This window comes from Tetrao urogallus, assembly GCF_951394365.1.
Source record: "Tetrao urogallus genome assembly, chromosome: 6".
NCBI classification, from domain to species: Eukaryota; Metazoa; Chordata; class Aves; order Galliformes; family Phasianidae; genus Tetrao; species Tetrao urogallus.
The window spans coordinates 23,668,270-23,956,627 of record NC_136819.1 but is presented as its reverse complement, the minus strand read 5'-3'; the positions used below and the strand labels follow the sequence as shown (position 1 = coordinate 23,956,627).

Genomic DNA, 288,358 nt, shown 5'->3' with positions numbered 1-288,358 from the left:
CTGCCCTTTCTGTTGCAAGAAAAAATATACATCTTTGTACCAGGCAGGAGGTGTCTAAGTTCCCAAAACAAACAGGGCATTTTTAAGAACGCTAAAACAAGAGGCGATTAACGTCTCGGAAGTTGCTCCTAGTGAGTAATAGTCCCTACTGCCATTTTAACCTGCGCTAAATGGCATTATTTTCATATCATCTATTGGAGAAACATTAAGAATTCCAATTATTTCAGCCCTCTCTATTTTCTCTAGTTGCATTAAGAAGCACAAAATATCTGGCACTGGTTCTATGGGGGAAGTGGCTTGTATGTCATCTTTCCATACACACTTCAAGCTCCAACCCTGGAAGAAGGCAGAATGCTAAGAAGTACTTTTTTTCCCCTTCCCCTTAAAGAGACTAGGATGGTGTTTTCAGTGAACAGACAAAAGGGCTCTGGCTCAGCAGTAGCACGTGTTGCTAGTTTCAGAACCCAGTTCATTAGAACAGCCTCTGTCGAGATGCTTACAGCACTTCATCTTCCAAATAAAAACACTCTGTTAATAGTAATACCTGCCTTACAATAACAGAAGGATTAATTCCCGGTTCCGTATGTTTTAGCAGTGTCTAAAGTTCATTAATACAACAAATAATGGTTTGCTGAGGCAGAAACCCAAGCAAGCTTCTGTTGCTTAGATTACAAAAACAACAGAAAAACATCACTTAAGTTTCCCATTCATAAACATCTAAAATAATGAGTTCTACTTTTCCAAAACTTGCATACAAGTTCTTACACAAGCAGGCAAGATACCAATCATTTTTATGAATTGAACTTTCTGCAGCTATTAGCTTCCCACTGCAGTCACACAGTACACTACAGACTGCTCAAATTCCACAGCAGATTAATACTAACCTACCAAAAAAAAAAAAAAAAAAAAAAACCATCTTCCTACAACTTGCCAAGCATTGCAAGTATGCATCCACACAACAGCACAAACTGCTATGAGCTTCTGACTATAATAATGTAAGATTGCAATTCAAATTACTAAATGCACAAATTGAAAGAAGCTGAGAGGGGGTTGACTCCTCCAACAATAATCTAATAAACCACTTTGATGTCTACAAATGTGTGCAGAGCTGTGGGACTGCGAGCAAGGCTGAAGGATGCAATTTTCCTGCAGCGGAGAAAGCGTTACAGTGTGGATGTCGCATCTGCATGTTCATACACGAAGCATCAGTCATCTTGCCCTCCAGGCTAGCAGTCTTCTGGACACAAGTGTCTGTCTCAGCCCTTCTTCCTGCTTCTCAGACATGGTAAGAAAGGACACACATACTACACTGCCAGCCTAACTACAACATCCCCAGCCAATTCCTATAGCAGCAGGAGAAAAGTAAATTCACATTTAGAAACACAGTAATCAAAGAAGCGTTACTTTCCAGAAATATTTCTTCCCTGAAAATGTCTGCTCACACATTTCACAAAAAATGTGATTCCTTAATACAAAAATACCCCCCAGAAATCACACTGGGGTGTTTTAGCTAAACAAGGATTAAACCTATGAGATTTAAAACCTGCCATTCACCTGACAGCCAAACTGCTTTAAAACCAATAACATTCCCTATTTGAGATCAGTGTCGAGTGAGTGAGAAGTTTTGGCTTTAAAATCAGAGTTTCAGAGAAAGCTACAAAAATCCTACTGAGAAAACCATAGGAGAGATAGGCAGTGGATTCTTGATGCTTATTCAAAAACTAAACTTACAGCTGGTCATAACAAAAACACAACAGACTGAGTTAAAAATACAAGACAACGAGGAAAGAACTGAAAAAGAGATGCAGGGATGATGCTACCTACAGGAAGTAATGCAAGTCATAACACCAAGCTTACAAAGCAGCAGCCATTAAAACTATGGTGCACAGAAATCCCATCTCTAGAGAATGCTGTCTCCTAGGTGTTGATTGGAGAATATAGCAGGCTGAGACTTAATGATACAAAGCTCCTGGATATCCAACTTCAAAGCAAAGGAAAAGGGGCACTGCAATACATACATCTGGACCAGCGGAGAGTTCGTACAACACACGTTGCATCTAAAAGGGAAAGGTGAACCAATTTGTACACTTCACATCACCTTAAAGCAAAATCCATGAGGGTACCTTCTCCTCCTAAAGAATATACTAAAAGACTGAAAACAGAACACTGAACAGTCATACAGCAGGAGAGGTACCGTGGCAAGGATCACACTAAGCCTGTGAGTATATTTGTGACTAATCTGGCAAAAGCAGAGGGTGAGGGCATTATGACAATTCCCATTACTGCACAAAGTTAGAATGAAAGAAAAACTTCAGAGTTATAGCAGATCTGATGGTACCAAATAATTTATTTTGTCATTTTATTATCCTGCATTGACAAGTACAAAGTAACAGAGGGAAAAAATAACCCTAGCTATAAATACACAAGGAGCCTTAACTATACTACTCAGGAGAAAGATCTTGAGATTGTTGCAAGCAAAGTTCAGCTCCAAGCAGCAGAAAGTCAGGAAAAAAAAAAAATCTCAGCATTTATGAGAAACACAGCTAAGAACAAAACAGGGAACAATTTGCTGTGATGCGTGCTATCTGTAGCTCTGGACACTCCACCTCAAAACGGAGTTACAGTGGCATGGAGAGCAACGACAACTGGAGAGCACATTGATGAGTGGGACTGGCTCCCTCAACATCAACCAGCCCCACACACAGGAAATGTGGTAAAACTTCCTGGAGCTTGCTGCTGTGGAGCTCTGGGAGCAACAAATATAAATGAGTCCAAAAAGCCATCAAGTTCACTTATAATTAGTTTGAAGTTGCTGTTCTCGGTGTAGCTGCCCAAACACAGTTTCCATCTCAGGCAGTGGCTGAACAAGTGTCTGTCACAAATTTACTCCGTTAATATTTCAGCAGCTGACAGCCTTCCTCCGTTTCCTATGCTGTTCACTCAGCTGCTGCTGCTGGCCGCTGATAAAGGCAAGATGCTGGATGAGATGGACATTTGGTCCTCTGCAGCATGTTCGTTCTTACATATAATCACACTGAGCAGCCGTACCAGCGTGTCTTGGGTTGCTTTGGAGGTTGGTTCTTTTGGTAAATAAACCAGGCTATAATTCAAGCACGTAACACTGAAAACAGAAATTGCAACCTCTGAAGCAGAAACCAAACTGTTTTATGCCTAGTGCGTGATATAATGCATCAGTAAAAGACATAAAAAAGCCACATCCTTGAATATATATATATATTATTATTTTTTATTATGTAGTCCATTTTACTGATAAATCTCCTAGAAATCCCTCACCAACCAGGATGTCAGCCCAAGGAGATTCAGGCAGTTAGTCCCTTAACGAAGGAAGGCCCAGAAAGCCAGAACGCAGCACTAAACAAACCATGGACGGTTGCTGGAAAAATTGCCAGGACCCATTTAAGGCTGGCAGCGATTTGGCCTCTTCTCAGCTGACTGAAGATCTCCTGACCCAATGGATTCCAAGGGAACACGTAGATGAATGCCTGACTCCTCTCCAAGAAAACGAAACTTGCCGAAGTCATCAGTCCTGCCTGACCCTGGAGCAGGACTGGATGCTCTCTTTTTTAACACGGAAATCCAGCTAACGGAAACGCATCACCCCAAGCTGAGGCCCAGGACAAATACGGAATAGAATTCTGATAGAAAGTACCTCAAATTCTGCTAGAAAGTACTGCCTAAACAATTTGGGGAACGTCTGCCTTCTCATCACTGTCAGCCTCCTCCTCTTCTGACAGATGAGCTTTAGAAGATAGCCAAGCTGAGAGCCATGCAGGATGAACAAGCAGGTCTCTGTCTGCAAATCTTGCCACAGAACTTCCATTTTCTAGAGCCCAAATTACTAAGGGTCTGGAAAACAAAGCAAGCGTCCCATATATGCCACCTCTGAGTATTGCTGCAGGCAGCAAGATGAAGATGGATGTGCCCAATAAGCTTATCATCTTTATCCGGAACAAGCAAGTATCACGTTAAAAAAAAAAAACAAAACAAAACACATAAGAAAAAACAGAAGCTTTGTGATCAGTTTCACAAAGACACAAACAAAGCCTGAATAAAATTACTGCTCAGCTACACCAGTGAGAGAGCTGATCATGATCCAGTTTACATGAAAGATTTCTTTAGGTCATGCAAAAACATAAAATAAAAGCTGCTCTATGTTGTGTCTTTGTTTTACATAGTGGGTAGTACCATTCTATTTAAATAACCTTCTGCTAATGGGACCACAAGTTGGGTGTTTTGCTTTTTTTTTTTTTTGTTTGCATCCCTTTGGTTTTGCTTTTTGTTTGTTTTCTTCAGGGAGAGAGGGTTGTTACCTCAGCCAGTAATGGCACTGGAGCTGGTCCTGCTGTGAAGGAGGAATCAGCAAAATAATGCCCTTGTCATCCCAAAGATCATTTGCGCCAACTACACAGGCAACAAGCAGCACTACAAACCAACAACTCAAAGAAACTGCCTCTCTTATTTGTAGTTGGGAACCTCAGATTTACTAGCCATTCTTGTACTTTGCATTGTCATAGGCTGAACATTTCAGGTCGAATTTCTGGCATCCCCAAGAGAACTGAAGGAGGATTAATCCTAGCATGTGTTTCTACTGAACTTATTCACATTTTGGCGCTTTCACTGATAATTAATGGGACAAAATCTCTCCAACCCATCAGTAAAGCCTGTCACAGATGCATGATCTGTCTTCCAAATGCAGAACCTGGATGAGTAACTTTTCTTCTGAATTGTCACATCCCTCACTGAGCACCAAGAAAGGTGTAAGAGTTCCCAGTAGTACCAAGCAAACTTCCAAATGTCCTGAATAATAAAAGCAAACATTTATCCTCTAGCTCTCCTCCTAAGTCCAAGGTCAGGTGACACTACTTCAACTAGCATTTAGGAACATCCAGTTGATTCAGATCCACTCCAAAATACAGGTGATAAATTTAAGGCATCTTCTCTTCCCACATTAGGCTGTTTGGAGACGAAGGAAGAAGTGGACAACTGCATGGATGTCTCCAGACTTACACCCACGTGCTGCCATTCCAAGCAACTGGTCTTAGCCATGATGCAAACTGACCTTTCCACCCTTACACTGCTCTCATGTTCTTCTACTTGTTCTTCTACTATGTTTCTCTGAGGCACACACACAAAGCAGGCTGCTTTCTTTGGCAACACTGAGAACAAGAATTCAAAGCTTTCTCTCTGTAAAAATGCAGCACCAGCTAACACAAACCCTTCAGATCTCAGGCCTTTAATGTCAAGGCAATATCTCTGAAGATTATTTTGGAAACATTATTTCATTAAGCAGTGCTGATGACGATGGGATTAACAGCACACAAATTAACTGAAGCAGTGTGCCGGTCACTAAACAGTTAACACAAGAAGATACTCCGAGAAGTTTCAATCTACAACTCAAGAGATCAGCAAAAAACAAAGAATTTACTTCACAGAATTCACATTGTACAGTAATGAATGAGACACGGCAGTTACTCAAGTTGCCTTGTATTTGGCCTTGAAACTGTCTCCACAGTTACAGAGTTGAGATGTCACAACATAAAAACACTTCAGTAAGAGACTACACTAAAACAGTTTACTGCTGAACGTCAACCCAAGGCTTATGCAGAACCAGCGCCTCAAAATACAAATGACTAACAAGACATTGGAAGAGCACACGTCAGAGCTCCTGTTCTCTACAAATACCGTAAGACGCTGGCAGATACCACAAGCAGTACAGCTTATGTGAAATTTGGGGTCATACCTGGAGACGCTTCAGAATAAGAGACACAAATTTGAATGATTATTACTGAACACCACACCAAAGCCTAACGCTATGGATAGTCACCGAATCAATCCCATGAAGTCTGAAACAGCAGACTCACGCCTTCCAGCGAGCTGCTTTACTCTAGATGCTGAGGTATATAACAGAAAGGGAGCTGGATCTCTCATGTTTGCATTGGAATCTAACTTCTTTGAGCAGCACCAGAAGAGTCAGTGGAAGCAGTGCTGGACCCAGCGGCTGGGATAAATGCTGAAGTCTGAGCATTGCCGATGCTGCTGATTCTCCACTTGGAAAAGCGGGTTGTCCAGATTCATGGAGCAAGATACCTGACTCTCAGCAGTGCTCACATGGGACAGCTGTAGAATTCTGCTCACATCAGCTACGTACTGAATAGTTTACCAAGCAGCTAAGACTTCAACACTGAAACTGGTTATTTTTGCTGTGCATTGAACTGCTTCATGCATCTGACTACGTTAAGTCCTTTGTCCCAGACTCATAAAACATGATACAGAAACATAGTGATATTATTATGCACAGGAGATAACGGAAGCATTCACACACTGATCATAGGCAAAGTGCATCCTGGAGATGTTTCAGTTCAGTAAATGCAAGTACTAACCTTAACTCTGACCCTCTGGGTGCATTAAGAATATGTAACGGTATCTGTAGAAACATAACCACACTTGCATGGGAATTTGCAATTTTTTTGTGCTAATTCTACTATCGCCTAAGGGAGAGCCAGAAAGGGGGACCAATAAATAAATAAATAATCCAGGAGCAACCACCACCACCACCTTTTGATATTTTTTCAAGCCCTGCAGAACTTAATTCTGCCTCTTTCTGGGCAGCAGGCCTTATCTATGCAACTCCACACTCCCATAGGATTTCAAATTCTCATCTATTAATCATAATCTCCCCTATGCACCATAAGGTCTCCATTTCTTATTCAAACACCTACTTTTCCTTCAATCCAAGATAACCTAGTATGAGAATATATCCCAAACTTCAAAAACAAAAGTACCTTCCATATTTTGTATGATCTGTTTTATGAGAGTCTCACCTCCTCTGGGGCAAGCACTGCTTATTTGTACACCACCCATACATGATCAGTAGATTGCCTTTAAGCTTGTTTCTGTTTGTGCTGCAGCAACAGTCAGGACTTGAAGGAAGTGGGCAGTTTCCTGAATTAAACGCAAGAGGGAAGGCCTCTGCTTCTGGGTTAAAGCCTTCAACAAACACATAGCAAAGCAGAATAAATGAACTCATTTCTGCCTCAGCGTCTAATCTGAAACACAGCAATGATAATATTCACCAGACTGACCTGCTATCTTTCAAGTGAAGCAGATTCTGGAATAACGACAGGCACACCTATACTCCAGTGAATAAACTGTGCTGATTCACAACAACGGATTGCCTGGGCCAAATACCATGCAGTATTAACAAGTCAACAGGAAGCACTCCAAAATTATTACACTGATGTGCTCTCGTCTTCCTTCCCCTACATTCCAGTCAGCTGACACTTGCTGCTCCCTGTACATACTACAGGCACAGGTATCAAATCTTGCCTCCCCTTTCCCTTTTACGTTCTCCATTCTCACCCCTTAGAAGCCTTCTGTTTTTTCTTCCCCTCATAAGCTCACAAATGTGAACTGTAGCATTTGGAGAATGGTATTTGTAGCTGGGATAGTCACACTCAGTGTGGGAGTACTGAAGGTAGTCGCTAATCTGAAAGGAAGGATTCAAGTCATCATACACTTAATAGAAGTTCTTTTCTTCTCAAAACCATGATTATTCAATATAAGTAAAAAGATTTACACACACGTGATAGATCATGTAAACATAGCACAGAATCCCTGCCAATCTAACATGGAATCACATAAATACAAAATTAGTGTTCAATTGGGAAAAAAACAGGCTGGGTACAAGACTCCCATAGAGTGAAAGTAGACTTCTGCTACATTAAAAACATTGTCCAAGACAGGGCTTTGCTGACTGCCACAGTTTTTTAACTGATTGTTTCCTTGGAGTGGGAATGCTATCATGCAGTTGTGTCCACTTTTATAGATAAATCCCAATGTTGATGGAGAATGAAAATGTTTCACAGAACATGGCATGGTTGCACCTTCTAAGCTAAAGGATCAGCAATCTGAAGTAGTCAATCATCCCTCTCCCTCATGTGATTTTTGCTCCCATGGAGCCAGGAGCCATCTCCGTAGGGTTTCACCCAGGGCAGAAGGCACTAACGTCCTGCTGAGGGACACCCCTCTTTCAGATCCCTTCACATCAGCATCACTATAACCTTAACCTGCTCTCCTGGCATCCTCTGGTTCCACAGACACGAGAGCCCCACCGCAAAGCTGTCCTAGGAGATGGGAGACAGCAGCCACATGGCAAGAGGGCAGACAGCCAGATGAGGCCGAACAGCACAGGGTACTGAACTAATGCTGCGTGTACCACAGCAGCACCAAGAGCCTCCAACCGTGTTGCCAGGACTGACACTTGCAACGTTCATGATCACAGAACTGCTGTGCTATCAGTGCGGTGACCATTCTTACTGCAACTTCTTTGAACTAACTCTTTTCCATAAAATTTAATGCCCAGATTTTTAACAGTCCTATTGCTGTGCTAGAAAAGATGTTTAAACACATTTGTCTCCACACACACAAGAATTCTTATGTGCTCTTTTCATTACCTCATCCTCACATAGTCCTCTTCCTGCTGTTTTAAGGGTTTTTGTTTGTTAAATCCCACAGACGGGAAAAAAAAAACGCTCAGAATCTCGGCTTCTCTCTATTTAGACTCTGGTCATTACACGACGTTGGGGGGGGTGTGGAAGCCATATGAGGACCAGAAACATATGTGAAAGCTTATTGCATGACGTCAAGCCCCTTCTAACACAACCTCTGATCCCCAAGCCGACCATATGAGTCTGGACTACCAAAGATTACAGCATCAAAAGCAACACAGAAAAAAAAATGTATATATATCAAACAAGGGAAGTTTCATAGCTTAAAACAAATTTCAAATGAAAAGCAGCAAAAATGTAGGGAAAAAAAATGCATGGATAGTATTTTATCACTTTTCCCATATTATGCAAGAATTCTTGAGGAAGACACAGGAGTCTGACGGACCTGAGAGAAAATAAAGGCTTGCCTCATATGTAATACTTTCCACACATGCGAAGCAGGGATTTAAGATATCCATCAACTTCCTTAGTAAAAGTTTTTAAAAGCTTTTGAGTAAGTCAGCTTACAGGAACAATGCTGTAATCATCCATTACACCAAAAATTTACTCAGCATACAGAAAACCAATAGTCTGGGACAAAACCAAGAGGCAGAGGAGGCAGATTAAGTTAGAAAAGAGAAAACAGAAAGGAGGTCCAAAGTTCTGAGGAATCAGACATGCTTATCTTACATCAGCAAGGAGCAAATCTAAGATCAGTCTTCCCACTCATGCAGTTCTGTAGCAATGACAACAGCAATCCTAAACAACTTGTGGTGCTTGCATTAATTAGTGCAGGCACAGATCTGCACTGAACTAATCAACCCCACAGCCGAGGGGATACTGCTCATCCAGCCAGGGATCAGCCCAGAGCGTGCATTTAGATGGAACAGACCAACAGCATCACATTTTGACTGGCTGCAAAATTTGCAGCTCATCATCACAGGAACAGACACGTGATTCAGTTAAGCACAGCACAACCTATTAGAGCTCTGCACCAACAGCCAGACAGCCAACTATCATTCCTGCAAGAAGTAAGCTGGGAGAAAACACTGCAAGTACATTGCAAGCTTGAAGTCTAGAAGAAATTGACATCCAGTGTTAAGAATTCACAATAATTATGAGAAGGGGGAGATTTCCACGTGTACTTAAAGCCTGAAGTTCAAAGGAAAAGCAAAGCTGGTGAAACGTATCAAAGCAGGCAGGCAATGGAAACAGACTGATTCTGAAATAAGTCTCATGGCGATAAATCCGGCCGTTTCGGCAGGATTTTCTGATAATGCAGAAGAAGAGGTATGATGGGATTCACCTTTGGGAGAAGGAAAAGAATTGCAGCTGGCTCAAGGAGAGCTATCTCATGCCCAGAAACAGCAAAAACTGTTCTAGTCCTTCCCGGTGTATTCCTGACCAGACCAGAATCTGAAAGGGTAGCAAAGGAAGCTCGGGTTGCCACATCCTTTCCACTCAGAGTCACTGACAAGAGCATCCTTAACACAGCAAATTCATACTGCACACGCAACAACATTTACATGATAAAGAGTTTATCAGGGACAATTACTGTAAGCTAAGCCCTGATCCAAACTAGCCAAAGTTTCATTGTTAGCACAGGACATCAGAACCCTTCTACAAGGTTATGAAAAAGGGTTCTTAGAGGTGTAGGAGTTGTTTTCTTTTTTGAGTGCCTTTTGTTGTTGTCTGGTTTTAATTATGATTTTTAAAATCCATCACACATCAGGTTATGCAAATTTAAGACCGATCACCTCAACTGGAGCAGCTTTTGTCATACTGGCAAAAAAGAAGAGACAGAGACAAATCCTCGGACGTGTCAAGGACTAATTTCTGGCTTTCATGTAAAATTTTGTTGTGTTAGCACATTAAGCAAAAGCTCTGAATAAATACATTCCACGTTCTTACAAAGCTTTACAGGAGCTCAGTATTAGTCACTTTTTTAAAGGAGCAGCAAAGACACAGGCACACAAAGTAACTGGTGTGAGATCCAAGGGCCAGCAGCAACATCAGAAACAGAAGCCAGATTCTTCAAACCCTATTAGGGACTGCAGCCCTTTAAAACTACCTTCGGAGGGGGGAGGAAATGAAGTCACCCGTGGCACTCCTGATCCAAAAGCAGACTTCCCATCGACTTCAGCAGGGCCTGAATTTCCTCCCAGATCAGGACACGTTTGCTCTTATGAGATAAGAGATACTTACAGAGGAGTTGCTCTGTAAGCTATGCACCAAATGCTTTTGTACATCCCTATTACCTATATTCCTTATCTCGAATACCCTGATACAGCAGCGTTACAAGGGGCACAGGCACAGGCTCTGCACAGAGGGTACTACATCCTTGAAGGACAAGATGCATCACCATTCCACTACATAGGGATGTATCTCACTCAGTTTCTTCTTCTGCCAGCTGTGTGGTTCCAAGTGGAGAAGGGATTTTCATCCTTGCACTGCAACAATAACAGCATTCTAATTATGTCAATACACCAATAGTAACTATTTAGCTAACTGTGTGACCTGCCAGCAGCTTGCTCTCCACCGGCTGCGAATCCTTAAAGAAAACTACGTTGCCATCAGCAAACACTATTAACTGTCACAGCACACGCAAAGGTTTTGGGTATGGATTTCACTGATTTCCATCTGTTTTAAACAGAGGTGTCAGCAAAGTACAGCCCATACAACCCATCAGTGCTGACAAAATACATCCCCAGCCTCGAAGAAGCTATCAGTACCTAAATATCTGTCACATTTAAAATTTGTACAGGTGAAGGAGAAAGCAGCTTTTTTTGTCAACTTTCTTTTTTCGCACGACTACAAAGGAAATACACGCTTTAAATTCATATTGATTGGAGTTGCATGAGTTTCATAGAGAAGAATTCTGCCATGCAGACCTAGATATAAGCTAGTTATGGTGGATGCACAGAAGCAACTTTGCTATTGTAGATGTTTGGAGGGCCTGATCGCACTACTACTGATTTTAGACATTCAGACTTACGCACAGCTTAAAGTAAAACACACATGAACTTTTACAGGACTGGAACTCTAATTAAACTCTTCAAAAGCATGAAGAAGGCTCATTTGGTATTGCTTGGCACTTAATGATAAGCCTTTTTTGGTTATTATTTCCCACAAACTTCAGAACTTACAAATTGACCTAATAAATTGGAATCAAGAGTTAAAGCTAAGCACTTGTTTACTTCAAAATTAAGACAACTGCAGTATCCAAGACTTGGCACACAAGACCACAGCAAATACTAAACTTGCTACAGGCCTAACAATTGAAATCCTATTAATGTCCACATTAACTGCAGCAAGTCCCACTCAACATAAGTCAACATGAAAACAAGTAATTCTTATGGATACAAAACAACAACAAAAACAAACAAACAAACCACCTTTCTGAACGCTCCTATTCCTCTATCTCCTTTCCAGAAACGCTTCGCTTTCTTCAATGCGAGCTCCACGTGAATCCAAGCTCAATGGCCAGAGCTGAAGCGCAGTGAGACGAGCACTGGCTGCAACTGCTTCTGGCCTCACCTGCCAACACAGGAACTGGGGATTCCATGCGCCTGTGGTGACAACAGTGATGTCACTAACTGCCATGGCAGGGAAGCAGCACGCCTCTCTGTGCCCTCATGGTTCCAGCTGAAGCAGCCGGACAGTGAAGTCAGGTCTCGGCAGGCAAAGAGCTGCTCACATGCCCTCTCCCCGTGGCAGAATCCACTGTAAGCACCAAGCAGCACTTTAGGAGGAACAAGGCACCAGTAGCAGAGGGGAGCCTCTTCCTGCCACGTTTCCATCCACAACATTACCTTGAAATTTCCAGAAGATCAAACACTGTACTTGCAATCACAGATGAGACAAGAGATTCATGCAATTACTTAGGTACTCTTTGTATAAAAACACACGTGCAGCTGGAGGACTGACTTCATCACTTGCTTCTCCCTAAAGATACCACTTGACTAGAAGCCGACTCATGGATAAATGTATGTGCTGCTGCACAGCAGTAGCAGCCAGCTGTACTGATAGGGATTGCTCACGGCAGCGACGATTCAGTTTCTAGGATTTATAGCATATTTCACCTGTCACCCTAAGCCTCAAGCTCCCCTGTGTGCAAACTACAAGTCCCAAGATGCAGCGGTGCATCGCTACCCAGACAAGCCTGCAGATAACATCGGAGCACAGCACACTGGGACCTGTAGTTTGCACAAGCAGTGCTCAGCAGAGAGCCCAGCTGTAGGCCATATTGCACGCCTCTGCGGGCCAGAACACACGCGCCGCACAGGGATGGGGAGCCAGCAGGTAAGCAGGGCCAGCAGCTACCAGTCACAGGCTGGAGCTGTTAAGGAGACAAAGACTTCAGTATAAACACGTCAGCTATCTGACAATTGAGAAATCAGCAGTTTAGCTACTTTCAAGGATGCAGAACAGAGTATGGCTTTTTAATCTCACTGCACGTAGAGATGGTACGTTTTCTTCCAGTACTGCTATGTTTTTAGTGCTAAAGCCTGTTTTCAAAGAGCACTCTTCTGAATATCAATAGGAAAAGTACATTTGGTGAGGGGCACATTCTTCCTGTCCAGAATTTAGTCAGCTGGAAAGAGATGCTCTCTTCCTCCATTTCTGAGCCACGCTGAAGCAGAAGCTCACGTCTCTTCCAAGAAGCAGCCGAGCTTAGCTGAACGCTAAATAGCTGCATCTCAGCGTAGGCCTCAGAGAAGAATACGTTGTACTTCAGCAAAGGGAAGGGCAGCTCCCCCTACCAGTCTGCTCTAAGAAGGTTTTAGTGAGGAAGGAAACAACCAGTGCTCAAAATGAACAAGTCTTCCTTGTTGTTTTCTTCCTCCTTCTCCTCCCGAGCTCGGGATTTTTCTCATTGTAAAGAAACAGGAACATGCCCCTGCAATTCCATCTCTAAGGATCAGTACATTTCATCAGCCTTTGTGGAAGAGTGGTCTGTCGGCACTGTCAGCTAGTGAGCAGGAGCACAGCACCCGGGGAAACAGGCAGAGGGCCCCGCGCTGCAGCGAGGGGAAGGCAGCATCCCCATCACCTGACGGACGTCCTAGTGCGCGATGCACTAGGCAAAAGGCCTCAGAAGCATCTGAGGGTTTTGTCAATACAGTGATACTGTCCATAGGCCAAAGACAGCTGTTGCCATAGTTACTATCAGTCAGCTTAACAGAAAATAATTATTGCGATTACTCAGAAGTTTCACTAAAACAATTTAAATCTCGACTCGGATACCACTGGAGCTCTCCCATTAACTATCTGCAGCCTCTGGGACACACGCTGTTACCTGCGGTGGGACGGCAGGCTTGGAGGGGAGCAGGGGAAGGAAGGGACGTTCCCTAGCGCTGACAGCGAACGTCACGCAGGCACAGACGCAGCCAGCAGCCCGACCACAGCCCTCTTCTGGGTGCTGTTCCCCTCCTGCAGGCCCAAAGCCAGCCGGGCTCAGGCCGCCTCAGAGGTCCCAACCTGCCCTCCCCTCCACGTCTCTGTGCTCCCATTCAAGACAACACACCGGCTGTGTTTTCAAAACATATTTCTAATTACACACGCAACGGTACAGCCCAGCATTTTAAGAGGCAACCAGCACAAGTGAACTTGCTAACACCGCCTTTTGTCCTAGGAGCGTGGTGCTGTCAGGGAAGGGCAGCAGCCGGAAGACGTGCGTTTTAAGGCATCAGGCATTAAAATAGAAGCGGCGTGAACACGGCCTACGAGACAGCTCACGCTAAGCAGAGCCTCGCTCCTTATGTACCACATAGAAATGCATTCCACCGCTAACAGCGAGCGGCAGGCTGGGGTGATGTTTGCTTTCTGGTGGGGTTTTTGGGTTTTTCTTTTTAGCTTTTTTTTTTTTTTTTTTTTTTTTTTTTTTTTTTTTTTTTTTTTAGGATGCTCTGAGCACACAATCTGTAATCAAAGAGCAAGCGTTTGCAGTGACAATGAACAAGAAACCTCAGGTAAGAAGGAGCGTTCAATAGGTCAAACCACCTCGGCACAGAGCTTTTAAGGCACAGGGTACTTGATAATTCCTATGGAGATATTAAAGCCATGTAAACAGCACAATACAAAATAAATTCTGCAGAGAAACCTGGACCAAGGAGCGCATTTTTTCCCCTCAAAAGCCCAGGACGATCAAAGCGTTAAAACAAAAGGGTCGGTGGCAAAGTTGCGGCTTTGTTAGGGAGCAGGCACAGCACTCAGCCCAGTCCAAAGGAACGGATCTTTCTGAGCTTTCTACAGATTTAAAGATTATTTTGAAAACAGGTGAGTGCAACCCTAAAGCCTGATTGTTACACAAGCACGCCTTTCCTCAGTGCTAAACATTTCTAAAAATAACTGACTTCTTTGTATATTTTGCAGCCGTCTATACCTACACTTGGCACCCCGCTTTTGCAAAGTTTTAACATAAAAGTAGAGTCAAGCAACTTAAAAACATACTTTACCAATTTTAACAGTAAGGAAGGTCCAGGAGCCATGCATTATTTACAGCTCAGAAACATGCAGGTTCTGTGGGGTTTTTATTTTTTTTCCCCCTTTGCAGCGACACTGTGTTTGTAATAAGAAAGTAAACACACAGTTTCCCCCCAGCTGTAAATAAACTTTTTTTTTTTTTTTGCCTGCATAACGCATCTTTCTATCACCGGCACAAGCCAGACATCGGTGTTGTGCTGTGCTGAACATGAAATATTAATGTAGGATACCTATAAAAACTATCCTTCAGCTCACCCTCTACTTGCAGGTACACCCCTTACCCCTCTCCCCAGCGGCACCCCACACCGCCTGCGCACTGCCCTGCCTTCCCAGTACACAGCTTGCTCCCAAGTAACCTTTGTGTAGTTAAAATACATCAGAAGCAGTATGTGAGCTGCTTTCTGGCACAAAGTAATTGAACAAGGGCAATTCATGAACATGCAGGAACCAGGCCTTTGTGGAGCTTTACACTTCCAGCACACAGCCACGCATGTGACCGCACAGTTGTGAGCATAAAGGGTGAAGGGGACAGTAAAGAAATACTGTCACAAGCTTGATAATAGGTTTTTAGCACTGCTCTTCTGCATGAGGAGCCTCTCCTAAAGGCCAGGCTGTAGACCAGCTCGCATTGCCCACAATGCCCCCTTCAAAAAGCAAAGCCCTGCAAGGCCGTGAAGGCCTTTCTGGACGATTTTAAACAAAACCAAGCAGCAACAAAACCGAAACAACAGTAAAAAGGTTAAAGCACCAACATATGTTTCTCACGTGACGTTCATCTTGAGTTTCTGTACCGCACGCCAAGCGCCCCTAACATAAGAAACAAGATAGTCCTTCAAGGTCTGTACAGACGGTGTGGAGCTGAAAGAGAAATCTCCCTTATAAACAAATCCCCATAGGACCGGTCCACTTCACTGCACAAGCTTCACCCTGCCTCTACAAAGTGCTAAGGAACTGAGGAGTTACACCACATTCATATGCAATTATAATCATTATAAACAAACTGCACCAACAGCCTGGGCCATAGCCGCGCTCGCTTCGCAGTGTTCCAGCTGCACTCCCAATTTGTGAAGCGCTACTAAAATACTTCTTATTTTCCCAAGAAAAAAGAAAAGCTTAAAAAGTTCTTATCAGCTGCACAGATCCAGTCGGAGGATTTTTTTTTTATTAGAATTTTTACAGCAAAGTTGAACAGGCACACAGGCAAAAGCTCATCTCTAAAAACAGCCAAGTTGCAGTAAGAACTCTTTAGGCCCAATGAGTCGAAGCACAGCTGAAGCTGAGCAGCCTCGGGTGAACAGAGCTTCACAAAACCTAAACCAAAGGCAGAGATCTTACTGTTGGAGCTGGAAAAACACATCCGTATTTTTCTTTGAACTGCAGAAATTTCACAGCTCCCTTCTTTTTCTCTATTTAAGTTCTCCGAAGGGAAGTTTTCTATTTTCATTCCCTAGAGGAAGAAAACAACCCTCCTCTTCTGATGCCTCCTCCCACCTCACAACAAATCCAGACCACGATGCACAAAAAGAGCAGAGATTAAAAGCTTTCAGATAGAAATCTTCAGATGAATAATAGCAATATAATCCCAAAGAAAAAAAATATATATATATTCCTTGATGTGGCACTCTGAACTACAGCCCACAGGCACTGCCAAGGCCCCTCCCCAGCCTGACCCCACTTCCAAGCTGCCTGGCTCAGCACGGCCAGACACCGGGGGCAGGGCGGGCAGCACCGGCAGCAGGTGCTGAGTGAGCGCCTTCCTGCTGCTGTGGGCAAGCTCTCCAGGCTCTGTGGGAGGCTCTCCAGGCCTCCGAGGGACGTCCCACACACAGCACAGGATCCGGACACTGCTTAATGCTGCTCACTCCGTATCAGCCCAAACTTCTGGATGATAAGAACTACCAGACAACAATCTAATGTGTCTACCACAGTTAGGCTGAAAGGTTTACAAACACATAGAAGCACAATCCATTTTGTTTTCACCCCCAAACACAGATTTAAAGTCTCGTTTACTGAGCGACAGAATTCCTTATTAAAAACAGTAATTAAAAAAACAAACCTTCAAAGAAATAGTTCCATTGAACTGTCATGCAACATGCCAGATGCAAACAGAATCCCCAAACCCTGTGATCTTTCTACTAATGCGTGGTAACCAACTTCTCCAGGTAACATGGGTGGTTCTAAGAACTTTTTGATTGTTTAAGAGCCGGGTCTTACTAGGAACTTAGTGTCAATGTTTGGATACAAACTACAGAGCTATATGCACAGGCATCAACAAACTTAACATAGAAGTTTCAGCGTTACATGTTAACTGGGTATAAAGGCATCATTGTCCTAGTCTTCCAAGGCTTTCAGAAAAATGCTACTACCTGCACCAATTAAGCTCCAAACAAGCCTCTCCCCACCAAAGCCCAGCACTTTCCTGCTCCACACACACCGGGCAGGCACGGAGGAGCCCAATGTGGGAAGCAAGACGTCCTCCTTGTTACAGGCAAGCACAGCCACAAGGCAGAAACAAAAAGTAAACAAGACAGCTCCGGCCCTTATTTCTGACACCTGAGGACACAGCTAAGGATGACAAGCCCCCGTTACCTCCTGTGGTGCACACGGCTGTCCACACCCTGCCCTGACAGCAGGCAACAGCAACTCCAGCAAAGCTAACACCATGGGCCCAGGTGTGTGCCTGCCCCTATCCGGCATCCCGTGCAGCCCTCTGGCACGCAGGTGCTGCGCCAAGGGCCTGTCCATGCAGCCCTCCCATAGCAGAGAAAAGTTGATGGCAGAGCTGGTACTCAGGCCCAAACAGCACGCAGAGGGAAGGGAGGGAGTGGGGAGGGACGCGTGCCTCTCCGCAGGTCTGCGGGCAGTCACCGTTACATGCAATTAAAAAGTGGGAACAGGTGTAGTAGATACCATACTTTGATAGCCGAACAAAGAATATTACAGCACGTGACCAAAATGCGATGACATTTGTTCACCAATCGAAAACAAAAGCCACTCTCCAATGGCACTCTTTCCTCCACCCCCAAGAATTAGGAACTTGGAAACCTCTCCATATTGAAGCTCATCTTCTCCCGGCCTCATTTTTTGACACTTGAGAAGAAGTTGAAGGGAGAACCTCACGCACCCGGCCGCCGCAAACCCACCCCGAGCCCAGGTGCGCCGTCCCGCCCCGGCACCACGGAACTGCGGCCGCGAAGCGGCTCGCCCGACGGCGGAGCTCCGAATAATGGAGAGAAAGGGAAGAAAAACAACAGCGGGGAAAAAGGAAAACACCACCGCGGAGACGAGCGAAGAAAGGAGCATGCACACGACCAACACACCAATGGCAGAGTCCCACACAGGGCCGCTCCACCTACGCACGGAGGAGGGCAGGGACGGCAGCGATGAGGACGGGGCACGGCGCGGGCCGGGAGCGGAGCGTCGCTGCGGGCGGCCCGGGGCGGGGGCAGCGGCCGGCGGAGTACAACTTGCAGAAGAAGCGGAATTCTCCCGGCCGCTGCTCGGGCCACAAAGACGAATGAAAAGAAGGTGGAGGAAGGAAGGAATAGAATTTAAAAAAAATAAAAAATAAAAAAAAATAAAAATTTAAAAAAAAAAAAAAGCCTGCGGCAGCGGGTTTACTACGAACGATCAATCACCGAGAGCGAGCGGCATCATCCCCCAGCCCGGCACCAAACTTCCCCGGCAGCATCGCGGCGCTGGGCCCGGCCAGAGGGAGCGGGCCCGCAGCCCCCCGTCCCCGCGGGGGCCCGGCGCGGTGTCATCCCGGCCCGCTCCTCCCCCCGCCCGGCCGCCACCTCCCTCGGCCCGGAGTCCCCCTCCTCCTCCTCGCCCCGCCCGCAAACTTCTGGCGGGGCCCCGGGGGCCGCAGCGCCCCGGGACGCTGCACCCCCCCCCCCCCCCCACCCCCACAACCACACAGACAGACAGACACACAGACACACACACACACACACCTCCCCGGGGAGGGGCCGGGGGCGGCGGCGAAGTTGCGGCGCAAGTTGGGCGCGGGGCGGGGGGCGGCAGGGTCGGGGGGGGGCAGGGAGGAGGAGGAGGAGGAGGAGGAGGAGAGGAGGAAGGCGGGATACTACACCCTGCTGGCGGCGGTGCGGCGGCGGCGGGCCCCCTGGCAGGACCTGGCTGCGAGGGGGAGGACTCTTCTTCATAGGGGGAGGGTGCTGGGGCCGCCGCTCCTCCGGGCCTCCCTGTGCCCCTCTTCCGGGCGCCTCTCTCTCTCTCCTCCTCTCACTTTCTTTAAGCTAAGCGGGGAGTGGAAGATGGTAGGTTGCTCCCTTCTCCTCCTCCTCCTCTTCGCTCGCTCTCGCCTCCGTGGGGTCCTGTTCCTTCCCCCTGTCCGCGGGGGGCTCCTCCTGCGGCGGGGAGGAGGGGGCGGGCGGGGCGGGAGGCACGGAGCCGGCGAGGCGCAGGAGGAGAGAAACTGTGACACAAAAACAAGCCGCGAAGCTGAACTCTTCTTCAATCCCATTCACCCGGCCCGGCCGCAGCACCGCGCCGACGGATCCCTCCGCCGACGGCCTCCCTGCCTGCCTGACGCGCGCTCCCGACGCGCCGCCGAGCGCGTCCCCGCCCGCCCCCGCCCCGCGCCGGGGGAGTCCGGCCCGCCGCCCTCGGAGCCCCCCCGGCGCTCCCGGAGCGCCCCCGCCGTCCCCTCGCCTCCGTGCCGGCGGGGGCGGCCGCGCCGCCTCCTCCCGAGGGGGACTACTTGACGCGTCGGTGCGGCGAATTTATTTCCCTTTGCCTAAGGAACGGGCTGTGCTGCGGCACCCATTGCCTAGGGAAAAAGCCCGGATGTGAAGTGAGTGAAACTAAAGTAGAGTGAAGTAGGGCACCAAACTCTGCCGGAGCCGCGCCGCCCGCGCGCCGCCTCCCTCAGCCGCCCCCCGAGCGGCGGCGGCCGCCGCCGCTCGGGGGGCGGCTGAGGGAGGCGGCGCGGCGCGGGGCCGTTAGCCGTCTCCCCCTCCCCCCTCCCGGCCGGCCGGCGCGCGGGGCTCGGCGCGGGAGCGCGCGCGGCGGGGCCGCGCGCAGGAAGCTGGGTCGCGGGCGGGAGGAGCCGCGCGCGCGGGGCCCCGCCGCGAGGGGCTCCTCACAGGAAGTTGATGCAACAGGGCCGCGTCCGAGCCGCCGCCGTCACGCCGAAATAGCGAAATAAAATCAAGCGGCGAAACGCACGGCGCCGAGCCGCGTTCGGTTTTAATTACCGCTTTCCCGTCAAAGTTCTGGGGGGAGGAGGGGGTTTGCCGGGGAACTTTACGGCTTTCTTAAAGCGGCAGCTCCTGGGCGCCCGTAATTACGTAAGGAACTCAGACTGCTTTTTTTTTTTTTTTTTTTTTTTCTTTTTTTTCCCCCGAATGGAATTAAGTTTCCAGTTTGTAGACGAGAGCCTGAAAACACAAACCTTAAAGGTCTAGAACCCAAGTGGAGTCACCCAAACAGGCATCTGCTCACCTCACAGCGCTCACCTTTCTCTGGGATAGTTGCGCAGGACAGACATGGATCAGATGGAGCACGTCCAGAGGAGGGGCACAAACATGGTCCAATGGGTGGAACACCTCTCCTTGTGAGCTGAGGCTGTTCAGCCTGCAGAAGAGAAGGCTGTGGGAGTCTCGAGTGGCCTTCCAGTATCTAAAGGGGGCTGTAAGAAAGGACGGGTCTTTAGCAGGATTTGTTGCGAGAGGACAACAAGAAATGGTCCCAAACTAAAGGAGGGTAGATTTAGATTGGATAAAAGGAGTAAGCTTTTTACAACAAGGGTGGTGAAGCACTAAAACAGGCTATTCAAGAGAGGTGGTGCATGCCCCATCTCTGGAGGCATTCAAGGTCAGGCTGGGCTGTGAGCACTCTAACTGTACGCATCCCTGTTGGTTACAGAGACTAGATGTCTTTTAAAGGTCCTTTCCAACTCTGACGATTGTGTGATTGTATGAAAGACCTCAACATCTCAGGTTTCTCCTGCATCACTTCTCACTGAGGGCCAAACGTTGCAGCCTAGTCACCAACCTGGGGTTTGGTTTTCCCTTCTGTGATAGTTGGAGGCACTCGGCTGGAGTCAGCTGCCCACAACACAATCTGAAGCTGCTTTTGTCCTTCAGAGTGTTTGACAGATGCACCACAAATGTAAATACTGAGCCCATTTCTTTCACTGTTTTTCTATCTTTCTGATTAAGGAACAAGTTAAAAGAAGTTAGAACCAGTGATTAAGTGTTACAGATTCAGCATGTTTATTCTGTTGAGAAGTCAATATGTGCGGTTTGACTAAAGTTTGTTTTAGAGATGAACTTTGGACAAAGTTCAAAGAAAAAAAAAAATCATCGTTCACTATTACAGCAGATGTACAAAGAAATTGTATGCCATTCCTCCCAGAATTCAGGCCGCGGTAAGCGCTGCGCCACACCGTCTTTGTTAGGTGCACGCTGCCCACAGAGATCTGTGGGTCATAGATGGGTGGCTCAGCCTGTCTCACACCAGCCTCAGCAATTTAACCCATAGGTTCTGATCAGATGTGCTGGAAGTGCTTTAATAACAACGTACATACTCTGCTCCTTTGTTCAGGCTCACAATGACAAAGAAGAGCAGTCCCAGCCTCTGTACTACTTCTGGCTTCATTTCCACATCAGCAGAAAGGGCTTCCCCAGGTACGTGTGTAACATATTGCTTCTGGTAGCATTAGAAGTGATCTCGTATATAAAATTGGAAACAACAGCACTATTAAACACACAGCTAAATGCTTGAATAAACCGGCTGTCATTGTTTGTTGGCTTCATGCAGATATGCAGCATGCTTCCATAGCAAGAAAAGCAAAGCCTTGATAGAAGTCTACAAAAAAAAAAATAAAAAAAAAAAAAAAATTCCCTCCTTTGTTTCAGGGTGTCTGCCCACAAAGTTGGCCTCCACATCCCTGCCTCCTAATGTGGCATTCTCTCTGTTCACCAAAATTCAGCCTTCAGCTTGCACAAATTTTCCACTGTCTGTTTGATCACATCACCCCATCCCCTTCTCCAAGTTTATTTCCAAAAGCACAAGTCCAAGCCAACTCCAAGGCCTTTCCAAAGTTAGTGGAAAACTTGTGATAATCAACAGGCTTTCGATGAGAATTCGCAGGCATCTGCTTAGTGATGCTGTTTCTCACCAAGTGAAATGCAGGAGCATTTCAAGAGCTGCTGCTTACAATTTTTGTAATAATGTTCCGAAGAATAACTTACGTTGTTAATGCCAGTTTTGTTATATCCAGCCCACTTTACAGTGCCATTTGCTGAGAACACTTAAAGAGTGTCTTCCTAGATTTTGCTCTATCACTCAGCATTTGCCTGGCAAGCAGCAAGTGTGAAAGCTCCTAACCTCCACGTCAAAGATGGAGCCAACAGAGCTGGGTAGCCACACGGTGCTTTCCCTTTCCACTGTTTCCGGCATCAAACTACCTCAAAAATAAACTAAAAGTTAATTTCTTGCCTATTACTGTTCTTCCCCGTGCTGTCAGCAGGAATGCTAGATGACTGTATATGGGGGGGGGACAGCCTTGCAGTTGTGCTTGAAAGAGAAAGTCACAGAGCACTTCAGGCAAGACATGCTCCTGTCTGACCAAACAGCTGGGCATTGACAGGGGTCTCTCTCTCCAGCAGAGAGCTCCCTCCAAGCACATACCTTCCTCCTCCTAGGCTTAGGGAAGAGCAGGGCATAGCTCACTTCTAGATGATACAGGAAAATCAAGCAAATGGTTTAGACTACTGGCTAGAGCTAGAGCCTGAGAACACAACACACACAAGGGGCTTGCCATTAAGGATAACAACCTAACTACAAACCACACTGCTTAGCAGAATGACTCTGACTTCAGCCATAGCTTATTGCCTTACATAGGGCCCATTTAGTACAGCAGCTGATGAAGCAGACCCCTGCTTGCTCTGGCCCATCCAAAAGACCTGCTTGCTCAGCAGGTGCCAGCTGGTCTCAGCTGGGGGTGGTGCAGCTGCAGGTTTGGTCTTCTGAGTGCTACTGGCACAGCTGAGGCTGGGGGAGTTCTTGGTGCAGTGGGCCACAAGTGGGTGAGGAGTGCATTGCTTGGGATCTGTATTCCGAGAACAGTAATTCAACCTTTGCCCCTTTCCCACTGCAAAGCTCACGTTCCCCACATTGTCCCAGCAGCACAGTACCAAATTGTCTGTGTCTCTAGTGGGTTTGTACTGGGGATAGATGCGATTTTGCAGCTAGTTATGGAAGAACAATTTTATCTTACTGTCTCTTCTGCAATCACGGAACATTTCACTTACCGGAGATACTTTTTATGAAGTACAGAAGTCATAGGATCATAGATCCTACGTTGGGTTGGGAGGCACCTCTACCTGTGAGCTCCACCATGGTCTCTGATCTCTCAGCAGCTCCCAGACATGCTCATCCCTGGCTCCTGCACAAGCCTGCACAGATTTTGGCAATGTTAAGGTTTTAGTATGTCAAGTCAGGAAGGCTGGCTGCTTCTTATCTAATCTGACTTTCAGCACAATGCAGGGTATTTAACCAGTAAATCTATCTCAGATCTTCAATTTAGGTAGGCCAGCACATACCTCACCCTTCACAAGCTGTTGCTCTCTGCTTCTGGAGATGCATCTGCCCTCAGAGAGCTGAGTGGCTCCGACCGCTTCCAGATGGAAGGAAAATCTGAGCAGTGATATCGTCTCCAGCAATCGAAAGGAATGGGTTTCCTTACCTTTTTTTGTATCTTTTCTCTTTAAGTAGATGTGAGCAGTCATAAAGGGGACATTGCTTACGGCTCTCGGGTGGCTGGCCAGGCTGACTAAGCACGCTTACCGATCCCGCACACTGTTTAGAATCACAATGAGCTGGAAACTGCGTGCCAAGACGTGAGCGATCCAGGGAGCAGTTACTCATTTTTAAGCCAGCAGTATGAACTATCCCATGAGCAATTGCAGCTCCATTATCAGGTAAAAGAAGCTCTTTTTGGCTCTTTGCCCTTTTTGTTAGGCAACATAATGCCCCCTCATTCAGGCTGATTTGTTGTAATATTGTCACCCCATAAAATTTTTCAGCTGTAGCTTGCTGGCCCACTGGTGGTTTCATCCATTTCCCAATCCAAATGCCCTTTTCCAGATACCCTCAGCAGAACCCTCTCACTTTTTATTTCCTAAGAGATCAGAGAGGAGAACATCAGTAGAGTCAGAAAACTGTGGATGGAAATGAAACCACTAAGTATTCACCGACCAAAAGAAAGGAAATAGCAATCTGTAATGGAGATTTTCCACGTGCCACTAGCCTGATAAGTGAATAAAAGTCCACTCAGAACAGTAAACCAAGGACGCAAGCCACGAGCAATGACAGCAGCCACCAGGTTTTAAACACAGGCATATAGGCATCTCAGCTGGTAGGTTGCACAGAAATCAGAGATTACAGGCAAATAGCATCTGTAGAGAAGTGTCCATTCCCATAAACAGTACAACCAGTAGAAAGAACATCTTTTTAGCTCTTTTAAGTGTTAATGATCATTTTGGCATCTAGCAGGGGAGACCTGATACAACAGAGCCTATCCTGAAGAACACATGATGTAAAAGGTGAATGCAGAGGAATGGAAGGGGGAACCAAGCTGCACCAGGTAAAGTAGGTGGTGATGATAATTTCAGGCTGCTAGCTACTTCAAATGTAGATACTGATTGCAGTTTCCAAAAATCTTTGCATAAAATTGGCCCCTGAATCCTTACATATCACTAGATATGTAAAGATCCTGGGTTTTGAGGGGATGGAAAACCTAAAAATCAATTCTGTTTCCTTCAAGTGTTTAACTACACATATATTTGAGCTGAGATTACCAGCTGAGCACTAAATTCACACCGCTAATTTCAATTTTAATCTCAGTATTGTCTTTTGTTGAATGATGTAGCACAAATAACATCAGCATTTCAAGCAGTGCAGAAGTAGTCAACTTTGGGAAGTATTAAAAAATAAAATAAAATCACTGAACCCCTGTATTTATCTTATGCTGCCCTGGCTGATCATTGTGCTGACAAGTAGGCCAGCTGTGAAACAACAGTTACTTAGGAGCAGTGGGGAAAGGCAGTGCCAGAGCAGAGCTGTGCACGGCTTTGCATGCGAGAATGAGTTAACTATGACTCAGTAGACAGAGAAGCGAGTGACAGTGCAAGGATTCAGAGTGGGTTTTCATGGCCTAACAGCAAGCAGTGTTAGTTAATGGCAGACTATCAGGAGTTAAGTACGCTGTGGGTGCTGCTGCCCCTAGTTTTGGTTTTTGCCAGGTTTCTGCTCTGGCCTCCGAGTCTCATCTTGCCTCTTTTTCAAGTTAAGGAGCTGCCTTTGGAACCGAGTGGGAAGAGGCAAAGGGAAGGTCAAAAAATAGTCAGTAAGCATGGCTCCTATGGAATGCAGCTGTAAAGTATCCTTTTTATTTAGTTCTGGCTTACATTAGAGCTACAGTATAATGCATTGCCATCATATTTGTAGACTGTCCTAGCTCATCCAGTTCCAGCCCCCCTGCCATGAGCCAGGACACCTACACTAGATCAGTCTGCCCACAGCCCAATCCAACCTGGCCTTGAACATCTCCAAGCGTTGCTTCTCTGAGCAACATGATCCAGGGCCTCATTCCCCTTGCAATGAAAAAAATTCCTTCCTAATATCTAATCTAAATCTATTTACTCATTCTACGACTACACAGCTCGCTAGAGTCCCTCACCCATCTTCCTATAGGCACCCTTTATTCCCTGAAGTCCACAATGAGATCTCCCCACAGCCTTCTCTTCTCCAGCCTGAAGAAGCCCAGCTCCCTCAGTCTGCCTCCATTGGAGAATTGCTCCAGCCCTCCAATCATCTTTGTGTGGCCCTCCTCCAGACTTGCTCCAACTGCTTCACAACCTTCTTATGCTGCAGGCCCCACTGCTGAACACAATACTCCATGTAAAAAGAGGCCTACAGTGCTACTCCAATTTATAATTATTTTAATTTCTTCCCCTCAAGCCTTCCATTTTTTGTGTGACAAGCAAGTTGCGTAATATATCACTCAGAAGTTGGGAAATTCAGCAATGAAGCCTGTTTGTACATTCTTTGATTTAAAATTGATTAATAACAGTAAGATGCACCGATGTTACACTTCACAGATAAAAACAGCTAAATAATGTCAATACATTCACCAATCTCATTGGCATAGTTCTGCTGTAGGAATAACACGGGTAAACACAAACTGGGAGGGACAGCATGAAAAAAAGTTTCTTTCTGAATTCTGTTAGGCAACTGAGTGGACACATGACATAATTTTGTTAGTTGCTCTTGCAGTGGACTTGAATAAACAGAAGTGAATTAGAATGAAAGTCTCTGGTAGTTTCAGAACACCACAGAGTTCCTGTTTGCCTCAGTTGTTGAAAGCATTAATGCAGTGCTTGCCGTTGGCCAAGTAGAGTTGAACAAGGAGGGCTGGAAGCTTCCTGAAGAAGGTGAAATGAAATGGGAGCTTGTGTTGTTCCCTTTCATGGAGACATGTTGTGCCCATCTCTTGAGACAGACAGTGAGTCTTCTAGCTGCTACAAGAGAGTTGCATTAGAATTGGAAAGGCAACTCTTGGGATACAAGCTCATTTGCATAAAAATGCATGTATTGGGACTTTCCAGCTTGAAAAAATAAATAAATAAAACTGAGAGGGAGCAATGAAAGGCCTGCTAGGCAAAGAACAACATGAAGGGGACCAGGGAGCAATCAGTCACCACATCTCAGTGTGAGAGAGAAAGCAGCAAGTGAATCGATCGGACAGTGTTTAGAACAAACAAAAAGCAATACCTCTTCACCCAACTCATAATCACATTTGGAACTCCTTGCTGCAAGATGTGGGGTCTGACAGGATAGATACGTTCAGAAAAATCACAAAACAAACCTGCAGAAGGACGCAACCCATACTTTCACCACTGACTACCAGTGGCCTTCAGGCCCCATTTCATACAGCCCTCCCAAAGTACCTGAGATAGGACATTATCAGGGAAAGGATAGGCTAGATAAGGCAGCTTTGGTCTCTTACCAATAGCCAACAGTATTGGCTGTAACAATCCAAAAGATCTATGTAGCGGAAGGGCGACACAGAAAGGGTAATAACAAAAGGATTAGTGCAAATGGAAAGGTGTACAAAAGGAAGGAAAAGAACTCACCTATAGTTGAATATCTAGGCTCACACAGAAAACTCCACAAGTGAGGGATCTCCAACCAGAGATTTGTTCCTCATGGCAGTCAGACTTTAAATGAGGTCTAAGAGAGGTGCAGACAAACTCTACCTCTTGCAGACACACAGCTGAATTGCCTTCACCTGTGCTCCCAGGGCTGACCTGGTCCTTTCTCCAGGTGCTCAATCAGTGCTTCAGGCCGTGAGTCAACAGTTACCATAGATTGTCACAGGTACAAATTCAGGAACAAAAGATGTCACCTTTTTTTTTTTTTTTTCAGAGGGGAAACAAAATCATTGCAGGAGACTTCTCTTTTCACGTGTGCTTATGGTATGCAGACTTGGTGTGCCTTCTGCTCTGCTTCAATAGAATGAAACTTCTCATACTGTGGTTTGTTTTGTTGTTATTTCACAAACCATTTGGGCATTTGCATGGAAACCACATGGTAAATTTGTATGAAGAATGAACCATGGTATTTCTGTCAGTGCACACAGTAGAAAAGGGAGAGCTGCTAGGAGTGACAGGGCCTGGTTTAATTCCACCTCAGAGGAACTGAGAAGTCCTCCCTCTATGGAAAACATGTTCTCTGCAACATTTAAATCTATATTTAACTAGAATTTTGCTTCTTCCACTTTGGACCTAAAGAAAGGCTTGTGTACCTAAAAGTTCACTTGTGTTTCCCAATGATAACAGTTGATTTCATATACCACCTTTATGATTTGCTCTTCTACATCCACAACAACTATAGCACTGCTAAATATATTGAAGCTTGAAAAAGGAATTTTTATCTCCCCAGTTTCACATGAACCATGTCTTTCCTCACTTGCACAGGATGCTTGCCTCTTTCTAGCAAAATTGAACTTACAGTGCCTGGGAATAATTATATCAATGGATATTTCTGGGGAATTCATTCAGAAGTTTTAAATTCCTCAGGGAATCCTTTCTGGCAGAGATGAGAAGACTGTACTGGGAACATTAACCTTAATGGATAAAATGAGAGACCTCAAACACTGCCTGTCCTTGTGGAGAAATGTGTCCTGTACAGATTCAGTGAGGAATTCAAGGAAAAATGTCCAAATATGCAAAGGTGCTAAAACGCCATTTCCAGCCCACGCTGGCCTTCAGCAATTCTTCTTTTGCCCAGACTGAAATAAATTAATTATCTCCCAGAAACAAACGTTTCTCAGCTATTTGTAAACAGCTGAGGGATGGGAAGTTACACCCCTTCTACCGTGGTGTCCTTGGAGGGGATCAAATAGCTGCTGTTTATTTATCTTTACTAGCATAACCGGCTGTCAGCGGATTATCTCCTTCTGGCATCGAGATGGCTCCTTTTCACCATCAGGCAGCTGCAGAAGCAGCAGAGATTTTTTTGCTGATTTTTGGCTTCCCAATTCATCGTGCCTCTTCCTTTGGCTGTCGGTGTGAACTGCTTGGTGGGAAATCAGCCTGCCAGGCCAGCCTGTCCCGATCCTCTGATACACTCTGGAAAAGTTCAGAGGCTCCTTCTTTGTTTTGGTATTGAGAAAAAAACGGCATGATTAGGTAGATAAACAATAGTGTCATTCCACATCCTTCCCCCGCTCAAGGTTCAGCTGCCCCCTAGATGTGCTTAGTAATGATACAGGCACGCGTACTCATGCTGGGAAGATGAGGGATCATGAGGATCCCCATCCTCACCCTGGCAGAACTGTTCCAGACGTACGACGTTTGCCATGGGACAGCAGCACCAGCATCTGATTGAAACAAGAGCCACATTTTTATGGGCACTGTGCAAACAGTTAAGGAAAAGACTGAGTATTTTCACGCCTAAAAACATAATATACAGCACTGGTATCAAGGAACTCCAGCTCTTATCCCCAGGAGAATAGAAGCCCTTTGCCAATACCTGTCTCTCTCCTATTGCCACTCCTAACCCTGAGCTCCACACATGCAAAGGGGTTACACCAGTGCCAGAAGAAGGCATGCAGCGTTAGGATTATTCAAATACAGTCCTTATCTTCATCTGATGAAGAAAAATCTGAATGCAGTAATGAAAAATCCCCTACAAGTGCCGTCTGCTTTCTCCTGTGTTATTATTTTGCAGCACATGTAGAAATTGCTGTTGACTTCAGCTAAGGGCATTTTAAGATGGGTCACTTGAGGGAGACTCCAGGTGGTGTGGGTTTAGGAAGGTCCCTGTGACTCATTTACCTGTGGGATCAAGGATATCTTAAGAGTGTGTGTGGGCTAGAGCAGCTTGGTGCCAGGATGAGTGCCAACGTCTGCAGTGGTCCAGGGTGCTGCCTGTGTTGAGGCTCAGAACAGAGCAATTTGAAGGCTGAGATTCTTCACCTTTTTATGATGAGGATTAGTTACACTGATTACAAGGGCACCAAGATGCCTGCTCTGGGACCACCTAAGGTTCCTCAGTCCCACGGCTGTGGATGAGACTTCAGGCTGCCACAGTTCAGAAGTATCCTTTAAGCTTTCATTTGGGCTTATGTGAGACATATCAGTTTGGCATGGACAGGACACCTCTTGGATGTCCTGCAGTGCATTGATTTTGCGAGTGGCATGCGGGGTAGGCATGGCATTCAGAGAGATCTCCAGACCTCAGTCCAATGGCCTCAATAAAATCATAGAATCATTAAGGTTGGAAAAGACCACTAAGATCATCTACTCCAACCTGCACTTTTTCTTAAACTTCAGATCAAATACTTGGATCAGAAGAGAAGGTCAAATAAACAAAGCAGAGAAGACGAGAGACCATGAGATCAAATGAAAGCAAATAGAGAATAGACATGTAATAGATGTATATGTGATAGAGGTAGATATTCCTTTCTGTTGGTGTTCAAAGGCAAACTATACAGCTGTAGATATTTCCCTTTTATGAGAAGAAACGAGACATTGCAGTTACCCTGGGAAGTCACATACCCAGTCCTGGTGACACAGGCAGTGCACATGCTCTGGTCGAGGCAGGTAGGGGATGGCATATAGAGGTCATCACCTGGAGGGAGAGGCAGAGATGCAAAGGGGTGGCACGGACAACGAGGGAACCCCTGGAGGGCATCAGCAGAGGGTGGGTGACAGGCGGCAAGGAAAATATAACCAGAAACTGAGTAAGTTGTTTGAGAACAGCAGGCAGAAAGTGAAATTGGGCTGAAAAACGTGAAAGGGAAAGATAAAAGAAAAACAACAGAACCAGGGAGAAAGAGAGAACAAAGAGAGAAAACCAGACTGTAAAATCCACCTGAAAAGATAAGTGAGCGCCTCGCTCTGTATCTCTCACTGCAGCGAATATTTGGAGGATTCAACTTGCTGCCTAAGGCAAATTATGTTAAGTAATGGGGAGGATAATGGGGTTTACACATGGAGGGATCTTCTTCCCTCCCTACTTCTAGTTCAGTAACGAGTGTGTGCCTTTACACGATGTCCTTTTTATAGGGAAGGGCTCTATGGTACATCAGGGATTTTATAGGGAATGTAAGGGCTGCAAGGGCTTGGACCAGAAAAAGTGGCTGAATGCATTCAAAAATATTTCAATGTTTAAAAAAGTTGTGTTCCTACTGTTGCTTGAATTTTTATTTTTTATTTTTTAAATAAAGATTCTGTTTGGATCTATTTTAGAGAAGAATTCTGATATATTCCAAGCCTATTCTCCCTTCCTCCTTTATTTCTCTCTTTCCTTCATGATTCATCCCTGTTTCTCATGCTCTATTTTAGATTAGTGTTCTCTTTTGTTGATTTTCTAGCTCATAGGATTTTCCCTTCCCTTCCCTTCCCTTCCCTTCCCTTCCCTTCCCTTCCCTTCCCTTCCCTTCCCTTCCCTTCCCTTCCCTTCCCTTCCCTTCCCTTCCCTTCCCTTCCCTTCCCTTCCCTTCCCTTCCCTTCCCTTCCCTTCCCTTCCCTTCCCTTCCCTTTTCTCATGAAATCTCCCTGATCCACATGAGGATTTGATTTTTTACCTTTATTCCTTCTTCTCCCTTTTTCTTTCTCTTCAGCCCTAAGTGCTCTCCTCAGTGCCAAGCACAATTCCACCTTTAATTATTGCCCTCTATGAAATATCCCTTCTCTCCTGCCTCCTAATGCATAACATCTCAAATCATCCTACTTCCCTTCATAATCTTGTATTCACTCCTCTATAAATTGCCTCCTTTCCCCTTTATCTTTTCTTGGCATTTTCTTTCCTGTCTTTCTTCCTGCCTGTATCACAGTGAGTGTCCCTCCTGTCTTTCTCTGCCTCATTTCTCTTCCTTGTTTGCTTCCAGCTTTGCTCCCAGCTTTCCCTTTCTCCAGTGCCCCCCTCCAGCCAATATGTCTCTGGCTTTCTCCCCTGTTTTCCCTCCCTTGCTTCTCCCCTTTCACTTCTAGCTGGATGTCTCCTGCTTCTTCTTCCTCTGCAGCCCCAATAAAACATCATCTCCCTCCCCTCTGGCAGGAACAGGGAGTGATGGAAGGCTTGGGACCAGGAGGATGGCAGGAGCCACTGGAAGGGCATTGTAGGGGAAGAGAGAGGCAACAACAACCAGAAAACAATTGAAAAATGCACTAGAAAAAGTAAGGAGGTTCCTAGCTACCTGTTGCTGTGATAATGAGCCAGAATCACTGAATTTCTGGTCTTCTACTCAAATGTAAACCAACGTTTCTTCATCTGTATTGCAGTGGTACCCAAAGGGCATGGCAGCGTTATTCTCACACTAGAGGCCTTGCCACACTGGCAGCATTTTTGCTTGAAGGCAAAGAGCAGGGGGGAAAGCGCAGCGTGTGTGCAAAGTTGTAAGCAGGCATTAGGCAGGGGAATTCATAGCTGCTTGGTATTTCTTTAATTCCTACCAGCCCTCACACACATTGAGATGCTTGCTCACAGAAGAGCCAGGATGACACCTCCACCATGAAGACATGCTCAGCAGCTAGATATTCTCCTCCTCTCTCCACTGCTTCCCACAGCTGAACGCTGCACACTCACAGTGACAATTCCCTCACATATTCAGGAAACTCTAACCCCTGGTTTAGGTACATGAACCAGGCAGAAGGCCAGATAGACCTTAATTAGACACTATCATATTCTCACACAGTGAAGTCTTAAGATCTGCCCGTTTTGCTATTCCATTTGGGCCTAGAGCTACAAGAAAACAAATAACTAGAATGAAGAGTGACTGCCTTTTCTAGGTGCGTCTTCTGGCCACGTATCAGCGTGAGCCTGCTGTACCCTTTGCTGCATGTTTGTCAGGAGAAGCTAAGTAAAGGTTGTATTCACTGCTATTTGCCCTGGTTCTGTGATATGCAGTCAGTGTGAAATTCAAAGACAACTTAGAATGCTATTACCAATCCTACTAATGACATTTTTCCCTCCCTTCATTTAGTACAAAGCAAATCATACCTCAGGTGCTTAATTTTCTTCTAAAAAAAATTAAGACATTAAACATATTTGCTTTTCAGCTCCCAAATAATCCACCTCTGATGCAGTGGTTCTGACTTCCTAGCGACTACCTGTCTAGAAATATTTGTGAAAGCAGCTCTCTGCACAAACATACCTTCAGGATCCAATCTGAGTGAGTACTTCCTGTGCTGCAGGTTGGTCGTGAAGTAGAAGGGTTGCTGAGTAGACTTTGGTCCTTACAATTGCAATTGCTTTCTAAAGAGCAGGAAGTTTCCTCAGGCAGCAAAAATATGTTAGCTTCATCAGCAAGACAGCACAGATTGAGGCTGCTGGCACTTAATACATGCAAATTGACAGGAATCCCAAGTCACCCATCCAAACTAGCTCTTCTGAAGGCAGCACTCTGTGCCTTGCCTCTCTCAAACCTTCCACAAGTGCTGACCAACTCTTGTGGCACCAGGCTAGCTGTGGAACGAACTGGTGAAACACTGACAGAGACTTTTGTGCTAAAAAGGATCGTGACTTTTGTAAAGCTGCATTTCAATGACATAGTAAAGCAGAGGAAAACAACATGAAGTAAAGCAACCTATGCAGTCTTTTCTAGTGCCTTGCTTGAGCGATAGCCGAATCACTGGATTTCTCTGCCTACTCTTCCTTATGCAAACAAGGGGAAGTGATACTTAGTCATTATTATAATATCTAGGGATGCAAATTACTGTGTCAATGATTACTGTTTGTTCTCAAAATACATTCCATTTCCCTTTATCCCATTTACAACACGGCATTAGTCACTTCCAGTGTTACAGAATCATAACCATTCATTCCTTGAGATGATGTGCTAGTTTCCCTAAAAATAAAAGCATCTCTTAGAGGTAGGCCATTGTTCGACACTAGGGCATACAGGATCAAGTTGCTTAGATACTAGGGTGATGAAGGCTGTTAAGGACAGAGGTGACCAATAAACAGCAATAAAAACTGCATAATATATTGAGGATACAGCAAATGCTTGTCTAATGTAACATCTGATGGCTAATGAGGATTTGTAACTCATTTGTAAGAACAGCTTTATTTTTTGCAATGATACTGATTGCATCAGGAATTTCATACTACTACAGAATAGTACATAAATTAAAATCATACACAACTATTAGCACACATTAGTATGCTTCCTTGCAGGGGGTTCTACAAAGTGAGGGAACATCTTCAAGAATCAACCTACATTGTCATGTTTTTGCAAAGGAGTTTATCACAGCTATATGGGTATTAGACAGTGCCAACATCTCCCTCACTGAATCTGGGATCGTAAAAAGTCTCTGATTTCTGTCTACATATTGTCTTAGCAAGGAACGAAAATGTTTTCTTGAAACTTGGCTGAATATTGAATGAGCTTTAATCACTGGGATGCAGAAGACAGTTACTGAGGTTATGGTTGCACACAAAATTGCAGTGATTGAAATGAAGATTGGAAACTGATAGAATTGTTCAAGCCTGTATCTGTCGCAGATCAGGTTCCATATACCCTTCTTCATAGGTAAGAGGTAACACATCTTGATTCTTACACAGTTTTCACACAGTTCCACATGATGGTGTGGCCCCTTAGCAGACAAAGAAATACAGTTAAGATGAAATTCTCAAAAAGTAGGTGCATGACTCATTACAAAGATACCTTTGGAAACATTTATCAATTGTTCCTTGTCGTTCAGAGAGGAATTTTCAAATGGGGTTCTCCCAACATCTGTGTGGAATCCATTTTATGCAGTATTTTCATTAACAACCTGTGACAAGGGAATAAAGAGTACTCATAAAATCTGCAGACATCATCTAGCTGGGAGAGGATGCAAACAGTTTGTCGGATGGACTGAGAATTCAAAATGATCTCGCTAAATTGGAGAAAATCAGCGACTCAGTAAAGAAAAGTACAAAGTGCTACACTTAAGAGAAGGAAATCAAAAGCACAAAGAGAAAATGGGGAATAAACGGCCAGACAGCAGCACGGCAGAAAGGCAGCTCAGGGTGTGAGCCTTGGACTGAATAGGAGTCAACAGTATGATGCTGTTCCAAAAAAAGGCAAAGCTAATGCTGGCTGTTGGGCGTGTGACACATCAGGTAACTGTTTTGCCCCTCCTCGCACAGGAGGGCTGTACACAAACTGAAGATCTCAGAGCTGAGCAGCAAATCTGAGGTTTTGAAAGCGTGTTCTGTGAAGAAAGATTCAGAATTGCTTAAGAAAGGTGAGGCTACAGAATAGTATGGTCATTGTTGGCTTATCAAAATGAAACTTCTTCTCTGACCACTGGGAGCAGGACAAGAAGACATTTCTGCTTCAGATCAAGTACTCAAGTAATGCATGAAAACCACTGCCATTTAGTTACAGTGTTGTTCAGCACGTTGTGACAAACTTCATCGGGGATATCGTAGGTTTGCTCAGGCCTGCCAGCAGGCAGCTAATGAAGGATGAAGATGGAAACAAGCCCAAGGCGTATGTCCAGGGTGGCCACAATTGAATTGTGCCACCCCAGGAATGAAGACAAAATGATTTATTTTGTTACAAAGCCTGGAGATGGCAATATTTAGTTTGACAGTGAGGGCAGAGCAACTTCCTTCTATCTACTAAATTAGAGAGAAACCCTGTGGCAGCCGGTGCAAAAAGGCCATGAATTAAGTTCCCAGCCCCTTCTGAAGCTCCTTCTGAACATCTTGGTGAGGAGATCCCAGGAGGTTTCTGGGGAACAATAAAAAGTGCCTAAGCTCTCACCAGTGCAGAGAGTCTCTGCTTTTAGTCTCTTGTGCCTTGCCTACATCCATGTGGACATATTGTGTTTCCGTAGCCATCAGTCTCTGTTGTGATTTAACTGGAAATAAAAATTGACAAAATTTTCCTCCTCTTTTTCAGTTCTCCCTAGAGCTGTCTGCAGTTTCTTTGAATACTGGAGTTTTGAATTTCATTAAGGAAACAAAACAATCAAAAACACAGAACGATTTTGGAACCCACTGAGTTTGTCACCGTTTCTCAACTTGGAGAAGGAAAGTATAGCCAGTGCTGAGTTGCAAACAAGGTTCTGCTATCCTCCGCTGGCCACATTTAGTTAGCAATGTGTCCTTTCTTCTAGATGACGTGGGAGTAGAAGATATATATTTGCCTTTTAAAACAATCAAGAAGCATAAGGTTCCAGTAAGAGTTGTCAATCTGGGATGCTTTTTGGAACTCCATTATCACTTAGGAAGCAGCATCCTCTAGCTGGAAGGATGCAAAAAACCTGAATTATGCTCTTTGCTGTGGAGTAGGAAAGCAGATGAAATAGTGTAGCAAAGGCGTGAATGGCCCAGTGGGCCGGGGACTTTGCTGGGCATGTAGTAGGAACTGGGACTTATTGCACATGCCACATAGAATCATAAAGGTTGGAAAAGACGTCTGAAATCATCTAATTCAACCATCAGCCCATCCCCACCATGCCCACTAACAACACCCCTCAGTGCCACATCCACATTTCTAACACCTCCAGCGATGGTGAATCCACCACCTCCCTTGGCAGCCTGTTCCAACTCCTCACCACTCTTTCTAAGAAGTTTTTCCTAATATCCAACCTGAACCTCCCCTAGCACAACTTAAGGCACGACACTGTGGGGAAATCATTGCAGCTGCCCCTGCATCACAGCATCTCCAACTATAAAATGAGATCATGATTCTGGCTTTTCCTTATGACTAACTTTAACTTTCCTTATAAAGAACTCACAGGCCTACAGATGATAACTTCTAGATAGGAGATAAAACATGTTCTGTGGCCCCTTTTTTTGGTAATAAGCACATTTCAGAACTCCAGTAGTTAGGTGAAACAGTTATGGATGCTATTATTCAAAATGTGTTGCTAGAGCAAAAAAGAAAAAAGAAGCAATTCATTCCATTTAACTGCAAAAATTGCAAAATTAAAAGTTAGCAAAGCAGCCATCAATGTTCATGATACTACATCTCTTTCATGCAGAAAATGATCGTATCTGAAGCACCCTATAGAATTAACAAAATACTCAAATTGAAAGCAGATTTTTTTTCAGACCTTCTGACTTAGAGTTAACTTCATCCATTAGCAGCAGTGTGACTGCTCACTAAGGCCAGAGACCAGTCCACATCAGCATTCACTGGACTGAAAAATTTGCTATAGCCCAACAAGTCACAGTAACCGACACGTCAAAGAGGTGCCTTGTGATCACAATTCAAGGCAGTGCATCTTCCAGCAGTTAAGCACTCTGATATGTAAGCAGAGAAACAACGCAAGACCACAGATGGAGCAGTTTCACCCAGGGAACTGATTCTCCAGAAAGGCTCAGAGCGCACAGCGTTTTTGAGATTCTCTTGCAATTAATTGGCTTCTCTTCTTGTGACGCCACCCTTCCACTCGTAGGCTGAAGCTCACACGCCGGCCCCGACATGCTGCCACACGTTGAAGAAGATAACAAATATTGATCTGTTTTACTCTCTTGCTGCAAATGCCCACACGATTGCGTTTAGTCAAGGAGCATTTGAATTGTTGTGGAGATGTAGTACCTTTGTGGCTGGGTTGTTTTTTGTTTTCCTGAGATTGACTGGAGCTTAAGAAACAGTGTTCCTTTTCTAGCTCTGGGGCTTTGTTCCCATCATCTTCCAAGAATCGTTTTTCGGTTCTAAGAATTATCGAGTGCTGAGCTGGTTTCTGGTAGAGACGGCAGAGCAGATGAACTTGACCTGGAACATACTGATCCTGTTGAATATTTCTGATGAAGTATCCAGTTGTTTTATTTCAGCTAGGAACAAAAAACTTCATTTCTTCAAGGTGAAAATGTCTCATTTAAATCATCCTAAGAACACGACCGTGAAGTTTGGCTCTTCAGATTTGTCAGAATAAGCCCACACTGGCCTGCTGGCACCACTCTCCCTAATAACACTATTTCTCTGTGCAGGCAGTTGCTTGTGAAACTCAGCTTAGTCCTTTCACAGCACCCTCTTAGCACTTTCCGAAAGCCATTTAGCACTTAGCACAGTAAGCAATATGTGGCCAAGAAGATGGGAATATAAGAGGGATATATTAGGGACTACTGCTGTTTGAGGGAATTTGTGTGTTAAAGCAGATGATAGTATCAGAAACAGTAATTAGGTACCGTGGCAGACAGCAAAAAATAGGGCTAAGTATCTCCAGACTCTGATTTTGACACCTTTCTAAGCAAATCAAAATCAGCAGTCACCAGAGCTCAGTGGGATCTTTGTATTTAATCTGAGTGTAATTGATTTGAACTTAGTATCTTTCAAAGAACTAGTTGGCCATCCAGTTATTTCCCCCTTTAAATAAGCATGAACCACATGGCAGTAAAAAAGTGCCTGTGAAATAAATATCTGTTAAAAGGGATATCATGTTTGGTGAGCTGTTCCAGGATAAACCACCCATTAAAAGTTTCCTGGTTCATTCTATTGCACAGCAAGTTTGCATGCCCATGATTCAGACTTCAGACACCAGGAAGTATTCCAAGTCCAGTACTCTGCCTGCTGCACTGAGCTGCAGGTGGATGCTCGGCAGTGGCTGGGAAAGCTCTGCCCACCTTCCATGGCTTGAGCAGCTCAGCCTGTGTTGTTCTTAACAATCCTTCGTATTTAGGTCCTTCATATTTCAGTTCAGAGCCTGTTTTCTGTTTAGCTCCCACCAGATGCAATACACAAACTTAGCCCACTCAGCTCTGCTGGCACATTTTGAACCCCTTCTCCTCATGATCTTTCGTAACTTAGCACTAGCGTACAGATTCTTCACTGATCCTCCCTGCTCCTGTTTGTGTAGAATTTGCTCCCTCTGTATGATCTGGAGACAAGTTGGCAGCCCCAGGAGCATCTTCAGTGCAGAAACAGCAGATCCAAGCAGGTGGTGAGCTCACATCAAAGATAAATCATTAAAGATACAGACAATGCATTGGCACCGGTGACCAGCTCTCACGCACATGAAGAACTTGTGAGGATGTCCTTATGCACCTCCTTCTTCCCTCCGTACGACTCAGATGATCTGCTACTGCACACAGCGCGTTGCCAACTGTGTGTGTATTAGCCAGTTCAGTCTGCTGCCACCAAGAACATTAATGTCTGTGAAAGCTTCCGTGTTCTTATAATCATCCATTACCTACTACAAGGTCTGGAATATAGAGCTTTCCTCTTACTCACCTTCTACAACCCTCCTATAAATCCTGTTTTTCACAATGGCGGGGAACAAACCTGCGGAAACTGGATTAACTCCACACTTATCTTCTATTTCCAAGTTCTGTTTAGATTTCATTTTAAAGGAGTAGGTGGTTTTGCAAAAGATAGCTGTTCGATACGATTCAGAACATGACTCAAAAGACTACAGGAGTGGAAAGAATGAATTCCTCGCTTATCCCATCCTCCTGCACTGCAGCCCTAGGCTCCTGCAGGGAACAGATGACACGACGCCATCAACATAATGGTGCACAGCAAGCAGGAGTGCTTCTCACCGCATGGCCACACTGCTGTCGGAGCATTGGAGACGTACCGGAGCCAGTTGCCAGCGAGGAGCTCCTACCAGTACGGCCATGGCTACTGGGGCTCAGCGCCCAGGCCTTTTTCCAGCCCCTCGGCAAGGCTGTAGCTGCTCTCCTATACTTGTTAGTAGCCAAGATGTCAACTAAAAACTGCACTGCTAACCCCTGCTACACCTGAGTTAGCGACAGCTTTCCCAGGTAACAAACGCGAAACCTCCTGGAGAGCTAATTGGTGCCCTTGGTTATCTGTTCCTTCAAGGTTTTCTTCCACGCTTACATCTGCTCCTGTATCCAGCAGTGTTTGTGTACCACCCAGGGCAGCTTTACTCAGCTGGCTTCTGTTGTTTTTGATCTTTAAATACAAGGGGAAGGTTCACACAATCGGAGAACCACAGACGGACTTGGGCTGGAGGGACCTTAAAGCCCACGCCGTCCCACCGGTGCCATGGCAGGATTGCCACCCATCAGCTCGGCTGCCCAGCGCCCCAGCCAACCTGGCCTCGAGCACCTGCAGGGATGGGGCACCCGCAGCTCTCCGGGTAGCTCTGCCGGCTCCTCGCCGCCCTCTGGAGAAGAACATTTTCCTAACACCCAATCCGACCCTTCCCTGGCGCATCTCCACGCCATTCCCTCGGGTCCCGCCGCTGTCACCAGAGGGAAGAGACCCTCGCCCAGACTCGCGCCGCGATGATGGCGGCGCACCCAGCCCCGCCCTCCGCCCGACCGCCATCTCCATGGCCGTGCCGGGGGCGCCCCCTGGCGGCGGCGGAGCGGAGCAGCCCCGCTCGAGGCCTAGAACGATGCAGTACCGACCTCCGACCGCCAGAGGGCGCCGTCTCCCTGGGCTGTGGCTGGGGATGCGTGCCTGCGCGCTGCCGCGTCCCGCCTGCGTCACCGCCCCGCGGCGCGTACAGCGCTCCAAGATGGCTGCTGCTGTGAGTCGCTGGTGCGTGGGAGCGCTGCTCTGTGCGCGCTCTGCTTTCGGCACGATGGAGAGCACAGGGACAGGTTTCCGAGCAGAGCAGCCTGTCGGCCCCTGCACAACTAGCTCTGTGGTAAAATGAAGAGATGCCGTTTTGCAGTGAAAATACAAAAAGAGTAGAAAGAGAAACGGCCCTTTCCTTCAGAAGATAAAGGTTAAGGTGCCATCCTGATTTCTGGGCAGGCTTTACCTCCACGGGCCAAATGCATGACGAAGGCAATTTGAAAACCTGAGTGCTGAGGCGGTCAGGCCATGTGACAGAGCCTCGTGCTGCTCCGCTTCCTTACAGTCGGAGGAAGGCGCAGTAAGACGGCAAGCTGAACGCCTCGTGCTGCGCTCACAAGCCTTCGGAGCTGACAGATGTTTCCTCCGGGCCTGTTACTCCAAACACCTCCACCATTTATATAGCCACACAGGCCGCGTGGGTGGAATTGGATGTCGCAGACAGGCTGAAAATAACTCAGACTCCGATACCTACTGGCCCGTGTGGAAAATCTCAGAGATCACATTGAATCACAGGTTGCGTGGCTGGCAAATGCACTAAGATGCACAGATGGAGCAATGGTGGGTTAAAGCGAGATTGAGACGCTCTGTGATGAATGCCAGCAAGGACTCCATAGTAGCACCACGCTCAGCAGAACCAGCCTGGCTTAGCCTGCATGGCTGCTTTGTTAACACCCAGAGTAGCATATGGAGGAACAAAATTGTTTAGAAGGATGTTTATTTCTTATACAATCATCATTAGAAGTGGACAGAGTGGGCTAAGATGGAGTGTACTCAGGTGAACTCAGAGTTTCCTGCTTTGCTCCAAATACAGAGCCCAGAGAATTTCACCCAGCTGCTTGGTCATTCCCCTGAGCACAGGCTGGCTTCCTTTGGGCACGTCTTAGAACCAGCACTCACTGTGAGACGCTAATATTTTCCAAGGCTGTCCTGTTCATCCATGCCAGCCTCTAGAGGACAGGGAGAAGCAGTGCGAGAAGGGCCCAGGCACACTCAGCCCCACCCTGTGTCTACCAGCACGACATCCATAGCTGCCAACGTAAACGGCATGAGCAGGCACCTTGATTCACAGCTCTGGAGCAGAAGCCATCAATGAAGAGCAGCAGAGCTTTAGTGACTTGCAGTGAGCTAAATACAGGGCTTTGGTGGGGATCCCTTGGAGGATATTCCCACACTGAGAGAGAAGATATCCACAATTCCTGTCAGAGCTCCTGCTGTAGCACAGCTTTGGCACATCATGTCTGCATTGAAAACTTTTTATTTTTCCTAAAAATTACCCTCTACAGTTTGTTTTTCTCTTGCCTGAGTTCCTCCCAAACATTAGTCTCAATTTCACCACTCTCTTAAAACACCTACAAAGGCTTCAGCCAAAGGGTTTTCATTTTTAGGATGTTGAACAAATAATTTAGCCAGCACTCAAAAACTTTGTGCTGGTAAATGGCGCCCTGCCCTAAGAGAATTAATTTGCCTATTCACACTGCAGGACTTTCCTGCTCCCAGGGGTCTCAGTCCAGACCACACTTCACATGTTTCAGCCTGAGATTCCCAGCCCCACTCTTGCAGGAGAAAAATTCTGCTGCTCTGAAAAAAATATGGGTGAAACTGTAAGTGGCACAGCAAGAACAGAATCCAAGGCCTTGAGCTGGTTTGCTCTCAGGCAGCTCATTCCAAACTTAACTGTCCAGAAGTTTGAATTAGGTCAGCGCGATAAGCAGCATAAAAATGCCATTCAGTCTGGGAGGGTGTTAGGTCCATTTGTTCTCATAATGTCCCAGTGTGCTTGTGCAGCTCCTCTGATCCTGAACGAGCCTTTTGCTGTAGTGGAAAAAATAACGTATGATGCAATTGTTACTTGGTGGTGTGTTCGTTAGGTTTTTTGTTTTGCTTTAAGAAAGGCCTCCCAATTCTCCTGTTACTACTTCCCAAGAAACTTGGTGTTGTTCATTAAGCACTGTGTAAATATGCAACTCTCTCTAAATGAATAATCAATAGCAATGATAGCAGCAAAGTTCTCAGCCCAGCTCTGGTAATAACTCATGGCTGCTAACTTCTTGATAAGATCACTCGCATGCACAGCTGCCTCCTCTCCGTATGAGAGCACAGGGAGCAAAACAGAAGATATTTGTGTTCCCAACAAGAAGGGAAACACTGAAAACATATTCCTTCCAGAAGGTGACAATTGTGGACAACAACCTGAAGAGCTCTTAAAAATATATCACGGGGCCTTAGCCCCAACACTGAGCTCTGTGAACACACACTTCCTGTTCTAGGAAGTTAGAATCTTCGCAAGCATCTCCTTGATAAGAGTATCCTTTTTTTCATCTCTCTTCACAAACAGATGAGAAAGGGGAATTCCCAGTGGGTTAAGGCACAGAGGGAGGAGCTGGTGCAGCTGTGACTGTACTGGTAGTGCCACCACTGGACTGCAGTTAACAGGGCACATCCTGGGCTGCACTGCACTCCAAGCTGTGTTGGGACCCCACTTACTGCAACTCTCCTACTTAGAACATCCCACAGCTCTTCAGGCAGGCAGGTAGAAGGGCTTCAGGATTTTTACTAGCTGGATTGGTGCCACTGGCAGTAACCAAACCTATGCCATTTAAAAATAGCTCGTGTGCAACCAATGGCTAAGTATCAGCTCGCCACCCCCCACCTTCCAGCAGAGCGGTTCCCTTCGTGGTGGAGCTGTGGCAGACAGCTGAGGTTGGCTCCATGCAGTCTGCTTCTCTTCCACCACGTCCCTTTAATCCTGGTTTAGGGTTCCCAAATGGTTTATGCCATCCGCCTGGCCTCCACTGTGACCTCTCCAAGGAGTTCACCAAGAGGCAGGAGGCTGCAGGCAATCTCTTCCTTGCCCTTCTCTGTCAGGAAGCCCAGCTTTACAGTCACCTTTGGGCTTTCTCTTTGCCTCACTTCTGCAGTAAATCAAGCCCATCTGCACATCAATTCCTTCCTATCAGCTTTTCCCTCACCTCTGCCTGCTGACCTATCCTTAGATTCAGCGATCTTCAGCATGGGAAGAATCCTTCAGATCCCAAAGGGAGCACCTCACTGTTAAATAATAGCCGCACAGAAATAATCACTGGGGGCTGGCAGGGGCTCGAAGTCTTTGAAGCCATCTTCCCGCCCATCCCGAGGTGAAGTCACCCAGAGAAAGCTGTGCTGCTCCGGACCAGGATGCTCAGCCTCCCCAGCAGCCCCCTGCGACCCAGCAGACCTTCCTGGGAAGAAAGCGCCTTTCCTGAGCCCGGCCCAAACCCTTTCTCCTGCAGATTAGAGCAATTACTGCTTGTCCTTCTCCTAGCGGATCTGGCGAACAATCGATCGCAGCCTGCTTTGCAGCAGCCTTTTATATAATAACAAGACAGCTTTTAGAGTAACTGAAAAAGAGGCGTTTTCTCACTTGCAAAGTCAGGACATTCCCTGCCAATGAACATTCTTTGTTGGAGATCCTTTGCCAGCATAGGCTGAGCACTAAGCCCCACAATCTGCATTTTCCTTTTGAATGACTCCCGCAAAATAAACCAAATAGCACATCCAACGAGATTTATTACATCCCTTCCAAGGGCGAAACATTCCTCAGCTGCATTCCACTTCTGTCTTTTGTGCTTAGGAAAGGGGAAAAAAAAATATCTCTGTGATGCCTCTGGATCCCACCCCTCGAGGGCTTCTGTCATTAATAAAGGCATGCAGCTGGAGCCAGATTTCAGGCTACTTCTGAATGGCTGGCGCAGGGCTCACGGGGAGAAATTCTGCCTCTGCGAGAGGGAGAAGAAATCGTGGCACCGCACTTCTTGCTGCCAGCACCTTTTGTCGTTCTGAGTGACGCCCTGTCCCTGTGGCACAGCTGCCAGAATGGATCTTCTCACTTCCCAGCTGCTCCGGCTTCCCCTGCTTCTGCATGATGCAAGAGTTTGCAATGGTTTTCGGGAGCTCAGACGTGCTCTCAGGGACGCAGCTTGAAGCGATGGCTCTCCCAGCTTTGCAATGAAGCTTTTATCCAGATGTGTAAAGGAGGATACCTATAGATGGAGGGCAAGGGGGTGAAACCTTTGTTATGTTATCTGAGCTTAATTAAGCTTCTCCCTAGGCAGTCACTAATTGATTGACCCCAGGACTACAGAAGGGAGCAAATTTACCAGAGCTCATTAGAAGAGCAAAGGCAGAATTATTTTTTTTTTTAGTTTCAAAGATGAGTATCTCTGATTGCTGCCTTGCAATAAGTAACTAGTGAAGCAAACACCTCCCAATGAATGCTGGTAGGTGGATTTGGCTGCTTAAAGCCAAACGAGAGAAGAGTTGCATCCTCACATACCCTTTCATCATCACTGTGTGCCACTATTTAAAGGTATTGGTGAATTAAAGCTCTGATACTCCTTTCTGCCCCAGCCTAGGCTGTGCTAACCAACACATAAGCAGGCCCAGCGGGCATCAAACACCTCTCTGCTTCACATTTCTCAAAAATGACTAAAAAAAGAACCTACCCCAAAGCAAAAGTCTGTTTATCTGCAGTGAGACGTGGCCATTGCAGCTGGCAGCTCCTCAGCAACACTGGGCAACACACACCACATTATTCAAAAAGCAAAAGGGAAAAGACGCCGTGCCCACAGGAAGCAGCAGGAGGAACAAAGGTGAGAGGAGCAACCCTTCCTGAAGCATCCCCTACCCATCCTGAACCTCCTACCTCACAAAAAAAAAAAAAAAATCTGAGATCATTCCAGTCCAGCAGCATCCAGATCCACCTTCTGCCTCTCAGCCTTACCCAGCTCCTCAATAGCACAGAGCAGAACACACCCTGAGCAGCAGCTCCCATTAGAAACACTACAGCTCAGGACACTGCTGGTAGGCTTCCTCCACCAGCACCGACTTCAGCTTTTTGTTGGTGATGTGTGACCCTAATAAGCTGCTGGCCTTACAGGTGACAGAATGTAGTTGAAGACTGGCTTTCAAAACCAGCCCAGTTGAAGCTCTTCATGCTGCTTGGTGCCTTATCTTTCACAGTGGTTCCAATGAGACTTGAGTCAGTTCAGCTGGGCTTTGAGACTAGTAAGAGTATGGAGGGAAAGCCCTACCACACAGTAACCTGAAGGAGCTTCGTGAGTGCTCTGGTTGTGAGGAATTGTGCATTCTCCTATCAGCAGCTTCCCCTTTTTTTCCATCACTACAATAGACTGGTGTCCCATTCCCTCATGTTCTCCACCCCTGAACAAGATGGTCCTCTCTCCCTCCTGGAGAGATTTCTGTACGTTCTGAGAAGCTTTGCAGACAATTTAATAGAACACTGAGCCATGGATGACTGACATCTCTCCTGCATGGTGAACGCAACTTTGCAGTCATGGCTGCCTCTCCCCACCTGTGTTTGTCTTCAGGCTTTGAGTGCTTTGGAGTTTCTGGCCTGGTTTTTTTTCATTATGTTCAACATCAGTTTACAGACAACTCCTGACTTTCACCCTGCATCCAAAGGATGCTGCTTTGATTATCTGGGTTATGCCACGGCTGCAAGAATTAGTCTCAAGGCATACCTATGAGGAACAGAAACCATTTTGAAATGATGTTTGCCACTGAAGAAACCTGACCCTGCAGAAGAAGATGCTACTGAGGAAGGAGAGGAAGCCTTGTGCCTCCTCTATGGAGTGTGTGGGCTTCTCCATGCTAAGACCCTCACAGCCTTCCCCCTCCTGCCTGCTCTGCAAGCTTTCTTTTTTTCTCTCTCCTCAACCACACCCACTATTTAACCATTTAGACATAAAAAATAAAAAACCACCCAACCCACTAGACAGAGGGTTTGCTGAAGAGGGGTAATTTTAAAAGTAAGTGTTTGAGGTCAGCGGGTAATTGTAACATTGGGACTACGTGAGCCAAGACAAAAATAATCTGCTGGTATCTGGTCAAGGAGCAGCGGACGGCAGCCTGCTGTGAGGGAGGGCCCACTCCCATGGGGGGGACCCGTATGTCCTCTGGTGCCATGTAAGGGCAGAAACGAGCCTCCTGAGTGCATGGCTGTGCCGTGTGCTGCCCCTGAGGGGGCAATGCAGGTAGGTTTGTCATTCTGGCAAGACAGTGGCAGCACCCATTACCTGGAACTGATGATATTAATCATAAGGGGGGGCAAAGCAGCAGAAGCCCACAGAGGTCTGTGATTTTCCTGGATCCGGAGGTGGCACAGATAGAAAACTAGGCAGTTTCTCTTCTCTGTAATTCCAGGGACTGCGTTGCTCTCACATTTGCTCTCAGATAAATGTACCATGAAAATCAGGCTTGTTTTACTGTGAAAAAGTTAAATATAAAAGGAGGGAGCACACCTGTTTGTTGCATGCCAGTGGCCAGGGGTGTAGAGCTGTACCCGAATCAATGCCACTTGTGCTTGCCTTGCAGGACACTTAGCCAAAAAATTCTCCAAGTTTTCACTGCCGTTCAGCATTTCCCCTTCCCAAACCACTGTCTGGCCATGAAAGGGATTTATTTTTAATCGGAGGCCAGCAGTGGCTGCAGGGGTCTTTACTTTGTGACCTTCAATTCTGTTTCTAGGAGGAGACAGTGGGTTTCACTACCTTCTTGCTGTGGCCACCATGGGTCAGCCCTTCCCAGAACAAATACCACTGCTGCAGGAGGGCTTGCTGCTTCCCCTTTATTTAAGTACTGGTTACACGGCTCCTCCAGAATCTGTTGCAGTCGTAAACCATGCTCTAGGGATGAACAATTTAGGGTTTGGAGTCATCACGGACCAGCCGTGGAGACCTCATGCAATTGTTTTTTCATCTTACACCCACAGTTTTGCTAGATGAGAGCTGCAGCAGAACCCAGGGAGTCTCTGACTTGAATTTGAGTTGGGAAAGACGCACAAAAGAAAGGAATTTGTGTTGTAAATTAGATTGCTCAAATTTCAGTGATTTGTCATGGAAATGTGGTTCAATCTTTGCAGTCATAAAAATCTTTCGCATGTTCCAACCCTTCTCATGTTTTTAACTTCCCCGATGTGACACGGTGCAGCAACTGCAGGAGGTGAGGTTACTTTCAAACCATCTGTGGCAGCAAACAAACTCAGCACCCCAGCAGGAGAAGCATTAAACCTGCACAACGAGGATTAACATAGCAGATGTTCTCTGGTCCTACTGATCTATGTTAGGAGATGGGATGTTTGGCTTGAGGTGTATTCTGCCCCTTCTGAATGCTCCAGCAGGATGTGAGCCTTTGCTGCTTCGACCTGCCACTGACCGCTCCCTCTGCCATTGCTGCTTTGCCAGCTGGAAGCTGAAACTCTGGTGTGACCGTACCTCAATGTGGGGGCTGAATGCTTCCCTGAAGTGCGCCCCCAAAGTGAAATCTGTCATCTGTGGCTCGGGCTCTGAGGGTGGTCTAAAAATAAGAGGGTTGAAACCAGTGAGCAGTGGTTTCTTGTGCCTGCATCGTGGCCAGAGAGTGCTTCCAGCCTGTCCTCTGCCACCCCCAGAAGTCACCCAAGGAGAGTGCAGGGAAGGTGAGGATCTCCCACAGGGAAGGTGAGGATCTCCCACATTCCCAGCATCCCAGGACACTGCAATAGGAAATACCCTGGATGTCCCACAGCGCCTGGAGAAGGAAACAGATCTGGGAATGCTGTTATCCCTATCTGCCATCCAACCCTGAATCTCCCGTTCCTGGAGACACCAGAGATGTGGGCAGTGGACTCCCGACCCCCTGAGGAGGCTCTCCCCTGCGTGGCTGCCCGCAGGCACACTCTGCTCCTGTTTGGGCCCTTCAGGGCAGGCAGGAGCAGGGCAGGGGAGCTGGCTGCATAGCGACATTTCTGCATCTGTTGCCATGGCAATGAGTGCTTCAGGCTGAGCAGCACAGCGTCTCCCCGAAGTTGTGAGCCGAGCTCGGCTTTATTTATTTAAAGCCGACCGTAACAAGCGATAGAGAGAGAGAGGCACGTTCCAGGTCCCCCACGCAGGCTGTCGCCAAATGAGTCAGAGGCACCGCAGGCTGTAATCAGCCCACCTGACGTCAAAGCGCTCCATCAGAGAAAACTGCCGCCTGGAAATGTCAACATGCCCAAGTGGAAAGGCCAGGAGGTAAATCTCTTCCTGTGCTCGCTCACCCAGCGGGAAGGAACAATTAAAATTCGATCCCCAGAAGCATCCTAACAGCAATCAGACCGAAGGCTTTCCGTCTCCTCTCCCTCTCATCCCGCCGTTAGCCGTGTGGGGACAGTGCCTTGCAGCCTGAAGGACCTTCCTGATGCAAGCCCCGGGTCCTGTGGAAACGAGGTGCCATCTCCACAGCAGGAACAGGCTTCAGGAACAGGGTGGAACAGGGTTCCCTGCTGGGACCCGCTCCTCCTGCGCACCCTCGTGCCACCACCAGTGGCCATGACACTTGCCTGAGGAGGATGGGAGGAAGAAAGGAGGGAAGGAAGGAAGAGATGTAAACCACAGCGCTTCAGACCAGGGCAGCTTGCCAGCTCCTCCAGAGCTCTCCCCAAGCCTGGCAGCCAGTTCTGTGAGGTTCTGATCTTCCCAAATCACTTAACACTTCTCTCCCTTTTATTTTTGTGCTAAATTGAAGCGTTTTGCTTTGGTGGTCGACCCTGGCAGTGTGCCCCAGACATTACGCCAGGCGCACTTTTGCTCTGGGAGATAAGCCTGTAATGAAGGCTTCCTCTGCCGTGTCCCTCATTCCCCATTTGTGAAAGTCTGTAATTACCACTGAGGGGCGAGGCAGACAGGACTGAAACAATGTCATTTGAACTGGAGTGAGATGTGCCTGAATTACTGGGTTGTGCTTTTCTCCTCCGTGGGCTGCTCCCGGATCCGGAGCTCACTGTTAACCCCTGGCAGGGTAGAGATGCTGTCCTTGCTCCCAGCACAGCCTGCTGCTACTGGGGCCTGTCCTGTTCTGTCCTGTGCCACGGTGTGAGCACCCACAGCCATTCACGTGCCCCAAATGCCTCCTGTTGCCTGTTCCCAGGCCCTGAACTTCCAGTCCCCACCTGCTACTGCTGGCTCAGATAGGCTGGGATCTCTCCAAGGGCCTCAAGTCCACCCCAGGAAGGATAACTACAGCACCAAGCTCTGCAGCATCCCTGTCATTCCCTGCATAGCGCCAGGGTGCTTACAGAAACCACAGCATTCATGTATCCCTACCGTATGCAAACACAATTAGTAAGCTCTTCATCTTCCCCTGCACTTCCCCACAACAGGGTCACAGACACCCGTTCCCTGCTGCAGATGGCTGCGCTGGGTGTGATTCCCATCAGCAGCAGCAGCAGCAGTGTGCAGGTACCTGGCTAGGGCTGGGAGCAGCTGCAGGATGCAGTACTGGGATCCACTGCTGGAAGGGAACCCAAATAGAGCTGGATCTCCTGGCTGAGGAGGGGCTGTGGGACGGAGGGCAAAGGGCAGCTCCAGCACCCATGAATCCTTCCTCAACTGTTGCCTCTTGCTAGAAGGTGATTTTTCCAGACTCCATGCCATCACTTTTTCACAGGTCTTAAATTGTTCCCACAGAAACTAAATGAAGAAATCACAGCCTGAGTACTGGGTCTGTAGCTTCTGTGTCCTGCAGGGCTGCCTATTACTGCTCTGCCTCATCCTGGATGCGATCAGGTCCTGTTCCTGTCCTCACCATGCACTCTGTGTGAAGACACCAGCCAGGACCCCTCCTGTAGCAAAGCTCTATGCATGCAGCAAAGCAAAAACCACTGACGTACACAGTTTACCCCACATTCCTCAAGAAACACTCATCTGCGAATTTGTGAAACCTCCTGGCTCGCTCTGGAGAAAGCTTTGCAGCTTTGGCTTTGCAGGCTGTGCAGTGCCCGGGTTGCGGCAAGGCAAGGAGCACAGGGGAGTGGATGATTTTGTTTTAGGAACTTGGGTTCCTAAAACTTAGGATCAACTTAGGGTTGATCATTTTCTTATCAGCAGTGATAAGGCCATCTTGGTCATCCACGTGCATCTGCCGCACCAAATGCCTTACAGCCAGGAAAGCTTATCTGCTGTTGGTTTGAGACTCTATCTGTCAAAGCACACCCAGCTGCTGCTTCAGTTTCCTGCTGCAATCAGATTGCAACTAATCTAAGTATAAAATCAGAGGCAAATTGGGCTGAAAAGGAGCCTGAGCCACTGCCAGGTGCCACCTCTACCCTGGGCTGCCTCTGGATCAGCCCCACCTATGGGCAAGAGGCAGCTACAAGATGTGCTTATAAAGGGTGCTCTGACAAGGGATGCATTGCTGCATCCCAGCACCTCATCAGGGGAACCCCAGGGGGTTCCTGTGAATTGACCCGAAGTTTTTTTGCTGAGGAGCAAGCCTGCTACTATTTTTCCCCACAATATGGGAATGAAGAGATGATGGTGGTCATCCTGCACCTGCCTGAATGCCCCAAAGATGCTGGTGCGTGCACTTGTCCTTAGACTGCAGCAGCCTGATCCCTCTGGCATTTAAGGAGAGCCTTTCCATGTGTGCTCAGCTGAGACATAATGGTGACAGAGGTGATATCCGTGTTCAGCTCAGGACAGGAGGTTGGAGCGTCCCCCTCAAAGCCAGAACATCTGCAGCAAGTGGCCCTCATGGGAGAGTTCCCAGTGTCCATTCTGTGTAGATGGTTTCCAAATACCATTCCTCCTTCATATACGTAAGAATATGTGCCGTGGGAAGAGCAGCACAACCCCATCCTGGCTGAATTTATGTCTTTGACCCCTTTCACCCAGAGGCTTTTCACACTTGACTGAAACATAAGGTAAAAGTAAATGCAACTGAAAGAGCCCATTGTGCGCGCGAGCATAAAGGCCTTTGTGTGCAGGAGCAGCGTGCGGCCAGTGCTATGAAGAGCAGCCAAGGTGTGCCCAGGGCTGTGCTGGGACGCATGGGGACACAGAGCCCGTGATGGCTGTGTGTGGGAACACTGGGGCCTGGCCAGGCCTGAGTGTCTGCGCCGAGGCCTTTCCCAACGGGTCTCTACCAGCAGCACAGCACTGCTGCCTGATTTCTTCCTCCACCCGCCCACAGCCAAGAAGCAGTGGGACCATCGAATGGAGCCACGGACGCAGGGGCAGATCAACGAAACATCGAGGCTTCTTCTGCACGATCATTCTAAGTGGTTTTCCGAGTACTGGTTGGAGTAAGGATCAGAGGATGGGGATGCACAATCCCATTTATCCGAAGCCGCATAATCCTCCCGAAGCTCCTTACCGGTGCCCAGCTCCTTAGTTACCGAACGGCCGGCACAGCCGGGCCCACGCGGGGCACCGCGCCGCCCTCAGGGGCTCTCGGACCCCTCTGCGCGGCTCCGCCCGGAGCGAAGGAAGGGGAGCGCTGCCCGCCGCCGCCGCCGTGCTGCCTTAAGGGGTGTGGGCCCGCCAAGTCCCGCCCGCGGTTCCCCAGCACGGGGCGGGGGCGTGCCGCTGCCGGCCGCCGGCGCTGCCCGCCCGGCCCCAGCGCAGCGGGGCACTGACAGCTGCCCCGAGCGGGCACCGGCGCGGCGCTCCCCGGCGCTCCCCTGCCCGCGGGCGGCCCGCTCCCACCCGGCCCCGCCGCCCCATCCATGGACCGCCGGCCGTTGGGCGGCGGGACCGTGCCGCCGCTGTGAGCCCGGCCGGGGAGCGGCGGAGCCCCGTGCCGCGGGCACCATGGACAGTATCCTGGAGCCCTTCGCCGCCGAGCGGCTCTTCCCCGCCGCCGGCCCCGGCTTCCTCGACCTGGGCGACTTCAGCGAGGCGGATTTCCTCAGCAATGTGGTAAGGGGCGCTGCCCGGCGGCGGCCAGCCCGGGGTGCCCGCCCCGAGAGCCCGCTGCCAGCCCTCTGCTCTCGGTCGGCTTTCCTTTTTTCCGCCTTATTTGCCCTGACGGCGCGCTCAGGCCTCCGGGAGAAACGTGCGGGGCGGGGCGGATGGAGCGCGGCCGGGGGTGCTCGGATCGGGCAGCGCTGGAGCACGGCGGGGCAACGGGACGCGGGGTCCTCCCTCCCGGCTGCTCCCAACTTCTTGGGCAGAGAAGCGCCGGGGAGACAAAGCGTCTCCGTCCCGGCGTTGGGGCTGGGACGGTTTGCTTTAGAGAGCAGAGCGAGAGGAAGAGTGACTTAGGAAAAAGAGCTGCTGCCAGTCCCAAGGAACCAAAGAGGCATTGTTCACCTCTGAGGAAGCTGCCCGGCCTCCCCGAGGAGCCCTGCGAGCCCCGAACCCCGCAGCTCCCTCCCTCGCTGCCCTGCCGAGAGATGGGAGCTGTGCTGTTCCGGTGAGCTCTTGATGTAAATCTGCTGCCCCTCTGTCCTGGGGCAGGAGAGGAGGGGCCCCAGTGCTCCAGTGGTGGTCGGTGTGAGATGGGGAGCATCCTTCCTTGTTCCCGCACAGCTCTGAGCATCCCCGAGGACATCCCGATGGGGGATGCCAGCACCACAGCACCGCTGCAGGAGGTGGGAAGGGGAAGGTTGTAGCCCTTGGGTAACTTCTGCTCTGCTGCACAGAAGATAGCCAAAGCCTTTTGCTCTGATTCTGATGTGGAGAAGAAAGTAGAGATGCAGAATTTGCATAGATGTGAAGTGCAGCACACTGGGGTGTGGAGACACATTGAGTCTGGGAAAGAGATTACGCAGGCAGCCCTGTCTCCCAGGGGCCTCACCAGCTCCTACTGCAAGGCAGTGCCGTGCCTGGGAGCGGCAGCAGTGGAGCCGTGCAAGGCCCTGTCTGCTCCGAGTGGGTCAGAGCTTCGTGCTTCCCCTATGTGCTGTGCACCCCTTGTGGGTACAGCTGTTCTGAACCTAGAGTGCTTTGTACCAGGACTGCTTATTCTCTTATCTCCGTGATAATACTCTGTCTTGGCACCAGTCCTTTGACCTCTGTGCAACACAGGCTGCAAGCAGAAGGCAGGAAAACCCTTACCTGTATAGATGGTCCCTCCTTGTAGTTCAAACACAACTTTTGCCTGCAAACAGAGCATGAGAAAAAGAAGCCTTTGTGTAAGAGTGCCATCTGGTGCCACCTGCCAGGACAGTGTGCTTCCATGTGCTGTGACCATGGGCAGGCAGCGACCAGTGTGGCAGCTCTGCTCTTGCTGTCCTCAGCTTGCAGTTAGAAAAAGGAACGCTGCATGGATCTCTCCCCTGCTGCCAGCACCACTAACTTCTGCTGGAGTGAGAGAGTCCAGCAGATTCCTTCCCTTCCCAGATAAGCAGAGGAGATTCTGTAGCTGCTTCCCACCTACTGAATCTGTAGCTGATACGTGCACCAGAACATAGTGCATCAGCCTCTTTGTTCCCCTGCTGCATGACAGCACGGGAGGGAGGAATACACTGACATTTTCCTGCTAAGTCCAACAAACCTCCCAGGAGCTGGAGATGTTCTGAGTTCTTTTCACACAGAACTGTGCAGTGCATCTCCGTGCACAATAGCTCGCAGAGTTGCCAGTGCCTTTGCTTCATAGATGGGCAAACTTTTCCAGATATTGTTCAGCAAGTATTTTTCTTAGAAGAGCCAGGAATTTTGGCCATAAAATGCCTGTGTGAGACTTCTTCTGGGATGATTCCTTCTATTCAGAACAGAAGCAGAAAGGATGAATGATGCTCAGTGCAGAGGCTGTGCTCCTTGGCACATGGATTACGTGGCCCTGAACGACTCACTTTTGTCAAGCCGTTGTGCTCTTATAAATCACCTCATTTCTTTAGAAACGGTTCTCTGCGTTGTTCATCTGAAGTTGTGACTGTAGTAAGGACAGAAGAAAGGAAGGAGTAAGGACAGTACCTCTGTCCTTAGTAGATGTGTCCTCAAAGTATTCTGTGTGCTTGAAGCAGGGAACAAAGTCTGAACTGAGGGGGCTGGCATGCAGAGGAGCCCAGGCAGGTTGTAGGGATGGCTCAGCAGGAACTTCAGGACATGCAGCAAAGAAATGCTGACTGCTGCTCCTGGGACGGACCGGCTCCTGTGCTGGGACGGTTAGTTGGCATTCACTGGCTGAGAGGAGGGAAGAAGTGCTGGGAGTCCTGGGCGGTCCTGGGCCAGCAGAGTGCATAGGGGGCTGCTAGCTAATGCAGGAGTGCAACAGTAGGGACGGAGGGGAGCTGAGGCACGGATGTGGGGATGCAGGGACCCAGCAGCAGCCTGCCTGCCCTGTGAGGAGCGTGCTGAGAAGGTGGAGCCAGGCTCTTTACATAAGTGCATGGCAGCGCTCGTAAATCAGAACAGGGAAGGTTTAGACTGAGTATAAGGAAACAATTTATCACTGTGAGGACACAGGAGAGGAACAGGCTGCCCAGAGGTGTGGTGGAATCTCCAGCCCTGGAGGTTTCCAAAACCTGTCTGGTCAAAGCAACCCGCTCTACATTAAGTGTTGGCCCCATCCCGAGGAGGGGTTCAATTAGAATTGTCCTGAGCTCCCTCCCAACCTGCATGAGGCTGTGATTATGTGATGGTTTGGTTTGGAAAATCCTAAGGTGAGTGGTGTCTGCTTTATACGTGGAGGGGACATCTCCAAAGGACAAGAAATGCTTTTTTTTTACTTTATCTAGCTAACCAGACTCACCTACAATGACTGCCTACACTATCAGCCTCTGCTTGCTCAAGAGGCTGCCTCCTGCTCTTGAACTGAAAGAACTTTATTCATCTTTTTCCACCAGACAGGACCTGCCATAAATAAGGCTCATCTGTCACACACTGTTTGCTTATCAATTCCACCTGCCCATCCCCTGTCCAGTCCAGCATTTCTGGTTGTTCCTGCTGGGACCCATCCATTCGTTTACGGTCTTATGGCCACACTCACAGAGCTCTTACTGTTTCAGCTCTTACCAGGGTTGTGAAACTCTTCAAAAGGTTATCTTTTGAGTCAAATCCACCACTGTGTTCTAGTGGGTTTGGGACACTGGTGGCACAATGAAGCCAGAATAAACCAGCAGAATGGGGGGCATTTCTTTTAAACTAGTACCCCAGCAGGTTTGTTTATTCCTTATGTCATTGTGTTTTGTGATATGAAAGATACCCTCAAAGATGACTTTGGACATTGGATGTTCATGTAAACAGAGCTCCATTTTGACTCTGTGCTTTTCAAAGTATATTCTGTGTCTCTTTCTGAAAGACGGGCATCAAGGCAAAAATATCACTCACATGTTAGTTGAGGTCTCAACTGTTAGAAGTTGCAAAATGGAAATTCAGGCTGTCACAGTAGCATTCACCCAGCTGCTCTGGGGACTGCACAGTAACGTGCTCCTTTGCTGTGTGATCTGAGGTTGCTGGGCAAGCTGACAGGTGTACCTGCTGGGAGAAGAGCCACTTGTCCCTCTGGGTTGCTCCTTGAGCACACACTGTGTTTTGTGCCTGCTGTCTACTCTTTTCTGCAGTATTGTCACAGCCCACAGAAAGGAGGGAAGCAGCAGGACTGTAGGGAGTGAGCAGGATGAGAGCAGTGCTGTGCAGCTCAAAAGCGGAGCATAATTTGGAAATAAACCCAGGCTGTTCACCAGGGATGACCGTCACTCTTGTGAAGACTCTTCTGTTCCTCTTATGCCTGCTACAGGCACTTAAATAGCACTTAAGTGGTGCTTAGTGTTGGACTGATCTTTGGCCTGAGTGAGTTTCATGCTGTGCGAGCTCCCTCCCACCACCTCAGCACACAGTGAGGACGGAGAGTTCAGCAGATGTGGTCATCCATCTCTCACTCCTTCCTGATGCTAGTGAAGGACCTTGCTGTAACAGAGGCTGGGCCTCTGGGACTGATGTAGTTCTGCATAGGAACACATGCAGAATGCATGTTGGCCCTCTGTTCCCTGCGGTAAGATTTGGTCAAGATTTGGCTGACAAGCCAAGTACTGGGCAAGGCAGGACTTTTTTCTTTAAGTTTTGCTTGGAACATGCTGGTCAGAGTTTCCTGTGGGATCTGGAGCGCAGATACAGAGAGGCCTGGCGGGGCTATCAGACCTGGCCCGATGGAAATGAATCTCAAAGTAATCATTCCCAGATTTTCCTCATTTCATTAGTTTCTTTGGATCTGTCTCACAGTTCCCCCACTTCATGCCCATGCTGCTCCTCACTGTCACACAGTTGGACTTGCATCTGCAGGAGTACACATGGAAGGGTGAAACCACAACTGGACACAACCATTCACAGGCATCTGAACCTGCAGCATCATCACTGCAGTCATCAATGGGAAATGTATGTCCACAAAGAGGGTAATGGGTTTGAACTTCCTTTGGAAGACCAGGTGAATACTTCCTCCACAGAGACTGGGGGAATCACCTGCGTGTCCTTCCATGCCAGGAAGAAACTGAGAGACATTTGAGATACTCTTCCAGAAGAAAACATGTTTATCTGTAGGACAGATAAACAGCTGGCAGCACATACTGGGGATCCACAGACCAGAACATTCATCTCTGCCAAAGTGGGAGAATCCTTTAACGGAGCAGCTAGGCCAGAGCTAGGAGAGACCTAACTCGGAGCTGGAATGCAGGAGGCATGTATCCACAGCAGGGTTAATCCATGAGGACAGAGCTGTCATCCTGGTGGGGAAAAGCAGAAAGGGCTTTGGAGAAGTAGAGCAGAGCAAACAAAGGAAATGTTGGCAGGGGGTGGGAGCACATTTGTTCTTACTGCGCTTCCGCTTAGGGATGGTGTCAGTGACACCAGCTGGGAGGTGCTGAGCCAGTCACAGCTCCATCCATGTCCCTCTGGTGATCCTAGTCCCCACAGGTGTTAGGCAGTCATTTAGATTCCACTTCTGGAGACGAGGAAATCAAGACTCAAGTCTGTAGGGACCAGACTCTAGAAAGCCTCTGAGATGATTTTCTGGCTCATTGGACCTCCTTCTGGAACAAGCACAGGTGTCTAAGCATGGCTGGATTTAACTGGGGTGACTGAGCACATCTCTCAGTGATGCCTGCCTTCTATCACTCTTCAAGAGCACAGCAAAGAGAAGAGGGGCCAGGCTTGTGGCCACATAAGAGGAAAGAAGTTTACTGAAGCAGCTCCTTAAAAGTCAATATTGGAAAGAGTGACTCCATAGCCACCAATGCAGTCCCACTACTCAAAATATGGCCAGTTGACACCTCTCCAGTGTTCTCCACTGTTTCTTCAGAGGAAGTCCCAGCCCTGGGCTCACTCTGTTTTTTTCTCAGCACTTCCCTTTAAGTTTTAAGACTGTAGCATTTAGTTAGCATTTAGTATAGTACTTATTTTAGCAAATTATCAGTGTTAAAGGAAGGTAATGGAAACATTCCACTCACTGAAGCTGTCTCTGTGGTGGCCACATGATAGGCTCTCTTCTCATAGCCACAGGGATAGGATTGTGCTTGGTATGAAGATGTGATTCCCGAGACAGACTTGTGCTGCTCATGTCAGGGAAGGGATGAGTCAACCTGCTGAAGTTATCATGCCCTTTGCCCTCTTGCAAACAGTGCACTGCAGCAAACCTAATAGGACACAGAAGTCATTTGGTGATCTCCTTGCTGCAGTTAGAGGGGAATGGATAGAACTGAGCGGTGAAGTGGACCGTTACAGCTCAACTAAGAAATGGCCAGCAGCTTGGCAATGGGTGCTTGTGAGGAGCTCTTCCCTTCCTCTTTCCTCCCTTTGGAGCCCAGCTTGAGCTGTGAGTAGCTCCCTGTTTCCTTGGGTTGGTATCTGCAGGTTTGCATTGCTCCTCAGAGCAGAAGCAGTGGGAAATGTGTGAAGAGCCAAGGGCAAGGCTGGAGCAGCAGGGAGCTGCAGGTAGCGTGCTGAGAGGCAAGCTTTATCTGCCCACATCAGCTGTGCAATGCTTACACCTGTCTGACTCTCAGCTGCTCAAGAAAACAATTCTTTCTTCTGATTTCCTGAAGGGTCACATTTTTTAAGGTTTTCCTTTTCTGAAGTCCCCTCAGCATACTTGAACACCCCAGCCCTTCTCCTCTAACCCATCCCATTTTGGCTCCTTCATCCACCTTCTCTTCTGTATCTCTGCATCTCTCCTGTTATTCCTTTTTCTTAAATCTCTCCAGGACTGTCTGCCTTTGGAGCTGCTCTGGTCAGTATCCAAGTGCTAGCTGCTTGACATGAATCTTGTCATGTTGTTCAGCCAGAACAAGGTCTCCTGAAGGCTGTAACTGCACATATCCACAAACTCTTTCACTCCTTCCTTTCTGTTGCACATCCTATTTCATCTTCTCACTCTCTAGGACTGCAGAAATTCTTTGGTCAGGATGGAAGCAACGTGCATGGCTATTCTCACCGAAGCTAGTATGTAATTTAAACCAGCGCTGGATTTAGTAGCGTCTTTAGGGATCTAAGGTGATGCTTTACATGAGGTAATTCATTGCGATCGTCATTCAGCCTGTTTCACAGGAAACTCACCCTTGACTACCTCAGCAGAGTTGCTTTTGGCTTCGTGACACTGTGACTTTGTCTTGATCAGGGAAAATGTTTGTTTAGGCTGGCCAGGCTGACCCAAGTTAGCGAAGCCTGCTCCAAACTCCCTTATCAGTTTTCCCGGAATAGCTACAAAGTAACATGTTCAGTCAGCTAGCTGTGTCAGGAGTTCCCATGCAACAAGAATATCAGGTCTCCCCAGGGAAAAATCTGGCAGCCCAAGTTGGAGGAGAAATACGGTTTGGGCCAGCTACCAAATATGTTACACAGGAGGGAGCTGGATGCAATGTGTGCTATGGGCACTGGTGCTTGGACCGTCTGCATCCCCCCTGCAGGTGAGCTTCCTCAACCCAGTGCCCAGAGGAATTTCCTCATGCTGCACTTTCCTGCCCTGCTGTCACAGGGACACCAACTTCTTCTCAGGGCGCCGAGTCCAGGTGGGAGCACTACGGCCCGAGGACACGTCTCTATCTCAGTGCGGGGCTCTGCCTTGTGAACTTGTTAACTGCTGCATGCCAGGATAGCTTAATGCCAGGTAAATACCGTTGGTTGGTAGCAGCTGAAGGAAGGAGATAGGCAGGTGCTTTTGGCTGAGCCTGCTGCTGTCCTGGGGAACGGCTGCAAGCCAGGCAGCCTGGGGAGGAGGAAGCTAGCGCTGACATTTGTTAAGGCTGTTGATGGAAGGTTTCTTTCAAAGCCTTTTCAGTCTCTCGATCTGAGAGCTCTTTGCCCAGGAGTGCTGGAAATCTGGCTCTTCTTTCCAAGCAAATGTGCAGACTGTGAGTTGATGAGGTGCTGCTGAGCCACAAATAGCGAATTGCCAATCGAATGATACTGGGTTTGTTCTTGGTTTGTTTTTTTTAAACTTGCGGATAGTGGTGCAGTGACTGGGACATGAGGTTGTCAGGAATGGGAGAGTTAGTCCCAGCTCTGCCAGTTGCTTTGCACATGATCTTTAGGGTGTTATTTGTTGCAATGTAGCTTCTGCTGCTTAGAAAGTGAAACACATCCTTATTCCCGCTAGCACAGCGCAGTGCCATCAGCGGGTGACACAAATTAATGACAAGCTGGACTGTGACGGGAAGCTGCTAGCAGATACTGGCCAGGATAGGTCTGTGGGAGCTATTGCTTTGCTTCCCCAGTCAGTCCCTGTGAGTTAGTTTGCAGCTAGTGGTATTTGCAATATTTTCAGGTTGGCAGCTCCCAGCTGTCCTTCACCCTTTTCCTTTTCATTTCCCCTATGGACTGTGCATGGCTGATTTTGACCTCAGATACTTCAGGTTAATCCAGAGTAATCTTTCTGTGTCAGTGTGAATGACTAAGTTAGTCAGCATCAGGATTAAATTGAAGTACTTGGCCCATGCTGTTACTGGCATGGCCTCTTTGGGCCATGCTGAAAACCAAACAGTTTGTGCTTTATACATTCAGTGAACAGGCTGTACTCATAGCTTATCCTCTACTGAACGACTAGATCCTGGCTCAGCTGCAAAGCCCCACTTCCCCCTGGGGCTGATGCAGCTTGTCAGGACTATGTTGAGTCCCCAGACTCCCAGTAGGTGGGTGGTTTCTAAGGAGGTTAACCAAATGAGAGCATCAGAGTGCTATGGCTTTATCAGTCCACCAGCAGGGCACTGAAGACCCATGGCAGTCCCTCTCTGTCTCTCCTGCTGGTCAGTGCACAGTTCTGTGCTTTTCCTTTCTCCTTTTCCCAACACTAAGTCTGCCTGAGCTGCCTAAAGCTGGGATCACCACCGTTCACTCAGAAGAGCGATGTGAAAGGTCGCTCTCCTGTTCTCTGACACCTCTCCTGCTCTTCAGGATTTGTCAAAGATACTTGGCAGCAGCCCAACCACTGGATTAGCATTAAATAATGAGCAAGTGGCCCGCAGGCCTTTTCAGACAAAGAGCACACCTTTAATTCTTTCCTCACATGTCTTCTAGCCCTGTTCTTATCACACCGGTAGACAGACGAGGAGGAGACACTGGCCTGGTCAGCTCTGGGGACAGAGCAGAGGGTGCAGCACTGGCTTTTTTGTCACTAATTAGTAGCAGGGTGGCAGCTAGCAGCTGTGACAGCTGCCCCCATCAGTGCAGTCAGTAGCAGCTGCATGCAGCTGGGACATGCAGTAGTAGAACAGCAGCAAAGCTCATTGCTCAGTGTTCTTGTGTGTGTTACGCTCCAGGGGAGCATGGGAAGGCTGCCCAGCAGCCCAGGTATCTGTGGGTACAGAGACCATGTCCTGAGTAATGCCCATCCTCTGGACTCGGATGCCTTTCTGACATTCAGTGAAATTGGATTCTGTAGAGTTGCCAGAGCATTTATTTACTTATCCTGGGAAAGGGAAGAGGAAAGAGGCCAGGAGGGATGGAAGAATAGGGAAAGAGAGAGGAAAGAAAAAGCAAAGACAAGAGAGAGGTAGCTATGCAGTTAGCATTCCTGAGCCATCTGGGCCTGTTGGCATGGCCCCAGCTGGATGGGCTGGCAGGTTTATCCACAGCATGATGTAATCTCCATCACCCAGCATTTGATTATTCTCCTTGCTCTGGATGGCCTCAAATCGGGTGCAAGTCTGGAGCGGGCATTTTGATTTCCTGTTGCTATTTGTGGACTTTTCCTGGCCAACCCTCAAGAGCATCTCAGGCAGTTTTCATTCCTCCAGCTGAAAGAGTGATGCCACCCGGCTGGTGTAGTGCAGAGGCCAATCCCAGCCAGCCTGTCAGCTGGAGACAGACAGCCCTGCAGAGGGATCCAGCTGTGCTTCTCTCCAGCTGTGGCATAGTGTGAAGGGGACACCCCTGCCTTTGTTCTTGGGGTGCAGCTTTGTTCTTCAGTTGCAGCTCAGCCCAGAATTTGTCTCAGACTTCAGCAACAACAGGGAGAGGGAGGCTTTCAGACCACCCCCTCCAGCTGCTTGCTGGTTTTCCCTGGTCTGCTTGGTCTTGCAGTGGAATGGCGGGGGGGAGGGGAAGAATAATTTTATTTGACCCAAGACTTATTCTTCCCTTTGCTTCGTGGGAGCAAAAAGCAACAGGTGATGTCAGTTCCTCCCCTCTGCCTTCACAAACAGAGTAACCCCCTACTCCTGCATGGCAGGAAAGGGCAATGATATGCAGAGGGTGAAGGTGAGACTTCTCTATTTACCGTGCACCCATGCTGCCAGGAAACCTCAAACCTAGCTATGCAAGGGACCTGGTCAGAGAATGCTGTTCCCGGCTCTGACTCAAGAGATGTGGGTAGCTGCATGACAAGCCATTAGGTAACAGCTGACAATTGCAGACAGTATTCCCTCCCTCATGATGCCTCATCCTGCCCACATGCCTTACTTAGCTTTGTTTCTCCAGGGCCTTGGGGATGGAGAAGCTGAGTGCAGTGACCCCATGGGACAGAACTCCATTCGATGGAGAATCCCACTGCCTGTCTCAGAAGCTGCCCTGGTTGCATCTGGAGGGAGCAGGGCTCTGCTCTGTCATGCCCCAGGGACAGCCATGGGCTGGGATGGACTCACTGGAACCGCAGCACTGAGCTTTTCCACCCAACTCAGCTGTGCTGAGTGAGAGAGTAGCTGAGGAAAACGATGGCCTCTTTATAAACCAACTGGCAAAAACTCTTGCATCTCTCCTGGGAGCAGGCCAGGGATTCTGAGTCACTGCTTGAGCTAGTTGCAGCCAAGGTAGTCTTACCCAAGACATTAAGAGAGAGGAGAGGAGAGATCCACCCAGGAATGCCAGCAGAAAGCAAAATAGTTATAACCATAATTAATAATAATATAATGATGAAAAGATTCAAAAATGAACTGCCCTCTCCAAAAATAAAGTTTGAGGACAATTCAAACACTGTGAAGAAAAGAGGAAAGAGTCGAGAAAGGCCGCCAAAGCCTGCATGTCAGCTGCAATACAAGGAGTCCCGTCCAGCTGGCCAGAGTTCAAAGAGCTCCTATTGTCCAACAGCATTTCCAAAACACCATTCAAAACTTTTAGAAAATGAACCCAAGATGCAGGGTGAGATTTATCACACAATAAAAAGGCAATCCAGATGTTTGCACCCTTTCAGAGAGAAGAGATATGAGGAAGGTGAGGGAAGAGCATAAGGGAAGAAGGTTGCATGAAGTCTGGCACTGTGATTATCAAGACAGGAGTAGGGGCTGGGTGTCTGTGATGGGATACATGCCAGGCACTTATGGAGGATTTCAGAGATACAGAGAACTGCATGCTTAGGGAAAGTCTCTTGACACCAGAATTAAGGAACAGAAGGGTAAGATTTCACTGAAGCATTTTCTTTTTTGTTGCTGTGCAATTAACAAATGTACAGTTAGAAGAGTGGCATAGTTAAGATGGTATTTTACAGGTTTATCATGGTGGAAAGAGACAATCAAAAATGAAATGCTTACCTGCATCCTAGGCTGGCAGTAGAAAACTCCAAAAGGAGGAATCTCCAACCAGAGATCTCTCTGCAGTGGCAGTCAGCCCTTAAATGAGGTGTAGGAGAGGTGCAGCCAGGCTCCACCCCTTCTGGTCACACAGCTGAATTGCCTTCACCTGTGCTTCCAGGGCTGACTCAGTACTTCTCAGGTGACTCCACAGTTCCCATACAGTTGCACATAAAATACTGTTGCACATGGATACTAAGAGCCTATTGTTGCTTCTGGTCCCGGATTATATATATTTGTTATAAGGCCTTATCTGAAACCAAACCACTGTAGATTTTATCTTGGTTCTCTCACAGCCTTTGTTATTGCTTTGCAGTACAAGCCACAGTGGCAATGCTGTAGCTTCGTTTGCAACAGGAAACACTCACTTCCACCTTTGCTTTGATTATATTAAAGTCTGGTAATCAATTATACTGGAAGACAGTTTCATCTTTGAATCTGCTGCTAACATGGACTTATACAGCTACAAACTGCTGTCGCTGAGTATCCAAATTCTCCCAGCTTGCAATGAGACCAGTGGTGCTTCTGCTGCCTGCAGAACAATCCAGTAAGGTGACTATATGCATCACACTCTATAGATTAAGGAGTGACTTGGTAGCTTTCAGGAGGACCTCTGGTAGTAAGGGCTTGTTCATCTGCACTCCAGTCCTGAGTGCAAAAAGCCTGAGAAAACGATTTGTCTGAATGCTTAAGATAGAGTCAGTGTTTTAAGTGACTCATCTGTTTAGTGAATGTAGTTAGCTTTAAGTTGTGCATTTTTTAGGAGGTAGATTTCTCTGAAGCCTTTTGGCTTAGACTAGATGTTGCTTTCTATGAAGCTCAGTTACAGATGATGAGTTTGAAGCAGGAGGTATGAGTATAGTTCCTGCGCTCATCTGTGTAAGGACCCACACTTGATTACCAGACTGCTTCTTTCAGGCTATAAAACCTGTGAATTTTCTGATCAGCTCCTTGTGTCACTCTAGGTGTGTCCAGGGAACAGATTCCCAAATCCACAGGTTTCTGCACGCTTCAGGACTGGAGTGCAGGTGCCTGACCCGATCCCATATTATGGGAGCTTTTGGACAGGTTTTCAGGGCACTATAGATTTACTGTCTTCAAAGGAGCATAGTGCTTTTTCTTCCCAGAGACTTCTGACTCTACTTGAGCTCTGCTCCCAGGCATCTTCAGATTTCTACTGGAAGTGAGGAGTGGCCTGAGAGGTGTTACTGCCCTTCCTGGTGAAGGAAGGATTTCCCCGTTCTCTGGAGATTCCTGTTTCTGCAGCTCTACCTCTGAGGTGAAAATGATACCTTCAGCACTGAAGCTGAAGTTTAATTTCCTATCTGCTGCCCAGGGCACAGATTTTCCACTGGAATATTGGCAGCAGGTCAGAAATCTGCATTCCAAGCTGAATTGCTTTGAAAACAGTCCTGATGCCCAGAAGCAGGAACGTCTCCTATGTGCTCGCACACAGAGCAAGTAGTCCCCTGTCTCAACCCAGCTCACACAGATCTCCTCCAGCTACAGGATGCCTGCGCATATCACATCCCCAGAGACAGCAAACACTGCAGCAGCCAGTGGGATCCCACTCAACGTGCTGGTTGCAAAACTCAGCTCTTGCCCAGCTTTGCCACTGAAGATCCCAGCTTTCAGTCTCTCAGTCAAAAATTTTGGATGAACAACTCTCACAAAGCATCTGGTCTGGCTTACTTGCTCTATGATTGTCCTTTACAAAGACCCGAGGAATGAAAGCCACCAGTAATGTTTGGTATTAGCTGCATGCCTCAGCTCTTGGACCTGAGCAGAGTACTGCTATCTTCCTTTTCCAAGGCTTTTCTTTATGGTCCTACTGGGACCTGACAAGGGACAAAATGTGAATTATCTCTGATTTTGTTCTCTGAGTATTCAAGTGAAACAGTTTCAATGAGACAAATGAAGCCGATTGTAAAGATAATACAAATTCTTCCTCCTCATGCTCCAGCTAACTCCCAAAGCAGATTTTCTCTGTCTCTCAGGGCACCTTTTCCCATTGCTTTGATTCCTTTCTTAAAGATTTAGAAAAAAGCCCATAATAATACAAGAGTGAAGAACAGCATAGGAGCAGAGATTTGCTGACTATTGTTGCTCCAACCCAGTACTGGACAGGGCCAGAAGTTTCCAAGAAGATTGGAAGAAATGGTGGAGTGATGTTTATTCAAGTTAATTTCAGTTACAAAATAAACTTCCCCATTCCCCTGACAAGTGATTGGCTTGAGCAGTTGTACCTCTCCAACTTATTTTTAATTGCATAGTTCATTCGTGCTGTATTTTGTGTCTTTTGGGATGCTGTGACCTCATCTTCCCCTCAGCACAGCAGTACAGTTTGGAATTGCACAAAGTAGCGTTTTCTTACACTTGCCCTGCTCACTGCCTTTAATTGCACCATGTGTACCTGTCTGTCAGAACTTTGTGAGGCACAAACAAGTACAGCCAGGTGATTGCTTTAGGGCTCTCCTGAACCTCAGATTCCTCCTGCTGTCCTTCAGCAGCTCCACCCTTCCTGTGCAGACCTCCTGGACCTCTGCTTACTTGAGCCGATGCTCTCTGTGCCTCTGTGACCAGGAGGGAATCCAGGTGGAACCCTACTATAGCGTGACATAGCCTTACACACAGTATTTTTCCTATTTTGCTTCTTGCACGTTCTAGCTTTCTGTTTGCTATTTTTTTGTGCAACAAGATTTTTTCCTTACACTGTCCAGGCAGATCTGTCACACACAATTAAAAATGTGTGGGCTTTCTCATGATAATTTTGCCTCTAGGTTTGCAGAGCTGGGCCTGAGCTGCACTTCTAGGCAGTGCAGGGGTGCAGCACGCCAATGAGCTTGGCTGCCAAAATCCAGTTGCGTTCTGGCTCTGCTGGCACTGAGAAGGGGTGTGTGTTTGGGCTTTGCAAAGGGCAAATCTGGGTAGAAGATCAGGTTAATATAGTGGGTCCTTCTCAAAGATGATGGATTGTATTTTCACACCTAGTGAGGTAAAGTACACATAAACCCCTTTCTCTCCACACTACAGCAACTGGAAGAATGCATGGGCCCATCCCTGTGCAATAGGGTATGTTTAGGTGCCTCGTGCACACTCAGCAGATGCAGCCCATTCAACACCAATGGGTAAAGCTGCAGGCAGTCAGGCAACGGGGCAGAGATGACAGCACAGTTTCTTTCTCTCAGCAGCATCTCTCTGGGAAGGGGAAGGAGCCAAGAGGAACAGAGCCCAGGGCTATTGCCTTCCAGTGAAGAACAGCCCCGTTTGAGTGCTGCCCACCTGCCACCTCAGTGGCTCTGAAATCCAGGCTGCCTGTTGCGGAGTAGGCAGTTATCCTTGGGTCTCAGGGCTCAAAAAAGCCCCAACTTCGTATTTACCTGACAGACTCCTAGAAATAGCACCCCATCTTCTGCCAAGTTAGAGTTAGGAGCAGCTGATGTAAACGCCTCATCCTGTGGGAGTTGTAGCCACTTCTGTGCGTGGTTTAAATCCTGCTCTAATTATTTTTCACCCGAGCCGGCTGCGAGCTGTAAGCCAAGGGAAATTTGGGCCGCTCGCAGCATTTGTACTGTACACGCAGCGCAAGCGAGCTGGAAGGCAGAGGCATTCCTCATATCTCCAGGGCGCTGCTGCTGGGAGGGGAGCCGCTCCCGTCTCCGCCGGCCGCGCAGTCCCGTGCAGCGGGCAAACCAGCGCTTGCTTCCCGCCGCGGGGCCGGCAGGGCCGGACAGAGCCGCGGGGCACATCTCTCCCTCGGGGCGGCTCCGGGCGCCAGCGGGGCCTCCTCGCGGGGCAGCGACTGGAAGACGCGGGGCTGCGCTTCCCCCCGTTCGCCCCCCTCCGATCGCTGCCGGGGTGCTCGGCCGGCGGCCCAGCGGCGGGCACCCCCTCACGATGGAGTGGCAAGGCGGGGCGGGGCGGGGCGGGGCGGAGCGGAGCCGCCCTGCGAGGCGAGGCGAGGCGAGGCGAGGCGAGCCGCCGCGCATCGCGGCGGGCCGCGGGCCGCTCCGTCCTAACCCTGCACTCCTCCCGCCCGCCTCGCCGCCGCCCGCTCCTGGCAGCCGCCACCCATTGGCCGCCGCCTCGGCGCCGCCGGCCAATGAGCTGCCGCCGCCGCCGGCCGTTGGAAGCGTGCGGCGGCGGCCGTTCACCGCCGGCGAAGCGGGCGCGGGGTTCGCCCCCCTGCACCTGCCGCCCCCTCGGACGCAGGGCTCCCGTCGCGGAGCGGAGCGACGGGGAGGCGGCTGCGGGCGCCCGGGGCTCGGGAGGACGTCGGCCGCTCGCGTCCCCGCCGCTCCCTCGCTTCGGGGCCTGGGGGAGCGCCTTGTGCTGGCGCTGCTCCCCGCATCGCCTTCTTCCGATTGTGTCTTGAGCCTCCGTCGTCTCTCCTAGGTCTTGTGGCGCCTAGCGCTGGAAATTGTAAATCCAGGCCCTTGGCACAGCCGCTCGGTGGAAGGAGGTTTCCGCAAGGAGACGGGACTGCGCGAGGCACCAGGGACATGGCTGTGACCGCACCTTCGCTCCGAGGGGCCGCGTGCCCTGCCGGGAGGGAGCTGATGGCACAGCAGAGTCAAGGCGAAGCGGGTCCCCTGCCTTGCTTTCCTCCTCCCCCTCTCCTTTTCCTGTCATTCTGCATTATTCTACAGAAGGCAGTAAATTCTGGGCCCGATTCCAGATCCGGCTGAGCCAAGCCCTCTGCCGCTTGGAGGCTGGGTGTCAGGGAGGCGTCTGGTTAGCTGCACAGGCCGAGCCCGGGATGCTGAAAATCACCCTGGGCTCCCCGGGATCTGAGAAGGATGGAGGAGCACTGCTAGTGCAGCTGAGGTTGAGCTGCTGGAGGGGAATAGTGCTTGAATTTGCAGACCGTTCGGACCGAATTGCTTCAGCACTGCCATGCAGTGAGGCAGGAAGAGCAGTGAGCAAGACTGCCCAGGCAGAATGCGGGCATGGGCAGAGCTTGAGTGGAAAATCAGTGAGATGCGGTCCATGATGGACTTCGGTGTCCCCTCTCACCCATGTAGGTCAGGGTAGAAGAGCACCAGAGGGAATGGAGAGAGCCAAGAGGTAGTGGATGATCACTTGCGCCCCATGGGGAGCAGTTGCACTGACTAGACATTGAGATGAAGTGTGCACAGCAGCTGTCTGTCCCGCATGGACCCCATTAATGCTGTCAAGACCTTCACTTTCATGAGCTCTAAAATTCACTGCATTTTAAAGCAAGCAGAAGGACTGTCTGGAGTGTATGGGCTCTTCTTTTCTGGAATGTAAAGGAAACCTCGGCTGTGAAGCTGGAGTGCAGGGGGCTTCATTCCTTAGTGAAAGCAGAGAAGGGAAATGCAGATGTCACAGCTGGGACAGGAGATTTATCTTGGCAAGCAAAGAGGAAAAATACTTTCAAAAAGAAAAGAGAAAAGTCAGAAGATTCCCCTCCCCATCTGCCCCGCCTGCCAGCATGAGCAGAACCTCCAACCTGCAAAGGCCCTTCATCTCCTGGGCCTGGGCTCCCACCCAGCTGGATTAGCCCCTTGCTGCTTTCTCCTTGGAGCCGGACCATCGTAGTGGGAGCAGGGAGGCTGTGAGAACTAAACCGATCCTAGAGGGAGACTGTTTCCAAATAGCTCCAGTGGAGGTGGGGAGGGAAAGTCACAGTCAGAGGATGGATATGTGAAAGGGAAAGGGAGGTACAGATGTATCCAAAGTGACCGCAGTGGAGAAGTGGATGCAAGGAGAGGAAGCAGTTCCTTTCTCAGCCATGTGGAGCCACTGGGTAGGAGCACCTCAAGGTGCGCCGTGTACACAGCTGGACAGTGGAATAAGCTTAATGCCTCAATCTCTTCCTGAGGCCCTCCAGAGGTTTAACTCCAGCTCTGGGTGGGGGCAAATAAAGAGTTTGCATTTGGATGTCTGAATGCCTTTCATTAACTCCCAGGATAACTGCTGTACAACAGGAAGGGGTGTTCAAATGAGAAGTGCACGCACGCACACACAGTTTGCTATTTAGACAACCCTAAGCATGAGGTCAGGGTGAAAACATGTGGTGGAAATATGTTTGGAAGAGTTAGTGCCTATGTCGGTCACCACGAGTGAGAGAGAGCAGGAGCCAGCAGCTGACAGATTCGCGCTCTCCCTGTGGCAGAGGTGGCCTCAGCCTGAGCAGATTCTCCTGTGGCATGAGACCAGCTTCAGGCTGCCTGGAGATGAGATCGTTGCCACCCCTGCTTGTACACCCCAGTTTTTTCCCCTTGGGCACTACCTCCCCATCCTCCCAGAGCTGCAGTGGGGGGATGGGTGGCTACAAATCAGGCTTGGATCAGGAAATCTAGCACATCCTCGCCATTGCGTTTCTGTCCCTTGGCTGCCCCCTCCCTGACCGCTCACTGGTAATACAGCTTTGGAAACACATCTCGTGCTATTTCTTGGCTTTGGAGCATAGTTAGAAGAAGGAAGGAGGGTGCGAAAGGGAGGGGGAGATAGCAGGAGGGAATAATGCAAAATGAGACTGTGCTGTGAGCTTTGTAACCCATCTGGAAGCTGTTTCCCCCAGCTTCACGCCTGCTCCCTCTGGCCCAGGATGGTAAAGAATCACGTTCCCCAGTTGACTGATCCTCCTTGCTCAAGCTAGGCCCATGAAAGTTACTTGAGATATTGTGAAGGAGAATCTCAGTAGACTTGCAGGTTCCTTCACTGTCACAATAAGGATACTTTTTCCCTAAGGAGCAGGAGCTGGCTGGAATGTGCTGTTAAAGAGAGAGTTTAGACCTTGGACAGTGCGTGAGGTGAAGAGTCTGCTCTGCTTGTGTATCTCCACACATCCCACCATTCCCATCCAATACCTGTGGCACTCTTTCTTGGACCTTATGCTTAATGTGCTTCTAGTCTGCTGTGGTGTTGGGAAAAGTCTCTCCAAGGCCCAGCGCATTCCTTTCATTCAGTGGCAGAACGTGCAGGCCTTTGGCTGTGTGTTTTGCAGCCTAGATGGCAGGTACAGCACCTCCATTGGTGTATCAGCTCAAAGCCTCAAGGAGCACATGTTTGGTTGGGTGATTAGCCTGCTTCTGTTATCACTCAGAATCTGGCAGCTCTTGGCTGTCATGCTCTGCTGTGATCCATGCAGCCCTGACACACCGTACCCTGGGACCTGCAGTTACCCAGAGCCTTCTCTCTCACATGTGTTAAGAAGAAGGCTGGCTGAAGCCTTCTCGGAGTTTTACCAGATAGGCATAGCTCTCCCACTAAGGCTGAGTGGCAGAATTTGCATATTCTGGGCTGTTAGGGTTGATCTGGGCTAACTAGCAGTGGTTCTGAAATAAACACTGGGCTTTGCTTCACAGTTGTGTCTGGACAAGAGATAGTTTCTTGCTACCTCATGGCTGCATTACGGATATTGTTGCTAATCATTGTTACTAACTACATTGATACCTATCCTAAAGCTTACACTAGCTGTTGGCATCAGGAAGGAATGAAGCCCATGAAAGAGGCCCAGCAGTCTCCTCAGGACTTGGTGGTTTAACTTCTTGCTTTTTCTCTTGTGGATTTAGGTGGCTACAAAGCCATGTCGTTATTTGCTTTGCCCTTCCTTCTACTTTCCTTTGCCTCTTGCTTTCTTCTCTGAATAAAAGCAGTCTCCAGCTCCGTGTGGATGCTCTTTCTGTCCAATCCCTGATGCCACCTTTGATAATACCACAGTTACTCCCAGTCTCACATGCTAGCTAGCCCTCAAGCACAGCTGCTTTCTCTCTACCATCCCACTCAGAGATGCTGGACTGGTAAATGTATGGTTGATGAGAGATGAAAAGGTGCTACTTTATGTCTGTCTCTTGGGAGAGAATGGGCTCTGGTAGAGCTGAGCTCCTGCATCTCTGGAAGCAGAGAACTGCTTCTTCATCATCACTTTTGAGCAGGGAGATCCCCAGACAGCCTGTGTGGTGTCTAAAAGCAGAATCAGAAATATGCTATGGCATCTGCCAGTGTCAGTGCCTGTGTTAAAGCTGTGCTGACCAGCCCCGTGCACTCATTACTGACATCTGACCCAGAGGCATAGCTTCTCTTCCCTCTAGGTAGGTTTGTCCTACAGTGGGAAGACTGATGGCTGCCCAATAAATCCTTATTTTAAGCATGGGTGCTAAAAGTGAGTGGAACTATTGCATAACCAGATCTTCTGCCTGGCTGTTTTCAGCCCCACCTTTGTTAATGCAAACTTGTGGAAGAAATTTGAAGCATGTGGCCATCACAGACGATTATTCCTGCAGCTGCCCATCCGTTCCCTGTCCTCTTTGAGAGTCACATGTTCATTCTAGTTTATAAGGCTATGGCTGTACTTATAGCCATGACACAGGCCATATGAGGAGAGGCTGAAGGAGCTGGGAATGTTCAGCCTGGAGAAGAGGAGGCTCAGGGGAGACCTCATTGCTCTCTATAACTTCCTGAAGGGAGGTTGTAGTGAGCTGGGGGTCGGCCTCTTCTCTCGTGTCATTAGTGATAGGACCAGAGGGAATGGCTTCAAGCTACAGCAGGGGAGATTCAGGCTGGACATGAGGAAGTATTACTTTTCAGAAAGGGTGGTCAGGCACTGGAATGGACTGCCCAGGGAGGTGGTGGAGTCACGGAGCCTGGGGGTGTTCAAGGAAAGGCTGGATGTTGTGCTGAGGGACATGGTTTAGTAGGAGCTATTGGGAATAGGTGAACAGTTGGACTGGATGATCTCTTAGGTCTTTTCCAACCTTGGTGATTCTATGATTCTATGACACGGGATGCCTGTGTGTTCTGGTGTTACACTGGCAGCCAAAACTCTGAATCCCTTTACTTTTCTATGATTGGTTACATTCTCATCCTTACCATAAGGCTATCATGTTCATATCCTGTTTGCTTGTGTTGTTTGGAGAAAGCAAGACAAAGAACAGCTGTTACACGAGCAGGCACTCTCTGGGGTTAATGCTCAGGACTCCAAATTCTCTTACCGCTCTGTGTTGTAGGACAGGACAAACATGGTTTTTCAGTGCTTTTTAGATAACCCAATTCCATCTGCTGGCTCAGCTCCCTCAGAAGAACAGCGCGGATAGGAAGAATTTGCTGTCACTCAGTTCAAGTGCAGAAATGCTTCTAGGCAGCTTGAAAATGGCTGAGTAGCTGCCTCACCTACATCCTGTCAGTATGGGAACAAGAGGAGAAATCTTCATCCCAGACTTTCCTGGGAGGGCCTTCTCACTGGGAGAGAAACCTGGTGTCAGGTAGAATGTAGGCAGCAGGGACTTTCCCCCATTTCCTGCATGCGCTGTGGGCGCTTGATTTTTAAATTGAGTGGCTGAGGGATGACACTGGAGGGTGAAGGGCACTGCAATGATAGAACCTACAGCAGCTTACCGTTTCCCTCCCCCACTTGGTGGGAAGTGTGAGTCTGCTCAGTTGGAGCCTACTTCATTCCCCAGCCTCACCCTATGCTCAGGCAGCCCAAGTAATGTTGACAGAGTGATATTGTGCTCAGGTAAAGCAAATATACCTTCCTGTAGGAACAGGAACCTGCACAGTCCAGCATCCGGGGTCCTCTGGCCAACTCCTTCCTCAGTATTACAGGTGGGGAAAGAACTGCACTCACCCCCCCCTCCTCTGGGAACTGGCTCTCCCACTGAAATTTTCACTGGCATTCATGCCTCTGCTCTAGGATCTGTGTGCTGTCTCCCACTCTCTTGTGTCCATACCCTTTACTCCTGGTATTTCAATATGCTGCTTTCAACGCTCTTCTGCCCACCCAGATGCTTTTACAGTCAGGCGGGTGGGGGCAGTCTGACTCGGCTGAGCTCTCCAGTTCATTTAAGTTACACAGTTCTGTCTGTGTAATATAGTCACTTGAATGTATCTGTCTTTTCTTTCCTCTCCATGAGCCAAAAGTGTCAATCTGCCAACGAATGGGATAATTTTTCAGCTGGTGTTTGGCAATCATTTTTCTCCCTGCTCAACCAGCGCTTTGTTGTAGCAAATGGAAAAGTTAGCGATCTGACTTCTGAATAGGAGGATGTGCCTCAAAAGAAGCAGGTTCCTGTGGCATCGGGAGCCCAGCTCCCCAACTGCACCAGCCAGATTTACTGGCTGCTACTAGAATGATTAGTGGCATGATTGTTTGTTGTTAACAGCCCATCTGTAGTGTTTAAACTTCATCGGGGAGCAGAATTTCACAGTCATTATCTGGCTGGAGGACAGCTTCATATGGTCCACAGAGGGGCTGTGAAATCCCAGAGGAAATTAAATATAACAGGGGGCCTTCCTGTTATGTGGATCCAATTGATTTTTTTCTTTTTTCTCTGATAGAAATCAGCAGCTGGTTTGATGTTCTCTGGGGCATCAGAGCGCCTATTGCTGCTGGCAGAGATCATGAGAAAATGTCTGTCACCACAGGCAGGTGCTGGAGACCATGGTTTTCTGCCACACTTACTTTTTGTCATCACAGCGATTTCTTGCCTTGTGCTCTGCTTGGCTAGGTGTCATAGTGAGATGATGCTGGGAAGCTGAAGATAGGTACCCACAGAGGAAGGAGGAGATGCAAGAACATAGAAGTTTCATGAGTGTTCACAGTGTAGATAAATAGGCAGAGAACCTGTAAAGCACCTCGGCTTTTTCTATCTAAACTCCTGGTGTTTTTATCACACTGATGCAAGGAAGGGGTAGCAACTGCTCTTTCCCATCCAGAAAGTGCTTTTGCTGAGGTTTGGCTGTCAGCACAGCAGAAGGCTCAGATTCCTCTTGGAGTTGACACTAATATTCTATCTCCCTTGGATTTTCCTCAGCATTTCTCCGAGAACCTGGATCACTTCTCCGACAACATGGAGGATTTCTCCAACGACCTCTTCAGCAGTTTCTTCGATGACCCAGTTCTGGCTGAAAAGAACCCGCTGCTGGACATGGACCTGGACCCACCCACTCCAGGCATCCAGGCAGAGCACAGCTACTCCCTCAGCGGAGACTCTGCTCCCCAGAGCCCCCTCATGCCTGTCAAGACTGAAGATAATGCTAACGGTGAGCACGAGACACGCACACTGCACAGTCAGACACATCTGGTAGCAGCGGCTCTGGCTGTCTTCCTCATATAAGGACAAACTGGCTAACCCTTGAGCTTGCGCATGGCTAATCCAGGGAAGAATTTGATCTGCCATTGTTAAATGCAGCCCACATTTTTTCCTTCAGTTTGTGCTCTGACAATCACATTGCTCCTTTGCTGGGCTAGCTGTTATTTACGAGGATAATGGCTGTGGTTCTGTGTGCTGCCAGCTTCTGGCAAGCAATAGGCAAAAGTCATTTTAGGATCCTGCAAGCCTGGGTGTGGATGCCCTAGATCCAGGTCTGTTTTGGCATCCGTCAACAGGGTTTTGGCTTGAATATAGGAAGCATGAGTCTCTGGCTGCAATCAGTGCTGGTACATGTGGAAAGCTAAGTGGCTTCTTTACCAGCAGATCTTTTAGCAGGAGACAGAAAGGAACAGTCATTTCAAAGTCTATTTTTAAAACAATTCATTTCAGGATAATTTATGATGGCTGGATATTTTTAGAGCAGTCCTTGCAGAGAGTCCTGTAATTTGCGGCACTGTGTGGGTGTCCCAACAGCTGATGGACAACCGGGCTGCCTGAAAAAGCAGTGGCACAGACTCAGTATACACAGAAGAAAGCCATTCCTTTAAGTGAGAGTGAGACTCAAGACAGAGGCTTCCCTATCATGGCCAGGAAGGATCCCAGCTCTGCGGTACAAAGGCAGAAGTGGAACTGGCCTTCACTGCCTCTTCGGTTCCTACAAAATTGCAGCCATTGCTACCATGTTCCCTAGGAGTCCCTTAGGAAAGTATTTGTGAGAGGATCCCGAGCAATTCAAGCCAAGCAATCACTGTCTTAATATCAGAAAAGCTTTCCATCTGCACAATTCTTTGTTCCCACCTTTAACCCCAACATAGTCTTGGAGGGCACTCATTCCAAATAGTCAATCACGCAACTAACAAAAAAGAAACCAGAGTAAGTGCATCGAAACGTGGTTATTCAGTCTCTGCAAATGAACACAAGGAGGGTGCGCCTTGGGAATGAGAGAAGCAAGAAGCATGAGTTGTGAAATGCAGTGAAATACTCCTTGAAGCCTGGATGCATGAAGATACCATAGAGACTCAGCTCTATGGCACCTGTCACTTCTCTGCATCTGGACACATCCCAGCTTCAGTTGCATTCTCTCCAAGGCGAGTCCATGAGTCTCCTGAATGCAGTGCAACATTCCTCCTTAGGCAGAGGCTGGTACAGTGTGAGCACATAAACCAGGAGAGGCTGAGATGGAATCTGGCGTTTGCTCTCTAAGAGTGCAGACAAGCTCTGTTCTGGGAGTAAGGTCTAATATTAGTGTGGCAAGTATAGGGGTATCTATGCCACAAGTCCTGCAGCGGAATAATTCAGCCCATCTTTCCAGGGCTATCTTGGCTTGTAGTGGGATGTGAGTCATGTTCTAGTGTAGCCCTGAGTCAGGTCCAGTATTTGTAACACTGTGCAGTCCTTTTGGCACAGCTCCATCCAGTCTCAGTCCTTTTAGACATTCACTAGAAATTAATTACCAGGAGTGGCTTTTCTTTAACATTAACCCAGAACTGCTTGGTCTGCAGAGTTCCTTAGGAACGCCTGGGCTCTGTCTAGGCGTTGGAGCTGACTGAGGCTTGCTGCTTATCAGCTTTCTCCCAGCTTTTCTGCAGATCTTCAGCACTTCCAAATCCTGCCCCTTCCCACATGGTTCCCACTAACACGAGTCAGCCAGGGCAAGCCTCTGGGTGCGTTGTGACCCTGTTTATCTGTGGAGTCTGCTTCCCAGATGGTTTGAACACAGACTGACTGTTTTAGTTCACAGTATGAGCCCTCCATTCTGCAGGCTGTGATTTGATGCCAGGAGCAAGGGAAGCCAGGATCATGCACAACAGTGGGTGCAAAAGCAGCCTCAAGGCTAGTGATTGAATTCCTGTCCAAGTCCTACTTCCCTGTTGCTCTTTGACTTACCACCTCTCCAACCTAGAGCAGCTATGGACATCTCACAGCCATACTTCTTCCTATCAAGTACAGAGGACCCACAGCAGAGCATGAGATTCTTGGCATCCCTCAACATACAGTGGATTCTGCAGTGGTTACATAATGGACATACCTCTGAAATGTCCTCTCATGCAGCAAAACATGGATGTGTCCACACAAAAAGCTTCCTTCTCAATCCATTATTGACCCTCTGATGGCTTACGTGTTTGTGAGTCTGCAACCCAACCATTCCCTAGATAATTCTCCAAGGGTGGGAAACAGAGCTGGGTCAGAACATAGACAGGAAATGGGAGGATGACATGTATAATTATTTGGGTGTCTGCTCCTCGGACTGTCTGGACTGACAGCTCTGGGGGCTGCTGTCTTTCTGAGTCAAGTCTTAATGGGGAAAACTGTTGGTGGTCTGCTCTCCCTTGCCTGATAACTGGCTTCAGCAACAGGCCTCTCAGATGGAGGATGCCTTGCGCTTCTGAGAAAAAGAGAGCATAGAGTTCTGCAGCAGGAAGAAAAGATGAGGAGTGTGAGGCCTGAAATCACAACAAAGGAACTTCAGATTAGCCAGTAGGCAAAAGATTCCTACTGTGGGTATAGAGAAACCCCGGAAGAGATTTAGTGGGGAATGCTGTGGACTGTTAATTGCTTTGCAGAGGAATGAGATTAAATTGTACAATCCTCTGTTAGGCCTGACACAAGTTATCTGAACTTGTCTAGAGTTGGGACACAGAATACTTCTCAAGATCTCTCACCTCTGTAACAGGCTGTGGTCAGACAGAAGAAGTTAGTCCAAGTTCTCTGTATGCAAATTCTTGTGGCTAGCACCTTGCCTCCAACCATAAGAAAGGGCTTGCTTGCATACCAGGGGCAACTGGGACTTCATTACCAGATGTGGGTTTGGTGTCCTTCACAGGTCACTGAAAATGCAATTCAGTCTGTCTGCTCAGCAGCCTCTTAATTCTCACAACTCTGCAGTGCACCACTGCCCGAGACGCCCCTTGATGATGCTGGCCCTGCGACATCATGAAAGCTCTAGGAAGTGATCCAGCAGCTCTGGGAGGAGCACGCTGAGCTGGTATACGCATGGAGTAGCCACAGCATCTTGTGTCTGTACTTGAAGATTTCCAGCCACACAGAGAGCTGGAAAGAATGGGCCCCAGCTAGAAAGACTTCTCCAGGCAGCAAAGTAAGGGATGCCAAGCCAAAGACAGGAAGACATACCACAGGCAAAGCTGATGTAATTTCTGCTCAAGCTTTGAGACAACTGTGTCTCAGGGTTCCACCCTTTCTTCTCCTGTGGGCAACAAAACCTGAGTTGGGCAAGGATGACTTTACGGTACCTTTAACTTTGGTTCACATGGTAGCTCCATCATGACAAATTGCTCTTTCATGCCCTTCTTTGCACAGACGTTTTTTGGAGCTAAGAAGGACCTTCCTCCTCTCCTCCTGCCAGGACATCTTCTGGACTGAGGCTGCACTACAGAGCTGCTTTGGGCAGCAAACAGCTGGGCAACCCCCCTGGCTGTGGGAGCAGTATGTGCAGACAGAGATGTGCAGGGGCTGGAGAGTGAGCCTGAATGTTGCCTTACGTCAAGCCAACTGGGGCACTGTCTGGTGACATACTTAGAAATAGTCTGTCCTTTGTCAAGATAAATGAGTTTCTGTTTGTCAGATAAAAAGGGGAAGGGATGAGGATTAGAGTGGAGGATGCAGGCTCCAGGCCAGCGTGGAGTAACTTTTTGGCAGTCTGAAGTATTTGAAGAGCAATAAAGGGACCAAAGCTTCAGAACAGAGCCCAGGCCACTCTCCTGCCTGGCAACTTTTTTCACCCATGTGAGTTGTACCACTCCTGTTATCTCTGCTTCCAGTGGTGAGCCTGGCTTACACCACATGCATGGTACAGAGCAGGCAGGGTCCGAGGTCGCATCCCTACACATCTCCATTCAGTGCTCTTCAGTGCTGCTGCTCCTGCCACTGTCAGCAATGGCAGCTTGGCACAGCAGCTCACAGCAGCCCCCAAGCAATGCAGAGCAGCAGAGGTAAGACTGAGGACAGCAGCCCCACAAGCAGAGTGCCACACTGGGCTTCTTCCCATCATCTCCTCTTGTCCTGCGGCCAAGCCACAGTGGTACACGATGCAGCATCAGCAGGAGGCCAGAGTGCATGGATGGACCCCCCAGCAGCCTCTCTTTGCCTTTGTGCTCTCCAGCTCTCTAGCACAGAGGCAGTGCTATTCTTGGTAAAACACCTGGCAGCTCTGTGATGCTGGCCATGTTGCCTGAGAAGCCAAGCCCAGCATCCTCCTTACACTGAGTTCTAAGTGTAAATAAACTCCAGAGAATGAGACCGAGACATCAGTGAGGGAAGAAACCCCGCAGCTGTCTTTGAGCACATCGGCTGCATAGGGAGAGCAGAGCAGAGCAGAGACACGATCCCTCTAGCTCTGTCCTGTCTCCGCTCTCCGCACACTGGGGGTTTGTTCCCTTTTGTTCCCTCTGTTGTGGGCCTGCACATGCTTGTGTGGTGACAGTGCTAAACTTGGAAAGGCAGCCTCCCCAGATGGGGGGAAGCTGTCTGCATGGATTATTTTTTTTTTTTGTCCTGTTCTTACTAGAGTTTGACTCTCACGTTGTACATGTTTCAGAGCTGGAGAATGGAGTGTGGTCTCTGGGGCCCAAGCTCTGCTCCATCATGGTGAAGCAGGAACAGAACCTGGCTCTAGACCCGCCTGAGTCCCAGCTGGCTGCCAGCTCCAGACCTGTGCTGAACCTCAACCCTCTGCAGAGACTGCCAGTCCCCGAGGAGGTGAGCCCATTGAAGGTCCATTGGGAACTTGGGCTCTCACACAGTGGCACTCCTGTGATGTGGACCCAGCTGTGTGACTGCAGGGTCCTGCTAGGTGATTAAGCTGCCGGCTGGACAGAAGAAGCCCGAATATTGCATCCTTTATCATTCCCCTCTTGAAATAGCAGTCAGAGCAGCACCAAACCTTAGGCTAGCTAGAATTGCCTTCTTGATTCCTGCAGTGAAGCTGCAGGATAGCTTATCCTTCCAGAGAAAGTGATGGAAGGAAGGTTTTCTCTGGCACAGGAGGTTTTACAATCTGGGTTAAATACAAGCATATTTTCTTGGCACAAAACCCAAAGGCTTTTAAGCTTGCACATGCTGGAGGCCTCTCACGTCCAATCTGCCAGTATTTTTGTAGCCACTCTTTTGCTTATTTTCATTGACTTAGGATTACATTTTTCTCAGAGAACAGTGTCAGTTAATGCTATGCCAATGAGCCAATTACTCTTGAGTATAGACTACTGCCCTGCCACTATCTTTTTCACGGCCTTGGCCTTATCGTATGGCCTTTCACTTTTCTCAGTTGCTTACTGGAAATGGAAGCCCTAGTCCAGCTCCTCCTTTGCATTTTCCTATGAGGCAATGGGAACTATTATTTCTAAGGAACAGGAGGCCAAGTCTATTGGTCATATCTAAGTTCTTAAAAAGTCTGTTTGTCTGAAGAGGCTCAGTTATACCACCAGTATGTGGGAGGGAGCTGGGGGCTCTGTTTGGCTGTCTCTGAGCCCAGCTTTGTTGGAAAGGAAGGTTCGAACACAGATCTCAGTTATCTTGTAGCAGCTCAGTAGATAACAGGAGAGCCACCCTGGGGTTCAGTTCCTTCATTCACTCATGCTGAGCATCTTCCCACTTAAACAGCCATCCAAAACAAATGGGTACTTCCAGCCAAAACTGTGCACAAACTTCCTCTACTGTTTACAAAGCTTGAACTTGCTGTGCCCTCGAAGCTCTGCTGTGTGTGCTCGGCAGCTATACCATGGTGCTCTCTCAGCTGTGTTTACAGTCTGGAGGAGTTTGCAATGTGTCTGTTCAGTGTAAAAACTCCCCCAGCCTGTGGTGGCCTGGGGGCTGGTAAGCCAGGGAGCTGAGGGGCAGCACAGCCCAGATGGAAGAAAAGTACTCTTTATTTAACTCCCAATCCTCTCCAATTGGAAACAGCTGCCCAGTGGTCCTGCTGAAAATCATGTGAGCAGGATGGGGTTTTGTTCTGTTTTCTTTTTCTGCACAATATCTATGCTCCCATTTCTAATGAAGACAGATCAAAGGGGCCCTTCCCATGGTAACACAGAGGTTGGTTTAAGTTGCATTGTCTATGTCTAGCAAGGGAAGAAATGCCAAGGATGAAAGTCAAAAGTACCTTTTGGAGGTACTCAGTACACTGCTTGGCAGTATACCCATCTGCCACTGCTGATTCTCCTGCAAACATGGGATTCTCCTGCAAACACTGCCTGCCCAGCAGCACAAACTTCAGGAGGCTACGTTTGAGCTCCTGGTTGTTGTTGTGTGTAGTGAGAGGCTGTCTGGGGACAGAGCTGTGATATGGGGTGGAACACAGAGTGGTGAGCAGGGGCTGTGAACAGAACTGGTGGGAGCACTCTGGGCAGGGGAAGTGACAGCATCCAAAAACTCTTTCTGCTTCTTTTCCACAGACTCCCATTGAAATGACTCCAGCTCCTGTGATCAAAGCTGAACCCAAAGAGGTGAACCAGTTTCTAAATGTACCTGCAGGCAAGAAGACAGAATTTGCTGGTAAACATACATCCTTCTAAATTACTGAGATACAGATCATTATTATTTCCATCATTACTTGAGAGCAGAGCCATATACATGAGATAGTACTGGGGTACAGACCAATAGATGTGGGGGGCATTGTAAATTTTCAACTCAGATCAGCATCTGGACCAACAGCCACACACATAACTGCTCAGACAGGGACTCCCTGGCAAAACAGGCAACCACAGAGTTGGAGATATGCAAGAGTGCCTTTAAAGTCCTCGGAGGGACTGTAGCGTTATCCAAAAACAACCATTTGAAAGTCAGGAAGTTCAGGATCCAGTTTAATTTGAAAAAAACCCAAGTATATGAAAATCCTCGATACACAAATGAAAGCTCTATGGCAACTTCCACTTTGCCTCAGAGAAACACTTCTTAGTCAAATTCTCACCTCCATTAAGGTCCCCAGGGCTCTCCAGTACAAAGTGGGGACAGTTCTAAGGTGCTTGGCAGCCTGCTGAGTAACCAGAGTCGCATTTGAACAAGTGTGCTGTCAGGTGTGCGAGCCCTGTGGTGCTTTTGGAAGAGCTCGTCTACAGAACACATGTGAGCAGGTTATGGAACAAAACATCATATACTCCATTTTGGTTGACACCTGGTAACGTTAATGCTTTGTAAATACCACCAGTGTTTTGGCAAACCCCCTGCCAGTTCTCTGACTCCTGCAGTTCCTAGTTTAGCACATTTGAGGTCAGTCTCACCTCTGTCTTGGGCAAAGCTCAGTCCAGCCTTGTTCTTATACATACCCCATCTTATGAGATTTATTGCTTTCTTCTTTCAGTCCTGTTTTAAGGCAGTGCCTTTTCCTAGTGCTACTTGGCATCTGTATGGGTGCCAATTGCTGTATGGCATCTGTAAGGCTGACATGACAGCCATTGACTTGATATCCTTGTTTCTCAGTAGATGACCTGGTGCAGATGCCTCCAACTCCGCCCAGCAGCCATGGCAGTGACAGTGATGGGTCCCAGAGCCCTCGGTCCCTGCCTCCCTCCAGCCCAGCCCGACCTGCTGCTCGCTCTTCTACTGCCATCTCCTCCTCACCTCTCCTCACAGCACCACACGTAAGGAAGAAACAGGATGTCATAGTGATGCAGGGCTTCTTGGTGCTCAGAGGGGACTGGAAGCTTTCTGACGCTTGCAGAGTGGATTTGGTTGTTGTTGGGGAATAGGACTCCTTGCTGTTGCTGACAGCTGCTTTCTGTGTGTTTCAGAAATTACAAGGGACCTCTGGCCCGCTGCTCTTGACTGAAGAGGAGAAACGCACCTTGATTGCTGAGGGTTACCCCATTCCTACCAAGCTGCCCCTCACCAAAGCAGAGGAGAAAGCACTGAAGAGGGTCAGAAGAAAAATAAAGAACAAGGTGACTGCAAAAAACCCAAACCTTGCAGTTCCCATGATTCCAGAGCCTCGCCTGACCAGCACTGTAGTTATCCTTGCAGTGCAGCTCAGAAGAGGTGGGATCCTGCCTTTGATGCACTGGCACAAGCCTTCCAGCCCACAGTGGTGCTGCGGATCATCTGTGTGCATTCTGTGCATGCAGCTTTAGCTGGAGAGTGTGGCTTCTAGCCCATCTCCCGTGAGTGCGTGGCCTGTGATGGGGCCCACAAATTAAAGCATCAAACCAACCGTCCTGGTCAGGCGTCACTGTGGGGGCAGGGAAACAAGAACTACAGCATGGTGTAGGACGAGTGGTGCACAGAGCTCGTTAGCCAGGCAGAAGCTATCAGACTTTAGACTGATTGGAAAGCATCTTGTGGGAGAAATAATGAGACCCTGAATTAGTCACCCAGTGACTCAGAAGTGGTCTGGGGCAGAATCTGCCCAGATGGCCACAGCATGTACTGTGTGAGTCAGAGGAGTTCAGAGCAACCCAAAAGATGCTCTCAGCAGCAAGGGGGGTCAGGCACACTGCAACAAATATTTGTGGTCTATAGGCCAAATAAGTCTGCATGTCTGCAGCATCCATTCCTCCCAGTTTTGGCCTGAAGTCCAGTAGGAATGGCAGACTGGAAGGTGACTTCCCCATTTACCTGAGAGTGCTGTGTGTGCAGAGAACGGACAAGATGAGGGGGCCACAGAGACACGTCTAGATGCTTATGGTACTGACTGCTCTCTGATGGCTGCCCCCCTCACAGATCTCTGCTCAGGAGAGTCGCAGAAAGAAGAAAGAATATGTGGAATGCCTAGAAAAAAAGTAAGTTTCTTCTTCTCTGCCCTACCTTTGACAAAGGAGTCCTGTCCTCTCACAGTCCCTCTTTTTAGTGCTTTTGACTCTGATAGCCCATCTGATCCCTTACATATGTCATTATTCTTCCCCACAGCACCTGAGCTCAAAAGTGACTGAATCATGGTCAGGGGTCTCTCCTATTACTTTCATTATGGTATAAGGATGGTCACATGTGCTCTAGCCAGCAGTGACACCGTGGTCAGCTGGCTCTTTAAACCTCTCCTAACCAAGATGGTGAAGTTAAAATGCCAGAGGAGTATGAGGTATTTCCATTGTGTCCCTATGAGACTCGGTACCCACCCCTGCCCTGAGGTGACCTATTTGACAGTGGGAAGTATTCAGCAGTCACTGGGCTTGCAGTGGGACTGTAAAAAAAGAAGCATATTTTCAACTCAGAAAACTACTGACTTGCTCAAAAAGTACAATTCCTTGCAAGACTGGCTGCACAGAAGTTTGGTTTGGGATCTTGCCCCTACTCCCCTCCCTCCTAGAAATCCTCTTGCAGGATGGAGAATGCTCTAGAAATCTAGTGTTCCCAGCTGCTTAGTTTGGCTGGTCCTCTGCAGAACACAGGCCATTTTGGCTGCCCACAAGGTGGGATTTGGGATAAGAGTCACATTTCCCCACTAGAATTGCTCCTATTCTGTCAATCCCATAAGGAGTATGTCCTCCTAGGGTACTGAATAAAGCTTTTCCCCTTCTCCCCATGAAGAGAACACACAAGCATTTGATAACAAGGAAAACCTTGCACCATTATTAACCACACCCTTTTCCTTTCCCTACTCATCCCCCTTTTTGTACATAGGCTTTGTTTTTCTCCTAATAACCCTCAGATCCTGAATATGTGAAGGGCGTAAACCCAAGGTGACATCACATAACAATGGCATATGTCAAAGAGGGTTGAAAATAACTCCTGAAGTTCTGATCCTGTGGTCCTCTCTGTACCAGCATTCCCAGCGGGCATTCCAGGCAAAGCAAAATGCTGGGATCCAGCTGCAAGCTCACATTTCTGTTTAAATACCATCTTTTTCCCTGTTATTAACACCACCTGAGATCAGCAAAATGGAAAAAAAAATCCCCCAAACCCAACCTTAATTAACTCTTCCTGCTGCTGCTGTTTGTTTATCTTGTCTAAGTGTGCAGAAATGCTAAATGAAAACAGATGACTCAAGGCCCCTCCAAATGCTCATGCCCTTTCACAAGCAGTGCCTCAGTGCTCATGCACGAGTCCAGGCACTGCAGCACGTCACCTCCAGTTAGTGTCCCACATGGACACCCACATCCCTCAGGATGGGGCTGGGGAGGTGCTGCCTTTGCTCAAGTAGCAATCAATCTGTGCTGGGGCCTCTTCCCCAGACGTGTATGTACTCAGTGCTTTGTTACGCTAGTGCATTGCTGGGACAGATGGCTTTCAAGCAATGCCAGGTTTAAATGTGAACCAAAAGGAACATTTGATCATTTTTTTTATATAATTTTTTTTTTTTTTTTTAATGTATCAAGTCTTTGGTCAGCTTGGCTGATTTGTCAACATCTGTGCTTGGGCCCTCCACCATTCGGCACCATACTTTTGCTGCAAGCCCGGTTTTTGCACGGAACGCCCGGTTTGGAGGCAGCGCTGGAAAGCCCAGCATCACCAGGCTGTGTCCCTGCCCTGGAGATACTCCCCTTCGCCTGTCCCGAACACAACGCTGCGCCTTTCCTCTCCGGAGCACTGGGAGCAGCCTGCAGGTTCTCTGCTGCCCTCAAGTGCCCACAATAAGAGCTGGCCCAGCATTTGTGCAGAGCTGCCTGGTTCCTGCTGCGAGGCTCTCAGCCTGGCAGATTTTTGGTCCCAGTGGAAGAGGTGTGAGAATTTATACCTCCGATGCCCCCTCCCCCTCTGCTCCTTTGGCATTCTTTTTAGGGGGGTTGGAGATGGCTGACCATTTGGCTCCAGGACCACATGTGGAGGCAATGGATGTGGCCGTTGAGCCTGAGCCTTCTCAGTGCAAGAGAGGCAGGGACTGCTTCCTCTGTCCCACCTGTGTAGCTAACTGGTCATGGGTCTTACTCCCACAGGGTGGAGACATACACGACAGAAAATAATGAACTCTGGAAAAAAGTGGAGACCTTAGAAAGTGCAAACAGGTAAGGGGAGTTAAACTTGACCTCTCTGTGGGCTGTGCAATGGAAGGGAGACTGAGGGAGCACTGGGGCAGGAGGGCAAGAAGTCAGCCCCCAACTCCTGGTGAGGTGGGTGCGCTCGATGAGGCACTGGTCTGGGGCCCACGGCAGCAGCAAGGCAGCTGGGTTTGCTTAGTGAGTCTGGAATGTTTGTGTTGGGACGGCCAGGCCACGCCGCAGCAAAAGGAGGGAGGGAAGGAATGAGTTCTCTCCCATCTCTTCCTTCTTCTCCTTGCAGCCCTTTGGGCTCACTGTTCTCTCTTGTAGCCCTCCAGGGGACTGACTGTCTCCAGGGCAGGTGATCTGAGGGAGGCCCCCCACAGCAGGTCCTCTAACCCACTCCTTCTGTTCTTGGGCTCTTTAGAAGCCCTGGACTTTATGCAGCTGTTTCAGGTTTCTGTTGAGAAACAGCTGAACAGACTAGATGGGAAATCTGTTTCCTCTAGTAAAGGCAGAGATCCCAACTCCCACCTCATCCAGGGCAACTCCTTGTGGTGTGGTATTGGTGGAACTGTGCAGCTCAGCCCACAGCCCTTGTTTGCCCTGCCTTGCCCACTTGAACAGCTAGGCTAGAGGAACTCCCTGCAAGCCTGGAGGATCCACCCCCATCTGCTGCTGCTCCTGCTGCCTGCCTGAGAGGAACAAGATGCTCCTGCAGCCCTAGAACAGGCCCTGGCTCCTTCCTTCAAGTCTCTGGTGAACACTTGTGCTTATAATATGCAGAGGCAGTCAAGAGATCACCAGGGGAATTTACTTCCTTGCAAGCAGATAAGAAAGACTCATGTCCTTGCTGCGGGGATGAGCAGCAGGAGGAGAGCCCAGCCCTGCTCGCTCATACTAGGTACAGCTAGGTATAAGCAAGGACAAGGCCAATAAGAGGAAAGCTCATGTCCGCAGCCCTGTTTGCTGCCGCTTCAGCATGCAGGGCTGTGAAGCACTCCTTGAGGCTCTGCCATTCTCTTCTCATCCATAACAGCAGAGCCATGCCCCCAGCTTCATGCCAGCCACTGCTGCTTGGACTGGGGAACCAAGGTGTGCCATCTGCTGGTGATACTGTTGCCCGGCACAGTCAGCCACAGGTTGATGCCTAACCTCCCTGGGAACACAGGCAGCCCTTGGTGTTGAAAAGGCATGAGCCCCATCCTACAAAATCAGAAGATTGGCCTAAAAGCTGGGGATTATTATTATTATTTTTTTTTTTCCTTCCTCAGAAAACACACTGTTTTTTCTAATTGGGCTTGATTTTCAGCCACTGCCAGGGGGACGCTCTGTGCCTCTTTCCACATGTACAAGGAGCAGAGGAGAATTTGGAAAGAGATAAATCTGGGATTCTCCTGCAACCTCCTGGCTCCAGGACTTAGCATTTTATAAAAGTTCATACATATTTACGTGAAACAGCCAGCAATCCCAAGGGGAAATACTCAGTAATCCATATTCCAGTAATTTGGAGCCCTTACTAACTGCATGCTCTGCAGTTAGACTCCTAAGATTTCTTCATCAGCCCAGTGAAGATTATGGTGGCTCTTCATACCACACCTACCACTGTTCTGTGTTCATGTATGCTGATGTCTGCATTCAGTTAAACAGGGCAGAGACACCTCAGTACATGTTCCTATTGGAGCAGACAGAGAATGAATTAAGCACTGAACTCTACATTCGGCTTTGCCCACATCCCTCTGCAGAGTTTGACAAAACTGAAGAAGCTGGAGGGAATCAAGCTGGTTTTTGTTTCTCTCTCCACCACACGGTTCAGGACACAGGTTGAGCTACAGAGCACGTTTCTCTGAGTGAAATGGGAAGAGACAGGCCTCTTCTCAATGTCTGAAAAGGCTACATTGCATTCAGCCTCCAAACCAGAACTTGATTCTCATGGTAGCCCAGCTCCACAAGGCTTTGAGAGACGACCGGGTGAAGCCCTGACTGAATGTGATGTTCATAACCGAGGGCAGTTACAGCGAAAATTGTGTTGGATCTACCCACGAGCAGAGGGTTCTCCAACCTTATGGCACCTTGGGGCATTCCTCCCTCAGTTCCTGCAACACTTCATATCTCAACCCCTTTTTTGTTTTGTGCCTGCCTGGTTGAATAACTTGGGCAAGCTATAGCAATGAGGAGAGATTTGTTTTTACAATAAAGGAAAATCAGGGTAAATTATGAAGGGGGTAGTGGGAGCTTTCCATCATTAACTAGATGTTGCCTCTTTATCAAATTCTGATTTGGGTTGTTTCCTGTCCCAGGACTCTGCTTCAGCAGTTACAGAAGCTGCAGGCTCTGGTAGCTGGGAAAGTCTCCAGACCTTACAAAATGGCTTCCACACAGACCGGGACCTGCCTAATGGTATGAGTGTCATTTCCATCATTCCATTTTGCCATGCTCCCCAGACAGCTTCATCAATCTGTGTTCCTGCCCTCTTTCATACTGTCCAACTCTGTTGCCAGTATACTTGCTTTCTCCTCATGTGTTAACAGTACCAGAACTGGACCATGTCATATACACATCAGTAGTGTCAGTTCTTTATGCAACAATATGAGAATAATTCCTGTGTTTTCATTATTTTATTATTTTGTGCCAAACATACTTTGTTTGCTCTTCATTAGCTATTGGACATTCAGTAAAAAAAGTGTCTCCAATAAGCTCCTATCATAATGGATAGACTTTTTTTTTTTTTTTGCTGAGTCTGTAGTACTTAACATTTAACTTAGCAGGGTGGACAAATTTCTTCAGCATTCCTACCAGTGAGCATTGCCTTCTACCTATCAGCAAGAAATGACATCTGCTCTTGCTATGCCTGTACATCAGACATCGTTAAATCCAGCTAGAATCTTTCTAATTTGCACTTCAGCTAACCAGAGTTTTTTGGGCTCATCTGTTGGTTTTGATAATCCATTTGCCTTTCGTATCTCATAGTGAGGGGTCATAGTTAAGCAATCTTGACTTCACTGTGGTGCTGTATGACATGCCAGTGGGTGGCCTAAGTGGAGTCATGCTTATTTTTCATCCTCTTTTTTTTTTGGCCAGGGAAGAGCACTCTGATCCATGATAAAAAACACAACCTCCAACCCTGGGATCTCTTTGGAGGATTATCATAGTAGGTGCTTGTGATGAATCTGTCAGTTATCAAATTATCCGTACGTGGTTATCGCTTCTATACCATTAACAACCATGAAACACAGATGAAGAGGTGTTTGCCCCATTTTCTCAGAGTACTGTTTCCTGAGAAGTTTTTTTTTCAACCCCCCCTCTTCTTTCAGTTTCTCCTTTCAAAAATCTGCTCAAACTTCTGCTACTCTTTGCCACCTCCATATCAGATCAGATTTTAATGACAGATTTTCTTTTCTGTTCACTGCTTTGTTGCTTCATTCCCAAGTTCTTTTCACATTTTTGGGTGTGACCCCACAGGACCCAGTGACTCATTGCTCCTTAATGCAACAGCTCATCAAAGCACCACTGGCTTCAGCAATTCTTCATTGCTACTACCTGAAATGAGCAAGTCCAGGAGAAGCGCCTTCCAGACATCCCCAATGCCATAAAAACTGATAAAATACCTAATTTAGCTTCCCAGCAATGTCTTATCTCTCTTAACTGCTCCCTTCATTCCACAGTATCGCAGCCCACACAGCAACTCTCTCAGGCTTCTGAGCTTTGAAGCATTTCAAGAATTTGTAATTTGCTTTTCTATCTTTGGCCAGTTCCTCTCATCAGCCTCCTAGTTCCCATTTTCCATTTAGTCTTCAAATAGAGCGCTCCTTATCAAGACAGATATGTAGAATAATCATGCCTTGCAGCATGGGCGTGCAGCAGAAGACCCTTCTCACTCTGTGCCTTTCCTGCTGGATATATTTCTAGCTAATTCTTGAAGGTTCCAGCAGTGAGCAGCCCTCAGCTCCCCTAGGCAAACTATTACAGCATTTTGTTATCTTCCCCAGTTAAAGCTTTTGGATATCTCATCTAAATCTTCCTTGCAATAACTTAAGTTTATTGCAACTTACAGCAGGCACACTGTAAGCAATATCAATTTATCCTTTTTGCAGCTGTGTTTCACATATTTGAAAGCTGTTATTTAGGTCACTTCCTTCAGTCCACTCTGCTAAATCACCAGTTTCTTCTATCTTCCCTCATAGGCTGAGTTACTGATTCACTGCTTATACTCAAAGATCTCTTCCAGGTCTTTTCCAATGGCCCCACATCTTTTTGGAATAAAGGAGCCCAAAGCTGGGTACAGTGTTGCACCTGAAGATCTATACAGAATCAACAAGCCATTCAGGAAGCCTGTTCATCCAGTGAAGCTGAGATTTGCCCTTCCCAAAGCAACACACCTTGTGCTTCATCTTCACTCCCCGACCTGCTTTTGCCAAACAGCTGCCTGCTCCCTTACTTGGTACCATTCCTTCTGCTAATCACTCCTACCACCTTGCTGGTCTCAGTGTTTGCCTGCATGCATCTCCCTGCTGTTCTCTTCAAACATTTTTCCCCAGTGGTCACGATCGCTCCGAATGCTGACCAAAAGCCCATCTACAGGTGGGAGAGACCACGAGCAGATTTGATACTGACTTACATCCAAGTTAAGCTTTAAGATGTTATATCTTGCCAGAGCCACAACAGATATCTTTGCTATTCCATCTTCTACATTCTCCCAGCTTAACAATGAACTATTTGTAAACTACTTCTGAAGACACTTTTCAAATTTTTCATCCACCTTTCCAACTGATTTTGTAGTATTTTCCTCTAGCCTAGCTTTCCTTGTTTTTAAGAACTCCAGATATGATGTGTCTAGACTGGGTTGTCCATAACTGGTTTCCTTACTTCAAAATCAGTCATGAAAAGTCTGGAAAACTAAATTTCCTTTTACATAGTATGGTATCCCTGTGCTATCATAGGATCTTCTGCATATCCTGGAATCCGCTGGTGGCCCGTATTAACTTGAAGTACTAGCTTCCGTGTGTTACTTAAATGTGGCTATTCCAAAAAGCAATCAAGAGATTGCCACTGTCTGATTTGTATACATGCTGTAGAAATCATCAGCAGATGCATTGCCTCTTTAGATTTGCTCAAGCTGATCACTGCACTGGAGGCAGCTATTAATATACTATCCTGTGGGTGGTATATTAATGTGGGATCCATAGTGTTCAGGTAATATTCATGTCGGAATTCAGCTAAAAAGGATTTGGCTCTTTATAACTTCCCATTTGCTCTGTACTGTTAGCTCCCCTAATTAAATGGAGTCCCTTTCCATCATGACAGAACTTACAGATAAGTGCAAAACCACCAGAGGGTAATTTCCAGGGTTTCATCTGCATCTCTCCTTTTATTGCTGTCCAGTAGCTCTGACTAATCTGCCTACAGCCAGAAGACACATGGCTCAGAATATGTGCATGCCAAGCTTAAGTTGATCTCCTTCCTTGGATTCTGCCCATATCATCAGAAGTTGGGCTGCTGCAGCTCTGCTGCCACTTCTGTCCTAGTATGGAGAGTAACTTGCTTCCCTTTGTAATCTGCTGTGGTATCTTATAGATGTCTCCCAATGAGCTTGTTTACTTGCAGCCCACTGCAGCTCCTACTGTGCTAATGGCCAGGTTCCCTGTGATCAAGGCAAACATCATCTCTTCCCTTGTGCATCCTTCCTTCCCAAATTGCTCCTGGGCTGTGAGCATCTCAGCTGGACAGGCAAGTTCTCACTATGGAACTATAAATACTCCAGAAAAAGAGCAACACAAGGAAGCTTCTGAGTGCCCCTTCTTAGATTTCCAGTAGAGATTAGCAGAGCAAGTCCTTCCATCCCTGTGGGACTGCAGTGACCTGATGGCAATCCTGAATACATGCTCTCACTCAGATGTGCCTGTGTGCTGAGAGGGGGCTTCACTGCTGTTAGTGGCACTGACTGCATGTTGATATCTCCTCACTAGGTGCTGGTGCTCTGCTTCGTTCTCATCCTGGGATCCCTGATGCCCTGTCTCCCAGAGTTCTCTACAGCATCACAGACAGTGAAAGCAACACCAGCGCCAGACATTTATACAACTAGTAAGAGTGAGTCTAATGTGGTACCTCCCTTTAATCCCATCAAACCATTTCCAACTTTTTTCCTGCCACATCTATTTCAGGGGTAGCATTGACCCTTCAGAGCCTGCCTCACTGGATCTTGCTTGGTGGGATTCATGGCCTGTCAGTGGTATTATAGCAGCACATTGTTTGGGCCTGTGTTCATTTTCATCTAGTCATTCTCCCAAATAGGAAAGGTTGCCATATGAAGAAAAAGGCACAGGTCAGATTGCCTTCTGAAGAGGTGGTGTGTCCTGGGCAGCATTTGCCTCGTGAAGCTTACAGGAATGGGGTATTTTTCAGAGCAGGACAAGGCCATAGCTGGGTGGGCATGTGCTAACCAACACTGTGACCTTTGTGAGAGACCTTAACCACATTATTAACCCATGCTCTCTTTGTTTCCAGTTCAGTCACGGAGCCTCTTGTTCTATGATGAGGGTGCTGGCTCCTTAGAAGAGAGCTACAGCTCCTTCCTAACCATGGACCATCCTGAGGGGTGGGAGGTTGAAAAAGGGCAGTCTGACAAGCCAAGGCCTCATCTGGCGATGACACATGAGACAGCCAAATACATGAGCAAATCCCATCTGGAGAATCCTGACCAGAACCAAACTGACCCAACTCTAACCCACCTCAAAGAGCAATTTCATGAGAGGTAAGCAGGTGGGGACCACAGTCTGAGCCCCAAACCACAGCATGACATCTGGGAGGGACAAGCAAGCATGTCCCCTTCATTGCAAGCTTACACCAACCAAGCTCCCTAGAGCAAGCAATTAGACAAGCAGCTGCAGGAGGCCAATGCTAGCTGAGAGCATAAGACCAAGTTTGTTTTCAAGAGCAAGAATTTGGAACTCTGTAATCAATGTTCCACTGCTCTAAACATGAGCAGGGTGGGATGATGCAGGTGGTCCAAGGTTTGCTCTTCATTCAGTGGCCCAGGGAAGACCTCCATCCTGGTTAAAGCATAACAGCTGGGCAGAGAAGTGAATTTGCCTAGGAAACTGCAAAAAGCCTTCACTGATGCCTTTGTCCCTTTTTTTTTTTTTTTCTCCTCCTAAGGGAAACAAGCTCCAGTGAGACAGCTGAATACTTGTAGCAGCTGCTGGACCTCAAGGCCTCGTCTGTCTGATCGCAGGATTCCCTCCTCACTGACCAACTGAGGGGACTTGGTGGGAGAGGACACTGCATTCAGACACTCCTAAACTGGCCTTGAGTTCAGCTCCTTCCCATCCCCATGGTCCCCTTTGAGAGGAGTCACAGGACTGCCAGAACCAGTAATAAACGTCTGACGAAGTCCTGAGACACCTTCTTCTCCTGGCCTTATCTCCTGCTTGAATGAGCACTACCCTATGGGTGTGGGCTCACCATGGAATGGAGGGAGGTCAAGAGTATGCCCTCAAACTATTCAGCTCACTCCCCAAAGCCTCCATGGGGGCTGTCCCTGGCCATGTACCCCTTGGCTACATCCAATGCACGTGAAAGAGTTTTACTGCTCTGCTTAAGGGACTTTGAAATGGGTGATGCTGGGACTGGAGAGTTGACTCTGGAGAGTTTGAGCTCATTCCTTCCTCTCCATCTGTTAGTATACTTCTGCCTCCATCAAGAGAAAACCTAGCTCTTCCTCGCTCTAGCTTTCTCTTAATGGATGTGCCTACATAACTTCCACGCCAAATATCTGCAAAGATCTGCACACAAACGGAGTGGGGGAGACAGATCCCAGATCAAGATAAACCACCATGAAAATTAACTGGCAGCTTCTGGGCAACCAGAACTCTAAAACAGGGAGAAGTTTTTCCTCACAGCCCCATTCTCTCCACCCCCAGCACCTTTGTTTTGGCAGAGGTGGTTTATTTCCCTTTTGGTTCCCAGCTTGGGCCCTACAGTGTGGTACTAATCAGAACAGTGCTTTCCCACTTCCTATTCTACACACCCCCTGCTTTGAGAGTGAGTGTGGGAAATCCACTTCCACGATCCTATCACAGCTCTCCACCCAATTCTGCCTCATGCCAAATGAGATCCTCCTAAGAACCATGAAGACGAAATAACTCTGCAACCTATAGAAGAGCTGCAATAGAACCATAAACCCCCTCATATCCCGATATCACTGCTGGTGCCCAGTAGCTTTGTGAACACCACTGATGACATACTGGCATCTCTGGAGACTGTTACTTCTGCCAGGAAAGAGGTATCACATTTGAACTGGCCAGAGTCACCAAAGACTCTTTTAGCTCTCCTCCTGCTAAGTACCAGCACCAAAGTCAGCAATCTCTTCTCATACCACCTATCAGGCCAGACTTTCCAAATTTAGTACTTGTAACACCATAATGCAATGGAAAGTACCACAATATAGGATAACAAAGTCTTTGGGTACAGCAAATGAGGACAAACCTAAATGCAGCAGCTATGGCTACAGAAGTGGAGGAAAAAAAAAAAAAAAAAAAAAAAACAAAAAAAAAAAAAAACCTACCTTTGGAAAACCTCCAGCAGTCAGGAATATCTATCAAGATACCTTTACCTCCACTTCCAACCCTTAAATGAGGTCTGGGAAGGGGTGGATCTTGGCTCCACCCCTTCCAGCCACTCAGGTGCATTGTACACAGCTGAGCTCCCCTGGGCTGGCCCTGCCTTCCCACCAGGTGCTCAATCACTGGTTCAAGCCGTGACTTAGCATTTCTGCTACAGTGCTGAAATGACTTAATCTCACACGTGTTCCATTCTCTTTAGCATCCAGTCATCCACTTTTCACCCTTTTTCCTCTCTTTTCCTGCTGAAAGGCCCAAGTGTCTCCTCGCTCTGTACCCTCAGCTGTCCTTTGCTAGAAGGACAATGTGGGACTTGAATTTCTGAGATCTGGGATGCAGCAGATTGCATATGGGAATCTCTGTGTGTGCTCCACTAGATCTCACAGCAGACAACCTTGAAGCTTGTTTTGCTTTAAGTGACCTGCACTCAGACCATGCTGCCCCAGCCTCTCTACCAGTCTCACCCCCTGCTCAAGAACTGGAAGAACTGAGAGAATGGCCCTCACATCTCTCTCTGTCCCCTCTTTTGAAAACTGCTTTTGCCTTGGAAGCCACTTAGGACAAATTTGGACACAACTAGCTGCAACCACACATGCTTGACCAGTGGGATGAGGAGGAAGAAGGCCTTCAGCACAGCTCTTCTCAAGGTTCACACAGGATCTGCTTCTCACCAGATACCAGAGTGCTCCCGATCCTCAGCCTCTACCCCAGCACAGAGAACCACTGCTGGGTCCAAGCACACCCTCCTCCACCCCAGCACCTCCACTGTGCATGTCCCCATGCCTCCCACTCCCATCGTTGTACAGAGACCAAGAGCAGAACTCGTTTGTACATAATGAACCTTATTTTGTATTATTGCCGATCCCTTAAGATATTGTATTTTGGAAACTCTCAGATCCTATTTTCAGTATTGTATTTTATTAAGAATTAGTGCGGGCTTAGCATCTATGAACTCCTTTCTTGTTAGCAGCTCACTTTCTCCTTGTACTCCAGTAGCTGCCTCTTCCCTCCTGTTTTATGTTTCGTTTTGTCTTGTTTACTTGTGGGTTTTTTTTTTCCAAGCCATCTTTTCTCTTTCTTCTATCACTTGCTCTGCATTTGCTTAGACAAGCAAAATAAAAATAAAATAAAAAGATGCAGCATCAATCCTGGGTTGACGAATCCCTTCATTCCAGCATGGCTGTCACAGCTTCTGACCTCATGCTCACCAGATGTCCCATTTGTTGTCTGCAAGTGGAATTGGTTCAGTGCTGGGAGCTCATACTCAGTGTTTGGGCTAGACGCAAACTTGCATGTTTTAGGTCAGTGACTTGGGACCTGATGGCCTGTTGATCTGCACCTCTGATAGTCCATTTACATCCATGAAAACTGGTGTGAAACTAGTGGCAACAGGGGGTGTAGGAAATTAAGTTTTATTCTAGAGAGCTCCTGGTGGGTTTGTTAGGATTTGGACATTGAAATGACCATAAATGGCCCAGGCAGGAGTTATCTGGACTTTGGAGATGCTTGAACAAAGCATTCTGAGAGGTTAATTTCTCCAGCACTGACCCTTTTAACACTGACACATTTGGAGAAAGCAGAACCCCTTCCATCAAATCTCCTTTCATCTAATCCTCTCTATTCTGCAGTTTGCTGGATAGCATTCTGAGCTGTTCAAAATAGGCACATTAGGATCTTCTGATCTTTGCTGTGCCTCCCAAAATGCAGCCAGCTAATCACACCTCCCAGTTTGGCTACAGCAAGTAATTAGAGCAGAATGAGGGAATTAGCTAAATGAGAAGGTACCTTCTTTGAAGTCACCTTCAGCCTTGCTCAGTTACACTCAGTGCACTCCAGACATCCACAGCCTGCTTCTGCCATGCCAGTTCAGGCTCCTTCCCATCTGGGATCATGTTGCTGATAAGCCCATGTACTGCCGACATGTACAAGCCCTGCACAAAAGAATACTGACAGAACACAGTCTTCATTTTGCAGAGATGAGTTATTCCCAGCCATTCTCTGTTACCAGGCCAACTTGGAAAAAAAACACAATCGCCTTTGCAGCTCACCGCTGCAGAGCAGGGCACTAGCGGTTCATTGGAACACTGATGCCTTGCAATAGGACATATGCTATTGGAGCTCTCGGTAGAACATCCCCACTTTCCAGGTGCAGCTTGTTCCCTCTGGGTGTCACTGCTTGGGGCTGTACCTAACTGCACTTCTTGTACAGATCCATTATGAAATATGCAGGCTTTGTTCCTGCTCCTTGGCAAGGAGCTTTGGGTGCCCTTGGGGGGAACAGGGTGATCAAGCCTTCTCACAGCCTCAGGTTGAGTGTCCTTTAACTGTGTCAGAGCTGGCACCTTGTTCCATGTGGGTTTTCTTACCTGCTGGAGCTCTCTGCCTTGTGCCTGATGAAATCGCCCATCAGAGGTGCAGAAACTCTCTGCACCTTGCTATGACCCATGCAGGGGCCACTCAGCCTGCAAGCATGAGGTACCAAACTCATCCAGTTTCCTGTGGGAGGGCCAGCCCCCATCTAGCAGCTGCAGAGGGGAACAAAGCCCCTGTGGAGGCTGGAGAGGGTGAGTCACGCTGCAGGAGGGAATGGGTTCCCTGCAAGTCACGACTGCACGAGAGAGCAGCTGGGGCGGAGGATGGCTGCACCATGGGTCTGGGAGGCACACAGGTCCTCTGGGCTGGGAGGCAGCTGCTACATACCCTCAACACCCATTTCCCCATGCACAGCAGGTTGAGGCTCAGTGTGTGATAAATCCGAGGCAGAACAAATTGAAAGCAAGGTGCCAGGCACATACAAGAGCTCTGCAGGGTCCCTTAGCCCAGCTGACATGGCTGGGACCGGGGCCACCGAGCACAGCCCCAGCCCAGCACACACAGATGATGCCGTTCTTCTGCTGGATATCCGTGCTGAAAGGTGGGGAGCCCTTCCCCAGGCAGATCTCACTCCGTGGAACAGGGACCCAGAGCTGAAGGTCCTTTGCTCTGCTGGGGCTGCTGTGCAAGTTTTGGGGTGCCTGCTGCACACAACTGCTTAGGGCAAGCAGCCTCAGCTGTGAGAGACCAGGGCTGGGGATACCTCCACGCTCTTCTGCCTCCCAGCCTCCAAAGGGTTAAGTGCCAGTTTCAAGTGTCTCTAAGGTGACACTGCACTCCCCGCAGCCCCCCTCCACACGCACACGCTCTCGCTCGCTTTCTGCTTTGTCTTTTGAGTGCTGCTGCAGGCTCGGTGCACAGGCACCTGCCTGCCTGCCTGCCTGTGCTGTGGGTGGGGGACGGTAGGAGACGTGCCGGGCCCTGGCACTTCAGGCTCCTTCCTTGGTCCCAACACGCTCTCTCCTCAGTCCTCTTTTCCTGCACCTCCGAGCAGCGGCACTGACGTCTGCAAGTCTCTATCTGCTGTTCCTCCTCTCCGCCGTGTCAGGGCAGCGAAGGCAGACGGAGGCTGAGCCACGGTGCCTGAGCGCTGCAAACTGGTGCTGAGAGGCTGATAGACAGCACTGCAGAAAGTTGGGCTGCTGCTCCATTGCTTTCCCTGCGACTTTCTCAAGGAGCAGAGCCCTTCCAACATCCTCCTAAGGCCCACGGGCAGCCAAGCAGAGCACGACCCAGCCGGGATCAGCACCTCACTCCGCATGGCTGAGGGGCCCAGCTGGAGAGAGCTCACCCCTGGCAACGGGGACAGCGAGGGAGCCCCAGGAGCCACGGGAATCATCCCAGGATCTACGGACGTGGAGAGCACTGGGCGAGAGCAAAGCTCGGGCCCCTGTGGAGGAGAGCCAGTGTGGGACAAGGTGAGAGGGGCAGCGACAGCGGTGGAGATGGAAGAGCAGTTCCTGCACTTGGCCATCAGGAAGCAGGTGTCCTACAGGTAGGAGCCCCGGGCTGTACGCAGACATGCTGTGGGGCCTGGGCTGGGTGTAAGGGATGAGTCTTTCATCTGTCAGGGTTGTCATGGGGGTCACGCCCAAACTCCATTCCCAGAGCCGGGTGCTGCTCATCCCTGCACTCTTTCCCACAGCCCTGTCCTTGAGTGCAAAAACAGGGAGCTCCCAGCAGGGAGAAGTAACGGTGATGCTGAGGTAAGGAGCTGAGGCTGGAAAGCCTCTGGGGCAGGCTGCTGCAACAGGAACATCCATTCCGGCTCTGGGTTCCTCTGCTGGTGTCATGGAGCCCAGCAAACCACCGCATAACACTGTCCTGCAGCACTTGGAGAGCCAGCTGTGGGGATTTGAAGCCCTGGTGTGCAGGGAAGATTACCTACACTTTGGGGCCCATTTGCTAATCTCTCAGCTCAGTGCCCATGCATGCAACAGCCCTTCTCCCCCTTTGCGAGGGCAGTGAAGCAAACTAGGACCAAATTGCTCTCTAATCCTGCAGTAATGGGAACTAATGGGAAACCGAATTAGTGCCTGCAGAGCAGGAGGGCCCTGGGCTGAGTCATCCCGAGCATTAATTACTCTTGCAATGGGTGACAAGCAGGGGCTGGGTGACAGTGTCCCACCTGAATTAGTACTGGCTACAAGCTAGGGCTGTGGCAGTGCTCCTGGCACAGCCTGGCCCAGGGGCTGTAGAGCAGGGGGCTGCCTCCACCACTGAGATGAGGGAAAGCTACACCAAGTGCAGGAGCAAAGCGGGCTTTTCTTCCTTTAGCTGTCTTTCTTCAGATGTTGAGCGGATTAACCAGCTGCAATTACCCAGCCTTCACCGGGGAGGAAGGGAGCATATTGCAGCCTAATTTGATCAGCCTGAATTCTCTCCAGAGCTGTCCGATATCACAGGGGAATGTTCACATCCTGCTCTCTGCTCCACGTGTGCCCAGGAGCTGGGAGGATCTGGCAAGGAGTCCCATAGAAACCCGACAGGCATTTCCCGAGCCCCAGTTCGGAGTTTGGAGGCCCTCTTCCATGGGCTGTTGCCCATCACCAGAGTCTTCAATGTCACACGGAGGTGGAGGCCGTGGTGCTCCTGCTTCTGAGCAACCCACTCCTGCTGGGGCTCATTAGTCATCAGGAGGGGCAGGCGGCAGGAGCCGCTATATAAAGGCTTTGAAACGAGCAGAAATGATATGAAGCCTATGGAAATAAAGCTCTTTCCATAAATAGCTGCCATGGTGTACGGAGGCGCCTCGGGCGGGCGGATAGATCTCAGTGCTCAGGTTATATTTAGGGCTTTGAGTAGCAGTTCCATGCCAAGCTTATTAATGATGCTGGCTTGGGCAGCAGCTCTGCAGATTCTGGGACACTTTCCCTGCAGGGAGGCGCCCCCACAGTGCTAGGAGGGCCTCTGCTACCCTGCACCACAGCAGACCCTGAGCAAGTGCTGGGCCCTTGTGCCTCTGCCCGCACTGCTCAGCCAAGAAGTGTGCCTTACGTCACATTAGCTCCTGTTCCAGTGTGCCGCAGCAGGGCAGGAGCGGTGTGCCGAGTAGTGGCACAGCACCAGTACTGCCAGGGATCTTTGGGCCAGGATTCCCAGCAGCACCCTGCAGCTGGACACTAGCATGGGGCATTTGCACATCTTGGGTGCTTTCTTGCCTGCTTTTGGACTGAGACTTGCAGCAGTGACCTTCTGTTACCACAGCCACTCCCGGTAGCGCAGCCCGCAGGGGTGTTCACCGAGAGAGGAAACCACATTGCAGGAGAGTGCTTGCTGCTCAGGGCTTGCGTGCATGACAGAGGACGTGCTGGGAGCTGGATCTCCCCTCCTGAGCTCGCAGTTCTGCTCCGGCCACCCCCACGGGGCGGCAGCGCCTGGCAAGGACTCCAGGGTAGTCAGAAGAGCGGCTCCCGAGCCCCCTGCCTGGCCATGTCTCCACGCAGCCAAGCAGGGTTCTGGGGGCCCAGCTGCTCAGCGTAGTTCCCGGGTGACAGATAGAATGCGGGCAATGGGTAGGATGAGCTGAGCATCTCACGCTGTTCCTTGCTGAGCTAAATATAACCCAGAATGGAGCAGAGGGGCTTTGTTGTGGAAATAGCAAAGGAGGACATGCTGGGTCACCACAGCAGAGCAGAGGGGAGAGGAGGGTGGGTGGGCTTGTTCCAGCCACTGCACTGGGACACCAGGAATGGGGATCTCTGCATGCCCCAGAGGCAGAGCGGTGAAGCCCTCCCATCCCAGCTGGGCAGCGCAGGAGCTGGGAGAGAACCTGAGCTGTGGTAGGGGAGCAACAGTAGGGCAGCCAGCCTGGCTCCCACCTGCCGCCCTACTAATTGCATTAGCCAGACAGTGCCGAGCAACATCATTGAATTGCCATCCATCCCCACCGTGCTGAGCCTGCTCTGCCAGCACAGACATCTGTCTCTGTGTCACCGCACAGCTTGGAGGAGGTGGCTGGCACCATGTATGGCTTGGGTAGCTTGACCCAGCAGGTGGCCTTGGTGGGGGGGGGGGGGAGGGGGGCAAGTGGATAACCCTTTGGACTTTGTGCGGGACCCCTGCAGTTTCACACAGAGAGAAGGACTTGCTTGCTGGGCCTTTCTGAGAACTCTGGGACAGCATGAGACTTGGGAGCATGTGGCATGAGGAAGGACACTGGGCTGGGTGCTGCGGGGCAGGGCGTGAAACTTGACAGAGAAATGCCCACAGCAGAGTATGGCACCCTGAGCTGCCCTCGTGCACACAGTGGTGACGAGGCCATCACCTCCTGGTGCTCGTGCTTCACTCAGGTGCTTCCCCAGGGCCTTCCACAGAGCCCAGCACGGGACCTGATAGCCATCCCAGGCCACGTGAGGAGAGCTGACCCAGGCTGCAGGCTGTGGGAGGAAGAGCGTGGTGGCGCTGGCCACAATGACAGCCGCCCTCGCACTTCCAGGAAGTGCGGAGAGAGGAACCAGGTGGAGGGTGCAAACAAAGCAGGGCCCACGCCACCACCACCGGCTGCAGAGCCCTGCCAGGCCCTGCCCTCGGGATGACTCCGGAAAGCGGCCACCGGGGCAGGAAGAGCGAGCACGAGCCCCGGGCCGGCTGAGCAGCACCCGTCTGTGCTGCGGCAGATGTGGCGGCACCGCTCATGGGATGTCCCCCAGAGCCCCGCGGGGACCGCAGTTATGAGGTATCGCTGGGACGGGTGCTGCGCTGCGCTGGGGCTGAGCGCCGGTGGCCCCCGCAGCGCTGCGGGGTGGGGGGAAGTCTCCTCCAAAGTTTCCTGTGCTTTCCCAGCTCCTCGCCCGCAGTTCCCTCATCTATCCCGGTGCCGCCGGGTGAGCACGGCCTCACCATTTGGGATGCTGGAGGGTCGCACTGCTGAGGGGCACATAGGATTCCCTCTGGGCCAGCAGCTGAAAGCCCCCATCTGCACCCATTAGGGCATCGACTTGAGGGGCACACGAGCACCGTGTGAGTGGCTGCCCCCAGAGCCAGGGGTGGGGGTGGACCTGCACCCTTTGCAAGGTGACGCTCTTGCCTGGCTCATTTGCCATGCAAAGAAGGCTGCTACGCTCCCACTGCTCAGAGAAGCTGCAGGGCGGCAGTGACGCAGGCAGGCTGTGAGGCGCAGCACTAGTGCCAGGGCGAACAATGGGAGGACGAGGGAGGCCCCGCCGCTGTCGCCGAGCCTCTTCCTGAGCTCGGGGGCGGCAGTAGGGCTGACACTCGGCTTCCTGAGCCCTCAGCACAGGGCCATGGCTGCTGGAGCCTGGCTGGGGCACCCACATTCAGTGACACTGGGACTTAGTCAGTTTGGGATTCGGTGATGCTGGAACTTGGTGACACTGGGACTCGGTGACACCGAGGCTCAGTGACACTGGGAGCTGGTGATGTGGGAGATTGGTGACACCAGGGCTAGGTGACACCGAGGCTGGGGCTCCGTCCCCTCGCTGCAGCCCCGGGTGGTGATAGCGGCCCTGTCCCAGGGGCGGCAGTCCGTGAGCCCGCGACGCGAGCAGGGCTCGGGGCAGCAGGTGCCCGGCGCGCGGCGCCCGGACGGCGGCAGGAGGCGCTGTCGGGCCGGTTCGGCCTCGGGGCCCGCCGGTGCGCGGCCGCACTTCCTGCCCGGCCGCCGGGCTCGGGGGGGCGGGCGTCCGCGCCGCCTCCCGCCCGTCCCCCTCGGTCCCTCCCCTCGCATGGAGCCGAAGCGCGGAGCGGCGGGCCGGTAGCGGCGGCGTCGAGCCCCCAGCCCGGCCATGGAGGCGGCAGAGCCTCCGCCGCCCGGCGGCTCGCCCTCGTCGTCGTCCTCCTCCTCCTCTTCCTCCGCCGCCGCCGCCTCCGGGCCGTCGGGCGGAGCCGATCCCGAGCGGGGGCCGCCGCCGCCGGGCCGCCGGCACAGCAACAAGCGCTTCACCGGCCTCAGGCTCTTCGGGCGCAGGTGAGCAGCGGCCGGGACGCGGCTCCGCGCTTCTCCCGGCGCGTCCCGGGGCCTGCGCGGTGCGGGAGGACTGCGGGCAGCGCCTGCCCCGCGTGTCCGCGATCGGAGCGGCGGAGCCACGCTGCCCATCACAGGGCCCGCTGCCGGGTCTGTTTGCCGTCGGTCCAGCTTTTTCTAGCCCGTCGTGTGCCTGTGGCAGGGGGCCGTGCCGTGGGACGTCCGTCGAGCCGCCTGGAGCATCCGACACAGTGCTCGCCTAAAGGACGGGGTGCTGCCTGGCAGCCTCCCCCGGCCCATCGGCTGTCAGCCCCGGCTTCGACCCGCAGTGCTGGCACCGGGCACTGGAGAGGGTGTTGACCCCATTTACATAAAACATGCAGTCAGCTGAGATGAGGTGCCAAAGGGACATGGCGTGCTGATAGAGGAAGATGAGATTGCATTCTCCTCCTTTTGAACTACTGGCGTGGATAATGGGAAGCTGGCTATCACTGCCTCGCTGACGCCAGCCTTCTTCCCATAGAAGTCAGAGTCCCATGTCCGGAGGTTTGTTTCCACGTGCCCAGCACCACACGTCCCCATCCCCATGCTCACACCTCACGCTTCAGCTGCAGTTTCAGCAGGCTGTCAGCACTGGGGCTGTGCAAGCTCTGCGCTGCTCCCAGGGAGCCCCAGGTCCACACTCTGGGCTTGCTCTCTTACCGTTACTGAGTGTCCTTCAGAATCACGGCATTCACTTTATTTTTGGGATGCTACACCCACGTAAGCCAAGAGGTGTCTGCACCATCCAGAGATGTGTAAAAATGAGGATAGATCAGTTCTGAAGGGCATTGCTGGGGGGACTGTCCAACCCAAACTGCCTGATCCTTCCTGGTGGCACTCTGCTGACCATGAGTTTGTAAGCATCCTTCTTGTACAGGGGGGATGAAGCAGTATGTAGGGCTCCCAGTGTGGTTTCACTAGTGCTAAATAGAGAGGAAGAGTCCCACTTTCAGCTCCCACAGTATGCCTTGCGAAGTCATATAGGAGCTGGGAGCGAAGAGCTTACAAGGTCGCTCCACCCAGTGCAAGAGCTGCTCTCCTCTGCTCTGGTTTCACAGCTGGCAGCGGTGGCCATGTGGAGCTTCTTTCAGTCTCTGTCCTTTCCCTCATATTAGTGGGTGTTTCTGGCCCCTGGAGGGTCCTGCTTCCTTGTGTAAGCCGTTATTGCAGAACATGGCGGAGCTTACAGAAAGCATTTTCTCCATGTGCAGAGGATTTGTGCAGTGCAGGTGCATGCAGTACAGGAAATGCAGACCTGGTCCCATGCAGCATGTTTTGCAGCATGCTCGAGATGCTTTTCACACTGTTTGGTGTTTGGATACTTTTCTTCTTCTGCTTCCTCTGACAGGGACGTGGTTGTGCCTGGCTGACAAATCCATTTCTCAGAGCTGTGAAAAGCTGTAGGGGTGTAAGAATAGATTTTTAAGGGGCATATGGGAGGGAGAAGTCCCCACGCACACCTCTGAGTGGAGAGAGCATGCTGAAGATGTGGAGGAGGATTGGCTGTGGGCTGCTGAGAGCTGCTGAATTTGTGCCCACCTGAACAGAGGAGCAGAATGTAGCTCCGAGTTCCAGTTCACTAGAAAGAATTGCAGGGTTAAGTGCTTATTCTCCTTTGTTTTGGAGAAGTACAGTCAGTCCCTATCCCCAAAATGCTTTTCAACAGTGATTGCTGAAGAAATTTGCACTCCCTTGGATTTTGGAGTTTAGCCAGAGTGTATTTGGCCAAAGTAAGTGGAGAAGAAACTTTGCACTGGGAGATGAAGCCTTGCTCTCGGGAGCCCCAGCTGCAAGGAGAGATTTCCTAAGCTGGGCACATGCCACTCAGCCCTGCCTGCACGTTCTGTCAAGACTGCTGCTTGCTCAGGCCACAACAGCAGAAGGCACAGCTTGCTGTGTGCAGCCCAATGAGTGGCAGACTTAAGAAACAGGAGACTGCACCAATATTGAACGCTGCTTGTCTTGTTGGACCTCCATGGTACCTGTCCCCAGGCTGGCATCTAGTGCATCATGGACATCTCACTGCAAGTGAATCCTGAGGGGTTTTTAAACAATAGGAGACGAGACCCCAAGTTCTGCTTGCAGCACATTAGCCTGCTGTGTTTTGCAAGCAGACTTATTTCTGTACCTGATTAACTGCCTTAAAGGAGGGTGAAGTAATTGGCTCCAGAGCTGACAGAGACAAGTGCACAATATGTGCATCCGGGCCACAGATGGGTAATTCTTCTAATGGGGCTGATAAAGAGATTGGAGCCAATCAGATAATAGGTGGTTGGGATTAAATTTCCTTCCTAGGTGCCCTGTTTCTTGTGGTGTAAGTGAACAGCATGGTTTACCCCTTCCAGCTGGGAAGGCGTGCTGGGGACACAGCCCTCCTCCTGCATTTCCCATTGCCAGAGCGGTGAGCTGCTGGTGTGAGTCTCCTAGTGAGTCTCAGAGTCTTTACAACATCCCCTCCACTGGGCACTCAAATGTGATCGTGAGTCTGATGTGGCAAGGTCATGCCAGCACAGCCTGGGGAGCGTGGGATGGTGGCTGAAAGCCCTGGCAGGCCTGCACCCAGCCTGGGGGCTGCGTGTCATTGCCCTGGGAAGGTCTGTGGGTGGCACAGCATGTGGGTAAACGGCACTCGAGAAACAGAGCTGAGCGCCCGCCTACACCTCTCTGGGACGACGCTCGTCTTTCTGCTCGATGCTGATGACATGTGAGAGCAAGGGGAGAAGCACCTGTGGGAGCACTGGCTGCTGCCCGGCCTTCCCCTGAGCACCATGCTGGTGGCATCACTGTGTCCCCTTGGACTTGTCATTCCTTTGCCCAACTGGCCCAAACCCAAGAGGTGGACACAGGGCGGAGGACCTGCTTTGCCCTCACACAGGGGTGGTATGTAGGCTGTGCTATGGGGCAAATTCCAGATGCTTCAAGGGCAAAGCAGGCAACTGTGGCAGCAGTGAAGATCTTGAGCTGTAAAATCAGCACACTGTCAGAGCCCGAGCAAAGCTTACCTCAGGACAGGCTTTTTCACAAAGCAACTCGCTGCCAGCTCGCTGTTGAGCAATGGAGAGGATGCCTCCTCCTCCTCCACACATGCAGATTTGGATCTGGCTGGCAAACCTCTCACTCTCAGCTCTGCCAGCCTCATGCTCTGCTCCACTTGCAGGTGGCAGAGGGCAGATAGAGGGCTGGATCTGGCTAGCAGCCCCTTGAGAGCCCCAGCTGCTCCAGCTGAAGCCACCTGTGTCTGCAGGATGTGTTGCTGCATTGCTGGCAGAGACTGGATCCTCACGGTTCTTTCCCTCCTGGCTCTTCTCCCTCTCCTGTCCGACGTCAGGGTGTGCGCCAACTGCCTGCTGGAGAGTAGAGGTGGAGAACGGGGCAGAACTTCTCATCTGATTCATAGCTGGAGTGTCCTTTCCAGGGATGTGTCACCTCAGCAAAGGACTAAGACAAAAAACAGCAATCCTTTCTATTCCTGACTATGAAATTATGGGAAGAGGGAAGGACAAAGGAGGAGCTGGGGGGCAATGCAGGTTTTTGTAGGAAGGCAGCATTTGGTGCTGCAGGTAGTGCAGGAGGGAGAACTCAGGGCTGTGTGGTTGCTTGGGTCCTGCTGGGCTGTGGGAACAGCAGGTGCTCATAGGGTAAGACCAGGTTCTGGGCAAGCAGAGATGCTCTTAGAAGTGCATCCTGAGCCCTGGCAGGCAGATGGGGCTGCAGCGTGGGATTTCTTTCTGTCATTGTGCTGCCATGCCCAGGGAGCAGACAGTCTCTCTGAAGACTTGGCAGAGCCTCTGAGGATAACTTCCAACTCTGCTCTCCTTGCAGCTCTGGCTTCTTTTTCCCAGGTGACTCTGTGAGCTGAAGCGTGAGAGTTGCTCTCAGCCACACGCTTGCTTGCTCACATAACTGAGTACTGAGCTCAAAGCAGATTTAGGGCTCGGATTCCTTGGGACCACAAACCATCCTTCTTAGGAGAGCCTGGGGGGCTGGTAGGAGGTGAGGTGCTTCTGCCAGAGCCTTCTGGATGTAGGGCTTAGATGCAGGGCCTGCTTGGGGTCATGGACAGGGTGTGGAAGTACCAAAACCTGTCCTGCTAGTTCTGGAGCTGGCACCTGGCTCTGGAGGAATAAGTGCCTCTGTTTTGGTGATCTTGAGCCCGGGAACTTTCCCCAGTCCGGCTCTCCTGTATTGCAAAAGCACAGTCCCTTTTCTTCGTGTTTCTGTAGAAACTTGCAGGCATGGCAGCAGCTGCAGTCTCTCTGGGAGCTGTGAATGCTTTTCCCTCCTCCGCATCAGGATGTTAAGTAGGTGGTGAAACTGCACCAGCACATGTGACAAGGCTGGGCAGAGGGGATGGAGTCCCCCGCTCCACGTCAGACGCAAGTGCTGCATCCAGCAGTGTTCTCCTGCCCACAGTGTGGGGGGTTGGTGCCTGAGAGGGCTGATTTGTAGTGAATTCTGAGCTCTGTCCTACTTGTCACACTGTGACAAGTGTGTCCTGCTAACCCAGAGGACCTCCTCTGGTCCCCAACATTCTAGTCAGCCTGGGCCTTCTGCTCAGCCCTGCCCGCATGCAGGTCATGCTTTCTGGGTGAGGCTGGCTGCAGCTCATCTCTGTGGGGCAAGAGCACTCTCAGGCTCCAAAATACGCTGTGGCTTTGCAGAAAGTCACGTGGCCCCACTGGTTTTCTGTCCCAGGAAGTCAGAGAAGCTAACAAAAAGGCTCGTTACAAAGGGTTTTCCCCTCATTTTGGCACAGCTTGTCTCCCACAGGAAACGTGGGTGCCAATGTGGCCCATCTCTCAGTTGCCGTTGGCAGCCAGGTGTGGGGGCTGTGCTCCCCAGCAGCATGGGGAAGATGGGAAACCATGGGGCAGGAGCACCTTAACCTGTCTGGGGCCTGATCTGGTCTCACAGACAGGCCCTGGGGCCGGAGGGCAGTCACATGCAGCCCCTCCATGTGAAAGTTCCCGCTCCATCAGATTATCCGTATCTCGTCCTGCCTCGCCATCCTGCCTCGCCATCCTGCCCTGGCCAGGATTCAGCACTAAGCCTCTTACTGCACAGACCTGAGGTCACTGTGCAAGGGAACATCGCGTGGGGCACACTCAAATGTGGCGGGGTTGTTTTCTGCGGGGATTTTGCTCCCGATGGAGGCTGGCAGATGGCGGGATTAAGCAGCGGATCTGCTGTCAAGGCCCTGTGTGCCTTCCTGCCACTGCACACAGGAGTGGGACCCGTCCCGTGGCATAGGGTCTGAAGAAAGTCTTACCCTCCCACTCTTGGCCACTGCTCCTCTTGTGCCCACCAGCAGGGCTTGGTGCCTGCACACTAGTTTGGGGCAGGCAGGCCACTCTGCCCTGCCCTGCTTAAACAATGCTCCTTCATTTGAGGTCTGTCAAGTGCCTTCATAATTTATTTGAAATTCAAATCCTTGCCCAGGGCTGGCAGCTAGGGCGAAGGCTGCCAGGAGCCTGGCTGGTGCAGGGCAGGAGGAGGAGGAGGGAGGCACAGCTGCCTCCTGCTGCAGATGTGGCCCTGGTTCCCTAGCTGTGCTTCCTCAGCCCTCAAGGTTTGGGGGTACCAGAAGCTCAAGTGGTGAGTGTGGGTGCTGGGAATGCCTGGGCTCTGGCTGTCCCACTGCCCACAGCAGCTCTCTGGCAGCAGGATGTGAGTGGCTCTCGTGGTGTTTGTCTTGGCCCTGGGGTTGAGGTGACTGGCCTGGGCTGGGTTTGTGTCCCAGCAGCGGGATCATGATGCTGGACAAGGCCTCTCCTTCCCAGCAGGGTACTGCACCCTCCCTCAGGTGTGCCTGTGAGACCCCACAGCTGGCAGCTGGGGAGGTGATATGGGTGCTGCCACCTCGGCTGTGCACCAAGGCCATGGGGAGAGCGTGCAGGGAGGAGGGATGTTGCCAGGGCAGCAGTGCGCCGGGTGGCTGCAGGCATGAATGGGAGGGCGTGCTGACCACTCTCTTTGTGTCCCCAGACTCCATCTGCCCCACAAAGGTGTCCTCCCTTGTCTCCTTGGCAGCCAGCCCGGCCGATGGGGATCCCGGAGGATAAGGCACCGGCCAGCCGTGTATAAGTACGTGGCATTTTTATTGGCTTGCGCAGGCTGTGCAGTTCCAGCAGCTGCTGCAGAGAGAGAGCTCTCCTCCCTCCCACCCACGTCTCACCCCACGTCACCCTCCTGTTCCTGCGCTAACCAAGGCCACCGAAAGCCAGGCTGCTGCCTGCTGCGTGTGTCACTAACCTTGTACCTGAGGGCAGCTTGCTGCCGGACTTCCTTCTGCTAATGTGACAGCCCCATCCTGCTGGTGGTCCGGTGAAGGCATGCTGAGGGTTTCTTCCTCCATATCCTGGCTGTCGTGTGCACGAGGGCTGTACCACCAGGCCCTATGTAGCTGAGCGCTTGAATGACCTGAGGTTGGCTTATCTGGGTGGCCAAGCAGCCTGAAGTTCAGTGGGTTAAGCATGCCAGCTGGGGTGGGAAGCCAGGACTGGGAGGTAACTGTGTCTGCTGCCATGTGGTTGTTATGTGGGGGCCAGCACTGAAACTAACCATGGTGGGGGATCATGAGTGTTCCCAAGAAGGTGAGGGGATGGGGCAGGTTTCCCTGCTTCCTGTGCCCTTGTGGCCTGTGACATATTGGCCTGCTAATGGTTTGTTTGCCATTTCTTGGCTTTTGAGCTTTCTGCGTGTTGCCCAGCTTGCTGCCTCTAATCATAAGGTGTCCAGCTCTCCCAGCCTTTAGGCACAGCAGCACTGCACTCCTGCAGATGGAGGTTTGGTAGCAGCACCAGTATGGCCGCTTTGCTCCTGCAAACTGGTGTTAATGGGGTTTGGAGAGGCCCAAAGCACTGTGGGTTGAACACCAGAGGGCATGGTTGCTCTTCTGTGCTGCACACAGAAGGAGGGCTACTATAGAGGGAAGAGCTCTTAAGGCTCCTTTCGTGGTGCTTACTTGGTCTGAGTACTGTGGGACAACCCTTCTGCAGGCCCTGTCTCCTTGCTCATGGGCCATTGCTGCATTTTTTGTCCTCTTTTCTGCAAGGGGAGCACCCAGTGCAGATTGGGAAGACAAAGGTGGCAGAGCAGTGACCAGCAGCTGGGCCTTCATGGCAGGAGCTCTTCATGCCCCTCGTGGCTCATGGGTGGGAGCGCCTGTTGTGCAACCTATGCTTTCTGAAGCAGAAAGGCTGGTGCTGGGGATTGCTGGGAGCAATGAAACAGGGTGAGCAGAACAAGGTGGCCCTGCACTTAGCAGCCTGCAAGATGCCAGCCCACATCCCAAAGGCCGTCCACTCTGCCCCAGCAGTGCCATTTCGCCCAGGGTCTTCTCTGCTGTACAAGTGCCCATTAGAGGGTGAGGCAAATGGCAAAGGGATTTGGGGTTGAGGGGGAGAGAAAGAAAGGAAACACGTGAGGGCAGACATGCGGAAGGCAATCACAGCAAAAAGGGTGGAGGAAAAAATCAACTTCTCTTCCTGCCCTACCTTTTGTAACAGGGACAAGCTGACCTTTTGCAAAACCGAGAAGTGATGGGTTTAGCATTGCTGAGTTACTTGAATCTGTACATGGAACAGGGAGAAAAAGGCTGAGTAACACTCCTCCATGGTGAAACTGATGCCACACCACAGATGGGACTGGATATCAGCAACAGGGTCGCAGTTAAGCCAACAAGTGCCTTTTGGGCCCATGAGTTGGAGCTTAGTCATGGGACTATAGTAGAGGCTTGTGACATGGGGACAGGAGATGCCTTCCTGCCCCAGGCTCAATGCGGAGTCCTGGCTTCTCAAAGTGCTGAGCTTTCCCCACTTGTCTGGCCCTGCTCCTTTCTTGCAGGGCCTGGCCATAGCTGCTGCTTGCTGTGGAGTTTGGGTGGATTTCCCCCACGGAAAGCTGGGCTTAGGGCTGTGGGCAGCTCAGTGCTTGTTGACAGCGAGATGGACAGCTAGTTGCATAATGATTTTGGTTTCCTCTGTGGTAAATGCAGCGGGAAAACACTCTGTCAAGCCCCAGCAAGCAGATCTCAGCAGGGATATCTCAGGACTCTGCTCCAGGGGCTTTGGTGGTAGCCTGCACCACAGCTACTGGGTCAGCTGAGGCACAGGTACCTGCTAGGGGGCAGCTGTCCCTCTGCCTGCTGCCACTGTGGGGTCAGGGCAGAGCTGGAGTCTGGCCCTGGGGAGAGAGGAGGAAGGAAGCAGCCTGGTACCGGGAGCTGCTGGATCTCAACAGGGAGAGGGCAGAGGCTGGTCTCAGCGAGCAGACACTTCCTGCCGCCTGCCCGGGTGTCTCCAGCTGCCAGCAGCACGAGAGCAGGGCTGAAAACAATCCGGCAGCAGTGCTGACATTTGTTAATGTGAACTCTCCCACCGCTTTGCAAAGACCTCGTGCTCCACCTGCGTGACAGAGCTGCGGCGGAGCCCTCAGGCCTGGCTCCCCTCTGATTAATGGTTTCCTGTGATACCCATCGGCAGCACAGCGGCGGGAGGACGGCTGGCCCTGCCTGCCTTTGCCGCTCTGGCAGCGATCTCTGTTGACGTTTTGTTATTGTCGTTTTACTGTCTTCTCTCCCCGGTCCCTGAAGAGCGCTGGGTACGGTCCAAGCACACGCAGGCTCGCACGCCCGCGCGCAGAAAGAGCTCCGGCTCTAATTTTAGCCATGACATGTATGCAGGGAGTAAGCAGCCGGGAGGAGGCAGAGTGTGAAGGGACGAGGAGGTCCCAGCTGCAGGGCCGCCGTGACTCACCCTAACTGGTCACCAGCACTCACTGCTTTGGGATCTGGGGCTCCTTCCTTGTGGGCATCTCGGAGTGATTTGGCCATGGCATGGCCCTTGCCACAGTGTGGGAAGGGAACAGGCTCCTGCCAGGTCCTTGGACTGCGCAAAGGATGTCCTAAGGGGATGGGAGGGAATGGCTTTGGGGGAAACTGTTGCGCGCCACGTTTGCAGAAAGGGTTTGGTTGTGAAACATCATTTTGGGATGTCACCTCCAAGTGCCTGTGCCAGAGGGGATCCCCCTGCTCCCATACTTACCCAGCACTGCATGTTCTGCAGGGGCAAACCAGGGTTTCAGATCTGAGGGGACAAGCATCTGGGTGCCAGGGATCCCTTTTCTTCCTGGGCCCCTTTTTTTTGCGTGTCCTTTGCCGGGGGTGAGCCTGACTGGGGCTGTGCGCAGAGGAAGTGCAGTTGGTTATTTTAATGAGCACTGTCAGGGTTTGCAGAGCGGGGAGGAGGCGGAGGGAGCAGTGGAGCACTCGCTCGCCAAACTAGGACTTGGTCGGGGAGGGCTGGCCCGTCGCTGCTCCGCAGCTACTGCTGCCCGCTCATCACCTGCGGGGACTTCAGCGCCATTCCGGATCAGGTCACAGAGGCTTTTCCCCACGCTCTGCCCTTCTTTCCTCTCCTGCTCCATTCCTGCACCTCACTGCTTTTGGCTGTGCTTGCTGGGAGAAGGGGGGGAGAACTAGCCTGGAGCTGGTGGGTTCAGTCTGAACAGGCAGTATGTCCTAATGTACCAGTTAGGGGTGGGAGGGGGGGGGGAGGGGACAGATTCCTGAGCCATCAGCTGCTCTCCTGCCCAGCCGTGCTGGTTCCCAGAGGCTGAGGTGAGCCACAGCTGTTCCATGGGCCGTGAGCAGGGTTGGCAGAGGGGCTCAGTGAAACCCAACTCTGTGGCGCTTAGTGGCTGCTGCTCTCCCTGCCAGAAGTGGGTTTCCAGCTGCTCATGTTAAGGTACCGGCTATATCCTGCCAGCACATGGAGGAGACAGGCAGTAGGAAACCTGCAGTATGGCAGAGGACAGTGGAATGGGGAGCCAGCCTGTGCCCTGCCAGGCTGCTCCTAGCCAGCCACTTGGCCCCAGAATAGTCTGGGGTGGGCAGGACTGACTTCTGGGCTCCTGGCATCTCTCCTGGTGCTGGTGGCACCCTGTGCTTTTTCTGAGGGCAATAGGATGCCCTTCTGCTCCTCTGTTGCAGGTGTCCAGTCCCATCTCCACATTATCAGTGTCTGTAGCTGAGAGCCTTAGGCTCCCTTGGCTTTGCTCCATGCTTTTGAGAGGTCTGTGCAGCTTCCCCCACTCCCAGCCTGGGAGCTGCATTCCTGCCTGAGCCGTGTCCCTCACATCGGAGCTTTTTCCCTGTGCTGGTTTCATGCTGCTTCTCTCAGGCTGCTGTGCAGTTCCCTGTTTGAGCACCATGCTGGGAAGCTTTCTCCCAGCTTTCCATACGCAGGGGGATCTGGGAATGGGCACCTGGGCTGTGGGACTGGCTTCCCTTTAAGCAGGGAGGCACGGAGCTGTGGGCATCTGCTACAGGAACAGATGGCCTATCCAAATTGCCAAGGCTGGCCTGAACTGCTGCTGCTTTGTTGTTCTGCAAAAGGAGCTCTGAGAGATAAGGAACTTTTTAACATCCCTCTCAGTCTGGGTCACGGGCAATGCTGATGAAACCAAAATAGAATCTGTGTGAATTGCTGCTGCCCCATCCCCTGCTCTTGCCTGACCCTTGCGCTCTGATGTTTGCTTGCCCTCTGCTCTTTATTAAGGATAATTCACCTTCCCAGGCTGTCACTGTGGCTGCTTGGCTTTCAGCATAGAAGCCAAACAGCAGCGGCTTCTTTAAATCAGTGCTGCCCAATTTCTTGATAACCAGGAGGCAGATTATTTAGTGCAGTGGCAAATAAACTTCATAATGTTATGATGGTGGAAAGTTGTCAAGGGATATGAATGTGCAGCTCAGCCCAGAAACCTCCAAGGAGACAGCTTTAGTTTAAATGAAGACAAAACTCCATCTTTCATGGATTTTGGGAAGGAAATCACATTGTTGTAATGGGAACATTACCCTGAGCCTTAGGGCTGGCAAACTCTTGACTTTATGAAGTATAAGTGGAGAGGCTGAGCTAGCCTGGCAGGTATGCTTTAAAGAAGGCCTGCGGCACATTGAACCTGGCAGTGGGACAGGGCAAGGCACAGTGCTCTGAACCTCTCCCTGCACTCCCAGCCTCGAGGTACTGCTTGGGATCTGGGACAGAGGGAGCAGGGAAGGTGTGGGTCATGTTGGGCACCAAATGGCAGCAAAGGGGTTGTGGGACTGGAGCCTGGAGAGAGGCAGGATGGAGCTGCCACCAGCAGGAGGTAGGATTATGACAAGAACTGTATTAAAAAAAAAAAAAAAGCCTCAGACCCCTGTGCTCCCATCTCCTGTTCTTCCCAGCAAGCCTGACCTTGGGAACACTTGGTTGTGCATCTTGTGAAGGGCCTGGCAGGAGGTGGGACAGCTGGTCCCTTTTGCCTTATTTTGGTCAAGGCACGGACAAGTGCTGGGGACTGCACTCAAATCGCTGTGTGGGCTTGGGTGTCTCCTTCAGTACTGCTTTGCTCTCTGGATGAGCTTCCCATGAGAAACTGCAAAGCTGCAGCATTTCCTTTCTCCCACTTGCCTCTGAGCCCTGCACAAAGCAGCTGCGAGCATCCTGTTGCTGCCTCCATCCCTCCTGCTCTGGTTGTTTGGGGAAAAGAGATTTTGCAACAGTTTCTAATTAAAATGTCAGTGAAGATGCTTCCAGGCAGTTCCTTTTGTCCTCTGGGGACACACTGTCAGTGTGGAGGGACAGGGGCTGCAGTATGACAGATGGGTGTCATCATCCCTTTGACAGGCTGGAAGGAAGCAGTGAGGGTCCTTCTTTAACCTGCGTGCTCACGGCATCCTCAGCTCCTGGAGGAGCACCCAGAAGGACTGAAAGTGGCAAGGAGTTATAGTTAGCAGTGGCTGCCTGTAAAGCCTGGTCCCATCCTTGGGTGTTTGGTGTGGTCATCTGCCATGGGCACTGGCAGTCAGATAGGTGCTGACCCTGTGCCTCTCTCACCAAGTCCTTGCTGCCAGTTGGGTGCTGAGCTGTGCCGTGGAATTCTTGTCCCCTGAAAGAGGGCACGTGAGTTTTCCCTCTGGCCATTGTCTGCAGGGATCCCATTACCATTCATTGTATGGAACGTGTCAGACCTTGCGGGTTCTTGGATCAGGTCCCTGCGCTGGCACTATTGCAAGGTGGCCTGTATGTGTGCAGCAGAAGGCTGCGAGTTTTGCTTTTGTTTGGCCTCATTCTCTGGACGAACGATTGTGCTGGGTCTGTGCCCTGGTGCTGCCTTCTGGTCTGTGCTGCAGAGTGTCACACGCTGTCGTGGGGGCTTTGTGGCACACAGAGTCTGAGCTGATATTGCTGCCTTCAGGTGATGGCACAACTGAAGGTGTTCTTGGCTATGGCTACTGCTGCTAAAGGCTCTTGGTTTGGATGGATGTGGTTTTGGTCATCTCAGTCCTACGAGTGGTGCAGCATTACTCACACATCAGCTGCAGTGATGAATCGGAAGGTAGAAGGGCTGACAGTGCTGGGAAACATGAGCTGTTGTCCCCACTGTGACAGCTATCAATGGCTCATACAGCCCACAGGCAGTCACTGCTTCTGTCCTGCTCCCTGCTGGTGGGGGTTGTCTGCACCCCCACTTCTGAGCTGGCTGAGAGCTGGTGTGCCTGTGCCTTGGCTATTCTCAGACCTTTCTGCCTTGGAGCCCACATTCACACAGCCCTGCCCCTTGTGCAGCTTCTGCCTCTGGATCATGATGTAGTACAGATTACAGCTGGAGTGGAAATTTTGGGTAGAAACCATCTATGCAGAGTTTGGGAACTTGCTCACCTCTCTGCATCCACAGCCCTGAGGGCTGCACCATGTCTTGACCAGCGTGTTCCCTTCCCTGTCCGGCACAGGCACTTCCTCTGCAGCATGCAAGCTGTGGATGGGAAGCGAGGCTGCATGGAGCTCAGGAGATCTTGGCATCACACACAGGTGCCTGCTAGTAACGCCTCTTCCCAGGAGTTGAGTTGTGCAAGTCACTGTCATTGCCAGGGAGGACAGCTTGTAAACTGAGACAGGCTCTTGTCTGCATGATGGCAGCTCTGGTGCCATAGCACCCACCCAGACACCGCAGCAAGTACTGCTTCGCAGACTCAGCCAGGACAGATTCTCGTCATGGAGAAGGGCAAAACATGGGCTCATTTCCCTCCTGTAGCTCCGTGGTTGGAAAAAATGCTTTCCAATCAACTAACTAGAGGCTTGCTGAAAGGTCTGCTGATGGTTTTTTCAAGTCCAAACTTTCTCTAGGCTTTGAGGCTTGTTTGGCTGGCATCCCTCTTCTTCTGGGCACTGGCAGGAGGACACCATGGTGGGGGGGGGGGAACAATGGCACAGGCAAGAGGACTGAGCAGCGTGCTGCACTGTGTCCCCCTGTCTGAGGACACAGAGGGCATGGTCAGCACAGTACCCAGAGATCTGCCTGAGGCTGCTGGAGCAAAGCGAAGTAATGGAGCTGAATATCAAGAAATATTCATGATGTGGGTAGAGCTTAGAGCTTATGCCTTGAGGGACACTGTGTAGAAATCAATCTGTCTGGTTTTGTTGCTGTCACCACCAGGGGAGTGATAGCTGCTGGGTGATCAGGGTGCCCATGTCAGCCGATCCATGAGTTCTCTGTCCAGTGAAGTTACAAGATGCAAGTTTTCCCTCTTTGATCTCTGCTTGGCTTTCCAGGGGTGTTTATATCCTGCCACCGAGGTTAGCTCTGTCCTTAGAGCACAGGGCCGCATTTTTCTCTGAGAGTCCCGGGGGTTCCTGCAGCACCTTCCTCTTCCCCCAGCTCTTCAGGGCAGCACACACTCCAGGATACGTTCTTGCTTTGGCAAGGTCTCAGCCCACCAGCACCAGGCAGGGAGCACAATAGGCTGAGGAGCTCTGAGGGGTCTGGCTCAAAAAAATCCTACCAAAAGCTCCAAGTGCAGATCACAAGCTGACCCCTTCCTTATTCACAGAATGAGATTGAAATGATAGTGTTGAGCTGCATGCAAGTAGAGTTGATGTCCTAGTGCGTGCAGAAGTATTTCCTTTTCCTCCTACCCTGCAGATGCCAGGCTGCAACTAGCCCCTTGAGCTAACAGCCCAGTGATGCAGCCTGCAGAGAAGCAACATGCTGTTCTCTGTTGTGACTCAACTACCAACAGTCTTTTCACAGAAGCGTGGAGGTCACAGAAATGTCAATAGTGTTAGGCCAAGGGCTGCCAGGACACAGCTCTCCTTCAGCAGTACCTGGTGCATGGTGCTCTGATGGTGCACATCAGTGCTGGGCACTCCATGCATTCAGTTACTCCACACTGTCAGCAGCAGCTCTCAGTGCCTGCACTGTACTCTTTCAGATTGGAATTCAGTTGCAAGCAATGGGGATATCTTCACCATCAGATCCGAGCTGCTGCCACGTGGTACTGTTATAAGCTGTCAGATTACCCAGCAGTAACCTTCACTGCTGATGTCTGGAGCGTGAGTCCATGTGCCTCTTTCTGACAGCTCTGGAGATAAAAAAGACCATAATCAACCAGTAACCAAACATAAATGTCAAGCCAAGGGTGTTCTGGCAGGTTTCCTCATGAGAATGTGGTGTGAAAAGGAAGGAAGCTGTGTTGAGAGATCTTCCTGCCCAATGCAGCAACTCAGCAAGCACTGCACTAGCTTTGTGCTGGTGGAATATCTGGGACAGAAAGAACTACCTGTTGAGCTCACTCAGGATATAGGTGGACAATTCTGTCTCTCCCAGCAGCTTAGCCTGGGCAAGCTTGCCACACTCAAGCAGTTCTCTCATGTTGTCTTTTTTCAAACACATTTTATTTGTTCATGTAGTTTTTAACACCTATTGGTGATGATGCAATTCACTGCAGTATCCCACTGATGTTGGGGAGAAGGGACAGGAATGGAGTGCTGCAGTGACAGGGACAGGCTGGAAACTGGCTGGTCAGCAAGACATGGTTAAGTCCTCTGGAAAAGCCTCATGGTCCTCGGTGGTGTGATGGCTATCCTGCTAGTCACTGGGCGGGGATGAGTGTATATGCATTACTCGTGATGGAACTTGAGAAATCCCTCCGAGGTGATGGTACTTTGTTTTTGCTTTCAGTTCAGCAAGGCTCTAACTCCCCTAATGCTGCTCTCTGAATTGCACATTCCACTGGAGAGCATCACTAGATGAGAGAGACTAGAGACTTCCTTGCATAACCAGCTGGAGGCAAAACCAAACCTGACTTTTCTGTCCTCCACCTTTGTAGCAATTGAAGATTCAGAATTTGCTTCTGCCATGCTCTTTAGAGCCTTGAAACAAACTGGTCTGGAGAATGGGAGTTCTGGTACTAGTCAGAGTCAGCCTCTTCCGCTCTGACCTTTGCATGCCAAGCTGAGAGCACTGAAACTGCTGCTGCAGCAGCTTCCATCTGTGGCCTAGTGCTTTTCACGGACAGCTGCAACGCCTTGGCAACACACTCAGCTTTGAGGGAAAGGTCAAGAGACCCGTTAAAGCTCTTTCCAAAACGAGAGGGAAGTTTTGAGCAGGACAGATAGGATGATTTTCCTAGTTCTCGTCTGCTCCAACTTTCTCAGCCAGGCTCCACCAAATGTGCTTGCCCTGCTTTGACTTGCCTGATTGTTTTCCTTCTTTAGTGCTTAGTTTCCATTTGCCACAAATTCTGTGGGGCTGCTGCTGCTTGTGCTGAACGGTTACGGCTGCAACACCGGGAGAGCCAGCACCAGTGGGGAAAATAGTGGTGGGGCAGAGAGCAGGGCTGGCCTTGCCAGGGCAGTAGCTCATCTGTGAAGCAGTCTCATGTGTGATTCTGAGGGTGCTTTCCTCAGGCTAAGCTGTGAAAATAAGCATAGACTGCCTTAAGAAGAGCTTTGCTTTGAACTAGAGAAGCCCAGACGCTCCCAGTGGGTCCCAGAGGCTGGGCCCAGCCCTGCCATACATACCACACAGCCCTACCATAGCACCCAGCTCTCTCAGATCAGCTGCTCCAACTGTGCTCTGCAAACCTGGGGCCATCCCCAGCCCCGCAGATCTGTGGGCAGCCTATTTAATTCCTGCTTTCTGTGTCAACAGCCACCGCCGGGCACAATGGAAACATTTTTTAAGAGGCACTTTGGGAAGAAGGGGCTGCCGGGCCCACGGCGCGCCAGCGTGGTGGCTGTGCCCACGGGCAAGGCCCGCCGCCGCTCCCAGGCCGGGCTGCCCTCTGCTTCACTGACCCAGCGCCGTCGCGGCTCAGGTGCCCCACTGCCAGCTCTCTCCTGTTTGCCCCTGACCCGCCGCCGCGGCCCCCGCCGCCGCTCCAGCACCACCCCACCGTGCCTCAGTCCCCGCTTCGCCGTGCAGCAGCGGCGTGGGGGCTGCCCTCCAGCCATCGATGCCACGCTGCTGGGGCCCTCCGTGCTGCTGGCCGGCCTCCTCCCCGCTGGGCGAGAGGGTGCCGGGGATGCCTCCAGCTCCTGGCCTGCAGAAGATGGCGACGGCAGGGTGGATCGGGGCAGATGGTGGGCTGAAGAGAGCTGGCTGGGCATGTTGCCACGGCTGCGGCCGCTGCAGGCCAGGCTGCTGACACGGGGCCCTCGATGCCTGCGCCGCGCCTCCTCCCACCGCCTGCCCACCGACATTGGCTGCAGCCGGGCTCCCCACGGCCTTCCGGGCCGCTACCGTCGCCTCAGCCAGCGCCGCCGCTCCAGCGATGTCCTCTGGCCTGGGCTGCTGGCCACCACTCGCACGAGGTGGCTGGCCCAGCAGTGTGCAGGGGCTGCCTTCCCCGAGTGCTTGGAACCAGAACCAGCCTGCTGCCCCGACGGCTGGAGCCCCAGGCTGCTGTATGTATGGTGGTGCGCAGGAGGCGATGCTGTGGGAAGGGAGGCTGGGGTGGGCAGGGTGGGATGGGCAGGGCTATGTGTACCAGGTAAGGCTGCTTCAGGCTCCACCGCATCTTGGAGAAGCATCCTGGGGCTTTTGCCTGACAGCCCAGCAGGCTTTGACACGCCATTCTTCCTCCCCTGAGCTAATAGCTGGCCCTCCTGTGTTTTCCAGGAAAGCTATTGCCAAGTCCAGCCTCCAGCACATGGTAGCCCAGCCAAACCCCATGCTAGCCCTGAGGAGCGAGTCAGAGAGGCAGATACGCAGCACTGTGGACTGGAGCGTAAGTGGTGGTGTGCTTTGCTGGGTGTTGTGTGGGACAGGCTCCTGACCGGGAAGCAGCAGGCTCTTCCCCTGCTGAGGCTTCTCAAGTGACTTCGGCTTTGACAGTTTTATGGTCTCTGCTGTGCCACCATCTGGTGCCACTGTCTGTGCTGCTGGCAGCACCCCTTGGCACTGTGAGGAGAAGCATGGGCAGCTCCCCGGGAAGGTGGCACAGCTTCTCCTCCTCCAGCTCAGCTCCTGGCAGTGGAGGTTTCCTGGTGGCTGGGGCTAAGCACCAGGACAAGCCCCTGCTCCTCCACAGGCAAGGCCAGGCAGGCTGTAAGCTGCGCCTTTAGGTCACAGAGTGGAAACTGTTTTTCATGTGATGAACTTTCCCCAGATTCTCCTTTCAGGTGTTGGAAGCAGCACCTCTATGCAGGACATTTTGTAGCTGGGCTGGGGATCTTTGCAATGGGATCTGAACAAGGGGAGAGTTGGTTTCCTGGGGCAGTCTGATTTCCTCTGTGGAGATGTTGGCCCTGGTTTCTCGATAAATCTTGATACCTCGCCAACACTCAGCTCCATTTCTTCTTTCCCACCTCATCACATAACTTGTCCCTGGCACAAAGCAATTTAGGGATGGGGTGATCATTTGAGGATGCTCAGAGGAACATGTTGTCTTGTGCCTTTCAGGAGACTGCAGTCTATGGGGAGCACATCTGGTTTGAGACCAATGTCTCTGGGGATTTCTGCTACGTTGGGGAGCAGAACTGCATGGCCAAGCTGCTGGTAAGTCGCCTGGGGTCACCCGCGCTCCCTCCGTGCTCCTCAGCTGCAGGCTGTGCTGCCACCCGATGGAGAGACCACGAAGAACGTGGTGCTGGGAAAAGTGGGAGCCTGGGGAGCTGGCAAGGGGAAGAGGATGAGTCTCTGTGTGCTGCAGTGCTGCATGCCCAGTGTCTGCCAGTGCTGCCATTCAGTTTTCAACAGGAGTCTAGTGCAGAGCTGCACACAGCTGCAGGTCACTGCAGGGAGGGGTTGTTGGGATCACACATGCTTAGTGGAAGAATCTGAATCTAGTTTCTCTGGAAAAACCTTTCAACACAGAGGAAGAATGAGCAGTGGAGACCCAGACCTGCTGTCCCTTCTCCTTGCATGCTTGTACTGGAGCCCCAACAGGCCTTGCAGCAGCATAGCTGCACTTCTCTCTCCCTGCTTGCGGACTCAATCCTGTTTGTGGTGCAGGATTTACAGCACTGATGCCACCACATGCCTGCCCCCTGGCCTTATACTGCCACCAGATGAGCAAAAGCTTTGGGCCAGACTGTGAAAGTGCTTCCCAAACAATGTCCTGTTTTGTTCTATGGCAGTGACAGAAGAGGCCAAGGACTGCTTTGGCAGTGGGAGAGCACCTCCCTGTTGTGCTACAGACTCAAGAGCATCTGCTCTAGGCATGTGCTTAGATCTTGTTACTGGCAAGGTGTCTAGATTGTACAAAATTCCTCTAGGACTTGTTCTTTACATCCTGAAATATATGAAGGAAGCATGAGAAATGGTTGAGTTTCTGGCCTCCTTACTCTGCTGTTCATATGCATGTTTTTCCTCCCATTTTCTCATCCTCCAGCAAAAACCTCTCTCCAGGCGTAAGTGTGCAGCATGCAAGATCATAGTGCATACACCCTGCATAGAACAGCTGGAGAAAGTGAGTAAAACCTGTTAAGCCCTCTCTGTGGCTTCCAAAGCTCTGACAGTTTGATACTGGCCATTCCTTTCTCTGGGATAGCATAGGTTGATTGGAAACTGCAATGTGTTGCTGGAAAGAGACAGTACCAAAAGGAGCACTATTTACTCTATTGGGAGTCCTGGCCCCATTTTGTTTAATGATAGAGGTGGTGGGTTTTTCAATCAAGCATTGAACATTGCCAGAGGTTCTGCTATACTAAAATAAACTCCGGTAGGTTTCGTCTTGGTGGTGATTTTACTGATTCCTATCATGTGTGTTCAATCCACAGATAAATTTCCGCTGCAAACCTTCCTTCAGGGAGTCGGGATCACGGAACGTACGGGAGGTGAGACGTGAGCCTTGGATGCTGCCTACGGTTTGAGCACTTGCCTTTCCAGTTTGGTTGAAGCTGACTTGGCTGCAGGCACTCCCGTTGTCTTGCTGTGTGCAGAAGCTGTGTCTCACTGGGAATTTTCACTTTGCCCTGGCACCTTTTTCACCCTTCACTTTTGTCATCTGGTCAGAGATATTAAGAGAGAGAGATACGGTTTATGGCCAAAGTAACATTATAGGCTACTGCTTACCCATTCTGTTGTTCGCTTTCTGTGATTCTATCTTCAATTTCTGACTCTTCCTTTCTGATTTGGTTCTTTGTTTTGTCTTGTTTTTTCCTTTTCTTTGAGCACCGCAATTTGGTCTTGTGCCCCTAAGTTCTTTGGCTTTGCCTTTGCAGAGGTTTGGTGCTGGTGCACAGGGGCAACAAGCTTGCTACAAGAGCAGAGGTTCTGGCTGGCCTGTGCCTGTTCCTCTTGCCTGTTCCTATGTCCTTGTATGCATTGGGGCTTTCACTTTTTTTTTTTCTTTTTTTTTTTTCCCTTTAGCCCATAGTTGTCCGGCATCACTGGGTGCATCGGAGGCGGCAGGAAGGGAAATGCCGGCAGTGTGGCAAGGTGAGAGGACATCTTGGTGTGTTTTTCCTCAGCCTGAAGGGGAGCTAAGGTCAAACAAGGGGCAATAGCAGGACTGGGAAGTAGAATTCCTGCCTAACATACTGCTATTCCTGCTAGGCAGGAGCAGCCTATGGCAAAACCAAGACTAGTGGCCTGTTTCTCACAGTGAAGCACTACATAATTGCTACATGTATAAAGTTGTTCTCCCCCTGGGCCCTATCAGTCCTAGAGGGGACTGTCTTCCTGATGCACTATCCCTGGGCAATAGAGATGATCCTGCAAAGCGCACAGCAATCTCCCTGGTGCTATAGGGTGGTGGTTGGGGCTATCTGACAGGGATCAAGAGGGCTCCAGGCATTCTGGCACACTCACTTTGTTTATATATCTGGGAAAGTCCTATTGGATGGTAGAAAGCTGTAAGGGAATTCCCTAAGCCTCTCATCCTTCCCTCTGCAGGGTTTCCAGCAGAAGTTTGCCTTCCACAGTAAGGAGATTGTAGCCATCAGCTGTTCTTGGTGCAAGCAAGCGGTGAGCAAAGCCCCATTGAACATCTGCTCTAATGACCTCTGCTTTTAGCTGGGACCCCCCAGGTTTATCCTCTGCGGCCTGCACTACAGCTACTCTTACCAAGATAGCTGGGAGCTGCTATGGGAAGCTTTCTTCTCAGCCCCTCCTAGGGGAAGCCCTTCCATTACGAAACTCCTGTATCATTTCCTACAGCTCTCCTTTCACTGGCACAGGGCAGCTGGGAGGAGAAATGGAGTGGGCTGAGTTTTCTCTGTCTCTCTGCTTCTCCAGTATCACAGCAAAGTGTCATGTTTCATGCTGCAACACATCGAAGAGCCCTGCTCACTGGGAGCTCACGCTGCTGTTGTTGTTCCTCCCACCTGGATTTTGCGGGTCCGACGGCCCCAGGTAAAGCATATCAGCTCTTGTCTTTTTGCATGGCTCCTGCTTACCCAGCAGTTCCTCATATAGTGTTCGGGTTTTTGTCTTTTCAGAATCCAATGAAATCCAGTAAGAAAAAGAAGAGGACATCATTCAAGCGAAAATCCAGCAAAAAGGGTGCTGAGGTAAGAAATGAGAGGGGGTGGGAGTGACCTTGTGTTGGAAAGGTGGAGATGCTGTGCAGTGAGGAGCAGAACTGGGAAATCAGGGCACTATTCAGGGACTGCACCGAGGTGCGAGGTGAAGGAGAAGGGGGCTGGGGCAAAGAGGAGCCTTGGGAGTGGCTGAAGATCTCAGATTGTCACAGAGCTGAGAAAGGCTGAGGTGAGTTATGTCTGCTGGCAGGGCACATCCTAGCTATTAGATTTATGCAGTGGTTGGGATATTCTCTTCTTTCCACTCTTGATCTACGTGATGTTAGCTGGAGGTGGGAGTTTGCATTTCACTAGGTCTGTTAATGGTCCTGTGGTGTCTTTTGCAGGAAGGGAGGTGGAAACCTTTTGTCATCAAGCCTATGCCAGCTCCTCTCATGAAGCCCTTGCTGGTGTTTGTGAACCCCAAGAGTGGTGGGAATCAGGTATGGCCTTGCCCTTCATCTCCCTGAGAAGGCAGCTCTTTGCCATTTGGCTGCTGAGAGCTCAGAACAGTTTTGGTAGTCTCAGCTGCAAAAGGGACTAGAAACCTTTGCTGTCAGTTTGCTTCCAATGCTGTCCTCTTAACCCAGACTTTGCCTGAGTACCCCAGAACACTGCTGTATTGACCCGTCATCAGGCTTTCTTCCCTCTGCTCACTGAGAACTGCCCGTTACCTGAAATCTTTCTTACCCCCTAGGGAGCCAAGATCATCCAGTCCTTCATGTGGTATCTCAACCCACGGCAAGTTTTCGACCTCAGCCAGGGCGGTCCCAAGGAGGCGTGAGTACTGTTTGCTGTATTTCAGTTTACCCCTGCAGTAACACATTTTCCTGGCTGCAGTCTCAGTGTCTGTGCCTTCCCCTCCTGACCCTCCTTGCTCCTCGCAGGCTGGAGTTGTACCGCAAGGTCCACAACCTACGGATCCTGGCATGTGGGGGAGATGGCACGGTGAGTCCCCCAGCCCCTTCACACCCATGCTACCCTTTGCAATACCTTTTTGGCAGCCCTCACTATAGTCCAGAACAAGGCAAAACGTGTGCATTGTGTTGTGTCTGTGATACAGCTGGTAGCACCAAGTACTGTGGGCCCCCTCATGCACAGCTCCCAGGTGGTCTAGTTGTGTGGAGTGTCTGCATTTGTGGCCCTTTCAGAGGAACAGTGTCCCCTCTCGGGCTGCTGGTATCTCCTGCAGCACTCATTTGAAGTATTAAAGAATGTGAATAGCCTCAGTAGTGCCAAAGGAAACCTGTTTCTGCCTCTCTGGCTGTGGCTAGTATCATGTCATGTCACCTTCATGTCACCTTCACCTGCCTGTTGTTCCGTGAAATACCCAACTGTTCCTCTGCACCCTCTTTCACAGGTGGGCTGGATACTCTCCATTCTGGACCAGCTGCGCCTCAATCCACCTCCTCCTGTGGCCATCCTTCCGCTGGGGACAGGCAATGACTTGGCCAGGACACTGAACTGGGGTGGGGTAAGTGACAGGCAGAAGAGCCAACTGTGGCCAGAGGTGGACAGATTGCTTTGACTGGTGCATTTGCAACTCCTTATCCTAAATGCAGACCAATAAATAAGTGCCATTTGGACATTACTGTTCTTCTGACATATAAACTATTCTGAATTAGATTATAATATATTAGAACATTAACAAAAGCAATTATTTTTCAAACTTTTGGGATATTTCTAGAAGGAAGATGCATTGTTTTTAAATTTAAAGTCCCATTTGGTTGTTATGCATTCAAGAAGAATCTCTCTTTTCCACATACTTTCCTCTGAGATGTTTTCCCACACTCCACTGTCTCTGAGACATCCCTGGGAGGCAGATAGAAGACAGGTTCTCTTCTTCACTAGGGTTACACAGATGAGCCTCTGTCCAAGATCTTGTCACATGTGGAAGATGGGAACATTGTGCAGCTTGATCGCTGGAACCTCCGTGTGGAAGCAAACCCTGAAGCAAACCCTGAGGAAAAGGATGAGACAGCTGCTGACAAGGTGGGACATCTCTCTGCCTTAGTTGCCTATTCTGCTGGCGTGTCTGCTACTCTTATGCACGACGGCGGGTGGGCAGAGTGCCACACTGCCTTAAGCCTCTGTGATACATGTGCCTGGACATTGCTTGTCCTGCCTTGAGACCTGTGCCAATGCCACAAGGCCACTGAGAACAGAACAACAGATAAGAGCTGGCCCACTGCCTCAGGCTGGTCACCTCTGTGGTGTTCTGGAGGGACAGCTGATCTCCACTCACCCTTGTGAGCACAGTGCATGACTTGCCTTTGCCATGGCCACACAGTGGCAGCCTCATTCTGCCAGCATGAGGATTTGCAACCTTGTTCCTCCCTTCCATTTCAGCTTCCCTTGGATGTCTTTAATAACTACTTTAGCCTTGGTTTTGATGCGCGGGTGACGCTGGAATTTCATGAATCCCGAGGTACGTGGCAGCAAAGTGCAGTGGGGCTGCAGCAGGTCTGCAGTCAGGGGCACCTCTGTGACACATCATAAATGATCTTTGAAAAAGTGGACAAGAGGATTGATACCAGAACAGAGGTGAAATCAGAGGGATGAGAGGAGTTGTTGAGGGAAAGAGGGATGTGTGCAATGGCAGTGAGCTGGGAACTGTCCTGGCCAAGGCTGGCTAGAAAGCCATGTTTGGAGAAAGCAGGCAAGGAAAATATCTATATGTTCAGGCCAATGACTTGGATTTTTTTCTCTTTTCCTTAGAGGCCAATCCAGAGAAGTTCAATAGTCGGTTTCGGAATAAAATGTTCTATGCTGGGGTGAGTGCATGAGGGTATCTAGGCATTCCCTTGTAGATTCAGCTGGAACATAGGCATGGCCCCAGCTCCTGTCCATTACCTAAATTCACTCCCCTGAGTTACTGTGCTTTTGCATACACCTAAGCTGAGCCTTGCGCCTGAAACTGGAGAGGTGCTGGAGAAGGTTTGCAGCGCTGGGAGTTGCAGGTCTGCCTGGCTGCAGACATTACTGGTGATACAGCGTTCTCTCTGGCCTGCGGTATAGTTGCTCCCTTGATCTCCTGCCACTATTGTTCTCAGGCTCGAGGACAGTCAGCCAGGCAGGACCTCCTCAGAGCTGTGGGAAGGCAGAGGAAGGGAAAGCCTCTCCGTAGAGTCTTCAGGCTACTTTGGTCTTTTATTTTTTTTAAACCTTGGGCCATTTGCAGCTCCCAGGCTAATTATGCCTTCTAGAGCTTTGCATCTTATTGTCTTATTTATGTGTCTGTCCCCTCACCCACAGTATACCTTCCTACCCAAGCAGTGGGGTGACTGGTATTTTAGCTGTACTGAAGGCCAAGTGCTGCTCTGTACCATCTCACGTCTCCCACCTATATCCCCTATCCCGTTATTTCTAAACAGTCATATCAGTGTTATGCTCAAAACTGAAATTGTCTCCTGTAACTCAAGTGCCTCAGTAGAGATAACCCACCTTCCCTAAAGCCAGGACTGGGCTGGCAAGGAATGGTTGGGTGTGTTACTGAAGCTGTGAGGTGCCCCAAGGTTTTTGGTGGGCAAAGTGGCAATGGGAATGGATCAGGTTGTTTTGGGAGGGTGAGAGAAGAGGGCTTCTCCAGTCAATGGGGAGAGGGTTTACTCCTCTTATCAGCTGGGGTTTGAAGGTTGGTGGCAGGCTTCCTGGCTGCCCATTTCAGTGAATGTCTGGGCACTAACTCTGTCTCTTGCCTTGGCAGACGGCTTTCTCCGACTTCCTCACAGGGAGCTCCAAAGATTTAGCGAAGCACGTCAAGTTGGTTGTGAGTGTGTGGCAGTGCACTGGGCCAGGGAGGAGGGCAAACTGTATAGGGAGTGAGGAGCAGCTGCTCTAAGCACACTGTGTGTCTTAGGGCTGGGGTGTTCCTTGGGGCATCACCTTCCCTTGGCTTGGAAGATGGTCGCCCTGAGGAGCAGAGGGGGAGGCTGTTTCACCCTGAATAGCTAGGGCGGGCCAGACTCCTTCCTTATAGCAGCCTAAGTGCCCCTGTGTTTGTCTCCAGTGTGATGGGGTGGACCTGACCCACAAGATCCAGGACCTGAAGCCCCAGTGTTTGGTCTTCCTGAACATCCCCAGGTGAGCAGTCCCAGGACCTGCTCTAGTGCACTGGCCTACTGACTGCCATCCAACAGATCTGTGCCCAGGTTTGAGGATATTGTCCATGTGTTGTTCACTGTCCCTTCACAGATACTGTGCAGGCACGATGCCCTGGGGCAACCCTGGAGAGCACCACGACTTCGAGCCGCAGCGCCATGATGATGGCTGCATTGAAGTCATTGGCTTCACTATGACTTCCCTGGTGAGTTTGTTTGTGCTGGTGGTAGCTTGCAACCAGGGGAGTGACCAGTCCTATTGCCCAGGTGTCAGTCAGCCCCACTGCTTCACAGTTCCTCTCCTGTGCTGGCCTGTGTGACATTATGTTTTCCCTCAGATTTAGGCAGGATGCTGTCTTGCACTGGTCTCTGTGGATTCCTTCCCACTGAGATCAGGTCCAAAACCTTCAGAACTCAGTTCACCATCTGGCTGACAGTGGATGTTTTCCCCATCCATCTCTCAGTCTGTTCTCTGCTCTCACTCTGGACTCTTTCACAGGCTGCATTGCAGGTGGGTGGCCACGGGGAGAGGCTGTGTCAGTGCCGGCAGGTAGTTCTCACCACGTCGAAGGCCATCCCCATGCAGGTAGATGGGGAGCCCTGCAAGCTGGCAGCTTCCTGTATCCACATCTCCCTGCGCAACCAAGCCAACATGGTGCAGAAGACCAAGCGGCGCAACTCCATGCCTCTGCTCAACGAGTAGGTTCCTCAGATCAGTCTGTCATCTCCTCTCCAAAGCAGAAGGGGTGGATGGAGAAGGGGGGGGGACTGATCTATCACTCCCAGGAGCATTTTGGTCCTCTCAAGGTGGAGCTGGAAAGAGCCCAGGCTGCAGAAGTGTGCCTAGAGTCTCATATCGAAGAGGCTGCTGGTGGCAATCTCCCCACTCCACCCTGGGCTTTTGCCTGTATTGGAGGAGTAAGGTGCATAAGGAGAAAGTGAGTTGAGTTATCACCTTCTGATCCCTTCTCTTTTCCCTTCCCATGGCATGCAGCCAGCAGCCAGTGCCTGAGCGGCTGCGAATCCGAGTGAGCCGAATCAGCATGCGCGACTACGAGGCACTGCACTATGACAAGGAAAAGCTGAAGGAAGCCTGTGAGTGACCAGCTGAGTAACAGAGGGGTGGGAACTGCACTCCCTGAGTCCAGCAGTGCCTGCAGCTGAGCTGTGTGAGGTACTGGGGATCGGGCACAGCTTCCTGAGTTGTATGTGTGTCCCATTTTGTGCAGCTGTGCCGCTGGGGATCATTGTGGTTCCAGGGGACAGTGACCTGGAGTTGTGCCGGACCCAAATTGAGAGGCTGCAGGAGGTGAGGCTCTGTGTAGAAGAGGTTGTGATTGAGTGCTGAGTTTGGAGGGAATCAGAAGGATTTCTAGGCTGCCTTGATTCTGCCCACACCAACACTCACGTTCCTGCTTCTGGTAGGAGCTCATGGTTCACTTTCACCACATGGTGGAGGCAGGTTCCCGAGCTGGACAGCATGATTCTCCCTGCTGTCCAGCAGCTTATTTCTTTGCATTGCTCTTCTGACCTTGTTCTCCAGGCTCTGAGCGTCATTGGCCCAGAGAGATTCTGTGGCAGAGGAAAAGGCCAGCACAAGACCTGCCTCCTCCTACGTGTCTGGGGAGGCTTTTCCTCTGCCTTTGTTTGCTGTACTGTGTGTTCCTTCAACCTCCTTTTAACCTTCTACAGGCTTTGCATTTCGGGGCACAACTCTGCTCCTTCCTTGATGCCCAGATTAGGGTTGTTTTCCCCCTCCAATACTCTTTATTTGCAAGTAGTAACTTCAGTGCTCTTGCCAGTGTGCTATAGTGTGTGCCCCACCTGTACACAGGCTGCATAACCTTCGCTCCTGATGAGCAACGTCTTCTGAGTCCACAGTGTGGCTCCTGGTGTTGTACTGCACAATCCATTTTTCTCCCAGTTTACAGACCCTTGCGTAGTGAGCTGGCACTTGCAGCCTAGGCCGTCTTAAGCATGAGGCTAGGAGACTCCTAAGCTCAGAGGATACCACTTTCCCACATCATCAGCCTGGTAGCCGCCTCCAAAGCAGTGCTGATGTTCCTTGGTCACCTAATGTTTTTCCTGTTTTCTCTTCTTGAGCTAGATTATGTTTCCTGGTTCTGGATCGGGGCAGAGACTTTGGCCTGGTAATGTGTAAAGCTGCTTGCCGTATCTGCAGTAGGGTGACAGTGCAAACCTCTGTGGGACCAAAGAAGGGATAGGGGGCTGCCCAGGCAAATGCTGTAACAACATACCTTGCCTTTCTGCAGGATTTCTCTCCACAGCCCTCTGCTTTGCAGCGCCTGCTCTTTCAGGTGTGTATGGCATCTCACCATCCCTCAAGCCCATCTGTCATGTGCATCATGCTTGTCTCATGGGCTCATCTTCTGGCACTTCTCCAGTGAGCTGGTATGTCAGCTCTGCTCTGTCCTGTGCTGCCCTCCATCACAGTGTTCGAAGTTCTCATTCCTGTCCAAGCACCTGCAACCCTCCAATCCACAGGGACCTCCCAAAACAGGAGGGACACGCTGGGGAGAGAATAGAGGAGCCAAGAGACATCGCTGTATTCTGTTTTTTCTATGCAGGAAGGAGATGGAGCCAAACCGAAGACACTGTCATCCCAGAAACTGTCACCAAAATGGTGCTTCCTGGACTGTGAGTATCATCATCTGCTGGGAGTGCTTTGTGCCTGAATCTGGAGTATGACAATATAGACCTTTAGGGCAAGTCATTGAGAGCCACATGGGACTTGAGACTCAAGGATGTTGGGATCCCTGCAGCCAAGTTCAGCAGTTCTTTGCCCAAGCTGTGCCTCTGGCAGCTAACCACGAGTAGAGCGAGCAGCCTGCCAGGCAAGGGCTATCTGCTGCTCTCCAGCCCCGGAGCTGAACACAGCCCTGTATGCCCTGTCTCTTCGGGACTGGTGGGGTTGCTCTTCTGTGGCATGCAGGCAGGGGGCCCCCATGCTCTAGCAAACTGGGAGTGAGAAATCACCTTGTATATCTTGGAAGTATGGGAACAGTTTCCCCACTGCTTTCCAGCTATTTTTCCCCATTCTGGAAACAGCTTTCTTCTCTCCCTCTGCCTTCACTGACCTGGAGGTCAGAGCTCTCTGTGTGTATCTGGAAGCTGAGATAAGTGACTATCACTTGACACTTTATCTCCCTGACTTGCAAGAGGAGTTTCTAATTGCCAGCAGCAGGGCTTAGGGTAGAGCGAAGCTGTCTACTGCCTGTGTACTCAGGGCAGCACACAACTGCTTAGGCCTGCATGCAGGAGGACCTAGCAAGGGCCAGGGAGAAAGACAAGGACAAGAGCCACTCCTAGCCTAGACCAGGAAAAACAGACCTGTCTTGAGAGCTGGCAATCACTGCTGATCAGGTAAAGGCCATCTTGGATATAAGTGAGATGCTTCAGGTCCTGGCAGTCACCTGGGAAAATTGTCTTTTCTTCTTATCTCAGTGGAGATGCTGCTGTATTTCCCCTGAGATCTCGGGTCTCCAGCATGTGTGTTGGTCCCTCTCACCCTGCAAGGGACATCAGGTACAGCCAGAGGCTGCAACATGGGCCTGAGAAGCCTCATACTAGGGTGAAAGGATGTTGCTTCTCCCTTGGGGCCTTCAGACCCTTCACGAGGGGCTGCTGGGATGGCTGCTCCCAGGTGTCCCTCCTCCAGCCAGTCTCCCAGCAGCAGGTTCTGAGCTCAGGAGAATGCGTCAGGAAAGGAGCCAGAGCCTCATTCAAGACAGCACAGTCTTGTTAAAGCAGCTGAATTATAGGCCTTCAGCAGCAGCTCCACGGCTGTAAATCTCTAGCCAGGATAGACTAGATGAAGCTCTTTCACTCCTCTAATCCGATCTGGGCAATCCCCACTCAGTTTGCAGAGAATTCCTGGGGCCCCCAAAGGTCCCAGTGCAGCACCCTTGCCTGGGCAGCCAAGAATCACTCTGTCTGATTCTGTCCCTGTCTTGCAGCAACCACAGCAGATCGATTCTACAGGATAGATCGCGCTCAGGTGAGTGTGGGAAAAACAGCCTGAAACATAAGCTCTGAGGGGGGGACATTCAGGAGCCACTAAAAGCGACTCCGACTGTGTGAAGCTGGGTTGCCTCCAGGTATCATCGGGGGTTTGCTTTAAGCTGAGGCAGAAATCCTGTGAAGGTCTGAGGTCCTTTTGAAAAGAGATGGGATTTGTGCCAGCCTGGGGGGAGGACTGGAGGAATCGAGGCAGGAAAAGCATGCCTGACCACAGCCTCACGCACTGGTGATGACAGGCTTCACAGGAGTAGACAAGGTGGGATGCAGCTCCCTTCTTTTCTGTCTGTCTGACTCCTTGAGGCTCCACATGGTGCCCCTTTCTGTCAGCTTCAGTCAGCTATAGTCCTGTGGGCAAAGGCTTTTCAGAGTGGTATGAAAGGTGTGAGGTTTGAGGGGTTGAGAGATGAAGCTATACAGATGTAGGTCTTGCTTCCAAAGAGGCTGACTTTTGCATTCCAGGAGCACCTCAACTATGTGACAGAGATCTCTCAGGATGAGCTCTATGTGCTGGATCCAGAGCTGGTGATCACCCAGACTGTAGGCACATCTCCTGCCATGCCTGATCTTGTCGACTCATCTGCCACACCTCCTGGGCACCATTTTGCTTTCCCTTCCTCTTCCTCCTCTCCACCCTGCTCTCCTGCCCCCAGGTGAGTCTGCAGTGGGAGGAAATGGGTTGCTGGGCCTCAGGAAGGATGAGCAGCAATGGGAAATCCATGGTTGGCTTCACAGCTTTGACCAAGTGGATGGGATGCTGTCCTGCCATCCTTGCTTCATTGCTGGCTGTGCTGAAGGCAGTAGAGCATCACAGTGTGACTAGGCCACGGGGCCAAGCTCCAGCATCTGGTCTGTGGACATGGGTCAGGCCAGGCTCAGGTGTGGGTGCTGAGAGCAGTAGTGTAAACGGGAGTGGGGCTGGGGAAGAACCCAGCTCGGGGAAGAAGCAGATGGCATGGTCAGAGGGTAGCTGATACTTTGGCCTGCTTCTCCTGCTGGCTGGAGAAGTGCTACAGGTAGGCATCTCCAAGCTGTCCCTCCACTCACCACGTGCATCTTTCAGGCAATGTGCTGCCCGGGCTGGCAGGGTTAGTTACACCTTCTCTTCTCTTCCAGTGCTGACGCTGAGCTCTGCCTCCCGCACAAAGGTGAGTTCGTCTGTCCTCACTGCAGGCGCCAAGCAGGGCTCTCAATCTGTCTTGCTTCCTCTGCTGAACCATTTTGGGTTCCTGCCATTGCTTTCTGGCCTATCCTTTCTCTGAAGTGCAGCCAGAAGCCCTGCAGCTAATGTGCTAGGTGGGGGCAGGTGACCGCAGAGGCAGGCAGCAGTGACCTGATGATGATTTGTGTAGTGGTCTGTCCAGGTGCTCCCCAACTCTGCAAGCTGCACGCAGAGGGCAGGAAATGGCATGGCAGAGGGGTTAATCCCCCACCTGCAGAGCTGTGTGCTGTTGGCTGGGTTGGGGGCTGTTTCTGCCAGGCCGCAGCAGGAGCTCGGGAGGTGGGAGCACAAGGTCAGGGGCCTCACTGAACTGAGTAAATGGAAAGAGTTTCCTGGAGCTTGAGCAGAGCTCAGAGCCTAGACGTGTGAGTGACTCACGTTGAGAGGCATCCTAGCTGCTGGCTGACGCCCAGATCTGCCCCTTGCTTCCCTGCACACATCTCCCTGGGCCAAGCTCTGGTTGCACCGCCAGGTACATACCTCTCTTCTTCCCTCAGATACCCAAGGGTGCAGGGGTCATGTATAATCAACCTGGCTGCTGTTCACCCTGAAAACAAGGGGCTGGCACCTGGAGGAACTCAGCTAACAGCTTTGAGTCTCTGGTGCCCAACTCTTGGCTCCCCAGGTAGATAAATAGCATCACAAGGTGGAGTTTTCTGATCCCAACCCATCTCTCTTTGCAGATGACCTGATAGAAGCTGCCAAGAGCGGTAACTTCAGCAAGGTAGGCACTTTAGCTTTGTGCTTTGACATGCTGCTGCCCTTCAGTGGCTCCTGGTGAGGCCTTTCCTCCATGCAGTGCCCAACCAGGAGCAGAGGGTGAAAACCAGGCAGGCTCCTGGCAAGGAGCCTTGGTCCTCAAAGCTCCTCTTCAGAAACAAGCTGCTGGGCACTCCAGGGATGCGGTGCCAGGACTTGGGGAGTTATAGACGAGAACTGAAACTCATCTGGACCTCTCTGCCAATCCCATAGTTCCAAGAGCTGCACCGGGCTGGAAGAGACCTGATGGTGCGAGACTCCTCTGGCCGAACTGTCCTCCATCACGCCGTCATATCAGGGAGCAAGGACATCGTCAAATACATAATTGAGAATGGTGAGCTGGGCTGCTTCACTGTGGCCAGAATGCCACCGTTAGCAAAGCAGGCTAGCAGCCAACAACACCCGACCCTCTGCGTAGAGGGTCCCTCAGATTTGCTGTATCTTCCCACTGTGACATGGGCTATCCTTAGTATCTTTCTGCCAGTGCTGGGTGCCCTGGGCTGTTATCCGATCCTTGCTGTGACCGTCATGTCTCTGGGAAACATCTCTCAGTGTCACGCTTCTGCTTTCATGGGAGCTGACCTGTTGTTTTTGGCAAGCTGATTTATTTTTATTTGGCTATTTCTCTGTAATGAATCCACAAGCAACTCTTCTTTCCTTATCTCAGCTGAGGTCCGATGCAGTTGCTGGCCTGAGGGTTTTGGAGCCAAGCCCTTTGTGGGCAGTACAGATAGTAGCCCCTACAGCAGGGTGCAGTGTGCAACTGGGGTGTTGGTAGGCCCACCCCTGCACTGTGGCCTGGTCTCACTTGCGCCGTACTCTTTCTCTCCACAGCCCCTTCAGAAATCCTCGATGCCACAGAGGAGGAGAAGTAAGTTATTTCCTGACATTTGTTACTTGTTGGCCATGGTTTCCAGTCCCCAAGCAGCATCCCCTGGGCTAACCATGGGACAGGCACCTTTTGCAGCCAGGGGGATGTCTCTCATGTGCAGCACTTATCCCCTCTTGGTGTGTTTAGGGGGCACACCTCACATCTTCTTTCTTTCCCGTAGCGGTGAAACCAGCTTGCACCAGGCTGCAGCTCTACGCCACCGCACTATCTGCCACTACATTGTGGAGGCCGGAGCGTCACTCATGAAGACTGACCTGCAGGTGATGGTGGGAGAACTGGGAGAGGTCCTGTTGTGGGGCTGGCAGGAGTTGGGCCGTGCAGGCCCATCTGAAGAGCAGCTCAAGGGCTGGAGTTTTTGCCATCACGCAGCCTGTACATGGGGAAGGCACCAGGGCTGGGAAGAGAGGAGCCGTTTAGGGTCCCCATGGTGCCGCTCAGCCTGCTCCCAGCAGCAGAGGGGTTAAATTCCCCCCATCCTTTCACTTCTCTCCATGTTGTTTTATTAAATTAGGAGCGAGGCGCTGGAATGTCTCATCCCTGTCTCCCCCTTCCCACCCTGTGGGGTCACAGCGAGGACAGTCTCGCTGTCGAACTCCCTCCCAGCCGCAGGGCTCCCCCCGCAGAGCCAGGACAGAGCACTGGGGCTCCTCGGGTGAAGCAGAATGTCAGCAGGCGGGTGAGGAGCTCTCGTTCACATACCACATTAATTGAGATGTGTCTTGGTGCCAGGAGCTGCTGCCAGCCCCTGCAGAGCAGTTGCAGGAGGGGGACTAAGGCGGTGTTTTGGTCTGCGAGGTTCCTGACATTGCAGCAGGGAGACGTGGTTGTGTTTGTCTGGCAGAGGAGGTGTAGGAGTGGGTCGAGAAGGTGCAGTCTATGGATATGGGAAAGGACCCCAGCCAGGGGCTGGTTGAGTTTAGGGGCCGCCTCAGACAATGAACAGCCCCTTGCCAGCTGCCAGGGAGATGCTGCATACACAGTCTCTGGCTCCTGATCACTCCTTCTTGTTCACATGGTGCCCAGAGGGGTGGCCTGGCAGGATACGTGGCAGGCAGCCATGGGACAAGGTGATTACCCGTGAGGGGAGAGAGCCAGGAGAAGGCAGCTGGGGTGGCACGGCCCTTCTCTGCCCTTTGGGAAGAACTGTGGGATGCTCTGCCTGATGAACAGCCTCAACCTGCCAGCAAAGAAAGAAGCCCAGCTCAGGAATGACAGCCTGCCCCAGGGAACAGGGCTTGCATGTGCCTGTGTGAGTGCATGCCTGGCTTTGTAGCTGTTTGGGGACCCACCTGCTCATGGTGCTGACCTTGTTTAGCCCCAGGTTACAGCCTGCCTGCGCAGGCAAGAACCAGCCTCCACAGAAACTCTGCTGTAGAACCTTTGGCAGACCTATATGTAGCACAGCTGGGGACAGCATGGTCGTGCACTCACGACCCTGAGGGAGGCTGGCCCTTATCAGGTAGCGCACATCAGCCTGTCTGTGCAGAGGGGCCCTGGCAGCTCCAGTTTCAGGCTGCAGATCCAGGCAGGAGGTGGTGCTGGACCAAGGCTTCTGCAGGGGGATGAGGAAGAAACTCTATTCCTCCTTTTTTTTTCTTCTTTGTTCAATGCTTGCTTAGATTCAGTGGCTGCAGAGCGGAGGCCCCCAAGGAGAGCCAAGCAGTGAGGCATACAACAGCCTCTAGCCCCCTGCATGCTCAGCACTTCTTGGAATGCCATGGTGTGTGTATGCATGATAGGTTTCTTGGTGGCTGCATGCCTGGCAGCAAGTACAGGAGTGTCCCAGGAGTTTCTGTGCGAGTGTGTAAGAGAAAAATGTGCCTGTGGGTGCCCCCTTTGTAGTCCCACTCTAGTGCATCTTTGCAGTGGGATGTGCTCAAGCTTTTGTTCACAACCGTACCCACACAGCGGAGGCTCCTAGAGCCTGACCATTGTTCACAGTGAAGAAATCCGTCTGTGGGTTGTCATGGGGACCCCTGCACCCCACTCAGTCACCGTGGTCCTGCTGTGTGCCGTGAGATGAGCTGGGCAGCATCGCTTCCCTTCGGGGGCCGCTTTTCAATGGCAGCGGCAGAGTGCCAGGTTTCCGTGGCCTCTCTCAGCAGAGGGTTTGTTCGGCACTGTGGAGCCCAGGCATTAATGAGAAGGAGCGAGGGGCAGGCAGAGGGAGGGGGAGAGGAGACGTAGCGGCGAGCCGTTAACAGATTTGCTTTTTATGGAGTGCGGGAGTTCATTAGTGGACACAGTCCAGATGGCTGCAATAAGCTGGTGAAATGCGATCCTCCTGCGGGAGCAGGAGCACTGGTGAGGCTGCAAGAGGGAAGGGGGGTTGGTATTCTCGGGCATTCCCCAGACATACCCCTCATTCCTCACCCTCTCCCTCCTGCCTCGACAGCGCCGGGGAAAAGCGTGTCATGGGGAGCAGCCTTTGTCTCCTCCGGTGCTCAGCGCACTGATGTGTTACCTTCCCTCTGCAGGGAGACACCCCTAAGCACAGGGCTGAGAAAGCCAATGACCCCGACCTGGCTGCCTACCTCGAGAATCGACAGCACTACCAGATGATCCAGCGGGAGGACCAGGAGACAGCTGTGTAGCGCTCAGCGTGCCTTAGCCCAACCAGCTTGGGCAGGACGAGCAGAGGGCGGCACCTGGCAGAGCTGTGAGTCTGGCCCAGCCCTCCTTATGTGTCAGCCCAGTCGCTGGAGGAGATGGAGACAGCAGGGCTGTGCCCCAGGTTGGGCTGAGACGCTGTTTATGAGGACAGTGGGTATTTGGGACTTGAAGCCCTGCTCTTTGTGTGTCCCCCTTTGCCTCTCATCAACCATGTTCCCCGCTCCAGATGGGCTCCATCCCAGAGCCCCACTGGGGCAGGCAGGGATGTAGCAATCTGTCACCCTCACACAGGGGAGCAGTGGTAGTGCCCCCAGCAGGTTCTTACCTATGACCCGTGCAGGACACCATTGCTCACCCCTCTGCCTGCTAGTGGTAACGCTCCATTAGGCACTTCACCTTGTTCAGAAGAAGCACCATGATGTACTGCCTCCAAGTCCTGTTCTCTCTTGTTGGCCTGGGACTGTCCTTGGGCTCTGTGGCAGGAGAAAAGTCCCTTGTGTTAGAGAATGTGTACCCACCCCTTCCTCAGAGCATCTGGGACTGGCACAGCTGGATGCGGGGCAGTTGCTTTCAGTGCTGGGCCTGTGCTGCTCTCAGGGATCTCCCCGTGCTCCCAAACTATGCGACCGCTGCATATGGCTTCTGCCATCCCCACAAATCAGACTCAGGGTCCTGCAGGGAATCCTTGGAGGTCCCCCAGCCCAGGCACAAGCTCCCTGGGCAGGCTGCCAGCAGGCTGCCAGCACACCTCCACAGGTTTTAGCAGAAAGAGGGATTTGGGTGCATAGGAAGCATCAGGACCCCAGCCCCGAGTCATGCATGTGACAGGATGGCATTTGGGGCACCATCTGCCACGGGACACGAGGCACCGTCTGCCCTGCAGAGGCCATGAGTGCTGAGGTAGCACAGCAGCCCTCATGCATGCACTTTTTGCAGAGCAGCAGTCCCTGGCTGCAGGGTGCCGGCAGAGGGGGAGGGCAGACGACTGTTGGCATTGGTGCATTCAAGCGGGAGGTGTGTGCAAAGCAGGTCTGGGTTGCAGCGTACAGGTGGGGTCCCAGGAGAGGAGGCCGGGGCATCCCCAGTGTGCACTTGCACCTGACTGTGGCTGTGCTGGGTGACACTGCTCACATCCCCACAAATACTGAAGAAAAAAACATATCATGACACCACAGAGAACCACAATGCTGATCAGGCTTTAGGTTGGGGCAGAGTTACCTTTGAGGCTATGGGGCAGCCGGACCAGAGGAGCACGAGGCTGGTGCTGGAGTTCAGTGATTAATATCATCGCTGTTCTGATGGCGATGCTCCAGCAGCACCAGGAGTTCCCATCAGCGCTGCTCACTCGTGGACAAACGCTGTCATCTTCCCAAAGGTGCAGACTGCTGCCCCAGCTAGGGTCCAGCTCCCCCTTCTCCCCAGTTTGTACATCCCCGTTTTTGTACAGGTAGTTCAGAGACACACTGTCCCCCTCCCTGCCAGGCCCCACACGTGAGCTGAGTTGCTGTGCAATTCTGAGCCTGGCTGCTGTGTAGGCAGAGGCGGAGGGGTGTTGGTAGCCCTGCCCGCATGGGGCAGGGGTTCTGTGCAATACCCAGTTCGGTGTTCCCAGACGCTGTGGTAGGACTGTATTTTTGTAACTCTGTGAGTGCCCGCTCTAGCAGGCCCGGGGCCTGGCGTGAGCCCGTGCTCCCATCGCTTTTTGACTTTTGACTGTTTGGATGTTGTTGTTTCTTGCTATTGAAATAAAAAAAAAGTGGATGTTTTAATTCTTTCCGCTGCGGTGGGCGTGGGGTGGGTGACACGTGGCTGGGGTGAGCCAGGTTGGGCCTCAGCCTCTGGGGCAGCGCGGGGCACCGGCACTGCAGGGATGCATTGTGGGATCAGCTGCAGCAGGAAGGCTGCTGCCCACTTAAAAGAGCGAAGGATGAGGAAGGCTGCTGCCTCTTGGGATACCTGCACCGGCACCACCAATCTTGCAGCTTCACAGAGGGCAGGTAACCAACCCACACGCTGTGCGATTGCGGTGTTTGTCGCACTTGCTCTCCCTCTTTTCCCTCCTTCCTTCAGTGTGAGACCCCTTCCTGCAAACACAGCCCCCCGCTGCCGGTTGGGGCCGCAGGAACCATTTCCCGCTCCGCACAGCCCCGTTGCACCCAGGACTCCGTGCTGGGGCACTCCTCACCCCCAGCCCCCGGCTGCCTGCCGTTTGTGATTCCTGGCGCCGAAGCAGCTCCCAGGAGCCTGCAGCCCACTGCCAGCGGCCTTCCTTCTGGGGAAGGGGCACAAAATGGCTCTGCTGCCCACTTCAGCCCCTTCTCCCGGCCGCCGTGGCCGGGGGCTGGAGGAGAGCTTCGCGTTAGCCCTGCTCGCCCGTGGGGAGAGGTGGTGGTGAATCCGTCCATGAGGGCAGAGGGCGAAGGAGGCACCGACGGGGCTCCGCCTGCGATCCGCAGAGCCCCGGGACTCAGCGCCGAAGGGCTCTCGGAGCCCCGGACCGCTCTGCAACGCTCGCACGCGGGTACAAAGGGACGCAACGACGGCCTCGTAGGGGCTCGAGCCCCCGACAGCCGAGCCGAACCGCGCGGCCCCTCCCCGCTGAGCAGCTCCCCCAGCCCCCGGGGCCGCCCCTCGGCCCGCCGCCAGCCTTTGTGGCTGGCCGTGCTGCCGGGGGGCAGAGGAGGGGCTTGCACGGGAGTTTGGGCTCCGACCACCTCGGGCTGCCGGCGGGGCCCGACGTCAGGGGCCGCTGTGCTGCGCTGCGCGGGGCTCCGCACGCGGCCGCCACACAAAAGGCAACGGCGCCGCTCCGCGCCGCAGGTGAGTGGGGGGGTGGGGGGCACACGGAGCTCCGCAGGCGCACCCCCTGCCCCGCCGAGGGAAGGGGCTCGGGGGGCGCCGGGGTTCCCGCGGGGCAGGGCGGGGGCCACCCCCTCTCAGCTCCACGGGGGAGCGGGGCGCACCCTGAGGGTGGGGAGGGGGTGCGGGAACGCTTCTGGGAGCGGGGGGCTGCGCCGTGCGGGGCGCGCGGCGAGGGGCGGCGGAGGGATGGATGCGGAAAGGCTCCCCGAAGAACCCGGCCTTGGGGGAGACGGAGGGGGCCCGGAGCCCCCAGCGCTCTCGGCCAGGCCGACGGGTGCCGGGGGGCGGGAGCGGGGCACTGTGCCCAGGAAGGGCCGGGGCTCCTCTTTTAAAGCATCACCTGGCGCGTCCTTCGGCTCTGATGCGGGGTCAGTCCGCGCGGGGCGGCGAGGAAGGATGGGGACGGGGCCGAGCCGGGGCGAGGTGTACGGGCGGTGGAAGGTTGCGTTCCGTGCGCCGGGACTGCTTCCAGCGAAGGGGGCAGCGCTCAGCACTCAGAGCTGGGTGCACGCGTGCACACGCACTCACCCGCCCGGCAAACGCACGGAGGTGCGCTGGGAGCCGCGGTGCCGGCAGTGGGCGCCGCTCTCCCATTAAAGCGCTCCTCGAGCTCCCACGCTGCGCGTATCCGTCTGTGCGAACTCCGCTGGCTCCGCTCCAGGCCCCTCGCGGCAGGGGGTTCGCTTTCCATGCCTTTCTTCCCCCCTCCGCCCCCGGATTCCGCGGGGGCCGGGCCGAGGCACCGTGGCAGCCCCTGTGCTCCTGGGGCCCGGGGCGATGCGCGGTGCCCATCCCTCCCTTCCCCGCTCCAGGCAGGATGCAGCCCCGGGGCGTCCTCCTCCTCCTGGCACTGCTGCTGCTGGCGGCCACCGCCGAGGCTGCCAAACCCAAGAAAGGTGAGCGGGCGCCCGGGTGGGCACGGGGAGGTCTGGGTGTGCCGCCCCGTCTCCCAGCCACCGCCTCCCTTGCAGAGAAGGCAAAGAAGGAGGGTTCCGAGTGCCAGGACTGGCGCTGGGGGCCCTGCGTCCCCAACAGCAAGGACTGCGGCTTGGGCTACCGCGAGGGCACCTGCGGCGATGAGAGCAGGAAGCTCAAGTGCAAGATCCCCTGCAACTGGAAGAAGAAGTTTGGAGGTGCGAAGGTGGCTGTGGGGGGACTGGGGCTGCGTTGGGGCCACACGTTCCTAATGCCTCTCCCTTCCTGCAGCTGACTGCAAGTACAAGTTTGAGAGCTGGGGAGGGTGCAGTGCACAGACGGGTGTGAAAACACGCTCAGGCATCCTGAAGAAAGCGCTGTACAACGCCCAGTGTGAGGAGGTGGTCTATGTGAGCAAGCCCTGCGCTGCCAAGATGAAGGCCAAGGCCAAAGGTGAGTCCTCAGCTCCCCCAGGCAGCGCTCAGGGTCAGAGCTGGGCAGGGAGCTGCTGGTGGTTGCAGTAATGCTAACATATCTTCCATGGTCATTGGGTGCAGCTAAGAAGGGCAAGGGGAAGGACTAGAGCGGGGTGGACGATGTCCTCATCGGTCCCAGACACATGTGCCTCTCCCACCACAAGGAGCCACACTCCAACCGCCTTCCTCTCCTTCTCCTCCTCTTCCTCCTCCTCTCCCCACCTCCTCTGCCACCGAGATGCCTTGTTTAATCGTTAGTTTTGTTGAGAGCAGACCAACTGGCCCTGGGAAGCTGCTGCCATTGCCCTGGGGGCTGCTGCAGCCATACTGACCATTGCTTTGAGTGGTGCCGACTGGATGCTCTCACCTCTTTTGGGAAATGGGTTTTGGTTTCTTTTCCAATAAAATTTTTAAAAAAACATAACTGAGTCAGATCCTGCCTGACATCCCTGTGCAGCGGTGCAGGGCTGGGACCCCAGGAGAGGAAGGGGATCTGGCCCTTCACCTTCACATCCATCTCTGCTCAGAGTGATGCTGTGGGGAGGCGGTGCCATCATGGGGTTCATAGCACCACCAGGGTGTCTGCCAATCCCTTGGGACCAGAGGGAGCGGAGCAGTTACTGTGTGCCTGGGGCCAGCAGCCTGGGTGCCACCCACATCAGCCCCACAGCAGCACCTCATCTCAACAGCACTTCAGGCTGCTGCCCTCTTCTTGCTCCCACCCCTGTCCTGCGGTGGGTGACAAAGGCGCATACAGGAATGTTACCGTGAACGATCTGCGTCTGCACTCACTGTCCCTATCAGGGCCCATGGGATGCTGAGGACAACACCACATGGAATCCTCAACCTGTGGCCTTTGGTTTCTGGTCCGAGGTCTTTATTTGCTGGGGGTCAGCTGTAGCTGTAACACTTCTCTGAAACCCAAAACCAACCCGCCAGGCAATGTGGGTAATGCTATGTCAGGATCCTAAAGGCAGTGGCAGTGAGGGGGGCAGGGCAGCCCTTCTCCAGGTTGCACGGCATTGCCCTGGCATGGAGTGAGACAGACAAACAGACATGGCAGTGTCCCCACATTTCAGCAGAGCCCCAGCCTTGGCAGAAGTGAGGCAACAGCACGATGGGGCCTGGGCTGCACGCACGGGGCCAGGAGGGGCTGGTGGGACCCCACATGCTGAGGACTCTGCAACAGCAGAGGTTGTGGGGTTACGTCCATTTACAAAGCTCAGCAGTCATCTCCTGTGTCCTCCCTGGGGCCACCATGGTGGGACAGTGTCCCACACTGTCCCCACAGGTCCCTAGGCCAGGAGGTGACATTGAGACAAGGAGGGAGCTCACCACTGCTGCTTGGGCACAACCCCAACCTCATGAGTGGACAGTCCGAGGGCCTTCTGTGCGCACACCTAAGCCATCCAAGTCCAAAGTGGCTGGCAAAAGTTGGGCCCCCCTGTTTCTTTTCATCTTGGGTAATAAATAGTCTACAAGGCTATTGAAAGCACCCAGCGTTAGGCTGTTTGTGTGCAAACAAGCTCGGACAGCCGGGAGACAGTCAGCCACAGGGAGAAGAGGCAGCCAGTCTGATGAGGAGTACTGATGCTTGTCGGCCAATACATCCAGGACATGGAGCTGGGAGGGCTCTGGTTAGCACATCTGGCCTCAGCTCGCCTTCCTCCCCATCCCTTCAGTGAGTCCCTGGGCTCAGGGTGGCTGGATGTGCTGCAGCTCAGAGGTGCCGTGGACTTTTATCAGCACTATAGGGCACCACCTGCCAGCACTTCGCAGTCTGCGCTTCTGTGAGAGGGAGCAGAGGACCTCTCCAGGTGAATGAGACGAAGGGGAGGACTGCCGTAACGTTGCTGAAGTGGTCCCTGAGCACCAGCTTACCTGGCCGTGCCAATGTTCCTGTACTGGCACATGAGGAGGTGCTTAAAGGTTTTCTTGAACGTGGCATTACAGAGGGCATAGCAGGCTGGGTTGATGGTGCTGTTGACGTAGCAGAGCCAGTAGCCGATGGACCACACGGTTTCCGGAACGCAGGTCTCACAGAAGGTGTTAATGAGGACCATCACATTGTAAGGAGTCCATGTGAGTATGAAGGCTAGCAGGATGGCAAATATGGTCCGGGTGACCTTCTTCTCCCGGGCTGCCATCTGGCGCTTCTTCCGCACTTGGCTCCTGGCGATGCTGGCAAACTTCCTGGCGACATTGGCAGGGCGGCTGTTGGACAGGGAGTTGTGGTCAGAGGCTCCTGCCTTAGCTGGGACGATCTCGATGGCGGTGACACATTCGGTCCCAGTCTGCTTGGTGACGATTTTTATCTTGGACCACTTGGAAGTCGGGTTCACCCGAGGATGGGCTGGGCTCTGTCCTTGTCCTGCTGGCAAGATTTCCGTTGTGGGCTTGTCTTTGGTGGTCTGGGTCATGCTGACTGTGCTGGACTCATTGGAGGTCTCCTTCTCCTCCTGCTGGCCAGCGGCCTCTGTCTGTGCAGAGGGCTGGTCATCCACCTTCCCATTCCTCACCTCCTCCTTCACCTCCATGGCCCTCTTGGGGGAGTTATTGTTGTTCTGTTTGACTGGGGGAGCCTTGAAGAAGCTGAGGGACTTGCCTTTCCTCTCTTTCCTGCTTTCGGGCTTGTGTCTCCTCACCCTGCTCCTGCTGGCCAGCGAGATGTGGATGTACAGCACCGTCATGATGACCACGGGCAGGTAGAAAGCAGCGATGGCCGTGCCGAAGGTCACCGCCGGGTTGGAGAGGAACTGGATGTAGCATTCCCTCTCGTGGACTGTCCTCTTGCCGACAATGAACTGCCAGAACAAGATGGCAGGGGCCCAGAGAATGAAGGACAATATCCAGGCGGCTGCGATCATGAGCCCCGCCATCTTGGTGGTCCTCCTGGCCGGGTACGTCAGGGGCTTAGTGACACAGAAGTACCGGTCAAAGCTGATGATGAGTAAGTTCATGACTGAGGCGTTGCTCACCACGTAGTCCAGGGCCAGCCACAGGTCACAAACCACGGCCCCCAGTGGCCAGTAGCCTTTGATGATGTAGACCGTGTAGAGGTTCATGGAGAAGACTCCGATGATGAGGTCGGCGCAGGCCAGGCTGAAGAGGAAGTAGTTGTTGACAGTCTGCAGTTGGCGGTTCACCTTGATGGACAGCATCACCAGGATGTTCCCCACCACGGTGACGAGGCTGAGCGAGCCGGTGACCGTGGCGATGAAAACCAGCTCCACCGTCTTGTAGTTGGTGGGGGGCTGGATGGCCACCTCGGAGCGGTTGCTGAGGGTGACGTTGTCGTAGGTCAGGTTGGCCATCTTCGCCTGCCAGGGCTGTGCCGAGAGGTTGTGCATGGGGTCTGCAAGGAGAATGGAGACAGAAAGGAAGAACATCACACGTGGCGGTCCGTGCGTCTGTCCAGCGTGGCTGTGAGCCCTGGGAAAGGGCCGTGCCATGGCTCTTCGTGCTCACCTGTATCTCTGGCAGCAAAAAGCTCCTTCTGGAAGAGGAAATCTGGGACAGGGAAAACAGCAAATTTTGTTACAGCTTCAGCCCAAAGACGTCTGTGTGAATCCCACAGCATCTTACTGGGCACTGGTCTGGCCTGTCTTCCAGCTGGGCTGAGGCCCAGGGCTCAGACAGGCTTCAGTTTCAGGGTAATTAGCCTCAGATGGGTTCACAGCCCAGCCAGGTGTGGGAGATAATGGGCAGACAGCCTGCATTCATGGAAACCTAGATGTCTATAGCTGACCCCCGCGGTGATGAGTGAGAGGAGAGTGGTCTTAAAAATAATCAGTGCAATGAGGGAGCATTTCCCAGAAGAGGAAAGAAATGGAAGTGCTGGGTGGGCAGGGCAGGGAAGCTGATCTTCCTCACCAGTACAGCTCCAGCCCCTAAGTCTGCTTTAAAAAAAAAAAAAAAAAACCAACAAACACAAAACTGTCTTTCTTTTCTACTAAGATAAGATTGCTGTGTTAGGTTTTTTGTTTGTTTTGTTTCCACTAAGTTTATAGACCAGCATCCCCCTCTAAGTGCATTTAATGGCATGGCAGAGGCTTGCACTCTCAGTTGCCCAAAGTAAAATGGAAGTGCAGCTCATCCCCCTGCGCAGCTCACGAGGAGGGAACAGGAGAAGCTCGATCCAAACGTCCGTGGATGCCACCCAGAGGTCAGGCTGCAAACTTCTGGGTTGAAAAAGGAAAAAGTGGATCCTCGGGATGGATTACCGTAACGGGCGATTTGAAAGCGGCGGCTGGCTCTTTTCAGCCATGCCCGGCCCGTCGGCCGGAGCCCGTGGGACATCTCACGGCGATTCCGATGCTGATGCCCACACATCCCCAGACACCAGCCGGATCTCGGCCCTGCACGCTGTCCTTTGCCGGCAGCACTCAGCCCCAGGCCCGCCCTCACCATCCTCTTGCAGCAACCTCGGCTAACGGCCTTGGCTCTCCCCGGGACTCCCAGCACCCCTCCTTCCTGCAGCGCTTGGGATGCGTGGGGCTTTCGGCAGAGCCTGGGATGGAGCTACACTTTTGCTGCCTACTGTTTGAATGCTACCTGCCTTAGCGGGATGCTCTCGGTCTTCTATAGCTCTGGGCTGGAGCTCTGACAGCAGCCAGCGCAGATACGGTGGGGAGAGGGGAGAGCAGCAGGAGGGGAAAGAGGGAGAGGCTGAAAGGACCACAGCAACAGGTGTCTGCCCCACAGCAGCTGCGCCCTCCTTGAGTCTGGGATCAAACACCTGTGGGAGAGACAGGGACTTGGGGGAGAGAGCATCAGGAACAGGTTGGGGCTGAAACCAAGGCAGCTGTGGCGGAGCAGGGATCGCAGTTGCCCTGCTTGCTGCTTTCAGCCCTGCCTGGACAGACTCCACAAGGCACTTGTCCCATCCCTTTCATCCCATCCTGCTCCATCCCATCCCATCCTGTCCCAGCAGCCCTGCTCCCAGCCGAGGAGGCATGGGGAAGCTCAGGGTCCAGGCGCCAAGCTGCCACTCGGGATCCGCCCTGTGACCTGGACATGGACATCATGTTTGCACAAAGTGATGTTTTCCGCCCTTGGCGTTGCACAACCGAAACCTCAGAGTTTCCCACAGCCCAATCAGCCCAGCGCTGCTGGACCCAGACCAAGGCAGCATTAACCCTTAGTGCTACAGGAACAGTCAGCTCCTGCCCTGTGTATCTCGGTGATTTCTGAGCCCGACCTCATGCTTTGACCCCTCTCTCCTCCAGGTGCATGTAGCTTGGTGCCCTGAGGTACCACCACTGCCATGCCCGGCTGGCACTCAGGCAGTGCCAATGCTTGCTGCTGTTGTGCCCTTTGAGGAGCCGCAAAATGCATTAAGGCCATCATGGGCGGTAGAAGGGTCACCTTTCTACATCTCCAGCATTTGGCTTCCAAACACTGCCCACTCTGCCTGCAGCACTCAGCAGCACTGGGGAAGCCTGCCCACTGCGCAGGGCTCTGCCTTTAAAGGCCAGGCTGCTGCTGCCCCTCCTGCCGGCTGACCGATGGAGCTCCTCTGCCGGGCTCTTGAGGCTGAGCAAACAGCTGCCACGGCTCCTGCATTCCCCCGGCCCCTCTGCGTCACGGCAGCAGCACAGGGCCAAGGCAGCTCTGCTTGGAATGCCAACTCCAGGCACGCTTCAGTGAGCTCACAGATGCCGGTGTGAAGGAGCTCCAGCGGTGCTCGGGTGCTGAGTGTCCCCATCGCTTGGGGGTGGCGCTGGTGCCGGCAAAGGCTGAGGAGTGGGGATGGAGGTGCGAGGGGATGCAAACAGGAATGGCTCAGTGCAAAATCCTTCTGTCTTACTGCCCCAGCACACAACTTGTGGCTTCCGAAGCTGTCCTTTAACTGTGCAGCTCAAGAGCCAGTGTGGATGGATGCTGAAACACAAGCAAACCTCCCTTGGGTTGATGGAGAACAAGAGGGGCACATCCCCACGGCTAACAGAGGATAGATAATGCCCTTTAATGGGCATTTTGGGGCATCAAGGGGCAGCGGGGCTGTTCAGGCTCTGAACCTCCTGCCATGTTTGTGTGTACATGGGCAGGTGAGCCATGTTGGTGCCGAAGGCGGCACCCGCTGCAAACAGCTCCCATTTCCTCTGCTGCCACTCTCCCCCCATCCCTCAGCCCTGCAGTACCCACTAGCCCTTGGCAAGTTGCTGGCTGTGTCTCAGCATGTCGAGGGACAGCAGCTCCAGGGCTGAGGCCTGCTGGGTGCTGCTGGGCACTGCTGGGCACTCCTGCTCCTCCTCATCTCGTTATTTTTATTACCCAGACTTTGACTGTGTTTTCCTGGGGAGATGTTTGTCATTTTCATTAGAAACAACAAACAAACAAACAAAAAAGAATAAAGCAAAAAAAACCCCACAACAACGACAAAAACTGATATCAATAGGATCCTCGTGGGGACAGTTTAAAGAGAAAAACCACGCTCCTCCTGCAAACTCAGAGTAATTGGATGATGGCATTAATTAATCATTTCAGTTCATTTCTCTTCTATGAAAGAACACAGACTGACCTGCCGCCGCAGGCACGGCGTGTGGCTGAGCACACCATGCTGATGGTGCCCCTCCTGTGTGCCCCTGCCCAGCGGACGCAGGGCACAACGCGGGGCCGGGTGACACAGCCGCAGCCCTGGGCTGTGTGGCAGCAACGCGGCTGGGGAACGGCAGGTGCCCAAGCGCCAGGCGCTGGAAGTAGCAATGCTCAGAGCATGCCACCGCTGCTCAGGGTCCCAGTAAGAGCCCAGAGCTGCTGCTCTGCAGCTGGGGAAGCAACGCTCCAACCACGGTGTTGGCAAGTAGCAGGTCGAAATCACGGCCACAGTGAAGTCAGAGGGCTTGAGACCGAGGAAGGACAGAACCTGGTGTTGCACTGATTTGAGAATATGCCAAGGGCCGTTCCTCTGTTTGAAGCCAATGTCATTATTTTGGGAACGAGGTGTGTGCGGCTGCCCGACCCATCGGCCGCAGGCAGCTGTATGCGATGCGCGGCCCGGGGGAAGCACTGCCCTTCGCAGCACGGGGCTCTGCGCAGCGCTGCGCGTCCCGGGTAGGGAGGGACAAAGTAGCGAAAGGGAGGGCATCTCGTCCCAAAACCAGGGGGAAGCAAAGGCGAAAACGCACGTAGCGTCCTGCCTGAGAGACAAATCTCCGTCCAAGAGGAGGTACTGGGGAAGCGAACGCTCCCGGAGCCGCGGGACGGAGCACGGCGGGCACAGACCGCGGAGCGGCGCCGCCCGGACGGAGCCGCCGCCGGGTGCAGCCCTGCACCGCTCCACTCCCCCTGGGCCAGGAAACGACGGCGGTTCCCGCTGCGGAGGGCCACTCCGGGGGCACCCAGGAAAGTTGGATGAGAGCCCCCCGCGACTCCCGAGCGCTCCCCCGCCCGGCACCGCGCACCCCGACGCGTGACCCATCATCTCCCCGGATCCCAACGGAGAGACCCTCGGTACCCCCGGCCCCGCGGCACTCACCGGGCAGCCCCCAGGGCGCGCCGTCGCCCGCGGCCGAGCGGTTCTCAGCGGCCATGGTGCAGCGCCGAGAGCTCCGCCGCGCCGTCGGGGGCTCCGGCACGCATGGCCCCGGCCGGCACCCGGCTCCCGGCGGCGCCGTGCGGCGGAGGGCGGGGAGGGGCGGGGGGAGGGGGAGGACCCGGCTCTGCCGGCCCGGCCCGGTCCCCCCCTCCCAACATCTCCTCCCCGCCCCCTCCCTCTCCCGCCCCCAGATGTGCCACCCCCAGATGTTTGTCGTCTCCCCCCCCCCAAACGCCGGAGGAAAGCTTTGGGTACGGGAGTGGGGGGGGAGCACAACGTCACTGTGCCGCGGCCAATCCCCGCGCCGCCGCTCCCCCCCAAAAAACCCCTCGTGTGCCCCCTCCTTTCCCAGATGTGCTCTCCCCCGCTCCCCCGGCAGTTGTGCCGTGAGCCCCCCTGCGCCCCTCACCGCGGCGGGCAGCCCTGCAGCACCGCGGACAGCGGCGGGCAGCGGGCACCGAGCGTGGCACCGCAGGTGGGGAGGGCGCGCTGGCAGCGCGCGAAGGCAGCGCCGGGCCGCTTACGGCCACGGGGGAGCTGCGAGAAAAGTGCCTTCGAGGCCGCGGCCCAAAGCCCTGACCTCGGGCACACCCCACCCTTTCCTCTTCCTTCTTCTCTCCCGAAGAAAATCGGTGTCAGGGAAACCGCTGCGCTCCGCGTACACCCGTTTGGCTGAGTGCTCCCAAGCCGATGGGGCTGCGCTGGCACTGGGCTGCTTGATGGGCTCCTGCTGTCACGGGTAGGCATTCAAGGCCTCTCCCGTCCCGCACAGCTCCCCCAGCACCTCACGGAAACCTCCCCCAACACTCCTAGCCCCTGCAGCCCCCACCGAACCCAGTGCTCCCATCTACACGCTTTAAAATTCATCAATATTCAGTCAAATACAGGCTTGGTCTAAAGAAAACGTGCCTGATGATGGAATTATTTACATTGCAAATCATTTCTAATAACCCACCAGTAGTCAGCTTGATAAATGCTAAACCATTTATCAGCCAAATAATAATAATAATAATAATAATAATAATAATAATAAAATATAATAAAAACAACTCAGAACCTGAGAGAGGGAACAAGCAGGTGGAGATGGGGCTCAGCCCTGTGCAGCAGCACTGAAGCACTGTGTGGGGAGCAGTGCCAGTGCTGATCCCCCCAGCAGGGACCTGAGGCCCTGGGGGCTCTCCCAAAGGGAGGAGAACTGCTGGGGGTACGGCCAGGATGCCAAATCTGGGCAGAGCCAAAGGAGGGCATTGACACCTCACTGCTCAGCAGCATCTGCCTTCCGTGCTTTCAGAGATCACTGCTGCTATTTTAAGGTTGCACTCAATTTTGTCACATTTGCCATATAAGCACGACTTGGAATATTTCAATATAATTGTTGTGTTGCAGTCCCCATTCTTGCAATGCTTATTTGCTTTCTGGGTAATGGAAGGGGTAAAGTGCTTTTGAATCACTTCTTTTATACCCATTATCCAGAGGGGAAAAAAATTAAAAAAAAAAAAGAAAAAGAAAAACTAAAAAAAAAAAAAAAAAAAGAAAGAAAAAAAAGGAAAGAAAAAAGGGAAAAGAATCAAGTTGAAATGCAGGTGTGAGCTGTTCCCAAGCTAATGAGCCGGGTGCTCTGTTGGGTCCTTACCCAGTTACAAGCCATCCCCCTTTGCTCAGTGCACTGTCTGGTGCTGCTGGGGCGCAGGGCACCCCAGGCAGCCCAGCATCACCATCATCCCAAGGCAGGATAGGCTGGGGAGGGCCGTGCTGAGGCTTTGGGCACTGCCTGGGGCTCACAGCAGAGCTGGGGGTGGAGGAGGCTCAAGGCTGCAGCAGGAGAGAGCTCTGTGCTCCACTGGCCAGGCTAATAACCTTGTATTAAATTATGAGCCCGGGCTTGTGGCTTGTTTGTTTTTATTTTTTTTATAAGCTGTCTGTTTAGATTTATCACCGCAATTCCTGATAGTGCCTTGTCGGGGATCATTACGATAATCGCAGTGCAGTGTCTGCGGGGAAGGGGAGGGGAGCAGGGTGACGGGTAGGAGCTGCCTGCAGCCTTTTGGGGCACAGGATCCGGTGAGGGGGAGGCACAGGGCAGGAGCCCTCGCAAGGGGATGTCGGCGAGACACTGCCCAAAAGGCGGGGTTAGGGCCCATGGGGTTCCACACAGAGGGAGGGGGGAATCAACCTCCCAGCAGGAGGTCTCCATCCATCTCCTTCTCCAACTCCATCTGAATGAAGATACTGCTGGGAGGAAGAGAAGCCCTGAGAGAGGATGTGCAGAGAAACCCAGAGGATGCAGTGCAGTTGGAAATTAGAAGGTTCTGTTTTGGCATCAATCCTTCACCTCCCCTTAATTCCCAGTAATTACACCATTTATTTAGGTAAGGCTCTTGGAGCAGAGTGAGCAGAGGAGAAAACAGCAGGAGGCCCTCCACCCCGGCATGCCATCCTCCCAGCCAGCTCCCTTACACACTTGGGTGTGCAAACAAGCACGTGCAGCCGTTCTCCTCCTCCTCCCCTCAGCAGTTCTTGCTCTGCCCGTGCCAGCAGTACTCCAAGACCCTCTCCCGCAGCAGGAAATAGTGTTGTGACCTCCAGTGAGACTATGGACCCCCAACTCCAGGATTAGGAGAGAAGCAAGCAAGGAATAGTGAGAGCAGCACCTGGAGGAGCAGCCCGCAAGCGTCCCATGCTGCGGTGGGTGGCTGGGCTGGGTCCAAGCTCCAGCAAACACCATCTCCAGCCTATCCTGCTGCCATCAGTGTCATCAACTGCGTGGGAGGCAGCACTCCTAGGAAGAAAAACCCATTCAAGTGATGAGCGTAAGACAAGTAACAGTAAAGAGGGGGTGAAAAAAGAGCAGGAGGAAGATGCTTGAGAGAGTCACCCAGTAAGAGCCTATAAACTATGTTGCTCCCTGGTAGAGAGGAGTCAGGGGAAGCAGGGGCACGGACACCTTGCAGCAAACGTGCCATGGCCCTTTCAGTTTCACTTGGTCCCTAGAATCTGGCTGAGGTGTTCCCCAAGCTGGGTTTACAGAGGCAGCGAGCAGCTGTGGGTAGTGCTCATCCGTGCCATGCCATGCCCGCCACCCCGGCCCCGTCTCAGGGCCACGACCTCCATTCCATGTCCCCAGCACATGCTGCGCACTTGGCTGCATTGAGCCCACCAAGCACTGTGCAGGGCTAATTTCTGATGGTGCTGTCACGATGCATCGTGTCAAATACCTCACAGGAGTACAAGCACATTATGCTGACGCAGCCACCTTTGTCAGCCAGAGCTGAAATCCCAACATGAGAACACCACAGGTTTAGCCTTCCTCAGCACCCCTGCAGCAAATCCACGCCAGGGGCCTCTCGGGGTTCCTCGCAGCCCAGCACTGCCTGAGCCCCCTGCAGCCCAAATGCTGCTGCTCTGGAGCTGCACTTGGCGCCTGCAGCAAAGCAGCAGGGCCAGCCTCACTTCCTCCCTAAGTAATTGCTTTAATTAGCATAGGACTTGATGTAGGTGATTAGTTCTCGGGAACTTTGGCAGCAGGCAAACAGACCAGCACAACCCCTCATGGCCTTTGCATTTATCTGCCTCAGTGCCAGCCTCACTGCCAGCTGCTGATCCATCTCCATCAGCCCACATGAGCCCTCGCTGAGCCCATCTGGGGCTGAAGTGCTCAGAAATAACTAACTGCCCATTACAGCTGCCCTACCACATGGTGATGTTGCCCAATCTGGAGGAGCAGCCAGAGACCCCAGAGCTCTCGGGATGTCACTGCTTTGTGAACCTGGGAGAAGAGGAAAGGCGAGGGGCTCGGCAAGATGATGGAGCATGGCTGCAATCTTCAAAATGACTGTTTCTCTGATTTCAGCACTTGAGAAGGCAGCAGGTCCTGGAGCTCTGAAGTCCATCCGTCTCTCCCAGTGCCAGCACCATGCGCTCCCGCTGCCCCAGCACCCACATCTCCCAGTCCAAGGAAGGAGCAGATGAAAGGCTTCTGCTCAGGATGCGGCATGGAAACAAATCCCTGTGCTCTCTGGAGTGTGCCCAGCACACTGTGGCAGCGGGCAGAGGCCTCTGCTCCAGGTGCTGAGAGGAAGGGGTGCCATGACGGGGCTGGGGATGGCTGAAGGCAGCAGCTGTAAGGGGAGGCCATTCCCCACTGTGTGCCGAGCCCCGCGCAAGGCTGGCAGCAGTGCCACATTGTGTGCTGCACACCAAGATCCCAATTAGAGGCAGACGCCTCACATGCTGAACACTTTAATTAATTTGCCTTTTCCTGTCAGAGAATGGCTTCTTTGACAGACTGGGAGGGAGCAGAGAGGGCTGCTGCTGCCCAGCAAACTGCGCTTCTGCCTAGGCCAGAGAACGGCTGGCTGCAGCAGAAACCCACTTGTTTTTGGAAGGAGTCCCACCTGCTGCTGGCCTCCATAGGCCTGTGGATGAGAAGAGCCATGATGAATGGCTGCATGCCTTAACATGTGGGGAAAGGGACATCATCAGCCACTGCCACAAAGGAGGGGAAGGCTCCCTGCAGCCAGGCCCCACAAGCTCCCCACCAGCTGCTGCGCAGGGCTGCCTGCTACGCCTGGTGCTGGTGCACTCATGGGTTGCAGCAGGGCCCATACAGGGAAGGATTCACACAAAAGGCCCCTTCCAGCACAGCAGCTCCAACCAGTATTTCCAGGGCCCCAGGCTTCTGGTTCCTTCTCTCTCTTTTCCTTGCTAACCTAAATTACATTGGGACCTCTGGCTGTTCCCCTACTCTTCTAGCTCATTAGGGTGCTTAGAGAACCCCGGCTCCCACAGAACCTGGCCAACCCATTATTAACCTCCTTCCACACCAAGAACTGGCTCTTATTTCGCCTCCCATTCCCACCTCAATTTTCATCTCTAGGTGGACTTTACACCCCTCACCCTGGAGGTGACTCACTTTCTTCAATTGCCTCTTGTGAGGGACTTCATCAAAACCCTTTTGAAAGCTAAATAAAATTCTCAGCACTGCATTTCTCCTTTCCCTAGGATTTTGTTAGCACATTAAAAGACTCCTGACAAGCTAAGGCTGAGAAAAGCTTTTGGTTTTTAAGATTATTTCCTGCTCCTAAGCAGCAAAGCTCTCATTTTGCCTCCTAAATTGGGCCAGCAAACACGCGTGGCTCCAGCTTGGTTTCCTCAGGCAGCTCGTGTTGAATTTCCACCTCGCTCCTGGCAGGGTGCTTGCCTCCACGCTGTGTTATCACGCTGCAGTGAGCAGATAAGCTGCAGGCTTTTGGGAAGGAGCCTCTCAATCCCACGGCCTGTGCTGCTCTGTACCTCAGGCAGGCTGCGGGGTGGCCACAGGCCCACACCAGAGCTCAGATCAGCCCTGCCCTAACCAACCTCTAGCTCTTGGGCTAAGGAATCCAAAGCAATGGCAAGGAGCTGCACTTGGCACATTCTAGGACTGCACTCCAAAAATAAAATATGCTCCTAACACATGAGGTCCAAGAGCACCTGCTAGTTTTGTGGCCATAGTAAGAAGCCTACAAAGCACATCCAAGGCAGCATCTGCTCCATTCCGCTTACAGCTTGTACAAGCACAGAGGCCAGGCCACGGCTGTCACCACGCTTTGGCCCAAAGCTAGAGAGCGGATTAGGAGGAACACCAAAGCTACCTGCCCTGATCAGGCCCCCAGCCTTACATCATCTGTGGGCTTTCCTCACAAGCCTCAAACAAGCAGTTGCTTTGGAACTTCAAAAGTGTCCCAAGTTGATGTCAAGTGGAGCGGCTGCAGTTTGCTGCAGCTCCCACTGGAGTTCACTGCCGCTCTGCCAGCATCTCAATAGGGACAGGTCCTGATCAAGCGGCAGCCCCCAGCAGAGCAGCTTTGGGCCCTGCACAGAGTGCCCCTCCATGGCAGCAGGCCTTTGAGAATCTCTTGCTAAAGCAAGACAGCCCAGAAGACCTTTCTCCAACCATGATGGAAATTTTTCCGTAGATAGTTTTGGCTCTGATTATGGAAATGGACATCTGTAAATGCTCTGCAACACATCCACTGAGAATGGGCCTGAAGACTCTTCCAGAAACCACGCAAGGAGAGGGAACGGGAGATGCCAGGATGAGCTGAAGCAGAAGCAGTTTTTTCCAGGCTCTGTTTTTGTTTTCAAGCAGAGCAGTAAACAGCTCTGCCCAGACCTGCGCCGCCTTGTCTGCATGAGTCCTCAGCTGAGACACAGCTCCTCCGGCTCCCAGGGTCGGCACATCCTCAGGTCACACTATGCTGAGGCTACAGGGATGCATGAAGCCTTCCTCATCACACAAGGGAATCCCGTTTCTCAGGCTGCTCTCCTGTCAGATCAGGGATGTGGTTGGCTCAGGGCAGGTTTAAGAGTCTCATTAACACTCTGCAATGAGGCCTGGCAGCAGCTGATTTGATTTAAGGTTCATTTCCAGGCTGTGATTTAAGAGAAGATTTGCTTAATGTTCTCTAACAGACTCTTCTGACTGGGAGCCTGAGTGCTGCCTAATGACAGCCTTATTTATTGTAACATCTTTGCAGTGCAGAGTCTAGAGGAGCAGAGCAGAAGCACAGCAGCTGCTGGCAGGTGCTCGGATGGCAGAGGAAGCATCCCTCTGTGCAGACAGTGGTAACAGATGCTGGGGTGTGCATTCCTTTGTCCAGGACAGCTAGACATTGCATCTCTTTTCTGCTTTAAGAGGTCAGCAAGACAGGTCTCTCTCTGCTTGCCTAAAAAGGACAGTGCTGTTGTGTACTATTTTGAACAGGACAGGAGAAATGCTCCCCTTTCTCTCTGTTGCAGTACCTGAATGATAGGAAATGCAGAAGTGCCTGTTCATCCTCAGACTGGTTGAAAGCCAACTTGCAATTGAGATTCTCTATTCCTCCTCTCTGTTGCATAGCTGAAGGCCTTCAACTCCAATGCTGAACCTGCCATCCTTCCGGGAAGGGAATGACTCTTGTCTGACATTTGTAAGCTACCTTGAGTTTCTGAGCTGGATGTACCTGTCTCCCAAAGCCGATCCCACAGACATTCATCACACAAATGAAGACAGTAGGTCAAGCAAGGGTTTGTCATATTTTAATGACGTTGATCTTTGGTGTTTCCCTCGTTAGCATTCACACTCTCCCCGTCCTTCCTCCACAAACCTGCTAGGGATGGAGAGTTACAAACGAAAAGGAAAATCACATCTGAGACTAAAAACAGAATATCAGAGCCTTGATTTCTCCACTAGAAACTACATGTACAAGGTCAAGATTTCACATGCAACACCTTACATCACAGACCCATACCTCACACCCTGGCCTGGAGCTCAAAGACATTTCCTGCCCTCTACCAAGGAGGTGCAGCTCAGTCCTGGCACCATGAAACCACTGGGATGGCTCATTCATATTAATGTTGGCACAGCTTAGAATATCCTTGCGTGAACTGCAACCTGACTGGAGAGCAGTAACCCCTATCCCTCTACTCATCTATATAGCAGCTCTGTTTAGGTTCCTGACAAGTACTAGCCTAATTCTAAGAAGGAAAGATCCCCACTCGTAAGCAGTTCCTGAGCCATGCAGGTTTTGATGAATCCCAGCTCTTCCCAGAAAAGACCACAGCACAGGACTGTGTCCCGGAAGACTCCTCTACTCCAGCAACAGCACTGGAGCACCACACCCAGGTTTGTACAGGAGGGCTGTCAGTCTCCAGAAGGATGCTGCAGGCCCATTTCCCTTCACTCTGCTGATCAGCCTGTATACGCATAAAAGGGCAGGAAAGAGGAAAGGGAAGAAGCATGACAAAGAATGACACTGACCAAACTGCAGGGTTGAGCTCAGCAGATCCCACATGACTTCAAAATCTGCATGGGGTGCAGCCAGTATTGTTTATATTCCTGTTTATATTCAGCAGCGGGAATGTTGGAAATTAAGATAGTATGCTTTCTTGCCCATGGCTTCCTTGCAGTTCTTGTCTGCTACCACTCACCCAGGACATAGAAACCCTCTGAACTACTAACATCCTGTCGGAGCCACACGTCCCTACTCTTCCAGCTTCTGGCCAGCTGTGAGGTACAGGTCTCTGCTGAGCAGTACAAGGGTAGCACCAACACACAACTCATCTCTACCTGTTCCGCGACTCCCCACTGGTGCTGTCATTACTATAGAAGTTGGTACTGTCAGGAAGATGGTTATTATTAGTTAGGTCACTGTATTCGATTGGTCCCTCAGTGTCCATGGAGGACTGGACCTGCTCCGGCAGGTCCAGATCACCAGTGTCTTGTCCTTCACTCTCGCCAGAGGATGTCCGCGGGCTCAGGCCGTGCTCCGACAGCTGCATAGACTCTGAAAGGATCCGTCCCTCCAGCTCAGCTGCCAGCTGCTGTGAGGTGGACTGATGTGCTGATGTGCCCTCAGCGCCAGTGGACTCTGCACCAGTCTGAGAGCTGCGGTGAATCCGGTGACTCACGATGATGTTGTTGCCAAAGCCACCCATGGACGCCATGGTGGTGCTCTGCTCCCGCTGGACCACAGCAGTCATGCCTCCTTCTGCCATCAGCCTTTGTATCCTGCTCAGGGCATCCTCCCCACTGGTCCCATATTCTGGACCTTCACCTGCAAAGAGAGAGCAAAAGAAACTTTGGTGTGCCAGGCAGACTAAAACACCAAGAAAACACATGCTCTGGGTTGCTGAATAACGGGGCACATGTGCTGGGACAGAAAACAGGCTTTGCTCCAGAGGAATCCCAGTATTTCATTTCTGTAACTTTCATTGAAATGCCAAACAAATGCAGTGCACTCTGTCAAGAAGTCCAGTGTGTAGGTTTCCGCTCTCCTCAACAGATATCTTTCAAGGAACATCTCTTAAGGTCTTTGTCTATTCTTCCTCAGACTTCCCTTCATAATTTGGCTGCGCCGAGCTCTGAGGGAACCACTGTCAGATGCCTTGGCTGCTGAAGATCACCTCTGAAGAAGAAAATCTCTCAGAAAAATAGCCCGTGTAGGAGATTAAACCCCACAGCAGGAACATCCAAGCCCAGTTTCTGTTTTTCACCATTCTTCTTTTGCTACAAACCTTAAGCAGACTGTCTGGGGAAAACAATCTGTAATCATAAACTGCCAGAATTACTCCACAGTGGGATCCTGACGATTCTTATTAAAGAGATAAATCTCACTCCCAGCTCCACGAAGCTATCACAGCGCTGATTAGAGGAGGAGAAAACCACGAGCTCTCCTGGCACCAAAGAAATCAACACAAATGTCAACAAGGCTAAGATGTAGGCTGAAGTTAAAACACAACGAAAAACAAAATGCCACAATGACTAGGAAGACAAAGCACCTGGGACTGTGGGATAGAGATCATATCTCCAGTATGGGAGCTGGGATATTCAGCACAGACAACACCATGCTGCTGTAGATGTTATTTTTTGTGGAAAAAACAAGATGGTTAAAGCTGTTAACATTTATGCAGTCAGTTGGTGACAACTTACTCCCTTTCTTCTCTGTCTCAGGGGTATTTGCATCAAATACCATTGATTTCCTCCACCACAGAGTATACCTAATTTCTTCAAGCAAGCCTGCTGACATACTGCCCTGCTGTAGAAACACAGCAGATATTAAGGGCAAGCTTAATTCTCACAAGCAGAATAAGTCCTTTTCTGCTAGGAATCTAGTAAGCCTGCTATATCAACCATGCATACAGCAATTACATAGCTCCTTGATTAGAGCATTAGGAGACCACGGAGATACCAGTAACCACAAGAGAATTTGGAGCACAGCCCAGAGGATTGTGCAAGAACACCAACTGCGCACAGCACGGCCAATAACTGCAGCAAAGAAATCCTGTCCAGGATGTGGGTGATGCATGAGTTAGGAACCAGACTGACCAGCATAAGCAAGACCAAGAACAGAAGAAGGAAGGACTCGAAGGACTGGAAACTTCAGTGCGAAAACATGAATGCCAGGTAACACTGGAACAACAATCTTGAGCAGGAGTAAGTGGAAGGTTTGAGAAACATGGTTTTGAATTCAATCACTGCTGCTTCCTTCTGGGGACACAGTCATAAGCACTTCATTACCAACCATCTGGTCAGGCCAGACAGGATGCTTGAGAAAGCCAAGATGTACAACCTGGTTGAGAGGAGTGCCAGCCCACCCTACCTACACAAGCCCTGGAACAGCAGGTGCTGTGCTCTTGACAGATCGCTTGCTATAAACTGGCCCATGCAGGAGTGCTGGAACTGCAAATCAGCCAGGATCCCCAGCCGACACTCCTTAACGTTACAAACACATGCTTCACAAGAGGAGTCTTTGCACGCAGCGCACACTGCAGCATCTCCTGCTGTTCCCATCCCTTAATTATTACATGTTACGGCTGAACTGCCAGTTGAGGCACATGCCTGCTCAGAGAATAGGCCAGGGCTGATGCCATAGCAGTAATCAGAAAGCTAGAAGTCTTCAGGTAACAAGAACTGAGACACAGTCTGCTGGAAATGTCAGAAAGACAGACTATCAAAGGCCAGAAGTCAACTTTTCCATTCAAGTGGCCAAGAAGCACCTCTACTCTGGGAGTTAGGGAGTTGTCCTCCCCTCCCACTCTCCTCAGGTTTCAATTTCAGCTGACTGGATCAGAGCAAAGCTTCCTGAGCAGTGTGCCTTGTGTTGAGCTACAGCACAGATTCACATAACAGCCTCTTTCTACTGTCTGGTGACTCCCACACATGTTCTTCACCATGCTGCCAAGGAAGGCCAGACTAGTTCTCCATGCAAGAGAAATAAGCTAACTTCCATTTAGTGGACATTCAGGCTACGTATTCAAGCTATGTATTCAGGCCCTTACCCAAAACAACAAATGCCCTCAACCAAACCTGAGGTCGCCAGAAATTCCAGCTTCCTGTAGTGGTCAAGCTCCACTACTTATCCAACAGCTGAGTAAAATCTGGACTGACAGAAATACTGTTCTGGTGACACCTTTTTCAGACTCCACAGGTTTTAAGCATAACCAAAGCTTCTGCAGGAGCAGTAAGCCACGACTGCATATCTTATTCTCCATCCAGAGAAGGCAATTCCTCAATGCTCAAAAATTTCCTCAAATGCTCAAAACTACATTCTGATCTCCCAAGTCCTGTGAAATCCTTTACCCTAAGGATAAAGGAAAAAACTCACAGAGTATTGAAGACAAAATCCAGAAGACTGAGCTAAGTGGTTCCAGAAACAGCCAGTGTGTGGAGTAGGTAGGTGTAAGACCTGGCAATTTCTTTTCTACCTCAGCTGTCCCTGGGTCAGAATCCATCAAAAGGCAGGGAGTAATCCCAAAAGGGTCCATTCACTTCTGGATAAAGACACACAGATTCTGTGTCTGACAGTACGGAGAAGCAACACTCTGTTCCCTTACGGTAATAAGCTATTCCCACAAATCTTTTCTACTCCTAACCAAAGTGACTTTTCCAGAGTTCCAAACCCCCATCAATCCTACAAATTACACACTGAAAATCACTCTTGAGAGTAATTATCCCAAGAATCCCAAGGTTTCTGTCACTCTGGGTGACTGGCTCCAACAGTTAACAAACTAAGGATACGGCCGAGCTAATACTGTCTGCTGAAGCCCTCCACCACGCTACTCCAGTAGGATGAATTTGTTACAGAAGACTACAAAGGCAAATTGCTTGGCAATCTGTCAATGTAGGTGGGCTTAAGGAACATTTCTGCTCTTAAAGGAAGTGGAACCTGACATAAATACAGGGAGTACAACTAATTTACTTGTGGACATGGAGAACGCAACACCTGACAGAACAAATCCCACAGAGGTGATCGGGCTCATCTGTTGCCATGCAATACACCAATATCTCTTCAATTTTTCCTATTTTCAGCTTTTCTCTTTCTAAACTCAAGCAGTAGCTAGCTATGCCTGCAAACAAAGCTATAAAATTAGCACTGTGTTAGTACTGCAGAGATACCTAAGTCTTCAGAGTACATGGAACAAGAGCTCTGAGGTGTGAGCTGACCCACTAATTCAGATGCTCAAAGATAAAAATAACAGCATTTTAAAATTAATTCATGTATTGCAGAAGGAGAGGAAAGGGAGGGTCACAGCTCTGCCTAACCAGCTATGAATAATGGCAACTCCCTTAGTGCCAGAAGAAATACTACCAGTTACTTTCCTTTCCAACCTGCTCAGAAGCATGCTCACACTCCCTGTCTGAGGTGGCTAATTCAAATAGAAAAGGCACAGCTGCTTTGACTCATAACCAATTTCTTAACAATAACTTACCTTGGTGATTGGAAGACTGAAACTTATTTTTCTAATTAGAGTTTAAAAATTGCTCTATAATTTAATCCCAAGAGAATCAGGTACTTGAAGTACTTAGCACTGTAAAGGCTTGTACAGTACCTGAAGACTATTTTTTTCACAGAGCATTTTTCAGAGGGCTTTAAAGAGAAAGTGAACTTTGCGGTTCTGTCAGGCACACGACATACACTGTACAGATCTGCAATCCTATAGGACACGTTACATTTTACAGATGGGCAGGCAGATGAAAGGTTAAGAGACCTGCCCACGTTTCTGCCTGGAGAATGAGAGGCAGATCTGGAAATAGAGCCCTGGTGCTCCGGTTCCCACACTGATCACAAAAAGTCACATCACATATGATAACAGCATGGCAGAAACGTGTTCAGCTAATGCAAAACAGTATGTTTCTTCATAGCACACGTGAGGCTCAGCTGCTACCAGGGTATTCCTGCCCATGCAGTCCCTCAGCACATGTTCCTAATGTCTCAAATTAAAAGTATTACATTGCATCTAGGCACACTGACTGTGCTCGTAACTGCAGCTTAGGCAACCTCGGGATGCTCTGTTTATACCAGAAAAGTTTCATGTGCGTGTGACATCCATTCGCTATCAGTTTAAGCAGGATGAAGCCCTTAAAGCACCTGCTGCAGCCTCTGACAGAAGTTGGACAGGATGGAATGGTATACTGGCCAGTGAATTTAACCTACTGAAATACATTAAAAAAACCAAAAACCTTATATTGCATGAAAGCAGTCAACACATTCCTCCTTCAGAGACAGGCAAAGTAGCAATCCACTGACAGCAAACCTTCTGATAGCTGCAATTTCGGCTCATAACTGGAGCCTACTAGTACAGTGAGCATTTAGCTAGCTGAATTTTAAGCCCCAGAGACAACAGAGATGAAAGGAATTGAGATGACAATTGCCACTTGGGCACACAACCAGACAAGTTTCCTGCAGCACCTCTTCCATGGCTCCAGCTGCTGGCAGCCGCGGCTGCTCACACCACTCTCCACACATTCAGCAGCCTGAACAAGTGTCAGCCACAGCTTGACACAATCTGGATTGGGAATTACATTTTCTAAAGGTTAAACAGAGGTCATTAACACTCATAAAGAATCTTGCTGATTTTTGAGTGAAATTTTATTTGCCAGTTGAATACAGAGCCTTTCCTCATTGTGCCCATTTGCAAGGGCAAATGTTTATATCATGCCCCAAAAGACTGTGTTTAATTAAGAATGCCTCCAAGTTACAACTCTATCACAATTTCCAATATGTCTGTCAGCTTAAAAGAAAGCAGAACAGCTGAAGCACTGTTCTCGGCATTTCTCAGTACCTCTCCCAGTTTTTCTCCTAAATGTATCTTATCTTGGTTCATGTGTGGCTGGCGAGCAGAGCTCACAAGGCAGCTATCAACTGCTGAAAAACAAAGCCATACAGACATTAGAGGGATTCACTTCTAATAAAGTCATCACATACTCATTCCTCCAAAGGAGGTAGAAAGATAATCAGAACAGCAAAGTCCCCGCAGAGCTTTGCATGAGAAAAGGAAACTATTTATACCACCACAGAGCTTAATTAGATTTCTGATGCAATTCTGCATACTTTTTTTTTTTTTTTTTTTTGTACAGTAAGCACATATCTGCAAGAAATGCCCTGATCTAGAATTCCCCACAACAGCAGAGCTCACACGACATAAGACAGAACCTCACTCCTGGGGGTAGCACTTTTCTCTTTTAATTTTTTGGGGAAACGTTCAGAGATTTTGGTTTTGTGGTTGTTTTTTTTTCTTTTCTTTTCTTGTGACGAGGTGATAGCTAAAACATTCCTTTACATTACTCAGAATCACATCCGATTTATCCATTTTGCTGTTGATAATACTGCTAAGCCCTTACACAGTGATTTACATCTTCAAAGCCCCATACAAAACACTAATCAATCTTCGCAGCCCCTCGTGTGCTGTATGGGAAGATTTATTCCCATTTGGTAGACGATTAATATTTTGCCCTAGGTTGCACACCAAGTTAATGGTAGAACACATCCCCCCCCCTCCCCCTTTGAATGTCCCTGACATCTAGATCCTGATAACAGGAAACCTTGTTTGTCTTTCGACAGACAAATAGTTACGGTAGATACAATGGGCAAATTTAACCATTAGAAAAGAAGCACAGCACCCAGTCTGACCTGCTTGAATGCACTGGGTGAATATCACAAGAGTTTATGATGCTAGAATAACAGTAACCTTAATGCCACAGCAAGATCAGCAGGGCTCAAACTGTACATGTATTTTGCAACTTGCAGAAGAACTGATCAAATACATAGCATGAACACCGGAATTGTCCCCAGTGCATCCATCCACACTGGGAATGTTCTGAGAATCCATATACTAGAAAGGAGAGCGGACAGCCCATTTTGCAGGTGAAGCCACTTGTGTAAGAGCACACAGTTTCAGTCAGAGATCACACCAGATGTGGAAACTGTCAATCTTCTTTCAAGCAAGAGACAGACAACAAGAAGTCTCTGCCCTTGGCTTGCTTTCTTACACTCCTTTTCTTCTGAATGCTCCATGTTTCACTTCATTACAGAGAAACTCTGCCCACAACACTAGTAAGGGACAACTCTTTCCCACCTCACTAATGTCTACTTACAAGCCATACTCAGATCTGAAAATGGAAAGGTTATAGAGAATGAAGAGGGGAAACCTGTAGATGATTGCAGAACAGCAGTGGGAGGAAATATTTAAGTTCTCTGTTTTAACAGAACAGAAAGAGGCCCCCACACCTGCAACATCAGCCATCACTGCACTGATGCAAGAAGCTCCCAGAGCTGCTGCACACTGTGCCCTGTTCTTCATCTGCATCTCACATTCAGTGGAAGGAACAGTTCCCATAAGCTCAACATTTGTCCACACGTTCTGTGTTCCAGTCAAATTCACATGCCCTCAACTGCATTAATGTTCTAGAGAAGTTAATCCTAGTTCTGTCGAGATTAGCAGATAGGAAACAACACAGATCAATAATTTGCAATTTGACGTTAAACAGAAGAGCCGATATCAGAGAAACACAAAATCTTATCACGCATGCTGGATGCTGCAGAGTGGGAATTGTGGAAGAGTTGCATGCCAAAAGGCATATTCCACCATGTCAGAGCACAAAGCGTACAGATACGGATGTCATGGGGCTGCTTTCCACAGCCAAATGGGTTATCATGAACTTTCAAAATTGCCCCTTTAATTTTCTCTGCCTTTCCCACGTACACACAGTTCAACGCCAAGGTTTCAGAGTTGGACTCAAATGCAATGGCTCAGTACATAGACAGGAAGCCTGGACAAAATTACTATGCTTTCAAATTATCAGTGATTTGTTATCATAAAGAAACTGCACATCAGCTGCTCAAAGCTCTTTATATGCTGATAATTTCTCCCACACTGGGAAACATTAGAGATGTTTTCCAGTAGCTGAGCTGGACATTCATCACAGCCTTCATCAATCAGACTAAGCAGAATACTCATATCTGCCTTTGTGAGAATTAATTTACAGTATATTTTTCTGAGGCTGAGCTTGTGAAGCTTGCATGGGTTTCAGGTGCAGAGGTTGATGGACCAACTGCTAAGGATGAAACTCAGCAGTTTGCAGTCCTACTGACAGTTACAGTATAGAGTATTTGTGAAGAGTGATGTCAGTACAGCTAGCTTTTCTTGAGATTACTGTGTCTTTGTAAAACTGATTTTGCCCTGTGAAAGTATATGAAAAAGACTTTTCTATTCGTATGGGCAGAGACAAACTGCCATGATCATCTTGGCCTGGCTACAAGTAAATTAGGCTGGAGAAATCTTTGCTGAAGAGATGCAGAAGTGTAAAAACGCATCATGGGATATGGAATCTATACGGAAACTCCTCACCCATGAGGTAAGTTCTGTCAAACAAATAAGCTTCTCACCTTCCCCAGTCCCTGCAGAGGTGGATTCCTGCTCCTGTACCTCCCTCTCTGTCTGAGTCTCGGCATTTTGCAGCTGAGGCGCCAAGGTCTGGGTACCCTGTGAAGTCACAGAGGTAGGGGGGTTTCGTGGTTGTAGACCTATGGCATTCATCAGGCCCATGTCCCTATCTGTCCTCCATGTGGCTCTGCTGGTTCTGAAAAGAGAGAAAAACAAATATGATCATAAGATTGGAGACAATACATCCCAGCAAGATGGAAGCATTCACCTGAGCCTCTTCCTGTCTCCACTCCAACCAGGCAGCTTCCAGCCACTGGACAGGCTGGGCCTGGAATGAATGGTCATCTGCACTTAAAGACAGACACACCTCTCCAACCTCAGCTGGCTGGTCTCTTGAGTTTTAGGCTGAGAGTCTTTCAGTCTACTCACCCACAGAAGCAGCGTGTGTGACAAGCTTAAATATGTATCCCTGAAGTACCACCGCCTGCAGAACTACCTGCTCTCAGGGTCACCAAGTTCAGTTGGCAACACAAATGCAGCACAGGACCATAAACACTCATATCACCTCTCTCTGAAGCAGGACAGTTTCTTCTCCTGAGGATACAGCCTGTATCCTTTCCCTCATCTGGACCTCCTAGTTTGTCAGCATCACACATGAATGCTCCCTGGCAGGCATTTCTGCTTGTTCCAGTCAGACAAGAGAAATTCTCTGTTCTCCAAAGCAAATAACAGGAACCGCCTCAAGGCTCATTAGCTTCTCAGAGACAAACAGTTGAAGTGTATTCAGCTACAAAAGCTGGATATTGGTAATGCTTGGATGCTCTTTCCAAAACTGACCTCTGGCTGTAAGTGCTGGGAATAGTAAAGAGTTTCTAGGAAAGCCTGCCTCGTTCACAGTCAACATTCTTTCATAAGGTTTTGAAACCTGTCTTGCTTTTCTTACCCTCTCTCAGGAGCTTGTTCATTCTCAAGCAATATTTCTGTCTCTGATTCTTGAATCCCCTAAAGAGGGAATGAAGCTCCCACCTTTCAGGCTGCTCCTTAGCCCATCACACAAGACTGATATACACTGTCAAAAAAAAATGCAAGTAGCGGCAATATCCACTCATGGCAGACAGAGAATCTATACTGTTAATTGTTCGTCTTCTGTCAGACAAAGGCTGTAGGACAGTACAGACACCAGCTCATAACTTGCTTGGGATCTTGAAGCTCATAGTTCAGAAACAAGACTGCAACACTCTTGTCAAGAACAATGAGCTTAAGAAGAAGCGCTTTTCACTGGGGAAAAAGCATGATACTGCACTACCATCTTTGTGTTTAGGATAACTAAACACATGTGCACATCATTAGGTAGACTGGATGAAGCAGTCAACAGGGTTCTAATGGGATTTAGCTTTATTTTTAGAGTTCAGTCCTCACAAACAACTGTCCCAAGACTAGAAACCAAAAGGATGAAAATCAATCACAGAGACCACCCAATGGATTTGCACTCAGCTCTATGAACACCACGTTGTTCAGTTATCCTCCACAGGCACCATTAACTTAGCATAGCATCTTTGATGCTTGAGGCTCTACATGTTCCTCCTACAGCCTCCTCAAGGATATTACCAAGGCGATGGCTGACACACGTACTTCACTATCTCTGGCAGCACTCTTGGGCGTCTCACTTTCTAGAAGCATCCCAAGTGGCCTAACACATAGTGTGAAAGGAACAAAAATTCTGTCTTCAAAGCTGGTGCAAAGGGAACAAATGGGAAAAGTGCTGCTGTCAAATGTAATGAAGCCAGTAGAAAGGGTCAGCTTGCTCTCACCCATGCCCAGGAAACTCACCCAGGCCTCTCAGTGCTCCTGCTGCTGGAATGCACAGTGAAGACATTCTCATTCTGCTGGTCCCAGTGGTATTCAACTCCAGAGTTTAAGGCCCTTGAAACATCAAAGAAAAAATTATTAGTATGACAGGATGCTGTTTCAGCAAGCATGCATTACATCACCAGAACATGAAAGACAGTGCTGATTCCTGTTCCACAGAGAATGCAGGTCTAGTTCAGTTCATGTTTTCATTACAGGGGTTCATCATCAGTTGCAAATGCTGAGTATTGTATTACCCAGATAGCTCTGGAACATCCCATTCATTTCAATTCAATATTAGCACTGAAGCACAGCAATATGAGCAGAGAGATTTTCAGGAAATGAAGACATACAACTGTGTATAAAATCAGGTTACCATACCTCCAAGTGACTAAACAAAGAATTGGAATGGGAAGACCAGCTCTCTTTGTGGTGTCTGCCAGTGTTTCCTGCTCTAGGTAATGCTAAGTAAAACACTGCTCTATATTTGACAATTAGTTTCTTTGTTGGTTCTCATTCTTTCTACCTATAAATAAATCCCTATGCAGCTTTCCCACTGACGGTCACTACAGAGCAAGAACAGAGTCAGAGGAAATTTTGGTAAGTTTCCACAAAAGTGTTTGTGCTGGATCAACTATATCTGTGCTGGAAAAGTCCAAAACTCGAATTTTACAGTGAATGTTACTAAGTTTAGCAAAACAGCAATGCTCCAACAAAGTTTCACAGTGCACTGTCTAAGAGGATACGTAAATCCAGGACCGATTAATCACCTCACAGGAACAAGCAAGGTCAACAATGTATTGTTATTCACCACTGCGCTGCTGAAGACGCTAAGCTGTTGTAGCCATGATGCTCTAAGTATACCTCCTACAATTTCTGAGGGCCAGCAGCAATTCAACAGAAAGAGGATAACAGTGAATTCCAACTTACTCCATACCACACAGAAATAAGAGCCCTTCTAGTCACTTAAGAGCATCCACCTACAGAATGGACGTACTTAAGCATCCATCTTTACATTACAGTATCCACCTCAGAGCATTCTCCTACAGGATCAAAGCAGGTGACTATGGGGTTTGACCTAGTCAGTCTAGAAGCCCTGCCCACATACAGTGCTGGAGCATGGACAAGACTGTAGTTATTTGAAGCCTGGGATAACAGAAGGAACATTAATACAAGCCTAAGGATCATATGTCACACTCTGTAAGCCTATTCCATTCACAGGATCGATGATGTGGCAAAAGGACCTTGCTCTGGAGAAAAAGAAGAGAAGGAAGTCCTGCAAAGACAGAAGGGAACTGCATCTGAAGAGAGGGATACAGATCAATCCTGAGGTAGTCTGACAGCATTCACCCAGTCTGCAAGAAGGATAGAGGACATGTTCTTGGTAGCTGAGTATGGCTGAGGCATAAACATAAATACAGTGTTTACGTGTATATATGAAAACACACATCCTCCGTAATGAGATGCCTCAGCAGAACTGTGGTAAGACTCCGGTTCAGAAGAGGGAAGGATGCTGCAGGCCAAGTGTGCTGCATGGCTGCACGGCTAAGCTGTGCCTACTGGAGGCCTGGGGCATGGCTGCTGGGTGACAGCACCTCAGGTTGGGGCCGAGGGCAAAAGCTGGAGAAAATGAGGTCAATAGAACCATGCACAGAGTCTACAGCAGTGATCACTACAGGTTTTTTGCTGAGCTAGCCCTGCACTGTATTATATCCCATGAAAGCAGCTGACATGGAGATGCTAATTTACAAAGACTTCAGAGTTTACTGACAGATGACAACCTACCACTACACACCTGCCAGTCCCTCTCTGGTTGTTTCACCCTTTGTACACTGAAACCTAACTATCCACTCTGTTGCCTACAAAGCAACACTCCGTGCATAAGGGAGACTTTCTAACTTGGTAGTGAAATTTTCCGGAAAAAAATAACCTCCTTAGTATTTGCAGCTGTTATAAAATAGAGCCAAACTGACCCATGCTGTTCTAACTCTCTCTTCACACTTTCATGCTTTCCAAAGTACAGGCATGGTCGCCACAGCCATTCTGCAGAAGCTCACTGCTGTACAGTCAGGATCTTGGATAGGAAATCCCAGTTCAACGCCATGCTGTCAATTCACACCTTTCTCTGGACAGTGAAATCAATAGCCATTCCACTGAATACATGACTTTGCACACTGCTTTTAAATGCTGCCATTTATCAACTATGTTTCACTGCCAAGAACCTATTAGCTGCTCATTTACTGTCAGAGAACCGAGAACTTTGTTTTCCTTTTGCAGGAGGAAGGCCTGTGGCAGCTTGTGCTGCTGCCTTTGCTGACTCTGACATTTAAGCCAAGGTCACAAGATTTGGTCATGATGGGAATTCAGCAGCCTTACCACCACTTTAACCTGGCTCTTTAGCCAGGACTAAGCATGTCTACCAGTAAGGCCAGAAAACTGGCTCAGAAAAGGCAGTGGGCACTTTTCCTGCAGCAGTAAGCATCCTCACTGCTAATCTTCAGCATTTTAGTTCCACCAGGGTCAACCAAACAACTCACTCTTTCCCAACTCCACCTCTTATAACAGACTTCCAGGGGTAAAGCATGATCTTCGCTTCCTTTTGCAAGCATGTACACCTCTCTGATGTGGAATTCACAGCTATAAGGCAGGTATCCACCTTACAGCCTTAGGACGATTGTTGGAGACTATGCAAAGGATTCTTCAGACTGCATCAAGACACAGCGGAGAAAGCAAATGCCTGAACCTACTAGAGGGAGTCAGTTGGGCAGTACCACTTATTCAAAGATCACCACCTCATGATTAGCAAATGTTTCATCAAGGAAATATCACTATTTAATGGGTTAAGTGACAGTTTTTTGACCGTGTCTGCATTAGAAAATTGATCAGATATTTGCGCCTTATACCAGCTTAAGCATGTAAGACGTGACAACCACAATTACTTTGGTTTAAAACAGATTTTGAATTACACTTAAAGATTTGCACTGGTTTAACCACACCTATTTAAAACAGTGCAGTCTCCCTTGGCAGAAAAACTAAAGGGTTTTTTTACGCCCTTTGCAAAACATTGCTTGATTTTTGTAAATTAGCAAGCCTTTTGCAGCACGTTTCCCAGGAGATTTGCAAATCAAGGCTTGACTATTCATTTCACAGAAGAGGAGCTTACATTGGAGAAATGAATATTTTTCAGGAAGCATTTAGTGTTTGCTCCATCAAACTCCAGGCATGGAAATGCTGGAAGCCCTTTACATTTTCCAGGGCATGAGGTAGAAGCTCTGTGTAGCATGGAGCATGTTGCCACTTGGATGTGGACGCAGTAAGGAGGACATTCATTGCCGAAGGCTTCCGGGTGAAAAATTGCAATTCTCCACACTGTGTCAGTCATGGACAGTGAAGACCATTTAGTCAAGTTCTTATTTTTTCTCTTTTTATGGATGTCTCTAAGCCCTCACTGGAAATTTCCATTAGCTTTGTCAGACACAGAGCTGCTCTCTGACAGGCTTTCCCAGCAGAGCAAGCCTCTGTCCAGCTCATGTTATTAACGAGCTTGAAGAAGATGAAGTGCACAGACTTGCATGCTTTGCTGAGAGCTGAATAAGGACTCTGAGTGGAGCCTAAGTACCAAGTAGCGACAACTGCAGTAACACAGCCCCTCCTCCTGCACTGAGCTCATGCACAATCCCCTGAAGAACCTAGAATCAAACTCTAGGAGTTAATGATGAAAGTATTCACATGTAATGAGAAAGAAAAGATGAAACACTACTTATTGCACTGTCCTAAGCAGTATTTGAAGAGTAAACTGATGGAGCAGCGGTCAGCACAGACTGACAGACATTTGGATAATGGCCCAGCTGGTATATCCAAAATCAGGGGTTGAAGAGGAGGAGGATTAGGACAAAGGTTCTTCAATTCTACCGTAATAAAGCTCAGCACCAAGATGGCAAAACAAAGAAATCATTTGCAAGTAGGTTACGGATGTCCAGAAAGGCAGAAATAATATTTGCTTACTGTTTTTTCACTTGAGTCATCCCCAGTATTGAAGAATGTACCAACAATGGCCAAGTTCATTTCTCTCCTCCAGATCCTGCCACATAGAAAGACTCAACAATAACAAATTTGTTTGCTACAATTTCTGATTAAGACACTGCTGCCTGCAATCCTTCCCTACACATAGAAGTATCAGTACAAACCCATTTCTGTCATGTAAGCTTCTGGCAAGCCCAGTATGGAACAGACATACTGCACTGCAAAGCACTGCAGCACACAGCCAGGTGAATATCAGATTTTCATGCTGCCAATGCTCATTTCCTCTAAGTTACTCTTTAAAGCTATTTTCTCAAATATACTGCCCATTCAAGATCATTAAGAGCCAGCTTATTTTACAGAGGATTTTAATTCCCCATGATGCACTTTCCTCCCTTTGCTTAAACTTGTTAACTCTTAGTGCATTCAAACCACGTCAAACAAATATAGGGGGAGTCACAGAGAGCAAGGTGATACTGTGTCAGGAACAGGAATCCATTGTTCTCACTCAGGAAAGAAGAATCAGTGCGTGGCATTCCATGCAATGCAATGCCTGGACAGATTCCAAATGCATCCCTGTCAGTAGCTCATTATCTCTTCCTCCAGCGTGTGCTGATCAGCACAGCAAGCCCCATCCCTGGCTCTCATGATTAGCCAAGCAACGTTACTGTCAGTACAAGGCAAAGTTTGGCACTCTCAGCAGTTGCCTGGGTAGGCAAACAATCATTTCTAACATCTTACTTCATAAATATTTAGCTTTCTGTACAGGCAATGAACCATGTGCAAAAGCAGATCCAAGAGAAAACTGGCTGCAGTGCAAACTGTATGGAATTAGTATAGGAGTCCTGGAGCAGCACTGCTGGGCAGCAGTTCCCTTTGATCAAGGTTGCAGCTTCACTGGCACCTCCTGCTTCAGAGCACAGCCTCAGAGCACAGTCCATGTATGATTAGCCAGGGAAGAGCAGGAGACTGAATACAGGAATGTCTAGCAAGGTAAGTTACAGAACACAAGGGCTGCAGTTTAAGAACCATGGGTATTTAAGTAGCATATGAAATTATCCTATCGATCACATCCAGGAGAGCAAAGAAAAGGTCATCTCTTCCCTACAGGTAGCAGCAAGTGTATTTTGACTGTGTGGATCCCTACATACGTCCTGGTAGTTTTCCAGAATTCTGCAAGCTTTGCCTACATGGAAAGCAACAACTACATAAAAACTCATCCTGATACTCAGTAAAATTGCCAAAGGTGCTGCTAAAGCAGGACAGCAAGCAGCTTGGTGCAGCTGGTAGCCATGTGCCTGCTTCAGGGAGGATACCAACTCAACTTAGAATGCTATACAAGATGACTGGCCCAGTTTATTCAATTGTGAAATTCTGTCAGCTATATTAAATACTGGGATTTTTAAGAAGCTCCCTTCAAACTCACACCATTTAAACGAGATCAGCCTTACTAATTTGGAGGCACCAGTGCCTAATAACACCTTCCTGTCTCCACAGGGTGAATATGCATGAGCTTGTTCTGCCCACCAGGGGGCAAATAAAACTGGATACAATCCAGGCTCCTCCAGTCAGTGGGTAAGATTTATAGAAGGCACATCTCTGAAAGTCTTCTTCCCCAGGTGAAAATGCGACATTTAAGCTCAGAAATTATCCTTCAGTTAGCTGTTAGAGACCTCAAAGAGAAAAAGATATTAACAAAGTAGAAAGAGTGCAAACTGAGTGGTTTCTTCTGATCCAGACTATCATGGAAGAAGCATCAACAGAAAGTGCAAGAGGAATTCCTGGGAATTCCTAGATTCAGAAATTTTCAACACGAGTGATAAAATAAAATTAAGCATCAAGACAACAACATTGCAGAAGGAGACAGTTTGGTGTGAAAGTGTATATATTTGATCATTTTGAGACCTAAGAACAATGTCATGGTTAAAGGGACATGAAGCTACACAGCAAAATCTCTGTTGAAAATAAGAAAAGTCTCTTGAAGACTTTCATGGCCATGCTAATTCCTCTATCAAAGTGCCACAACTGCTTTTTAAAGCAGCTTTACTGAGAGCTTTTTCATGCCACTCTCAGCAGGAAACAGAAGTTACAACTCATTCACGAGAGAAAACTGGGAATCCTCTGTATTTCACTCCTGTGCTACCCATGTTGTAATGATATCAACTCTTCTGATGCTAGAAGAAACATACCCCAATTTGGAGTGGCATACTGGGGCAACAATGAAAAATATTTATATTATTACAACACTGTAAGCAGATGGACAAAACACAACGAAAGGAAGACTTTGAGTTAAGATTTTCTCCTGCAAAGCTGGTAAGATCTTTGCATATCATACAGTGCACTACACAGTAGTTTTAACACTATTAACAAATGGATGTTTATGAGCATAAGAAGATACCCTGCAGGCCAAATAGCCTGCAATAAACAGGGCAGAAGAATTTCCTGAATGTTTGCTGACTTTCTTCTCACTCAAAAGCTTGCCTGTATTTCACAATATCACTTACGTGGCGTCAACCATGCGAAACAGCATGTAGAGACCCTCTGAAAGGTTCCTCTGCATTCTGGAATTTGTTAAGTTCCCTAAACAAGAACATCCAGCTTAGTATCACCTTAAGCCAGGCTCTAAAGATGGATAACTTGCTTAAATTCCTTCAAAACCCAAAGCCTTGTTAATTGCTTTAAATGATTATAGGCAGACTATGCTCTGAATAAGCTTTGAACCCTCAGAGTACCTTAAGCTGTTTATGATCTATGAGCTATTCCAGTGGCTTAGACAATTTACAATGTTAGGAGACTTCAGGGGAGTACAAATTGCTTAAGCCTTCTAAGGCCTTAAACATCTTAAACTGCTACAAGTCTGACGAGCCAAACTCACACGTCAGTCTTTGAACTTTCATGGGAGTTTTAGCAGAAACTAACAATCACTTTGATTCAAAGACAGCAACTTTGAAGTCAGATCGTTTTGTAGATCTTATGCCAACATACTAAACCAGGAAAACGTTTAGAATGTGTTTAGAATGGGAGAAATCAATGTCAAAATAAGTGCTTAAAATCAGCAAGCATAGCAAAAGCTTTTTTCTTTTTCTTTTTTTTTTTTTTTTCCTTCCTTCCTCAAATAGAATATTGCTCTGAGCACATACAAAGCTGCCAAACTCCAGAACCAAGACCCTGGCATGGTCTAATCTCAATAAGACCCAACAGAAGGCCAACTTCTATGCTTTTATCTTCTGCAGTTTTGAAATCAGACAATTGAAAGCGTTCAGTTCGGCACGCAGGGCAACCTGCTCCAAAATCCATACCTCCACAATTATTACTGTAATTCCATTTTTGAAGACACAGAGTTGAAATCATTTGCGCAACAGGCAGCTTGTAGGTATAAATAGGGAAAGAAAGTGAAGAAAAAGTTGGCTGTTTCACTTGCTAGCTCAAATCACCACAACCTTGCTGAAAAATGCATGTGTAAGGGACAACCAGTAACTCCACAAATAAACTGGATCAAAGCCCGGAAGATCAAAGATGATCTTATTGGAAAGCCAAAGGAACAAACAACCAAACAAGAAAGAAAGTCTAAATTGGACCTGCAAAGAAAAAAGGTTCTAAGAAAGCGGGATGGACTGGTGCTGCCAGAGAGGGAAAAGGCATTCTAAAAATAAGCATGAGGAAAATGGTACTTGAATGAAGAAAGGTCTATTTATCGGTGAGGCTAAGGATAAAATCAATGATGACTCGAAGTGGCTGAGAATTTTCTCTCTGAAGTCTCTACTTAAAAAAAAATCCAATGGTATTTATGGAATTAGGAGTAGGAAAAGTCTTTGGTAAAAGACGAAGCCAGGCACAGCAGCTAGTTGTACTCATTAATTTTAAAAGGAAAAAAAAGGGAAAAAAAGTTAACTTTTTGAGGCAGTCACACCTAATTCTGAAAAAGTTAGAATAAAATGGGAAAGTGACAAAAGGCCAAAAAAGCCAACTTAGCATCATTCTTCAGAAAGAAAATCATATTTAATGTGACAATTACTCTCTCCTAAATGCAACTTTTATCGTTAAGGAGAGTAATGTAACAGAGAAAAGAGAATAAATCTGAAAACAATGAAAGAATGAGCCACATGCAGTAGGCAGGGGGATTTAGTAAGTCAAATAATTGACTGCATGAAATTTAATTGCTTTTGTAGATAGAACTAGAAAAAAAGGAAAGGAAAGAGAAGGTGGCAGATGTGATCTGAATAGAATGAAGTGAAGCATTTGGTAACTGTTCTGGAAGTACATGGCTACGTTCTGTGACAGAAAGATTGCCACTCAGTCTGAGAACTAGCAAGGTCCTGCAGAAGCACAGTGGCACTATAAACAAACCAGTAAGCAACAGGTTCAGTTTCTTTATCACTGAGCTCTAAACTAAGTCCCCTATCCCACGGAGGAACACTAATGTCACTAACAAGTCAGTGCTGCAGCATCTCTTGAACGGCGTGAAGGAAATGAAGTTGTTAATAACTGAAGACTTAGAGCAGCTGTCAGATTTTATCTCTAGGATTCATGGATGTATTAAATGGAATTGTATGAGGGTATCTTCTACCTAATGCCATCATTCATTGTGGATATCAAATTCACATACATAAACGGAAACAGAACTGGAATAAAAACAAGATCAGAAAGGAGATGCCGTTTCAAGCCTCCATATTACCACTCCACTTTTCATGCATCTGCAATGTACAAGCCTCTTGGCACTCAGGATACTCAGGCTTTCCACAGTTTGGAAATCATTCAGTTTAGTTTTTATTCAAACGTATGAATAACAAAATCCAAAGGTAGCAACTTGTCCCTTTTTTTCATTTTTTTTTAATCAATCAAACCACACCTTCCACCTTCACTTAGAAAATATGCTGCATCTTGTGGTTAACAGGCAGCAAAAGTTCTGTGGATTTGCTTACTTGGCCACAAACAGAAGACACTGCCCAGATGCTGCCTTTCAAGAAGTCATTTGCAGAGAGGACTCTGACCTAACCAATACTTCCACTAGCTGCTCCAGTTAACAGATAAGGAAATACTCCCTGGCAGGTTTGTGAACGTCCCATGGTTACACATAATGGAAGACAACTCCTCTTGACTTACTGTTAATTCCATCCTCCAGAAGTTATTCTTAAAAGGCAAAAAAAAATACACCAGGGCGTGTGCAGTATCATTGCAGAAGGCTGAAGAGCCTGACGAGTGGAATCAACCAGCAGATAGGACACAGCAAGCAGCAGCATTGATTATCATCTTCTTACCAGCACACTGATAACTGCAGACACATTGTCCACATCCCTAGATATGAGCATATGCAGTACTCAAAGGAAGAAAAGACTGGATTGATATTTGCAGACAACTGCAAGAATCCTACTCAGCATCAACATTCATTGTGAAAAGAATTTTCACAGAATTATTTCATGTTAGAGGCAGAGCTCACTTAAAAGAATTAAAATATGCACACTGCATAGCACTGAACTAATTTGAGACTCTCCACACCTACTTTCCAATGAGAGAATTCTATGGGTTGTAGTCTTTGAATCAGATGCAACTTCAGGAGGCATTTTAATTCCATTATCAGAGGCTCTGTCTGATGAAGAAAATGTGCCTCTCTTGCATGCAGATGCCTGCACTACAGAGCCAGCCCTAGGCAAGGTATCTTCAATGTTCAGTTTTTGAAACATCAGTCTCATAACTCTGAGGGTTATAAGTTAGTATTTTCAAAAGCATCTGAGCACTGAGACCTTCTGGAATGTATGACTGGCCACTGGAGGAACTCAAGATGAAATGACAAAGAACTGATTTGTGGACTCTGCTTTTCTCCCTTGATAATCCTTTACAGGAGAAGCCAGCAATGGTCAGACAGCACCATGCAGTCTGCTAGTCCTCAATTTCAGTCTGATCTGTTCATGTTCTACAAGACATTTGAGAATCTGCACTGGGGACGTTTCTGAATGGGAAAGCTCCTGATAGAACGTGACAGGATAGGAAAGGTTATGAGCATTAAAAATAAAAATTCCTTTTTCATTTAGTAGAGGTGTTTCTACTGCATGGGACACCGTGGCTTTCATTCCATATTGAAAAGTATCAAGGATTCAGGAACAGATCCAAGCCTTGTGCTGCAGAGAGCCAAAAAAGGCATACAAGACCCTAGTGAGCATTAGCACAAGCCATAGTTACATTCGAAGTCAGGCAGCACATAGTGCATGAGAAACAGCCTGGAGGAGGCTAAAAGGCACTAGAAGCTACACAGAAAAGGCAGTGCACAGTAGAATATGAGGGTGGAAGAAATCCACATGGCTGTCGCACCCCTTGTGCTAGATCTCAAGGCCACAGTGAGTGGTAAATGCTAACACACCTCATAGCTGCCATCTTCAAATATCTGAGCCTTCTGCACCCACCCATACAACTTACATGCTATTGCAGGAGTCATTTGGTTAGAAGCCTTTCTCTAGTTTGCAGCCATAACCTACCCATAGTGAACGACTAGTAAAAAGTATGTAAGTGTAAATAGTCCTCCTTTCCTGGGCATTTAGGGAAGGCTATATAAGCCCCCCTCCTCAGCCTTCCTTTGTAGGCTGAAGACCCCCAGCTGCAGGTGTTCTTAGATATTTGTTCCACTGACATTACTAGCTGCTATTCTCAACTACAACAATAGATGTGAATAGCTGACTTTGAAACTGTTTCTGCTTATGTATCTAGTTTCTTCTACAGCAATACTAACATTCTGCTATCTCTACTGTTAAGTATCTTGTGTTTCACCCTAGAAATAAATTTGTTGCTTTTACAACCACATGTACTGACGGCTCAATCATCTACAATCAACGAAAACCTCAGGCCTTTTCCCCCCTCTATCATTTTAACTACTGAGCTCAGTGTTATTAGTCACTAAGTGCACTTTGTACTATTAAATTCCATCTCATTTCTATAGCTCCAGTAATTTTCAAGGCAATCCAATTCTTATGTGATACTCTGATCCTGCTCTGCAATGACAAGGCTAATGTCACATTCTCAGCAAATTTATTCAGCACACCCTTACAAGATAGTAGTGTAAACAGCAATAACAACCAGCCACAGAACAGGTTCTGAAGAAGATTCGTCAGTAACTTCCTTTGTGATAGTGTCCAGCTTTCAGTCCTGCTGTATTCCTTCCTTCAGCAGACTTGCTCCTTACCAGGTCTTGTTCTAATTCTTAACAATTTAACTAGATTTATTGTAGTCCAAACATGCTAATTGCCTTACTAAAATGTGTTTAAGACCTGAAGCAAATCCTTTCATTGTAAATAAAATTCTCTGATAGGTATCCACCTGCTGTACCTTATCACAGTCAAGTCATATTGCACTTGAACCTCCTCATAGTTTTAATTTCCCCTCCCTTCAAAACATATCCCATAAATCTGTGTACTGAGTTCAGATTATGGATTGCCAGCATATCCTGACCTTCCCTATTTCCATCTGGAAGAAAAACTGTCATCAGTGCTATCCTAACCTAGCAATATAGTCCTAAACTTCTGATTTTAATTCCAATTTCTTTAGATATCTGGAAGAACTACTTGCATAACCTCTCATTATCAGCCCATGAAGCTTCAAGTTATGCTTTATTGTTTGTGTGTTAGTTTGTACTTCTAGCCCACTCTTTTTCCCTAAACTCTTCATTTCAGGCCCTGTATATGAGGCACAGCTGCTATTTCAACCTGTTTATGTTATCCCTGTGGTACTTGGTTTCTAATGCTTTCATTGTAGACAGGAATAAAGACCCAGGGAATTATAATCATCTCAGTTGTTTGCTACTGACCACTGTTTTCTTTGCCAAATTAAAATAGTGGGAATGTTTTCAGCAGCACAGTGTTTTTTGGATCCCTGCTGTTTATTAGACTATCCCCATATCATACTCTGTCGATTGCTTAGTTCCTAATTTAATATTTCTTCCCTTCTGTATTACTGTCTACAGAAACCACATAAATACTTTTCATCTTTCTCCCTCATTTCTCAAATCAAAGTCATCAGATATTAAGTCTGTTAAGCCAAGAACTACTGAGATGCCACCTACACATTAGAATTTCTCCTCTTTCTCTGATGACTTTCCAGGTAGACCTGGAACAGACATCACAGATGCAAACTACTTCTGCTTTGATAGAGTTACTTATTTGCTTGTCCTGACGTTAGAGCCACCATGCAAACTCCTCAGATCAATGAATGTCTAAATCTTTATGCACAGAATTTTAAGTCAATCTGGCTGTTATTGGCCTACAAAATGATACAACTGAGAACAGAACATGTCAGGAATCCTGCTCCAAAGAAGTCCATGTGAAGTCTGCAGTAATCATCAGAAGCACCAGTTATTCCAACCAACCAGCAGGGAACCTGGTGAAGCATTCTGATCAAACTACTAATAAATATTCCACCTTTTTTATTTACTGTCTCATGTTCATATTCAAAAAGCTCATTTTTGTTGAAATTGTGCATGACTGTTGCTAGGATGGAAATAAAGAGACTGAAATGTGTCCAAAACAACTAGGTGAGCTAAGAAAGATTTCGCATAGATGCTACAAAAAGACTAGCAGTGCAGCTGTAACACACAAAGGAGTTCCTGTTGTGTCTTTAATTAGAGAGATGCCAGTAAGAGACATGGCACTCAGCTTGGGGCAACTGCAAGCACCAGAATGGATATTTAACACAGGATGTGGCAAGCTGAGATAGGCAGGCCAAGCTTGACTTTGCAGAGGCCATTCAATCAAGCCACTTTGATACCCCTGTTCCTTTCCTTTCCCCAGGTTTTTGTCCAAGTTCATCTCATGAGTCATAATCAACTGACTAGATCTTACCACTTCTCTATACTGAAAGTAACTTACAGTAACTAGCGTTTGAGAAGAAGCCGCTATTCCCAAATTATTCCTCCACTTATAAAGTAACAGAAACTAACTTTGAGGAAAGCAATTTTTCCTGGAAGAGAGTGATTACAGCTTATTCCATAATAATATCTTGTAGAAGTTCATGTATAAATAAGGCCTTGATGTAAGACTATATTCAAGAGAACTAGAGAGACTTTTGAAGAGCATTGGCATTTTGTGCTATTGAAATCGGTCCAAACTGAATTCTAACTGCAAATTTCACCAGAAGACTGTACTGTATTAGTCACTATTACAATTGTACATATTTATTCTGATTTATGTAGTGGTTCTACACTGATCATATGACTCTTGACAAGCACCACATGCTTGATCTCATGCACAACAGATGGAGTCCACATGCATTTGGTAAGATCTCCAGCAGTGCTGCAAGTTTCTAGCAGCCAGACTCTAAGTTACAAAGAGCTTCAACTAACTCAAAAGAATACCAAGGTGGCTTAATACCGGGAAATAACTGAAGCAGAGAAATCCCTGAAGTACTCTTGTAGAACACGAGAAGCACTGCTCCAAAAGAACTCCTTGCACAGGATTATGGAGAAAAGGGTCTCAAGGTATTGTACATAAACCACCAAGAACACTGAAAGTGATTTATGTTTCACTGTTCACTCTCAGTCATCATCTGTGTGACACAACATCCAAATCAGATTGTGCTTAATTGCAGGTTTACAAAGGCAAAGTTACACCTTATGGCACTGCATAAATGAGAGCTGAAGTCTACACATCACACCACTGGGCTTTCAAGTGAGGATCAAAACAATTCACTGGCTTGCTCATAATCATGACAAAAACCTCTGCAGTTATAGAATCTCATACTTGAACACTAATAAATATTTGGTAAGTCTAGGTCAGCAGTTTTCAACCTGTGGCTGGTGGATATCAAATGTATCTCTAACACCTTGTATTTGCTACACTCACTGGCAAGCTGTGGAAGTCCTAAATTCGAAGAGACTGAAAGACACTGCACTAGACAAATATAAAGGTTCAGAAATCCAAGACAGATATGGGAAATAAAATGGGAGCTAATAAGATGCTCCTCATAAGTCAGCAAGACTAACAAAGATAGTATGAGACAGTGTTAACACTGCTGTAGTCCAAAAGGAGTATCATGACTACTTATTTGGGGAAGGCACTTCAAGTACAATGCCCCAAGCAGTGAAAAGTGAAAAGACGTCTTATTCCCAGTGGCCAAAGAACAGAGTAAGGAAAACAGTTATAACTCCATGTAAAGCAAACACTTACTCTGGTCTGCAAATCACCAGATCCCCTTTGTTGGTGCCATATGCCAATCCTAGGCCTGGTTCAGGTAGCCAGCGAGCAGAGTTTATGCTGACATGTCTTCTCTGGTCAGCAGGCATTGGGTACAGAACGTTGAAAACTCTCTGAAACAAAGACATAAAGTTACTACATAAGACAAAAGGCAGAACAGCCAAGGAGGCTCAAATAAACAAATGTTCAGTCTCCCTGCAGCAACGAAGCTGGCGAAGGAGATGCGTCACTTTACAGGATATTAAAAGAAACCACTAATCCAGCAGCAAGAGCAAGCATCTGCTAGGGAAACATACATGTGCCCTTAACTGCTTAACAAACAGATTGGCACATAGCTGCAGAACATAAGAAATCCTGCCACCACAAGATTCTGCATGCCATTCGGTGGACTGCAGAGTTAAAGTGATGGGAACAAATAGCACAGCCATCAGACAGCAAGACAACTAGGTCCCTTCTAGCCTTCACTTCTCATCTTAACTCACTACGGAGGAACAGGAAACTGGCAAGCGCATGGGTTTTCAGCATCAACAGTTCATTTTTTTTCTATTAAACAAAACATACCTTACACAGAAATAATATACAACTCATATATTTTTAATCATTTAAACAGTCTTCTGAAAATTGCTCAGTTTGACCACCTCCCACAACAACAGGGCACAGATGAGATAAATTAATGTCCAGAGATTATGAATAGCACAAGTCTGCAAGTAACAAATCACTCAGTTCACATCCCCTTGCATCCATTTTACCCACACTACAATGAGAGCTGAAAAGCTGTTAAGACTGTGGGTAGTTAGCACAGCTGTAAAACTGCTTCCTAACCACTGCAGCAATACAGGAGAATGAAAGCTCCATGCACCTGTAGGACAAATATCAAGCTCTGCTCTCTGGTCTGCAGTAATTTGGTATCTGAAGTGTATTGAGCTTGAAAAGCAAAAACGATGAAATGGATCAGATTATATCTGTGCAGATACTTTCCAGCTCTGAAAAGCAAACATCTTTTGTATAGCTTAATGCTTTTCTGCAACCTGCTAGCCTGCAGCTAGTGTTGGTATGCAATTTGGACTTGGAAGCTACATTTTCAATGGGCTAATTCCAAGTTGAGACACAAGTTTTCCTTAGATTTTCTGTTCATCCCCAAAACTTCTTCCAGATTCCCCAGAAAATAGGAATGGTGCTGGACCAGAAAGCATTAAAGAGAATTAGGATGCACTGGAACAAGAGGATGAAGGTAGACAGGAATGCAGACCAATCACCACTGCACTGCTGAGATGGCCTGAACTAACAATTCCTTAGCATGGGTCTTGTTAGCTAGCATTACAAACTGGGTCCAAGACAACTTATGTACCTGTTTTTCTCTACACCTCTACTCCCCTCTGCACATGTTGCCTGTCTGATAGTTTAACTTGATAAATCTGAAGCAGAGATCATTCAAATGTACTCCCCCCAATAACTAACACCTAGAACCTTCATCTGGATCATCGTAATGACAAAAAAATCAAGCCAGAGCAAAAGAATGTAACAAAATTATTTCACATAATCAGTAACACAAGTAACCTGTTCTCTGAGGAGGTCACATAAGAGAAGAAAACGTCCTTTAGGATTTCTCTTGTGTGACAGAAGCTGATCATTCTTTGCCCCAGATATCTTCCGGCAGACAGCAGTATTTTGAGAAGTTCAGCATTCAAAGGAACAGGCCCTTTGGGGTTTATGTAGCTCTTACCCATCCCCGTCACGTTTGCCCCCATTCTCCCCCTAGCTTTTTGTGTAAAGGAAAAGAGGAAAAAAAAATCAGGCATATGTTGGAAAGACTTGTTACCATGGAGATGATGGTGCACTCTAAGATGGGGAGACTAGATTTTGAGGAGGAGGAGAAAAGGGAAGGGGAAGGGGAAGGGGAATGGTGCTTCAGAGCTGCAGCTTCCCACATCAATCAAGAACAGCAAGAGTATTCTATCATATCCTTCTTCAGCTAGTCAGAAAATGTTTCTTTTCTCCTGAGAACACCTTTGTAAGACATCACAGCTGAGAAGCAGCCTGCTAGAGGTAGCTCTAAGTTCTCTCACACTGGCAGGCCAGCTTGCATAGCCACCATCCCACAGATCAGCAGCCAGTCATGCCGAGGCAGGGACTTGCCAGCTCCTGCTCAACATCCAGGTGTTCACAGTAAATGGCACCCAATGGAAATCCTGACAACCTGCAAACATGTTGGCTGAGGACGCAATGTCAAAGGCAAGATGGCTTAAGAATTCTGTATAAAAAGAGATGCTTCATCACTCCACTTCTTCGTACACTTCTAAACACACCAAAAAGCTCCCCTCCCCTGCTGCTTCCCACTCCCACGCTAATGGGACAACTCCATGCAGCGTTAAGGGTGATGACATCCGTGCGTGTGGTAATTAGCACATAAAAAAAACAAGAGCAGCTGTACTGGCATAATCACCACTCGCAGCAGTAACCAGGACCCAGCTAATCAATCTGATGCAGTCACACACAGATCGGCTCTTGCAATTGCATCCATTAGCAAGACCCCCTACTCTATCCACAGAGGAGGGAGGGAAAAAAAAGTTCCTTCAACATCAGCAGGCAGGTCCTTCTCTTCAAAGAAGGTTAGAAGCCTCCCAGGAAGCATTATTCTCCATAGGTCATCATGTTTGGTTTTTTTTTGTTTGTTTGTTTGTTTTTGTTTTTTGTTTTTTGTTTTTGTTTGGTTTTCCTCTATTGCTGAATTGTATGAAGTTACTGAGATACTTCAGCCAAACTACTTAGCCTGAAAATACAGTAGGGTGAGCACAGATCTTTGCCAGCGGGAATGTTACATCATCACAGAATACCCTGAGAAGGGTCCCAAAAGGAACTTCAAGTCCATGCTTTTTAGGTCTCAAATTCCAGGAACAACATTTCCAAGTTATTACTGGAATCTCAAACTGACACAATTCTCTAGCTTCTACATCAAGTGACTACTGTCAATCCTCAAACACTCTTACAGCTAGCAATAAAGATGCAAAAAGTTGATAATTCTCCACTTCCCTTTCTTTAGGGCTGGTCCACGAACTAATTGTGGGTCACATGTAAAACCTGATGTGCAAGGGTTCAGGAACCACTGTTGTAAACATCCTCTGATCTTTAAGGCACCCACCACACCATACCACAGTCTCTACAGAGGTTATATCTAACAGGTTAGCATTTTAATTTTGACCAAACATGGTGAATGAATCATACTATCAGCCCATAATCACTGTCAGCAGTCTCACATCAAGCTTCCGGGCAATTCACCATAGCCAATGGCAAACTCTCCCATGGTACTGCTGTACTACTAATCCAATATTACAGAGCCACACCATTAGATGTGGCCACTCAGCATTTTATTAAGTTGGCAGCTGCATTTCATTTGTTTTCAGATGCTGTTCTGAAACAAGGTTTTGAATGATATGTTTCTCTAACAGTAAACACTGTGAAGTCTGAGGACTGGAAGCTTCAGGAGTTGCCCCACCAGGCATTTCAGAGCATCCCTATGGAAGCTCGAACCCAAACAAGCATCATCAGTTTGGCAAGCTGCTCTCTTCTTGGCAGCAGTATAAATATCATGTCATCAGGCAAGAAAGCTCCTGCTCCTTTCCTTTAGTACCCACACAACCCAGGCTACATTACACATAATAGCTTCTTGACCATTGCCTATATTTGTAAAAAACTAGACTTCCAGTGATCTCTATGCACTTCAAGGAGATTCCAAAGGAACTTCATCTCTCCTCTAAGTGCAAGGGATGCTGGCAAGGAGAGAAGTCTTCCTCTAGGAATACCACGCTGTCTGAGGTAGCTAAGCTTCCACACAGAAGGCAACAGCAATACAAAGGGAAAGGAATACTCACCGAGAAAATGCTACCATTCTACATGCCCATAACCATGGAAGTATAAGGAAAGGTTTGCTTGGGTCATTTATGCCTGTGCATTTTTGCTTTCAAAGACTGCTCCAGAAGCAGCTGCTTTCCTCTTTGGTGTGCCTTTTCTACCCTCCCTTAACTTCTATGACTAATCTAGGAGTAACACTGAATTCACGTGGGGAGAAAGATGGCTCAAAGAAAGAAGGGCTGTAAGGCAAGAGAAAAAGGAAAAAAAAACCACCAAACAAACAGACCCCCAAAGCATTCAGCAAGACTGCTTCATGCAGAGCACAAAAGCCACTTGAAGTCTACCACTGTTGTTCTCCCTCCAACTTGTGACTGCTGGCACATCAGCACTGTGGCACCTGTTACAATCACTCAGGTATTAAACTAAATATTTACTTATGGCAGAGAGCCAGAGGGGCTGCATGACAATCAACAGCTTCAAGGAATCCTCCCCAATGATCTTTCCTTCAGCATCAAGCTGCTGACTTGAGTGGAAAGAAGGGAGCCTTGGGCACAACACATATGCACAGAGCTAGACAGTTAATTTGTACCTGCCCTGAAGGAACAGGAATGTTTTTTGCTGCAAGCTTCTCCTCTTCAAAGCCCTATCGTTAGTTACAGACCTTGTGCTTCACTCTTTCCTTCTTGTTCCACCTCAGAGAAGTTGCTGCCATTTAATAACACTCTTCAAAGTCCACCTTCTACTTCTATTTATGAGATCTGCCAACAATAAAAAGCTGGACCAGGATCCTGTCAGTCAAAGCAGCAGGCTGCCCCAAGCCCATGCTGATGCCAGTTGGCAGCAATGCTGCAAAACTCACCTGGGCTGAGTAGCACCAGGACTGGGCAAGCTGCAGGCACCATGCTGCTTGCACAGCCAGTTCTTTGCTCACAGCAAAAGAAAGCAGGGGAGTACTGATGACTACTTCTTCAGCAGAGTGCAACCTATCTTTCCCTTCTTGCTGGCATCCGAGAAGGAAAAAACATGTTTTGAAGCTCGAGGAGAAGAGAAAGTTGGCACAAGTGGGCAGGGAAACTCAGCAGGAACTCTTGCGTTTATCTTTCTAAATTCAATAGAGACATTTCTGCTCTCAACTAGATGCATCTCCTTTCAAGATGCCAATAAATTTCAAGCTATTACCTTTGCTTAGCCCAGGCAGTAAATTGGGCTGCTAGATCAGCCTTGATAAAGAGTGAGTGGGGAGGGGGTGCAGCTGTTCACTTGTTTACGTGGTGAAATCTTGTCATCCGTGAAGCTCCATCCTGACAGGTAAAAGGAGAGGAAGGGCTGGAGCAGATGAGGTTGGTTTATCAGGCACTAGGCTAAAATTTAATTATTAATTTTCAACTGAGTCGGTGCTGTCACCAGAGGCAAGCTGTGAAAACACACAGGAAGAGAAACATCTAGTGTGCTAATCTAAACAGGGCTGAAGGGCACAAGAAGTATTAAATAGGAACTGGGCAGGGAGGCAAAAGTAAGAACAGAATGCTAGGAACTAAGGTACAGAGGGAAATCTGAACACAAAGATGGCGAGTGCACCGAAAGCATCAACCTGAACATCAAGCTGCAAAACAAGCACCATCCTGCATGGGGCTCTCTCTTCCCTGAGAACAATACCAGCTCAAAGGACATCATCAAAGGACACAGGCCAAAAGGGCAAGTAGATTTAACACATAGTGCCCAGGGAAGAATGAGAGCTCTGACCACACCTCTAACTTGAGGCTGATGGCAGGCACAGAGATGTGAGACCCTGGCCACCCCGTGCTGCTCTGTTCCTGGCTCTTGCATTCTTCCACATTGTACAGCTGTCATACTCTGCTTCCTGGGCAGCAGCCACTCTTACCAGGGGACTGGCAAAATCCAAAGCCTCACAGACACCCTGACTTGGGCTGCAGAGAAAAGGGGTTCAGAAAAGAGGGTTATGAGGAGAAACATTAGACCTGTGCAGGCACAAGAGACAAGTGTTGACAGTACAACTAAATATCTATGCACATACAGTGCAGATCAACTGAGTACTCTTTGTATGGGTACAGTTTATACCACACAGTAACCGTGGGGACAGCACAGCTTTTCAGTGTAGCTTCAGCTATGCTAGAGCTTTAGCCTGAACAGATACCTTGTTAGGTAATACACTTTAATAAACTAATCTACATGAGCCATATAGTAAGATGCAATCTTAAAAGCACAATTAATTCACAACACTGCAATTACATTCACTGAAATTACAGCTGAACACAAAGACTACATACAAAGGGCCTTCAAACAGTAGTAGTAGCAGCTTGTAAAAAAACTGCAAACTGCACTTGCGATTTGCAGAGCAGATGAGGTGCAGCGACAAGATGAAGGCACAAGCAGAATGAAAACAAAAGCAGTACGAGGGCTTCATGCATGCTGCATTTCCCCATCTGCCCTTCATCTTTGGCTCTACAATCTGACCTTGAAGTTTCAGAAGTTTATAATCTCACCTTTTTTAACTTTAATCACACTACTGAGACTGAATAGTAACAAATCAATTGAAGACAGCTTTTTGCCTTACTCACCCCAGGAGGGTATTGCCACTGAAAGATCTCACCTGGTACATTTTTTTAAGTCAATGTATTCACATCTGACATTAGCATACTGGATTAGAAACTGCTGTAAAGCACCTACTGCTCTACTAAAAGCACTGTATGTCCTCTGTTTTGCTGCCAGGAAGCCACCTGTATCACTGACTTCTATAATGCTGCCAATTACTTTAAACAGCTCTTTGGTTTTTTGTAAGGTCCAGAAATATAACAAGAAACAGACATCCTAACTTGACCGCCTTAATAAATAACACTCTCCCTTTTTTGCTTAGATTATCATTCTTTACTCCACCTTCTATTTATGAATTTCAAGAAAGCTGCAGAAATTGAGGCTTACACTATGCACTGCCACAAAGCCTACAGACCTCTGCAGCTTGTCTAAAGAATCGAGCTTGTCTAAAGCAGAGGGCCTTGAAGGCAAAGTAAAACAAATACTCTTTGGAATAATTGACTGATGGATTGATAGATTAATTCATAAGACAATGTACATCAATCTGTTTTGTAATGAAGCAAATCTCCCTTCTGGAAGGAGTCTCCTTTCTGTACCTATTTGCAGATGTAAATAAAAATGCACGCATTTCCAATGATCGGAGAGGAAAAAAAAATTGCTCTTCTGCTCTAAGTTTCCTCTTATTAAACAGGTTAGTTCGTGCTGCGCTCATCCCCTCCCCCAAAGCTAATTCCTGCCAACAACAGACACGTCCTTCCATTAGATCTTCTCCGTTAAAATGGAAGAAGCAAAAATAATGCACTTATCTTTTTCGACTTGTCAGTCTTATCCTCAAATGGATCTTATCATCTAATGCTCAGCACAAATAAAATTTCTTTCAACTCCATTTATCTACCCCAGATGCAATAAGATCATACATGAAATTCTTCTTCATTCTTTTCTGATACAACAAACCTCTTTCTGCCTTTTTCTGCATCTGCTGCCAGTGCTGAAAATCCTTCCCTTGCTTTCTGAGCCATGGTGAATTAACTGAGAGCTAATCCTTTATTTTCAGCAACCATTGAAACCTTAACTGAGGAGACTTGATCTATTTCCTAAAGCGAGACAGCATCTGAAGTGTCTGCAGATTAACCAAGAAACTTTGCACAAATATAAAGCATTGTTGGTTCTTCCTGACCATACTTGGTCACATAACTTAGTGCTGATCAGGAGAGGTTTAGTTACAGCACTCCTCTCCTCAGGCTTCTCTTTAGCCCTTCCTGTCTTTAGGCAAGCTCTTGGCATTATATCACCTAGTACTTTATCTCACAAGTCTGCAGTCCGACTACTAAGTAGTTTTTAAATAACTGAACATTAACAAGAGCTAGGTTACATAAAGATGCTGATCATTCCAGGTAACAAAGCTCTCACCATGAAGATAACACTCTTGCAGTGAAGCAGCTCATTAATTTGCTACCAGTCTCCCAGAGGCTGCAAAACCAGGATAATACCTGCAAAAAGCCCTTTTGGTGACTGGTTCAAGCCTGGATCCGAAAACTAGGGCTGAGTAAGCAAGAAACTGCCAAACAAAACAACTGTGCTTTCAATCAGGCGTGTGTGTGGCTGGAACAGACAAAAGGACAAAAAATGAATGCCAAAGGGGGTGTTAGCAAGATGGAAGATAGATACGTATATATTCAGTGCAGACACAAAAGTGAATTGAACTGTGCAAGAGGACTGTGCCCCCAGCTATTGCTGTCTCCTGCAAAAATCACTGACAGCTGTCAGTGCTAGAAGGATCTAATAAAAATATGGTCACTTCTATGGGAAAAGGAATGACAAGCCTCTTTATTTTTGCCTTTATCTCAGACTGCAGTCCAAAAGCACTGCCTTTGAATTCCCCACTAAATGTCACACTGAGACTGTAGCAGTAAAATCCACAATATGTTAAAGATCTAATGACAAGAGCAAAGGATGTGCGCACAGCTGCCATTCCACCCTACTCTTTGTCTGCTGAGCCTCAACAGAGTGGCATACAAGATCAAGTGTCAACAATATGTTGATGACAGAGCTATGTGCACCCTCATCTGGGTGATAAGAGGCTGTCATCCAGCTGCCTACACGTCTGGAAGGAATAACTACTGGAGAAAAGAGCTAGCTTAAATTTAATTCAAGAAAAATGGTATGAAGAGGTGCTGACAAATCTTCATGAAATTACACAGGTCTTCCCAGACTGCGGTGACTTGAGCACAAACCTGGTATTTACCAAAGCTCCTCTTCCTCAGGGTGACTTTGGTAAGATGACCAAGTCTAAATCATCCCAGAAGTGGAACCATCTTTGCCATAATTATTCCTACCTAGTTTATAACTATGTCCCCAACTGCACTGAAGCAAACAGTAGCTACTGCAGGGCAAACGGGCTCACGATTTTACCCAAACTGCTGGAGCTCAACTTTCCTAATTCTGGCCCCCACGTTAAACAAAAAGTCTTGGCTCTTACTACTGTATCCCACGAAGTAAGCCCATACAGAACTGATGCCACTTTCCTTCACACAAATTCGTTACAACCAATACTGCTCACATGTTTAACCATTGCATGAGATATTAACACAGTATTTTCTGAAGGTCAAGTTTTTACAGTTTAAGTTGTGCCTCAGCAGCCTTTGTGCAGACATGGCTGAAACCAGTCAAGATAACAATTTCACTACCTCTTTCCAACACACTTATTTATCTATTTGTACTCAAACATGCAAATCTATTAAGTTTTTCATGCCATCTGCAACGCCAATGTAGCATAGTATTTTCTGATATAAGAACTGGATTCACTCTGCAGCACCCTACATAAACAGTGCTTCCCAACATGAGTTTTGGATGCCCTGTTTTATAAAATTAACTAGAATTTACTGGTTGACAGAGCATAACCAACCATTTGGTCGTAACAAGTCTATAACATGCTCCTCTCTGGATCAAAAGGAGAGATTTCCCATATCAATAAGAACAGGGTTCTGCCCCCACATCCTCCTTCTAGTACCAAGAAATACATTCAGTCAGTGACTTGGCTTGGACTTTTGACTGTGAAAGAAGCATCTACCTGCTTCAATTTCTGCCAGCAGCAGAAAATTTCTTAGGGTGGGAATTGGAAATATTACACTCTGCTCTATTCAGAATAGTCAAGAGCTCCCTCTGTCCACTTGTAGATATCAAAATCTCTCTCAAACGAAGACACAAGAGACCATACCTACGAGCATGTTCATTCAGTAACATAACATGAAGTTGGTACTTTCTTTTTTTTTTTTTCAAATTGTTCTTGTTTTCACACATATGTCAGTTTACCTGAATTCTTCTGATGGAGCTGACTTGTTATGGCAAACCATCTCCACACATTCCCATCAGTTTTCTTTTTACATTATAGTTTTGTCAGAACACTCGATAACTCGTTCCTCAGCGAAGCAAATGTTCACAGCCATTTGCTATCAGGCCTGAAGAGCCTTCACTTCCAGCTGCAGGAGCACTCACAGTGCATCCAAGTAAGTCAATGGGGTATGGCAATGCCATCCCCTTTGCTGCCCATACTAAATACATTCTGTTGACATTTGCACACAGCTCAGAGTATGCAATACAATTTGACATCTTCTCACATGTTCTGTGCATTCTCCTAGTCAAGATTTAATACTCTGAGAGGAAGCTTGTCTCTGTGCTGAAACTAGGTGTGCCTTTCTGCTTTAGGCTTTTCTTCCTGCAGTATTTGGAATTCTCTTGTTTACAACCAAGTGCACGCATAGCCCCTTCTGTCCAGACCACAGACCAACCACTTCAAGAGGATCTTTGCCACTGCCAGTCACCTTGTCAGGAGTTAATTTTGGGTATCTCAATTTTCCAAGAGCTAAGTCTGGGTTTTCCTTTTACATTCAAATCTCGAGGCAGTACCTGAGACAGGAATTGGTTGTCATCTCACTCCTCACAAATTACACGATTAGTTTTTTAGCTTTGCGTCAATCAAGTTTTCAATCATCTTCGTTTCCTCAGTTTAAAAATTCCTTTCTGAGCTTTATTTTAATTTGAATTATAGTAATTGCATTTTTGTGATTTCAGTTAGTTAGGATAAAATAAAAACAAAAAATTAAGAAAAGCGAGGACATCAGAATTTCTGAATGCCAGAAAAAAAAGTATCTTTTGGCCTTCTTATCCATAGGTAACAGACCCAGAGCATTATGATCCTCGCTATTCTAAGTTTCCAACTTTCTAAGTTCACATTATTCTATATTCTTTAGCTTCCATGCATTCCTGGAGTAACAGAGAACACAGGACCAAGCAGCTTGAAAGCAGATACTTCTTATTCAGATCACCTCCAACTACAATTTCAAAATAGGCTGCAAACTCCTGTGTTCTTTCTCCAAACGTCCCATCTCTGAAATTCATCTGTATCAGGACAATTCCCAGCATCATTGCTTCCACACTACCCCAAACTAGAAATCTGCTAAAAGCAGCTACAGGCAGATTTCAGATATGTTTGTTAGTTGCCAAAAAAAGAAAAAAACAAAGCAAGGTTTATGCATAACACTCTTGTTAGAAGTCAGTACTACTAGCAGGCTTTTAAAATCTCAATATGAAAAAGAAACCTGCTCTGAAGGAAAGGCAGGTTTCCATCTGAAATGCTAAGCAGATTAAATTTTAAAGGAATAAGCAGGAAGAGCATGGATCTCTAGCTCATGATGCTATCACAGCAGACGAGAATTCACCACTTTTACTCCCTTTCTAAGCACAATTCGTAAGTAAAATCATGATTCTGACCTATTTAGCTCTACCCAATCTCTCTTGAATAGAAGCAAGATACAAACAGACTATCAAGATGCTCCATGATACTATCCAGGACATTTCCCTTCAGCTCTGCAAATTACACCACCAGCCAGGATATTTCTAAGTGCTATTACACATACCAGGGCTAATTAACTGCATCTTCAAAACTTCTATTGCAACAGGAAGACATGGAAAACTATCTGAGGAATGGAAACTTGCATTACCCTTACTACTTAGGGATGCGGAGAAAGGAAACAGAAGTAATCACTGTATGTCACTTCTCAGCAGGTTGCCAAGCTTTCACAACAACTTAGGAGCCACACTGCCAAGCCTTGCTCTCTCAATGCATTGACAGGTAGTCAAATGGTGTCAGGAAGGAAGGAATAATCCTGAGACACCTTTAAGAATTTGCATACTATCTGATACAGCATTTCTCTTGAATTTCTCTCTGGGGAGTTCTGCAAGGAATGCACAATTAAAACATCCACAAAGAACTGCTTCAGAACATGGATATGACTTCTTTTTAATTAAGAAGTTGAACAGCAATTGCTTTGTATTACAAACTGTTGGCACAGAAGCAGAAGCAGAGAGGATGCTTTCTGATTCTCTCTAATGTGCACATTAGAGATAGAAGAATACAGTTCCACCAGTGCCTTTTTTCCTATACCTCTTTCTACTGCATGCTGGCCAAGCTGCAAACAGGTTTTTACTCAACTGAATATGAATGCAGCAGTCACTATAAAGATGGTGAGCTATGAATAAAGTTTCCTACTTAAACTACTATTTTTATTTTGCATGTCCTAAAAAGCATTACAAACTTATGGAGCTATTGCAAAACTCAAGAGAGAAGAAGTGACAGTTCTTGTGGCGCCAGTAGTTGATTTACTAATTTCTACAACTAGATGAAGGAATAACATTTACAAGATTAACAGTCTTATGTTTTTCAAGCTTGGTCCTGCAGACTGCACAAAGACAACCAACGACACACCAGAATGCTGAAACTATAGCCAACGTCATCTGACAGGAAGGCTCTTCAACCAAATTAATTTAAATTGGTCTAGTTGTGACCCTGTCACATAGGCAGAAAGCTGAAAGACCAAAGCAGTCAGAAATGAGACATTTTAAATGTCTTTAATCATGGTGCAGGAAAGGGGAAAAGCAGCAAATTAGTTAACAAACCCTGCTAGACTGGATAGATTTGAGAATGTGGGGGAAAAGCTTTTGGAAGCTAAAAATATAAGTGCAAGAGAGATGAAAAAAGCAACCTTTAGAATACATGCACACCATCTGGAGAAAAATAATCCAGAACTACAGCAGATGAAAAAGACAGGGGTGCAGTGATGCAATGTAAGAGTGAGAAAAATTGTACAAAATTGTCAAGGTACTATAAAAAAAACGTAAGTAAATTAATATATAAGTAAAGTTCCAAATTCCAAAGGGGAAAAAAAAAAAAAAAAAAAAGCTGAAAAAACATCCGCTATGGAGTTTTGGCAAGACTCTGTTTATCACATTACATACATTCATCACATTACATATGTAGGAAAGAGAAGAATCTTATGAAGTTCAACAATGGCAAGTGTTTAGTCCTACACCTGGGAGAAATAACCATATCCACCAGAACAGGTATGGGGATGACTTGCTGGAAAGGAGCTCTACAGAGAAGGATCTGAATGTCCTGATGGGCAACATGGTGACCATGAGCCAGCAGTGTGTCCATGTGGCCTAGAAGGCCCATGGCATCTGAAGTGCATAAAAAAGATCGTGATCAGCAGATGAAGAGAGGAGATTCTCCCCCTCTACTCTGTTTTGTGAAGCCACGTCTGTGTTCAGTTCTGGAGAAGACTGAGGGGAGACCTTACCAATGTTTACAAATATCTACTAGGCAGGAATGGATGGGGCCAGGCCCTTTTCAATGGTGCCCAGTGACAGAACAAGGGGCAACCAGCACAAACTGGAACACAGGAAGTTCCATCTGAAAATGATGAAAAACTTTACTTTGAGGTTCACAGAGCACTGGAACAAGCTGCTCAGAGAGACTGTGGAGTCTTCTCTTTTGGAGATATTCAAAACCAGACTGGATGCTGTCCTATGTAACCTATTCTAGCAAGCCTTCTTTAGCAGGGAGTTGGACTAGATGATCTCCAGAGGTCCACTACAATTATGCAATTCAAATATATACGAGAATGAGGGGAAAAAAGTGGCTATTCTGGAGAGAATTTAGGATTTAAAAACCTAAAGCTAGGAGACTGAAATACAAGAAAAGATTAAGGGAATACAAAGCGTTACTTCACTAAGTGATGACTAAGAGCAAGGATACAAGCATTTAAAGAATATTACAGACTCTGGGGAAAGAAAGTACGTGCAAAATGGACATGAAAAAAATAAATGAAAGATATTGGAATGGAAGATTCAGACCAAAGCTTACTGATTTTGTTAGTTACAGAATGTGTGTCCAAAAAGAATGGCTACAAGCTGCAGCAACTGGAGCTTAGAGAAAATGTAAAGAATGGATGAGAGGCATTAATCTTACCATAGCTTTTCATGCAAAGAGACGTGATTTTAGTTAATAGGACTTCCTTTTCCTAACTTACTGTGATACAGTACAAAGACTATGGGAAATGACACTCCCTTATCTGGTACTGAAAACTTAGGATCTGAAAACGACTGAATGAAAATGAATGAATCAGTACCAGGGCAAACTAGAAGGCTCTAGCAGGATACTGAATCCACGTAATTAGTAATCCTGTCATATCCACACAGCTTTTACCAACCATACCTACTAGCCAAATTGGGCTGTTTTCACAAATGATCTTTAATCTGTCTCTTACCATAAGAGGCCTTTACCAGAATGGTAGCTCAGAATCAGGGCTGAAGACGTGCTGACTTGGTTCACTAAAGAATATCTTCATTATCAGTCTTACTTTGCCTCATGATGTGGAGCAGGTGATGAAGATAAACATGAATTTTAACACTGACTGACAAATCAGCTCATGTAAAAATGTAGCTGATATGACCCTCCCTGAATAATGAGCAGCCCAGACAGTAACTAGAAGCATGAAGTTGAATCTAGCAATCTGGGCCAGAGGTAAATTCTCTCCCCAGCACCAGGCCACTAGTCAAATGGTCCAGTCTAATTCCTGTACATTATGATGGCTCTGCCAAAAGAAAAATAATCAGAAGGACCTTTAAAAAGAGAGGGAAAAGCTGTTTGTGGAAGCAATTCCACTATAATCATGCTACTCCCCAAAAATGGGAAGGCTTGAATAGTTGTTCTTTATCTCCTGCAAGATGCCTGAATACATGGCAAAAAAAAAACCCACTGAATCCAAATTTCAGCTTCAGAAACTACCTAGTTCTGCTTCTTCAATTGCACATGGCTTTTACCATCCTAAACTATTACTGAGCAGCTGTCTTTCTCTGCTGATGAACAAGGCAAGCTGTACACAGTCTCTTAACTCTGTGTCTGTTTGAATAAAGGCAGTTTTATGCACATTCTGAATAGTTAGGGTGGGTCACAGCTCAGCAACAAAGCAGAAGTACAGAAAAGAAATTCCTTTTCCAAAGCTGGCCTACATATACATAGAAAGCTCATTAATAATTAGCCATGAACACCCTATTTGGCAAAAACAAGGTCAGCCTCATGGTAAGCAAATCTAATATGAAACCACTGGTGGTCACTCCTAGAAGTTAAGTCCCTTTTAAGAATGTTAGGAAATAATCTTGAAACCTCAGCCAAAAAAACTCCCTCACAGTAAAGCCAACTGCAGTGCCACAAGATAGATCAAGATAGATGCATAGTAACCCCCCAAAATAGAAAACACCTACTAAGTACTCTGAGTGATATCTAGACTTACAAATATATGACACTGAATATTTGTTTGTCATCATATTTGAAACCACAGTAAGGTTTTAAAATTCTGTTAGATTTATGTTCTCCTGTCATGTTTGCATACCTCTGTGATAAATCCCTACATATGTTTATTATTCAGTGAGCCTGGAGCATGTTACCATTTTGCTGTCATAAACCAACAACTAACTAGCAGGCTAGAGCCAAAGCAGCATGGTATCACTGACAAAAATTCACAGAAACAGAATACACACATACTCACCCTCATAGAGGTTTCTCCACCATGGGGCTGTTGCAACCTGAAGACTTGAGCAACCATGTGTTCTGTGGAAGGGTGCAACAGGATACGTCGGGAAGCCAGTCCCACCATTACATATCTGCCCATTGGAGACAGGCTCACAGAAATGGCATTAGGCCCTACAAAACAGAACAGTAGTTACTTCACTCAAACGTTGACATCCCTCCCGACATATCTTTCCCACAGTTTCTTCTAGCATTCTAGCATTCCAATAATGTAAAACATACAAAGCTCATTCTTGTAAGAGGCAGAAAAGAATAAGGAGACCTGCATGAGTATAAATTTTGTAAAGACACTGCTGCAAGTATCCTCTCTCTAAGACAATGAAGTTCTTCAAATAAAAAATTGTCTTGCAGCAACTACCCACTACCAGCACCTTAAATATCCAGACATATCACAAACTTCCCCCAGCAATGCTATGTCTGTGGCTAGTGGGGCAGCCAATATTGTATTTCCTGTTACTACAGTAGACAGGCATTGACGTTCAGACCATTGTGTTTCTCACTGAAGGCTGAGTTCTGAGGTAACTTCTTACATCCCCACCCACCCTGACTTCTTGCTGCATCTTACCAAATCGTTTTGTGTAAAGCATCTCGCCCAAGTTATGGGGTGCCAGAGAATACACAGCCAATATTCCTTCATCGGGAAAGCCTCGCTGGCTGCTGGGAATGAAGGCTGCCAGTAGCTGCCCATCTGCAGATATATCACAGCTAGCATCGTTGTAAATCTTGCAGTTTTGAACAAGCACGTTCACGGACGCTGAAGAAAGAAAGGAACAGTGATTAAAACAATCAAGCTCAGCAGAATAAAGTAAGATTTAAACCTGATGTAGGACACTAAATGCATGAGGCATTCAAGACATATAGCTTCCTCCAAAAGTTTATGAAATATTGCTACTCTGATTAATGTAACATTTGCTCCAAAACAGAGATAAGGCACCACAATGAGCCCAGACAATGAAATCTACTCACCTGGAGCCTTCAGTCAAGAAACAGCAATGATTGCATTTTATCAAATCCCTCCTTTCTTGAGTACAACGCTACCCTTTGCAAAGGATAGCACAGTTTAAACAAGTCCCAAACTGTGACTCTTTGACATACTCCAGCAGTGGTAACATTAGAAACAGTACACCTTAATTCATTTCCCATTTTCATACAGAAACCCTAAGTTTCAGCTTTCCTTATTGCCAGTAAACAGAAGGTAAATGAAAAATTCCTCCCCATACAGACATTCCTTTCTGACGGCTGTTTTTACACCAATCTTGGCTAAAGGAAACAAGATAGGAAAGAGACTTCTCTAGCCAGTCCACCATTTAATTACTCCAGTATGAGGTACTTGTGCAATCAGTGAAGCAGCTGTTAAACAGACAAGGTAATGAACAGCATCTCAGAAAACTGAAGTTTTACTTCAATCTCTGCCAGTGAGCTGCTGAGTGACCTCATACAGACCCTTCCCTTCCATGCCTTGCATTCGCAGCTTATATGGTTTTTGGGCGACTGAATCTTACCACACACCTGTACCATTCCTAGGGTAACAAAGTTCCATGGCTTTTGCCATCATCTCTTCACCAACAGATTATGATATTCACTCCCTCAGCTTAACCAAAAAGCACTTCAGTTTTTTGATTGGAACCAATATAATTATTGCAGGAGATAAGGAGCTGAAACTGACACTTGCGGCAGGAGGAAACAAAGTCATGATGGGGAGTGAGCCAGGACTGACCCCCCCTTTCCAGCACTGCTGATTTAAAAGTGTTTGCTGAACTTAATCTTCATTTTTTTCTGGTCTTGAAGACATTCCTTTTTGGAACTGCTTTCCTGCATGGTTGAGTATCATATTCTACTGCTCCATTTAAGAAATTTCAATGAAAAAACATACGAGGATAAGAAACGGGCTATTTAATTACATTCTGTACTAAGCCACCTACACCTGTACTCTAAATTTCCTCAGCCTTTTTTTTTTTTTTTCCAGTTTCAAAGCTGCTAAAAACAGTAATTTTCAGCCCAATATAAACAGAAAGGTGCTGAACAGAAAAGGTAAATAATGTAGTCACTGCCAGTGCTGAAATAACCAAAAATACACATGGCCCTTCAAAAAACAGACAGTCCAAAATTCCTGAGTGATCAGTCTAAAGCTAGTTGAAGAGAAAGAGCACAGAATAAAGAACTACACTACCTCATTTCAAAAATGCAGAATTAGAATGTGCCTTCCAATTCTCCCCCTTCAGGCTTTACTGAAATACTCTGTTATCACAAGAGAAGATGGGCATCAACACAAGAACTACAGTAATATATGCAATGAACCAGCTGCAGGATACATGACAGTTCACTGCGCCGGTGTAGTTTTCATCAAATTGGGAGGATTCCTGCAGAGTTCTTCAGCAACTCATTTCAAAACCTATCCTATTTATTATCTTTTTCAATCAGCTAGACACAAGGAGTGCAGCTGGTTGATGAATTCTTTGACAAAGTTGGTTAACTTCATTAACAGAGCACGATTAGCTCACAAATGGAAAACTGAACTATACAGAAGCATAAAAGAAGTGAAATGCGAGAATTCTGGAGTGTGATGTTTTTCAAATTCTGCTCTACCTAGCAGCTCATCAGTTGGAAACAGGATCAACTCTGGTGATCATAGCAATGACTAGCACCCACTTGGCATGACAGTGGAAGAGATGGCAACGCTGAGGTGCACTGGGGAGCACGCTCACCATGGAAATGTCAGAGCTGCCATAGTCAGCTTCTGCTGAGAGCAAGTGCAGAACACTGAGCACAGTTTTAGTCAGCCACGCTCAAGAAAGATTAAGCCCTAACTGGTACCAAGTCCAGCAAATAGTTAAAAGATAACTGGAGAAAATGTGGCATTTATTTTATGGCTTAAAAAAAAAAAAAAGATGGAGAGGAAATAGGATTGTATTTACAAAAAAATTCCAAAAACATAAGTGCCAGAGAACATTAGTTATAATTCTCTTCAAAATGAACACTGACAGGTGAGAGTAAGTGGGTAAAAGCTACCATTAAGTTTAGAAATCAGATTTATTTCTTTTAAAATCTGAATTGCAAGATTCTGTAATAGTTTTTCAACAAAAGTAAAAGGGATAAAGAATTTAACTAACTTTAAGATAGAATAAGAGGAAATATAGGATGTGCTTGCAGGGAACTAGACAGTGGTTAAGAGAGTCTTTTCTCACCTATCTCTCTGGCGTTTTACTCTAATCTGATGCAACCTGAAAATATTAATTCACCAACGGTCTATTTATCATACAGCACAGGTTCACCTATATTTTACCCTTTTTTGTTTTTGTTTTGTTTTCTTCTTTCCTTCCTTTACTCCTTCAGTACAGCACACAGAACAGAGTCTTTCAGTGAGCTCTTCAAAACAATGTCCGACATGACTGTGTGTCTTGTTCTTTTTAAGGTTTAATGCATATGCTGAAGGGCTCTTAGAAAAACAGATTGTGAGCTCCTCTGCCAGAAGTGAACTATCTTTCCCCCTCAAAGTTTGCCTGGAACTAAAATATCACAGATGCAAGTCACACGGAAGAAGAAGAGTGCCCTTTATTTCAGTCTTGCAAGATCTCATTCATGTTGGCATCACAGTTCTTTGCTCTTCCGTAACTTGCAAAGGATGAAGGACTCAGGCGGCACAGACACCCAGGACCAAAGGCACCTACTGCGTCAGCAGAAAAACCTCAAGGAACAGCATCTAAGAGACTCCTAAGTCAGGGAGATGACTTAGGATGCATTTGACTATTTGATTTCTTTGAGCTGAGGTTCCATCTGTTAAAATGAAGTCAAAATAGAAGACTTTAGGGGAAAAAAATGCTATTTTTGGAAATCCATTTGCAACAAGGCTGCCCTTTCATCTCTTGTTTTCTTTTGTTGTTAATGCAGCCACAGAGCTGACAGAATAGATCAAAAGAAACATCAGAGAACAAATTAATCAAGCTCTTGTGCCAACATGGAGTGCTCACACCTACAGCATAATCCCACGTGAAGCTAGAGAACGCCTGGAAATGCCAGCAGAACAGCACTGTTTGCCAAAGATTGCCCAGGATACAGCGTTGGGAACAGGCTTCCATCCTCTTCTTATCACCCCTAAAGATGATGCTTTCTTCACAGCTTTTTTCCTTCTTTTAAGTTGTTCTACATCAAACCATAAATCAATAAGTAGTGACGAAATCACCTTCCCAAGACCCATCAGTGTTACAACCGAAGACACACTCCTGACTTATGACTAATTATGGAAGAACTAGATCAGTTCAGACACAGTGGTTAGAATTTCAGGTTGCATACTGGGAAAAATTTCTTCTCAGAAAGAGTAATGAGGTACTGGAACAGTTGCCCAGGCAGATGGTGGAGTCACTGTCCCTGGAGATGTTCAAGAAACATGTGGATGTGGCACTGCATGTGTGCATGGTAGGGATATGCTGATGGTTGGACTTGATGATCTTCACCTTAATGATTCTATGATTCCATGAAATGGAAGTAACAATTAAAAAGTAGCGTGAGAGAAACTATATTCAAAAAACAAAAACAACAGACAAAACCTTCAGATATTTTACCCATGGAAAGGTAGTATTCTACAGTGGTCACCAATTCAATACTGACTTACTAGCTGTGAGCAATTTTAAGCATCTGTGGTAGTGGCAGCAGCAGCACCTAGCAGAAGAATATTAACTAAGTGGCCAGAGATACCTTTGCCTCTGCTACCAAATTCCCCAGCCCAACGCTGATATGATCAACAGTTATAGCAGAAGGCTGGGTTGTGTTCATTTTGGCATTATTAAAAACAGAACTGGTGAAAGGAGAGAAGGCATCTTTTTGTTTTGTAATTGACAGAGAATGATAGGCTGGAGGCTGAAATCCCCCAGGTCCCTCCAGAGTCATTTCCCCAGGACCATCGGTGTCACCACAGAATTGTAGGGGCTGGAAGGGGCCTCCAGAGAACATTGAGCTCAACCCCCCCTTCCAAAGCAGGCTCCATAGATCAGGTTGCAAATGTGGACGTCCAGGCAGATCTTGAATTTCTCCAGAGAAGGAGACTCCACAACCTCTCTGGGCAGCCTGTTACAGTGCTCTGTCACCCTTACTGCACGCTGAAGAGTGTGGCCTCGTCCCTTTGCCTCCTGCATCTTAGATATTTACAGCCATTGATCAGATTCCTTCTCAGGCATCTTCTCTCAAGGCTGAACAGACCCAGGTTGCTCAGCCTTTCAAGGCCCTGTGTGCACTTGCTGGGTTTGGCATCAGCGTGGTCCCTGCCCCAGTGCTGGGGCTTGTGCATGGCCAAAGGTCAGGCCAGGCCTCTGAGGGTGCTGAGATCGAAGGGCTGCACTATGCACACTGCTGTCACTTCACATTTCAGTGAAAAACATCCTATTTCCAAACTACCTTCTCTTTGTTTAATTATAACAGGAAGAAGAGCTGCTCTGAGATGGAGGTCAGCCACAGAGCCGTTTCTCTGATGGGAAGTGGAGTTGGCAGGCAATCTCAAATTTCAGCTGCATCATTTCATCTGCCTTAACTCCCAAACCACTTGTGGCTCAAGTCCGTCCCAGGAAGTGCAACAGCACCCTCTCTGTAAGCAGACTCTCACATATGATCATCTCTGATTTACAGAAAATGATGGAAAAAAGGAGCTATTGAGGTCAAATGCTTTACTTGGAAAACTGTTTGTACCCAAGGTCACAGAAAGTCCTGAAAATACTTCAAGTATACCACTGCACTGTTACACACTTAGCTTTGCAGTATCTTGATTAACTTGTGCACCTGTACCAACATTTTACTAAATGGAACAAGCAGACCATTGAGATAAAGCTTCTTTGAAGAAATATGCTTACTATATAAAATGGCCTGGCATTTAAAAACATAGATCAGCAGCAGCACTACCATCAGATTATGAAGGGAAGGATTAGTAGCCCTAGGCTACATTAACATCTGTCTGGTTTGGCAAACTTGCAGCTTCTTTTTTTCTATGCCTCTAGAAGCATGGTAAATGGCTGTGTTAGGATTAATCCAGCTGTTCCACATTCATACATCCCTACTTGACTGTGGCAAAGGGAGATACAACTAATAAATTTAGAAAAGCCAGACTTTGACTGAGCACGTAAGAACAAAGAAGCAGAGTAAAACCAAGCATTTTCAAATGGTAATAAGTCAAGAGAAGTACAACCTAGAGAAGAGAAAGCTCTGGAAAGACCTGATAGCAGCCTTTCAGTACATAGAGGGGGGCTGTAAGAAAGAAGGGGACAGATACTTCAGCAGAGTCTGCCATGATAGGACAAGGGGAAATGGTTTCAAACTGTAAGAGAAGAAATTTTAATTGGATATGAGGAATGGGTTTTTTTTACAATAAGGTTGGTGAGACACTGAAAAAGGTAGCCTTAGCAGGGGGTAGATGCCCCATCCCTGGTGACACTGAAGCTCAAGCTGGACAGACCTCTGAGCACCCTGATCTTGTTGTAGGTGTCCTTGTTCACTCCAGGAGGTTTGGATCAGATGGCCTTCAAAGGTCCCTTCCAACTCAAATAATTCTACAATTTTCAGTACTACAAAGCACAAAGTGTGGATTCAGAAAGACCTGCAAGAAAGGCACGATGGCAGAAGAAACCTTAGCCCCATATCCAGCTAATTAGAATTTCAAAATGGGAGCATTTTGGTAGAGGAGAGGGAGAAGATAAATATCGATGCCTTAAGTAGCAGTTGGTCTTTATTTTCTACAGAATTCTGTAAATTACAAACATCTTGTCATTTTTTTTTCCCCTTCAAAAAAAGCAGCAGCCTGCTCCTGAACAGTTAGATGAGGCCAGAAAAGCTATTAGCAGCTGCAGCACTCTTCAAATACTTCACAAGATTGCAGAGGAGTCTCCAAGAATCTGAGTCAGTAGCAAGATGCTTTCTTCTCTTGTCTTCCTCTTCATTTCAGGATCACGGGAAGTGTTGCCACCACATGGCAAAACTTCACCTTGTACATTGATCCTTGGCCTAAACACTTATACTATTATTACAAAGTTTGAAACTTAACAGGACATGTCATAGCACAGGCACATTTGAGCTCAGTGAAATATTCTACTTCCAAGATAACAGTGCCTCCTCCTTCCCATGACAGAATGCTTCTCAGACAAAATACTAAGCACTTTTCTCCTTTACAGCATCAAGCATCACCATCTAAAAGCAGGACTTTAATTTCTCAGCAGGCTATAAATGCCACACCACAACATTCCATAAAAACATGTAGAAAGATTGAGACAGGCACCAGATATCTTGTCTGTATGAATGACACAGTAAGAAATAGCTTCTTTAACAGGATGGGTTACAGCTGGCCTTTTCCTGGCTACTTTCTGCAAACAGAATCCCTGTTCCCTCTGAAAAGAAGTCAAGTAGTTAACTTTAAAATATGCACAGAGATGGACCAAGTTAAAAATCGCTGCACAAACATTCCTATCTTCTATCTTCATATCAGGCTGCCACAAACATTCCAGCAGCTGTGCAGCAACCTATATCAGGATTCCATTGCAGACTAAAAATAGCCTTCTAGCCAAATTAGTTCTAATGCACCAAAAAGTCATTCCTTGATCAGCTGATCACAAGCATCAATATTCTTTCATCTGTGTAACAAAGTCTCTTCCAATGCAAGAGCTAGCTTATGCCAGCTCAGAATGCACGTAAAACTAGGGTCTAATTCAATAAATGGAATAAGAAGGAAAAAACAAACAAACAAAACCCCACAACAAAACAATAAATCAAAAGCCACAAACCAGTAGTGCTGCTTATTGTTGACCTACAAGTGGCTTCCACCTGAAATATGGGACAAATTACTGCTTTGGCAAATGGCTAGAAGTTACATCTACTTCCCTCATCTTGCAACACTGTGGTAAGCAACAGACCAGGATTATTCTGATTATCAAAACACATTGCAGCACTTTAAGCCACAGTAATGCAGTCCCAGTTTATTAGTAGCTTCTAATGCAAAAGTATAAAGATAGTATGCCAGTTATCCCTCTATAAACTTGTTGGTAAAAGAATGAAGGGGATTGGATACAGATTTTCTTTTTTTTTTTTTAGAACAAGGATTATATATTCTCATGAGATTACTCACATACAGCCCCAGTTACACAAGGATTTGCTGACAGCAAGAATACACAAGCTAGACAGAGCAGCAACAGCTTTGAATGCATTGTCATTGTCAACTTTCCCAAAAGGCTAAGCATTTTACTGTTCCCACTGCAACAAGGCAATCAAGTAAAGCCCTGCAGCATATAGCTACCTTCCAAAGATCACAGTGCTTATGGTAGCTCCATCTGGACTTAAAAGACAGCACTGGTGTCCTTTCTAGCTTACCATTGCTGATTTCTGGCAGGTCAAACTTTGTGAAGTCCCACCACTGGAGCCGGTAGGTTGTGTTAGCAATGTTGCTGGCCACAGCTGACTGTCCATCTCCAATCACAGCACCTACGTGAAAGGGAGGAAAATAATTACCAATTTGATCTCCAAAAGATCATCCAGAAAAAAAGCTGGAGTGACAAAACAAAGAGCTTTCTAAAATCAAACACAAAGTTCAAGATTCTTAAATAAGCCTTATTTACAGAAGTGGCAACGTCTCCTACACTAGAGACAGAAAACAGGAAATTAATAAGAAAGAACCTCCCTGGAACATATTCCTGAAAGAAAAGAAGGTTGATAAGCAATAATATTTGCACAGGTTCACAAGGTAGAAATCTTAATCAGATTCATTTGGTCCAAGTACAATTGCTAGTGAAGATGTATTTTTGTAGACACCAAATTTTCCAGTACAGCTATGAAGGTAATAATGTTGCCCTGTCAAATCACACACATTTACAGACATATTCCTCGCTATCACTAAACTTCACATAGAAGGATTCAGGCTGCCTACAATATATGTCACACAGTAAGGATTATAACAAAAATATTAGCAACTCTATCTGAAATGACAGTGAAATTAGAGCCCACTATAGAACCCAATCCTACGCCCCTGAAGCAGGTACTCCTTTTTGGAGTCTCTGAGACAGAAGAATACCACAAATGCGTGCTGCGGGCTTTGGTAATACATATATACAGAGAAAACACAGAAAATCTGTATATTACTTGTACTTACATAGGCGGAATATGAGTTAGTTCTGCCTGGTAAGGAGGACCTCAGAGCTGGCCTCAGAGTTTTCCTTCCTTTACCGCCCTGCCAACCTACCCTGCACTGGATCCAGCCCCTTGCTAGCCATCCTAGGATTTGGGCAACAGCCTAAAGCACAAAGCCAAGCATAATATTTCAGTAACTAGCACAAAGAACCTAATTCTCCAGGCAGAAAGGAACTGCCGCTGGCAACTTAAGTAGGCATACATGTAAAAGAAGCTCAGAGGCATTAAATGCAATCCTTATGGCAACAAGTAGAAAAAGGAAACAGTTCTCCCATTATGGTACTACAGTCAAAAATCTTTTGCTATTTCTACTCTCTAAGACCTTCAATTGCACGTAGCCCCCATACTACAAACACATCCTGGAACTCAGAGACACTCAAGCTATGAGACCTGGATAAAGGGGAACAGAACAAGATCACCCTCACGTACACATGAGGAAAAGCACAGCCTCCAGGGGCTCATCAGACTGGATTGAGGCACTTCCACCATCTGATGGGAAGCATACAGAGGCTTCACTCTCCCACAAAGACTAGCTCAGGACTGTTGCCACAGCAGCACTGGTGGAAGAATAACGCCTGGTCAGCTCAGCCTCTGTTTCTGCCCATCAGATGCTCACATATTGCTGGGAGGGAAGAAGCAAGGATTTTTGCTCTCACATGTGCCCAAACCCTTGTTCTCCATATCCCACAAAACAAAAGGCTCCTCTAAACAAAAGATAGGTGCTGGGAAAAGCAGACAATGCATTAATGAAATTACATTTTGCAACCAGAAGTGGAAGAAGGACAATTAAATTTTGTGTTCCTTTGTCTTCAAAAGTCTCCTTGTTACAAGCTCGTGGCTGGTACACAAGGGCACCTCTTGCTGCATTGCTTCCAACCACCAGAGGGAGAACAGAAAAACTAGTTCTATGCAAATTCTGAGCAGTAGAACCTGCTGCACTAAAACTGTACTTAGCATCACCAACTGGTAACAACTGCCTCAACAGACTGGGTCAGGCCAGGAAACGCTCTGTGAAGACAAGCCACAACAGCGCTATTCAGGGTACCTAATTCCAGAATATTTCTCTTCTTGTTACAGAACAGCATCACAAGGTCATCGCCTGTTTTGCGATGACAACAAACTCTGTGAGAATAGCCAATAGTATGTAAAATGGAGAGTAACATATGCTAGCAGACCAATCTCACACTCCCTCTGCATCACAGAAGCCTAGCAACATCACACAGTGCTCCACAAACAGCAAATTCATCTGGCTCATGCTACTGTTGGATCTACAGCTACAAGCACCATCAAAAGAGCTGCTGGCAAATGTTTTTGATTTTTTTTTTCCCCGTAGATATTCTGGTCCTGATTTCCTTCTCCTTGGAACCTTCAGGTGAGTTATGGTGCTCGGTTCAACCTCCCATCTCCTTGCTTTGCCTAAGGTATTTACATTCTACACAACTACTAGAGGAAAGCAGCAGCTCCTCTCTGTCTACACGACAGCCCTGCACAAATCCCAGAGTCAGCAAAAGCCACCAAGTGATGCCAGTGCTGCAGGTAACAAATGTCTTTAGCAAAAAGAGGATCTTGAGGGAACAAGGTCCACAGAGTAAAAAGTGTATGTTCAGAAAGATTCGATCAATTTCTCAAAGAACCCAAACAAGAGGGCCTTACACTAATGGTAGTTCCATGATCTACCTGTTTTTAGTAAGTAATTAATTCCACTTACACTAATCGTGTATTTGAAAACCATAATTATCAAGTTATATCTAGTTACATACAACAACAGGGAATAACATTTCTATGGTTTCACAAACCCTGCCAGAAGCCTCCCACATGCACGCATGCACTGTCCTACAGTAGAGACAATTAAAGGCATGAAAACATTTGAGACATTTAATTTAGGAAAGAAAATAATCCTCAGTACTCAGCTACACTGTCCTAACCTTTTGTGTTTGATTTCTCTGTTGGTTGGTAGGACAGACTTGAGAACATAGGAAAAAAAATTAACAGGGATGTTAAATCATCGGTGTTATAGAAGTTGTGTTTACTGTGCAGCTCAAGGACTCTTCTCAGCTGCTTCACCTCAACTGGGTTTCAGCTTGAGTAAGAGCATAAGAAAGCACTGATGTCTCTTGCATCCTAGTGTAACTTGAGTCAAAACCCACAGTTCAGCTACTTAAATCTGGGTGGCAGCAGATCAGCTCACACGGGCAACAGTTCTCACCAAGCACTTGACAGTCTGTCCTGATCCCTGGATCTTGTATTGTTTGATGGAATCATAAATGATTGCAATGGGTACCCGAGGGTCTCGAGCTTGTCATTGCCATGAACAGAACGACCTTTTTCTGCAGAGGAGATGTAGATTTCAAAATGCTGAAATCCAAAGTGAAGGCCAATTGAAATGCAGTGAATGTAGGTTTGATTGGCAGCTTTCCTGCGTATGTCTATCACGGCATAATAAACACTGGATGATAGCAGAAATGAAGATAAATGCTTTCAGCAGCCCCCCTTCTCCCCCCACCGCCCTGATCTCCACCCACCCCCACTCAGCACATGACAGAAGAGTTTAAAGAGTGGGGGAAAAAAGTCTTAACAAAGGCTTAGGAAAAAGAAAAAACACCACCTTTTCTTATAGGCCACCTACACGTACCAGTTATTTATCCATCAGTCTCAATCCTCTCAGAGGGTCCAAGTCATCTTGCCATGTGGAGAAACGAACCTTTGTCAGTCAGCTATTGCTCATTTAATGAATCAAGCCATACCAGCTCATGTCAGAGTTTAGACTGAAAGGGGAAAAAGGGCTGCAAAATCACCTTGCAAGGTATTTCTGAAGTGGTGAAGAGCAGGACACTTGGAGACTACTGCCATATCAGACCCTCAGTGGATGAGCTAATATTCAGGCTACACAGACTTCAGTTTCAAGAATGTGGACCATCTACAGGTGATGAAAATTTCTCTGCCATAAAATTATCAGAAACTGGAGTTTAACCTCTTTTTTTTTTTTTCTTCTGCCCTCTCCCCCCCCCTCCCCCCCCCCATTAGATCATTTCCTCAAGTTTTTATTGTCTGGCAGATTCCTTCACAGTCAAGCAAAATTTATTAAGATGCTTAAAGATAAGGCACATGCCTTTGAGGAAGTTGGAAAAGTCCCTGAGCTAATTTGTGACTCAATTTGAGAAAGTGATTAGACCCTGGTATAAAATTCCCCCTAGATCAGTACTTGTATCTTTAAGCATGAGAACCTTCGAAAAGTAATTACCTCTTTGTGTGCCCATTTGTAACTGTAGCTAATGATACTGAGATTATTCAAGGCTTGCAGAAGGGATCTATCACAGATGGTGAGTTTTGTTTACACAAATCCTAGGTTTACTACTGCCCAGTCTCCAATAAGCCTGAAACACAGGACCAGTCTATTTGATAAACCAAGAACAAAGCTCTTTGTTGCAAGAATACATCAGATTCTCTCAACCAATTTGGAAACCATTTGAAGCCATATGAAACGTTACCACTGATCACCACGTCCTAGTCAATTAGTTGGGGCTGTGACAGCTTCTTGCACATCTCCAACACTGAAGTATTCCACAGGGCAGCCTGGCTTTGGGAATAATAAAAACATGCAATCCTGAATATTGTATTGAATATTGTATTCCAGACGACCACGAAGACACCACCTTCGAAGTGGCAGAGCTATCTATCTTTAACTGGGCTAACACTGTAGAAACAGTACGCATAGCAACCTGGTATTTTCAAGGATTCATTTTGGGAGGCAGCCATTTGAAGAGACCATTTTTTTCAATTTCCCAGCATGTTTTAAATAGCAAGTAGGCAAAATTATATGAATGGATGCACAAGAACATTACTAAGTGTAGTTCAATGATGTGAACTGAGAAAGCCCCAGAGAGGTCTATGCTCTCTGAAAGCTGAACCCTTCAAAAGGCTATTGTTTTTCCCTTACCCCAGATGTACAAAATAAGAAGAAATGCAATTCCCCATTCATTTTCATTCCTATTGCAAAATGTCCTTTTAGCAGGGGCAACACTTAGCATGCCCAGTTCCACAGCCTTATCAGAGATGGGAATTTAAGCAGGCTGAGGTAGCAAAGATGAATACCCTAATAGGAGCTCAGACAAGTGCCCAAGGGCTTCATTCACATCGTGAATAATGCAAACGTGACATGCAAAAGGGAATATTCCTGCTACAAGTTTCAGACCTCAAAAATGAACGAGTTTATTTGCAAGAATACAAACAATAAATGAACAAATGTCCTGCCCAAAGCCTCCATATCCCCAGTACACTCTTGGTGGCTCCTCAACATCCTGATATTAGAGACATCCCTCTGTCTGACATGTGACAACTGAAACAGAAATGCATAAGGGAAGCATCTGCTTTTGATGGTGGGGTCTCGCTGTCCTTCAGGGAAACTAGAAGAGGTGAAGGTCCTTTTCAGACGCATTTTCCTCTTGTCTGAACTGTTTGCACTTCACCAATTAAGCAGATACTTTTCTCCTCAGGAAAGAGAATTCCTGCTTCTCTCCTGTTGTTCACCCCACAGATGTGTCCCTACTCATGCCATCATGATTCCCCGGGAAAATGGAAAACCAACTATAAAAGAGAATGGTGAGATTCCAGGACCAGCAAGAGCTCAGCCAGCAATATTCACATAAAACTTCTCAGATGAGGAAAAGCACTACCCTCTCATGGCTGACAAGTAAGTTACCTTATTGTAGCCTCTGAATATTAACACTGAAAACAAGCAAACATCACTGCTTAGGAAGTACTCATCCTACTCAGGGTGACCAGTAAGGAATAAGCAATTTTGTTTCTTTCTATAGCTACACATCCACATCCTCAGCTACTGTTAAGTAAGGGCACGATGATCCCAGTCTCCAACTTGCTAAGAACTTCTATTATTCCAATCTCCTAAATCACTACCCATGATAACCTCAAAAACAGCTTTGCCACAATGAAAGTCTGGATTTAGAAAATAGTGTGCAAAAAAATTGTTTTATCTGTGAAGTTCATAATGTCTTGCCATCAAGCGAAAACTAGATAATGAGGAACACCATCTGAATTGTGGGCATAACAGAGCATTGAGCTCAAGCCTCAGCTCAGTGACGAGTGGAAAGAAAGATGACTGCTCAGTAGTTGCTGAGAAGGAGAAGGGATGAATGACACAGTGAGACTGACTTTGGCAACTCAACTGAAATTAACAGTTGTACCTTGCTAATGATATGTAATTATTTAGCTTGTGTAGATTCACTGCTGTAGAGGATACTAAATTTGCACAGTTTAAAAATTTGTTCTTACAGGGTAGTTAGTATAACTCATCTAATGTTGCTTGCAAGTCTTAGTGTTGCTTATATTCGCAGAACTCAAATGAAGCTTCTAAGTGCAATTTTTTCCTTCTAAGAAAACTTAGAAAACAAGGACTGAATAGGCTCAGGTGTTTGTCCTTCTTGTTTGTTATTTCTGAACCTTTTAGCCACAGTAGAGAAGAATTTCTACGGAAAAGTTCCACTCTAAGTTACTTTACACTGTCTAGTAGCACACATGAAAATGCATTTTAAACAGCAAAACTCCTTTGCTTACTGAGTACCATGATATCTGGAATTCTGATTCTGCATACCATTTCTAAAGAGATGGAGGTGCCCCATTAAAGCACATGGGTCGAAATAAATCTTACAAGGCTAGAGAGTCAAGTGAAATCTTCCAGCAAATAGACATCATTAGAAGAGCTTGACAGGAAAAGTTTATAGAAACAAAAACTAACATCTGTTACTGTTTGACAGACAGTGGTCACAAGTTGCTTAAGAAGTGGGTGGGCAAGCAAGCTTTCCTTTCAGTTCATTTGGGTCCCTTGCTGGTAATAGAAGTCAAGGTGCAAGTCTCCCAGTCAGCAAGCTGCCCGAGCCATTAAAAGAAGCATCTGCAGATATTGTTGCTTGTTTTGAGACCATTTCTTTATTTCCATGTGATAGCAGCATGTGTCAAAAGCATGCCTCATATTACCATATGATTCAAACAGTAAAACATGTTTCCTAAATCACTGGCTTTTAGGGAAAATATTCAAGCACTAAAAATACATTCCAATCTGCACTTCATTTCATCTAATGTTTTGTTTCAAGCATGTCTGCATATTTCAGCCATTTAGATGATTTTGTTCGTAGCAGAAAGAAGTCCTAACAAAAAGCACTGAGGAAAGGGTTGGAGGAAGAAGTTTACACTTCCAAGAAGCATGTATTTTCTTCCTTCACCTTTGTCTGAACCTACATACGAGGGTATGTTCACAGCTCTCCTCCCTTTCCAGCTTCCCAAAACAGTAGGTGAGTCTGGAAGTCAAAATGCCACATCTCTCCTGCCAGAGTTTAAATTTCATGCGATCCCTGTGAAGGTGAACTAGCAAGGACTCGCAGCTAATCTGAGCTGAGTGTCACTAGGGCTCCTCCCTCTGCCAGTTCAATGCCTCCACTCCCCTCTGTCACTAAGCCCCTTGCACCATTTCCAAGCCCTTCATTAAAGGCTGTTGGAAGTCTGCTTTTTAACCTTCACATCTGTGTTTATTCTCTGCACAAAAACAGAGTGGAATCTGTGCCTGGCAGGCAATTCCTTTTGTAAAACTCCTTTTTCTTTCCCTTTCTGACTTTTCAGAGCATGAAATGTGCCTGCTAATCCTAATTGCCTCAGATGGAGAGACTAAACAAAGGGGCAGCCTTCCACCAAAAGCACAGCTCTGTGCAGGTCATGCAGAGTGGCCACCAGGCTCTAAGCTCAAGTCTCCAGAGCTCCCATCTCATTTTGCTGCATTTCTAAAGCACACAAGGACAAAATTCCTCACACAGATATGCTGGGAAGAAGGACTTGCTTTTCCTCCCCGACTTAAAAGGCTCTTCCAGCACCGCAGCCCACTGTGCAGCGTGACACGGGCATTGATCGGGTAGTCCTCAAATGCAGTTGCTATGTGTCAAAGCAGAGCAGCTCAACACACCTGGCTTTTAAGGGTCATTTGTGTGTCTGCATCCTAGCATCAATTCTCTTATCCAAGCAAAAAGTTTGCAAGGTCCCACCAGCATGTTTGCAGCCAGCCTATCCATGAGTTATGCTCTGACCAGTGGCACAGGCACTGAGAAATGGAATCGGCAGGGATTCATACACTTTTGTTTGTAGTGACAACTAAGTTAACTTTCTGTTCCAGCAGAGACGTCTGGATTCAGAGGAATATTTCCACTGCAGAAAAAAAAAAAAAAAAGAATCTCATTTACAAGTTTGCTGTCATTGCTCAGCGAGGATGTCCTTAGCACCCAAGGTTGATACTTGTGAACTTGAGTTGTCACGCCACTCACACTATCCGCTAGGTCTACTGCAGTTCACTCGTCTAACAGAGGCTAATGCAGTATCACACTAATCCAGCCTTGCCAGAACTGCTCTATATGATTTTAGCTAATTCAGAGCTCCTGAATTTTTGAGATTTTCTTGTAGAGACTGTCACACTTGCCAGCTTTATCCCATATTCCACAAAAGTTATACGTTATCACCAGCTCCATACCTGGCAGATTAGCACAGCCACGCTTTCAGTTCACACTGAATAATTCCTCTCCTGAGCAGAGGCTCAAACAGGACTCCCAACTAAACAACACAGCGGTGCAGATAGATGTAGAACAGATGCAAAAATAGAGTAAAACTGCTTTTTATGGAGAATAGCCTCTTCCTCTACGAGTGAAATCTCTGAAATCCTATTAATTCAAACAAATCAGCAGCCAAATGCCTGCTACTGCCTCTGCAGCTCTTACTGCAAGGATGTGTGCTTAGCACAACTTGAAATGCATGTGTCTTCTGCCAAAATACTCTTTTTCAGTGGAAAAAAAGTCAGCTGCATCCTCATAGAGCACATAAATGTCTTATCAGCCACCACACTGCAATAACACACATTTTCACTGATCCAAAAGCAGTATGTTCCCTAGAAGGATCCAAATTCCCAAGACTTAACTGTATATGAATACAACGCAAAGCTTCTAAACCACAGGTACTTTTCATTGTAGAAAAAGCAGCATGCGGTATTAATAAAAGCTCCAAGCACAGAAACACATCCAAACCTCTGTACTCATCAGTGAATGGAAGACTTGCAAAAATTCTTACTATCTTTATACACATTTCAGAACTAGTTTTTATTACAGCATAAACCCTGAGCATTCTACAATGGAAACGCTGTGTCAGCCCAGCAACACAAACAGAGCTACCATCACAACACGGAGAAGTAAGCTAAACACACTCAATGGTTGATTACATTTCACAGCTATAATATCCTGTGACCAGAGTAGGTCTGCTGAGGAAACACTTGCCTGTTCTGAATGAGTACACACACAGGGAGGTTAAGATGAAATCACGTCTCCTTGGAGAAAAATGCAACTCCATTAATAAGAATGCAGGTCCTGACATCTTAAATAAACTCCATATAATAAACTAACAAAGTGTCTTAGCGGAAATGGAGAGCTGACAGGTGGCATTCATGAAACATATTTTAACTGTGTGCTGCTTTCACCAAAGGCCACTATTCAGATCAGTGGGTCCCATATAGTTGCTAAATCTGCAAGCAAAATGGGCACTAATCTTGCTCTTAGAAGACAGAATAGAAGAGGCATCAGTAATGGAGCAATATATGAGGTATCCCCAATCTGATGCAAAGTGAAGGAAGAACAGGAACTGGGAAGCAAGCAGCCAGCTAGCTGTTTCCTGGGTAAAGTAGTGAATAGGGAGACAGCCAAGAAAAGCAGAAAATGTGCGAACTGGGAAAAAAATAAAACCTAACAGCAGACAAATTAATGGGAAGGTAGTTTAAAATTAAAGCACAGTAAAATAGAAAGGAGGAAGCCCAACCTGGAAGAATGCAATGAGAAGACCACATTATTTCAGTTGAGAAATAATAAGGTAAAAGTAACCTACATTAAGAAAAGTGTTTGGCTCTTGCAGTGTTTTGAATACTTTCTGATGAAGGAATTTTTGAGAGTAGTTTGAGATGACCTCGATGACAGCAATGGAAATTAGACTCTTTTCTTATCACCATTAGATTCAATGCACTAAGCAAGTTCCATAACCTCAGTGAATACAGAGATTCAGGCTCAAGGAGTGATTGGGATCCAAGAGCAAACAAGCAGGTCTGACAGAGGTCCACATGCTGCTGGACCACTGTTCAACAGTCTGAAAGTAATAGTACAACATTTAAAACACAGTGATTCAGCAGCTGAGCTCCCAGAAAGCAGCAGGACTTCCCAAGGAGTTCAGCAAAGTTCATAACCTTGCAGCAACTTCTGTAAATCAGCGCCACAGCTGAATTCATGCCAGACAGGTCCAATTCACTGCAATTACAAAAGCAACTGCAAGATGAAAAGAGACTGACACTTTATCCCATTATTTTATGGAGTGTTAGAAGTCAAACTCAAAGCTACATAGGGATAAACTAAGACCTAAACTCAAAGCAGCAGAAATACATCCCAGCTACTCCACATGTGGCTCCTGGGCTCCAAACAGATGAGTATTCCAGATAGGTTTTATTTCTTTCTAGGGCAGACTTGACCTTAATCCAACTCAAATTAGTTCATAATACTACCAGAGGATACAGGCAGACATGTCCAAGAAACTGCTATGCAATGTATCAACACTTTTACTAACAAGAGCAGAAGGAAATTCAGACACTGAAAATGGGGCAACTGCAGTTTACTGGTTTGATGTAAAATTTTAAACAGTTTGGAACAAGCCGTGCTTTACTGGAGGTAGGAGTCATAAACTAAAAGGAAACTGCAGTGAGGCTCCAAGATCTCAACTTCATGACAGGAGAGCCAGTGATCCAGTTCCTACCAGTTCAAAACATAGCACAGATACACTCTAAGCAGATGAGCACTCCAGCTCAGGCTCTCGAGTCCTAGGACTCAGTGTAATGTTACAGTGCCACAGGACAATCTTATTGGGCCTCAGAGGTGAGAGGGACAGCAGGAGGTAAGCAGTAGCTAGCTAAAATCAGAGAAGTAATGATACTGATACTGACATCAAGCTCTTCACAGCTCTGCACAGTCCGCCAATCGGAAAGGGCACTGTCACCAGGTGCCCTGCACTTAATGCAGGGCCCTGAAGCAAAGGCATTAGAGTGTCTGCACACACTCAAAGGCAAGAACCTTGAAACAGAAGAAACTGATGGCAGAAGGAAGGTCATTAGCCAACTATCAAGTGTGATTTTTCTTACCAGTGAGAACCAGAATATTAATACAGTGTACTTCACAGGCAATGCTGCTGCATTTTCTATGGCTAGGGCCACAAGAGCTTGCACCCTGCTCCAGAGAGCTTCCTCCTTGAGAAGGCTGGGCCAGCAGCAGCTGCTAGCTGCCAGACAATTAAAATAAAAAGCCATTTGAACTCTGACCTTCCCCATGCAGCAATACATTGACATTTCCGGTCAGAGCAAGCCTCTTGCAAGCAGAGAAGTAAAGACAGAGCTTTGCCTTCAGGTTTCACTCCTTCCAGTATCAAGAGAAAATACGTATCTAGTGAACAAGGGGTCTCCTGTGGAACTCCAGCAGCCAAGCTGGAAATGCAGTCCTCACATCACTTCCATGCCTTCCATAAAGGGCTCAAACTCTTAGCTACACTCGCACTCATCATTCAGTAGCTTTGCAAACTGTTCATTCCACGTGGCCTCCAAGATATTTCTCTCAGAGGAGAGTTACTGAATCCCGCCCCACCTAACTGTCTTCCAGCTTCTGTTAACCCTTCTGTCTTGCTATAATTTCAAGTCTATAAGCACTATCAATAAATCTACCCTCAGCCCTCATTCTTCTGCTTCTTCTATCCCTTAAGTCTGTCAAAATATTCCCTTCATGCTTTTCAGTGTTCTCACGAGGTGTATTTCTTTTGCCTCCTTCCTCCCAGTCATGCTCCTTACCAAATTTTGAGCCAGTTCCCATTTCACTATCCACTGTAAGATATCTCTAATGAAAACTGTCACTACTACACACATTTACCTTCTCGTATGGCACCTCAGGGAAGATATGGCTGGCCTCCTTCATGAACCAAAAGACAGATCCTTGAACAAGATGTATGCAGCACACCAGGCGACATATCACATGGATGGGTGTATGCATGCCCACACCATGAATGCTAATATGAACAATTGTTTGAAAGAAAGAAGGAAAAGTACTTCTCCCATTTAACTAAAACCCACGCCTGCAATCCTAGCTGCCTTGTCACCACCTTTGACTCATTCCTCAATCCCTCCCCTCCTCCAGCCTCCATTTCTCTATGCGCAGAATCCCAATTGCTTATGAGAAAATTAGAGAATGACATTACTTCTTCCACCTTCCTAACCTCCCCTACCCCTCCTGCAACTCCTCCATCACATTCAGAAGAATCTTGCCAACCTTCTAAGCTTTCCACTTGCCCTGATGTTTTATCCTATTTCTTTTGTGCTGATTTCCACTCCTCATCACTTGTCAGTACATATTTGTACGCTCTTCTTTTCTCTCACAATACAAATACGCATTAAGTTTTTGTGTCTCTAAATTCCTCAGGCACTGGACCACAGATTGAACGTGTCGGGTGAAAAGGGGAAATGTATTCATCGTGACCTTTGTTTTCTGCTCAGTCTTCTTTTCAGCTCTCAAATGCACCACGTGAACAGGCAGTCATTTCTCTTTTCCTGACAAACATAGTATTCACTTCGGCAAAACCACCTTTCATGTCTCCAGCCCCCTTCCATTTCTCAAATACTATCAGGGCTGCTTTGCTTTCAGTGACCACCTCCTGGTCAAAGCTCAGAACTAGTTTTCTAGCCATCATCGCTCATAACTTAGCAAAGGTCATAACATTTTTGATTCTTGAATTGCTCCTAAGTAGGCTTTCTGTGTATGACTTCCACCATTACCACACTCACTTCCCCAAAACATGAAGGACACAAAAGAGTGATTATGAACATCACCGCAGCTTCTTCCACACCAATCTCTGTGCATTCTGCAAGCTCTGACATTATATAACTGGTCATACGCTACATCTACACTGCTACAAAACCAGGCAGGTTGAAGCAGCTTGTTACAGCTGAAATTGCATAAAGTTACAGGGGGTGCTTGACACAAGGGAAAGAGATGCAGATCAGGTTCCCTGCTGAATAAGGCCTGTACTCAAAAGTCAGGCTACCAGGGCACTTAGCATGACTCAAGAGCCCAGAGCACTTGTCTTCATAGATCAATTCCTCCTCTTGCTAATTTTGAACTCGTAGAAACACAGAGACTGCTGGATTCCGACTCACACAGAGCTCAGCAGGTGAGTGTCAACCTAATGCTCAAGTAAGCAAAGTACAGCTTCCTGTAGCAGCGCAGACATGCACCTCTTTCTCAGTTCAAAACCAACTCTCTGTGCTCCTGTAAACAATGGAGACCATTCTCTTCTTTGTCCCATGTCTGAAGATAAATAACACAGGTAGAGTAAAACCAACTGAGTATGCTGAGGTAACAACACTACGTTTGCAGGAAAACTATCACAGCCAAAGAACCCAATAGCTAGCAACAACGTTCAATCTATATTCTAAACGGTAAAAGTTTAATGCACTGCTCAGTTATCACAAATTCCAGGATAGCAAGCAGAAGGATCCAACGATACAGTCTAATCCACCTGGGAAAGGGAGCTAGAGACCAATATACAGCATCCTTACCAACCTGTTATTAAACATGCAGGTGTCTGTGAGGGAGTTTATAATGAAGGTAATGAATTTGGTTCAGGGTTTGCTCTCCACATCATGCGCAAAACATGTAACCAAAATGAGAATTATTGTCTGCAAAGACAACAACAGTCTGTTGTGGCAGGTCACTGAGAAAAACCACAGCTCCACAACTCTGCTCACAGATCTCAACAGGTTCCCTGCTTTCCCTTCTCCTTCAAGAGCGGGGTTGATCTTTTTATTAAAAAGAAAGAAAGAAAGAAGCAGTGAGCTATGGGAAAATAATTTAAGGATAAGTGAGCTTACCACCCACAAAGAGACATGTCCCCAAGGGGCCTTCACCGCCCACAAGATGATGAGCACTTCTGCAAAATCCTACCCCTTCTGATATAATGGTATCCAGAAATTCATCACTTTAACAATGCATACAAAAGGAATCAGCTAACATCCTTCATTTTTAAGAGCATCATCATTTCTTCCCAAGCTATGTTTCTCGCCTTTCTAAATCTCAAAGCCAGCTTTAGCTTTCCAGTCAAAACAATCAAAGAAGGGCCGGCCTGTATCAGCAAATGCTATGTACAAGCTCTCTCGCATTCAGTACTCACTTCTGTCACAAGGCACTTGAGCAGACTACAGCATGTGAAATGATGCACGTGGCTACTGGGGCCTACTGCGCCCTGGGGTCATAGGAGACATCTAGTTGAGGCTATCACATAGACCAGAAACTGTGGGAAGAGTTCCTACACTCAAACTCCTCCCTGAGTTCAGGGAACAACTCTGTTAGTTCAACACTCCATCTACTGAAAAAAAATGAACCGTTTCAACAATTAACTGCCAAAAGGCAGGTGGTGAATTTTATGAAGCAGTATCTTAAGAAATAAACAGAAAACCCAACTAACCCAACTCTACCAATACCCAATGTCTGCTATTTGTTTCCAGTCTAAATTAGTCTGCATTTTTTAATTCCTTTTCTCTCTAAACTGTGCTCTATCAGAAACCTTTCCCCCACTTTGGTATATCTAGACCAATCAAACAGCTATTATCCACTACTTCTTTGTTCAGCTAAGTTCATTATAGTTATGTCACTCTATACCTGAAGTTTTCCTCAGCAGATTCTTCAGCTACTTTAAGTCCTTCTAAAATAAAGAGAAAAGTTAAGTAGTTTTGCACACCACCTAGAATAGTGGTAGTAACACCACATAAAAAGACAACAACAATTTCATATTGCCTGTTTTATTGTAAGGCTTTAGAGCTACATAATCATGACAGGAATTCATGCTCCCCTCTATCATCACAGGGAATGAAGCAAACACAGGAAAGTTCTATTCACCAAATCAACAGAGATTACCACAAGTCCAATTTTACTGCCTGCAATCAGATGTGGATTGATTCATTGAACAACCAACAGCAACAGACCAGTAACAATGAACTAAAGGCTCCCAACCATATTCAACAGCTGGCTTGTTTGAAGTACATCTTGCTTCTGGCCCAGGGTCATTGCACAAAAGCTGCTTCCTTTAACTGCCCAAAATCTTCCCTATTGTTTCAGTCTAATTCAGGAATTTGAGTACCATACTGTTCCTGTTTGAAACGCACTTCCAAAAACGCATATGGAGGTCTGTGTACCAGGCTGGTGACAATAACAGTGCAATTGCATCCCTCATCTCTTCTGGGAAATGTAATCATCGTAATCATCCCTCTAACAGAATGGCAAAACTGTAATTAGCACTTCAGGGCTCTGTATTTGGGACCTCATAACCCTTTAGCAGAATCTTCTCCTATGAAGGATTGGGAAGGACAAAGTCATAAGCATTTCTGTAGCAAAAACTCCTCTCTTGGGGCAGCATAACCAAGGACAACACATCAAAAACATCTCCACAACTCCTGAAAGGCAGCCAGCCACAGACAACATCTGGCATACTTGAGTAAATGCAGATCATCTCAACTACTGCTAATCTCAGTGCAGGCACATTTCCAGATCCTAGCCAAAAATCCCCTGACACCTAACTCTTCATTAAGCATATCCTGTAAGACAAAGGGGTCTGCACTCACTCTGTCTGGAAAAGCTGTACTCGTTTTAATTTGCATTTGCAAATAAAATTGAAATGTTATGCTTATAACGTATAGCAGCTAATCCACACCACCTTTTCCTACAGACACATGCTGTGTAAATGGGGGATTGAACAGTTTTTGGCTTTCTGGTTCAGCCTACCAAAAGGAAAATGAGACTCCTGGCACAAAATAAGTATCCCCACAGAAGGCTAGTAACACAGCTTTCTCCAGTAAGGCTCGCACCTTCAGACAATCCTTGAAAGAGTCAGAAGTCCTCTGCAATCATCAGTGTCTTACAACAGGATGTTGTATCCTGTTGGATATATCAACAGGATGATATCCCAGTGCATATAACTAGAAGCAGCTGTACCTACTCCTTCAAACAGAACTCCATTCTCACATACAGTGAACCCAAACATCATTTCACTGCTCTTGTGTACTCCATGATTCAGAGAATCTCTGAAGGTCAATGACAGATCTCTGGAGATTCCCTAGTCTAACCCTCTTGCTCATTGTAGGCTGAATTTCCTGGCACTGCCACTCTGCCAAGCAGCATTTACCCTCTGGAAGCAAGGCATTCCCAAAGGAGCACGCTCCATACAAACCAAACAGCTGCTGCTTTTCCTCCCCTTGAGGTTCCTTGTTTCTCAGCTTGCTATACCACCTCTGCTGCTTTCATTTTGTCCCTTCTGCTTCTTTTAAAGATATTTTTTTTCTGTACCCAGCTGTCAGGGCAGGATGCAGCCAGCCTAATTTCAGGCATTTAAAGGTACCCACAATAGAAAGGTACTCTTTCCAAGTTCCTCATATAATCAGTGATAAATACACTGGCAACTCCATATAGGATTTAAAGCACCTAAGTTCAGCTCCCTCCAGATGATGAATCAGAGCAAAATCTTGGATGACCAAAGAATTACAGAGTAAGTACCCCCTACAGTGCAAGTAGCTGTGGATTCTCATTTCCAACTGACTCATATTCCCTATCAATTAACACATTCCCACTTAGCAGATTGAGACGAACTGCAGGTTAAGGTGCAAAAAACATAAAGGGAAGACAAGAACAAAAAGGACTAAGCAAAAGCAAACTTTAAGATGATAATAGCACTATTTTGACTCTTCAGTTGCACCTTTATTCTGCAGTATTTAAGAGGAGTTTTTAACATCTTCTGTGCTTGGACATGAAGAGGCAGCACTTACAGTATAAAAACACTGATATACATACATTTTAATACAAGTTTATTTTAGAAATTAAACTGGCTTCAGAGATTGCGTATGAGCCTCAAGACTACTCTGGTCTCTGCAATCGAACAAAGGTTTCTCCTAAAATGATTATTCATTTTATTCTGATGCAAGTTCATTCCTTCTGCCCTTCAGTCTCTAAAGCTTTGTATTCTTAATGCTCCAACCAAAAAACCTCGTTGTACCTGTTCACAGCTGACAACACAGAAGTTTCTGTGCCCACAGAGTACCTTTGCCTCTAAATGGAAGAAGCAAGTGAACAGAGGCATTGAACAAGCAGGGTGTTACGAGCAGACAGTCAGATTAACGTTCTTCCATTCCAGCACACAACATACCCTGACACTTTCTCGCTGCCTATGCTTTCTATATGTGACAGAAGCTGATACCAAAACACGGATGAGTAACTACATGGATCTTCACCATGAAATTTGACAATTTGGACGAGAGGAAAAGGCTAAGTGGAAACAACATACACAGCCTTTTCTTTTATATAAATGTATGATAAAGCTACAGCATGAGAAAGGAGCTGCTGGACAGCCAATTAAGGCACAGAGTTGGGAAGAACAAGTTCACTGGTGTCTTGCAAAACAGAAAGAAACGACTGATGTACAATAAAGATAAACCTGTAAGGTCTAAACATAGCATCTATGGATCAGCTAAACGTCCCCTGTGTAGCCACAAAAAGTTACATAATACTAGCTGGTTTCTAAGTTTGTTTTTCTTTAGTAATAAACTCATTCCTACATTCTGGGAGAGGGATTTCATTTGAAGAATATTTACCACAAAGTTCATTTTCTGACCACAGTCATGAAGTGGTAAGACATTGCAGCCAGTGCTGCAGAATCTATAAAGGAGAAGTCAATGCTGGATCTAATACTAAGATATCGTTCACTCACAGACATTCATCACTGGCTTTTTATGCTAGCTTGCTCCTGCCTTTTCATCTAAGACAACTCCATGAATTTGGCTGAGCATCCTGATCTTCTGCTCCTTTTCACAACACACAGATCTGTAGAGCAACACAGTCAATGAACATAGATAGCATTCTGCTTCTGTTACAAGTCTGTTGGGTACTACCGCTCAATACGAAAAGATGCGAGCCTTTGAGAGTCACCTCATTCTCTGAGGTCTCTCTATAGCCTTGTCACCAGCCAATAAACATAAGAAGCTTAAAGCATACCCTCAGCTTTTTTTTTTTTATTGGAGACCTGTAGATATCTATCACCTTCATGACAGATTAGAGAACTGTTTACATTTTTTTGAGGAAATACAGCCTCTCGCCCAGAAATATAAAGAAGAGAGGCTGTAGCATTGAACTGCAGCAGGGAGTGAAAAGTTTGCCTTTGAGGAACTGAGCAACATCCTTCCCAGAGAAAGTGGAGTACACACCTGCTAACAGTGAGAAAAACAGGGGTACAGAAACAAGAAGGAAGTATTTTCCAATCAACTCTTGATGACCTTTTGGAGTTGAGCCATCTATTTCTGTTCTACCTTGTACAGTTTTGGATTGCTGCAAGCACATTTGAAAGGTGAGGGCATCTCAGAACAGAATTCACAGCTCACTATGACACTGGAAGCGACAGAACACAGTTAGGTCATGAAAACTTAGCTATGGGAGGCATTCACACCTGTGATGCCAGAGGAACTGGAGAATCTAACTGCAGCACTGTTTCCAAGGCAACCAAAGCAGCCTCTTATCATGATCACTTTCACCATTAGAGCATAAGTGAAAGGTTACTGGGTGAATTCTAGTAGCAGCAGCAATAAATACTCTTTCTAATAGTCTATGTCAGAGGCGCATCAACATCCATTTTAACTCATGGTGAGTTAGAGTCATTCACTCGTATTTGAACAAGTGAGCTCTTAACACAGCTAGAGTGCTAACAGATTGGGAACATGTAGCAGGAGACACCATTAGGTCACTGCCTTAATTCTTATTAGGAAGACTATCATGACCTCATACAAATCTTCCTGTCACAGAGAAAAGACAAAATTTACACACCATCTTAGTCAATTTTTATCTAAACAAAACTTCAACTTGCTCTAGCTATTGTGCCTCAATAGTTTCTGGCAGAAGTACAGAAACCAGAAGCTGAGCTTCTGCATCGCTTGAAGACACACAACCTGGAATTCTCCCAGGGATACTAACTTTGAACAATGGGACAGTTTATGTGATTTTGCAAAAATATCATTTGGGTACTATACATGAAGTCCAACAACCGAAATCAAAGGCAGGCTGTCAACATTACAATACTACTAAGTTTAAGATGACCAATTTCATCTATAGATTCAGCCCTATTCCACTGCAGGAGATTTGCTTTGTTGGCACCTAAACAGAGAGATCCAAAACTGCACCATTAGCACTCTTGTAGCAAGTCAGTACACTGAACAGGGATAAGTTACGGAAAAATCTGTAATACCAAGCTTATTTTTTGCAAACGTGTGTTTAGTCTCTGGTCTGAATCTGTTACCCTAAAATAGCAAGGAAAACACTCAAAAACCTGTAAATGTAGGCTGTCATTCAGGGCTATTCAGCCCTTAAGTTATTCTGAGTGTGGATTTCCCCACGAGATGGAGAACTTTGAGCAACTGTGCTGAATTGCATTTCAGTAGATAAAGTCTGGTGGCAAAGTCAGAACACACAAACACAGTCTGTATCCACACACTGAAAAAAATCTTTTGAGATGCACATAACTGAAAGCTGTCTATTAAACCAAAACAAGGTGAGAAAGAAGCATTTCCAGTAAAATTTCATATGAAGATCTCCTGCTGATTAACGGGAACATCAACAAACCGGCATCTGTGTCAATTTTTAAGGTCCCCTGCAAAGTTTCTTGGCAAACACTGACTTTCTTCCTCTGAATTTGCACTAAACTGAAACTGATGCCTTCTTTATTTCACTGTACCACCTGCATGCCTTCGTCCATCCTGAAGTAGTCAAATAATTACTATAAAGCCTAAAGGAAAAGCTCACACAGGCAAGAGAGGCTAGAAGCACTTCAGTAGGAATGAAGGGGACTTTTATTTAAATATAAAGAATACTTATATTTACTCATTTTTAATAACATATTAGGATCTACATTTGACTACAATTAGATGCCAAAAACACATTCATGGCTTGGTTCTCAACCTACTTACTGTCCTGCTCACAGTGTGACTAAGGATGAAGCAATCTGCAAACAAAATATCGGACAGAAGTCCTCAGCCTCAAGGAAAAATATAAAAAAAAACCTAAGAAAAAAAACAGTAGGAGGTGGTAAACAACACTGAGTTGTGTCTTCCTTGATCCAGAGGCAGGCATGTTATGCTGCTGAACTCTGCCACAGCACTAACTCCCATTAAGAAATGTGTAACCTCATCCTGCAGAACAGCTCTTTGGTCTCTCCTAGGAGGCACAAGTGCCTATCAGAACAAAAAGAAAAAACACACTCTGCTGGTTAGACTAGAAGACAAACAATCCCAAGACACTGTAGTCCATCGCATGAAATAGGTCAGCCCAACTGAATACAAAGCCAAAATGTATTTATTGCTTTCACTGACTCTTAAAAAAAAAAAAAAAAAAAACACCAACTAGTTTTCACTGTATGGATGTCTCCTTGGAGACCATAACTCCATCATCTATGTCAGTTCAATAGGAGAGAAGAGTCCAAAGGGCAGCTTACAGCCCACACTACCAAACGTATCAGAATTGCTACCAAATGAACTCTCAGATTTCTGATAAGTCTTGAAATAAAATGAGAATGTGGAAGACTGAAAATGTTAGTGTTATACCAGTATTTTAAAAGGTTGAAATAGGATGAGACATGTCAGTCTTGTCAGCCTGACATCGATTCCAGACAAAATGAAAAAGCTGATATAAGACTCAGTTAATAAAGGATTAAAGGAGGACAGTGTAATTACTGCCAATCAACATAGACTTTACAGGAAAATATAACTTGTCAAACTACCAACACTTTTTGGTGTGATTACAAGTTTGAATGCTACAGGTAACAATGTTGATGTAATAAATTTCCATACAGTGTTTTACTTGGTGCCACAAAACACAGTGATACAGTGTATCATATCTGCTAAGGTAAGCTGCACCAGCAGATGACTGGGAAAAGATGGTGCTACAGGGAATTGCTTTTGTTCCAATGCCATATGCAAATTAGGCTGCCGACATGAGATATCTGTCACGTTGACTAGTATCCTTTAATTCCCCCCACCCTGAGCTCCCATCTGCTTTACCCATCTGTTGTCCCTTCCTACCTTCACCTGGAAATGTTTTGGAGTGAGGACTGCTGCATGCCCTCAGTAGTACAAGGGTATCTAACCCTGACCAAAGCCCTGCCTACATCATCTATAAGACCTCCCATACCAACAATGCCATGCTGTCAAATCCACAGTGGTGTTGTTGTGCTAGCTCATCCGCTTAGATAACTCATTATTTCAGGGAGTTCGTTAAAGATTGCATTTATTCACAAGACACCCTCTCCTAGCATGGAACTGCTGTCTTTAGGAATTGCAGGAGAATAACATTAAATAATGGAAAGTTGTTCATATAAAGCAGAAATCTGAAAGTAAACATAGAGAGAACTTGACAGCAAGAAATTTGACTCTAAGAAATTTAGTCGGTACAATACAAAAAACATAAACCCTTATGATCTGATTCTTTTATTTCTTCTCCTCATACAGCAATAAAAGGGACAGGGGACAGAAGAAGAGTAACCAAGAGCTCCCATGAACACACAGCCACAGAAGTCTATTGTCAGCTCTTACGCAAGCTGTCAGGTTAGGTATTTTTGTTTTCTGGCATTTTTCCTCAAATCCTGCAGAGGATGCATAAGAAATACTTTTGGCATTCATGGATTTAAAAAAAAAAAATAAATCAGAAGTAATAGTCTGGATGCACCATAGGATAGGTAGTTTAAGGCACTGAAGTTTTGATTAGCCTGATTTAAGTGGAAGACGATTGATTTTCCCTTAGAGCTTGGCAACCTCACCTGTGATTGCCAGGCCAGGGTTAAAGTATTCATAAGTTTTTTCACTATGGTAGTGAAGAAAGAACTACTGCTTTGGCAAAGGCTAACTAGAAAAGAAGGCATACTGTCTGCAGTGCAACTTTCAACAGCCCCAAAATAAAGTATCAAAAATGCCAATGCTGCGACTAACCTAATGACCACAAGAAATTCTCAATTCCACAACTGCCACCTCGTTTTCTAGTTCTCACCCTTCACACCTCCACCTAATATTTACATCTTCAACTTTCCTGGCTTCTGTAACACATTAACATGTTTTTGAACGCAAGTGTAAAACATTTTGAAAGCTGAAAGTGTAGGTACAGACCAAAATAAACAGAATGCCGAAATAAAGTATGACAAGGAATTGCTGCATTAGAGAATTACTTTTATATTTCAGTCAGTGAAAGTCTTCACTTGGAATCCCAGCCATTTCCAGTGAGAGATACCATAACACTGCAGCAGCCAATAAACCTTTCCTGAAGTATATTCTGCACAGTACCATACAGAAAAGATTGGTCTTGTAATCACAGAGCTTCCAGCAAACAACTTCCATCTTCTTTTGTTAATCTTGGCATGCATGCTGCAAATAACAAATGTGCATTTTCAGGCTCAAATTCCCTAAAATGTGCAAGGAGAAGCAGCCAGGCTGCTTCCCAGTCACTAAGGAATAGGCAGACTATGAGGAGGGCTGGAAGAGGGTTGAAGACAGGTGTCCCCTGCAAAGCTAGGCTACAGAAAATCTCTGCAGTGTTGCCTGGCAGCAAGTAATTATCTGCCAGTGCGCTGTTTCCATGTGCCAACAACCGAAGCCCACACAGGCAGCAAGCATGGGAAAGTACATGCGTCAGCTAAAGCTTCAGGCTAATTCAACTGTTTCCTAATAAAAAATAGCGGAGGTGCTTTGAAACCTAATCTATTCCAACAAGGCCTATGAACCATACATTCACTCAGACAAAAACAACCACAGACAAAAATCCAGGAGATGTTTCTTGCACTTAAGAGCCAGAAATCAAAGACAAGACTCTTGTCCTACAAAATGAGCCATGCAAAAACCACAGCTCCACACATGAACAGTTGGGAAATCTCCAGTGTAAGCACAACATGGTTTAGGCATAACTGATCATAGCTTAGGATAAGCTAAAGGTCTCTCAAGAGTCTGTGTGACCCTTACAGCACTCCTTTCAGTGATGAAACTGCCTTCAAACAGGAAAAAAGCACATCCTGGCCTATCTGTCCATACCTTGTCTGTCGTCCTCCCTCAAGATGCCTTCCCTGCACTTGAGTTAATTACAGAGCAACTCACAATCAGCCAAAAAAGCACCCCAAAGACTTATGTCATCCAGAACCATTTCATTCATGAGCTGCAGGAGTGTGTCGACTCTTCTTCCCTTCCACATCCCCTCCTGCCTCTGCATGCCCTTTAAGGCTCCCAAACGCCTGTGCACCATATGTGGTGGCAGCCTAGCTTTTTAATGCACACTTATTAAGATCCTAATTGAATCCTGCATTGTCTTGTGTGCATCTCGCCAGCCAGAACACGAACAAGGCACCCTATAATTCAATTAGAAGGACCTGCAGCAAACTGATCATTAGTCTGTCAGGTTGTTAAGACATCTAGAAATAGGGAAGGAAGCTAAACAAAGAGAATTGTTAACAGCACCCCTCCCCAAATCATGCTGACAATCCCATACACATCTATGAAGAATGGAAGCTGCAATGCTCAAGAACTTGAATGATAGTTTACCATCATGCCCTACAGTCCTCTCTCTTGTTTCAGTGGACTTTAAACATCAACAGTTGGAATTAGCCTTTTTCTGGTGGGTCCTCTGCACAGATTCATGAAAAAAAATAACAATAACATACACAACAACTTCAAACAAGGAAATCTCATTACCTGCCAAAACCCTATTGACAGAAGAATGAGTGGCCAAGCCAGGCTGTCCCCTTTCATGGAAAATTCCAGCATAAGGCAAGTACTCTGGCAGCAAGAAGCGTCTGAAAAACAGAGACTGGGAATGTACCTGAAGACACATCTCAGTATGTTACAGCAATTGTTTTGAGGAAACATGACTAAATCTCAGCACATTATAGCAGAAGGAAGACTGGACTCCTCTGCTTATCAAGCCATTTCACTGCTTGAAATGAATGGCAAGTTACAGATTAGATCTTCCTCTGATCAATGTGGCTTTGAAGTCACCATCAAGCAAATCCCACAATAGCTTCCTAATCTTAAACCAGCAAGTCTCACTAGGAATTTCCCATCAGATTCTTTTCTTTTCCTATTGTGTCCAAACATGCAGGTAAGAAATGCTAAGATCACTGATGATGCTAATACGCCATCTCAGGTGTTCCAGAAATTGCCAGCCAAGAAAACAGCAGCCTTCAACAAGAAAGAAAATCAATCTGAAAGTACCATAGAGTTGTACTGCAACTAGCTCCTCTAGGATTTTCACACCCTTCTATTCGTATAAGTAGAGGCCTTACCTTGGGACAAAGCGTCCCAGCGATGGCGCAGACATGCGGGCGTTACGGGGAGCTCGGTGCCTGGATCGATCTCCATTGTCCCTTCAGCAAAAGAAAAAAATTGCACGTTGAAAATACAATGTAATAAAGTATTCTCCATGAACAGGGGAAAAAAAAAAGCAAGGTCAACTAGTCATCTTGAGGACGCTACTGAGCTTTAATGGTTCTCTTGCATAAGTCCTATGCTTCTTATGTTCCAAATTCATACAGTTCATTATACCAGAAATGTCTGATAGCTTTGCATATAGATTGCCTAATACACAGTTTAATACAGTTTCCTCATTGTTTGTCAGTGCCTCAAAAGCATCAACAAAATCACAGTCAATTAATTAAAGTCAGTATCCAAATAAATGAATCTGAAACCTTATGATTTGGACCATGAGAACAAAAGCAAGCACACCACAGTCCTGAAGAAAATGTTCTGCTAGCCAAGGACATTTGTAACATTTCACCTGTTCATTTCCAGAAGTTCTGGCTAAGAAACATCATCTGCAGACTCCTTCTGAGCTCTCTCCCTTCAAAGTTCATTTAAGTGCCATCACAACTTAAAATAAATCTCACTTTTCACAAGCTTTTCCTTTGAAGTCAGAAATGTTAAGTGGTATCAGACAAAACCATACCTCTTCAAAAACCTCTCATTCTGTTTCACAGTAAGTGACTATGCCTTGAAGAATGAGGTGAAAGCGTTTAGAATCTTTTGTCCTACAGTAGGTACAGGAAAGCCTCCTTCCCCATAACAGTGCAAGACAAAAAAGGCTGCCCAGAGCAGCTGTGTGGAATTGCCATCCTTGGAAGTCCCAAGCCAGAGCTAGACAAAGTCATGGCTGATTTTGGTTAAAGCAACCCCACATCAAGCAGGAGCCAAGACTGAAGGACCTCCAGCAAGCAAAATTCCTGACACTGCATTCATAGATGTCAGAGTTTGCCTGACAAAATGACACTCCATCAACTGAGCTGAGCTCTGAAACAGATCTCCACAATGCTTAATGCTTTCAGTTCAGAAATTTACTCTCTGCATGACTTTGCACGAGCAGTACGTTCTCCTTGGATTCCAGACCCCCATCAGTCTGCAGTTCTAACTGCCCTCCTCCCAGGCAGTTGTGGGGAGAATATTACTTAAAAACACCTAGAACGGACAGAAAACTAAATATTCCTTATGTAACACACTCACAGTGCATTCCTAACCCACTCCAGCAAGTTGTGCATGTGGCTGGGATTGTTTTCTTTTTTTCTTTTGCTTTTTTAAAGTCAGTGAGCAAGAAACGTGGGCTGAGAAGAAAGTCCATTGCATGGCTGTTTCCCACACACTTGAGGAACCAAGAACACAAGAGCAGAGGTTGTTCTGCAAAGTTCATTAGCATTTCAAGTTATTTCACCAAAATAAAATCTATATGAAAACTCAACACATCCATTTCTCCTCCTGCTGCAGAAGCAGCATTTGCTGTGCGCAGCCAAAGCCACACCTCTCCCTGAGGTTTCTGTGAAACCAACAGGGGATCCTGAAATCAGCAAAATAAAAGATGCTGCTGGTCTTTTATCAGAAGCCTCCACTCTATTAGGAAGCAGATCAATAACAGAAGAAATACTGAGAAGTCTGAGTGCCGACATATCAACTTTTCCTGCTAAAGAGAAAAGGCAAAAGGGGACAGCAAACATCCTGCTCCAGATCCTGCCACACACAGTAAGAGCTGGTGAAAGTCAGACAAGAAATACAGAGATTTTTCTTTTCTCTTTCTAAAGAGTTCACATAGTAGTTTTTGAAACTATGCTGATATGCAGTCCTGGGAGAACAAAAGCCAAATGGTTTTCAAATGGTTTCAATGTACTTGTTTTGGACATGTACTAGAATCACCAGATGCTCTTGTAACAGATAAATAAACACAAGAGGAACAACAGGAACAACACCCTATAGAACTACCCAGATAGAAAGAATCTCTGCAACAGGCTCTGCGAAAGGAATGAGGAATTAGCCCTTGCAAGCAAATTTAAAAAGGTGAAGGTGCAAAGTTTCCCACAGCAGAAATCAAGAGTCCTTAAGCAACTACTTCTGGTATTTTAAAACAGGACTAACCAAGGTTCCATAGAAACGATTTAGGACACATGCTGTCTGATGAACTGGAGTGGAAGATGGGAGAACTCGAATGGGAGAAATCTTTTACTGTCTCTATTTATGTAACCCCCTCAATACAAAAAGTCAGAAAGGTAAAAAACAGACTATACTTTCTTCAGTTTTCATCACAACAGACAGCCTCTAGAGATTCAGAATAAAGCAATCTACTTTTAAGACTCCTTTAAAAATTTAAATAAATAAATAAAATTTAACCCCCCACCATTCCAACTACTGCTACCCTGTAACTTATGCAACAGGATTTGGAATAAGAGACTATCCTGTGAGAATGCTAAAATTTCCAAATACCAGAATGGAAGCATAAGATACATTCACTTAGCTGTTTGTGTGAAAAGGGAATATTACCAAACATCACTCTGAATCACTAATTTACAGAGTCATTTATGTCTAAACTCCTATGCTCAACGTCATAAAAGAGTTTCTGAGCATCTAGTGCTGTAAAGCTAGAACAGCTGATATTACCCTGGTGCCAGCTGAAGATTATTTCTGCACCTTCTAAAAAGGAAAATAAAAAGCTCTACAGATCAGTAAAGATGGGTGCCACTTTGTGTTATTTCTGTACTACACACTGCCTGCTGACAGAGGGAGGAGAGCAGATGTTAGATTGACTGCAGTGCCAGCGTGAAGTGCTTCTGCAAGAAACTAAAAGCTTCCTACAAAGTTCTCTAAAGTAGGAGTGAAAACCACATGTTCCACTTCCTACCTAATGTCAACTACCTGTAGACTCATTCAGCTAATTATTTGCAGTGGATAGTTTAATTAACATAACCCGAAAGGATAAATCCCTCAGTATATTTGCACTCACAAGCTTCCTCTGTAAAACGACCCAACAGCTTCCTTGGAAAAATAAATGAAACCAATTTGTCATGGCAAGTGCTGTAACAGAGTTGTAAGTCTCTTGGAATATCCTCTGCTGTCAGTGCACCAGCAAAAGCAAATGGCACAGGGAAACTTCTGAAGAAGAAACAAAACCAGACTAGTTTGTCTGAGGAAAACTGTGAAAACCTAGAAATGGTCAACAAACTTAAAGGGTCTGGTCCAGAATTCAGCTTACAGATAACTTGCTTAGATCCCAGCATGGAATAATTCAGAACAGCAACATAGTGAATAAGAGTTGGTAGGAGAAAAATAGCATTAACACAGAAAGGAACAGGAAGAAAAAGCAACGTTCCCATACATTCAAGAAGGCTTGTAAAGCTCATGGAGCGGAAGAAGGATTAAAGTTTATATAAACTTGATTTCTTCTTGGTACTTTTTTTTGCCCATTGACTGAAATATATAGAATGGAGTGGAAATGATGGCTGTGAAAACATATATAGGTGCTAAAGTATGCATTCCAGAGCTTGGAGAATAAAGGCTTCCTTTCTCACAGGCTACCGCATTAATAACTGAAATTGTACAGAAGATAGTCAAGATTATCAGAAAAGGGGAAGAGAAAAAAAAAAAAAAGGTTTTGCTTTTCAATCTTGGCAACAGTAATCTTTAATATTTAGAAATTGTTGTATTAGGAAGTGAAATTAAACACACGGCATGGGATTTCTAATGCAATCTGCCAGTCCCATTGTAGTCAACATTAAAACTCCCACTGCCTACACTGCCAACAGAACTAGGTCAACAAGGACCATGTAAAAAAGCCATTTAATTATCAGAGCCAGTACCAGTAAAGTCACACAAGCACAAAAGGATCAAATTATGCCAGACCAAGCCAATTGTTCCATATTTTTGGCATTTTATAGCGCTTCATCTGAGCAAATTTAAAATGCTAAATCAATTTCTATTGCAGAGGTTTCTGCACTTCATTCTGATGCTATATAACTGGTGAAGTGGCATCTTCAAATATCTTGAAGGGTTGGCACTGGATTCAGTTACACCATCAATAAATACAATACAAAGAAAAGCTCTGTCAGAACTTGAAACATGAGGCTAGCAGTTGTCTAAGACTGCAGCAGGTTACTTCAGAGGAATTGGCAAAAGGGCAGGAGTAGCATAAAGAGCATACTGAGAGCTCTGAAGAGGTTACCGAAAAGTACTGTTTGGCTTTGGAGGCTGGCCAAAACTGACCCAGGTCCTTTAGAGAGTACACTTGCAATGTCAATAAAATGGCCGTGAAGAAGAAACAGAACCTGTATAGTTCACAGGATTCTCTGAGGATCTGGATGGAAACAGATGACTTATACTGTGAAGGGCATACCCACAAGAGCTGCATAGGACATGATCAAGCACATTATGTTTCATCAAAGGTACAGAAGCACAAAGGAAAAGGAGTCGGGGGCACATTTTGTTTGCTAGTGATTCTAAGAACATGTCAACCACTTCCTAGCACCATTACTGATGAGTAAGAGATACGCAGCATCGCAAGCACAATGACAGTAAATTAACTACTGGCTTTACAACTGAAAAGATTGAGACATCAGAAAACGCTAGAACTTCAGCTTTTTTCTGCCTGATCTTGCAAGATCCTGAGCATCTCCTGCAAACTGAGAAAACTAGAAGCATTTCTAGGAAATAAGCCTTTCAAAATTGAGAGGTAAGCACAACATAAACAAAACCTTGATGATCTCAATATTTCAGTAAGACACACATATCTTAGAAGATGAAAGTCACAATGCAAGTCGCTGTAACTCTGCGGAAGGACGCAGTAGCTGGAATAACATGTCCTGGATCAATAAGATTGGCTGGTCTCTTAGAAGCTTGCAGTTTCCACTCTAGGGATGCTATTTTACTCATAATTCTTAAGTCTTGAGAAATCTGTAAACTCAACCCAGAAAAAAGGGGCCATCCTACTTATGGCTGAGGACAACAGCATCTCACTTAAAAACAGGAACACGTTTAACAGAAAAGATTCAAGACAATATCTGAGTAGAGATTTTTCTCCATATGTAGGTACAAATAGATAAGTATGACACACTGGGCATATTAAAAAAGGTAACAAATATCAACATTCGCAGACTTTAAAAGGATGAAAATGAATTTGATTTAAATGAATGTACAATCTCAAAGATTAAAAACAATCTTTTCTACCTGTTTTTGTAAGGTATGACCATTACCAATGTACTTAAAACAGAAGGATACAACAAGAACCAAGAAAAATTAAGCAAAAAGAGGCATACACCACACTATAAGCTTTTCCTGGCACTAAGTGTATTTGGACCATGGAACAGACTCTCAAACATAACAGCAGAAGTCCAACAAAATTGAAGAATAAAAACATGAAAGAACAGCACTGCTGCCCATCTAGAGAAGTAAGGAATAGAAGAAATTATTTACATAGCTACTTAATGTGGTAACTGATGAAGAAGTTAGGTAAGTCACTCAACACACAGTGTCTTTCCATTTTCTAATGTTTTTCTGAAGGCTTAAATGTCAGTCAAAAGAGTTTTTTCAAGAAAAGTTTTCTCTGGTGTTCCCATGTATTTATCAACTAAAACTTAGTAACAGCAATGGTATTGTAGATTGCAGTGTTACTAATGGCTCTTCTGCCTACAGGGAAACAAAACCTCCAGCCTTGATTGCCTTTTAGAGGGCCATTCTGAGGGAAATGTATTTACAAGATTAAAAATGGCACTTCAGAAGATGAAGTGTTTCAGACAAGCATCACATAAGAGAGGATTTGTCACCCGGTCAAAAGAAATAGCAGCACTTTCCTGTTAAACACTGAGGATTAATTGCTTCAGAGAAACACTAATTTCAAATCACAACAAAGCCCTCTTATCCAGGAGCAGAGCAGGTTTCCAGTTGACTCTATTCTAATCACCTCACTATGTGGTGGAACTTTCAAACAGATAACGCCTTATTCTAAAAGGTGTCATACCCACAGCTACATCGAATCCTTAGAAAATAGAAACCTGGACAGAGGCAAAGACACCCTGCACCCCAGCCTAAAACTGACACTGGAGTATTGAGGAAACAACTGTGTTCAATGTTTTATTAAAAAAGAAAAAAGAAAAAAAGATCATCCAGCATTACAACTGCCTTTCTTTGGAGACCCTTTAACTGGGCATTTTCAAGCACTTGAACATGAATGTGGGTAGTGAACGCACCACTACAGCTAAGTCTTATCACTTCACAACTGGTGCTCATTCAATAGTTCGTACAGCAAACACGTAACAGCTGCCCCATTGGACTTTAGTACTGGAATTAAGCGTCAAAAACAAGCACTAGTTTTTTGGGGTTTTTTTTTTTTTTTTTTTTTTTTAGTAGAATACATTGACTATTACTATGCTACTCTTCCAAGAGAAATAGAAAGGAAAATATAATTGCACAACTAACACAACTGTCAGTTCTATGGGTTTGCAGAAAGCTAACCACAGCCTGTTCTGTATGGTCAGCAACAAAAATGCTTCCTTAATCACGCTCATCAACACCAGACATCATTTACCAAGTGATCCTGTTTGAATTAAGAGTTTCACAGACAGAAAGCAAAGGCAAAAAGAAAACAATGACTATAACTTCAAGCAGCTTAAGTTGCAGAAAAACTGAGAAGGGTGAAGGATCCAGTCTTGACATGAAGACTGTTTCAAGAAGCCCAGGCAACACACAGTGTGGGAAATGATGAGAGCCTTTCTGGCAACTGTCACCTTCCAAGAGGCACTTGTTCCGTTACCACCATTACAAAGACACTCACCTTGCTGGAATCTGACTTACTGGTTAAACAGCATTATGCTGGAGAGGTTAGCAATATCCTGCAGTGCTCCTGCAAGGAAATAGTCATTGCCTGTCACTGCATCCAAGCAGCATTATTAGACATTAAGACCAAGATAAGGAGAATATAAAAGACTGTCACAAAAGATAAAGATAAAAAGAACAGGGAAAATGAAGCTGCAGGCTATTATGAACAGATCACAAGCCAAACTAAGACTCTCACTAATCCTTGAAAAGTGAAGTTCAAAGAGTAGTTTCAGTATCATTCCCATTCATCCAGGACTTGTTAGCATTCTTAGCCTGCAACTGTGTTTAAGATGATGAATATAATTAACATAAATTGCTGTGTATCTAGAAGCAACATCCTAGTGCTAACTGCGACAGAAACCTATGCCAGAGCGAAGAACAACAAATGTGACCATCAAATTCCAGTCAGTTGGCACCAAAAACATAGATGAACAGGCTGCAGGAAGAAAACAACAACAAAGGCAGCTACATGCAACAAACAGTAATCCTGTTTTTTATATGCATCTCTGGACTCAAGTAACAAAACGCTAACAAGAGTAGTACTTGTAGGTGCTCACGTAGGAGAGACAGATGACAAACTTTCCATCTAAGACTTCCAGAAAGAAATTGCTGTTCTTTCTGCAGTTTTCTGGTGAACCAAAGATTCTAAAACTCTTTTCACCAACATTTAAGCAACAAGTGTGTATGTATTTTCCGCCTCCTATCTAGTGGTTTGTTAATCTCAAATGTAAACATCAGGATAGCATCAGTAGGAAAGAAACAGAAGTATAATCGGTGTAACAAACCTATGCTACTTTTCTATCACCACACCAAAAGGCTATCATTGATTAAGTCATCTCTCTCACTCATCTTCACTACACTGTATCAGAATTGAACATTTGGCATCCCATCCACCTGGAGGTGACATCGGTGAAGCTACAGTCATCTTACAAAGTAGTCTTCTCCTTTACTCTGGGATTCCCTACTCTTTTCTCAACCAAATTGCTCTTAGATGCTGTCCTGGAACTGCTGATCAAAAAGCTCCATGTTTATCTCAAATCTCACAAAAACTTCAGCCCTTCTAAACTCTGTGATCCCCTGACAAGAAAACTCCATTCCTACTATTCAGAGTTTCTTCTGCAGAAGTTGAAGGCTGTCACAGGAATTAAAAAAGCACTCTGAAATTAATTAATGCACAGTGGACAGGGAAAACAGCAGGTACACTGTGAACTGACTGCATTTCCACAGATTAGTGCTTTAACAGTTCTGCATCTCCAGCAAACAATACGTAGTCAAATTGAGAAGGCAAAAACTGGATTTTAAAACAAGTACAAAATTCCTTCACAAGTATAAGGAAAAAAATATTTCAGCAAATGGTAACCCAAACCCTTCTCCCCTCATTCACTTTAACCATCCAAACATATCTTTCCATTCGGGCACTAAGGAAACTACATGTTGATTTTTCATTGTGACATGCAACTCCTTTTCCACACCCAATTTCCACCACTCCCCTTGACAAGAAGTGAGAGAAGAGTCAAAAGCCTGAGCTATCCAAGTGACAATGAGTAATCACATTGCCATGGCCACTGTGCATCCCTTCAGGCTTTTCTCAGGTAATATTAACTCAGAACACAATTGCTTCCAGGCAGTTCTTAATATTGTCAGATACTAAGACATGTCAAACTTTCAAAAAAATATAAGATAAGATATTTTAAATTAAGAGATTCTGAAGGAAGAGTGATTGCCTGGATATCTTGCAGAAGTGTCTAATTAGCCATGAACTTTCCTACTTATTACATAAAATTTAAACCAAAATGCCAGCTCCAAGCAGAACACTGGCTACGACAAAACACTGACAAAACACCAAACCAAACATTTCACCTACAGAAAAGGGGAAAAATCTACCATACCACTCTCTAAAATAAAATCATATTAAATAAAGTACAAGTGAGACGTACTGACCCAATAAAGAGGCAATCAGCTGGCAGATTTCAATCACAAACTTTAAGACAAGAGACTACTGGAAGAACTTGGATTTGCCAATTCTAGCTGTGACAGCATCAATAACAAAACTGAAAGTGGCAGAAAACAGACATGGTGGACATTTACACGCTTATGGAGGGACCTCTTCCAGATGCCCATCTGAGATGTCTAGGTCCAGAAACGCCTGAAATGAAAGGATTTAAAGCTGAGAAAAAAAGCTAAATGGTTTTATCCAGAATCTTGTAAGCTTTCCACAGGTAATCCATCACTTCCGCTAAGAAAAAGACTGCTTCCACAAAAACAGAGTGCCCATTATGGTCTCAGTACAGCAGTGCCTATGGTGCTCATATTCTCTGCCTGGGTGCTCTGAAACGTCTCAAAAGAAATAAAAAAGATAAAGCACCAAAACGAGTTCTTTAGGTCTGGAAGGTGAAACCCTTCTTGTCTAGAGACAAGACAGGAAAGACCTTCCTATTCTGTGACAGTGGCACAACTGCATGCCCAACGCACACCCTTTTGAGAAGAATGAAAAAGGACAAAAGAAGAAAAAGCTGCAGATGTTAAAGAAGTGTTATCTCCAACATCCTTCATAGCTACATTCTACCAGGCAACCTGCACTCAAAAGCAGGAATCAGCCACAGCCACAGCCACAGCCACACTTTTAGCCCCAGCTTGAAAGCCTTCACAGAACTGAAGGACTTTTGAGCAAGGCTTTCAGACAAGGAGGTACACTGTACTGTATATCTGATTTTCTGTCTGGCAGATAAAAGAACCTGTATTCTTTTCCATATCTTCAGCAGAAAAAAAAAAAAAGTTACATGGATGGGAAAAATAAACCTGCAGAAACAGCTTCACATAATGATTAGGGTGACAGATTTTGAATTACACATAAAAAATTAATATGCAATATCCAAGGAGTCCTTGGAAGCACAACCTCCCATATTTTAACCCCATATTTTACCCCAGAGTAAGAGACACCAGAAGAGATCCAGCCAAACTTATTGAAGTGCACTTACTACATGTTCCAAAACAGAAGGCACTCAAAAAGACCTTGAAATTAGCAAGTTCAACATCTATGACTTGTCTACAAAGAATCTATTTCCACCAGTTAAAAAGAAATGTCATTCACCACTCAGAGACTCTTACACCAGAATACAATAAACATTTTCATTTTAGCTTAGAACTCATAGAATGCTACCCTAAAATCCCACTCATATCAATTTATCTGTTAATAACCTAATATTACAGTCTGTATATACATTACAGTCTGTATAAAATACTTTCTTGCAGACATGACTAAGTTTACAGTTGTCAGTTGTATTTAATAAGCGAGTGAGATGACAGCAGTGACAGGCTAAACACAGGTAGTGCATGCAGAGAGATAAAATCTTATTAGATCAAATAATGTAAGTATAGCTTGTGTCTCCCTCCTCCCTCTGCCCATAGCAGCTGGTACAATGAAAGGATATTACTAATACCTATGAAAAAAACCACTGTTTCACATACTTAGACCAATTCTACAGCTATCACTACCACAAACAAAATATATTTATGAATTAATTCAAATGAGATTCTGGAGAAATTGCAGGCATTCTGAAGAAAATGAAATCAAGATACTGATGTGCAGGGAAAGAAGATATAGCTTAAATTTATGGGCCATATGCACACAAACAGCACAGAGGCCAAGGTTTCTGCATCCTGTACACTAGACCATCAGGTAAGCAAAGCTGAAAAGATGTAACAGTGAATCCTAGAGGAGGCTCCTCAGAAGCCCAAAGAAAATGAGAGCCAAAGATAACCTGTCTGGTAGGCACTCTGCACATCTACTAGACTTGTTCCTTGCCCACAGCTTTACATACAGTAAGACCAACTGGCGTTTAATGCTACCTCAAGACATCAAGAGTCAAGAAGAGAGACTGCATTAAAACCAATTACATTAATCAGTTAGATAGATAAAGCATTGAGGAGAATTGCTATGGCTTTTACATTGAGAGCAGTTCATCGGATACCAATAGAAAAGCATGAGCTGAATCCAGAGACACAAATAAGCAATTCTCTGTAATGCATCAGATCAGGAGAAGCAGGGAAATCAGAGCAAGAAAGAAACATATGACTCTGCTCAGGCAAAGTAAAAAAGCAGGGATACAGGAGTCAAAAGGAGAAGAAAGAATGCACAACATTTAATTGCATAGTCACAGCAGAAATCAAATGAGTCAGGAGACAAGTTTCAGCTTAAAGGACCCTGCACAGCAGCTCCCTCTAATCAGCCAGGAGAAATAATGAAGCAGAGAAGGAAAAAGACAATGTCTTGAATGCACAGACAAGAATTCAGTATGAAACATTCAGCCAACAAATTCAGCCACTATACAGTAAGGAATGAGCACTTCTTGCTCAGTATGAAATGAAAGACAACCAATGAGCTCGGTTCACTGAAGAGTTCCCTGACTGGGTGCTTTCACCACATGAATATTATCTGCAGGGGAACACACTTCTCTGCGGGTATTTGCCTGACTCTGTGAATGGAGATTCTACCAGCTTTTCTTTTCCCTGCAGAACAAATTGCCTCCAATGAAGGGAATGGAGTAAAAGAAATAAAGGTCTGTGCTTGTGAAGTACCCGCCTTACAAAATTGGCTCAGCAGCCAGCACATTCCTGCTTTTCCAGGCCAGGGTACTGCTTGAAAAAACCTATAGTCAGTGACTCTTCTGCATTACCTTACCCTCCTTCATTTTCACCTTATACAAAGCCACAGTGACGGGAGATACTCATTCACCCTATACTTCTGAATAATTGCTGGAGCACGAAACAACAGCTGCACAAAATAACACCCAGGAATGAAACAATCTTACCAGCATTCTTCATAAAGGACTTCACGCTGCCACAAAGGGCATGGAGCTTTAGCATCATGCCATCTCAAACATGTGCAACTGCAGCAAGCAAACAAGAAAACTCTGACAGTAACGAAGTTGACAGCATCCTCTGCTGGTAGGAACACCACAAAAGCCCAGATATACGAGGGGCTCAAAGCTCCTCTCAAAGAAATGCATCTCCCTACCACATTTTCTGTATGGACTACTTTTGTAACCATGTTCACAATAATCCCGTATCTTAAGCATAATATACAAAAAAGAGGAAAAAATAAATTAGTAAAATACTTAAAATACCAAAGGAAAAGTCTCCTATTTAAAGGGAATGACCGAAGACAGATGAGAACAGTCATTCTCTTTTCTTCTAAAATTCATTTTCAATTAAATGCCTGAGCTTTTGGTTTCCATGCCATCCTAAACGGCCTTCTACTCTATTCCCATCTAATTAGAAAGGATTTGCTATAAATTTGTTCTCTGGGATCACTTTGGGTATCACTAAAAGTCCAAAAGCAGATGTTGGAGAGCAGACTTAAAAGTCTGTCAGGAAAACTGTTCAGGAAGAAATACAGTGGCTCATAGAAGTGCAGTTCTAAGGTTAGGACGCAGGGCCATTCCTCATTTTGACATGAGAAACCATTTGCTCTCCTTACAGGAAATTAAGCCTTAACACAGATTCACAAGCAAAAGGTCTTCCAAAAAAATGCAATCCCAGAAACTTCAAGTAACCTGACAAAGTTGTATGGATACAACAAGTAAAAGTAATGGAACATGCTGGCTGTCTCCAATAGCCTCAGACTACAGAACTAATTTCTGCAAAGCCTCCTGGCTGTTCTCAGTTGTCTCAATATTTGAAAACTCTAGTATATTTTTGGCTCCTTAACAATTTCACGACAAAACAAAATTCTCCTCTCCTTTGTTCAACCAGGCCTTTAAATGTGGTTGAGGTAGAATCACTTGCCAAGTTTGCCTGAAGCCATTTTCATTTTTTGTAACAGAAATGACAAGATCAATTTGTAGCAATTCGTTTTCATTGAAGGACTGAATGAATGATCTAAACTTATCCCGCTCTGATAGGAGGCCTGAGATGTCTTTGCTTGGTAAGCAGCAGGAGGCCACAAAGTGGTCCTTTGCTGACAACATACTAGCAAAAGGGCAAGACAGCTTATGCACACTTACTCAAAATCTTCAAATTCCAGGTCATTTCCTTCTACAGATGGGCTTGGATTCTCTGAAGTGGAAGAAGAGGAGGAGGAAGAGCGGAGACGGTTCTGTTGGTATCTCATGGATCGCTGCCGAATACTGTCCCTCCGAGAAAGATACTGAATCATCCTCTGAGCATAATATGCAGCAGGAGATAACCTGAGCAAGAGAGAGAGATACATACAGGCATTTGTTACAGAAGTATAGAATGACAGCCAACCTTGCCCTTCCTTGGGAGCTCCAAGTTCCAGAACAGTAGCAGCACATCACAAAACAGGTTGGTTTTATTTTATCGACAAGTAAGACAGTGTAAGTAAGGAAAGTAAGTAAAACTAGTTTTCCCTTCACGCATTTTACACCTATATGATTCTCCTGCTGTGCAAATATAAGCACTATAGAATACCTGTAAACAAAAACTTCAACCACAGCACAGAAATTCTTTTCTGAGAAGTCTTTGGAATCCATTCTTTCATTACCAGATCACACAACTAATCCCAAATACCATCACTGATCACACAACTAATCCCAGAAACCATCACTGGTAAGAAGCAAGACAGCTCCCAGTCTGAATGCACAAAGCTAGCAATGCCAAACAGCGCTAGTGTTCAAACAGGGAGTCAAGGTGATGCTGTCTTGAGGGTACTTCATAGGAACAGCACAAAACATCAAGCGTGGAAAAAAGTTAAACTGTTTTAAATACTTTGTAAACCAATTGGTAAGGATTTCATATACTGACAGCTTCATCAAACCCCCTAAATGTTCTGAGAGTAGCACTGTGATTGAAAACCTGCACCTCATCTTCCTCTGTAATTAACTCTTAATCCATTCACAAGTATAATTTGGCCTTTGTTTGCATCAGCTGTTATGTACTAGTATTTACCCAGGTCCTTAGTGCTAAATGGGTAAAATACACTGTTTTCCCAACCTACGCACATCCACAATTTCTAGTGCACACTTTCTGTGGCACAGTTACTCAGTATTAAAGCCTAGAGACTTGAAGAATCATGGTCTTCACCTTTGAGTTAGACTTGAACAAAGATTTAGGGAAAGGGACAAACAAAAAAACCCTCAAAAACTGAGGTTGTTAACATGCTTATTCCTTTAACTTCTAGCTCTCCCATTCCATACATGTTTGATTTTTTTCATCAATGCAAGTTACCAGACTCTATTTTCATGACCTTGGTACGTGCTGATCTCCTTTTCTGTAAAGGCATTATAGGCAAAAGACCAATAATAGAGTGTACAGCCGTACTTTTGTCTACAGATAAAAGTTTAAGCAGCTTTTAACAAAGAAAAAAATAAAACAAAAACTTAAGTAAACAGTAAGTTCCAGAGAGTAATACAGAGATGAAAATACACTTTTTTGCAACCACATAAGAGGTGGACTTTCTGCTTTCTGTGAATGCTATCCATCTTCAGAACAGAGCTGCAATGTTAAGTCTTTTCAGAATAGACCTCGCTGTCAGCCAGAGAACTCTTAAGGTCATATTCACTCTCATTGTGACCACCACTACAAAGGTTGACTGAGTTGTAGTTAAAAAAACATAACTCCATAATCATCCTTTGATAACATGATTGTTATATGGCTTAGACTTTCTTCCCTGCCCGCTCATCCCAATCCAAAGCAAGCTGTGCTGGTTCTATGGGCAAGTACTACAAGTAAGATGAATGAATACATTTACATCCACCAGCATGAGCAGCAATCAGACCAGGTCTGACAAAGTGCTCAGCTACTATCCCTAAAGTCATGTTTCACTGGAAATCTATATTGAATAGCATTTTGAGAGATTGCTCCCTAAAGCAGCACAAAAAAAAAAAAAAAAGAACTAATTCTCCAAGAGACTGATTGTTATTAATGTTGTTTTGGCTGCAGACAACCATCAAGGACAATCAATCTCCCGTTCCTCCATACATTCAGGGCATATAAGCAAAAAAGAAGTTAATGAGAAATATGTGGAGAGTAAGAGATGCCTCTTCCTCACTGTAAACTCCCCATACACTACCAGGCTACTATTTCTTCAGCATTGCTAGGCAGACTAGAGGCTATGGGGTGTGCTAAGGTTCTCAAAGCCAGCAAAAGTGGTAAGGAGAACCATGTACATGCACTTTCTTTTGGATGTTTCCTTCGTCTTTTACACACTGTTAGAGGAGTTAAAGCTGTTCATGCTTTCATAACGTAAAAGATTTGGCTGTACATAGCATTTCTCTTTACTCTCTCAACTACCTGAAGACATACCAGGCCAAGTATAAAAAAAAAACCAGAAATGCAGATATACAGAAATGCACACATAAACAAAAAGCTGTTCTCTTCTTTGGCCTTTTGCATAATCCAACGTCTCTGCATATGCTAAGAAAATACGTCTACAGCACAATATGTGCATACAGACAAAAAAGGGAACACAGGCACAAGGCAATACAAGAAGATATGAACAGTGGTCTCAGCAATCCAGAATATAATCATTTAAACCTTTTTCCTTGTTAATTGCACACATAGAGAGATTTTTACAGAAAGACGCAAAGAATGAATTTTGCAGACGTTTGGTATTCTCAAGCCATGCAGCACATCACAAGAGAAACACAATGACTCTTGTTTGAAGAACATGAAAGAATAAGCAATAAAGACTGGCAATAAAAGATGACTTGCAGCCAGATTCAGCTTCCTGACAGCATGTGGCATGCAGAATGGATAGATGATGAAGAGGATTTCCAAAGGTAAGACAAGAAGCTTAAGTCTGATACACAGAAAGAAAGGTGCAAGTGATAACATACAACAGTATAGGGGAGAAACATATTCAAGGCAATAGGCTAGGGAATTAATCTTTGCAGATGAGTGCATGCATAACAAAAAAAGTCATATTTGTCAGGCTGTATCTGTCTCTGGAATATGGTCATGACACAAATCAGAACTGAGAACCAGCATAAGGGATTTAGCTGTCCTGGAGGGAGTAGAATGCTGCAAAGCAGCATAAGAAATACTGTTTAACATTGAAATTAAATCTCAATTAAAAATTAAATTTCAATTGAAATATTGAAAATACCTCTTAAGTTCATTCAGCTACTGAATACAATTGTAAATCAGTTGCTGACTGCAGTTCATCTACCAGCTGGCTGAACACAAGCCAATCACAGCAGACCATCAGACTGCTTGATTCATTTATTTCCCACCTAAGCTTCCAACAAAAAAAAAAAAAAAAAAAAAAAAAAAAAAGCAATGGCAAAGCACAAGTAGAGTTTATCCAGTTGTTCTTAACCCAAGTTTGCAGCCCCAGGACAGTCAGCTGTATCTGACAGCACCACAGGACCTGAATTAACCTAGTCTCTTAGGTGACTGGACCCTGGGTACTGAAGCAGATGGTTTGGAGTAGGAGGGATGATGTTGCCACAAGTAACAGACACAGAGCAAGGCACTGAGTAGGGAAATTGCTGCTGTGCAAAAACCAGAACCAAACAGCTTCTGTCTCATCCAGCAGCTGTGTCACTGAGAGATGGGGTTTTCTCTGGGTACCTAATGCTGTAATGCAGTAAGAAGAACTGAAGGAAAGTGAGAAACTGAAAGAAATGTTTTACTACCATTAAGTTCAAATATCTTGCACAAAATGGCATTATGAGCATTAAAGAAACAGCTACTGCATTGCACAATGTCATCAGCTACAGTCAGATATCTGAAAAACCTGGACATGGGAATGTGAAAATATTTTAAACAAAGAATGCTTCTCTTCACCTTTTCCCATTGTAGTGGCTTCAGAAGAAGGAAAAATAAAAATCACAACAACTTTAGCTGAAGGATGACTACACACAGCTGCCCAGAATGACTACAGCAAGAATCAGCATACCATGCATGCAAGGGAACTAGGCTGCTCTGCAGGCCTCCAAGCTCCCTGATGTCTCAGAAGGAAAGACACCATTCATCAACTCTGACTGATCTGATGATCAGGATATTCACATTACTATAATTCACACCCATGAATGTTTCTCAACCAGAAGACTTTTAAAGTGGTTGCCTGACTGCTGACACTGATTTCCATGGTGATTACTACAGAAGCATAGCCACCACCAATGAATGCTTGAGCTGAAGGCACCACTGGCAATGGACACCAACTTTTAGTTGCTTCCATTCCACTTCAGCCTTCAACTCGGAGACAATGTTCAGGCTTGAAAAACTGCCAACCTAAGCATTTCTTCTCCAGCAACTGTTTCAGAAGCTTAGATTTTTCTAGAGATGCACTTACCAACCAGTCCTGTGTTCCTTTGTATATGTAGTCTGGAAGCATCTTTTGGAATATCTTTGTTTAACGTGCTACTAAGAGGTGCTCTTTTGGAGCCAGCTCCCGATTCTTGATTCCTAAGCAGCTTGTTTCCTAAGCTTAATACATCTGATCTATGAAGAACAACCTAAGAGTCAAAATGACCTTAGAGATGTTCAGCAAAGCCACTGAGAAACTCTACTGTAGTCTACGCCTGAATATTCATTCTAAGCCTGAGGTAACTTCAAAGACATTCGCCCTGCTTCACTCTTGACCTAGGCTGTTCAAATGCAGTGCCATTACAGAAAGGAGATACTGAAACACATAAACACAATTGAAAATAAATTCTTCAGAGCAAGGATGAAATTAAAAAAAAAATAATCCATTGGAGATAACTAGGTCTTAAGGAGTATAGATCAAGTTCTCCGTCTTTGTTTCACTTCCTCCAGTTTTTTTTGTTGTTGCTTTATTTTTTTAAGAACATCTGAAAGTTCTACCTTTCCTGTTACAAACTTATGATGCTACAGAAAACTCAAACACAGTAGCATTCCATTTATTCACCTCCCTCCAATTTCTAACAAGGTCAAGTGACAATTAAAAGATTCTACTAGCCTAGCACACCAGCAAGATTTATTAAGGAAAATAACTCATCTCACTCTACTCAAAATTTCCAGCTCACACTGATTAACATTATGTACCTCATTCGCTGAAAAAAGATAAAGTGGCACTGAGTGGAACAAATTAAACCTCTTAAGAGGTTTCAACACTGGGCTGTTATTCCTAAGATCCTTATAAACTCACACTACTATAACTTCTATAGGATTAAAAAAAAAGGCTGAACTTTCACAAGAAGAATGCTGTATCAGTTCAAAAATAGCTTCAAGTATAAAAATACTTTTGGCAACTCTCTTTCTTATGCTAGGACGTGTCTCACACAGTCATCTCTTTTCATACACTTTACTGAGCTTCATCATGGGAGAGATCTGACACAGGAGAAAAAATAAATAAAAATCAGTAATCTCAGCAGGCACTCCTGCTTTTTTTCCTATTTAAACTATAATTCCTGAGAGCAAGAACCATTTTTTACAGATCTGCTCAAGAAATCTGCTAAAAATCAAGCAATCGGGAAAATGCTGTATTATGCATTCCAGAAAATAAGGACTGGTGTATTTCCAGACATTTAACAGCACTTATCCACAAACTGACCTAAATGTAGTAGTATCCTTTTATTAATATTTGTAAAATACCATTTTCATCTCTCCAGGTGAATCAACCTTCTACATACCACTTAAGCAATACTCATCCTGAAAACTTCCACATTTATCAGCTTCGCTCTGATACTCAGCTGCCAAGACCTTGACACGTTTTCCAATGACCTCACATATAGGCAGCACACTCTAGCTTACACCTCACTCACAGACAGTTTTACATCACCTCTAAGCCTCTGAGCCATCTTCGTAGATCAAATTTCTTCACAATAGGTGGAAAAAGGCATAATATAATACTTCACCTCTACAAAGATTTACTTATACAGAGTCAGCAAAGAGTTGCCTACTAGCATAATTATACTGTGTGGCTAGTTTGCAACATCACTTCTTGTTTCAAAATCCTTAGTTGAAGTGCTGTCTGAATAAAAACATAGGCTGTTGTCAATGTAGAAGAGAACAAAATGAAACTCCTCCAGCAACTCAGATATTTAATTTTGATACTCTGCTATACCCGTACTATTCTCTTTTATGATTACCCTAGTTGCCTTCAATTCATGCAATTACACCGGAGGTTCCTTAAGAGGCTAAATGATTAAAATTCACTCAATTTTCCTCATTCATAGCTTTGCTAAACCCATCTAATGAAAGCTCATTTTGTCATAAGTTAGTTTTTGAAAGTTTCCATAGCTGCTTGCTGTTAGCAATTCTATCATCCCTTCTGACAGGCTGTGGGTCACAACATCCCATCTGTTGCTTTCTTAATACACGAAGTGGTAACTGCAAAGATCACTTGTTTCCATTTTCGATAACTCTACCATGTTTGCTTTTTCTAGTCTTCTACAACACTCCCACCTCTTCTGGAGATTAAGCAGCACTACAGGTGTTTCCATGTCTAATGTCAATGATTCATGACTCTTCAGATATAATTGTCAATAATTTGTTCTCAGTTCAGTATACTTAACATTCTGGTTATGCTCTCTCATACAAATGTCTTGCAGAGACATTTCATTCTTCCAAGCACACTGCCTGCTCTCAGCTGTCTTTGCTGCAGTCTCCCTTGCTCCCAAGTAGACAATTTTTTTTTCTTCATTTTTCTTGAGAAGATATTTCTGATGCATTTATAACATCTCACTTACTGTTGCATCTGTTTGCCACCTAGTGTTCTCCATCTCAAATGATTTCAGGAATCTTTATGTGCTTACCTCAACAGCAATTTCCTTCTCATTTCCTCATTCACCTCAAGGCCTAATGACTTTTTCACATTCAGTTTGAGCTCTGTCTCTATAGCAAGTCAGTAGGGAGGAGATGGGACCTATACTAGGATCACTCCCAAAGGGTTCAGGGATATGTGTATTTTTGTCCATGAAACTAAAATGCCTTCAAATTGCGTTTAGCTCTTACCTGGCTGGATCTGGATAGATTGGATGTTCCCGGGACCCTGCTCCATCATAGCGAGATAACGAAATGAGGGAAGACTCCAGCAACCTCCTAAAAATAAAATTTAAAAAAAAATAAAAAAAAATTGAAGTCCTCCTATGAAGTCTCTCCTGCTTACGTCCTACTTTCTAAAGCCTCTTCGAACTATTTCCACCATTGGTGCAGAGAATTCTGCCACACACTAAATCAGTGACTGATGACGTGTTTTTGCCACACAGCTATAAAAACAGTAACATCTTCATCATACAAAAGAAAGAATACCTCAAGTAAGAAGAGTCATCCCAAACCAGCTACCAAATTTCAAGAGAAGAATGCAGATGTTATTTCTGCTCTGGAGACAAGCTATCCCAATTTGCCAGATCCACAAAACTAGCTAACGAGCATAGGACACAGTTCACAACAGAGACTAAGGGCACTGTTGGCAAATATTCACAATAAGATATTCAGTCTTAGACTCAGGGCTCAGGAGGAGGTCTTTTGGACACAAAAGTGTTCATTTCCTCTGTATCTTAATCAGTCACTGGGAGAAATACCAAATATTCACTCAAGAAGTGAATGTATGCAAATGCAGCCAGACAGCTTGAATATGTGAGAAGGAAGTCTGAGTCATGAAGGCAGCAGAATCAAAGCATATAACAGGAACATGTCCTCCACCACAGCTTCTACGTGCACCTCTATGAAGCTTCTTGCCACAAAGCGGAGGATGACATTGTTTCAAGGCTGACTCAGTCGAGCCTGCTGCAGCCATTACATTAACACAAGAGAGATGATTTTGAGCAGGTGGGGAGAGTGGAAAAATCAACTACTAGAGTTTATAAGGCGTCGGAGTTTCCTTTCAAGTCTTTCTGCCTTGGAGCTCCTGCTCTAAATTCTGTTTTCCAGTCATTGTAAATCAAATGAAAATTGTTATGGTTTGAAAGTCAAAGAGATCCGACACCACATCTGTTCAATTCACCCCCCACACACTTGGCGAGAAAGGTCTGAATCTATCAGTCTTAACCTCACATTCCTCCTTCGCAGTTAGCATTTGCAATGCAGGACACCAAACGTCAACACAGGAAGCAAGATGGTGGACCAGATCCACATCCAACTTCCCACTTCTGGACAGCAAGTCATAATATCACAAGAGAACAGAGATACTGAGAGCATAAGCCTACCCAGAATTTCTCAGGTAAGCACAGCAGGACTGCAAATGACACATTTTTCCCAGTAGCAGACTTACCCCTCCTCCATTCAAAATCACAAGACAGATCTGGATTGCCTTCCAGGAATAAAATAAATGAATAAAATCTTAGCTTTAAATTTTAAATCTAGAACACACAGAGAAGCACAACATCGCTCCAGTTACTTGGCATGCCCTGGCTCCAAAGACTCAGTGCATGCTGCAAAGTACTGGGACTTCACAGGTGGTAAAGAATCCTGTTCACTCTGGCACAAAGCTGTCTAGACATTATCTGTCTTATTCGAGAATAGTTATTAAACCTCTTATTGAAATGAATTATTTCCCCAGGTCACTGAATCTAAACCTCTCACCCTTAACACTGCTAGATACTGCAAATCCCATGGCTCCCCAGAAAGTTACAGTGCTTTAATCCTGGCTCACCAAAATCTCTCTCCTGCTCCAAGTACAGAAGTCCATACATGCAAAAGCAGCCAAGCCAGAATTAATGGTACAACAGTTTTACACAGTAGACCTACAACCACTGCAACCCAACACAAATAAGCAGCTTTTATTACTTCTGAAAGACAGAAATGGATGATTGGATGATTTGTCATGAGCAGAACTGATACCTGCAATGGCTTTGTTTTAGTGTGATTTTTCTTGTCTGCTTTCATGGGCTGCTTGCCCACAGCTCTCCAAACACACACAGCTCTCCAAACTCAGCAGCCTGCAAGCATCCTATGACCAGCCCTGTCTAACCTCTGCACAAGCACTGCTCTCCAAAACCCAGAGCAGTTTATTCTAAGTCTGCACAAATAGCTTAATGTTCTACAAATGATGCTTCAAACAAAACAGCAAAACCAGGAACATTTCCTTGTTCCGTGTGCCAGGCCCAACCGTGCAGCAAGATGAACAGTGTCCCACAGCCCACATCCAGCCCACGCTGCATCACACACCCCACAGCCCAGCATCTGGTGTGCAAGGGGAGGCTTAGAGCAATCTCTTTTAGAAGGAGCTACAGGAGCCATGCTTTGCCCTGCAGTGACAGCAGTCCCATGCATGCCAACTGTGGAGCTTTGAACAGGAAGCAGCAGCAAGGCACACAGTACCTTGGGATAGTCATGCCAAGAGGCTCTCTGCTTGGAAACAGAGTTTAGACCCTATCTGATTCTTGAAATAAAATAGGAAGAGCCTTGCTTTGCAAGGTAATCATCATCTCCAATGAAAACCATTAAGTGTTACTTCAAGTAAAACATAAACCAGCAATTGACTGAGCCACAGACTGATACACAACACCCAATTATCCAGGTAAACAGACTTCCTATAGTCTTAACAGCTATGTGATTTCACCTCGTCAGCTTGCAACGTGAAGCAACACGAGCTGTTGAGGGATGCCAGACACACTTCATTAAGTGCCATCCATAGGACACACTCTGAGACTGTGCAGAGTTGAACAGTCTCAGTTAACACAGTCCTTCAAGAGTCTTCTAAGTCTGCCAGCACCAAAGACACCTCCTGCACTACATCATAGCAAAGTACACAAGCCACTTAGTAGGGCCGCACTGAAACCACATGGGCAAAGATAATGCTGCTAAGAAACTGCTAAATGTTGTGGATTCTTAATTATCCTACAACTGTGCCCTCTCAAATTACTAAGAGCAACAAACAGGTGGAAATCAATATATATGGTAGGAAAAAAAGCAAAACAAAAAAGGCAAAGTACAATCTCCTGAGATCCAGATGGATCTCTGCACTTAATGCTCCCAAGAATAACAAACTCTGTACTAAAACCTGAGTACTGAATGCACATAACATCTATTACTTAATTAACTCATTCTAGACTAAGCTCCTGAGGCTCAAGTTACAGATTTGAATGCATCTGCTACTGACAAACAGGTCCAATAATAGATACACTGCTACAATCATCAATAACATATCTAATTTGATACAGACAGTGTAACCTACTGTCCCCAAGGAAGGAGCAGATGAATGTTTTTAAACATTCATGTTGCATTCTATAGTAGACTTAGATGCTGCATTTGCAGTTTTTGCCATCCTAAGTCCCCAAACAGGCACAGAGTGCATGTTTTAAGTAAGCCCAGAGTCTAACATAGCCCAATAGCCTACCAAAGTATACATTACTTAAGTTATTAGTAATTTTATTAAGGAGGGTAAAGACAACACACAGACAAATAGCAGCAGATACAAGACAGCGCTAGCCACTAAATGTCTGTTTCCAGCAGAGAAGCATGAGAAGAGAGAACAAAAATACACATCTCTTGCACCTTCTTTGGAGACGTTTCAGTAGATGATGCCTGACACTCAAATCCTTTCCGGAGCTTACAGAACCCTCTTCCTCTCCTCCTTGCTGCAACCCCCCTCAAGCTCCCAATTTTTGCTACCTAGATATATAACAGGCTAACACCAGGCTTTGTACAAGTAACTGCTCCACTGTCTCTGTCTAGACAATATGAAATTGTCACAAATGACATCTAAAGTACAATTAGCAGAAAAACTGCAATTTCCACTCTCTTCCCCCGCTCACCAGGAAAAATCACACATTATCATCCTCCAGGTTGTCAGTCACTGCCACGATGATGAGAATTAACTCTGCTCACCCTGGGAGATGCTTCTGGCCCAGCTTGCTAAATACAGAGGAGGGGGATTGCAGTTCTTTGTCATTTTGTTGTTGTTGTTTTTAAAACTACTACAAGAAGATATAAACTGCCTCTTGATCAGCACTGGTGTCTCACCAAACATCTTTTCCATCAGATATCAGAACTATAAGACTGCCACTCTATATGCACTCTATTCACTTTTGGCTGCAAACAGCAGCAATCATTACTGTAGGGGAAAAGGAAGCAAAGGCCAAGTTACTGAATGCTTTCATTTAAGAGCATGAGGGATAACATAGATGTGCTGAATGCTATAAATGAAAAAGGAAAATTTCTCAGGATTGAAGCAACTGAATGCCAGGAGATGCAGCACAAGGGGAAAAAAAGTTAGGATGCGATCTCCTCCAAGCACATCAACTACCAGACTGTGCCATACTCCCTGGGGGTGAGGATCACCACCAAAGCCTCTAGGGACAAAATGATTCATCTAGGCAGGCTTTGAGAAAATACCTAAATGCAGCAATTTAACTTCTCAGCGACAGATTCTAGCAATATGCAGTTCTCTATACCAAATCTTGGATTTGCTGTCACAGCACGCACATTACTGAGCAGTGCTTCTATCCAAACACAGAGGGAAGGGCTCTCCTCTCCTTCCAAAAGGAAGGCACTCACACAGCACCGAGGCTTAGTTTCCTTAAAGCCAAAAGGTTGTTCATCAGCTTCATCCTCCTAAGCTGCTACAGCAGTGTCTTAGTTCTGGCTGAGATGGAATTGTTTTCTTCAGTATCTGGTACAATTCTATGTTTCTGTTTCTAGGAGAAAAACAATCCTGATAACACACTGATGTTGGTAGCTCCTGCTAAGCAGCGTTGTACAGAATCAAGACCACTCTCAGCTAAGGGCACAGGGAGTTGAGAGGGAACAGAATTAGGACAGCTGACTTAAACCAGCCAGAGGGATATTCCATACCACATGACATCGTGCAGAAGGAGTTTTGAAGGCGGTGGACACTCATCTTGCGCTCTTCCACTGCTTGGAGGCTAGCTGGGCATCAGTCAGGGAGTGGTGAGCAATTGCTTGTGCATCATTTAAACAAGAACAACCAGAAGAAACCAGCGAAAAAAGCACGCTAAGGGCAGCACACACTCCTACCCTTCACACAGCCCCAGTCTTCAAGCACTGAAGTGGGCCTAAGACAGCATTTCTTAATTACCTCTTGAAGGAGTACACTGACAATTCTAGCAGCTTCTGTGAACTTCCTCCTCTGGCTCTACATCTCTCCTGGTTTCACATTCCCTGCCACTCACTGGGAGGTGCTGTTACAGCACTACACCCACACCCCTTTCTCAGCTCTCTGACTTACAGCTAGCAGCCAGCTTTCTCGAGCAATTGTCCATATGGATCTGTTCCTAATGATCGAAAAAACAACAACAGTTAAAAACAAGAGGAGGATAACAAAGGAAATCTAATGATCAACAGAAAGCAAGAAAGCTGAAGCATGAAGACAGATGAACGGTCTCCGTCTCTCCAACAGTAATGCTACCCACTCTCAAATCCTAGGCTCATTTATTAGCTGCTAACAAGTCCAATTAATTCTTGGAGATCACTTATAGTCTCAGGAGAAGATTAGAAGCAGGGCTATGATGAACAAAAACGTAATCCAACCCAATCCAATGGTTTCATTTTTTTCCCCCCTTTCCCTTTCTCTGAAGAACGGGGTCAAATTATTTCACCATAGAACTCTGTATTGTCTTGCCTAATTTCAAAAAAACAAATGAAGTCGTATATGCAGAAACCATTAGGCATTTTTCAGTCTTTGCAGAACAGCAAAACATTACTGCTATCACCAGTTTATATTCAAGCTTAAAATAAAAAAGCAATCAGTATGCAGTCTTAAAGATTGCCTGAAAATATGATTTCTAAAATTAAGTCCTTTACAGAATCTACTCTGATACCTCTAAGCTCACATTTCCAGACTTGTTTCAACTTTTGCATGACTATGGTTAGTCACAGCAAGCTTGGCATCAAGACTGAATTAAGACAGATCACAAGCAGATGACTAGAAGTGAAGAAATGGTCAAACAAGAATATGCTTTTCTTATGACAGCTGTAAGCTCCTGCAAGATATGACACCCAGCTAAATCTGAGAGATATCCCTCAGTCAGCACTGATGAAAATCTAAATACTCACCTAGTCTCACAGCTGTGAGTAAGCTCCTCCAACCCCTTGTTCATATCTGTGTTGTGCAACTCCTCCTCCCCAATAAAGAGCAAGAGCTTGTGGCTGCCTTCCTTATGGTTATCTAAGCACCACTAGGCATTCTTTCGGTCATATGGGGTTTAGGTGGGTTTTTTTTAGCTTGTTTGTTTTGCGGGAGAAGAGTTACTTAATATAGTGAATGCCTCTTAGGGTCTTCTTCCTTTAGGGAAAGCAGGGAACAGTGACAGCAAAGACACAAACGCAATTACAGATATGTTCCAAACATGGTCTTTGTAGAACACTTTGGTCAGCTTAGGAAAAAGTTTGTGCTAACTCTGACGGGTGGATGAAGACAGAGAAGACATCCTTCCGGATTGAAGTGTGGCATTCTCAGAGAATCAGAATCTATTTTTCTAAAGGAGAAGCAGGTTGCATACAAGACAGAAATTCTTGTGAAAAATATTTTCTCCCTTCACTGACTCAGTGTACGAATCCTGTAGAAAACAAGTTTTAAGTATTTCTTTTTTAGAAAACAGACAGCACGTCAGGTGTTCAGCTAGGATGGAAATGAGTCTGTTGGGGAAAGAGCGTAGGGAAAAGAAGTTACAGGAAATAAAGAACTGCAGGTAGAAGTACAAGCAGTAGAAATAAATGTTTGGATTTGAGTTCTCTTAATCACAAGGCAAGGAGCAGACAACTTCAAGGACATTTAACTGCTTTGCATTTAACAATGTCCATCTAACTAGACGGTAATACTACATAGATTCTGTTATTACTACACATTTGCTCTCTGAGTAGGAACTCAACCTCCACTTACCACCAGATGCCACAGAAGCCACACAGCACCTTTAAGCTCATCACAGGGAAGGTCAGTGGCTCTGAGGAAGATGATGAATTCTCTTAAGTGGACCCAAAGTCACATTCTTAATCTATTACTTCACCTGCTGACAAAGGTCATGCATCAGAACAAAAGATGAGGGAGCATTACGCAGAGCTCCTCATCACACAGCAAACGAGGAACAATTAATGCGTTATTTCAACAGGCAAGAGGAAGCACATATCCATGACAGACATAAAAAGGGTCAAGAGCAGCTACAACAGCATTGATTAGTCTTGCAGTAACTCTCAGAGGAAAAAAAAAAAACAAACGATGAAAGGTCCTATACTTAGTATGCCATAGCAAGAACTTGGGGCAGAGGAAGAAATGTATACAACATGAGCTACTGCACATGCTGTTTTGCTCTATAGTAGCAGATTTATAACTGCAACTCAGGATGAGACAAGCCAAGCTGAAGACGAACATTCCTACACAGACTCTTACCAACATGATTATATACCACAAATAAGCCAGAGGCCAGGTCATAGTCATCATGGCTATGAAGAACAGGCCTGAAAGCATGGCCAGAAGATTGCCAACACACTGAACTCCCTGAGCCTGCAGACCGCTTTACTCTTCTGAGGGCTCTTCTACCTGCCCTCACATGCATAATGTATGCCCCAAATTCTCCTCGTTCTGGGAGATTGCAACGCCACAGATTATGTGGACAGCAAAAATCTCTGCATAACCATGCACACAAATCTGCGTCAGCTTCTGGGATAATTACATAGGACTCCCACTGCTCCATAGGGAATTGAAGAGGAGGTGTCTTTCTTGAGGGGGCAAGAACCATACTGCTATCTCTGTGGGTTTCTAAGTCTATGAAAACAGAGGTCCCGCTGCACATCAATCACCATTTAAAATGCTCTTGGGCAGGCTGAAATAATGAAAAGGCCCAGGGTCAAGAGATGACCTGCAGGACTGTTCAGCCACTTACCCCAGCCCTCCCACCTCATGAAGACGGGGGAAGGATTGGATACTAATGCATTCTGGGCAGAAAAATGAATCAGTTTCCTGGCAGATACTAAACCCTGTTTATTCACAGACTTCAGCTCCAGCAGGTGCTTTCTTGAGAAGAGAAAGGGAGGGCGTCAGTTACATCACAGCTATTTGGCGCAATCAGTTAAATATGTATGCGCAAAATGTTTAAAATGCATGTTAGCTATTCAACAGACCAGAATGGCTCAACTGGAGAAATCAAAATCATCACTATTTTGGTTACAGTTGTATTACTGAGTCACATCACAAGTCCCTCTCTCTCCCTCTCCACTTGCTCCAGGCCCAAGGAGTGAATGTGCGCTCCACTGCAAATTCTTGGGCCCAGATTCTCTAATAAGGAGCGAATAATTGGATGAGGGCAATTTGTCCCCAGGCTCACTGTGCTGTGTGCATTCATAAAGAGCGTGAAAAATGAGCATGAGCATGCAATATATGTAAGTGACTGCACATCTGACGATTAAGGGCTCCTATTAGCATTAAAAAGAGGCACATTATACCATCAGCATCTCCAAATCCACCTCACACTCAAGAAAGCTCCAAAAATCCTCCACCTAAGCAAGCAGATCTGAAACAGGAGGTCTGAAAGCCTGTTGACAATTAATTTATTGGTGAAAGAAAAACAATCAAAAAACTCAGACATGGTGTTCACGTTATTTATCTCAAGCTAGACAAGAAGATTGAGGAATCAGAGCTACAGAAGTTAACCATCTCAAAGACCACTATTAATTGTAAGTTGAGAGTAATCTCCTACACAGAATATCACACGCGCAAACCCAGCATACATAGGTTAACAGGTGAACAGAAGCAACCCTTCCAGACCACGTGAGCCTGCCTGGACCTGCTGTCCACGATGCTGTAGAGGGAGCATGAGTGTGCATGGAAGCCCCCATGCAGACAGCACAGGAGATGGACAACCTAACAAAGAACAGCTTCCAAGGTAAGAAAGCCACGCACACTTCTCCTGACCTGTAGGAAAGCTTTTTTATGATGTTCTCAGATAGTTATCTTCTAACTTCTAAGCAACTTGCGTTAAAGATCTTTATTTCATGGTCATCTCTTACTGTCCTCCCTACAAAAAAAAAAAAAAAAAAAAAAGAAACCTCAAGTACCAAAACCTTACCTGCAGGAGAAGCAATAACATACGACAATTTGGAAGCATGCACCTCTTCCATTTTAATAAAGGAAAAACACTTCAGTCCAGTTTCTCTTGCTACCATCCAGGAACAGAAAGACAAGTAAACAAGAAGACAAGTCATAAAACAGTTCCATAACAGAGATCTGTAGGGAAACAAGTCTTCATTTCCCTGAGACTGAAAGAAAGTGAAGTTTAGCTATTTCTTCTATCAGTGAACCCTTGATTCTAGGCCTGGCTGACAAGAAAGAGGTAAGAGAAAGGAAGTGGGTTGGCTGAGAAAACTCCATTAAGGCACTTGATAAGGCAGTGTCGCTTTTGTACCTGTTCAATTTGCAAACAAAGCTGCTGCAAGAATCTGCTACAGCCATTGCTGCATATTTAAATTCAGACCAACAAAAAGAAAAGAAGGCTTAAGCCTGTTCCCAAATTTGGCAAAGACTGCCCATGGTCAGCTTTCTGAAGTACGGTGGGAAGCTCAGCAACAGCGAGTAACTTCCATTAGTCACTGCAAGAATCAAAGCACAGGAACCATTCTTTCCCCTCAAGCAATTCTCAGTAAGGAAGTAGCAAAGCAACCTTACATTATTCTTCAGTCAGGAAACCAGTCGTTAAAGGCAGAGGGAGGAATAAGAAGACACATCTTTCACTTGTCCTTCTACGTAACAACTCACAGAATATCCACGAGCTCAAACTTCTAACATCTCAGCAAAACAAAGTCTTTCCTGCCTACGCAAATAGCGCACTCAGTCTGGGAAAAAAAAACACCAAAGCATGACAGTGGTAGAAAACCTCCAGAGCTGGCGCAGAGCTGCCCATTGGGTACCACTGCAGCCTCTCCAGCAGTTCTGGCTGCTGTAACATTTTCATGATGAAAGCCATTTTTATTTTCCATTGTTAAAAAAGGCCAAATAAACAACACTAGCCGGGTGTGTCAGTAATCTACAACACAGCTAGCAAAGTCATCTTTGTTCCTGCACATCCAAGCTAACATTTCCAGAACTCATTCCTACCCTCCAGTTTTGCCCTTTTCCCCTTACGTCCCTCTTCCCAAACACAAACCCGAACCAGTTTGCTCTGGCTGCAAACCCCTTAACAACATCCATTTATCCCACTCACTACCGAGATATTACTCATCTCTAGTTACCATTATTTGTAACAAGTGTATTTGGAATTTAACAAGCTTGAAACAGCACAAACCTTTCCAAAACTTCTATTTTATACACAAAGGCTACAAAGTTTGCAAAGAAAACCCTTCTTTCCACAACACCTATGAAAGAACACTACTGTAAGACCTATGTAATCTTTTTTCTTTGTGTACCTTACTTAAAGCCAGTTGTCTGGCCAAAATTCTTCAGTCCGTGTTTCCTACAGAGTCTTCCAAGCTTTGTTTTCCACTTGACAACACAGCAAGAACTCAGAATACAAATTTTATTCCAGCAGGAAGGTGATGTCTAAACACCATCAGTTCAAACAGAACAACCCAAAATAGAAGTGCCAGGGCACGAAGCTAGCAGGGTTTCCAGCAGTGATGGGCCTGAGTTTATGGGTCACAGACAAATGACAAACCCACTCAACACCTACTGATAGATTTGTTGGTTTAGATTTGGCAAAGGAAACATTTACACTGACGTTTGTTCTGAGCAGTCAGAATTGTACTGCTGCATCTACAGCTCAGCAATGCACTGTTGTTCTCCTGCTCCATTCCCCCTTTTTAATTGAACTTAATACGTCACTGCTGTAATAAATATTAAATATTTGAATAAACAAACCACAGTTGCTGTAAACAATTAGGAAAAATAGTAACAACGCTGTTTCTGTTAATTAAGGAACTTAACAATGTTGAATACAGTATGCATGCATTCTCTCTCCACTGTGAGACAAACTTGATAGGTTTGGGCAAGGCTTCAGTTCCCCCATGCTTCAGTTTCCTTCCCTTCAAAAAAAAAAAAAAGCCAGGGCAGAAGCATTACATTCTTCTCTTCAATTTTAGGCTACCTCTAGCCATTTTGATGATACATTTCAGGCACGGAAATGTCTGAGAGGCAATTCCAAGCCCATGACAGGGGACAGGGGAATATTTTCGTTGGTTTGTTTTTAAGGATAGGATATGAGTGATAAGCAATCCACCGCTTTAAGCAGTGAAAAAGCTACCAGGAGTCAATATATGCACAAATGTCAACAGCCTGATCAATTAAACCAAAAACTAGAGCAGCGTATGAGAAGCTCAGGCTCTAGCAGGAGCTCCATAATCACTATATACATTTTCCTTCTTAAATATGGCACTTCCCATCACCAGGCAGGAATGTAGGTGTTCCTACTCTGCCAAACTAGTTTAATCACAGCCTGGGCCCAGCCTGACCACAAGTCAACATCATAACTACTATTTAGAAACAGAAGATGTGTAAGAGGCATCCCCTCATAGTCATGAATAAGCCATGCCTGTCTACATCAGAAAAAAAAAAAAAAGCAAACACCATGAACATATGCACATTATGGAAAAGCCTAAAAATTTAGGAAATGGTTCAAGGTATACTTGAACAAAAAAAATAAACTGCCCCATGGAAAAGGCGGTGGCCCAGACTCCAGCCAACGTTTGCCAAGCATTCCTTCAAAAAACAAGCCACATACTACAGAAGTCTTCAGAGGAAGGATGAGCACTCATTTAAGTGGGGACAAAAACCTTCAAGGCAGTTTGTAAAGTACCTCCAGATTTGGTAGGAAATGAGTGAGAATTTGAGATGAATTTGGTGAAGTTGTCAAGGTTTCTTACAGCTTCAACTTGAGGGTATTCACTTGTTACATAAAATACCCATTTCACCTTGAGATCCACAGCTATCCTTACCAAACCTTACAAAAGCCAAGAAGCTGAGCGGCCGTCCTGGCTGCGTTCTGTATCAGTCACTTCCCCCCAAGATCCCCATTCATGCCTTCCCCCAAACACCAAAGACCCTACAAATGTATGACAACTAAGTACATAAACTGCAATTTAGGACTAGGAGTGGGAAGGGATGGGATCTCAAGCTATGGTTATTTTTCCCTGTTTATAAGAACTCAAACATTTCAGATCTGCAAGGAGACAACAAAAGCAAAGAGAGAAAGCAACATTACCACCTTGTGGCAGCAAGGCAATACAGAAATGAGAACAGTTCAGAGAAATTAGAGGGAAACAGACTGTGTGTTCCTTTTCATATCCTAGTGAGTATATTGAGAGCTACAAGCTTTCAGGAAGACCATCAGGACTGAAGAAAGGTGTGCTGTGAACAGAAAGAACAGCCCTGCTGCACCTGCCACCACTTTAGGCTTTCATGGGCCTGGCAGGAGCATAGCAGAGATCTATGGCCGCCCAGTATGTGAAACCACGGTAGAGCACTGACATCTTTCTGAGGGCAATACCACAGCCAAACTCACTCATCACATACAATGTGGATGACTGGATCTCACTCATTACCCTCTATGTAACTTCCTCATCTCAGCCAAGCTCTGCACAGTCTCAGCCTGGGAAAGACGACGGGGCTCACTGTGCATAGCAAAAGCAAGGGCACAAGGGAACTTGGTCCTCAGGCATGAGCTGGCAAAATGAAAGACAAATTTTCCCCGGACACTATCACATCACATACCAGGAAAGCTCATTTGCATTTGTCATTTTGTGCATACTGCATCCAAGACCGGAAAGCACCAAAAGAAGCCATGCGTTCAGACAAGCAACTTCAGCAGGCCAATTATTTGCACAGTGCTGTGGATGCTGCACTTCTGTACTCTCCCAAACATAATACAAGATTTAATACAGATGTCCCCAGAAAAAAAGAAACTCCTCCGTCTTACATGGGCTCCTATATGTGCATGTGGCACATGGCACGGTTCAAAAGATTTCTCAGATTTTCAGACTGCTTCAACAGCCTACCTTGTTTGCCCAAGTAAGCAAATGCAAAAACATTCACAATTCTTAAAATAGGCACAGAAGCTGTTCACTCCTCAGCCTACAGAATTTGACCTCTAGAACAAGCACAATGGAGCCAGTCAGACAAGCCCGATGTTGCTGTTAGACAAAGCTTCTTAATGTAAGAATAAGGACAATAAAACACCTTTCCTCATCAAACACCGACTTCTTTCAAACACGCCTGACTAGAGGACAAGACTCATCTTTCATTTACGGTAATCCCTTTGAATTTCTAGTAAAAATAAACAGGTAAACAGTATCAAAATTGCTGCCCTTAGCACACTGTGAACAGCTAAAGCTTGAAAGCATAGACAGTTTTTTCCTTGTGCATTTCTTCCCCCCCATCTAGAATAGTTTCACAAGGTAAGATTTGAGTTGCAAGACTGTGGACATGCAAGTGGCACTACTTGTTCTCTGCATCCATTCTTGAAAGATTGTGGCCTACAGCATCATGCCAGAATGCAGAAGCAACAAATGATCTGAAAACTAAGAATTTTCTATGTGTAACAACTCACTAGATCTGTAGACACCACTGGTATCTCAATAACATGGCCACAGAAGTGGCATTTGGAGATTTGGACTGATTTTGTTAGACAGCACTGCACTGTACTTATTTCATTAGCTAGCTGAAATACACATTGGGAAGGACCACTGCTAGGGTTTTATACATTATTTTCTTAAAAAGTTGACATCAGCTACACACAAGCAAGCAGCTGACTAGAAGGATTCTGCCATATCCTTATTCAACTTGTCATTATAAATCTGAATTGGCCCATGCAACAACAATGGTTTAAGGTACTTACAGGACCCTCTTCTTCACAAAGATTACAGTATTAACACAATGCTTTCTCAACCCATTTTTAATTAACAATTTACAGAAAAAAAATGAAGCCAGCTATCATCTGTTGCTCAATTATCTTTCCTTTATCCTGATCTTGCCAAAAGCTTCTATTGCCAATTTCATGCAGCACATTTCACACACCAATTTCAAGGATTTCTTTTCACTTCGATGTTAGAAGTGAGGCAACTATCAATCCACAAAGGGGGAAAAAAACCAAAACCTACATTTGAATTAACGAGAACAGCTTGGAGAACCTCAGAAAAGCTGGACCTCAACCCCACCAGCTTCTGCTTAACTAGACCATGACCCTTCCTAAATTCATACACCACTAACACAGCTTCAAGCTCCTCAATGCCTGTACTGCTTTCAGGCCAAGTTGAAAATGACAAGGCTGCAACACTGCTGAGGCTCTCAGTGACACATTTCTCCTATTAGAGATGCCAGAGCTGTTAGTCAGGAATAGCTTCATTACATACTTATTAGTGCTTTCACAATTAGCCCAAGATAATTAATCCAGCATCATCAGAAAGAGCAGAATTGTTTCCATAACCAGCTGGCATAGCTGCAACAAGACAATTCAAAGAGGAATATCTTTTATTAAACAACAAATTAACTTAATTGACCCTCTATGGCAATGTCATCTCAGCAAGCTACTTTTAAGTCAAGGAAACCATGTCAGGAAATGGATCCTGCCTTTGCATAAGGAATGGGAATGTACACACAGTTTCCAGATGCAATTTTCAGCTTGTCTTTGAATGAAGTGCTCAACTGTCCAATGAGGACATCTAATGGAGAAACAAAGAAGAACATAAGGTTCAGGTTAGGAGCAAACAGATGAAGGTCTCTAATGCTAAAACCTAACCTCAGGTTCACAGGCACAAAACTACCTTGATTATAAGTATGTAATTCAATCACCACTTGCTCTCTTAGGCTTTAAGACTTACCTCCTCTATTTCCCTATCACTTTCAGCATTACATAGCTTACATTTCATGAACCTCAATCACCATTTTTGCAGACTTCTGGAGCTGCAAAAATTAATACACCTTTTGGATACATATACGTAAAAGGTGTACATACATGGATATATATATATATATATATATATATATATATATATATAGGCTATATAGAAGTGGTTCCAGAACTGCCCATCGTGAGAGCACAATCCATGTCTGAGAGGCTCTGCAGCTGGACCTAAGGATGTTAAAATGTGGGTAAGAAGATGCCTGCTGACTTGTTATTGCTCTATGAGGAAAAATGTAACAGTTGGTTTCAGGAGGGTAAAAAAATTACAGCTGCAGGATACAGCTATTCCACATACAATGTTCCTTTTAAGGGCAAAGATTTCATAAAGCTCTCCACAGGTCCAACCAGTATGTTTAACAGGAAAGCAAATAAAGCTTTGCTTCAAGAAAATTGCCCTGAGCAATTCCACTACCATCAGACTGCTCACTGCTTCCAGGCTCCTTACCTCACTATATTACAGTCAGCTACACTTCAGTTAGAAGTGAAGAAACTCCTGCCATGCCTGTTCTTAAGGAAAGTCTGACAGAAGCAGGAGACTGAAAAAAAAAATAAGAATCCCTAAAAATCTGCCAGCAATCTCTGACAAAAGAGTTTCACTAAAGGCTTCATATTATAGGAATTCCTCAGGAATTAAGTCTACTCATTGAGCTACATGCCTCAAATTCACCCAACCTAGCAAAAAGCATCTGTTCTCAGAGGCAATCAGGTAAGCAACTGACCGTGTACAGATGCTAGAATCGTGGAGCAGACAGCAGCAACCAGCACCTGCAATGTCACCCAGAGATCCAGTTACAGGATTCTAGCTCTAAAGTCACAATCAGTTCAGCTCCTGCATGGTGGGGTAGACTGAGCTGTATGCCCCAGGACACTTTTAAAAAAATGGTAACTCCTACAGAACCAGCTGGAGGAGTGTACCTATAGATTCCACTATTTGGACCTCACTGTCCAAATAAGAACCAATAGCATGATCACTGCATTTGCTCTCTTTATTTGACACTGCAGTTACTTAGTCCAGAGAACAAGCAACATGGTGGAGTGGAGATAAGAGCACATGCAGCTATTTCAAAAGAAAGATGATGTAAAACTCACTCGAATGCCATCTCAAATGTAAATTTGCCAGTTCCTTTCCACCACTCAGCTCTTTTAGATGGGTCTAGAGGACACGTGACATAAACTAGCATCAGGTAAGCCTCAGCCCAAGAAAGTAGTAGTTACCATGTAATCAGCTTGACACTCTCATGGCAGGCAATAAAAAAACACTGGGGCAAGGACTTAGAAGCAGATGAATAATTTCATGACCACCACATCTTACTTGCTATGCAAACACAGAAACAAGAAAGGCAGCCACTGTTCCAGCCCACGTATAATCAGCTTATCTGCAGGAAGAAGAAAAGAATTCCCTTTCCTCAGGCACTCTTGTGTACAAAGCTTCATCAGTCAGTACCATTTGCTCCAAGCCTGGAAACTTTACTTTCCTAAAGCACACAACCAGCACTGGACCTTTCCTCTGGCAAATACATAAATCACTTGACCAAGAGGATGACAAATTGAGAGCAGTGGGGAAGCCCTATGCAAAGAATGCCTATGTAGCTAAATCACTGCTACAAGCCAGTGGAGAGGAAACCTGATTTGGCTTGCTCCATTTCCTCTAACACATGTGAAGTCTTAAAAATCCTTCCAAAACAGAATCACCTAGCTAAAAATGAACACAGCAGGACCTACAATTTCCAATGATCAGCAGCTTCCCAAGCAGCTCTCACCAGATTCAGGTGAAGAGAAGCCACTTTCAAAACTTACTTCTCTATCAAAGGCAAGCAAAGCACATGGGTTTGATCAAACACTCACAACTAAGGTATATGCCCAGCCATCTGATATGGAGCTTTACCTTTTCTCACTCTACATGGCAACACACAAGTAAATGATTGTTAATCCTTCCAACTCACCAACTCTCAACAAAGCAGAACGCTCAGCCCCACTGAAAAGGACTTGGAGTACTGGTGGATGGCAAGTTAGGACGTGAGTCAGCAACGTGCCCTCACAGCCCCCCAAACCAACCATACTCTGGTATGAATCAAAAGCAGCATCTCCAGCAGGCTGAGGGAGGTGATCCTGCCCCTCTGCCCTGCACTGGTGAGAGCTCACCTGGAGTACTGCATCCAGGTGTGGAGTCTCAGAACAGGAGAGATGTGGCCTTGTTGGAGCACATCCAGAGCAGGGCTACAGAAATGATCCAAGGGATGGAACACCTCCCCTACATAGGACAGGCTGAGAGAGCTGGAGCTGTTCAGCCTGGAGAAGGCTCAGGGAGACCTGATAGCAGCCCTTCAGTACCTAAAGGGTGGGCTAAAAGAAAGAAGGGGACAGACTCTTTAGCAGGGTCTGTTGTGACAAGTCATGGGGAATTAGTTTCAATATAATCAATGGGAGATCTAGATTGGATACGAGGAAGAAGTTTTTTACAATCAGGGTAGTGAGGCACTGGAGCAGGTTTCCCAGAGAGATGGTGGATGTGCCATTCCTGAAGACATTCACGGTCAGGCTGGACTGGGCTCTGAGCAAACTTACCTAGCTGTGAGTGTCCCTGTACATTACAGAGAAGTTAGACTAAGTGGCCTTTAAGAGTCCCTTCCAACTCAAACAATTCTATGGTTCTGCGACTCAGAAAAGCAGCTCTCAACTCCTGCTTGATCTCCCATGCATAACCTGGGTAAATTCTCCATGCACAGCATGCACATGGTATGACATACTAAAGACAGCAGTATATCCTGTGTTCCTCTCTGCAACATCTGGGAAACATCAGGAGCACAGTTCATCCCAGAGCTCTTCTACAAAAGCATGTCCTTTTGCTTGTATGTGCTATGATCCTCCTTCCCCATTAATAGGCAAGTTCCCTGTCCTTACGACCTTCAGAACCCTATAAACAGAGTGACAACAGCAGCTATAAAAGACATCAATGCAATGTCTCAGTGTTTTCATCTACACAAACAGCACATAAACACATAAGAAAAGGTTTTAAATTCTGAAAGTACTGAAAAACTCAGACCAGATGGGAAAGGTTTGAGAAAAAATGGAGGAGGAAGGCCGGGCATATATCTTACCTCCTGAGTGAATCCTCCTCTGAGCTTTCCTCAGGCATTTCCTGGTTTAAGGCCTCCTGTGATACATTCCCAGGTCTGCTTGAAGCCGACTGGCTGTAAACTCTCTCCCAGTGCCCCGTCTCCTGGTTAAAGACCACTCCCACGGTCCTCTCCTCCTGCGGGGTGGAAGAGCTGCCCAGCTGCAGCCTGCTAGAGGCAGGAGCTCTGCCCTCGGTTCTCTCTGCAGGCTGCACCTGGCTGGTATTTGGAGGCACACCCTCAAATGTGCTTTGGACCTGCCCTGGTGTGTAGCTAGGCGTGCTTCTTTCCCAGCGCAGCGTGTCATTGTTAAAGGTCAGCAGGTTATGACAAGCGCGACAGCGGTTCAGGTGACCCCGGGATAAATTGGAATTGTTTTCACTGCTGTGTGGAGCCTGCTGATGGGAGGGACCAGGCCGATCAGGCTCAATGTTGTTGTTGAGCATTTCTTGAGCCTGTTGCGACTGGCTGGGCTCCCCAGCAATTCCCTGATCTAACTCCTGAAGTCGGTCATATTCCAGGAAGAATCGCCTCAAATCACACTGGAGCTCATTACGGATGCTGGCCGGATTGCTCGGGCCAGTGCCACTACCACTGTCCGCCTCAGCCCCTGGGGCTAGGAAGCCTCTCCCTTCTGTTGCAGAGGTATAGACTGATGCCTGGGAACCTCCCTCCTGCTGCCGCAGCACCGACAGCAAGCTCACAGAGGAGGCACTGGTCCTAGGGGGAGGCATGGCTTCCAGCTCTGACCTGGAGCTCATGTTCAGCACTGTCCTGGACCAGTCAGACCCGCCCAAGCCTGAAGCCATCTCTCTTGCAGACTGCTGGTAGCGGGACTGGTGGCCTGCCAAGGGCCCGCTCAGGGACCGCCGCGTGGGGCCCAGGCTAAGGTTGCGCAGGGTGTTGCCAGCAGCGCTGCTCTGAACTGTGCTGAAAGCAGAGGGCCTGTTAAGTATCCCCTGCTCCTCCTGTGCTACAGATGCCTGCTCTGGGGGCTGGTAAGGCTCTGTCTGCACAGAGGAGAAGGACGTGCCAGTGGCCCCAGAAGACGTGGAGGGTGCGTTTTCCTGGTGTGGGAACAGAGAAGACGGAAGTCTTGCACTAGAGCATCGGCTGCAAAGGCACAACATCCCCAAGTGCTGACAGCACTCTGCTGTGGGGTAGCTGACACGCTCCCGGAGCCTGTTATAAACAGATGCCCTTGTGTTCTCACTGGCTGGAGGCGGAGGTGGTGGTGGTGGAGGCGGTGGAGGGGATGGGGTAGCAGAGTCTTGAACACTGTTTTGCTCTCCCACCTGTATGCCAGAGGAGCGGGAGGACAACATATGCAGGAAGTTGTGGAGGAGAGGTGTGCGCCTCACAGGTTGAGAGGGAAGGATAGCGCGCTGGCGATAATGCGGCATCTCTGTGCTGTCCACGGAGATTTCCACTTCCTCGTCACTCTGCAGAAGGAAACAAAGTTCAGCTTCCTCACAGCAAAAATCCTACACTTCCAGATAAACACAAGCAAGCCGACTACTATCCCAGACAAATGAAAGGATGTGATAAAGCCTCTTCCTAGAGATGAACAGAGAGTCTGGCTTCCTGCAAGTCAACGCTAGACTTCAAAGGAGCTCATTTCTGGGATCCAGACGAGCTCTTCCTGCAGCCGAGTGAGCTAGAACAACACACAGTTTATACCAACAGAATCAGCAGCACGCGAGAGCCAGCAGCAGTGAGGAGCACTGCTAATCATACCTTACAGAGCTTCAAATCCAGGAGAATGTCACAAAACAACTGAAAGACCAGGCGGATGAAGAAATCTGTCCCACCACTAATGACAGCGGGGGCAAAACAAGCACACTTAAGAGTTCTTTAATAGTCCCGCACATTACGTGAAAACATTCCTACGACCAATTAAGCTGGGACAGAACTCAGCCTGGAAAGTCTTCAGGTTTTTGGAATAGCACAAGGCTGATTAGGAGCAAAGTAGGGTTAATACACGTAGAGCATCTTTTAAAGAGTCAGCCAGTGCGGGTACTGACATTACCCTTACCTGCTGGTTGGAAGGGTTAACAATTGCTGTGAGCAAGTAGTGTCCCAAGGGATCAAACCGTACTAGCCTAAAACAAGAGCAAAGACAGTATCAATCATCAGTTCACATTCCACATTGACATAGGAAGTTGGACACTGCACAAAAGAAAATCCTACATGAAATACATGCATTGAGAATGTTACTGTGTTATTACCTTAGTTTCTGAAGGCATCAAAAAGCTTACGCATTAAGAACATACATTTTGTACCTTAAGACTGCAGTTATTTTTTAGTCCACAGCAACGCTACAGAGGAGTTAAAAGCTGGAAGCAAGCACTTCTGCATCAGTTGGAACAGCCAGGAAGTTTTAGAGAAAATGTACATAACTAATACAATTTGGAATTCAGTACAAAGGGAAAGATTAACTCCTCTTGAATGTTTCTTCGTCTTAAAGTGCTCAAAGGATGGCATCAAGTTTCCAGCAACAGTTTTCTCTGTAATTGCACTTGCATGGTAGTTGAGCACTCTCTTCCAGCAACTTCTGGGTTCTCTCATCCTTAATGCTGACAAGTTTAATAACCAAGTTTACAAACAAAAACAGAGTCGATCCAAAGACATTTATAGGACTATAAATAAGAACAGCCAAACTGATACCTATTTCCAATTGCTTTGCCTCCTACCCACAGAACTCATTCTACTAGTTAGATGAAAGAGTTGCAGATAATGCCTCTCCCCACTCTCTCTGTGTGAAAGATGCAGTGTCCCACAGGAATAACCCTCAGCCCCCAAGCCAGACCATTTTCTCTAGATAAGCATTCACTGCCCCTGGGAAAAAGAACTCACCGGACCCGCTCCATTTCGCTGGCTGTCTTCACCACTGCAAAAGGTTCTCGACGGCTCCAGTCCCAGAAATGTATCTCATTGGCCGTTGCAATCAGCAAGAGTTGAGCCGTAGGATGAAAAGCGAGCGATGCAATGGCATTGTTGCTATCTGTGAACCAGCTTTCACTTCCACCCTGGGTAAGGAGTCAAGAATCACAAGCAGTTTATTGTGCAGTTTGAGATCAGTGGGTTTCCATGTACGTGCCCTCTCCAAAACTGCCTACAGCATGGAAGTGACATATTTTCAGCAGCAACAGCCGCTCTAATACAAGTCCGTGTCATGACCACAGCACTGTCTACAGCAATGACCACAAAAGTATTTTTACAACTGGGCAGGCATGTCTCAAGCAGCCCATACAAGCTGTCTTTCGGAACAACCAGGTGAATACACAGGTTTTGTCTCTGAAAAGATCATTCAGCAAAGTAGAATAGGCAGGGCAGGAGCTTCTCTAATGAAAAGTCCAAATATGCCCAGTGGAATGAAAGATATCAAATCTTTCACATAAGCTAAACAGGCACCTGGCACAAAGTTCTCCAGAACTACCACTTGTACCAAATATATGTGCAAGGCTAAGAAGAACAACCTAGTTGGCCTGACTGAACAAAGAACCTGTCATCATCTCTCTAGACAAAGGAGGATGGCTACAATCTGTTCTACGTAAAACTTCCAAACAGGTTTCTTACCAGGCAACATCTAGGATACAATTTCAGACTAAAAAGGTCAACCACCCACCAAGTACGAAAAGTGTATGAGTTTCAGGAAAGACTTACATGTAGATCCCAAATTCTAACCTCCCCATCTAGGCATCCTGAAGCAATGAGGCCTGGGATGGTGGGATGAAAGGTCACACACCAGGGAGTGCGGCGATGTCCAACCAAGGAATGAACACACTTGCCCGTTTTCACCTCTGTGATGTAGATGTTGTGGTTCACATGCGTGGAAGCCATTAGGGTCCTGGGAATGCAGAAGGCAGGATAAACATCAACATGAAAAGAATACAGCAAGACCAAACTGTGGTTAGCTTCAATTCAACAGGGTCTTTCCACATCTAACCCAGCAGCAGTCCCGCAGAGAGCCCCACACTCAAAGAGTAAGAGGCTACTGTACCAAAGGCAATGGAGGTTCTTGTGGACAGATTTTGGGGTTCATGCAAACAAGCTCATCAGATCTGCAAGCACAAACTTGACTTTTAAAGTCAGAGTCAACATACAACTCAGAAGGAACTCTTTTGAGTGACAGTTTGGGGCAAATAAACATTTCCAGTTTTCCACACCAGCTCAACCAGAGTCAAGTGACACTGAGAGATCCCACCTCCATTTCTGTTTCCAACATAGGCATCATTCTGCTCTGTTCTCTCATCCTCAATATCCCAGTGGATGTGCCTCAACACTTGGTATGATGTGATGAAGCACCCTTTACTCCCTCAAGTTTTTTTATGAGATCTCATGGCAGCCGTACAAATCCCTTTTCCTTAAAACTACAGATCTCTTAGACACCTCAGAAATTAAATACCAGCTACACCCAAAGCTGTGAGATTAAGAAGGTGTGCAAGTTCCATCCATGCACGTCAGGAACCAGAAGTTTTCTTGGCTGTTCAGGCTTGAACAACTCAAAGGGCACAAACCTCCTTCACTTCTGTAAGTGCAAGGAGACTGCTGAAACAGGGAATGAACTAGGAGTTAATTACCTGTCTGGACTAAACGCCAGCAAGAAGGTGGAGCGTGGACTGTCTGGTAACTCAACTTTCTGAAAAAGCCAACAAAGCAGGAAGTGTTGCAAGTGTCATATGATCATACTTGAACTGTAAGCCACACAGACAGTAAGGGGAACCTGCTGCAGGAACATATCTATTATCACACCTCTGCAGGAACTGAACACAGCCAGAGAGCATATCAAGCGTAACACATCAAATATACAATTGTGAGAATTTATTTCAAATCCCTGCCTCCCATCCCCCACTCCAAAATCAACCTGCACACCACTTCCACCACCTTACCTTGCCCTCCCATTTCATCCATCGAGTTTTATCCTCCACCAACTCCTGCAGGAGCCGCTGAGCTCCCAGTGCCTGGGTACCTCGTTCCCTACCCCACAGGATGCGGACCGCATTCTTCTCCGGTACAACCTTCATGACTCTCAGCAGCCTTTGTGATACCAACTACAGGGAGAAGATACCAGCAGGAGCCTTCCAGATGACAACCAGCACCAAGCTACCAACAGGCTATCCACATTTCAACCTTTTATCTTCATGGAAACCTAGAAAGAGAACAATAAGAAAGGCAGTTTTTAGCTGGATGAAAAAAGAACTTTAAATCCCATTACACTAGATTTAAGAGGAAAATCTCCCTCCCCCAGCTTTTGCTACCTTCTTCCATTATCGAGACCCAAATTTGACAATTTTGCAACAAAAGATTACTTTAAAAGGTTTTTGAAAGCATCCAGCCCCTTCCATATACAGATGTCCTAGATATACCACATCTAAAGAGAACTAAAATAGAGGACTTGAAAACTCTCATCCTTCCCAACATCTCTTGCTGTACATAATAAAGAACGAATATTTATAAACTGACAGTCTTTGAACCTTAAAGAGATACCTCTTATCTGGGAAGACTGAGATAGCAAGAGGAAGAACATTAAAAAATTGACAACACGAGAGGAGTCTCTGGGGAATCACCAGATTTCAATAACAGCAACCTGCAGCGCTGCAAAGGTCAGACAAGTGGCACACCTCAAGTCCTAATTATTTCCAATTCCATCCCAACAGTTTACAGTGTATGAAAACAACCACTTATCAGACCAAAGCCTTTCAGTGAAGGCTGTGGTGGTATAGTGGCCAATTCCATTGAGATGACTCATTCTGTCTGCAAATCATCTTTCTACTCTGTTCTTAGAAAAACAGTTCACCCAAGTAATACCAAATGGCAAAGATGAATGCTTTTAGTACACTTCAAGCTACCAAGGAAAAGCATTAATAATATCTGGGTATTTGTTTTTTTTTTAGAAAAAAAAAGTTCTTTGAGAGAAGCAAACATAGCAACCCTAATAGCTACCATGTTACACAGACTTTGAATGGTCTCACACATAGGGGTTTGTTATCAAAAGCTCTCCAATTAAAATTTTTGTAGAAGACATAACAAGGAACACTGCTGCAATGCTACTACCTTTTGATCCCAGCAGAGTGCATATACTACTCTGTCATCTCTTCACAATGTAAAGATCAAAAGATGAGTCCTCCCTGCTTCATGGCACATTGAACAAAACCACCCATGTGCTACTGTGAAGAAAGTGGTAACATTAAAAAAAAAAAAAAAACAAAAAACCTTGAACCCACCATACATCACACACGGGAAAAAAGATTCACGTACACAAGAGTTGGATTTTTATGTGACAGAATTCAAAGCAGTCATCAGCAAGCCTTCCCTTCCTCCCTAAAAACAGAAAGCCTCCTGAGCAAATGATTGAAGACAGCTGCTGCTTACAGGGAGGAGCTCAATAGATAAGCCAGGAAATAAGTTCTGATAAAGCAGACCAGCTTTTATTTGTAAAAGTTCACCAAAGTGCATTGAAAGTGATGAACAACTGCATCAGCCTTGCTAGAACATAAATTCAGAGCAGAGAAATTCAAGTTAGCTGGAAATTCCCTGATGCTTAATATGAACAACATGTGGATCTTCTGTTTTAATAGAGAAGCTAAACTGCTCAGTATAAAGTAAACCTTCTTTTGAGAATCTGTGAAAGTCAGCCAAACCTTAGATAGGAGTTATCTACAAAATAAAAGCCTTACTGAAAAGTAACAGAAAGACTAAAGCTGTCATGCTGCAAGAGTTCATAAAAGCAACTGCACAAATTAAAAGAGGCCAGATCCAAAACAAGGCTAACTAGAGTAGGTACTGCCAAAACTGCCATGTAACACCAGAACTGCTAACCAAAGGCCTTTTTTTTTTTCCCCACTAAGCTAATAAATCCACACCTGTATTCTGCAAACACCAGTTACCTATTCAAAAGTGACCAGGATCAGAGTGAAAGAAGCATGGCAAATTAGGACAGGCAAAAATCAAGCCTATTTTACGGAAGCAAACAGTAAGAGTAGTTTCATCCAGGGAATCTGAGAAAGCAGCAGCCAAATAGTCTTTATAGGTTCTTTTAAGGTGTTAAGTACACATCAACCCAAGAATAAATGTATAAGCCAAACACAAATGGAAGACCAGACTTGCAGCTGGAATAAGCTGAAGTCTGAAGAGACCTCAAACCTCAAGTTTCAGAGCAGCCTTCTGACAGGTGTGAAGAACAAACAACCTCAGTAACTGAAGAAATCCAATAATTTACAAGCAGGAGAGCCCAATTACTCATAAAAAAGAACAAGCTCTGACAACTTCAGAACATTTCAGTTCTAGTAGAAAGAATAATATTACATGAAGTACAATAGCAACAAGGAAATCAAGATGTTTATCAAACACCTTGATGTTTATTCATGCCGTGAGCAAGTTTACATATTGTAAAATAAACAGATAACAGCTCCAACTGCATTTTGTGAACACCTTGTATTCACCTTACTTAAAGGCTAAGGTAAGTCACCTTCACAGAATAACAGCAAGTACCTACCTTAAAACAGCTTATCTACATCTTTGCAGACGTGTACTAATTTCTTGAACTAATTTGGATACCACAAACGTTTCATACGTGAACGTGTTCACATTTGATGTTTTTCCTGCAGGGACTGTCCCTCATTTTTCAGACACTGTGAACTGACTCAACCTCTTGAAGTCATTTGAAAAGAAAACAAAATAAACCCAGAGACTTAAAGCTTAAGGACTACCCTGTTAGCCTGCTCAACACATGGAGACATTGGGATCTCTTTGGAGAGCGCTGAGAACAGCTCCTGGAGCGGAGCTGCCACACCAGAGTCACCAACTACTTTGTGGCCAAGCTTTACTTGTGCTTCAGAAGTTTTAATCCCTTACCTGAATGAGTCTAAATGCAGGAACTGCTCTCCACTACCTGGCTCTGCAAGATGGGCAAGGAAAAAAGACTCATAGCCTTGAAGTATAGAAAAGAGACGCAGCGCAGATAGGTGTATTTCTTCTGCTACCTTTAGTAGGAAGATTAACTTAGTGGATAATCTCTTGGGGGGTTTGACTAACAATGGAGCTCAGAGAGCTTAAAAATATTGCTCCCTCTCAGCGCAAAGGAAATTCACAGCACACTGTACCAAAGCTGCCCAGGCCAGAGGTGGAGCAATGCAGTACCAGCCGCTGCTATTACAGACACCTGGGCTACCGCAGCTGACGAACGGCTGACCACCAGAACAAGGAACTGCTCCGCAACCAGTATTTTTCTGTTTTCTTGTTTTGGTTTTAAATCAGGATGACCCAAAGTGGTGTGCATCATCTAGAAGATGAGGTGATGGCCTGGTTGTGGTCCAAGGCACCAGACAAATTCTGAAAATGGAAACTCAAATTTTTCTACAATTGGCAGCTTTGTTTCCTTAACAGTTTTCTCCCTCCAGGGCATTTCAGGACAGCATGCTGGGCTGTTTACAATTTTGGAAAGAGCAATACACAGCCCAGCCCCAAGTCTTCTGACTTTCTCTGCGCCAGCTGCACTTGAAGAAGCCTCAAGAATTCCCAGACTCGGATCAGCGTGAGCCCCACTGCGACTTTACAGATGCTGAACTGCTAGGAAACCATGGCAAAGCAGCAAACTGGTAACGTTTCGGGGTGGCACAGGACCCCAAGAAACTGCCAACAAATAGGTGAGGACAGAAATGGAATTTAAAAAGCGTATGCAGATAGCCTTACAGAAAGGACGTCAGGATATTTTATGCATTATGCAGCAGTACAGTGCTCCAATTAGATGCCTCAGCACTTTACAGAGATCTCGGTCCCATTTTCAATATACACACTGCTTTGGCATTAACAACTTTGTCGAGAATCTGAGAGCACAGCTGGCGATCAGAAAATGCTGTTTATAATAGGAGTTCTATCTAAAAGATGACTCAAAGACCTTTGGTCAGGTGTAAAGACTTTCTGAATGCATTGGTTATCGAGGTGATGCGATCTCTGTAAGGTATGGGCCAGTGCCAGCATCATACATTGCAGTACAAAAATACATGGTTTGGGGAAAAAGCAAACAAAGCTACAACTTTTGTGAATGACAAAGCATACGACCAACCTGCAAAAGCACAAGCAGACTCAGACCATTTATACTGTGGACAGCCCCACACTCCAGCCATGCCCATATCTACTGTGTAAGCCCATAGCTTCTATTTTCAAGATGTCTCTTCTCAAGTGAAGCATCCAGTCACTATCAATAAAGCGTGCCATTTCATTTACTCTAAATTAAGCTTCAGGCTGCAGGCTTAGAATATCAGCACATTATTTCTTAAGCAGTTCTCATGCAGCATTGGCAGTGATTAGTATAAGAGAAAGATCCACGTGAATGTGCAAATACAGGCAGAAACAAGAAAAAAGGATTAAGAAAAAAGCTCAACTTCCATTGGGCTGTATGGAATAGTACAGTGCTCTCAAGAGTATTTTGACTGTATTTAATAAATATCAGTGATAACTTAGCAATCCATCCCTTGCACATGATAATAAGACCAGCCATGAAAACAGTTGATAAAGTGGTACAGACCACGGCCTTGTTTATACTTCAGGTTTTCCCCCTCTGCAATGTGGGGATAATGATGCCAGCATCTTCCTAAATCACACAAAACAACACACGTAAGAAACCCCAGAGCCTACATCCTGGTTGGAAGACCACCTCAAGTCCACCAGCAGTTTTATTAAAACACCGACTCAATTCATACCAAGCACAGTGCCGTTCCTTCTAACCCTCCTCATGTCTCCACTTGAAAGATTGAGCAAAATAAAAAAAGCTTATGTAAAATCAAAACAAAACAAAACAAAGCTGACTTGCCCTCTCTGTGCTGCATCAGCCCAGCTAAATAAACAAGAGAAGCCAAAGAGTCCTAGTTTGGTAAGTAATCGAACTACACAGCAATGGAATTCAAACTATGCAATAACAAGAAAATCAGTAAAAATGGGTGACATGACTCATACCCAGAATAGCTCCACTGATCTAAACTTAGAGTCTCCTGCTCCTCCAAAGCTTGTCCCATGCTCAGTACTGAGCAGCCACAACATATGGATTACTGAGATCGTACCTGATCAGCTGCATAGTTAAATTTCCTCTTCACACCACTATTTGTCTTCCCTTAACTCCACCTGTACTGACTCTACTTAAGCTGTAGGTGCATTCTGAGAGATTTTGCCTCTCTGTGGGTTTAAAAAAACAAAACAGAAAAGGTTTTTCATGGAGACAACTTCAGTAGTCCACAGAGGTACAACAAACAACTTCCTCAAGCACAGCTAATCAAAACAGCAAAGGATGCAGAACTAGAGTACTTTCTGCTTCTATCCTCTGTGCCAATGATTATCCTTAAAAAATAAGCAATAAAATAAAACACACCAACTTAAGCAAAGACACTGGAAATACTGGAAAGTTCCTGACCTCAAGCTACTAAAGAGCATAAAGCCAGCCCTCAACCTATCTGCCCTAAACTGTCAGAAGAAAGGAAAGTAAGGAGAAGGACAGAAACCAAGTTCGTGCTCTGAAGTCTTCCTTTGACCAAGGCCCAAAAGATTTGAAAAGCAACTCCAAAGCACATCTTCTGCAGATGCATGAAATACACTGTTCTAAGCTGTATCTGCAACTCTGAGCACTTCCACAAAAATCACAACAGTATCACGAAAAAAAAAACAACTAGCATTAGTGCTTCTTGATTAAAAAAAAAAAAATAATCATGATTGTGCTTTAAATTGGAACTACAAGCAGCTCAGGAAATTTAATTAAATCACAAAGACATCAGTACATTGTCAGCTTGGGATACTGTACGACAGCAACAGGGAGCTGACTGCCAGCAGAATGTTAATTTGTCTTCCCAGTCTGGATTAAATGAGTATGATACTCTTAACAGAACTTTTAAGTGTAGAGAAGTACATTTAATTGCTAGCTATTTACAGCAAAACTATCAGGAAGTGGAAGAGAAAGTTGCAGATATCGACTTCTGAAGGTCAGCAAACTGATGGTAAAGATGAGAAGGGAAGTTGCAAAAAAAAAAAAAAAAAAAAAAAAAAAAAAAAAAAAAAAAAGGCAAGTGATAAGCTGTGTCTGGTGCCGGATGGCTCCAGTGCCCTGTGGTATTTATTATGGAGCACTTTCACTTCTACTATTACCATTTCCACATAAACTTCAGGACTTCTTGAGAAGATACTAGCTTAGATCCTCAAGCTAGGAAGAGAATATATAATTTTACAAAGCCATAAGAGATGTCAAACAGAAGACGTGAGATCCAGCAGACTGCTTGTTTCCTAACTCCATGCTCAGCCCATGGTACCTCTGGCTTAGTGTTGCACACTGCAAGAAATGAGGGTCAGAGAGAAACAGCAAAAAATAACGCAGATCAACCCCTTCCCAGAAGCACTCACAAGCAGATAACAGAGTAAGGAAATGTGAATTCAAGGGGAAGTATTTCATTCATTCAAGACGGAGCTCAAGGTATGTCCACCTTAACGAAGCGAGGAAGAAAAAACAACTGGAAGTGAGAACATTTTTTCAAAAAACACAGCTCCATGTGGTTTTCCTGTTCATGTGGAAATAATCAAACATGGTAACAAGGCAGAAACGAAGATTAGCTACAAGAAGCTGAAGTCTTTATGCATAGCTTTCCCCTTCTCTGTCTCTGAAGGTGAGATTAACACAAGGTGAGAAAAAAATAAGGCAGTGTCAGGAGCAGGGGGGCAGAGACTACTCTCAGCAATTCCATGCTGCACAAGGTGGTGAATCAGCACTGAGTGCCAGCAATGGGCAGCAGGCAGGGTTGCTCCAGGGACAGCCCAAGAGCCCATCCCAACACTACCAGAAGCGGACGATACGAGAACTCTCTGCATTCAGTCTTAGCATCTCAACACCCCGTATGTCCTCACACAGCTCTCAAAAAGCAAAGTTCCTGGACAACAGGTACCGTCAAAGATCCCAGCAGCCAGCATTAAACTTAGCAGGCACACAGGTCTCCTCTGGTTTTAAGCAACCCAATCAATAGGTCTTTCACTAAGTAACTGCTATACAACTGAACAACCTTCAACTTAAAAAGTTCTAGCATTAATCCCCTTTCACTGCCCTGCTACTTTTGAAAACAATAGTTCTTCTGCCCTCTGATCACTCACACTTTGATTCTGTGGCTTCCCTTGCTAGGCAAGTGCAGGATATTAACACAAGAGCACAAAAGGTAACTATTAACATGCACTATGCCCCTTATCAGCTTTCCATACCAGCACAACGTGGAGGAAAAGAAAAAAGAAAAAAAATACCTTAATGCTATTTGTCTCAAGAGTATTAATGAATATTAACAACATCAGTGACTTTTCAAGTGTTCCAAATTCAGTTTTGTTTGCCAACCAGCGTACAGAGATACTGAAGTCATTTTCCAACAATTTCACAAAAAAATATGATGCAAGAAAGGAGCAAGTACTCAGATCCCACCCAATGGCAGGGGGGTAGTAGTAGACTGTATTACTGTTCCTCTTCTTTACAAATGGTCATTGCAGTTGCACAAAAGTTAAAATTACTGCATGAAAAAGCAGAAAACAAGTGACCAAGAATCCAGAGGGTCAGCTATGACTCACAAAAGGGCAAAAGAAAGAAAATTAAGGAGAAGCTGTCAGCAAAGTAAACAATCTGCCTAACTCCCCAGCAGCAAAGCCTGAAGAGGCGAGTCCACATATCTGGATCCAGGCACATTCTGTGTTCCAAGCACCAGAAGAATAAACACCAAAATGCTAACAGAGTGTAACACTCATTAATGCCCACACTGCCACAACCCAACAGGCGAGTACAAGGTGCCCAGACGTCACCTCAATCCATTTTCAGAAAACTAACCCAAACCAAAGCTGAGCAGCACTGTAACAGGCTGGCAGGGAATGTGTATCAGGAACAGCTCACGGCCAGGTCCCACTTCAGCATTCCCATCAGCAATCTGAAAGAGGATGGGAGTGGCAGCGGCTAAGATGCCAGATGACATTTGCAACGGCCACTGAACTAAGCGGGTGGGGCAGTAAACAAGGGCAGCACAGAAAAACGCAGTGGGCTCCATACAGAGCTCTGCAAATGTTTGGTGTGGAGGAGAAGCGGAGTGGCACTGAATGCTCTGCCTGAGCACAGCTAAACTCACCGAGGACTCACTCATACCTCGATAAAAACCTGCTGCGAATCCATCTGCTACAGCAGGTTAACGTTGAAGTATACACCAGGAAAAAACAGCGACCATCCCAAATGACCCTTGGGAATGAATAAGCCTTTTTTAGAGCAGAAATTGTGTTGCCCGCTTCCCGGGGGCAGCGCAAGGAGAAACTCTCAGAGAACACGGAGCACCGTGGGCAAAAGCAGGAGTCTTTTCGATAGCCGGTGAAGGACCGGGCTGCGCTCCCCCACGAGCAGAGCGGCGTCAGGGTCAGCGGCGGGGACACACGTCGGGGCCTTTCACACCAACATCACTTACACGGCGAACGCTCCGCACCACACGGCGAAACACTGAGGAAAAGACCTGAAAACGCAGCCCCCACGGCTCGACGCCCCAACCCGCAGCCTCCGCAGGGCTCCGGCGCGGGGCTCGGGGGAGGCGCGAGGGGGCAACACGGGGGCAGCGCGCACCGGGGACGCGGCTCTCCATCCCGGCTCCGGCCGCCGGGGGCCCAGCAGCGCCGCCGCGCTCCCCCCGAGCCGCCCCTCCCGGCCCCGCGCCCCGGAAGCCGAGCGCTTCCTTCGCGCGGGCCGCGCCCGCCCGCCGCTGCCGGCACGGGGAGCTCGGCCCGAGGAAGGGCCCCGTCCGTAGGCCTTGGGCCCGGAGCTCCCTCACAAAGACTGCGGCCCCGCTCCTCCCGCCAGGCCCCCGGCCCCGCGCGGGCCGGTGCCGCAGCCTTCCGGGGCCCTGCCGCGGGGACGGCCGCGCCCGAGAGCCCACCCGGAGAGCGGCGGCACGACGCCTCGCTACAGCCGAGGCCGGGCCGGGGCGCGGGCTCGGAGCCTACCTGAGGCGGGGGGCCGGGCCGGGCGGGCGGGAGCGGCCCCCGAACCTCGCTCGCTCGCCTCCGCCGCCGCTCCGAGCTCCGGCCAGGCCAGGCAGCCGAGCGCCGAGCCGGGGCCGAGGAGCGGCGCCGAAAGACGGCCAGGCCCGAGCAGCCGAAACTAGAGCGGCGGCAGGCAGCGCCGACCGAGCGCCGAACTCCTCCAACGGGGCCCTCCCCGCGGCCGCCAGGGGGCGGCAGAGAGGCGAGGCGGGACGGGGCGAGAGGGGCCGCCCTCGACGGGGCCCCGCGGCCATGGCCGCGCGTCCCTCTCGCGGCGGGATGCTGGGGCTGCGGCCGCGCGCCTTCGTCCGCATCCCGGCATCAGAAATGCGCCCCGCGCCTCACGCTTCGCACAGCTAAGCCGCGCCGGCCAGCGCTTAACGCCTTCCCCAGCCTGTCTGGAAGGAAGAAATGCCCATCTCCTCCTGCCCCTCCAGGTATGTACCAATACCGCTGCAATCCCAGCGCCTGCACCGCAGCGTTCGGAGGAACTGCTGGGCCCCGAGGTGGGCACGGCTGCAGGCCGGCGTTAAGCAGGAATTTATACCTGCAAACTAGAGAGAAATCTCCGTGCGCCTCTCCGCTTATGAACTCAGACATGGTCCCACAGGGAGGTTTAATGCGTGTGAAATGCTGTTCAAAAATCAATTGTAAGTGGTTTGGGTTACAAAGTGGCATAGAACTGTTGCTTTGTAAAATAGTGCGAGGCTTACAGATTTATCATAGTTATCACCACAGTTTTCCACGTTTCTCCACCAACCTCACATTACAGCCATTGTCCTCCAAATTAGGAGGAAGGGGTGTTTATGAGAGTCACAACAGCAACGATTCAGCAGTTAATGACACCTACAAGGAGATGAAGAGAAGTTCTGAATGCCCCCTGAAACGAATAGAGTTTCTTCTCCTCTCACATCCCATAGTCTTCGACCAACTTAAGAGGAGGAAGCATGCTGGTCTCTGCATCTTCTCAAAGGAACAGCAAGAAGCCTTCCTGCTGCCACAATGCTAGCTAAAATGAGTGAGCAGCAGCTCCTGACGAATACGGCAGGCTTCAGAGTCCATTGACTCCATTTGCTCATACTCCTCCTCTGCCGGCTCCACGTGCCCCGCTGCAGGGGCAGACCACACGTCCAGCCCGTGCTGCAGGGAGATGTTGTGAAGCACGCAGCAGGCCAGAATGATGTGACTGGATTTCTCGGGGGAGTACTGCAGGGTGCCTTTGGAGCCGTCCAGGCAGCGGAATCGTGATCGGATGGTTCTGAATGTCCGCTCGATGATGTTGTGTGTGGCAGAGTGCGCCATGTTGTAGCGGTATTCTGCAGGTGTCTCAGGGATGTGCAGGGGGGTCATCAGCCAGGTGCGGAGAAAGAAGGAGCTGTCACCTATTGGCAGGGAAAGGAAGGGGCACAAGTTACAGACCTACAGCTCACCATCAGTTTCTGATCTTTGCCCTGGGTTTTCTTGTAGTGTAGATACAGAATAACATATTTCTCTGGCTAAATTAGAAAATGTGAAGGAGCACTGAAAACTCCGGTTTACAAATGTGACAAATAACAAAATAAAGATATTCTGGTTTACAAAGAGAAACCTTGGAAGAATGTGATGTAGCTGTAGGAGAATCTCTTTAACACGTAATACAATGAAAGTATAACTGGACTAGGACCATAGATTTGGTGGTGGATAAAAAATTGGCTGAATGGTCATAGCCAGAGGGTTGTTGTTAATGTGTCTATGTCCAGTCACAAGTGGTGTCCCCCCACATCTTGGGACCGGTGCTCTTCAACATCTTTATCAATCACATAGACAGTAGGATCAACTGCACCTGCAGCAAGTTTGCTGATGACACCAAGCTGAGTGGTGCCATTGGCACAACAGGAGGAAGGGACGCTATTCAAAGGGACCAGGACAGGCTTGAAAAGTGGGCACATGAGAACCTAATGAGGTTTAACATGGCTAAGTGCAAGGTGTTGCACTTGGGCTGTGGCAATTCCAGATATGTGTACAGGCTGGGAGAAGAGCTCATTGAGAGCAGCCCTGCCGAGAAGGACTTGGGGGTTCATGATGGACAAAAAGCTGGATATGAACCAGCTGTGTGCTCTTGTAGCCCAGAAAGCCAACTGTATCCTGGGCTGCATCAACAGAGGGGTGGCCAGCAGGGAGAAGGAGGTGACTGTCCCGCTCTACTGCTCTTGTGAGGCCCCATCTGTAGCACTGAGTCCAAGCCTGGGGCCTTCAGCACAGGAAAGGATGCAGAGCTGTTGAAATGGGTCCAGAAGAGGGCCATGAAGATGATCAGAGGGCTGGAGCACCTTTCCTATGGAGAAAGGCTGAGGGAGCTGGGCTTGTTTAGCTTGGAGAAGATTCCAGGGAGAGCTCCAGTGCTTGAAAGGATCTTTTTAAGGAGGGAAAGAGACTTTTTACATGGTCTGACTGATAAGACAAGGAGGAATGGCTTTAAAACTAAAAGAGGGGAGATTTAGGTTAGATGTTAGGAAGAAATGTTTTATTCAGGGGGTGGGGAGGTGCTGGAACAGGCTGCCCAGAGAAGTTGTGAGTACCCCATTCCTGGAGGCATTCAAGGTCAGGCGGGATGGGGCCCTGGACAGCTTCATGTGGTGGGTGGCAACACTGCCCATGTAGGGGATTGGAACTGAATCAGCTTTAAGTTTCTCTCCAATCTAAACCGTTCTATGTTTCTATGAATTTAAAATTGCATAATTCTGCTTAGGTAGGTATTGGATACTGAAATACGAATGAATGAAATGAATATACAATAATCAGAGTAAATAAAACAGGTTGGAAGTTACTGTTATGGATTTCCAAGATAGTCCAAACTGAATCTCAAGCCTCAAGGAATTTACAAGAAGGCAATCAGAAGCTTACCCCCAGTTCCAAGAGGCTCTGTACTCCACGAGGAGGCAAAAGAAAGCAATGACGAAGAACTGACTTACCCAACAGCCAGCCATCCTTGTGCAGCTCTGTTTCAAACTGGCTGGTAAGGGCTGCCTGCTGCAGCACGGTACAGTCGGGCATGCTGCCGGGCCAGTGCGTCTCAGCGCTTAGCAGGGCCCCCCTGGCATCGCACACCATCAGGCAGTTGAGGGAGTGGAGGCCCTTCCGGTTCACGTAGGACAAGTCCTCGGCGTTGGGCGCTTTGATCGCCACGTGGGTGCAATCCACCACACCCAGCACACCCGGCATGCCCGCCAGCGCATAGAAGTCGTCCTTCAGGCTCCGCACCGCCGCTTCGTCCTCTGGAAAGTGAATGAACCGGGGAGCTCTTTCCACCAGTGCCTCAGTGACGTTAGCAACACAGCGGCTCATGGAGGCTTGGCTGATGCCAATAGCATCCCCCATGCGTGTCTGGAAGGAGCCGGAGGTGTAGAAGCCCAAGGCGGCCAGCACCTGGGTCTCGGGGCTGATGGCGCGGGAGCGCTGCGTAGGGCGGGACAGGCTGGCTCCCAGCAGGTCCACCAGGTAGCAGATGAACTGCCGGGGGAAGCCGTATGTGGACACCAGATACTCATCCGTGACGTCCTCCAGCTTGAAGCGGTCCAGCGTGCGTTGCCCGCGGCCGTACAGCAGGAGGTCGCAGTCCAGCACCGCGATGGGTACGGCCATGCCGGCGGGCCGAGGGCTCCCGGGGGCCGCGTCACGCCGCCCGTCTCAGCGCCTGCACCTGCATGAGGCAAACGGGAGGGAGGCTCAGCACAGCTTTTAAGGACCGGCCCTGCGGACTCCGTCCCCATTTTCCTTTTATTCGGGTTACGCGGCGACGAAATAAAGATTCCCGGCTTTCTAGAAGCCCCGGGAACCCCCAGAAGAACCCAGCCCTTACCGGCCTGGGGCGACTCTCGGCCGCCGGGAAGCCCGAGGCGGCGCAGGGCCTGGCCCACAGGCGCCGCCGCCGCCCGGAGCTGAGGAGCTGAGGAGCGGATCCCGCCCGGCAGATTCGCCGCGCCGCGGCCTCCCGCGATCGGGGCGGCGCGCCGCCCGCCGCACCCGGCCGCGCCTCCCGCCTCCCGCGGGGCCGGGCCGCCGAGGGCCGCGTGTGGAAAGTGCGGCGGCGGATGCTCAGGCGCCTCCTCCCTCCCTTCCTTCGTCCGCCCGTCCCTCCCTCTCTCCGCCCGCAGCGGATGAAAACAAACAGCGGCCGCGATGGTGACGACGGCGGCGCGGCGCGGGCCGCGGCTGTGAGGCGGGGCAGCCCGAGCGCCGGGACCGAGCGGGAGGCGGCCGCGGGGCGCTGAGGGAACGCCGAGCGCGGCGGGGGAGCGGGGCCCCGCGGGGCGGGCAGCCGGGCCTGGGCGCGGGATGAGCCACCCCGCCGCCAGCACTGCCGCCCCTGCGCAGGTACCGGCCCGGGGCGGAGGGGCGGGGGGCGGGGGGCCGCCGCGCTGCGGCTTCGGGGATCGCGGCGGCGGCGGGCCGGGCCCGGCCGGGCCTGGCGGTGCGTGCGGCCTGCGGCTGCCCGGGAGCACCGAGGAGAGCGGCCTGCGGGCGGCCCGGCTCCCTCCGCCCGCTGCGCCCTCAGCGCTGCCCGTTTCCCGTGCGGTGTGAGGGTGTTTCGGGGTGGGGGGGCTCACGGGCGGCCGCGTCCTTCGTCCCTCTCTGAATAGGGACTGCTGCCCCGCTGAGCTGCGGTTGGCCACGCAAACGAAGTATCTGGGGCAAATCCAGATGTTTGTAGGAGTGACGTGAGGTGGTGAAACCGACCTGTTTGCGGAGAGGGATGAGGCATTGCGCTCAGGATAAGACGTTGCAGTCAGCCGGAAGTCCGGGAGGATCAGGCAGGGTCCCCTGGATTTCTTTGGGGTTACATCAGCACAACTTTCCCGACTGTGTGCACACCAACCGTGTGTGCACACCGAGCTGAGACGTGACGATGGTGCTGTGGTTCGGGACATGCAGCTGCACACTGTGTTCCAGCCCATGCACTTTGGCCTGACACGCAGTGCCAGGATAGATGTTTGTGCTGACAGATCTGTACAGCTCAGGGAAGTACAGAATGTAACTGCTGGTCAACAGGAATTGCTCCGTTTTGTTTCTAAGCAGGCGGAGCTGGCAGGGCTGGCTTTAGTAAGGCGCTTCCTAAACTGGGAAGTCATTTATCAGTTACAAAGTTCTGATAAGCAGGAAAAAAATGAGTCTTTAGTAGTCAAAACTTAACCATATAGTGAACTACAGAGCCTTTGATTTCGTCAGAATGTTTGTATCATATGAATCAATTTTCCTCCTAGAATCTGCTTGTCTGTGTTTTTTTTTTAACTCCTAGACTTTCAGGAATGAGTGCGGCACACCTTAAGTTAGCACTGTTCTCTTCTCCCTCTCTCCCTTCTCCCTAGGTTTTCAGCAAACCTGCTATGAGGGGGAAATGGAGATTAACTTTCAGTCTGTGTAGAGCTTGACTCACAGGCCTGGCCTTGGGGCTGATGTCTCCATCGTGAGCTTTTTATAGTTACTTATTAATGCGCTGAAAATACCTGCTTGCACTGGCACTTCTTGATCATTGAAGGAGATCTTCTAGGAAAGTTCCCTTGGCAGCCAACCCTATTTATCAGACAATCTATTAAAATCTTCCAAAACTTTCATGTTCATTTTACCTGAAAGATTCAACAGGAATTCTCTGGAGCTTCACACAGGACACACTCAGATGTTGGATTTGGGTCCTGTGTTTACAAAATAGTTCTGAAAAGAACAGTGGGAGTAGGGAACCCAGTGCAGGGGCATGGTCAGACAATGGGAAAATGAGAACTGGGCTGAGAGCAGTCCACTTTTGAAACAGTCAGAGCTCTTGGTCAGGGCCCCATGCTCTTTTCAGTGTCAGTGTGGCACTGTGGGACAGAAACACTTGAACAACTATTTAGCCTGGATAAATAAAGGAAAGCATTATGAGTTAAAGTTGTAGCAGCCATAATGCAAAGTGAAATCTCAGTGGAGAGGCGTAATGGAAGCAGCCTGTATATGCTTTTCCCAGCATTAATGCCTACTGTGTGTCAGGTGTTTCGGCTCCTTTCTCATTTGTGTGTCAAACACTCGTACGCACTGAATTGCCAGACACGAAAGCTGTACGGTAATGCAGGTGCTCACAAGCACTGCTGTGCACCTGTTCCATGGCACGGCTACAAGTGCCTGCATGCAGCAGGCTGCTGGCAGTGGGCACAGCATGCTGGGAGCTGTCCTCAGGGCTGAAGGGGATGGCTCTTGCAGGCTGTTGCATCATGCAGATGAGGTGCCATCACCTCATGTTCACGTGCCTTTCTCCTTGCTGAAGGAGACTGCAACTGCCAATGGAGTGTGTAAGGCACAATATTTAGATATCTGACTGCTGGGTAGAGCTCATATTTTTCACTGCCTCACAGCATTGTAAGAAAGAATGAGGCTTTAGCTAAAAAAGCCCCGTGTAGCATTTGTCCTTTGAGTGTTTTTCTTGGACTTTTCTGTTTAGAGGAAAGTAGAGACAAAGGCATGAATAAATAGGGCGTGGAAGTGGAGGCTGCAGAAAGGCAGCAAGAAAGCCAAAAGCTGTGTGGCTGTGATGTTTGGTTTACCTGTGAGCATCTTGTGTGCAAGGTTCAAGCAGCGCGGTTTCTGTTTGGTTAAGAAATTCTTTGGTTGAGGAGGAATCAGTCATCCGTGCATTTTTGAGTGAGACCAAAGGTCAGCTCCTTCTGCTTGTTATTCCATGTAAAATTCGATCACGTTCCCCCAGTGTGGAGCATTGCTTGAATGACTGGCAGTTAGCAAGGACCCTGCTGGCATCACAACCTACAGGACTGAAGAGTTGGATGAGTTTGGTCAAAACAAGTTTGACAAGTTTCCTTCACATTCAGGTCAGGCCGTAGCAGCTAACCTGAGGCAACCAAGGCATTTTTGTAAATGAAATGTTTGCTGTGGTTCTAGTTCTGATTCTTCCAAGAGTGATCCCAAAGGTGAGCGCTGTCCTAAGCCCCAGCACGTCATGCATAACCATCAGAGGATCCCTGCAAAAACGAGGAGGTGCTATCTGCCCAATGCCAGGTCTTGGGTGTGCCAGGGGCTGAGTTCCAAGGTGATCATTGTCCCTGAAATTACAGCTCCCTGACATGAAATCCTGCCCAATGCTTGCTACTGTGCATTAGGCTCTAGTGAGTCAGCTGTTACGGCATTGGGAGCTTGAGGTGAGGGTATGAGCCTCCAAATGTTTTGTGGATGTTATAGAAAGCTTGGGATCTTGCAAAAGGAATCGTGATTCAGGTGGAGCAGGGCAGAACTGTAAAGCTCTCATCTTCTGAACCCTGCATCTGAGGTGTGTCTCTGAGGGCTGCTTTTCTCCCCTCTGGAGTTATTTGGGTACAACGCTGTTAGAACTGATTCATTACAGTGCACAGAGAACTGTGTTGATGCTTCATTTCCTTTCTTAACAGACCAGAGAGCCAAACATCTTTCATTAGTTTTCTAATATCTTGCAAGTCAATACCCAGATTTTTTTTCCAGTCCCATGAAGAAAACATAGGTACTATATTTGACAGCTCTTCTGCGCCATAAGGATATAGCACTTCCTTGCAGGTTTCTCCAAGGGTTATAAACAAATCCTCTCTCTCTTCTCTTCTCATTAAAAGCTAATCTGTTTGCTCTTGGATGTTAATTTCAGTATTCCCTTTGCCGAGAAAAAGATGCACTTTTTTAATGCAGTGTTTTGTTGGCCATGTGATCCAAGTTTTGTTGTGGGTCTTGGTTCCTCCTCCCTTACAGAGATTTGCTCAGTTAAGACAAAAGAATAACTGCAGCTCACTCTTTTTTTCTTTTGTAATGGGAAGGGTTTATACAAAAAACTTAATTTTTCTACATTAGAGTGGTGCATCATGAAACATCTCCAAGAACCAGCATCCCTTTTGCATCCCTCCTGCGACTGAGAAACATGCAGTCTCTGGCTGGTGGATGTTAAGCACAGGAAATGATCTGAGGAGGTTAAAATACCCAAAGGATAATCTGATAGTGCATCTACAGCTTGCGTTGTTAGATTTCACATCAAACCATGACTTATAATTAAAGCAGTAGAGTACAGGAGGTGCAGGATGAATGTAGCTCTGGAACTTTCCACCAGTGTAAGTGCCCAGCCTTCTTTGAGTCATTCAGAAAGCAGCACTCTAGAAGATGCTCTGGAAGTTGCAGTACTCTTATGTAGCAGCATGACTTAAAAGAGACATTTACTTCTGTTGATCGGGCTGTTTTGAACAGAAGCTGTGGATGTGCAGAGTCATTAATGATTGTCTGATGTTCTGTGGATGTCTGGGATGACTGACCCCCCTCAGGGCTGCAGTTCTGCCCCTGTGTGAAGGTTGAGCACTGAGTGCTCCTGCTTGCTGAGAACTGCAGCACTGCTGTGAGGGGCTGCACGCTCCACTCATGTGATGTCTGACGAGCTGCTTCGGGGTGATTAACCATCTCAGAACAAAACCAGCAGCAGGAGTTAAGAATGAATTAATACTTTGAAGGCTTATGAGTAAAAAGCATCGGTTAAAACTGCTCATTAAGGCAGTCCTCCCCATGGTCTCTAAGTGATTATTAACCTACATGTGAAGAAACTGAAAGAAAATTATCGTTTCTCCCAGACCATGTGATGTGATGTGGCAGAAA

General features: G+C 47.2%; 6 protein-coding genes across 11 annotated transcripts; 3 read left to right on the top strand and 3 right to left on the bottom strand.

Annotated features, from left to right (window-relative positions):
- Positions 1 to 51,638: 51,638 nt before the first annotated feature.
- CREB3L1 (cAMP responsive element binding protein 3 like 1) lies at positions 51,639 to 91,929 on the top strand (the record flags this gene model as incomplete). The annotated part of the gene is made up of 12 exons (XM_079537228.1): positions 51,639 to 51,746; positions 73,540 to 73,768; positions 78,434 to 78,594; positions 80,286 to 80,364; positions 81,310 to 81,470; positions 81,621 to 81,770; positions 82,546 to 82,604; positions 84,696 to 84,764; positions 87,038 to 87,137; positions 90,704 to 90,824; positions 91,242 to 91,488; positions 91,893 to 91,929. The coding sequence occupies 12 exons, from the start codon at positions 51,639 to 51,641 to the stop codon at positions 91,927 to 91,929; spliced, it is 1,521 nt and encodes a 506-aa protein (XP_079393354.1).
- A 5,253-nt stretch (positions 91,930 to 97,182) lies between these two features.
- On the top strand, positions 97,183 to 136,090 carry DGKZ (diacylglycerol kinase zeta; the record flags this gene model as incomplete). 4 transcript variants are annotated; one of them, XM_079537880.1, is made up of 34 exons in its annotated part: positions 97,183 to 97,223; positions 107,682 to 107,784; positions 117,675 to 118,426; positions 118,641 to 118,749; positions 119,424 to 119,519; positions 120,355 to 120,432; positions 120,743 to 120,799; positions 121,335 to 121,403; positions 121,860 to 121,931; positions 122,202 to 122,318; positions 122,405 to 122,476; positions 122,833 to 122,928; positions 123,183 to 123,265; positions 123,373 to 123,433; positions 123,846 to 123,959; positions 124,337 to 124,477; positions 124,835 to 124,913; positions 125,204 to 125,259; positions 126,192 to 126,254; positions 126,495 to 126,568; positions 126,680 to 126,791; positions 127,085 to 127,284; positions 127,580 to 127,680; positions 127,815 to 127,894; positions 128,859 to 128,903; positions 129,174 to 129,243; positions 130,563 to 130,603; positions 131,086 to 131,276; positions 131,740 to 131,771; positions 132,529 to 132,569; positions 132,818 to 132,938; positions 133,439 to 133,475; positions 133,657 to 133,756; positions 135,974 to 136,090. In XM_079537880.1, the coding sequence occupies 32 exons, from the start codon at positions 117,687 to 117,689 to the stop codon at positions 136,088 to 136,090; spliced, it is 3,465 nt and encodes a 1,154-aa protein (XP_079394006.1). The 4 variants fall into 4 exon arrangements, with proteins under 4 accessions (XP_079394006.1, XP_079394008.1, XP_079394007.1 ...); XM_079537882.1 differs by lacking the exons at positions 97,183 to 97,223; positions 117,675 to 118,426; positions 128,859 to 128,903 and adding an exon at positions 100,348 to 100,406 and having other exon boundaries at positions 107,682 to 107,780; XM_079537881.1 differs by lacking the exons at positions 97,183 to 97,223; positions 107,682 to 107,784; positions 117,675 to 118,426; positions 128,859 to 128,903 and adding an exon at positions 101,476 to 101,657.
- A 3,698-nt stretch (positions 136,091 to 139,788) lies between these two features.
- On the top strand, positions 139,789 to 140,469 carry MDK (midkine; the record flags this gene model as incomplete). The annotated part of the gene is made up of 4 exons (XM_079537255.1): positions 139,789 to 139,867; positions 139,943 to 140,104; positions 140,178 to 140,339; positions 140,444 to 140,469. The coding sequence occupies 4 exons, from the start codon at positions 139,789 to 139,791 to the stop codon at positions 140,467 to 140,469; spliced, it is 429 nt and encodes a 142-aa protein (XP_079393381.1).
- Positions 140,470 to 142,239: 1,770 nt separating this feature from the next.
- CHRM4 (cholinergic receptor muscarinic 4) lies at positions 142,240 to 151,958 on the bottom strand (the record flags this gene model as incomplete). Of its 3 annotated transcripts, none has more annotated exons than XM_079537180.1 (3): positions 142,240 to 143,717; positions 143,831 to 143,872; positions 151,756 to 151,958. In XM_079537180.1, the coding sequence occupies 3 exons, from the start codon at positions 151,790 to 151,792 to the stop codon at positions 142,240 to 142,242; spliced, it is 1,557 nt and encodes a 518-aa protein (XP_079393306.1). The 3 variants fall into 3 exon arrangements, with proteins under 3 accessions (XP_079393306.1, XP_079393305.1, XP_079393304.1); XM_079537179.1 differs by lacking the exon at positions 151,756 to 151,958 and adding an exon at positions 147,843 to 147,897; XM_079537178.1 differs by lacking the exon at positions 151,756 to 151,958 and having other exon boundaries at positions 143,831 to 143,942.
- A 4,029-nt stretch (positions 151,959 to 155,987) lies between these two features.
- Positions 155,988 to 270,744, bottom strand: AMBRA1 (autophagy and beclin 1 regulator 1; the record flags this gene model as incomplete). Its single annotated transcript, XM_079537217.1, has 17 exons — positions 155,988 to 156,478; positions 164,090 to 164,283; positions 165,918 to 166,010; positions 180,101 to 180,240; positions 195,415 to 195,569; positions 196,021 to 196,209; positions 203,793 to 203,903; positions 227,467 to 227,567; positions 228,057 to 228,137; positions 240,897 to 241,079; positions 247,774 to 247,860; positions 265,700 to 267,159; positions 267,753 to 267,819; positions 268,574 to 268,746; positions 269,384 to 269,567; positions 270,301 to 270,359; positions 270,610 to 270,744. The coding sequence occupies 17 exons, from the start codon at positions 270,742 to 270,744 to the stop codon at positions 155,988 to 155,990; spliced, it is 3,903 nt and encodes a 1,300-aa protein (XP_079393343.1).
- A 10,000-nt stretch (positions 270,745 to 280,744) lies between these two features.
- HARBI1 (harbinger transposase derived 1) lies at positions 280,745 to 283,360 on the bottom strand (the record flags this gene model as incomplete). The annotated part of the gene is made up of 2 exons (XM_079537436.1): positions 280,745 to 281,121; positions 282,691 to 283,360. 2 exons carry the CDS (start codon positions 283,358 to 283,360, stop codon positions 280,745 to 280,747), a joined length of 1,047 nt encoding a protein of 348 aa, XP_079393562.1.
- Between the last annotated feature and the right edge of the window lie 4,998 nt (positions 283,361 to 288,358).